Consider the following 243,793-nt stretch of genomic DNA (forward strand, 5'->3'; position numbering starts at 1 on the left):
AAATACAGCCACAATCTGAGGTCCTGAGAGCTAGAGATTCAACACATGGATTTGCAGGGACATGATTCAGCAGATAACAGTCTCTGTCCTGAATTCTCCTACATCAACTGATTTTAAAAGCCTGCAATTCTTTAAGACAAAAGGGCAGAGTAGGACTCTAGTTCACCTCCTCTCATGAAGACACCAAATTACACCTAACTGCTGAACAACTATCAACAAAATAGACTTAAAGCTTCCCCCCAAAAAAAGAAGCCATGAGATGGCAAGTGGGGCACTATCATGATACAAATAATTCCATACCTGCCAGGTAGGTGACCAACTGGAAAATAACTATATCTCAGAGGCTCTTCTGCAAGAGTGAGAGTGCTGAACCCCACATCAGGTTCCCCAGCCTGGGGGTCTGAAATTGGGAGGAATGTCCCCCAGAGCACTGGCATTGGGGTTGAGTGCAGAAGCTCCACAGGACTGAGGGAAACAGACTCCACTCTTGGAGGGCACACACAGGGTTTTATGTACACCAAGTCCAGGACAAAGCAGGGACTCCATAGAATCTGGGTCAGTCCTACTTTTGGGTCTTGGAGGGTTCATTCCCTGGGTGGCTGTGGCTTGCTGTGGGAGCAGCACATTGAAGGTGGAGGTTCCAGGGAATAATCGTCAGTATAAACTACCCTGGAGGCCACCATTTTGGAAAAAATTGGCCCCACCCATCAAGGCTAAGAAGCCTCAGGCCAAAAAGAACAAACAGGGTGGGAACACTGCCCTATGCCTTAGCATACAAGCTGCATAAAGTCCTCCCAGGAACAGAGCAACCTCTACTTACACCCAGAAATAGACTCCACTCAGCAAAGGGACAAGACTCAGCTCTACCCACCAGTGGGCAGGCACCAGCCACTCCCCATCAAGAAGCCTGCCATAAGCCCCTATATCATCTGCACCCACAAGGGGGGAAGACACCAGAAGCAAGAGAGGCTACAAACCTGTAGCCCATAAAAAGGAGACTGCACAGAAAGCTAGACAAAATGAAAAGGTGAGAAATACGAGATAAATGAGGGAACTAGACAATACCCCAGAACAGCTAAGTGAAGTGGAGATAAGCAACCTACATGAAAAAGACTTTAAAATAATGACAGTAAATATGTTCCAAGATCTCAGGGAGGAAAATGAAGGCAAAGATTGATAAATTACAAGGAACATCGAACAAAGAAATATAAGATTTAAAGATTAAACAAGGAGAGGTGAAAAACACAAAACCAAAATGAAAAATCCACCAGAAGGAACAAATATCAGAATACAGAAGGCAAAAGGATGAATAAGTGAGGAGGAAAACAAACTGGTGGAAATCACTGATGTGGAACAAAATAATGAAAAAGGAATGCAAATAAATGAGGACAGTCTAAGTGAGCTCTGGGGCAACATTAAATGCACCAATGTTCTCTTTACAGGAGTGCCAGAAGGAGAAGAGCAAGAAAGAGCTTGAGAAAATATCTGAAGTGATAATAGCTGGAACCTTCCCTAACATGGGAAAAGAATCCTCACTGAAGTCAAGGAAATGCAATACCATATAAAATAAATCCAAGGAGTAACACCCTGAGACAAATATCAATCAAAGTGACCAAAATTAAAAACAAAAAGAAAATGTTGAAAGCAGCTAGGAAAAAGCAACAAATAACATACAAGTGAATCCTGATAAGGTTATTGACTGATTTTTTTCAGCATAAAAACTACAGGCCAGAAGGGAGTGGCACAATATACTTAAAATGATGAGAGGGAAAAACCTACGATCAAGAATATTCTACCCAGCAAGGTTCTCAATCAGATTTGAAGGAGAAATCAAAAGTTTTACAAGCAAGCAAAAGCTAAGAGAATTCAGCACCACCAAATTAGTTTTATAACAAATACTAAAGGAACTTCTCTAGGCAGAAATGAAAAGGCCAAAGTAGAAACAAGAAAACTAAAAATGAGAAGACCCACCAGTAAGGGCAAACATATGATAAAGGTAGGAAATCACCAACACACAAATATGATAATAAAATAAGAACTGTGAGAATAAGAAGGTACAAATGCAGGATACTGGAAATGTATTTGCAATTAAGAGACCAGAAACTTAAAACAATCATATGTATATATAGGCTCCTATATCAAAACCTCATGGCAACCATAAACTAATAACCTGCAATAGATACACAAACAGATAAGAAAAAACAATCCAAACACAACACTAAATATAGTCATCAAACCCAAGAGAACAGAACAAAAGAAGAAGCAAAGAAAAAAGCCCAGCAAAAACAAATGCAAAGCAATTAACAAAATGGCAATAAGAACATACATATCAATAATCACCTTAAGTGAAAATGGACCAAAGGCTCCAACCAAAAGACATAGACAGGATGAATGGATACATAAACTAGATGAATGGAGATATAGATATAGGTATTGATATAGATATATAGATATAGATATACATACTATCTACAAGAGACCTACTTCAGTTCTAGGGACACACACAAACTGAAAGTGAGAGGGCAGAAGAAGACATTCCATGAAAATGGAAATAAAAAAAAATCTAGAGTACCAATACTCATATCAAACAAAATAGACTTTAAAATAAAGAATGCTATAAGAGAAAAGAAGGACATTACATAATGATCAAAGGATCAACCCAAGAAGAAAATATAACAATTGTAAATATATGCACCCACCATAAGAACACCTCAGTGTTTAAGACAACTTCTAACCACCATAAAAGGAGAAATTTAAAATAATACAATAATAGTGGGGGACTTTAACACCCCACTTACAGCAATGGACAGATCATCCAGACAGAAAATCAACAAGAAAACATAACCTTTAAATGATGCATTAGACTAGATGGACTTAATAGATAGTTAAAGATTACTCCATCCAAAAGCAGAAGAATACACATTCTTCTCAAGGGTAATCTCCAGGATAGATCATATTTTGAGCCACAAAACAAGCCTTAGTAAATTTAAGAAAATTGAAATTATATCAAACGTCGTTTCGAACCACAACACTATAAGACTAGAAATCAATGATGAGAAAAAACTGCAAAAAACAAAACATGTGGAGACTAAACATTATGCTAGTAAAGAACCAATTAATTACTGAAAGAATCAAAGACAAAATCAGACAGTATCTAGAGACAAATGAAAATGAAAACACAATGATCCAAAACCTGTGGGATGCAGCAAAATCTGCATTAAGAGGGAAGTTTGTGGCAATACAAACCCAACTCAGGAAACAAGAAAAATCTCAAATAAACAACTTAAACTTACACCTAAAACACCTAGAGAAAGAAGAACAAATAAAACCCAAAGTGAGGCATCCCCATCATGGCTCAGTAGTTAACGAATCCGACTAGGAACCATGAGGTTGCGGGTTCGATCCCTGGCCTTGCTCAGTGGGTTAAGGATCCAGCATTGCCGTGAGCTGTGGTGTAGGTTGCAGACATGGCTTGGATCCCGTGTTGCTGTGGCTCTGGCGTAGGCTGGTGGCCACAGCTCCGACTCAACCTCTAGCCTGGAAATCTACATATGCCATGGGAGTGGCCTAAGAAATGGCAAAAAGGCAAAAAAAAAAAACAAACAAAAAAAAAAAAAACAAAAAAAAACAAAACTCAAAGCGAGTAGAAGGAAAGAAGTCATAAAGATCAGAGCAGAAATAAATGAAATAGAAATGAAGAAAAAAATAGAAAAGATTAATGAAACCTAAAGCTGGTTCTTTTAAAAGATCAATCAAATTGATAAACCCTGAGCCAGACTCAACAGGACAAAAAGAATGATGACTCAAATCAATAATATTAGAAATGAAAAAGGAGGAATTACAACAGACATCACATAAATACAAAGGATTGTAAGAGACACTCTATGACAATAAAAGGGATGACCTAGAAGAAATAAACAAATTCTTAGAAAGATACAATCTTCCAAAGCTGAATGAGGAAGAAATGGAAAAGACGAAATGACCAGCCACAAGTAATGAAATTGAAAATGTGATGAAAAAACTTCCAACAAGCAAAAGTCCAGGACCAGATGGTTTCACAGGCAGCTTCTATCAACCAGTTAGATAAGAGTTAACACCTCTCCTTCAAAATATTCCAAAAAATTGCAGAGGAATTAACACTCCAAAATTCATTTTATGAGGCTACCATTACCTGAATACTGAAACTATATGAAGACACCACAAAAAAAAAATAATAATAGCAGGCCAATATCACTGATGAACATAGATGCAAAAATCCTCAACAAATTACTAGCAAACTGAATCCAACAATACATTAAAAGGATCATACACCATGCTCAAGTGGGATCGATCCCAAGAATGCAAGGATTTTTCAATATCCACAAATCACTGTGATATACCACATTAGCAATTTGAAGAATAAAAACCATATGATCATCTCAATAAATGCAGAAAAATCTTTTGACAAAATCCAACACCCATTTATGATTTTTTTAAAAATTCCAGAAAATGGGCATAGAGGGAACCTAACTCAACATAATAAAGGCCATATATAACAAACCCAAAGCTAGCATCACTCTCAGTTATTAAAAGCTAAAAGAATTCCCACTAAGGTAAGGAACAAGACAAGGATGTCCATTCTTGCAACTTTTATTCAGTACAATTTTGGAAGTTCTAGCCATGGCAATCAGAGAAGAAAAATAAATAAAAGGGGATTTCCATTGTGGCCCAGTGGGTTAAGAACCTGACATAATCTCCATGAGGATGTGGGTTCAATCCCTGGCCTGGCTTAGTTGGTTAAGGATCCAGCATTGCCACAAGTTATGGTATAGGTTGTAGATGCAGCTGGGATCCTGTGTTGCTATGGCTGTGGCATAGGCCTGCAGCTGTAGTTCCCATTTGATCCCCTAGCCTGGTAACTTCCATATGTTACAGGTGCAGCCATAAAAAGAAAAAAGGAAATAAAAAGAGAAAGAAAACCAATCCAAATTGGAAAGGAAGAAAGTAAAACTATTACTGTTTTCAGATGACATAATATTATCAATAGAAAATCATAAAGATTTTATGTTAAACTATTGGAGCTCAACAATGAATTTGGCAAAGTTTCAGAATACAAAATTAACACACAGAAATTTATTACATTCCTGTATACCAACAATGAAATATCAGAAAGATAAATTAGGGAAACAATCACATTTACCATCACATCAAAAAGAATTAAACACCTAGGAATAAACCTATCTAAAGAGACAAAAGCCCTGTACTCTGAAAACTATAAGGTACTGATGAAAGAAATCAAAGATGACACAAAAAAATGGAAATGTATACCATGCTCTTGAATTGAATCAATATTATCAAAATGACTATACTGCCCAAGGCAATCCCCAGATTCAATGCAATCCCTACCAAATTACCAGTGACATTTCTCCCTGAGCTAGAACAAAAAGTTTTAAAATATGTTTGGAAACACAAAAGACCCTTAAGAGCCAAAGCAATCCTGAAAAAGAAAAATAGAGCTGGAGGAATCAGGCTCCCTGACTTCAGACTATACTGTAGAGCTTCAGTCATCAAAACAGTATGATGCTGGCACAAAAACAGAAATATAGATCAATGGAAACAGGAAAGCCCAGAAATAAACCTGTGCACCTATGGTTAACTCATCTAAGACAAAGGAGGCAAGAATATACAATGGGGAAAAGGAAGTATCTTCAATAAGTGGTGCTGGGAAAACTGGACAACTACATGGAAAAGAATGAAATTAGAATACTTCCTAACACCATATACAAAAATAAACTCAAAATGGACTAAAGACCTATATACAAGACTGGATATTATAAAACTCTTAGAAGAAAACATAGCGGGAACACTCTATGACATAAATAGCAGCAATATCTTCTCAGATCCACTTCCTAGAATAACAAAAATAAAAACAAAAATAAACAAATGTGACCTAATTAAACTTAAAAGTTTTTACACAGAAAAGCAAACCATAAACAAAATGAAAAGACAACCAACAGAATAAGAGAAAATATTTTCAAATGAAATGACTGACAAGGGATTAATCTCCAAAATGTACAAATACCTCCTGTAGTTCAATATCAAAAAACAAAAAAACCCAATAAAAAAATGGGCTTAAAACCTAAATACATATTCCTCCAAAGAAGACATACAGATGGCCAAGAAACAAATGAAAAGATGCCTAACATAGCTAATTATTAGAGAAATGCAAGTCAAAACTACTATGAGGTACCATTTGCACCACCCAGACTGGCTATCATCAAAATGTCTGCAAACGATAAGTGCTGGAGAGAGCGTGAAGAAAAGGGAACATTCTTATACTGTTGGTAGGAATGTAAATTGCTGCAACCACTACGGAGAACAGCATGCAGGAATCTCAAAAAAAAAAAAAAAAAAAAAAACAAGAAACAGAACTACCAAGAGTTCCCATCATGGCTCAGTGGTTAATGAACCCAACTAGCATCCATGAGGATGCAGGTTCCAAACCTGGCCTCACTCAGTGGGTTAAGGATCCAGCATTGCCATTGCCATGAGCTGTGGTGTAGGTCACAAACATGGCTCAGATCCTGCATTGCCTTGGCTCTGGCATAGGCCAGCAGCTACAGCTCCAATTAGACCCCTAGCTTGGGAACCTCCATATGCCATGGGTGCAGCCCTAAAAAGACAAAAAAAAAAAAAAAAAGAAAAAGAACTGCTATATGCTCCAGCTGGGTATCTATCTGGAGTAAACCATAATTCAAAAAAAGATACGTGTACCCAATTGTTCACTGCAGCACTATATACAAGTCACAGAAGCAACCTAAATGTCCATCAACAGAGGAATGGATAAAAAAGATGTGGTACATATATACAATGGAATATTACTCAGCCATCAAAAGAAGGAAATAATGCCATTTTCAGCAACAGGGATGGACCGAGATATTATCATATTAAGTGAAGTTAGACAGTGAAAGACAATCATATAACTTATATGTGGCATCTAAAAAATGGATACAAATGAACTTATTTGCAGAACAGAAACAGACTCGCAGACTTTGAAAAACTTATGGTGACCAAAGGGGACAGGCAGGGTGGGAGGGATAGACTGAGGGCTTGGGATTGGCATGTTCCCAATGAGATATATGGAATGTTTGGCCAAATGGGAACCTGCTTATAACACAGAGAACTCTACCTAATATTCTGTGATAATCTATGGACAAAGAATCTGAAAGAGAATAGACGTGTGTACATGTATAACTGAATCACTTTGTTGCACAGCAGAAATCATCACCACAGTGTAAATCAACTATATTTCATTAAAATTTAAAAAGTCATTTCAATACAAAAAATAAAAAAGTAAAACCCTGCACCCTCAGAACCCCTCCCTCCTCTAACTTGGCATGATCTACAGTACCAGCTTCATAGAGTTGAGACTAACAAATGCACTTCGGAAAGACTTTGGAAACTTAACGATAACTGGATCTCCTAAGAGAAGACCTGATTTAATTGGTTTGGACAGCAGCCTGGGCTTGGAGATCATTAAAAGCTCCCCCCAAAGATGAAAACAGGTAACCAATTATGAGAACAAGGGGAGGAACTCTTCAAGTTAAGGGGGGTAGGGATTTCAGATATAAATGAGGAGACTCTATGAGTTCAGAGGAAGAGTCATTTTTTATTACTCAATGAATTTATTACATTTATAGGTGTACAATGATCATCACAATCCAATTTTATAGGATTTCCATCCCACACCCCAGCACATCCTCCCACCCCTCAAACTATCTCCTTTGGAAACTATAAGTTTTTCAAAGTCTGTGAGACAGTATCTGGTCTGCAAAGGAGTTCATTGTTTCCTTTTTTCAGATTCCATATGTCAGTGATAGCATTTGATGTTGGTGTCTCATTGTCTGACTGACTTCATTAAGCGTGATAATTTCTAGGTCCATCCATGTTGCTAAAAATGCTGGTATTTCATTCTTTTTGATGGCTGAGTAATATTCCATTGTGTATATGTACCATATCTTGATCCACTTCTCTGTCGATGGACATTTAGGTCATTTCCATGTCTTGGCTATTGAAAAGAGTGCTGCAATGAACACTGGAGTGTATGTGTCTTTGCGAGTCATGGTTTTCTCTGGATAGATGCCCAGGAGTGGGATGGCTGGATCAAATGGTAGTTCTATGTTTAGTTTTCTGAGGAATCTCCATACTGTTTTCCACAGTGGTTGCACCAATTTACAATCCCACCAACAGTATACTAGGGTTCCTTTTTCTCCACACCCTCTCTAGCACTTATTGTTTGTAGACTTTTTGATGATGGCCATTCTAGCTGGTGTAAGGTGGCACCTCAGAGTGGTTTTGATTTGCATTTCTCTAATGATGAGTGATGTTGAACATCTTTTCATGTGTTTTTTGGCCATCTGTATGTCTTCTTTGGAGAATTGTCTGTTTAGATCTTCTGCCCATTTTTGATGGGGTTGTTTGTTTGTGTGGGTTTTTTTTTTTTTTTTTTTGGTATTGAGCAGTAGGAGGTGTTTATAAATTTTGGAGATCAATCCCTTGTCAGTTGATTCATTCGCAAAGATTTTCTCCCATTCTGCGGGTTGTCTTTTTGTGTTGTTTAGGGTTTCCTTTGCTGTGCAGAAACTTTTAAGTTTATTTAGGTCCCATTAGTTTATTTTTTGTTTTTACTGTCATGACTCTAAGAGGTGGATCTGAGAAGATGTTGTTGTTTATGCTGGAGAGTGTTTGGCCTATGGTTTCCTCTAAGAGTTTTATAGTGTCTGGTCTGATATCCAGGTCTTTGAGAGTCATTTAATTTTTGTATTATTATACAACAGATTTCAGGAGATTTGAGACCTGACTGAACGTACTAGCATCTACAGATGTTTCCCACCACCAGTGTTGACCTGATCATTCACTAGCAGTGAATTAATCAGTAAGAAAGATGGTCAGAGAGGAATATGGTCACAGCTGACATTCCATGAGGATGTTCTGCTATGACGATCCTGAAGTAAGAGTGGAGGAAGGGATGGGGAGACCAAACCCACTTGCACGGCCCCCCTACTTTAGGGAACTATGAATGCCAGCCCCAACATAAAGTACTGGCAGCAAGTCCTTTTTCTTCCATTTTCCCATTCCTGAAAGTGTTATTCTTAATGGATGTCATAAAGTCAATTTAATAAAGAATCGTTGAAACACTGATGCCATTTATTAAAAACCCAACTAGGTTTTTTAACCGATTTGTTTACACTGAGTTCTCAATGCACCCTCCCTGTAGCTGGTACCTAAGAAGGGCTGGTTTCTGCCAAAATATCAACAGATCCTTGTGAGTCAAGGTCTGACACTACATAGGAATTCAGAAAAAAATGAAACATATAATTTACAGGAAAAAAATCAAATGTGTGAAGTTGTTAATGTCTGCCAACAACAACAAAAAAAAAATTCCTGGAAATAGTTGCAGTGCTTTAGCATGCCTCATTCATTTCCCAGATGATCGAAAGTCAAAATAGAGGTGAGAGATGTGACAGAAAAAGACATGGAAGAAGTTCCTGTCCTGGAGCAGTGGAAGTGACTCCAACTAGGAACCGTGAGGTTGCGGGTTCAATCCCTGGCCTCACTCAGTGGGTTAAGGATCCGGCGTTGCCGTAAGCTGTGGTATAGGCTGGAGGTTGCAGCTCTGATTTGACTCTTAGCCTGGGAATCTCCATATGCCGCAGGTGCGGCCCTAAAAAGACAAAAGAAAAAAAGAAAAGGCATAGAAAAGAAACTTTCTTTTATTTAAGCTCAGTGTCATAAAAATGTATCTTCATAAATACAAAGGGATATATGAAATTTTGAAAAGTACGTTTTAAACAGTATTCCTAAAAGAGCTTTAATCACTGCCTAATTACAAAGCCATCAACATCATGTTAATTTGCATGTAATTCATGTTATATCTTCAAAAACTTAGGGAAATATACCTGGCCCTGAAATCCTTATGCTTCTTCTTTTTATTACATAGGAATTATGAACCCCATACATGGCCTTCTTTACTGGGAATTTTTCTTCTCTGTTTAATTTTTGCTCCTATATTTCTACACACACACACACACACACACACACACAGAGTTTACCAAAATGAGAATTACTTTTGTATCCTAGGCAGAAATATGATTGCAATCTGACCAGCCAATGCAGGCAATCCTCAATTTACAAACAAGCTTTGCTCCAAGATCCATGTATGAGGCAATTATAACTTGAAAAAGATTTTCCCCTAGAAATAACTTATAAATAGTGGTTATAATTTATTTCAGTCCTGTCAGCAACAGCAACAAAACAATTGAGGCATGTCCTTCATTTATTACGCATTAGGATGCTAGTGTGGATTTGGTGTTCAGTGAGGTCAAGGGCTAAAAGAGAAAAAGGAAGAAGGGGTTTGTTTCCTCCTTCCAAGTTCCATAATCACCCATCCGTCCTTTCTCTCAGCCAAAAGGCACATCCTCTCCGTGTAGTTCACTTTACCTGGAAAGCATAGGTTATTATTTCCTTTCATCCTCTCGGCAGCATTGGGAGGATTGAGTTGCATTTTATATTTGAGTAACTTGAGGGTCAGAAAACTTGAGAAGCTTGCCTGACATAAAACATGAGAACTGGGAGAGCAAGGACTCAAATGCACAGCAGTCTCACCTCCCAGCCAAATCAGAGGATCTTAGTTGGACTTCCATACATTAATGTGTGAGTGATGGGCTTTCCTCACCTGGCCGCTGGGTTTCCCAACTTCCATGTCCAAAAGGCTCCTTTTGGGTTCTTATCAGAAGCATTTGTTACTATTTATAACCCTTCCTTTTTTTTTTTTTTTTTTACGGCCATATCTGAAGCATATGCTAGTTCCCAGGTTAGGGTTTGAATAGGAGCTGCAGCTGAGGCCTACACCACAGCCACAGAAACACCAGATCCAAGCCGCATCTGTGACCTACACAGCATCACATGGCAATACTGCATCTTTAACCTACAGAGCAAGGCCAGAGATTGGACTCACATTCTTGCAGAAGAAACATCAGGTCCTTAACCCACTGAGCCACAATGGGAACTCCCAGACTGTCCTTCTTGGCCACTATAATTGCAAGGTTGGAGTTCCCATTGTGGCTCAGTGGTAAAGAACCCAGCTAATATCCAGGAGGATGCAGGTTCAATCCCTGGTTTTGCTCAGTGAGTTAAGAATATGGCCTTGGAGTTCATGTTGTGGCACAGTGGAAACAAATCCAACCAGGAACCATGAGGTTGAGGGTTCGATCCATGGCCTTGCTCAGTGGGTCAAGGATGCAGGTTGCTATGAGCTGTGGTGTAGGTCATAGACACGGCTAGGATCTGGCATTGCCATGTCTCTGGCATAGGCCAGCAGCTACAGCTCCAATTAGACCCCTAACCTGGGAAACTCCATATGCCGCAGGTGCAGCCCTAAAAAAAAAAAAAAAAAGGCTGAGTGGAGTGTTATCCTCCCACTTTCTCCCATCTTTCTCCTTAATCTGTTGACCTCCCTGATCTCTCTGGCCAGAAGCTGATAAGTTTTAATTTTCCCTAAAGTTAAATTAACCACATTCTTCTCTTCTCACTTGATATACTCCCCATCAAGAATCTTAACCACTCTCCTATTTTGATTATCATCTGTGGACTGATTAGGACAAACCTTACCTCTAGCCTAGACTTTTTTTTCCCACCACACACACAGCATGCAAAAGTTCCCAGGCCATGGATCAAACCCAAGCCACAGCAGGGACAATGCCAGATCCTTTATCACTAGGCCACCAGGGAACTCCATAAGGTTTTTTTTGCTTATTTTTGGGTTTTTTTTTCTAGCCTAGATTCATGTGTTTTTTAAACTTTCTTCCTAACAACCTACTGAAAATTTTCCATCTGGCAACTGAAACTCAATATATTCAAAATTGAACTTACCTTCTTCCACTAAATGCATCTGTATTTCTTGAGTCCCAATTTAATTTAATGGCATTATGATCATCTATCCAGTTTTCTAAGAAACTAATCTGATACATTCTTGACATCCCATCTTCTAGCCGTCCAACCTATCAAATCCTATTTCCTAAATAAATATCTCCTGACTATATCTTCTTCTGTTTATTCCCACTGACTACATCATCTCTCATTGAGCATATTTAAATATTCTTTAAAGTGGTACTTCTGCTTTCAATCTCACTTCACTCCAATCAAGTTATTTCAATGCTGTGACAATTGTTAAAATATTAAAGATTTTATCCAACAAACATTTGTTAAGCCCCTATTACATGCCAGCAGTGTGCTAGGTTCTAAGGATATAACACAAAAGAAGGCACAACTCAATCTCTTTAAAAAAAAAAAAAAAGCAGCTCATGGGTTCTACTGGAAAAAACTAATAAAATAAGAGACTATCTTTTAAGAAGTATTAAATAGAGGTAAGCATGGGTTTCAAGAGGGTCAGAGAGAGAAGGCATTTGACCTACACAGGAAGCAGGCTTTCTTTCTTTTGCTCCCAATACTCTGCACATCTCTATTTTGATTCACTCAGCAAGGCCTGAATTGTTAGAAGAGCTTGGAGCTGCACCCCAATCACCAGAAGGAAAGAGAATCAGACAATAAATAGACTACGAGACTCCAATCAAGCAGTGACAGAAACTGAGTGTGGGCAGCAGAACCTCACCCATGCGAGTGATTACCATTGTAATAGGTTAGGAAATGTTGAGTCAGAAGATAAAGCCCAGGCAGGTGGTTTGTAAAGGAATCTCGTCCTGAAATTTATGTAGACCTGGAATTCCCTTTGTCATAGTGACTACAAAATTGTTCTTTAGTCTATTTGCACTCAGGATCAATCGGTAGCCAGCACTTCCTTCTCAAACTCAAATTCCAGAGCCAGAAACACTCAGTCTGTCCAAAGTGATAACACGTGGTTGTCATGAAATGTTGACCTAGCAACCCCAGCTCACCTATGATGATACTTGTCTCCTTCAGTAGGTAAGTATCTGAAAAACTTGGAAATTGATACAACAATTGACATAAATGAATCCCTTATTACTAATTAGCTGTGTTAAATTGAATATAATCTGTGTGCTTAAGCATTTGCCATATTCAAAAGATAAATCTATTAGAGAATCTGACAGGTTAATCTTGTGATTCCAATTTAAATCTATACTTGAGTTTTTAAAGTAATGATTTTTAAGCTAAAATTATGTGGAAACTCGGTTAAGCTTGCTAACAGTGCCAAACCATCCTTTAAATTTGATTTTCTTTCCAAGTTTAATTGATTAGATTTTCAAGAGTTATTTAGAGTATGTTTAGAATTTTTATTACTAGAATTCTATAGTTTCCCAATTACATATTTTACATGCTTAAAAAATATATATATTGGAGTTCCTATTGTGGCTCCATGGCTTAAGGACCTGACACTGTCTCGATGTGGATTCAGGTTAGATCCCTGGCCTCACTCAGTGGGTTAAGGATCCAGTGTTGCTGCAAGCTGTAGCATAAGTCACAAATGTGGCTCAAATCTGGTCTTGCCATGGCTGTGGTATAGGCTGGCAGCTGCAGCTTTGATTTGACCCCTGGCCCAGGAACTTCCATATGCTACCAGTATAGCTGTACAATGGGAAAAAAATAAGCAGAAGCAGAAGAAGAGGGAAAGGAAGAAGGAGGAGGAGATGGAGATATGTTAACTTTAAAAATTATTTTAAAATATTTAAGGGAATTCTGTTAACTAAATTCATAAAAAAGAGATCAAATTTCTAAGAGGATTTAATCTGTTTAACTAAGATGATCAAACAGACACAAAGAAAAAGCAGAGAATGTAAAATAGATTATTAAGATTTATACATTAAACATTAACTTTCAAGGAAAGCCAACTTTAATATGAATTTAAATGAATTTAGATAACTGCATATAGTTCTTTCTGCACACAAAACCTAGCCTCTGACAGATTAAAATTTATTTCTACAAATAGATTATGAAGATTTATTATATGTCTGTTCTCTCAGGAGACTATAAGCTCCTTGGAGATGAAAGCCGAAAGAAAACTCCTCTTTGCCAGGTACAATTGATACTTGGTAAATGTTCACAAAAGGACTGCTCCCTGGTCCTACTTCATGCTTTGTCACATGGTTCTTCTTCTTGAATCTTACATTCTCAGGGGTCTTACCATTCTTTCTGTTCCTACTGCTCTGTCTTCCTGGACCATCATTCCTACTTACCCCCAACTCTTGACTTCACCTCTGCCACATTCATGCTCTAATCTAAACTCATTGCACCATATAGCCATACAACCAACCAAAGCAAAATATATATATATATACATATACATATATGTCTAGATACATATGTATATGTGCAATGTGTATTAATATTCATGACCTACATGACCAAAGAAAAATATTCCTTGATTGTTTCAATCTTATTTCTAGTTAAACACTTTTGTTTACTTTTGTGAAAGAAAATATGAGATAATAGTAATTAGCCACATGTTTTCAGAAAGAAAATGCATTTATGACCCTATAATCCTACTGAAACAAGTACATGATCAGGAAATATCAAATCAGAATTCTGTTTACAAGGTTCACATCATATTAAGTCATTCTGCCTTTATTTTCTTATCTCTAGAATGTGAATGTTTAAAAGGTTTCTAATATACTAAATCTAAAAATCTTACAATTATAAAATGCAAGAAATGTGTGAAAAGGAAGTCCTAAGTTCAAAATGCTTCCTCATGAAATATCTTTGCATCACTTGCTTTAATAAGAGTTTTAAGTTCCACATTTGTAACTTCCTGGAGTTATACACTTATATGCCAAGTGTTTAGGTGTTTGGAAATGTGAAAACCTTTGTATTCCTAGTGTTTACTTACTTCTGCTACCAAATAAAACTAGCCATACAAAGGCTGTATTAGGTAGTATCCAAATGGAGGTATACTGCTACTAAAGTTTGTAATGACACAGAAAATTCTTAATTAAAAATAATGGCAGTGAATTTCTGCTTCTATCCATGAAGGAGTAGCTGGAAATACACCAGCCTTCCTGCCACTAACAACTAGGGCCTTGAGAAAAATATATGAAGCCACACTTTTCAAATGTTAGACAACAAGCAGCACAGGACTATTATCTTTGAAAGAAGGAAAGTACACACACACACACACACACACACACATAAGGTAAAGCTCACCTTTTTCTCCTGACTAAAGACACTGTCCAGACTATGGCACAGAGAGGTGGAGACCAACCAGAACATGGTGGGTTTGCTAAACTGAGAAAGCAGGAACCAGGGCCAGGGCTGGGGAAACAGGTGGCATTTGCAGAGCACATACTCAAGAGGAAGGCTCTGTATGAAGAAGGAATTCCAGAAATCTGCAAGATCAGGAAGAAAAAAATTGCTGTGGGAGCTGTGATCTGAATAGTATTTCTGAATGTTAAACAGCATTGTGAGACATATGATTTCTGACCAGCCAAATTGCCATGATCTCACCTCAGTCATTGAAATGAAATGCTAAAAACTCCCAGATATTAGGAGTAGCTCTGCTTGGACTTTAGAGTAAAGAATATTTTGGATTCACCCTAACAAAGTTGAAAAACAACTCTCAAAGTATTGTGCTGGCCAATGAGAAATTAAAGTGACAGGGGACAGTAGTAAGATGGCAGAGGAGAAAGACTTAAGCTCACCTTCTCTCACGAAAACACCAAAATTACAAGTAACTGCTGAACAATCAAAACCCAAATACATTAGTATCTACAAAAAAAGATATCCTTTACCCAAAGACAAAGAAGAAGGCATAGTGAGACAGTAATAGTGATGACTTAACAATATAAGCAATCCTATACCCACTGGGTGGGTGACCCACAGACTGGAAAATTACTATTACAGAAGCTCTGCCACAGAAGTGAGAGTTCTGAGTGCCACGGTAAGGTACCCACAACTGAAGGCCTGGCATTGGCAGGAGGAGCCTCCAGAGCATTTGGTATTGAGGGCCAGTGCAGGGGGTGGTGTGTGCAGGAGTTCCACAGGACTGGGGGACAAAGAGACTCCACTCTTGGAGGGCATATGCAAAATTCCATGTGCACTGGGTCCGGGGGCAAAACAGGGATTCCATAAGAATCTGGATCAGACCTACCTATGGGTCTTGGAGGATCTCCTGGGGAAATAGGAGGTGACTGTGGCTCACTGTGGGGGAAGGACATTGGAGGCAGAAGTCTCAGGAATAATCACCAGTGTGAGCTCCCCTGGAGGCTGCCATTTTGGAAACATATGGCCCCACCATCAGAGCCAAAAAGCCCCAGACAAAACAACAAACAGGATGGGAACACAGCCCTACCCATCAGCAAACAGGCTGTCTAAAGTCCCCCTAGGCACATAGCCACCTAATCACACCCCAGAGACAAAGCCCCACCCATCAGAGGAAAAAGACTCAGATCCAACTAACAGTGGGCAGGCACCAATCCCTCCCATCAGGAAGTCTGTAACAAGACCCTGTACCAACTTCACCCACAGGAGGGCAGAGACCAGAAACAAGAGAGGCTACAACAATATTGCCTGAAAAAGGAAGATCACACCAAAAATTTATACAAATGAAAAGACAGAAAATTATGAGCCAGATGAAGGAACAAACAAAACAAACAGATGAAACAGCTAAGTGATCTTGAGATTAGCAACCTCCATGAAAAAGATTTTAGAGTAATGATAGTAAATATGACTCAAGCTCTTGGGAAAAAACTGGAGGCAAACACTGATAAATTACAGGAAACACTGAACAAAGAAAGAGAAGATTTAAAGATTAAACAAGCAGAGATGCAAAATAAAATAACTGAAATAAAAAATTCACTAGAAGGAACAAACATCAGAATATAGGAGGCAAAAGAATGAATAAGTGAGATGGAAAACATGCTTGTGTAAATCACTGAGGCAGAACAGAATAAATAAAAAAGAATGAAAAATAAAGACAGTCTAAAAGAACTCTAGGACAACTTTAAATGCATAAACATCTGCAATATGGGGGTGCTAGAAGGAGAGAGAAAGGGCCAGAGAAAATGCTTGAAAAGATCATACATGAAAACTTCCCTAACACGGGAAAGGAATCATTCATCCAGGAAGCACAACAAAAACCACATAAAATAATCCCAAGAAGTAACACTCTAAGATACGTATTAATCAAACTGACCAAAGTTAAAAATAAAGAGAAAATACTGAAAGCAGCTAAAGAAAATCAATGAATAACATACAAGGGAATCCTGATAAAGTTTACGAGCTGGTTTTTCAGCAGAAACTCTGCAGGCCAGAAGGGAGTGGCATGATATACTTAAAGTGATGAAAGGAAAAACCTACAACAAAGAATACTCTACCCAGCAAGGCTGTCGTTCAGATTTGAAAGAGAAATCAAAAGGTTTACAGGCAAGCAAAAGATAAGAGAATTCAGCACCACCAAACCAGATTTACAACAAATACAAATACAGGAACTTCTCTAGATGGAAAAGAAAAGGCCACAAGTAGAAGCAAGAAAATTATAAATGGTAAAGGCAAATATATAGTAAAGGTAGGAAATCATCCACATAAAAATATGCTAACAAAACCAGAAATTGTGAGAAAAGGAAGGTACAAATGCAGGATACTGGAAATGCATTTGCAATTAAGAGATCAGAAACTTAAAACAATCTTGTATATATAGACACTGATATATCAATACTTGATTGTAAATGCAAACCAAAAACCTGCAATAGATATACACACAAATAAGAAACAACTTAAACACAAAACTAAAAATTGTCATCAAACCACAAAAGAAGAGAACAAGAGAAAGGATGAAAAAAGCCAAATAAAAACACATCCAAAACAATTAACAAAATGGTAATAAGAATATAAATATCAATAATTACCTTACACGTAAATGTACTAAAAACTCCAATCAAAAGACATAGACTGGCTGAATGGATACAAAAAGAAGACCCACATATATGTTGTCTTCAAGAGACCCACTTCAGTTCTAGGGACACATACAAACTGAAAGTGAGAGGATGGAAGAAGATATTCCACACAAACAGAAATCAAAAGCTGGAGTAGCAACATTCATATCAGACAAAATTGACCTCACAATAAAGAATGTTACAAGAGACAAAGAAGGATATTACATAATGATGAAAGGATCAATCCAAGAAGATACAACAGTTGTAAACATATATGCATCCAACATAGGAGCATCTCAGTGTAGAAGGAAACCACCAACAACCTTAAAAGGAGAAAATGACAATAACACAAAAAAGTGGGGGACTTTAACGCCCCACTTACAGCAATGGACAGATCATCCAGACAGAAAATCAACAAGGAAACACAGGCCTTAAATGATGCATTAGACCAGATGGATTTAATAGACATTTATAGGATATTCCATCCAAAAGCAACAGAATATACATTCTTCTCAAGTGCACATGGAACATTCTCTAGGATAGATCACATTCAGGGCCGCAAATAAAGCCCGAATAAATTTAAGAAAATTGAAATCATACTAGACAACTTTTCTGACCACAGCACTATGAGACTAGAAATCAACAAGGAAAAAAAAAAACTGCCAAAAAAAAAAAAAAAAAAAAACAGGGAAACGAAACAATATGCTAATAAGCAACTAATGGATCATTGAAAGAAACCACAGAAGAAATTTAAAAATATCTAGAAGCAAATGACAACAAAGATAGAATAGTCCAAACAGCAAAGGCAGCTCTAAGAGGAAAGTTAATGGCACTACAAGCCTACCTGAGGAAACAAGAAAAAGCCCAAATAAACAACCTAACTTTGCAACCTACAGCGACTAGAGAAAGAAGAACAAACAAAACCCAAAGTTAGAAGGAAAGAAATCATAAAGATCAGAGCAGAAATAAATGAAATAGAAACAAAATGATGAAAAGATCAATGAAACAAAAAGAAGACTCTTTGGAAAAGATCAACAAAACTGATAAACCCTTAGCCAGATTAATCAAGAAAAAAAAGAGAGAGCGATTCAAACTTGTAAAATTAGAAATGAAAAAGAAGTTATAATGGACATCACAGAAATACAAAGGATCATGAGACTATCCCAAGGAACTCTAAGCTGATAAAATGGACAACCTAGAAGAAATGTACAAATTCTTAGAAAGGTACAATTTTCTAAGACTAAAACCAGGAAGAAATAGAAAAGATGAATGGACTAATCACAAGTATTGAAATTGAAACTGATTTAAAAACTTCCAACAAACAAATGTCTAGGACCAGATGGCTTCACAGGAAAATTCTATAAAACATTTAGAGAAGAGTTAACACCTATTTTTTCTGAAACTACTACAAAAAATTGCAGAAGAAGGAACTCTCCCAAACTCATTCTATGAGGCCACCATCACCCTAATACCAAAATCAGACAAGATACCACACACACACAAAAAAAAGAAAATTATAGGCCGAACATAGATGCAAAAATCCTCAACAAAATACTAGCAAACCAAATCCAGCAGTACATTAAAAGGATCACACACCATGATGAAGTGGGATTTATCCCAGGGATGCAAGGATTCTGCAGTATCTGCAAATCAATCAATGTGATCCACCACACTGATAAACTGAAGAATAAAAACCATATGATCCTCTCAACAGATGTAGAAAAACCTTTGACAAAAATTCAACATCTATTTATGATAAAAAAAAAAAACCTTTCAGAAAATGGGCATAGACGGAACTTACCTCTGCATAATAAGAGTCCATATATGACAACCCAACAGCTAGCATCATTCTCAATGGTGGAAAGCTGAAGAGAACAAGGTAAATAAGACAAGGATATCTGCTCTCAGCACTTCTATTCAAGTTTTGGAAGTCTGAGCCAAAACAATAAGAGAAGAAAAAGAAATAAAAGGAATCCAGATTGGAAAAAAAGAAGTAAAACTATCACTGCAGATGACATGACACATACCTAGACAATCCTAAGACACACCAGAAATCTGTTAGGGTTCATCAATGAATTTGGTAAAGCTTCAGGATACAAAATTAACACACAGAAATTTACTGCATCCCTATGTACTAACAGAAAAAGATCAGAAAGAGAAATTAGGGAAACAATCACATTTATCATCACATCATAAAGAATTAAATACCTAGGAATAAACCTACCTAAAGAGACAAAAGTTCTATATTTGAAAACTGTAAGATGCTGATGAAAGAAATCAAAGATGTCACAAAAAGATGGAAAGGTATACCACCCTCTTGGATTAGAAGACTCAATGTTGTCAAAATGACTATACTACCCAAGGCAATTCCCAGATTCAACGCAATCCCTACCAAATTACCAATGACATTTTTCACAAAACTAGAACAAAATGTTTTAAAATGTGTTTGGAAACACAAAAGGCCATGAAGAGCCAAAGCAATCCTGAAAAAGAAAAACAGAGCTGGGGAATCTAGCTCCCTGACTTCAGACTACACTGTAGAGCTTCAGTCATCAAAAATGTATGTACTGGAACAAAAGCAAATATATAGATCAATGGAACAGGAAAGAAAGCTAGACATAAACCCACATATCTATGGTCGATTAATCTATGGCAAAGGAGGTAAAACTATCCAATGGAGAAAAGACAGACTCTTCAATAATTGGTGCTGGGAAAACTGAACAGCTACATGGAAAAGAATAAAATTAGAACACTGCCTAAGACCATACACAAAAATAAAGTCAAATTTGATTAGAGACCTAAGTATAAGACTAACTACTATAAAACTCTTAGAGGAAAACATAGGCTGAACACTGACACAAATTGTAACAATACCTTCTCAGATCCATCTCTTAGAGTAATGACAATAAAAACAAAAATAAACAAATGGAACCTAATTAAACTTAAAAGTTTTGCACAGCAAAGGAAACCATTAACAAAATGAAAAGACAACCCACAGAATGGGAGAAAAATCTCTGCGAATGAAGTGACTAACAAGGGATTAATCTCTGAAATATACATGAAACACAATATCCAAAAAAAACCAATCCAATTAAAAAATAGTCTGAAGACTTAAATAGACATTTCTCCAAAGACACACAATGGCCAAAAAGGGCATAAAAAGATGCTCAACATTACTAATTATTAGAGAAATGCAATTCAAAATTACAGGGAGGTATTATCTCACACAAGTCAGAATGGCTATCATTAAAAAGCATACAAGTAATTAAATGCTTGAGAGGGTGTAGAGAAAAGGGAACCCTCCTCCACTGTTGATGGGACTGTAAATTGGTTACAACCACTATGGAGGACAGTATGGATGTTCCTTAAAAAACTAAAAACTACCATATGATTCATCAATCCCACTCCTGGGCATATATCTAGAGAAAACCATAGTTTGAAAAGATATACACACCCCAATATTCACTGCAATACTATTTAAAATAACCAAGACATGGAAGCAACCTAAATACCCATCAGCAGATGACCAGATAAAGATTATATATATGCAGTGTGATGTTATTCAGCCATAAAAAAAGAAGGAAATAATGCCATTTGCAGCAACGTGGATGGACCTAGAGATTATCATACTAAGCGAAGTCAAATAGAGAAAGACAAACATTGAGTTATCACTTAGACATGGAATCTAAAAAAGATGCAAATGAGGGAGTTAGCGTCCTGGCTCAGGGGAAATTAATCCATGAGGATGCAGGTTCAATCCCTGGCTTCCTTCAGTTGGTCGGGGGTCTGGCATTGCCGTGAGCTGTGATGTAGGTCACAGACATGTCTCAGATCTGGTGTTGCTGTGGCTGTGGCATAGACCAGTGGCTACAGCTCTGATTCGACCCCTAGCCTGGGAACTTCCACATACCAAGAGTGCAGCCTTAAAAAGGAAAAAAAAAAAAAGATAAAAATAAATGTATTTACACAACAGAAACAGACTCGCAGTCTTAGAAAACAAACTAATGATTACCAAAAGGTAAGGCTTGGGGGGAGGGATAAATTAGGAGTTTTGGGTTAATATATCCATACTACTACAATAAAAAATAGATAATCAGGAGTTCCCGTGGTGGCGCAGTGGTTAACGAATCCGACTAGGAACCATGAGGTTGCGGGTTCGATCCCTGCCCTTGCTCAGCGGGTTAAAGATCCGGCGTTGCCGTGAGCTGTGGTGTAGGTTGCAGACGCGGCTCGGATCCTGCGTTGCTGCGGCTCTGGCGTAGGCCGACGGCTACAGCTCTGATTGGACCCCTAGCCTGGGAACCTCCATATGCCGCGGGAGCGGCACAAGAAATGGCAAAAAAAAGACCAAAAAAAAATAGATAATCAACAAGGACCTACTGTATAGCACAGAGAACGCTACTCAATATTCTGTAATAAGCTATATTGGAAAAGAATCTGAAAAATAATGGATTTATGTAAAACTGAATCACTTTGCCATATACCTGAAACTAACACAACATTGTAAATCGTGTCCTCTAATATAAAATAAAAATTAAATTAATCTGAAAAAAGCCATTGTGCATATATTTAAGCACCTCAGGGAAAATACAAACACAATGAGTGAAGTCAAGTTATTTCTCAGTAGAGAAATGGAAATCATTTTTTAAGATAGAAATTAAAATTCTACATCTGAAAAAGCAACTGATAGGAAAAATGGCAAAACATGAACACAGGAAAGATAAACCAGAAAACAACGAAGGTGTTACAAACTGTAGTGGGTGGCGGGGAAACAAGGAAGAATATGAGAGAGAAAGTGGGTCTAGTCACTTATGACGGACAATGATGTGAGTAAAAGAATGTATATCTGTCTGTGCGACTGGGTCACTTTGCTGTACAGTCGAAAATTGACAGAACACTGTAAACCAGCTATAATGGAAAAAAGTAAAAATAATTTAAATAAAAGAGTGGGCTTACAAATATATCTGAATGTTTAATAAGCTTCTACATGTTCTGAACAAGTATTAAAAGGGGAAAAAACTAACTTGAAACAAACTCAACTGAACAGTATTTTAATTGAATAACATAATCACACTTAATAATTCCTATCAGACCTTAGAAATCTATACATAGAACTTCCATATGACCCCATAATCCCACTCTTGGGCATCTATCCGGACAAAACTCTACTTAAAAGAGACATATGCACCCGCATGTTCATTGCAGCACTATTCACAATAGCCAAGACATGGAAACAACCTAAATGTCCATCAACAGATGATTGGATTCGGAAGATGTGATATATATATATATATATACAATGGAATACTACTCAGCCATAAAAAAGAACGACATAATACCATTTATAGCAACATGGGTGGAACTAGAGACTCTCATACTGAGTGAAATAAGTCAGAAAGACAAATACCATATGATCTGGAATCTAATATCCAGCACAAATGAACATTTCCACAGAAAAGAAAATCATGGACTTGGAGAATAGACTTGTGGCCACCCACAGGGAGAGGAAGGGAGTGGGAGGGATTGGGAGCTTGGGGTTATCAGATACAACTTGGAATGGATTTACAATGAGATCCTGCTGAGTAGCATTGAGAACTATGTCTAGATACTTATATTGTAACAGAATGAAGGGTGGAAAAAAAATGTATACATCTTGGCCCCCATGCTGTACAGTGGAAAAATAAATTTAAAAATAAATAAATTAAAAAATAAATAAAAACAATAATAATAATTTAAAAATAAATAAAAATAATAATAATTCCTATCGGTGCACTAATAGTAAATTCTAGAAAAGGTAATACATAATGAAAGAAAGAAGAATGGAGTTCCCATTGTGGCTCAGCAGAAATGAATCTGACTAGCATCCATGAGGACCCAGGTTTGATCCCCGGCCTTGCTCAGTTGGTTAAAGATCCAGCATTGCCAAGAGCTGTGGTGTAGGTCGCAGACACAGCTCAGATTCTGCATTGCTGTGACTGTGGTGTAGACCAGCACCAAGAGTTCTGATTCGACCCCTAGCCTGGGAACCTCCATATGCCATAGATGCGGCCCTAAAAGGACAAAAAAAGAAGTGACAGAGTTCCTATTGTGGCTTAGTGGGTTAAGGACCTGATGTTTTCTCTGCGAGGATGCAGGATCCCTGGCCTGTCTCAGTGGGTTAGGGATCTGGCATTGCCCCAACCCGTGGCATAAGTTGGAGATACAGAATGGATCTGGTGTTGCCGTAGCTGCAGCGTGGGCCTGCAGATGCAGCTCCTAGTCAACCCCTAGCCTGGGAACTTACATATGCCACAGGTGTGGCCATAAAAAGAAAAAAAAAATGCCTAAAGAGGCAGGGATGGGAGGGGAAAATGAGGGATGCAGAGGTTGACTGGGAAAAGGTTTGGGGAAAACTTCCTGAGGAAATGAAAATATTTTGAATCTTGATGTAGGATGTGGATTACACAGGTTGCTACATTTGTTAAAGCTCATTCAACTGCAACACTGCATTTTAACTGTGTGTAAATCATACCTCAATTTTTTGGTAAGAAGATGGAGAAGGGCCCAGATTTATTATCGCAATGTGATAATAATCCGCTCAGTCACATCATCGCCAAGGAAGCTTTTCTCAGAATCAATGCAGGAATGTACATAAAAGACACAGTTAGCAAATGTGCAGTCCTTTCCTCCCCTATCTGTGTGAAATTGCTTATAAAAATTCTTCTTAGAAAAAAGAATGTATACATGTATGTGTAACTGTACTTCTACCTGCTCTACAGTAGACAACTGACAGAACACTGTCAACCAGCTAGAAGGGAAAAAATAAAAATCATTATAAAATTTAAAAAATAAAAATTCTTCTGACTTTTGCCACTTCTTTACACCTGCTAAGAATTCCCACCCTGGCCAGCCCTACCCTTAGCCATTCTAGAGTAAACAGTGATCTAAAGGAAGAGAATAAGGTCTGTCTGACCTGCTGATAGTTATTAAGAGAAACATGAGCCACCTGCCCTAAGTCTTTAAGAGCATTTATTTTTCCTATTATGAATACTCTTGTATGGTGTTTGCAAGTCCCAGACAACACAATTCACCCAGTTGGGCTGTTCTGACATAATGCCCTTTAAAACAAAGCTCTATGTCTGCTGGAAATTTCACATATCCGAAGAGAGGGAAGGGAATGAGAAGGAAAGACATTTCTTCTGAAAAAAAGAAGGAAAAAAAAAAAAACGCTTCTGCAAGGAAACCCTCATTTTAAACATCTGTAACATCACATGTTAAAATATCTTTTACTACTGGCCGTTAAACACTACTTTGCCCAGGAATGCCATTCTGCAAAACAAACTATTACCTTATCATGTTGTCTACTCTGTTGTTTCTCTATGTACAATAACTCCTTTTTTTTTTTTTTTTTTTTTGCTTTTTAGGGCCACCCTTGTACATATGGAAGTTCCCAGGCTAGGGGTTAAATTGGAGCTGCAACTGCCAGCCTACACCACAGCCACAGCAACATGGGATCCAAGCCGTGGCTGTGACCTACACCACAGCTCACAGCAACGTGGGATCCTTAACCCACTGAGCAAGGCCAGGGATCAATCAAACCTGCATCCTCATGGATGCCAGTTGGGTTCATTACCACTGAGCCACAGCAGAAATTCCCTCCAATAACACCTTAAATAAAAATGTCCAAGACTTGTCCCTAAAGATTAGACTTCAACTTTATAATCTGCACTCTATTTCTACAATCATCTGGATTCCAATACCTCAATTGTAACATAAAAGCACTTTTTTACAAACGATTGTATGCTTACAATTTCCTATTGGCGTGGTCAATTCTTTTGCATTTTTTTTAATAGTAACAGATGAACATTTTCTGGCAGTCAAACTAAAATAATTTAAAATTCACTCTACTTGTCAATGATCAACACGGGAGTCTTAGAACAACAGCACAGTTTCCCTACTTTTTCACAATCACAAGTGATATTTCAGATCAGAAAAAAAAGTAGACCGGAACTTTCCCCATGTATGTCTCAAGCAGGTAAGTGAACATCCAAAAAGAAACTAGACTAACAGGTGAGGACACAAGAACAAGCTTATTTACATATTTCACAAGTTTTTACTATCATGTCAATGTGTTTCGGTCCTTCCCAACACACCAAATAAAACTAAATTTTGATACGTGGTCTTTTTTTAACTTCAAGTTCCTGCACCTTCTTCTGAATTTCTGTAGAGTGAGGATTCTTCATTTACATGTGTCCTCTTCCGATCGTTTTACACCTATCTAGTGTTCTTACTCTGTGCTGCAGACAATAACCTCTTTTCTTTTGCATATAAACAATATTCTGCACGAGGGAAAAGGCAACTCGGTTGTCAACAGCATCACTGGCTTATATCCACTAGATGTCAGTCGTGCAGTTAGCATCAATTTACATTCTTAATCCTGACTCAGGGAAAAAGAAATGCTATTAAATCTACCTGGGATTTGGTGCAAATACACCACAGAGGCACCTAGAATTTCACAGGATAAGAACCAAGCCATGTGCCTAGAACTAGCGTTCTGCCATCAGTGAAAGGCGGGTTTTTGCCAAGTACCTTTGTTAGTTGGGGACAGTTTGTTTGAAGGCATTTGTGATGGTAATCAGCTTACAAGAAAGACGGATGTGCTGATAATTTCGGAGAGAAACGTTTTGAAAATTTTAGCTTGTAGAGGCAGGGAAGCAAAAAGCAGATAACTTCTTATACATGTAACATTCAGAATATTTCAAAGAACACCCTTCCTTCCTGCTCAAAAATGCTGATCACATTGAAAATAAAAATTCCTGGAGAAATTGACTTAAGATGATGAAACATCCTGGGTTGTTCCCACCAAAATGGCAAATTAGTTCTGTTCTTTCAGATACCTGACCTCCTCTTAAAAGTGTGAGGGAGGTTTGGAAGAAAAATTCTTAATGATCCTCATAAAATACATGTGAGACACTGTTTCTGGGGAGGCAGTAAAATGACTTTCCCCAATTCTCAAATTGTCCCAGGTCAGTTGAACATGTTAACTGCCCCATGGACTATGCAATCTCACCCCAATATCAAACATGCCACTCAATTCCTAATAAATGTGGAGGTAAAAAAAAAATGTTTTTAAAAGTCCATAAAGATCTTTGGGAAAGTGTTGATTTCATCGACAGTAAAATTAAGAGACTGAATTAGGTAGTCTCAATTTTTCCTCTAGCTCTACTACTTTGTGATTTTATGATGCAAACATGTTCTTTTCAAAAATAGTGGAGGTGTTCACGTTGTGGCACAGTGGGAGAAGAGTCCGACTGCCGCAGCTCAGGTTGCTGCAGAGGTGTGGGTTTAATCCCCAGCCCAGCACAATGGGTTAAAGGATCCAGAGTTACCATAGCTGCAGCATAGGTTGCAGCAGTGGCTAGGATTCAATCCCTGCCCTGGGAACTTCCATATGCCACAGATGCAGGCATTAATAATAATAATAACGAAATTCTTTCTGATGACTAGCTGTAAACTGCTAGTTTTTCTTGAAGATAGAAAAATGTAAATATATGTTGTCAGTTACGCTACTCACTGATAACCCTAATCTCTGTCTTTTGTGATCTAAAAGTTTATCATTTTCCCCCACTTCACATGCAAGGCAAGCCAAGGATTTCTTCCCCAGAATTATCTTTGTGGTTCCTCTCCTCCAATTTTTCACCCTCTCACCCCCTTCCTGGACTCTCACAGCACACAGGATCCTCTCTGACAAAATATTAGTTTGGAGATTTACTGAGATCTGATCCTGTGTAAATTGCACTGAGGACAAATTCACAGTCAGAACCTTTGGTCGTGTATTTTCTACATGTTGGAAGCGGCATCCAATGCCTTGGGGCAGGTAGCACTGCTTTGACCATAAAATCTGCAACACCTAACTTCAAAACTAAGCATGAAATAAGCAGGCCATCTGAGGACCACACATGCTGGGAGGAACAGGAGACAGAGCCAACACACACCTAAATATGAGTATCATCCCTTTTCTGGACACACTGGATCCCTTTTCTGGATCGTGTATTCACTCCACTTTGCAACAAATATATATCTGCTGCTACGTGCCTGGCACTGTGCTGCACACTAACGGGGAAGCTGTAAGACAGGTGTATGTAGAATATTCTCAAAGAATCTGGAGTCTGCTGGAGGATCGTGATGAATTAAATCACATGAGGGTCCCAAGGGAAATAAAGTCAGTGGAAGGGTCATTTCAATGACAACATTGCAATAGTATGGTCATCAGAATAAATATAGCAATACTGCACAGAACAGGAAGGCGGACTCTGCCAAGGAGCATGTCCCAAATCGCAGGATGGTTGCCATGTTGATCCAGAACTGTAGTTCCGGGGACGGTCAGGTGCATGGACCGGGCACTTCTAGAGCATTCCGTCACTCTTAGAATTCTGGGAGCCTGGTTGAACCTGAGGAGTAAATTGCTCAGGGCACAGATTCTAGCCCACTGTTTTCATCATGTGTTTAATTTTTATTTCCTCAGAAACCTTACCAAAGGATGTTACCACCTGCCCCAAAGAGGGAGAACTGAGGTGAAAAGCCATCCCTCTTTCCTTTACACTTTCGATGTTAGACTCCCTAGGAAAGACTTTAAGGAGAAAACCCTGGAAGAGCTCGAAGTCAATCCTGCTGTCACTTTGCACAACGTATAGAGGAGAAAGTAGCTAATAGACTGTCAGGAGGGAGAAGTTTATTAAACCAAGCAATTAGCCCTTTACTTTAAAGGGCTGCGGTGAGACTCAGTGAAGCCCGGCACACAAGGTGATTTAGGCTTCTTGAAAGGAAGGACAAAGCATTTGGGGCAGTAGAAATAAAGGCACAAAGATTTAATGAACATCTGTCTAGCACTTTCCCCTTGGTAAGTGGCTGTCGCTTATTTTATTAGCTCCCGCAGTCACCCTGTTAAACAGCGGGGCAGATACACGTCTTTCTGTGATCCCCGAAGGTGGGTCACCTGAGTCACAATGAAACCCACCCTCCACTGCGAGTTTACAACAATGCACAGGGATGGGGGCGGGGCACTGGTGCGGCAGACAACCCATCAGCCCCCACCCCAACCCCACCATGCTCCGCAAACGAAGGATGCTAGCCAGAACCCGAGGGGAAGAACTTTGAGAGGGAGACTCTCAGCAGGCAGATTGAGGAGGCATGAGACAAACATGAGCCTCAGCAGGTTAAAATGACTGGATGAAGACAGACAGCATTTTCTCATAAACAATTTTTAAAGCAAGGAAAGGGTTGAGGGCCATGGCCTTTGTTGAAGTCCCACTATTTGCAAGGAGCCTTCTAGGTGCTGAGCAAGCCTGACCTCATTTCATTCCCACCGCAGCCCTATAAGGCTCTATCCTGGCTTCGGTTTTATACAAGAAGACACTGAGTCTCAGAATTTAAGTCACCTACTGAGGTTACCTGGCTTCGGGAAGATACAAAGCCTGAATTTGAATTCAGATTTCTCTTTTCAAAAGTTTGTGTTTTTGGTAAGAATGTAAATTGGTGCAGCCATGGTGAAAAACAGTATGGAGGTTTCTCAAAAACAAAAAATAGAACTGCCATATGGACCCAGCAATTCTGCTCCTGGGTATATATTAGAGAAAGAAAAAAACAAACAAACAAACATTAATTTCAAAAGGCATATATGCACCCCAGTGTTCCTAGCAGCATTGTTTACAATTGCCAAGGTGTGAAAGCAACCTAAGCACCCCCCAACTGATGAATGGATAAATAAAATGTAAATATATACAGTGAAATAATTCTCAGTGATAAGAAGGAATGAAATGTTACCATTTGCAGCGACATAGATGGACTTGGAGGGTTTGCGCTAAGTGAAATTAAGTCAGGGAGAGAAAGACACACACTGTATGATCTCACTTATATATGGAATCTAAAAAATACAAAAAACTAGTGAATATAAAAAAGAGAAGCAGACTCACAGAGAACAAACTAGTGGTTACCATGGAGCAGGGGCAATTCAAAGGTTGGGGGAAGGAAGGTACAAACTTTTGGTTATAAGATAAACTCAAGGATGTACTGTACAACACAGGGAATATAGCCAATATTTTGTAATAACTGTTAATGGAGTGGAACCTTTAAAAATTGTATTAAAAAAAACTAAATAAAATTTGTAATTTTTTAAAACTATTTATGTTGTTGCCCATCCTACTATGTTTATTGTTGGGGTTTATCCCATAGTACACCTCCAGTTTTTTAAAGAAATTTAGTATACATTTTTAGAACTAAAACCATGTTTGCTAGATCCTGAGATACTTCAAGTTGCTTCCTGTCAAGTTAACCAAGGAGACATTGATGAAATTGTTCAAATACTTTATTCAAAAAGCAATGAGATTCATGGACACAAGCTCTTACATAATAGAATATAATAGGATATCTAAATAAGAAACTGAGCAACTTGGATAATCTTAACTTTTTAATTACCTGAACGAACTCATGCTTTTAAAAGATGAGGCAAATATTGGGATATCAGCTTGTTCATATCACTTAACTAATTTGATTAACCTTCCAAGGAAAGATGCAAGGTAAGTATTAGAAAAATGTGCATGTATCATAAATCTATCCACAAAGAAAATATTTGTAGCAATATGCATCATTCTATGACAGGTATCTAGATTTTCGTTTCTCTTAAACCTTAAATTACATTCTTGGAGTCCCATAGGGGGAAACATCCTATTGTCAATTATCTTAGAAAGTGAGAAAGTGTGTGGTAAAACATATTTTACCCCTCATCGCAATTTACCTTCTATTTTCTTAAAGCGAACTCCTCAGATGCCAGTCCTACCCTAGTATGAAAACCAATCTTCTAGATTGCCCTTAGAAGATGGTACACTGAGCCTACCCAGAAACACCCAGAAACACATCCTGAGAGCCAGCAACCTGAAGCTCGTTCCCCATCAGGAAAATTGTTCATCCGCATCCCCTCCCATTTCCTCAATACTGTGACCTTACCCCAGCTGGCAAGCCAGCCCCACCATCCATTTAGACTCCAAGGCAGAACTCAAACACACACGTACTGTAGCCGTCATTCAATTAATCTTCTCCTTGGGTTTCCTCTGCTGTGTGCCAGGGTCATTTGTAAGTCCGTCCCTCACTCCAAACTGTTGCACCTGTCCTTCTACTGCAACACCCCTTCCTCCCGCCTCCTCGCTCGCGGTCACGATTCTCCCAGGCACGGGTCCTAATCACCTTTTTCCCAGGCACAAAGGCTTTCCTCTGCAAGCCAGGAAGGCTAGAATTCCCCCCAAGCACCAGCAAGGAAATATTTAAATGTAATCAGAAGATCTTCCTTTGTTGTGGGGTTCCCCCCCCCCCGGGGGGGAATTAATCTCTCTAAGGTATTTCATGTATTCTTTGTCTCTTCCGCGAGGCCACATCACCGCACAGCGCCTGCCCACGTGGTCACAGCTCGCCAAGGCTAAATATTTTCTCCTCTTTCGCTGCGGACACAGATGATACGTGCCCGGTTCCCTCAAGCATCTCTAATTGAATATTTTGCTTCGTTTACATTGTTTTCAACTTGGCTGTGAGAAACGTATGCATGGATATCCTATTCCTCCCCCACCCAGAGCGTGGATGCAGAATCACAGGCAGCTGCTGCTCCCCTGACAGCTACCCCTCCCAACCTGTGGTCCCCGGGCCTCTAGCAAGCTTGAGAAACTTCTCAGCTCAGTTCTCCCCAAACACTGCGAGTCTGGGGTCCTTCCAACTTCACAGTGCTCCTAGTAGAAAAGCTAGGCTCTCTTATCTATCTTTATAAGATTGGGGGATCAAACCGGCCTTAGATCTCTGCCCTAGCAGCCTGGAGCTGTGTGAGCTTAGACAAATTACTTGCCTTCTCTGAATTCCAGTTGAATTATTTCTAAAGTCGGGGGATAATGTCAACGGCATAAGGTTGCTGTGAGCATTAGATGGGATAGTGGATAAAAGGCATCTAACCCATACCCGGATCATACTCTGCACTCAACCGATGTGATGCTCTCCTTCTCACATTAGTTAACAACTCCTGTGTCCTCAAATTGTAATTACATAGAGCAGGCAAAGACGCAGCAAGCAGATCAGAGACTCCATCACTGTCAAACCAACAAGAAGCAGACAGACCTGAGCGCTGGTGGGGTCGTAGCTCTGGGGCCGTGGTCCTCCGACTTCAGCCAGCACCGCAATGACCAGGAGAGAGGCGAAAACACAGCCCACCCGCGGGGCCCCACCTCCGGAGTTTCCAATTCAGGAGGCCTGAGTGGGCCTTTGAGCATCTGCATTTATAAGAAGTTCCTGGTGCTGTTGCTACCGGCTGAGGGATCTTGTTTTGAGAACCACCGCTTTACAGGGTGCGGCAATAAGCAGTTTGGGGAAAATAACTGACATGATAGGATGAATGAATATCTCAGGTTGAAAAGAATCAACGTTTGGGGCTTTTGAGGGAGCATCCTTGCTTCACAAAATTGCCTGGATTACCCAGGCACAGAATACGCTCTCCAGTCTCAGTGGAGAGACACTCGCGGAGTTTTTTTTTCTTTCCTTTGGGGGGGGGGGGGGCGTGGGGTGGGAGGGTTGTTCGACTGTTGTTTTTTCAGATGAATATTCTTTCCTCTTCCCCGCATATTTTGGCCAATAGTGCCGAGGTTAAAGCTGAATTTATCCCGCAGAGGTAAAGTACATCATACCCTACTCTGAGGATAAACAGAGGCGACAAGTGTCATCTCCAGCAACCCAGTGCTGCGGCGATGCTGTGGGAGCCCAGGCAGCCTCGCCTCTGGGAAAGAGCAGGAAGGCAGCGGGAGGGCGGGACACCAAGGGCAGCAGCTCTGGGGCTTCTACAGACTCACTGAACCCTGCTATATAGTCAAGACGACCATCTCCACTTTAAAAATGGAGTAGGGAGAGTTCCCTGTGCTATACAGCGTCCCGGTTATATATATCCCTCAGTGCGCATGCACCACCCCCAAACCCCTAGTCCCTCCCCCTCCACCTGTCCCCTTTAGTAACCAGAAGTTTTTTTTCAAAGTCTGCAAGTCTCTTTCTGTTCTACAAATAAGTTCATTTGTAACCTTTTTCTAAGGTTCCACCTATAAGTTATAGGTGGAAAAGAATCTGAAAGAGAACAGAGGTGTGTCCATGTGTAACTGAATCATTTTGTTGTACAGCAAAAATGAAGCAGCCAGACGTCCATAAAGCTTGTGAAGCAACTAGACTTCAATAAAGCTTTAAATAAATTAATTAATTAAATTCAATAAACAAAAACGGAATGGACATGAAAGCTTAGACAACTAAAGTCACCCCCTCATTATTAAGTGATGTAACCTAGTTTTTTCAAGTCTGATGCCAAGGCTTTATTTCCACTCTGCCACTTCAGTACCTGTTCTGTACAAGGAGGCAGGCTGAACTCTGACTCAGCTTCTTTCTGGCTGGTTCCTTCTGTGACTTATCAGATTTCATCCTCCAGAGGTACAGTAAAAAAAAAAAAAAAAAAAAAAAAATTAAGTTCATACATCCCCAATACAGCAGCATAAAGAGTATTACCCTTTTAAACTATCAACCATCAACTGAGAGCACTTAATAACAACAAAATTCTCCCACCTGTACTTGGATTTGAGCCTATATGCTTCCCTCTGGTTGCTGAGAACGAACGAAAGCGCATCTAGGGGAGTTGTTGACCTCTTATGAAATTATGTGGGTTGTGAGTGGAGTTTTCAGATTTAGCAAATAAGAACACAAGACACCCAGTTAAATCTGGATTTCAGACCAATAACGACTAATTTTCTAAGCATGCATTTACCCCATGCCCTCTGCAGAACATACTTGCTTATCTGGAAAATTCTTCTTCATCTCTCTGAGATTCAAGTTTAACTGAACAATCTATCCTGTCTGCAACCTGCCATAAAGGCTTCCTCACAGGTTATTCTTAGACTGTCTTGTCAGGAAAAAAGGACCTGGGGGAGCTTGGCAAGTGAACAACAAGTGAGATGGGAACAGAGGATGAGGGAAGCCCCTCCTCCGGCCCCACCCCCCCACCCCTCTCCGGAGCTGCTCCTTCTTTCTGCACGTCCTGTCCCATGTGGTCAGGAGATGTGTTAACTTCGGCTCTGACATTGGTTTATAAATCACCACCCGCTTCCTGTCCATTAACATTGTCAAACAGCGGGAAGACTTTGTGAGCTGTCATCCTCCAGCCAAGCCCTTGCTTAGAGGCACAACAGGAGGTAAATATGTGCATTTAAATACAGACTTGCTCTTTTCCTAAGTCAAATCCCAACTGCCCCCAATGTAACTACATTTTTTTTCCCATAAATGCCCTGACATTTTTTTACCCATAGAAGTCCTCTCTCACTACATCATTATCAAGTGACTAAAGTTTCCCATATTTGCCATTCTCCCCATTACCATCAATAAAACAAAAAATATTAAAAAAACCTAAAACCGGAGTTCCCAGAGTGATGCAGTGGAAATGAATCCGACTAGGAACCCTGAGGTTGCAGGTTCGATCCCTAGCCTTGCTCAGTGGGTTAAGGATCTGGCGTTGCGTGAGCTGTGGTGGAGGTCACAGACGCGGCTCAGATCTGGCATTGCTGTGGCTCTGGCGTAGGCTGGCAGCTGTAGCTTCCATTAGACCTCTAGCCTGGGAATCTCCATATGCTGCAGGTGTGGCCCTAAAAAGCAAAAAAACAAAAAACGAACAAAACAAAACAAACAAAAAAAAACATCTAAAACCATCAGGTAATGTGTAAAGTCATTTCCAATTGGGAGATGTGGTCTTGGGACCATATTAGGTGCCGAGGATGCACAGGTGGATTAAACACCTGCCAGGGACTGAACTGCCCCACTCCCACCCCATTCATGTGTTGAAGCACTAACCCCTCAATGTGACTGGATTTGGTGTTTGGGGGATAATTAAGTTTAGGTAATTTTTAAGGCATCAAACCTCATGATGGGATTTGTGCCCTTTTAAGAAAAGACACCAAAGAGCTTGCTCTGACTCTCCATATCTTTGTGCCACATGGGCAGAGCAAGAAGGCAGCTGCCTGCAAGCCAGAAAGACAGCCCTCAGCAGAATCTGGCCTTGCTAGTACCAGGAAGGAAGGAAGGAAAGGATGGGGAGGAAGGAAGAGAGGAAAGAGAGAAGATGGAAGAAAGAAATAAGGGATTTAGACAGGAAAGAAATAAGGAAGAAAAGAAAGAGAGAGAGAGAGAAAGAAAGGAATGAAGGAAGGAAGGGAGAAATAAAGAGAGAAAGAAAAGGAAGGAAGAAAGAAATGGAAAAGGGATTGAGGGAGGAAAGAAGGGGTGGAGGAAGGAAGAGAGGAAAGAAAGAGAAGAAAGAGGAAAGACGGGATTGAGAGAGGAAAGAAGCAAGGAAGGAAAGAAGAAAGGAAGGGAAAGAAAGAAGAGAAAAGATGGAAGAAAGGAGGGATTGAGGGATGAAGGAAGGAAAGAAGAGATGGAAGGAGGGAGGGAGTGAGGAAGGAAGGGGGAAGGAAGGGGAGAAGGAAAGAAGGATAAAGTCAGATAAGTGCTAAAAAGAAAGAAAACTGGAACAGAAATAAACAGCTCTAGAAAGGTGAAGGATGGTTTCAAATAGAGTGTCAGGAAGATCTTGCTGAGAACAAGATGGTTCAGAAAGGACCTAAGAGTGAAGCAGTGACTGCTTTAAGGGGAGACAACTGGGCACTTTGGAAGTGTTCCAAACTCACACAGCTGAGACAGCTGACTTCACAGTTTAAAGTCAAAAGTACTACCTTCCATCATGTCCTAACCCAAGAGATTGGACATGATTTCCTGCGCTCTGCAGTAGAACACCTTTGTTTATCCATTCCAAATGTATAGATAGAAGACAGAAGAAAGAATGTATACACACACACACACACACACATACACACACACACGTGTATATATATGACTGAGTTATTTGCTGTACAGCAGAAATTGAAGGAATATTGTAAATCAACTATACTTTAATAAAAACTTTAAAAACAAAAAAAAAAATTCTAAAGTACGTTTGCAAACACCTTCTAATGGAACAGCCATCTCCTCTGCCTTTGGCAAGTATTCAGCAAACACTCCTTGTATGTCTACTGGGTGAAGTCAAAACAGACAGCTGGATGGCATTGCTGTGAGCAGTGACCTGGAGGTGTTGATATCAGGCACAAGAAGAGATGGAGCGTCAGCAGAAGGAAGGGCTTCTGGGTACACAGTACTGGACACTGGGTCACAGCCTCCTGCTGATCGTGAAGGATGCTCACAGCCTCTTCCGTGTCCCAGTCCAAAACTATGCACGACTGAGAAAAGGGGCTGCCACCACTCAAGCCTGCCCCTCCGAGAAGAGGGATCCTGGGGAAAATGCCAATGTCCAGTTGAAAGATGGAAGTGGTCCAGAAATGAATTCAGAAGAAGGCACCATACTGAAAGACCTTGTCTGAATGAGGAGCTGAGAATGATGCTGACTGATGATCTAGAGATAAAATATATTTGGTGATCATGCTTTATTTAAATAGATATATTAAGAGAAAGAGTGCCTCTATTTGTAGGAGTGCAGACTATATTTCAACCTAAAATATCCTTTTACGATTCCACGTGGTCAAAATAACTTTGTATAAGCAGCAAATGCCATTTCCTTTGAAGGAAAAAATAAGGCATGGCAAACCTGAGTCTTCATAGGTTAATAAGCAAATTACTGAAACCAGAGATGAGGGGGAGCTAAAACATTAAAGGAGAGAAAATAATGAGAAAGAGCAACATATTTAGATGGGGTTGGGAGGTGAACCTTGAATTGAGGGGCTAGAGCAGCTCCAGGCAACCCAGCAGCCAGCTCATGACTGGAGATGCTGAAGCTGGGACAGTTCCCTTTTCTCTGGGTGTCTGCCAGCCTTCAGGCACCACCACAACCAAGCAATTCATCTGAATTATTATGCAGCATGCAGTATTTTCAATCATTTCAGGCTTCATTAGGTTACAGTATCACATAAGTCATATTACACTGAGCTAGGGAGAAGTGGCACATATTTATTCCTTTTCTATGAGTTAAAATATGGGGTTTTCCCCTGCTTCTTTGAAATATGTAAATATCAAACCTGAGACGACTTCAGTTTATCCAATGTATCAAAATAAACCTTGGGCACAACAACCACTGTACCACAGCAAGTTCAGTATGAACCAAGGATAGAATCCCTCAGATCATGATTTGGCTCCAAATCCCCTTTGGTTTAAGATTGAGTAGGGGGAAGTTTGCCATACAGAGTGAAAGAAGAGGACATTATTTGAATGAAGGAAAATTCGGGACTGGATTGACTGCAGAATTGGTGGGAAGGCAGAGTAGAGACCACCATCAGCCGAGAGCATGACTCCATTGTGGCCCCACCACTGCAGTCTGCTCCACTCACCTGTAGTCAGAATGACCATCTGCAGGTGTCACCACACCTGAGTGTTAAAATGTCTTTCATATCCTTATAATGAGTCTTCCTGCTCTTTCTTCCCTAAATGCCCCGCCGTGTTGTGCCCCCACAAACACTGTCTCTTAAGATGCAACTCAACATCCCCTTAGAATTTTCAGATCATTTACCTCCCTCTCCAGAAATGTGGAATTGACCACTTCCTCCTTCATCTCCCCTTTCTCTGCTGGGCCAGGACAGTCTTAACAAAACACCAGTATTAGTTTATTAAACTCAGACGTCAATTCTCTTCTTACCAGATGGAAAGCGTCCTGAGGGCAGGAAAGATGTCATTTTTACTAATATACACTTACCAAAATCTATCAAAAAAAGACAAGCCATTCAGTTCTATTTAACCTTAATTCTCATGACATTAACTAGTATCTTTTAGATAATGCTCTGATCAATAAAGAATTCCTGTGGGAGTTCTCTTGTGGTGCAGCAGTAAAGGATCTGGCATTGTCAATGCAGCAGCTAGGGTCACAGCTGTGGCTGGGGTTCAGTCCCTGGTTCAGTCCTGGGAACATCCAAATGCCTTGGGCATGGCCAAAAAATAAATAAATTTTTTAAAAATAAAGAATTCAGGAGTTCCCGTCGTGGCTCAGCAGAAATGAATCTGACTAGCATCCGTGAGGATGCAGGTTTGATCCCTGCCTTACTCAGTGGATTGGGGATCCACTGTTGCCATGAGCTGTGGTGTAGGTCACCGATGTAGCTCAGATCCCACCTTGCTGCGGCTGTGGCGTAGGCCAGCATCTACAGCTCTGATTTGACCCCTAGTCTAGGAATTTCCCATATGCTATGGGTGAGTCCCTAAAAAGACAAAAGACAGATAAATAAATAAATAAATAAAATAAAGAATTCAAGCCAAAACACATGATGTCTGTCTTCCTTCCAAGCCAACTAACCGAGTTTTAACCTCCACACATGATCCCAAGCACAATACGTTTGGAAAGATGCTGCGAGTAAGCTAGATTCCAGCTACTGGAGGTCACCACTGAAGGTCACCATTGACCTCTTCGGCCCTTTCTGAAAGAATAGAGGTAAAGCAACGAATGTTCAACCTGTCTGTTATTTACTTGAAAGACTGGAGGAGGAACTTTATGTGGTCAGAGACCAACCCCAAGCTTTTCCAAGAAGAAATTCATTTCAAATCTTTATCTCCTTAATTCTAATTCAGTTGTATCCACTAACTTTTGGGTATTTTGATGTTGAAGCTCTAGTTAGTTCAAACACAACAATTCCAAATTTAAATCCAGCACTGTCTCATTTAATCACCTGCTTCTACCAATAACCTTCATTTCTTAGACCACCTGGCTCAAAGATAGGGATCATTGTTAATTCTCTCTTCTCCTTCACAGTAGTCTCACACACCAGCATGTTTATCTTGTCATCACATAAGGCATTGGTGTTTTTAAAGCTGTCCTATAAATTGCCTCCTTTAATCCTTACAGTAAACCTGTTAGAAATAAGAAAAATGAAAATTGGAAAAATTGATCAAGACCACTAAGTTGTGATCCACTAATCCCACTCCTGGTCATATATCTGGACAAAACTATAATTTGAAAAGATACGGGCACCCCTATGTTCATTGCAGCACTATTCACAATAGCCCAGACATGGAAACAACCTAAATGTCCATTGACAGAATAATGGATCAAGAAGATGTGGTACACATATACAATGGAATACTACTCAGCCATAAAAAAGAACAAAATAACACCATTTGTAGCAACATGGATGGAACTAGAGACTCTCATACTAAGTGAAGTAAGTCAGAAAGAGAAAGACAAGTGTTATGATATCTCTTCTATGTGGAATCTAAAATATGGCACAGATGAACCTATCTACAGAACAGAAACAGACTCACAGTCATAGAGAACAGTCTTGTCGCAAAGGGGGAAGGGAGTAGGATGGATTCGGGCTTAGGGGTTGGTAGATGCAAACTATTACATTTAGAATGGATAACAAACAATGAGGTCTTACAGTATAGCACTACATCCAATCTCTTTGGATAGAACATTATGGAATATAGTATAAGAAAAAGAATGTATATATATGTATGACTCAGTCACTTTGCTATACAGCAGAAATTGACACAACGCTGTAAATCAACTATACTTTGATAAAAATATATTTTTTAAGAAAATCACTAAGTAAATAGCAATGGGATATCTGAGACTCAAATCCTGGTCTTCTTTTTTCATATTTTTTAGTACAGTTGACTTACAATATACTGCCAATTTCTGCTGTACAGAAGTGACCCAGTTATACATATATATATATATTCTTTTTCTCCCATTATCCTACATCCCGTTTCATCACAAGTGATTGGATATAGTTCCCTGTGCTATATAGCAGGATCCCATTACCCATCCACTCAAAATGCAACAGTTTGCATCTTCTAAAACCAGACTCCCAATCTATTCCACCTCCTCCCTAAATCCTGGTCTCCAACTCCAAATTCAAGCCTCACATGAAAACACAAATAAGACCTATTTTATTTTCTTTGAAACTCCACTCTCTCCCCTAGACTCCAACTGCTATACAACTACATTAGTGCTGGCTTTCAAATCCTCAAGCCAGGACCATGACATTTGTCTCCATGCATTGCAATTCACTCATCTCCATCCATTCTCTTAATGCTAATACCAAACTAATGTGCCTCATACACTGTATCTATTATATCCATACCTGTACAGAACTTTTCAGTAGCATCCTACTGCCCAGGGGAGGGCAGTGTTCGAGAAACAGTATGTGGCAGAAACAGGCACTCCCATATACTTCTGGTGGTGGTGGAGAGTGATGTGACCTTTCTGGAGAGATATTGGGAAATGGCCATCAACATTCAAAATATGCATATCTTGGAGTTCCTGCCATGGCTCAGCAGTTAATGAACCCGACTAGTATCCATAAAGATGCAGCCTCACTCAGTGAATTAGGAATCTGGCATTGCCATGAGCTGTGGTGTAGATCACAGATACGGCTTGGATCTTGCATTGCTATGGCTGTGGTATAGGCCAATGGCTATAGCTTCGATTAGAGCCCTAGCCTGGAAACCTCCATATGCTGCTGGTGTGGCCCTAAAAAGACAAAAAATATATATATGCATACCTTATTCCTTAGCAAGTTTACCTTAAAGAATTATCTTGTGGAAAGCATAAGAATACAAATATATACACATAAAATTCATGACTGCTGCAGCATTGCTTTCAATAGTTAAAAACTGAACAACAGGAGTTACTTTCATGGCTCAGTCATAACTAGTATGCATGAGGATGCAGATTCAAACCCTGGCCTCGCTCAGTGGGTTAAAGATCCAGTGTTGCCATGAGTTGTGGTGTAGATTGCAGACATGGCTCAGATCCCACATTGCTGTGGCTGTGGTGTAGGCTGGCAGCTACAGCTCCAATTCAACCCCTCACCTGGGAACCTCCATATGCCACAGGTGCAGCCCTAAGAAGACCAAAAAAAAAAAAAAAATGAACAATGTAAATGGCTATCAACAGCAAAGCCATTATTTAAATAAGATTTCATCTTTGCCATGTAATGCAATGTAGTTACTTAAAAGACTGATATAGGTCTATATGCATGTACATGACAACATGGTCTATATAAAGTGAGTTAGGCAATAATGTAAGTTTATTATGACCCATCCCATTATGTTAAAAATACATGTATGTGCATCTGAATGAGATATATGTATTATGTTTATAGTAAAAATATTGATTAAGCTAGAAATCAATGACAGAAAGATATCTGGAAAATCAACAAATTTTTGAAAAATAAAGAACACACTTCTAAATAACAGTGTGGCAAAAAGAATATCTCAAGAGAAATAAAGCATGTTTTACACTGAATGAAAGTGAAAATGCAATGCATGAAAATGTGTAGTTTTGCAAGGAAAGCAGAGATTAGAGAGAATTTTATAGTATCAAATAACATGTTTTTTAAAAAGGTCTTAAATCAGTAACTAATCTTCTCCCTTAAGAAGCTAGAGAAAGGAAAGCAAATTAATTACATGGAAAGCTGAAAAAATGAAATAATATACAGATAGAAATAAATAAAATTGAAAACAGGAAAATTATAAAGTCAAGGAAACCAAAAGTTGATTATTTGAAAAGATTTATTAAATTGATAAACAGAGAATGAAAAACCAGAGAAGCTCCAAATTACCAAAGCAAGAGTGAAAGAGGGGACATTTCTATAGAATTTGAGAGATTAATAAGGGCATACTGCCAAAACCTTTATGCCGATAGTTCAACAACTAAAATGAAAAGGATTGGCATTTCCCATTGGGAACATTTCTACACTGTTGGTGGAAATACAAATTGGTGCAACCACTCTGAAGAACAATATGGAGGTCCCTTAAAAAACTAAAAAGTAGATAGTATATGAATCAGCCATCCCACATCTGGGCCATTTGTATATCCAAAGAAAACCATAATTTTAAAAGATACATGTAAGAGCATAGAAATTATTTCAAGTATCTTCTCTGACCACAGTGGCATGAAACTAGAAATCAACCACAGGAAAAGAAATGAGAAAAAAACCTATTACATGGAGACTAAACCACATGCTACTAAAAAAACCAATAGGTCAATGAGGAAATCAAGAAAGAAATTTAAAAATACCTCTAGACAAATGATAATGAGGATACAACCTCTCAAAATCTATGGGATTCTGCAAAAGCAGTGCTCAGAGGGAAATTTATAGCAATACAGACCTTCCTCAAAAAAGAAGAAAGATCTCAAATTTACAACTTAACCCACCACCTAAATGCATTAGAAAAAGAAGAACAAAACAACCTAAAGTCAGCTCTTGGTTTTAAGTCTCCTAAAACCAAGAGCTGGTACTTCGAAAAGGTAAACAAAATTGACAAATCTTTGGCTAGACTCACTAAGAAGAGAAGAGAAAGAACCCAAATAAACAAAATTAGAAATGAAAAAGGAGAAATCACAATAAATACTGCAGAAATACAAAAAAACCATACGGGAATACTATGAACAATTATATGCCAACAAATTTGACAATGTAAAGAAATGGACAACTTTCTAGAGTCTTACAGCCTGCCAAAACTGAATCAAGAAGAAATAGATCAACTGAACAGAGTGATCACTAGAAATGAAATTGAATTCATCATGAAAACACTACCTACAAATAAAAGTCCAGGACCAGTTGGCTTCACAGGCAAATTCTACCAAACATATAAAGAGGAACTGGTGCCCATCCTCCTTAAACTTTTTCAAAAGTTTGAAGAAGGAACAGTCCCAAAGACATTCTATGACCCCACCATCACCCTAATTCTAAAACCAGACAAAGATACTACCAAAAAAGAAAACTATCGGCCAATATCTTTGATGAATATAGATGCAAAAATTCTCAACAAAATTTTAGCCAACCGAATCCAGCAACATATCAAAAAGATTGTACACCATGACCAGGTGGGGTTCATCCCAGTTCACAAGGATAGTTCAACATATGCAAATCAATCAATGTCATTGATTGATTTTTTTGATCATCTCAATAGATGCAGAAAAAGCATTTGACAAAGTCCAACATCCATTCATGATAAAAACTCTCACCAAAGTGGGTATAGAGGGAACATTCCAGAACATAATCAAAGCCATGTATGACAAACCCACAGCAAATATAATAATCAATGGGTAAAAATTAAAAGCCTTCCCAATAAAATCTTGAACAAGACAGGGATGCCCACTCACACCACTGCTCTTCAACATAGTATTGGAAGTCCTAGCCAGAGCAATCAGACAAACAAAAGAAAGAAAAGGCCTCAAATAGGAAGAGAAGAGATAAAACTGTCACTGTATGCAGATGGCATGATACTATACATAGAAAATCCTAAGGACTCGACCCAAAAACTACTTGAACTGATCAACAAATTCAGCAAAGAGAAGGATATAAGATTAACATTCAGAAATTGGCTGCACTTCTGTATACTAAAAATGAAATATTAGAAAAGGAATACAGAAATGCAATACCCTTTAAAATTGCACCCCAAAAAAATCAAATATCTGGGAATACACCTGACCAAGGAGGTAAAGGATTTACATGCCAATAACTATAAAACATTAATCAAGGAAATTAAAGAAGATTCAGAAATGGAAAGATATTCCATGCTCCTGGGTTGGAAAAATTAATATTGTAAAAATGGCCGTTCTACCCAAAGCAATCTACAGACTCAATGCAATCCCTATCAAATTACCCATGACATTTTTCACAGAACTAGATCAAACAATCCAAACATTTATATGGAACCACAAAAAAACAAGAGTCACCAGAGCAATCCTGAGAAACAAAAACCAAGCAGGAGGCATAACTCTTCCAGACTTCAAGCAATATTACAAAGCCACAGTCATCAAGACAGTGTGGTACTGGTACCAAGACATACAGACCAATGGAACAGAATAGAGAACACAAAAATAAACCCTGAAACCTACAGCCAATTAATCTTTGACAAAGGAGGCAACAGCATAAAATGGGAAAAAGACAGTTTATTCAGCAAGAATCGCTAGGAAACCTGGACAGCTGCATACAAATCAATGAAACTAGAACATACCCTCACACCATCCACAAAAATAAATTCAAAATGGCTGAAAGACTTAAATATATGACAAGATACCATCAAACTCCTGGAAGAGAAAATAGGCAAAACATTCTCTGACATCAATCTTACAAATGTTTTCTCAGGTCATTCTCCAAAGCAACAGAAATAAAAGCAAAAATAAACCAATGGGACCCAATCAAACTGACAAGCTTTTGCACAGCAAAGGAGACCAAAAAGAAAACAAAAAGACAACTTACAGAATGGGAGAAAATAGTTTCAAATGATGAAAACTGACGAGGGCTTAATCTCTAGAATAAGCAAGCTACTTATACAACACGACGATTCTCCAAAGACATACAGATAGCCAAAAAACACATGACAAGATGTTCAACATCACTCATCATTAGAGAAATACAAATCAAAACCACTCTGAGGTACCACCTTACACCAGCCAGAATGGCCATCATCAAAAAATCTACAAACAATAAGTGCTAGAGAGGGTGTGGAGAAAAAGGAACCCTAGTACACTGTTGGTGGGATTGTACATTGGTGCAACCGCTGTGTAAAACAGTATGGAGATGCCTCAGAAAACTAAACATAGAACTTCCATTTGATCCAGCAATCCCACTCCTGGGCATCTATCCAGAGAAAACCACGACTCTCAGACACATGTACTCCGATGTTCATTGCAGCACTATTTGCAATAGCCAAGACATGGAAACAACCTAAATGTCCATCGACAGAGGAGTGGATCAAGAAGATGTGGTACATATACACAATGAAATATTACTCAGCCATTAAAAAGAATGAAATACCATCATTTTTAGCAATGTGGATGAACCTAGAAATTATCATGCTAAGTAAAGTCAGTCATACAATGAGACACCAACATCAAATGCTTTCACTGACATGTAGAATCTGAAAAGAAGGACAGACTAAACTTCTTTGCAGACCAGATACTGACTCACAGACTTTGAAAAACTTATGGTTTCCAAAGGAGACAGTTTGGGGGATATGGGGATGCGCTGGGGGTGTGGGATGGAAATCCTGTGAAATTGGATTGTGATGATAATTGTACACCTATAAATGTAATAAATTCATTGAGTAATAAAAAAAGATGTGATACATATACACAATGGAATATTACTCAGCCATAAAAAAGAACAAAATAATGCTATTTGCAACTACATGGATAAGCCTAGAAGTTATCAAACTAAGTGAAGTAAGCCGACAGAGAAAGACAAATTCTCACTATGCGAAATTTAATTTTTAAAAAGTACAAAAAAACTTACAAAACAGAAAGACTCAAAAGATTTTTAAATAAAACTTATGATTATTTAAGGAGAAAGTTGAAGGGGGGATAAATTAGGAGTTTGGGATTAACATATACACATTATTATACATAAAATAGATAACCAACAAGGACCTACTGTATAGCACAGAGAAATCTACTCAATACTGTGTAGTAACCTACATGGGAAAAGAATCTGGAGAGGAATGGGTATATGTACAAGTATAACTGATTTATATGGCTGTAAACCTGAAATTAACACAACTTTGTAAGTCAGCTATACTCTAATAAACTTTTAATTAATAATTCAAGGGAGTTCCCCTCGTGGCGCAGTGATTAACCAATTCGACTAGGAACCATGAGGTTGGGGGTTCGATCCCTGGCCTTTCTCAGTGGGTTAAGGATCTGGCATTGCCATGAGCTGTGGTATAGGTTGCAGACGCGGTTTGGATCCCGCGTTGCTGTGGCTCTGGTGTAGGCCGGTGGCTACAACTCCAATTAGACCCCTAGCCTGGGAACCTCCATATGCTGCAGGAGCAGCCCTAGAAAAGGCAAAAAGACAAAAAAAATAATAAAAATAAAAATAAAAAAAATTCAATAAATAATTAGTTATTACATCCAAATTGATGATAAAATGTTTGTATGTCTAAAACAAAAACAAAACAAACAAACCCCAAAATCACTCAAGGAGAAATACATAATCTGAATATCTTTACTTCTATTTAAGAAGTTGAATTTGTATTTTGAAATTTTCAAAGAAAAAAAGAAACTTCCAAGCCCAGATAATTTCATTAGTATATTGTACCAAATAGCTAAGGAAAAAATAGTAATAATTTTGTATAACATCTTCCAGAAAAGGGAAGACATTCCAACTCAGTTTATAAAGCCATCATTACACTAATACCAAAACCAGACCAAAGCATTATTTTTAAAAAGTATAATGTCCGTAGTAAACACACATTCAAATTAGGCAACAAAATATTATCAATCAAAATAAGGAATATATAAAAAGAAAAGCATATATCAACTAAGCAAGTTTTCCTCAATAATACAAGGCTTCTTAACATTCAAATATGAATCCATATACTTCATATTAGTAAAGAAGAAAGTCATACGATCATCTCAATAAATGCAGAAAAAGCATTTGAAAAAATTCAATATCCATCACTATAAAAACTCTCAGCAAACTGGGAATAGAGGAAAATTTTCCAAACTTGATAAAGAGAATATAAAAAAATCAACATTGTACTTAGTCACAAAACACTGAATGCCTCCTCACCAAGACAGGGAATAAGACAAAGATGTCTTTTCCTACAACTCCTATTGATCTAGTACTAGAAGTACTAGCCAGTGTAACAAGGGAGGAAAAAAGAATAAAAGCATTCAGATGACACAGGATGAAATAAAACTATTTCTATCAGCAGACATGAGAGCTTGTTTTTAAAAAATCCAAATAACATACAAAACTTATAACTAATAGGATAGTTTATCTAAATCATAAAACAAAAAGGTCAATATCCAAAAAGAAATCGTTTTTCTCTATAACGGCAATGAAAAATCAGAATTCAAAATTATTTTTTAGAGTATCATATACAGCATTACCAAAAAGCAAAAAAAGAAAAATACTAAAGTATAAATCTAACAAAATAAGTACATAATCTGTATGTTGAAAACTACAAAATACTGATAAAATTAATTGAAGGAGTCTAAAAAATGGAGAGACATATCTATTCATGGATTGAAAACTCAGTTTTATAATATTATATTGAAATATTATTTAATACTGTAATGTACAAAATTGTGATCTTATTGCAAATGTGTTGTAATTTTATAATTATAAAATATAACATTGTATAATACTGTATCACAATGTTGGACAGCATTCTAAAGACAATATTTTGGGGACAAATTTTATCTATCAATTCATTACAGTCTCAATAAAAATTCAAGCAAGATGGGTTTGTATTTTGGTTTTTCTTTTTTTTTGCAGGGTGGGGTGTACAGAGATTGGCAAGCTGGTTCTAAAATGTGTATGAAAAGACAAAGGAACCAGAAGAGTCAAAACAATTTTGAGGGAAAAGAAATTTGAGGATTCACACTACTCAATTCCAAGACTTGCCATAAAGTGTTAAAAAAAAAATAGGCCCCAAATGGAGTGCCTTGTGCTTGGCCTCACATTAGCAAACCAACCCTTAAGACATAACCTAACTGCAGTTTCAGCCCCTCCCAAAAATGAGGGCTTTAATTTTTAGTCTGGAATTACCTGTTCAGCACTAGTGAGGTAAAAGGCTGGATAGACTCCCCATCTTTTCCCAAAGAGGAAGGTGACCTTACCTGAAACATTCTGCTAAAATAACTTCCTTGCCCTGCTTCTTTCTGCCTACAAAAGTTTTCCATTTGAGGCAGCTTCTTGGAGCTCCTTATTTGCTGGAGGGGGTGGTGCCTGATTGAGGAATCATTGAATAAAGCCCATTAGATCTTCAAATTTACTCATATGAATTTTTTTAAACAAAAGTGACAATAATAAAGACAACATTGCAACAGTGAAAAAATAGACTCAATGATCAATAGAACAGAAGCCCAGAAATAGACCCACATAGATATTGATTATATCTGAGTCTTTAGAAAAGTGCAAATGCAACCTCATGGTACTGGAAGATTTGGACATCCTTATGAAAAGGAATTAAGCTTTGACCTCATGTGTATGCAAATGTTCATAGTAGCTTTATTCATGATCATCAAAATCAAATATTCTTCAACTGGTGGATGTACAACCAAACTGTGTTACATTTATACAATGGAATACTATTCAGCCATAAAGTGAGACAATTCAGACCCATGCAGGAAGAAAAAAAAAAAAAAAAGAATGAATCTTAAATGTATTTTACTAAGTGAAAATTCCAGGAACTAAAAACAAATCAATGGTTGATAAAGTGAGATGAAGAGAGAGATTCACTGCAAAGGAGGAAAATGAGAGGTAGTGAAACTAAAAACATTCTGTATCACAACCATGGATATGGAGACATGAGTACATTTGTCAATAACCATAGAATGATGTACCAGAAATATCAGGGGTTTTCTTTTATTTTTTAATGTCGGTAAATTAGAAAATAATCGACCAGGAAGTGAGAGGAATCCAAAATGAAATATGGACTCCACACAAAAAACTAGTCAAACGGATCAAAGAAGTCAGCAAAGTAACAGGATACAAGATTAACATTCAGAAATCGGTTGCATTTCTGTATACTAACAATGAAATATTAGAAAAGGAATAAAAAAACACAATGCCTTTTAAAAATCACAACCCCAAAATTTTAAAACCTAGAAATAAACCTGACCAAGGAGGTGAAACACTTATATGCTGAGAATGATAAAACATTAATCAAGGAAATTAAAGAGGATTCAGAAATGGAAAGATATTCCATGCTCCTGGGTTGGAAAAATTACTATAGAAAAAATGGCCATACTATCCAAAACAATCTGCAGATTCAGTGCAATACCTATCAAATTACCAATGACATTTATCACAGAACTACAGCAAACAATTCAAAAATTTATATGGAACCATAAAAGAGCCAGAATTGCCAAAGCAATCCTGAAGAACAAAAACCAAGCAGGAGGCATAACTCTCCCAGACTTCAGGGAATACTACAAGGCCACAGTAATCAAGAGAGTGTGGTTCTGGTACCAAAACAGACATACAGACCAATGGAACAGAATAGAGAACTCAGAAATAAACCCAGACACCTACAGTCAATTAATCTTCAATAAAGGAGGCAAGAATATACAATGGGAAAAAGTCTTTTCAGCAAGAATTGCTGGGAAACCTGGACAGCTACATGTAAATCAATGAAACAGGAACATACGCTCACACTATGCACAAAAATCAACTCAAAATAGCTTAAAGACTTGAACATAAGACCATCAAACTCCTGGAAGAGAAAATAGGCAAAACATTCTCTGACATCAACCGTACAAGCGTTTCCTTAGGTCAGTCTCCTAAGACAACAGAAGTAAAAGCAAAAATAAACCAATAGAACCTAAAAAAACTGACAGGATTTGTACAACAAAGGAAACCAGAAAAAAACAAAAAGACAACCTACAAAATGGGAGAAAATGATGCAACTGACAAGGGCTTAATCTCTAGAATATACAAACAACGTATACAATGCAACAGCAAAAAAACCAACAACTCAATTGAAAAACTGGCAAAAGACCTGAATAGACATTTCCCAAAAAAAATATACAGATGGCCAACAAGCCATGAAAAATGCTCAACATCACTGATTGTTAGAGAAATGCAAATCAAAACTACTATGAGGTACCACCTCACACCAGTCAGAATGGCCATCTTTAACAAGCCCACAAATAACAAATGCTGGAGAGGGCATGGAGAAAAGGGAACTCTCCCACGCCGTTTGTGGGAATGTAAATTGGTACAACCACTATGGAAAACAGTATGGAAGCACTTCAGAAAACTAAATATAGAACTCCCATATGACCCAGCAATACCACTTTTGGGTATATATCCAGACAAAACTTTCCTTAAAAAGGACACATGCACCCGTATGCTCATTGTAGCACTAGTCACAATAGCCAAGACATGGAAACAACCCAAATGTCCATCAACAGATGAATGGATTAAGAAGATATGGTATATGTGCACAATAGAATACTATTCAGCCATAAAAAAGAACAAAATAATGCCATCTGTAGCAACATGAATGGAACTAGAGGCTCTCATATTGAGTGAAGTAAGTCAGAAAGAGAAAGACAAATACCATATGATATCACTTATATCTGGAATCTAATATATGGCACAAATGAACCTTTCCACAGAAAAGAAACTCATGGACTTGGAGAATAGACTTGTGGTGGCCAAGGGGGTGGGGCAGGAAATGGGATGAACTGGGAATCTTGGGTTAAAAGAAGCAAACTATGGTATTTGGAGTGGATAAGCAATGCGATCCTGCTGTATAGCACAGGGAACTATATCCAGTCACTTGTGATGGAACATGATGGAGGATAATGTGAGAAAAAGAATGTATATATATGTACATACAACTGTGTCACTTTGCTGTACAGTAGAAATTGACCTAACACTGTAAACCAACTATAATGGAAACAATAAAATAATTTAAAATGTTAAAAATAAAAAATAAATTTAATAATTAAAAAGAGCAAAGTGAAATATGAACTACAGCAAACAAATATCACCAGTAATAAGACAGATCAACATCATGCACATGCTGATGGACTCAGTGAGGCAGGACAGCACATCTGTGGGGCTCTTTCCAAAACAGCATAATCTCAACCTAATAATGGGAAACATCAGGTAAACCCAAACTGAGATATATCTTACCTAATAACTGACCAGCACTTTTCAAAATCGTGCAAGTCATGAAGCCCAAGGAAAGTCTGAGAAGATGTTATAACTAAGTGCAATGTAAAATCCCAGATGGGATCCTGGAAGAGACAAAAGTGGAAAAAAAAAAACTGGTAAAACCCAAATAAAATCTATAGTTTAGTTAATAGCATTGTACTAACATTTATTTCTTAGTTTTGATAACTTTTACTAAGCTTACATAAGATCCTTATATTAGCAGAATCTGGATGAAAGATATACAGGAATTATGGACTCCTTTTGCAACCTTTCTGAAAGACTAAAATTATTTTGAAATCTAAAAGTTAAAAAAAAAAAATACTCTCCAAATCTGCCCTTAGTTTTACCTGAATATTCACTAGGTAATATTCATCCTAGGACAATTGACAGAATGATGCATACAGTTATTCTGAGGAAAGCTTGTTTGATTTGGTAACCAAGTTTTTCTATATTTTTCCCCTGAAACATAAGGGAAATATTTCCATTTCCAAAAATGGTACAAATGGCTAAATTCAGAGAAAATGACACAGATTCTCACCTGGAAACATCCAGCACCTCAGAAGAGTAGATAAAACCTTGGGAAATCTTTCAAAAGTTTCCTAAAATCATGCTTTTCATAATGGCGTGATGCTTTGCAAATTTATTCTTTGTGTTTCTTCTCAAAGGATTTTTTGTTTATTACTCTTGGAAATCAAGGGCAAGCTTCTTTTTTGGAGAAGTCTCACTATACCTTTACCATATACCTTTCAACATCATTGGCATGATTTTATAATCTTGATTAAACACATGGAAGTTTCCATCTGCTCAATAAAAGTCCTTATGAGACAGCATAATGGAATTATTGACACATTACCATGTCTACCTTGTACCTACAGGCATGTATGAGTGCCATTGCAAATATTTTGCTATCCTGGGCATCTTTAGAAAAATCCTAAGAATATTCTATAATTCCCAGGCTTCACTTTCCTGTGCATGTTCAAGATCATCTAGCAGTAACAATGTGAATGAATTGCTGACAGACAGTTAATAAAAATTATGCTCATGACTTTGCAGGGCACAGTCTCGCTAGGTGGTTCTTGGGTCCTTATTCTTGTAGAATCTTTAGCTCACCTTCTTAAATGTTTAAATCAGTTGCTATTGTAATTCTCCCATTCTTAATGACAGAATACCTACTGAGAGAGAGAAAAAAAAAAGTAGATTTTGAGGAGGAAATGTAAGATAACTGTACTTGTCTAGATGAAAAACACATCATGGCTAATCACATCTTAAACACTTCAAGTCTACAATGTAGCAACTCAGACGACCAAGTCACCAAGGGCATCACTGTTCCTAATATTTGTAATAATAATTCTAGAGGCAATAAGAAATTTAAAGGAAGCAGTCATCACTAACTTTGTCACAGCAGATTGTGCTTGACGCCAGCAAGTCTTCTGGCATATTTCGAACGCAGAACTTGCCCCGCAAGAAGGAACAAGAAAGAGGAAGAGAAGGACTGGCGTTTACTTATTGTTCAGAAAATAAACTCCTACCATGCATGACTCACGGAGCAGAACGTCCCCATAACTTCAACTCTAATCATATTCAACACAAGAGTCAGCTTTGTTTCATCTGCTGCGTGTTTGTTTCCCATCCAAGTTCGAGCATCCAGTCCCTAGGGTGTCGTAACCTCAGTGATCTTACATCTCAAAACGGCTTCCTCTGACCGTCTTAGCTTCAGCGAGCACCTTGAACGCTTCCTCAAATGATCTGTGTTCGACAAATACATAATGCACGCTTAGAAGACTGAGATCTTTTCCTTCTAATTTTTTAAATTCAAATTTACTTGGAGAAGTTTATACATGCCTAATGGTTTACCCTTAAATCACCAAAAGAAAAAGTGATGGGGATGACTGATTAGATCACCACTGACACATTTTCGGAAAACTTGTAAATCCATTTTCTAACACAGGAAATTGAATGCCTTCTGACTGTAGCTACTGTGGAACTTCAAATCGCAGCTCATCTGCATCTACCGGTGATTGAAACAACCTCTAAACTTGGAGACAAACATTTGTTTCACCCACAAGACAGTTACTTTCTTCCATATTTTCTAATCAAATTTTAAAATGCTCTGTAGAGATACAGTGGAAATACTTACTTTGAGAGCAGCCCAATTCAGAAACATGCAGACCTGCAATACCCCTTCAGTGTTTTTTTGTTTGTTTTTTACTGTTTTATTAAAGTGTAGTTGATTTACAATATTGTATTATTTTCTGGTGTACAGCAAAGTGATTCATATATACATAGTTATATATGAATACATTCATATATACATAGTTATATATTCTAAATTATTCACATATATGTATGTTCTTTTTCATAGTCTTTTCTGGTATGTATTTTAAATGTAGAAAAAGCTATACATTTAGAAAGGATAACTAATAAGTTCCTACTGTATAACACAGGGAATTACATCCAATCTTCTGGAATAGACCATGAATGGAAAAGAATACTTAAAAAAGAATGTAGGTATATGTATAACGGAGGTGTGTTGCTATACAGCAAACATTGTAAATCAACAGTACTTTAATAAAAAAAAGAAAAGAAAAAAAATTTGACCCATGAACTACCAGTTCCAGGAGGAGTTTTGAGATAAACAATACCAATCCCTGATCTTTAAAATAGAATTTTAGGTGAGCTTAGGAAATATGAAATTTGAAAATATGAGTGAATTAGTAGAATTAACCCCAATGTATAAAGATGGTAGAAGTCACCTAAATTAAAAGGCGTGTATATGTGTCTAGACTCTCCATTGCTGAGCCTCCTTAAGGGAATCTCCTGTTCTACCAGAACTGGGATGTTCTACTTTTCATATAGTCGCAAAATAACACCTCGGTGTGTGCCGGGAGTGGGCACCAGGATAGTGCTGATCCTATTTCCAGCCCCATCTTCCCCGTGATGTCCTTTTACCTCTTCTCCTCTGCTCCGGTCCTTCATCAGTCAGTCGGCCAAGGTCAGACGCACCTCCGTGGCTCAGCACACCGGTCTTGTTCCCATTCCACGTGGAGACAGAAAATCTGACTCTTTCCTATGCTGACCGTATTGTTTTACAAGCTATTGATTATGGCCGTCAAGTCCCAAGAGTTCACTGGGGTCAGTCTCTGGAAAAAGCGAGGCAGAAAGAGAAGCTGCCTTCCTCTCCCTGCTCCCACCTCCCCGACTCCCCCAGGAGTGCGATTTGGGTGTCATTAGAATGAATCACCGCCAGGACGCGGCCCCTGTCTATTCCACACCGCCGCCCGGCTTCACCCAGGTTTTTGGCCATACATCAGCGTGCACATCTGGTATGTAATGAGCAATGCACAAAGCCGGTAGGGAGGTCAGCGAGAAGTGAATGGGTCCTCCATGGGAATGATTATAGAGTTACTGACACCCAAATAAATGGGGTGCATCACACACCACAACACTTAGCCTGTGTAAATCTCGCATCTGACATACCCTTTGGCAAGAGATAGACTCTATGAATCTTTTTCACATCGCTGGAGCACTTTGATACAAGGATACCCTGTCCTGGCATAACTCTCAACCTCCAAATGCTCTCCTTATCTATCAGGAATATGGTTCTTTTTTTTTCCCTCTCTGTAATTTTTTCAATGTATTAAACCTTTCATAGAATCATCATTAAGCCCCAGCCCATCTGCTTCATGTGTGATCTTCTTCCTGGGCTGCTTGATTTCTAATGTTGTGATTCCGTAATCATACTGTTAGGTACTGAATGCTTGTAATAGTCTAGGCATGAGATGAAATGATTTACATAATTATGTCATTTAAACCTCAACCATTCCACAAGGAAGTTCTCCTATTATCTCCACTTCAGAGCTGAGAAGGCCAAGGCACAGGGGGTTACGTGTTTGCTCAAAGCCGCACAAACAAGAGTTCCCATCGTGGTGCAATAGTTAACGAATCCTAGGAGGAACCATGAGGCTGCAGGTTCGATCCCTGGCCTTTCTCAGTGGGTTAAGGATCCAGCATTGCCATGAGCTGTGGTGTAGGTCACAGATGTGGCCTGGATCTGGCCTTACTGTAGCTCTGGTGTAGGCCAGCAGCTATAGCTCCGATTCAACCCCTAGCCTGGGAACCTCCATATGCCGTGGATGCGGCCCTAGAAAAGGCAGAAAGACTAAATAAATAAATAAATAAAGCCACCCAAACATGAAGTGCCGGAAACCAGACTTTCAGCCCAGGAACCATGTCAGCCTTTGTTTAACCAGATTCCCTCCTTTTCATTAAATGAACAAGGGAAAGAGCCAAGCAGCTACCAACTCAGTGCCTGATCTGGTTGCTCACTGCTGGGAATACAAAGTGAACTTGCCATTGTCCCTAAAGTATGTCACAGAATAATAACAGACATGCCCACGTAGTTTTGTCACAAGGGTACAACTGTAATGAACTAGCTGACATGGATCGCTTGTTACGTGCCAGACACCTGATTGAAATTCTTTACCTACCTTACTGAATACAAACCTCACAACTCGGGAGAGCAGGCGCTAGTGTCATCCTCATTTTGTAAGACAGAAAACAAAACAGGAGCACAGAGCCACCTGGTCAAGGACAGCTGACTCTGGAGGGCAGATGTGAGACACAAGGTCACACAGAAAGAGCCACAGGACATGTAGGTGGGAGGTAGATTTAATAGGCAAACGTGTTTCCCTTCACTTGAGAAAAATCAGGGAACACTTCCTGGCAGAGATGGCATTTGATATGGACTTTGAGTTCTAAGAAGTAAGAAGATGACTTAGGAGTCCCCATCGTGGCTCAGTGGTTAATGAACCCGACGAGTATCCATGAGGACTCGGGTTCAATCCCTGGCCTTGCTCAGTGGGTTCAGAATCCAGCATTGCTGTGAGCTGTGGTGTAGGGCGCAAATGTAGCTCAGATATGGCATTGCTATGGCTGTGGTGTAGGCTGGCAGCTGCAGCTTCAATTCAATCTCTAGCCTGGGAACCTCCGTATGGCATGGTGCAGCCTTAAAAAGACAAAAGACAAAAAAAAAAAAAAAAAAAAAAAAAAAAAAAAAAAAAAGAAAGAAAGAAAAAAGAAAAAGAAGAAGAGCTAAGTCATAAATGTAGAAAAATACAGGGAAAACTCTAACAGTAAATACTCCAGAGGGAACCATACTGAGAGCCTTAATAAATAAAGAGCATGTCATGTAAATTTTTATACTCACGGTATCCTTGAATGGGTGCTTTTCAATAACACAGTGGCAAACAGACTACAGAATGTAACTTGTAATTCACCTGCAAGACAGAGGCAAACCTGCTTTTGAGAAACAATTACACCCACTTTCCACATCTGACCTGGACTGTGCTAGTAGTGGGGTGGCAGCCCAATGCCTGCCAGCCACTCATCTCAGGACAGATTTTCTCACCTCCATTAGCAGGCACCCTAGCAGTCAAGGTCCCAACAGAGAACCAGAGATACAGTCAAAACGGGATGATTTTGTTGGAGGGTTTGTTTTCATGATGATTAACTATAAAGCTTATGAATGGAGTATAGAGGTAGCCCTAGGGATGCAGAAATAGAATATTTCCTCTGCTCAGCTTACAGGCATGAGAGGGAGCAATGAGGACCCAAACTATGAGAGAGCTGTGAAGAAGGTGACCTTGAAGTCATAGTGACCTTCAGTAGAGAGCCAAGGGAATAATGCCTTACTTCCCTCCCACCCTTCAGATCTGGGGGTGCAGTGGGGGGATGGGCTGCCACTGGCCTAAGCCAACCAGGAGCCTGAGGGTGTAGGTACCACAGGTGCTGTCCAAATGGTCCAAATGAGTCAGTGGTGGGTGGCGGGGAGTCAGGGTGACGGGACATGAAAATGTAATGACTGTCGATTTGGGGGGAATATGCTGTTTGAATAATCATTACAGTACGAGAAGATGGCCCTGATTTATAGCAATTCTTTTAGATGATTACATAGGGTCACTTGAACTTTTTTTTTTTTTTTTTTTTTTAGAGTCACTTGAATTTAATGACTACCTTAGCAATGACTTCGTCCACTTCCAAAGTAAATCTCCACTCCAGGTGTGCAGAGAGTCCAGCCATCATGTTGTTAACTCGTGATTCAGACAAAAGCACCTGCACGAAGAATCACTCAACATTTGATATGTATATCAATGGTTGACGGGTTTTTGAACTTGGTACGGAGTTTTGCATGCAAATCCGTTTAGGTCGGTGGTTTGGAAATTTGGTTACACATTGAAATCCCCTCGGGAGTTCAGAAAAGCACCAGTGCCCGGGGACCTCCCTGCATGCCCACCCCCAGCAGATTCAGTTCTACTGGCCTGGATTCCAGCCCAGGCAACAGAATTTCTAGATATTCCCCAGCAAGAGTCTAATTTATAATCAAGGATGAGCACTGCTGATTTAGCCTATAATAATGACGTTCATAATATAATTGTATCATTTATCAGACTTTCATAATATAATTGTATTATTCCTGTTAACTCATGACATTTAGTCCTCTTCAAAATCAATAAGACAATGAACTGTATATTCAAGGAAACATTAAAGAATGTTTTTTCTTTTCACAGCCGTACCTATGGCATATGGAAGTTCCCGAGCCAGGGAACACAGCCACAGCAACACCGGATTCAAGCCGCATCTAGGACCTATGCCACAGCTCTCCACAATGCCAGATCCTTAATCCACTGAGCAAGGCCAGGGATTGAACCTGCATCCTCACAGAGACATTGGGTCCTTAACCAGCTAAGCCAAAATGGGAACTCCTAAACATTAAATGAATTGAAATTAGCACATGGACCCTGCCACCATTCCTTTAGTTTCACTCCATGTCAACCTCACCTGAATCAAACTGTTTGATTTTATATGGAGAGTCTACATTTTATCCTGAGGTGGCTAAGGAAACCAGCGATTGAAGCATTACAATGCTTGAACTACTTTGACAATAATTTGGGTATAAGGAGAAGGGACAAAAGGGAAAATGCTGAGGTGGATTGGCAGACATAAAGACAAAAGCATGGACTTTGATTTCTGAAAGCCCTAGAAACTAATTCTGATGCTAGCTCTCTCTCTAACTTGCTCTTCTGCGTGTGGCCCATGGACCAGGGAGTAGCTTCCAAATCACCTGGAAGCTTATAAGAAACGCAAACTCTTGGGAGTTCCCATCCTAGCGGAAATGAACCCGACTAGTATCCACGAGGTTTCAGGTTGGATCACTGGTCTCACTCAGTGGGTTAGGGATCCGGTGTTGCTGTGAGCTGTGGTATAGGTCATAGACACAGCTTGGATCCCTCATTGCTACGGCTGCAGTGTAGGCCAGCAGTTACAACTCCCATTCGACCCCTAGCCTGGGATCTTCCATATGCCAAAAGTCCGTTTCTAAAAAGCAAAAAAAGAAAAAGAAAGAAATGCAAACTCTCAGATCTGCTGAATCAGAATCCACACTTGAATAAGACCTCCAGGTGATCTGAATGCACCTGACAGTTTGAGAAGCATGGATGTACTGGATACAGAGGATATTGATTGGGGCTAGGTGCAACTGCTGGTGAAAATATGCAAAAATAGTGACTTAAACACTATAGTTTCTCTTTCATTCAAAAGAACTCCAGAGGTAGGTGGTCCAGAGCTGGTATCGTATTCTGTACTGTAGAATCTACACTGTCAGGGCTTTTCAGTTCTTAGTAATGGTTGTCTCTTTACAACACAAGAAGGCTGTTGGAGCACCAGCTGTCATATCTATGTTCCTGCCAGCAGAAAGAAGAAAGTCTGGGGCGGGTGAGGATGTCAGAGATACACTCTCACTTTTAAGGACACTTTTCTAAGTCACTCACATTTGCTAACCTCTCAGTGACCAGCATTTAATTCCATGGTAACAACCACAAGAAAGGCTTTAAAAGTAACCATTATTCCAGGTATTCTTGTAGCCATTTAGTCATCAGGAGGATTTATTATTGATAAAATTGGAAAGGGTAAATATTGGGAAACAACTAGCCCTTCATGTAAACTTGGGCATGGTAATTAAGTTCCCTGAATCTCATATCCCTCTAAGCAAAATGGGACTAACAATACCCACATTAAAAAGTTATTATGAAAGTGAAAAGAAATGAATATAAAAATATCTCACACAGAGTGGGGACTTGATAAGTAATAGCTCTTACTATCTTAGAAGGACTGCTTCAAGAACCTAGGCTTGATAAAATGCCTAATGCTGCTCAAAAAATAAGAAGTAAATGCTAAATGTTATTGCAAATATTAAAATTTGATTATAATTTTGCCTTTTACAAGATTCAGCTACAAGCAGATTCCCCAGGAGGTTTTATTGATGAGTGGTATTTTCCTCGCACTACATGAAAGCAGTCCTATCTGGCGTCCCTACCACTTCTAGATGAGGGTCCATAGATGAGAAAAAAGCAGCACAGCATGAAGTTAGGGGTTGGGCTCTGACACCCATCTGAGGTTGAATTTGGCTCCATTACTTTAGAGCTATGCTATTTTGGTTATCACTTTCCTGCTTCTGTAATGCCGAAATAATAATTCCCACCTCACAGGGTTATTGCGAGGATTACCTGAGTTAATATGAGTAAAAGCACTTAGGAAAGTGCCTAGCCCGTGGTAAGAGTTAAGTGTTAGCCATTACTATCAACTATGTGACTCAGGGTGAACTGTACACTAGGAAAAAGTCTTTTCCTCCAGCAGGACTTTTCTCGTAATAACACATCAGTTTACCAACTAGGATTTAGTAAACACGCAAAGGTCATTCGCACAGCTAATTCTTGGCTTTAGAAAGCATATGAAAAAAATCAATAAAGACACAATTAAAAAGAAAAGGAATTAAAGTTTTCATATTTACATGGCTCTCCCTCTTAGGAGCCTTCCTGATAAATACTCGCTGATGCCTCGATCAATAAAGGGCAGGATGTGAGGAGCACATGTACCAAGAAGTAGGCAGCAAATGGAGAAAAGTTTCATTCAAGTCCTCTAGGCTATAAAAGAAAAGAGTGAGTTTCTGATACAATATTTAGCTGAGTAAGAAAGAGCAAAGCAAAAATCGCCTTGGTTAGAACACGTTGAAGGTTTTCCCTTGGAGAGGGGACAAGTTCCTGCCCCCTCTGCATTCTTGTGGTTTGTATTGTTCTTACCTAATGAGATAGAGAAGCCTCCCAAACATTGACACATTGTAAGCATGCTTCACTCAGCATGAAGGTTGGAGACATCAAGGATACTTTGAGCATCCTCAAATCCAACAACTTGTCAGACAAATTAGCACCTTCTCAACCAAGGGTAAAATTGAGTTTCACGTTTCTCCCTGGTGGGGGGAAAAGAATGAAGGGGAAAATCGCTCTGGTTTAATACTTCCTTTGTTAAGACAAATACAGAGAGCCTTATCATCTCTCTATGGCTCTCCCTGACCTCCTGATTTTTAATTCACTGGTTTTAAATGATCCTTGACAGTCAAGATCCTTTTGTCAACTCTTAGGTGCTTACCACAGAAGACAGACTCTCTGGCTTTTATTAGTCAAGCCTATTTCTCTTTGTATGCATTTAACAAGCTTGTCTCAAAGAGATATTTAAATTGTGCTAACGCGATGGGAAAAATAGATCATAAATCATAAATAAGATCTGATCTTAAAATGTTATAGATGGTCACTTTAAAAAAAATACGGACATTTAAAAATATTCAGTGGAGTCCGGTTTGTGGGCCAAGTTAACCACTTTAGGGAATAAGAGTATTGCACTAATAGCTTTAAAATTCCTCCGTGGAAACATAAGAACACTAGCTCGTAATAGTGTACAAAATTTACCATGTTCATCCTTCCTTTCTTTTTGCTATAAGTAACTTTTCTTTCGAAAGTGGGATAAAATACATTTTTAAATGCCTTGGAAGGTATTTTGAGTGTTATTGTCATTGTAGTAAAAAGCATCTCTTCCTAGAGGTTAATCCTATAAAACCCCTAAGCTCCAGAAAAATTTCAGAACCCACCCCCCCAACATCCCCAAGAATCTCTTTTGTGGTTAATCAAACCCTACATACCTGGCAATAAATGGGTATTAAAAAAAAAGCAAAATCGGTGCCTGCAGGGAGGACCTGAGCAGGTTCCTTCTCTGACACGCTGGCTGGCCTGTGCTCTCTTAGGGAAGAAAGATGAGCTTCACCAACAGCCAGGATCTATTCTTATAAAGACACTTTTTCAGTGGAACCCAAGGCTGGTGGGACAATGGACGAAATGCAGAACAGTCCAGGAGAGTGAGAGAAGAATCGTAGCGTTAGAAAACCACAAGAAATCAGGAGAATCACCTCTGCTAATCCCACTATTTTTCAAAAAATAGGAATCTGGAGCCACCAAGTGACGGTCCCATGGTCACATCCCTGCCCTGGCTCCCAGAACCAGATGTTTTTCACTCATCAGCGATGCTTCTGGGATTGGCATAGCAGGGACCATGGCAGTAGCTGCAGGAATGGCACAATACGGATGTCAGTGGTGGGTGTCCCCTCATGACGGAGGCGGAAAAGATAACCAGCATCAAAGCCTCAGAAACAGGGAGCGCTCCAGCGCCCCCTGTTGCCCCCACCCCAGGGAGGGTGGCTCCTGGGTAGGGAGGCAGATGGAGCCAACAGATGGCCCTCCCCATTGTGGTGGGCATATGCCACACCCTCATCCTGAATGGACAAAAGGCTAGGAAAGAGGAAAATACTCCTGCCAGACCATTGAGCTGGATGTTAGTTTTTTGGGTTTTTTTTTTTTTTGGCTTTTAGACTAAAACATCCCATGTCTTACATCTCCAACCTGCTGACTGCAGGTCTTGGGACTTTGCAGCCTGCATAGTCATGTGAGCCAATCCCTCACAATCAATCTCTTTTCAAATACACATGCATATAGATAGATAGATAGATGATAGATGATAGGTAGATAGATAGATAGATAGATAGATAGATAGATAGATAGATAGAATGTAAATCATATATATACATATTGGAGTTCCCATTGTGGTTCTGTGGAAACAAACCCAACTAGTATCCATGAAGATGCAGGTTCAATCCCTGTGCTCCCTCAGAGGGTAAGGATCCGGTGTTGCTCTGAGCTTCAGTGTAGGTCACAGACTCAGCTCAGATCTGGTGTTGCTGTGGCTGTGGCGTAGACCAGCAGCTGCAGCTCTGATTCGCCCCCTAGGGTGGGAACCTCCCCATGCCACAGGTGCCATCCTGAAAAATATATATATACATAGTTATAGAGAGAGTATATCTGTGTATATGTGTGTGTGTATAGAGAGAGCGAGCCTAGGCGCATATATATATATATATATATATTGGTTCTGTTCTACCTACTATACATACATATTCTATGGAGTTCTATGATACACAAATTTAATTAATTTTCAACCAAATACATACTCCCTTCCCTATAAGGGTTCAGCTTTGGGGGCGTGGGCTGGATCCATTCTACTTCTTAGAATATTCATAAGCCCAGAGTTAGCCACACCCTTGACAGCCAGAAATTCCAACTATATTGACAAAGGATGAGAATTTCAACAGTTGATAAGCAAAAGGGGTTAAAAACCTTTTTAAGGGATAAACCAAAGGCTACTTTTGGACGACTGTAGGAGTCAGGTAATGACCTTGGAACTGGTTGAAATGGTTTAAAAATAGGAGACAATTCTAATTTGGCTTCTGACCCCATTGGCCATGGGAAGTGCTGGCCTGGCAAAATGCTCCTAAGACTATAATAACACTTCCCATTTAAAATGGGTGAGAAGTACTCGTGTGTGGGGAAATGTCGACTCTTTGCTTTCCATTCTACATGGACAAGGCACATCTGGGCAATTATCTGAATTCACAATCAACAGACTTGGGCATTTTTACTGAGCTAGTCTTATAATTATGACATCATCTCAAGGTTCCTCACTGCTTAAAAAATAAAGTTAAAATTAAATATGTAGCTTGGTACAGCAATCTTTCAAAGTTATTATCCAACCACTAAATGTAAGGTACAATCCTGGACTGGATCTTGGGCCTGAAAAAGGACACAGTCAGCAAATTTAATTAGGACCTGAAGTTGACTGAGCAGAATTAAATCCTAGGGAATTCCCCAGTTTTGATCACTGTTAATAGGCTCAGGTAGAATGTTAATATTGGGAGAAGCTGGGGAACGGAATATTGTTGTTTTTATTTTTATTTTTGTTTTTATTTTTATTTTTACTTATTTATATATTCATTTTTTATTAAAGGATAGTCGATTTACAATGTTTGCTGATTTCTGCTGTACAGAAAAGTGACCCAGTCATATATATATATATATATATATATATATACATATACACACACATATATATTCCCTTTCTCATATTATCTCCCAACATGGTCTATTTCAGGACATTGGATAAAGTTCCCTGTGCTATACAGCAGGACCTCATTGCTTATCATTCTAAAGTAATAGTTTGCATCTACAAACCCCAAACTCCTCATCCCTCCACCCTCCCAGCTCCCCCTTGGCAACCACAAGTCTGTTCTCTAGGTCTGTGAGTCCCTACCTGTTCTGTAGATAGGTTCATTTGTGTCACATTTTAGATTCCACATCTAAGTGATATCATATGGTATTTGTCTTTGTCTTTTTGACTTACTTCACTTGGCATGAAAACCATTAGTTGCATCCATGTTGTTGCAAATGGCATTAATTTGTTCTTTTTTATGGCTGAATAGTATTCCATTGTATATATGTATCACATCTTCTTAATCCATTCATCTGTCTCCATGTCTTGGCTATTGTGCATAGTGCTGGTAGGAACAAATGGGTGTATATATCTTTTTTGAGTTGTAGTTACATCCAGATATATGCCCAGGAGCAGGATTGCTGGATCAGGGGTAGTTCTAAATTTAGTTTTCTGAGGAGCCTCCATACTGTTCTCCATGGTGGTTGTACCAGTTTACATTCCCACCATCAATGTAGGAGGGGGAAAGTGATCCATTTTTGCAAGGTTCTCGTAAGTCTAAAATTATTTCAAAATAGAAAGTTAAAATTTTAAATTAAATCGGAGTCCCGAGCATTTTAAGTTAGGGCAGTTAGGCACTCCATGCATTAGACGGCTCTCTAGAGCCATTGCCCTCAGCAGAAGCTCATTTTCATCATGACGTCTTCCTTAACTGACCACGCCCCCTTGCTGTGGCGGAAGTCACCCAGTGGAGTTCATTTCCAGTTCCGCGAAAGGGAAGAGGAAGCTGTTTAAAGCCAGGCGTGACTGTGACCCCCAGCAGCCTGGGTGCCCTAACCTGCTGCCAGGAATGCTCCCTTCGGGAAACAGGAGCCCACCCCTTCTAATGTGGCTCATCCTAAGCAATTACACACGTGAAACAAAAACAAGAAAAGCACAGTGGTGTGAATTTCCTGCGGAATGTCAAAATGTTATTCAGCAGAAACTGAGCAAGGAACGCTGTAACAGAAATACGTAAGCAGTTTCTTTGCCGGCTGCCTCCCTTAGGTACCACGCTGCCATTTCTAGCTAGAAAATTCATACCACAACCAGGATGGGCATCCTCTCTTGGTTTCATGCAATGCGTTCAGACCTTCTGAATCTCATGCCCTTCCGTGGATTCTATTCTGTAAACCAGCAATCAAACAGCGAGAACATCTGTACATCATCTGCAGCATAAAAAGGTTTTTGCGTGGGTTTTTTGGCATGTTTCTCAGGGGCAAAAAATAAATGGTGGTAGAATTTCCCGTTGTGGCTCAGCGGAAACGAATCCAACTAGGAACCTTGAAGTCGTGGGTTCGATCCCTGGCCCTGCTCGGTGGGTTGGGGATCCGGCAGTGCTGTGGCTGCAGCATAGGCTCGCAGCTGCAGCTCCGATTGGACCCCTAGCCTGGGAACCTCCATATGTCGCAGTTGCAGCACTAAAAAGACAAAAATAAATAAATAAATGGTGGTATGAGAAAAATATGTGAGCCCCCCTCCCACCAGACCATTTTGGAAGAAATCAGGGTTATTGCACACCTCCGCACAAAGGACGTGACCACTCATTAGGTCCAAATATTATAACCCACTGTCTGACCCTAACACTGCCCAGAAACTCTTGAGGAATGCTACATCTTATAAAGAACTACAGGAAGTTGGTTGTTAACTAAATGAAGACATACAACCTCCTAAACTGTGGGTCTGCAATGCTGCTATTTTGACCCATCTGATGCTGCAAGTTTCATTAGGCAGTGAGCTGTCTAATGGTCAATCTTAGAAAAATAAAGAATCAAGGGGCATCTTCCAAGTGAAACCTTAGCAAAGGCCAGTCGCCTTTTCCATCATCTGTCCAATTATGATTTAATGTGTTGGGTAGAGCCAGGGAAGTTTATGTTTTGAGAAAGGAAAGTGAAAAATGTAAAGGTGCATTTTGAATGCTGGGGGTGTTACAAAGTGGTCCTCCATCCTCGTGTAGGGGTGAGTATATGGTAAGAACAAAAACTGGAAACTTTTGCACATAGCTTTGTTTGTATAAGGATGAAGATAATTGGGGCAGCCACAGGTAAATCATAAAAGAAGGGAAGTTGAGGAGTTCCTGTCATGGCTCAGTGGAAATAAATCTGACTTGCACCCATGAGGACACAGGTTCGATCCCTGGACTTTGCTCAATGGGTTAAGGATCTGGCATTTGTTGTGAGCTATAGTATAGGTCACAGATGCGCCTTAGATCCCGAGTTGCTGTGGCTGTGGTGTCAGCCAGCAACTACAGCTCCGATTTGATCCCTTACCTGGGAACCTCCATATGCCACAGGTGCGCCCCCCCCCCCAAAAAAAAAGAAAGAAAGAAAAGAAGGGAAGTTGCCTTTAATGACTCGGTCCTATCTCTTCTACCCCAGTTCCTTCATCTCAGGAAGCCTGGACTTTTCTGTTCCCAGGGAGCCTCTCCTCCTCAAACCAGAAAGACTCTGACACCTGAATTTACCTTTCCTCCCCTATATCCTTATACCAGGATCCAACTCTTGCAAGTGTGTTCAGACTTTTCATTCTATGGACCGAGAAGCTTTATTTTCCTTCAGAAGGATGGGGGTGGTGGGTAGGCAGGGGCTAGTTTTGCTGAGAAGCAAAGCTTTCCTTCCGGACTCCAAAAAGCGAAGGTTACACACTTTACATCTTTTAAGGAACCAGAGATGCTGAATCAGCTAGTGAGTCTCCCTAAATCCTTTCCTGGAAAAGCCTCAGCTCCTCTCCCAACCCTGTGGCTCAGCATCCTTTTCCTGTTAGCCCACCCCTCCCCTCCGTCCATTGCTGCCCGGGTCCTTCTCCTTTCCCAGCCTCAGAGTCTTTATGTCAGAACCTCCCACCCTCATCTTCCCACCTTATCACACTGCATTTCCTCTGTTCCACATGTTCTGATACCTAGAAAATCTACAGATTCAGGTAAGAGAGAAGAAAAGGTGCTCATGGGATCTGCTCAAAAGCAGAGGTGATCTGTAAGATGACAGACAGAATCTATACTTTTTTTGTTCTTCTTATGGCTGCACCTGCAGAATATGGAAGTTCTTGGGCAGGGGGTCAAGTCAGAAATGCAACTGTGACCGGATCTGAGCCGCACCTGTGATATGCAGCCTGCGGCAATGGTGGATCCTTAACACACTGAGTGAGGCCAGAGACCAAACCTGTATCCTCACAGAGATAACATCCGGTCCTTAACCCAGTGAGCCACATTGGGAACTCTAAGAATTCATACATTTTAATGCTGGGTTTTGAAAAAAGAAATCATATCTTAAATTATAAAAAAAGTGGTTAAGGAGTTTCCACTGTGGCACAGTGGGTTAAGGACCTGGTGTTATTGCATCTGTCATGTAGGTTGGTCGCTGCTCCAGCTCAGATTTGATCCCTGGCCCAGGAACTTCCACATGCTGTTGAGAGCAACTGAAAAAAAAAAAAAAACTGGTTGAGGTCAAAGTAATCCCTGTTGTGAAAGAGTAATGTAAAATTTTTACCAAAAAAAATAATAATAATACATTTGAGTATAGCTGAGTGGTGGTAATAGTAGAGGTGAGAGTGAAACAGAAGAGGTTATTTGGAGAACTTTGTTGATTATCAAGAGACAATGACACAATGAAATCTGACTCTGTAAATTTTCATGATCTTATCATCAGATTTGAAAGAATTATAGCCATTATCTCATTTAATTTCTTATCCAAAGGAGAAACATCTTATACTCTAATTAAAAATATTTATTTCTGGAGTACCTGTCGTGACACAGCAGAAACAAATCCAACTAGGAACCATGAGGTTGTAGGTTTGATTCCTGGCCTTGCTCAGTGGGTTAAGGATCCAGCATTACTGTGAGCTGTGGTGTAGGTCACAGACACGGCTCGGATCTGGCATTGCTGTGGCCATGGTGCAGGCTGGCAGCTACAGCTCCCGTTTGACCCCTAGCCTGGGAACCTCCATATGCCGAGGGTGTGGCCCTAAAAAGCCAAAAAATATGTATATATATTTCAAAACTCAGGAGGTAAAGAGGCCTGAATCTTTACTAGCTGTGTGTTCTCAGGCAAAATTTACCTTCTCTGAGCCTGAGAGAAAACTAGGGTCATATGAATTAGCCTCTTGGATTCTGTGGTTGGCAGCACAAGGCTTTCAATCTACACTGATTGATAAGGTGTTACAGCGGTGTCTATAAATTTTGCTAAATATATGGTAGATTTCATGTAAATTTAGTTCATTACAAAAACAAAATCGTCCCAGTTTAAGGCTCATTACTTTGAGTACCTTTAACTGCTCTTGGAGCGAAACACACAATCAAAACAAAAAGAATCGTATGATGTCAGCAGTGCTGTCTTTTTGGCGCATATTGGAGATGCTATGTTCCTGATGGAAAGTACGTTCCTATTTCTGGCTGCAACCTAGAGGCTCTAGGAGGCCCTTTCGTGAATTTCCATGAACTTCTGAGCTTTTACCTTGAGATCACGAATGTCACTCCTTCTGCCAAAGCTGTCAAATAAGGATGGGCCACCAAGCAACCAAAAAATTAAAATTGAAAAAAAAACACACACACATTTAGGAGTTCCCATCATGGCTTAGTGGTTAATGAACCCGACAAGTATCCATGAGATTGCGGGATACTCAGTGAGTTAAGGATCCAGTGTTGCTGTGAGCTGTGGTATAGATTGCAGATGCAGCTTGCATCTGGGAGTTGCTGTGGCTGTGGTGTAGGCCAATGGCTACAGCTCCTGGGTACCTCCATATGCCTAAAAAAAGACAAAAAGAAAAAAAAAGAAAAAAAAAAAAAAAAAAGCACGTTTAGCTATAGGAATACATGTCCTTTCCTGAAGATTTATGGCAGCAAATGACCAGGAGATGGAGGGGGAAAAAAATACAAGTCTGCATACACGATATAGTCCTCTGCTTTTACTGGGTGGGCTGATCATGATGGACCCACCAAAAGCCTTTCCAACTCCAACAAGCAAGGCCACTTAAACATGATAATTGTAATGCTTTTTAAGGAGGTAGTTAGTTCATTTGTTGGTTCAGTACCAATAAGGTTCATTTTTATTTTCTTAGCCTCAGGCCTAGACTCTCTGAAGGCTGCAAAGCCTGCATAATGACTTCATCTGAATTCTTTTTTTTCAGGCTCCTTTGGCGCAATTACATGACCAAATTATATCAGTCACCTCAGAGACATCTCAGAGCAGGTGCATCCCTGATTCCTTCTGTGTCATCACTGATAGGAAGCAGTTGAAAATGCCAGCATTGAGGGCCAATGTTATGGGGTTTGGGGGTCTTTGGGTGAAGCTGCTCCTGGTAAGTAATATACATTATTGTGAAGCCAAAGTTCGAGAAATTTGAGTCTAAAAACTGAAATTAAACTGACTTTGACTCTCCTTTGGAAATAACTTAATAGCTCAGCTACTGCCTTCGGATCTAGCCTGAGTGGACTCCCACTAGGGAGTAACAGTTCGTGGCCTTTCACGCTAGAAATTGCTAATGAACAACACACTCCAGATGTATTGGGAAACTCAAAGAAGGCAGGTTATTTTGATCTGTAAGTTATCTTTGTTGGTGAATAATTCTGTGAGCCTCCCACACAACAGAACAAAGTGGTTTAGATATTAGCCTAGCATCTGCCTGACTCAGCACAATCAGGGTCGTTTTTGCAAAGGGGAAATTGCTTTTATAAGTTCTCTCGCATTGAGAAAATGAGCCTTCATTCTACCCTAACCTGAACAAATGCTCTTATTTTCCTTTTTCCTCGCTGCCCTTCTTTCCACCCACCTACAATCCAGCCTTGTCCAGCAAAGGATGACACTGGTAGAGAAAAACGCACACACTTTGTAGGTCAGCAAACTGGACAGTAATTTCATTCATTAGATAAAAGCACTGCATTTCCCCCTTCAATGAAATTGTGCCAGGGAGTTCCCGTCGTGGTGCGCAGAAATGAATCCGACTTGGAATCATGAGGTTGCAGGTTCGATCCTTGGCCTCGCTCAATGGGTTAAGGATCCCGAGTTGCCATGAGCTGTGGTGTAGGTCACAGATGTGGCTTGGATCTGTCATTGCTGTGGCTCTGGCGTAGGCCAGCATCTGCAGCTCTGATTAGACCCTTAGCCTGGAAACCTCCTTATGCCATGGGTACGGCCCTAAAAGGACAAAAGACAAAAAAATAAATAAATAAATTTAAAAAAAAATAAAAATGAGGAGTTCCTGTCATGGCGCAGTGGTTAACGAATACGACTAGGAACCATGAGGTTGGGGATTCGATCCCTGGCCTTGCTCAATGGGTTAAGGATCTGGCATTGCGGTGAGCTGTGGTGTAGGTTGAAGATGCGGCTTGGATCCTGCATTGCTGTTGCTGTGGCATAGGCCAGCAGCTACCGCTCCGATTGGACCCCTAGCCTGGGAACTTCCCTGTGCCATGGGAAGCGGTCCTAGAAAAAGCAAAAAGACAAAAAAATAAATTAAATAAATAAATAAATAAATAAAAATGTGTCCCAGTCTTGCGAGTTCCACAAATGGAATATTTATTTACTTTCTTAAATTAGGAGTAAAGCGCCTATGAATGCAGTTATGAATCACTTGGAGTGTTCAGTGTTTTACTGATGCACAGGAAGAGGATTTGTAGACTATGTTTACAACAGGGTGATAGGTTATGGTTTCATCCTGTGCTTCTGGACGGGCCCTCTGAAATCAGAATCTGCACCCCCAAAATGATAAACACTGAACATCCATGCGTCTTAGAGATGGAGGATGGGAACATCACACCCCAGGAGTATTGTTGTAGGGAAGAACCTTTGTCTTCTATGACAAGTTAATCACTAAAGCAATGTCACCTATAAGCTTAAATTATACATAATGGCCCATCTCTGCAAGCCCTGCCTCCCAGGTAATAAGCATTAAGCTAAAATACCTTCGTTTAGTTCACAGAAAACCTCCCAACCTGTGCATGGTTGCAGGAAGGAAGAAATCAACACACCCCCTCCAGAGTCTGGCAGGAACCAGGACTATCCTCTTCCTTTTTAGTAATAAAAGGAGCCTGAATTCTCATCTGGAGGTGGTTCTTTGGGACGTGAGTCCATCGTCTTCTTGGACTGCCAGCTTTCCAAATAAAGTCATTATTCCTGGCCCTAGGAATCACTCGATTTATTGGCTTGTCATGCAGTGAGGAGTGTAAGCTTGGCCTCATAACAGTATCCTGAGATCCTGGAGGAGATGCAGATGTGTTCCCAGCTGTGGCTCCAGTTCTAAAATATGGTGAGCCTCCTGGGGCCGAGACAAAACCCCTTTTACTTATCAAGACATGACCACACTTGGCTTGGAGTCAAGAGGGCTTCCTGGGGAAAGTCGTTGCCATCTGAAGGCTGGGTAGAAGTGAAAATAAAACAATGCCCGAGGGCAGTGAGGATTCCAGACATGGGGAACAAGACGTGCAAAAGGCCTGCGGTGAGTGGAGCAGGGACACAGCACATCCTCCAGGTCGGAGAGAAGGCCAGACCACAAAGGACAGAGGGGAATTGCCAGAAGCCCCTGGTGAAGTAAGTGGAGGCCAGAGCAGGGAGGCTTTGTGGCCTAGGAGGGAGAACAGAGGCCACCTCATATCTCATCTCCCCATTGCTGTGCCCGGTTAGACGTAGGGCCCAGCCAGGAACATTGTTCTGCAGAACTGATTATCAATTCCAAACGGTACTGTGTTAGCATTTCCCTGAAGTGTTCAAAGTGACGGTTTTGAAAGGGCTGAAAGATGGATGGGTGTCATCCAGTGGCTGGGAGTCTCCAAGGAATCTTTGTTGGAGCCTTTAGCTCCAACTAAGGAGGGAAGATGGGTTCCAGCTAATGAAGGATAAGATTTCCAAGATATAACACCACCATGACCCCATTTTTTTTAAATTTTTTTAATTGTTATTTCCCCAATACAGTTTTTTTTTTCTACTGTACAGCATGGTGACCCAGTTCCACATACATGTAAATATTCTTTCCATTTTTTTTTTTTCCTGGCATTTCCCATTTGACCTCCAAGCAAGTCCCCAACTGAGTTCTTTGCCTCAGGACAGGTAGGTGCCAGGCAGAAGGCAAAAATACAGCCTGTGAAGACCTATGCCTTCTTTTGTTTTTTGGGGATTTTTTTTTTTTTAGGGCTACACCTGCTGCATTTGGAGGTTCCCAGGCTAGGGTTGAATTGGAGCTGCAACTGCCAACCTGCACCACAGCCACAGCCATGCAGGCTCCGAGCCAAGTCTGCGACCTACACCACAGCTCACAGCAAAGCTGGATCCTCAACCCACTGAGCGAATCCAGGGATCGAACCCACAACCTCATGGTTCCTAGTTGCATTTGTTTCCGCCGTGCCAAGATGGGAACTCCAACCTCTGCCTTTTGAAAGCACATTCCTTTAGGGAAAACTAAGAGCATGAGTTTGGCTGATTACATGTCATTTAAATAGATTAACTTAAATGAAATGAAGACTTCAATTCCTCAGCCACACCAGCCACATTTCAAGTATGATGGCCATCCGTGGCTGTGGTGTTGACAGCATGGACGTAGGACACTGCCATCCTCTCACCAGCTTCCCTGGAGCAGAGAACACACCTGGGAGGGGCAGCAGGGCCAGATCAGCAGTTTATCCTCCCGTAAACTACCAACTTCTGTCTTTCCGACTGTAGGAAAAAGACATGTGTGCTCCCTTCTTCCTGCAGTCATCACCCTAAAACAACAGCAAAAACAAGCAAGTGAAATGTAAGTTCCACTGGAAGGAAGGACAGCAAGGATCCTACAGGTCCCAGGAAGATGCCAGGACAGGACGTGTGGCTGCCAAGGTTGGAGAAAGCTGACAGAGTGTGGTTCTCCAGCTGGGCGCGCAGGGCTGAGGGGTGGCTCCAACAAGCCCACCCCTTGAGTGAGAATTTGGGGGAATGGGTTGGGAACCTTCCTAGGAGCACATGTAGCCAAGTGGAGAAGCAGAGAATGTGGGCTGGCCAGGAAACACACAGAAGCATGATCTTTGCTGAAGGTCATTTGCCAGTGCTCCGAGGAGACAGCAGTCATGGAGCTGCAGGTCCCTTTCCATGGGGAGGGGGGAATAAATTTAAAAGACTCAGCGGCACACACTGGTGCCATGAGGGAATTTCTTAAGAACCAGGGAGAGTAATAGCTGCCCAGGAAACGACCGTGGGCCCTTCCCCACAAACGACAAAGAGCTGGTCCAGGAAGAACCATCTCAGTTCAAGATTAGTAGTAATAATAGCAATAATAACAAAATAAAAATAAGCACAGAATCTGTATACCGATAACATAAGGGAGGGAAGGAAGGAAAGGAAGAGGAAAAACAAATGATAGAAAAAGGAAGTTCAGCAGAAAAATGTTGCCAAATCACTGATAAAAATGGGGACCCAAAGTATTTCTATCAACTAAAAAACACGTCATTATTATTTAAAGACGGGATAAATTAGGATATTGGGATTAACATAAACACACTACTATGTGTAAAATTGATACGTTCCAAGGACCTACTGTATAGCACAGGGATATCTACTCACTGCTCTGCAGTGTCCTGTGTGGGAAAAGAATCTGAAAAGGAATGGATATATGTATATGCATAACTGAATTACTTTGCTGTACACCTGACATTACCACAACATTGTAAGTCAACTCTACTTCAATAAAATGTTTTAAAATTATTATTATTATTTAAAACAAGAGCTAAAACAGAGTTCAGAGACAGTGCAGCAGAAAATAAAGTTTAGGAGAAAGAGTTTAGGAAAACACTAGAAGGAAAAAAAAATCACGAAAATAAATTGTGATGGAAACAAAAACAGAAAAATACACACTGCATACAGCATGACAGGGGACATGTTTTTATAATAAGGGGGCATAATGAATGGCAATGAATACATCGTTTTAAAGAAATGGAGAGAAGGAGTTCCCGTTGTGGCACAGCAGGAACGAATCCGACTCGTAACCATGAGGTTGTGGGTTCAGTCACTGGTCCCTGGTCCCTGGTCCCCCCAGCAGCTACAACTCTGATTAGACCCATAGCCTGGGAACCTCCACATGCCACAGGTGTGGCCCTAAAAAAGCAGGGGAGGAAAAAAAAGAAATGGAGAGAAAACTGTAAATACAAGAGACAGACAAAAGATAAATTATACATAATTGGTGCCACCAATAGAGAATAAGACAAATAGAAAAAAATACAAAAATAAAGCATAATTCAAGGAAATATCCCTATATTTGGGAAAAATTATTATTGGAGGAGCAGCATTATTTTACTAATAAAAAGAAGGGCATGAAGTGACTTCTAAAGCATGCACAGACTTGCAGATACTGTCCTACCCCTTGGTCCTCGCCGGGTGTGCTCGCTGACCTCTATCCACGGGTCCCAATGCCTCTGTGCCTGAGGGCATCCCTCCAATGCAGAAGGCTTCTCTGCCCACACACAAGGCTGGCTAAAGTGCCAGAGGATTCATATTAACTATTAATGCAATATTTTAGTATCCTACTGATTAATATTTATACCATGATTAACGTGAAAAGTTGGCAGGAATGTAAATTGGTGCCATCATTGGAGAAAACAATATGAAGTTTCCTCAAAAAATTAAACATAGAACTATCACCTGTTTCAGCAATTCCACTTCTGGGTATTTATTTATCTGGAGAAAAAAGGAAACCCTATCCCCAAAGATATCTGCACCCCATATGCCCTGCAGTATCACTGACCAGAGCCAAGGCACAGAAACAACCTATGTGTCCAATGATGGATATAGAAAATGTATGCATACACAATGAAATAAGATCACGCCATAATAAAGAAGGAAATCTTGCCTTTTGCAGCAACATGAATGGACTCGGTATGATGCTAAGTGAAGTAAGTCAGGCAGAGAAAGACAAATACAGTATGATCACACTTATATGTGAAATCTTGGGGAGGGGGGATGAGCTTGTTGATGCCAACAACAGATGGGTGACTCCCAGAGGTATGTGTGGGGTGGGGTGGAGGGATGACAAAACGGGTGAAGGTGCTTGAAAGGTACAAACTTCCAGCTATAAAATACATTAGTCCTGGAGAAGTAATGTACTACACAGTGACTATAGTTAAAAAGACTGAACTGCATATTTGAAAGCTGCTAAGAGAGTAAGTCCTAAAAGTTCTCATCATGAAGTTCCTGCCTCAGCACTGTGGCCCACTGTAAGGTTAAGGATCCAGCATTGCTGTGACGTAGGTCACAGCTGCAGCTTGCATCAGATCCCTGGCTCAGGAACTTCCACGTGCCATGGGCGCCAAAAAAAAGAAAAGTTCTTGGAGTTCCCGTCATGGCTCAGTGGTTAACGCATCTGACTAGGAACCATGAGGTTGAGGGTTCGACCCCTGCCCTTGCTTAGCGGGTTGGGGATCCGGCATTGCCGTGAGCTGTGGTGTAGGTTGCAACGTGGCTCAGATCCTGCATTGCTGTGTCTCTGATGTAGGCCAGCGGCTACAGCTCCGATTTGATCCCTAACCTGGGAACCTCCATATGCTGTGGGAGTGGCCCAAGAAATGGCAAAAAAAAAGACCAAAAAAAAAAAAAAAAAAAGACAAAAATATATTTCAGCATACATACCGAGAAAAAAAAAGTTTTTATCACAAGAAGGAAAACGTGTTGTAACTATGTAAGGTGGCCAACAGCAACTAGACTTATGGCAGCGATCATTTTGCAACATAACACAAATATTGAGTCATTATGTGGTACCCTTGAAGCTTCCATAATATTCTATGGCATTTTTGTCTCAATAAAAATTTTAAAAATTAAGTGAAAGATGTTGAAAATCAAGTAGCCAGCACAAGCCCAGCCACACCAGGAAAGGGCACTATGACGCTATTAAAGGTCCCCAAGAGAAAACAAGTGGAAAACTCTAGGTCATGGCTGGTCTGTATTTCCTCCTGGAGTTTGTAAGAACCTTTCTGGGAAGATTTGTGGGCAGGGCTGTGAGTAAGTCCTGGGGGAAAGGGGCTCACTCAGGGGATCAAGCAAGGATGGCATGGGACGGCATGGGATGGCATGGGACATCCAGCAGGAATATGGATGGGACACAGATCCTGTCCCTTCTCAGCAGACTGTGGCCAGCTTTTGGTTCTCAGAAGAGCGGATCGTAATAGGATGAGCAGGAATTCCCATGATGGCTCGGGATGGGACCAGATCCATGAGGACACCAGTTCAATCCCTGGCCTCGCTCAGTGGGTTAAGGATCTGGAGTTGCTGTGAGCTGTGGTGTAGGTTGCAGATGCGGCTCTGATCCCGAGTGGCTGTGGCTGTGGTGTAGGCCCGAAGCTGCAGCTCCAATTTGACCCCTAGCCTGGGAATTTCCGTATGCTGCATGTGCAGCCCTAAAAAGGAAAAAAAAAAAAAAAATGGGACAAGCAGAGAAATGAGTCCTCTCAGTTTATCCAGGTTGTAGAAATGAAACGTGGGTGGAGTTATTGTTCTACCAGATAGCAAGACTTACAAACTAGTAGCATGAAAGGCAGTATGGTATTGGGGCAAGACGTATCAAGAAGACCCATGGAACAGATAAGAGGTACCAGGTGCAGACTGGAGAGTTGATTTATTATAAACTTAGCACTGCTGAAAAATGTCCTTATTTAAGGACAGTGATGTCTTCAAGTGATGGTGCTGGGTCAATTAGATATTCATATGGAAAACAATTAAAGCTTGACAGCTGACTTAGTAGCTTTTATTTGGAGGGGGGGAACACACAGAGAAGTAGTGTATTTATTTCAGAAAGAAGCAAAGCAGTAAGACACACACCCAAAAAAGGAGTGAATGTGTGGGTGTTCTCCTGAATGAGAATGCCAGGGAGGTGATTTAAATCACTTCTATAGAATAGTTCTTTCCGGTCTTTGTTTTCCTTTGGTCAATTATCTTGTTTTATTTCTCCATACCTGAATGGACTCAGGGCCTTCCCTGATATATATATGTTTAGATGAAATTTGAAGGGCAAATCAAGTGTTTAAAACAAAATATAGAATATTTTTAAGATTTTGGGGTAGGAAAAGTTTTGTGTTTTTTTTTTAATTGAACACAAAAATGCCAATGTTACTGTTAATGGGAATGTAAATTGGTACAGCCACTATGGAAAAGAGTATGGTAGTTCCTCAAAAAACTAAAAATAGAGCTACCATATGATCTAGTAATCCCATGCCTGGGCATATATCCAAAAAAGACAAAAACTCTAATTTGAAAAGATATATGCACCCCAATGTAGTGCTCTTCACAATAGTCAAGACATGGAAGCAACCTAAATGTCCATCAATAGAGGAAAGGATAAAGGAGATGTGGTACATATATACAATGGAATATTACTCAGCCATGAAAAAGAATGAAAAATTGCCATTTGCAGCAACACAAATGTACCTAAAGATTGTCATACTAAGTGAAGTAAGTCAAATAAAGACAAATAGAATACAATATCACATATATGTGGAATCTTAAAAAATGATACAAATGAACATATTTACAAAACAGAAATAAATCCACAGACATAGAAAACAAATGCATGGCTACCAAAGGGGAAGGAGGGAGGGATAAATTAGTTGTAGGGGATTAACAGATACACTGCATATAAAATAAACAACAGGAATTTACTGTATAGCATAGGGCATTACATTCAATATTTTGTAATAAATTATAATGGAAAATAGCCTGAAAGATGATATATAAATCTGAAAAGTTTTATATATATATTTATATACATATATAACAGACTCATTTTGATGTATACCTGAAACAAACACAATATTGTAAATCAAGTATAATTCAATTTAAAAAGACTTATTTACAAAAACAGGCTGTAGCCTGGGTTTGACCTGACGGTCTTGTTTGCTGACCCTTACTCTAGGTTATACACTGGGAATGGAAGCACTGGTTATAAGGTAAGCCTTTCTTTAATTTAAATGAGATCATTCTGGCTTCCAAAGTAGTTGCACCCATTTACATGCCCACAAGCAAAGTATGACAGTAATCATGGCTCAGCATCTTCTATGACAACACTTGGTCTTATCAGACGTGCTAATTTTAACCATGCTGGTGAACTGGTACAGGTGTCTTATTGTGGCTCTGTCTCAATTCCATGATCTGTTATGAAGATTTCATGTTGATTGAATGGTTGGGGTGTTTTTTTGTTTTGTTTTGGTTTTGACTGGTGCTATGGCCTGAATGCTCCTATCCCCCCCAAATTCATATGTTGAAATGCTACCCCCCAAAGAAGATGGTAGGAGGTAGAGCCTTTGGAAGGTGATTGTGGGGAGGGTGGAGCTCTCGTGAATGGAATTAGTGCCCTTATAAGAGATCCCACAGAGCATTTCTGAGCCTTTTGAAGATTCTACATCTGCTTGGATCTGCCTTTCCTCGTTTTGAGTGGGAGTTGTCTCTCTGGGGTCCTTCAAGTCCATTGTTACCCACTAATCTGCTTTCCAGCCTTCACATGTTCTACCTTCTTCCTGTTTCTCCATCTTGGTGGTTTTATTTTTTTTTTTAAATATCTTTATTGTATGTGCACCAAGGTTTCAAAAAATAAATTTAGATGTGGATATTCAATCCTCCGTCTTTCCTCAGAAGGAATTTTGATGTTTTAATCTCTAAGATGAAATAAAAATAACCATCTCATGAGGTTGGCTTGACTATTACGTATTTAAAGCAAGCAGCATCTCATCCATGGCTGTTAAAGGACAAGCACCTAATGTAGGTGAAACTACCTCCCCCAACCCCTGCACACATGCACACACACACCCAGGCCTCTCCATCCCCTGCCCAGGAAGACCCCGTAAATTGAATCAGTTCAGATGTAGATTATTCAGATAGGGAATTTTTTCAAAATATTGCAGCATTCTTTTTTTTTTTTTTTCATTTTCAAAGTTTTACTGAAGTATAGTTTTTTTTGGATTGTTTTGTTTTGTTTTGTTTTGTTTTGTTTTGCCATTTCTTGGGCCACTCCTGTGGCATATGGAAGTTCCCAGGCTAGGGGTCGAATCGGAGCTGAAGCCACTGGCCTACACCAGGGCCACAGCAACGCTGGATCCAAGCCGCGTCTGCAACCTACACCACAGCTCACTGCAACGTCAGATCCTTAACCCACTGAGCAAGGGCAGGGATTGAACCCTCAACCTCATGGTTCCTAGTCGGATTCGTTAACCACTGCGCCACAACAGGAACTCCCTACTGAAGTCTAGTTGATTACAAGGTTGTGAGCATTTCTGCTGTACAACAAAGTGATTCAGTTATACATGTACACACATCCATTCTCTTTCAAATTCTTTCCCACATAGATTATCATATAATATGGAGCAGAGTTCCCTCTGCTATACAGCAGGTGCCTGTTGGCCAATATCTTTCCATATACCTCAGTGTACCTGTGCCAGTCCCAAACCCCAAGTCCATCCCTCCCTCCATCCGCCCCCGTTGGTAACCATAAGTCTCTCAAAGTCTGTGAGTCTGTTTCTGCTCTGCAAATAAGTTTGTACCTTTTTAGATTCTTAATCCATAATGAGAAAAGATAACTGCCTACGGGAACCCTGAAGATATTTAGACAAAAAGCTTCAAACTTTCTCTCAAGAGACAAGATTAAGACAGGACACACAATCATAATCAGTTGTGTATTTGAAGAGATAGTGGCACTTGACTAGGGCAGTATTAGCAAGTGTTAGAATGTGGTCTATTGCCTGACTTGTGAAATCTAGTGGTAAAAGATCACAGTTTCCCATTAATTAGGACCAACTACAGTTGGAAACCTTTGTGGATGATCAAAGAGGAGGCATACTTAACCCAGGAGATGTTGACAAGCTCTACAGCTTGTTAGCATAATACAACTTTTGACTGAGTGCTTGATGTACAAGCTCTTTTATGCTCTGCCACGGTTTTGGTTTAATCGTTTTTGAAGTGCAATTCCTTACATAAACAATGAAAGTTAAATGGGAATTCGATGTGTGCCAGTGCCCAACCATGTATCGTTTCCTAGTGAGTGTATTTTTGTAAGATTTCTTTTGACTTCGAGAATCGTGAATCACTTTGAGATACGAAGAATATTATTTTCACGTTGGAAGCTACAACGGAATCCGTAAACATCTAAAAGGGACGAGCTCGGATTACACAGATGATGGCCTGTCTCTCCCTCACCTTCTTCGCACCAACTGAAATACTGGACTCTAAGGTTAAACATCAGGGAATTGAGAAAAATGCATTCTTGGTAAAGAGTCCAGATCAATGATTTCCTGAGCTCGAGAGAAATTCTTTTAAGCCTCTGGCCTGCATAACAGGAAGCCCTGCTCAGGGGGGTTTCCTGGGGATCAACTAAACAAGCCTCAACTGCTTTGGGGTGTATTCTTCATCCTCCAGGGTGAAAAATGAGTCCGTCATACCAACTTCCAGAGGAGTGGGGAGATGAGGAAGAAAATAATAAACCCCCTGGCACATTTGGGAGCTCGATAAGTTACTAATAAACAGGTGCTTACTAATAAACAGGTGTTCCATCACTGTTCTTTTTCATGCTTAAACCAAAAATAAATGTCTTTATCTTGGAAGGGGTTGATGTATAAGAAGAAATATCATGCAGTATTTAAAATAAATTTATGTATAATATCATTAAAAATGATTCCACTGGAGTTCCCGTAGTGGCACAGTGGTTAGCAAATCCGACTAGGAACCATGAGGTTGTGGGTTCGATTCCTGGCCTTGCTCAGTGGGTTAAGGATCCGGCGTTGCCTTGGGCTGTGGTGTAGGTTGCGGACACGGCTCGGATCTTGCGTTGCTATGGCTGTGGTGTAGGCCGGCAGCTGCAGCTCCAATTCGACCCCTAGCCTGGGAACCTCCATATGCCATGGGAGCGGCCCAAGAAAATAGCAAAGAGACAAAAAAAAAAAAATGATTCCACTTCCTTCAACCTACTCACCACTAAAAGGCATCCATCAGTGAAGTACGTTTTCTTAACAAATACCTACGGAGCGCTTAGGTGCCAGGCAGTGTGAGGAGCTAGGGATGTGCTTGGCACCCGCAGTCCTGACCCAGTGGGTCAAGTGCACTCCCTGGCCATGTGTCCTTCCTCTGTGAGCCTTGGAATTGGTACCAGTCCCATGCCACCTCCACGACTTAAAGTATAACACGGGAAGGGGACAAAACTACATTTTCTCTTTCCATTTTGCACGATGTCGTGAGAAATGTCGGCTGATGCTTTGTCACAGCTCCGTTGGAGAGTAGAGAGTGGACAAAATGAAAAAGAAACGTAAAAAAGAAAAGAAAAGAAAAAAAAAAAAAGGAGTTCCCTTGGTGGCAGAGTGGTTAACGAATCCGACTAGGAACCATGAGGTTGAGGGTTCGATCCCTGGCCTTGCTCAGTGGGTTAAGGATCCGGTGTTGCCATGCGCTGTGGTGTAGGTCACAGACGCAGCTCGGATCCCGTGTTGCTGTGGCTGTGGTGTAGGCCAGTGGCTACAGCTCTGATTGGATCCCTAGCCTGGGAACCTCCATATGCCACGGAGAGCAGCCCTAGAAAAGGCAAAAAAAAAAAAAAAAAAAAAAAAGAAATGTAAAAAAGAACACAGTGCCTATCCTCTTGGATATGACGGAGGCTGTAAGCCGCCTCAAGGCGAGAAGAACTGCCCCGGAGGTGCCCGCGAAGCTTCTCCCCTCCCCTCGGCTGCCCCTGTGGTTCAGGGACCAGGGGTTAAGGTGCATGGCAGGGAGGGGCAGTGAGCAGGGAAATGGACCTGGAGGAGCAGGCTGGGGCCAGGCTGGGCAGGTTAGCCCTGATGCTGGAGGCACCATGGAGCTAACCGGAGATCTTTACGCAGAAAAACCACGTGATCGGATGAGCTTTTTCAGGACAACTCTCTTCTGTGGAAAACGGGTTGGGGCATGGGGCAGGGGGGAGATGCGTTAAGGGAACCAATTAGGAATCTGTTGCCTTATTGCACTTCCTTATACAATAACTGTATGTTATTCTATAAAGTATCTCTGAGGACCTCAGAGTCCTGTAACTTTTCATGTTTATTTAATATTCGACACAATTCTATTCCCCAAGCATCTTCCTTCACTCCTCATTAGTATGTGTTTAATACGATCCTAATAGAAAATAAAAATTCAGTCCCACATAAACTTTAAGATATTCATGGTAATCTCCACTCTTTCAAAAGAACTCAATGAATAAAATATGCATGTTCTTTCTGTATATGGATATGAAAGTCTCAACTTTGAATGGAGCAGATCCTATTTCATTCGCAAATATGTTGGCTTCGCGTTCAGTGGTGCGACGTGTCTATTTTCCAACATAAACTAATATCATAGGTTTTGATATTAACTAGATGTTAAGTTTTACAGCATCAAACTATTGCCAGACTAGCCACCTTCATCTAGAGTGCTCTGTGACAAGTTTGAACACTCACGTGTGTATATCACAGGCATGTCTTTGAGGACTGCGCTGAGCCTAAACAGTCTAAGATAAAATTACTAGCGGAATTTGCTCAAGTTGCACTTTGGAAATTCATTCTTTTCAGAAGTTGTAAAGTATTCATAAAAGCTGAAAAACTGTGCAAAAAATTTGCATTGATGGATGCTTTCTTATCCTCCATCAGGAAATGATGTACTTGAAACTCATTATAGATCTTCATAGAAACTCAGCTGAATGTGCCTTGGGCTTTGTGCTCATCAGCACATACCGAGTTGACTGCATAATTCATATCTCTTGTGTCACATTTAATATATAACATGTATTTCCTGTTAATTATGAAAATAAAAACACATCAGATATGCTAAGAGCATAATTCCAAAAAATGCTGCAAAAAGTTATACATTTGGAGTCTAGGAGCCAATTTATCTTTTAAACATATAAAGGGCAGGAGTTATTTTCTTCTGCATTCTTAAAATCAGTTTAACAGTGCTTCCTTTTTCCCTTCCACCTGACTCTGCAGAATGATATAGAGGCTCCATAACATAGGAAACAGGAAATAATAGAGACAGAGGAGTTACCAACTCTATCATCTCGAAACATTTAGACAAATAAATAAAATGAACTCAGGACTTTCCAGGACAGAACTGAGATTGTTCTCTGGATATGAAGACCAAAGCAATTCACCGATTAGTGATGAATTATTTTTTTTTCTCTTTTAGAGACATCATTTTTTAATATGTTCGTAGTTCGTGGAAAAATAAAATTCCACCAAGGCCCTGATCCTCTAAGCAGTCAAAACTCTCTTAGATAACATCTTCCTCTATGAAGAGGATATAGATCATGTAATTAAAATTCTAACTGCTTAATGATTATAATTTGGCTTGAGAGGACTTTTTAAGTATCACGTAGGGTTCATAAATCTTGAAGGGCATGTGAAGTTACAGCCCCAAGTGCAATCCACACTTTCACACCTACAGAAAACACCAGCTCTGCTGTGCGAGGCAGCCGCCACTCTTGGGTTACTAATTAAACAGGCAAGATATTAAAAATGAATTAGCTACACAATTAATATTGCATACTTGTCACAGGTAGTTATTGTGCATCTTTTCCCCTGACTCACGGAAGACAAACTTTTCAGCATGGAAGTTTTTTGGTGGGTTAATTTGATTCACTGCTTAAGAAGCAGGCTGGGTCATCCAGACTGGCTGTCATCAGGCATAAACTGCCATAGAAGCTGAAGAGACAGACTTTGCGTTGCCTGCAGTGACTCTGTTTTGCCACGAAAAACCTTATCTCAGAAAATAATGTGACTTGTTTATGAATGTATATAACTTGTACATAAACATATTCACTCATTGATTTGTTCATTTATTTACAAGTGCCATCAGACACTACTATGTTTACAAAAATGAATAGAAAAACTTTTATTTGAAGAAGAGTTCCTGCTGTGGCACAGCGGATTAAGGATCTGACATTGTCTCTGCAGTGGCTTGGGTCACTGCTGAGGCACGGGTTCAATCCCCAGCACAGCACAGTGGGTTAAAGATCCAGTGTTGCCAGTGCTATGGCTCGGATTCCACCCCTGGCCTGGAAACTTCCATGTGCTGCAGGTGTGACCCCAAAAAAACTTTTATTTATGAACAGGTTTTATCTAGCCTATCACTTCCAATATCTTGGCATTAACTGCCTAGCAATAATAATAGCTATGATTACAATAATGAGATCCCATAAATGAAGAAGGGAGATGATGATCTGTGTGTCAAATATTTTCAGAACTAGAATAAAGACTTCCAGAAAAATTCCAGAAAAATGTGTACAGTAGAGGTACCCCCCCAAAAAAAGAATAATGCAGTCTCCTTATGGGGTCATAGAAAAAGCATCTCTTGGTGAGTTGAGATGCCCTGGAAGAATTCAAGCAGAGATGACCAGTGAGCAATGTTATACCTGGAACAAGAGCTGAAGACAGGAGTTCCCATCGTGGCGCAGTGGTTAACGAATCCGACTAGGAACCATGAGGTTGCGGGTTCGGTCCCTGACTTTGCTCAGTGGGTTAAGGATCTGGCGTTGCCGTGAGCTGTGGTGTAGGTTGCAGACTCGGCTCAGATCCGCGCTGCTGTGGCTCTGGCGTAGGCCAGCAGCTGCAGCTCCGATTTGACCCCTAGCCTGGGAATCTCCATATGCCGCGGAAGCGGCCCAAAGAAATAGCAAAAAGACAAAAAAAAAAAAAAAGAGCTGAAGACAGGTTTGGGTTCAAGATACAGACACAAAAGTTACCAGCAGATTCTTGAATGATGTGCAAGTGTTTTCGAGGTGGACCAGGCTGGAAAGTCATTCCAGGAAAAGACACCAACTTGAACAAAAGAACACCTTCTCAACTTATTCTGTAGTTACACAAGAGAAGCATGTTTCCTGGATGATGAGAAACAAATGATAAACTATTAGAGATTGGCTTGTCCAGAAGAAAACATAAACTAGAATTTTATTGTTCCTCTGTGTTTCTCAGAGATGAAATATGTTACCAAATTTACATCTTTGTGTATTTATGCTATATATTTACATACTTGAGCACTCCTGATTGTTAACTTAAATAAGTATGAAAAGCTATTGCTCAGTAAATTATTCTCTCTATCCAGTTATAACTGCTTCTGTGTAAACCTTGTAAATTCAATATATATTTGAGGTAATAACTCGAGAGTGTCACTCTCATGTGAAAATGAAAAAAAAAAAACTTGAATGATACTTTAGTAAAGATTTTTAAATGTAGTTATATACTGGGGTTTTCTAGTTGACGGAATTCTTGACTATATGTAAGACAGATAAACAAACTCTCTAAGGGTTTGCTTAAATGTGCCAAGGCACAGTTTAAAAAAAAAAAAAAAAAAACAAGTTTAGGGTTTTTCTTAGACAAAATTGATTTCTTAGTTGCTTAAAGTTCCCTAACATCTGCTTCTTCTCAATTGAAAAATTAGGAGGTAGAGAAGATAAAACAAGATATAACGTGTACAGCATTAAAATCCTAATAAATGATGACTTACTATTACTGGAGCATATTATGCTGGAATAGTGCATGTGTTCTTTACAAGAAGCCAAGAAGGCGCTGAAATCATCAAATTCCATTCTCAAATTTAAACACAGGATATAGGAGTTCCCATTGTACCTCAGCAGAAACTAATCTGATTAGCATCCCTGAGGATGCAGGTTCGATCCCTGGCCTTGCTCAGTGGGTTAAGGATCTGGCGTTGCTGTGGTCAAGTTCGAAGACACAGCTCAGATTCTGTGTGGCTGTGGCTGTGGTGTCGGCCGATGGCTACAGCTCCGATTGGACCCCTAGCCTGGGAACCTCCAGATGCCTAAGGTGCAGCCCTAAAAAGACCGGAAAAAAAAAAAAAAAGAAAAAAACAAAACAAAACAAAAAAAAAAACCACACAGCATATACATTAGAACCTATGTCATATACTTCCTTTTAAGGAATATACAATTGAGTGATGTAATAAATAAAGATATCAAAGCCAGTTTGCATTAGGAAAACAAGTAGTATATACAATACTGTCCAACTGAAATCTGGTCCATCAGCAGTTTATACACGATTACAGCTTTTGGTTGTTGCTGTTGTCTTTTGTCTTTTCTAGGGCATCACCCGTGACATATGGAGGTTCCCAGGCTAGGGGACGAATCAGAGCTGTAGCCTACACCATAGCCACAGCAACACAGCATCCGAGTCGTGTCTGCGACCTACACCACAGCTCATGGCAACGCCGGATCCTTAACCCACTGAGCGAAGCCAGAGATTGAACCTGAAACTTCATGGTTCCTAGTTGGATTCGTTTCCACAGAGCCATGACAGGAACTCCCGATTACGGCTTTTATAACGTGGGAAAAATGTTAACAGAATCTAAATGTTTAAAAATTTCTTTTTAAAGCGTAACTTTAAAAAATGATTTCAGAATGATGAAATCATTTGATTGAATGCAATGCTGAATTTTCTGGTATTGTGCAATAGGGCTTGCACTATTGGCTTAAAAACCTTATCTCTTTGACTCAAAGAGGTTTATATGTGAAAGTTATTTTGAAGTCCCCAGTGCAGACACGCTCTCATTAGTCAAAAGAGAGATCGATTATAATTAGGAACTTTCTAGTTTGTCCTCTTAATGGAACCCTCTCTCCCCCCCTTTTTTTTCCCCTTCCCTCCTCCTTCCTGCAAAGATTTATTTGGATTTGTTTCCTGTTTTCCCATGATTGATCATGCTGGGCTTGTTGTTTTCCCATTCATTACAACCAGGCTGGGCGCAGAGCCGGCAGATGATATGGGGAATTTAGCTGAGGACTTCCTGGTGGGATTGGGGCTGGATTTGCTCTTGTTCGGCCGCAGTCGGTTTGAGGGACTCGCTTTCCGTTAAGATTTTGCTTCACTTTCACCAGTGCTCTCAGTATCTTCTGCACCAAAAATTGGGCAAATAGTAAGAAATCATCATTTTAAAGCAATGGGATAAGGATGAAGGGGAAGAAAAGATGGGGTTAATCCACCTGCGAAGAGGTTGAGGGGAGACTTTTTTGGAGAACATGAGACTTAGTCAGGCTCCTACAAATGGAACCATCCGGGGTTAGGGGGAGTATGGGCTGGGAATAGAGAGAGCATTTCAACCAAGAAATGCATGAGTTAAGATGCACCTAAAACTGGCCGCTTGAGTAGCGGCAAGTCAGATTATGGAAAGAAAGCCTTGTATGAAATGTGGAAGGATATATAGCATGAGCCATGGATATATAGAGAGTGAGAAGTGGCAGGAATCTCAGCTCCTAAACACCCACCCCCCACCTCCAGAGGTTCATTGACAATTAGATCCAAAAGTTCAGGAAAAGAAACACCCCATATTTATTTTTTCCCTATTTATATTTATTCCCTAGGAGATCTCATCTAATCTCATGGCTTTAAACACCAACTGAATTTAAATGACTGGTGACACCCAAACATTTATCTCCAGCCTCAACCTCCCCGCTGAATGCCAAGCTCACATCCAGCACCTACTGGAGGTCTAACGGAGACCTCCAACTTGAGCCCAATGCAGAAATTCCAGCACCACCTCCCAAGCTGCCCGCCCCCTCCCCCAATTCGCCTATCTGATTCGATTGAAACTTCGACCTTCTAGCTGCTCAAGATGAAACACTGCCTCGGCGTCACTGTATCCGGTGTCCGAGGACATCCCGCTGGCTCCTCCTGGAACGTCTGATCAGAAGCCAGCTGCGTCCCACCTCCAAGGCGCCAACCTGGTCCCAGCCACTGTTGTCTCTCACCCAGATCATTCCAGCCATCTCCCACCTGAGCTGCTTGCTTCCAGGTTGGAAGCAGACACTCCACACAGCAGAGCAAAGCCTGAATTACAGGAGTCAGAGCACGTGGCTCCTTCCAGTGGCACCCACCTCACTTAGCAACCAAAGGACTTAGATGACCTGCAAGGGCGCCTGGGTTAACGCCTGCCACCCCTCTGCCCTATCTCCCTCCTCTCTGCTCCCTGCTTCCTCTCCTGCAGCCCCGCCAGCCTCCTGATTGTTCCTCAGACACTGCAAGGTCAGCCCGGCCCCAGGACGTGTGCACGGCTCCCCTCTCTGCTGCAATGCTCTTCCCAAAGCCCTTTCCTCCGCACTTTTTTCAGGCCTCTTTTAGAATGTCATCTTATCAGCGAGGTCCTTCTTGACCAACTATATAAAGCAGCAACAGCTACACACACACACAGAGGGAGAGGGAGGGAGAGCTGACTGCTTTCCTGTAACTGACATTATTCTGCTCCCTGGCACCGCTCATCATCTGTCCATGTGCGCATGTGCAGGGGTACCTCTACCTCCAGCTCTGCATCTATAGTTTGCATTACGGTCTCTGCCCCCTGGAATAAAAGTACCGTGTGAACTGGGACCGAGGGCTGTCTTGTCTGCTGCTGAAGCCCCAGCTCCTACAGCAGTGTAGTGCTCAATACGTTTTTGTTAAGCGGATGAACTGGGGGCTTCATCCCGGATGCATGCTCTCCACCTCAGAGGCTCCTTCTGCCCTTCCTCCCCACCCCCACCCCGGTCCTCAGCTGGGAGCTTCCCGAGAGCAGAAACCAAGGCTGTGCCTCATTCACTCTTCAGCTCTGCGCCTAAGTTCCCCGCAGTCTCTCATCGGAAGATATAGGAGTGGTTTCACCCCTCCCTTTACACTTCTGAACCACTGTAATAAGACAATAAACAACCAGAGGTGAAACCGGGGCTGGAGAGGGGGTAGAATTAGGAGGGTGGGAATAACACATACCCGCTACTATATAAAATACGTGATTAACAAGAACCTGCTGTAGAGCACAGGGAAATCTACTCAATGGATTGTAATAACCTATACAAACTAAAAGAATGAATATATGTATATGTATGACTCATTCGCTTTGCTGTACACCTAAAACTAATACATTACTCCACTCCAATAAAATTCAACTTAAAAAATAAATGTTAAAAAAAAAAAAGCAGGAGTTCCCATTGTGGCACAGTGGTTAGTGAATCCGACTAGGAACTATGGAGGTTGCAGGTTCGATCCCTGGCCTTGCTCAGTGGGTTAAGGATCTGGCGTTGCCATGAGCTGTGGTGTAGGTTGCAGATGCAACTCGGATCCTGCGTTGCTGTTGCTCTGGCGTAGGCCAACGGCTATGGCTCCGATTTGACCCCTAGCCTGGGACCCTCCATATGCCGAGGGAGCAGCCCAAGAAATGGCAAAAAGACAAAAAAAAAAAAAAAAAAAAAGCAGTCATCACGCTTCACCCAGAAATAACTCCTTTATCCTCCAAGCCCCCTCCAGACTCACACCTCTCTCTAGCTCACCCTTCTGATGATGAGGGTATAGTGGCCCAAGTCACTCCATGCACAAAGGTGAACCATAAGCCCCCCTATCCCCACACTGCAGCCCAAAGCCCACCTTCTCTCCCTGGGCACATGAATATGGGATCTGAAAGGGGACCAGAGGTGGATTTTCTGGGAGGCTACTGAAGCATGTCACGGGGCTCCTCAATGTCACGGTCCCTTTCTAAGGCCCCCAGGCCTCCCTGTCTGTTGATACTTCTGCATTTTCTCTCTTAAAGAAAGCGGCACTAAATCTTTTGAACTTCACACCCCACATGACCTGGATGAGGTAGGGATGCTCCTAAAACAAATAGGAAGGAGAAAACATCACCTCTCAAGCTTGGCATCTGCGGGCACCTGTCACCTTCTCACCTCCTGCCTCCCAGCCACTGCATGGTCATCTTTTCACCTCAACTCCACCCATTTGGAGAAGGCTGATCTTGACATTTTTTTAATCTTTAGGCTGATTTTATCTCTTTCCTTATCATGAAGCACAATACATTTCATTCTCGATATTTTTTTTTTCAAAATTCTTTAGTAAAAAAAAAAAAAATTCTTTAGTAAACTGACTTCTTACAGATTTCGCTTCACAAAATCAGACAATAATTTTTATTGCATCGTGTGCTCCGTGTTTCTCATTCATTGAGTGGTGGCAGGTTTCTCACTATTGTTTTCTTTTCCTCCTGTTACCTTTCTCTTTCTAACTGTGGAGTCAATTAACGTCTCTCCGTGGAACCCGTGATTTATGGAAGAGGCGGCCATTTGTCAGGTTAACGGCCCCTTCTCTGGCCTGTTCTGAAGTTTCCTTTCAAGGCCTGATGCAGCACTTGGTGTTAGAGGCCCAGGAGGAACACATGAAATGTAAATCTGAGGGAAATTACCTTTGAATGGCCCACGGTGCCTGCTCCCATAAGGAGTTCAAAGCTGCCTGTTCATTCATAAATTCAGAATCCCCAAACTGAATTATTCATAGACTTACCCACGACATAAAGTTTTTAGAAACTGAACATTTATAGAGTGGAGGCTAGAACCTGGAAAGCCCCCTGGTCTTTATCAAAACTCAGAGAATTTGCCATTTCTTAAAAAGAACAACTGCAGGCTTTTAAAATAAAGAGCACTGAAACTGTATGTTACACATGCAATCTGCCAGGACTTTATTGATGCCAAAGGCTTAACAGGAGTGGATCAAATGCTCTGCCAGACTAAAATGTGGGATTTCTGGGTGTCCCAGCATTTTTCATCCCTATAAACTTCCTTCTAGCATATGATCTGTATTTTACCCAACTGATTTCGGTGGGATTTCAGGAGGGATAAGCCATATTGCCTCCATAGCTGACAGATCAACGCACTAAACTTCACACAGAACCAACCTCACAGTTTCTTGGAAAGAACTCATGTTTAATAGGTGTGTTCTCTAAATGTCCATCCCCAGAGGAGTGGATCAAGAAGATGTGGTACATATACGCCATGGAATATTACTCAGCCATTAAAAGGAATGAAATAACGGCATCTGCAGCAACATGGACGGACCTAGAAATTACCATGCTAAGTGAAGTCAGTCAGACAATGAGACACTCACATCAAATGTTATCACTTACCTGTGGAATCTCAAAAAAGAATGCAAAGAACTTCTTTGCAGAACAGATACTGATTCACAGACTTTGGAAAACGTATGGTTTCCAAATGAGACAGGTTGGGGGGGGGATGGACTGAGGGTTTGGGATGGCCATGCTTTCAAACTGGGTTGTGAGGATTGTTGTACATCTATGAGTGTAATCAAATTCATTAAGTAATTTTTTTTAAAATATGTGTGTTCTGCTGTGTTCACTGGGGTCTACTTCCCTGCCAAGAGCCCCACCTGAACAGCTGAAATAAGAGACGAGAAAGAATGATACTCACTTCTCTCCATCGAAGCTGGTGCCGATGTGAAGGTTCTCATCAGGATCTCGGAGATCTCCTTCTCCTTCCTTTTCTAACTGGAGATCCATTTCCTGTAGACTCTTGTGTGAGGGTGGATTGCTGTGTGGCAGGTGCCTCCAGTGACAAATGGACATAAAGTTGAATACTAGAGACATTATACTGCAAGGATCAGCCTCCTTAATATCCTAATGAGTCTTTTCTCCTCCTTATGGGTCAATCAAGGGGGAATTCTCACTTTGGTGCTAATAGGACATTGGAGCCCTCCTAACTCTCACCAACACCCCTTTTTAGTGAAAAGAGTCACCCTCAGGCTCAAAGTCCTCAGCAAGTCACAGTTAAGTTTAAATTCAACGGCATGAGTCACTTCGATGGATGGGTAACAGCTTCTGTTTAAGAAAATCTACACTGGTTTCCCATTTGTAGGAGAGACTCAAAGGTTCCTTTAAAATAAAATCTATGCAGGAGTTCCTGCCATAATGCAGTGGGTTAAGGTGGCTTGGATGGCTGAAGAGGCGCAGGTTCGATCCCCAACTTGGGAATTTCCATGTAGCTCAGGTGAGATCATAAATTAAAAAAAAAAACTATGCAAGCATAGAAAGTTAATTTAAAATAATATTACAGAAGTAGTAGGTGATAAATAGACTTGGCAGAAACCCTGAAGATTGTATGGGAATAAGTAAAATTTAAGAAACAGAAGACTGATTAAATGGCATTATTCATAAAGGCTTTTATGAAAATATTCTTTACCTGCAGTGGGAAAATGGCTTGTCAGCTTCCAAATTGTCTTGATCCCCTGATTTACTTTCCCATGTTGGTGACCCATCTTTTTGGAAGGAAAGTGAAAACATCACCATTGGAGTTCCCGTCGTGGCTCAGTGGTTAACGAACCTGACTAGGAACCATGAGGTTGCAGGTTCGATCCCTGGCCTCGCTCAGTGGGTTAAGGATCCAGCATTGTGGTGTAGGTCGCAGATGTGGCTCGGATCCCGAGTTGCTGTGGCTGTGGTGTAGACCGGCAGCTGTAGCTTCGATTCAACCCGTAGCCTGGGAACCTCCATATGCTGCGAGTGCGGCCCTAAAAAAAAAAAAAAAAAAAAAAAGACAAAAAGACCAAAAAAAAAAAAAAATCACCCATTATGGGAAGGAAGGTGCTTTGATTGAGGTTGAAGAGAAGGCTGCTCTGTCCCAGTGAGCAGGAGCAGGGGAAGGACCAAAGTGGGGAAGAGCCTGGCATCCTGCTCTGGAGGTCCTGGGGCTGGGCCACCTGGAGTGGGAGTAGAGCCACCAAGGCACCCACCTGGAGGTCAGTCTGCCCCAGCTGGCAGGAGACTGGAAAATACAAGGATTCTTGCCCTCAGGGTGGAGGACATTTTCTGAGTCACTCCCCACTCTCAACCCATCAGCTCTTCCCTCTCTTGGTCATCTCTGCACCCCCCAGACTCTAAATAACACCCCTCCACTGCACCCGGGGACCAGGAAACCCCAGCTCTCAGCAGCACCTTACACACACCACCCAAACTACAGAACCGCACCCCCTATCTTGCAAAATGACCCTACCTTTCATGGGGGTGGTGGGCGGGGGGGGGGGTGGTTGCTATCAAATCTAGCCAGGCTCCTAGGCTGACAATAAAACACAAACAGATGCTCTCTTACAGAGAGTTGGAGCCTGGGGCTTTGCCCAAAGTCTAAAGTTTACCGATGAAATCAGGACATAAACACAGGGACCAGAACTGGGGGGAAGCCACGGGAACAGAATTTTAACTGAATTGGAAGGTTCACTGAGACCTCGAGACATCAGTTCGTCTTTTTCTTACTGGGGACGGTTTCTAGAATAAAATTCCACCATCTGGGGCTTGTTTCAATGAGCTTTGCACATCAACACCTTAAAAAAATTAAGCAATTAATGGTTACTAATTGGAAGTGTTATTTGAGCCCTCTTTAAAATTCTTTCCAAAATTAATGAGGGCGCAGAGTACAAGAAGATGCTCGGAGGAAGACATCTGAGCCTGGTACCTATACGCAGCTGGTAAACACGTTCAGGACGTGCATAAAAATGGCAAGAGGTTCTCCCTGTGAGAAGATCTCAGAGGGATTCGCACCCCAGCAAAATGTAATAGTTTTACCGCAGTTTCAGGTCTATTGTGCTCTTCAACCGACTCGGTGCCTGCATTAAACGGTTCGTTTCATTTTTCTTTTTAATTACACATGGTGACAGCGGAATCGTCGTCTCACCGCTTTGTCAAAGGAGCATGTCTGTGTTTGTCATTCAGAGCTTTTATAAATTCTTCAGATGTGAAGCTGAAACTCCCCCCCAAATCCTGCCCCCACCCCCACTACCTCGAGGTTGCCAACGGTCCACTGGGCAAGGAGCAGGATGACAGCAGCGGACCCAACTCACTAAGTGTTTTATGAGTGCTCCCATTTCCAGAAAAAAAGTATAAATATGTTTTCCAGATCCACGCTCGCTCTACATGGGTCCATGATGAAAGAGCCAGCCGTTCTTTTATCTTACAGCAGAGCTTGGTTTGATACACGATAGAGAAAACAGAAGACGATTTGTAACAATGAATTCAATGCTTCCAATATTAAATTACGTTATAAAGAAAACCCCTAGAGGAATCTAAAATCATCTCAAAGAATGTAGCTATAAGGAGAGCAAGGACGTCTTCATATATTAATTTATCGTCAACTCTGGGGTCACCAAACCTGTAATGAAGCAGGTTTGTTTTGTTTTGTTTTCCTGTCTCCTTACTAGCTTCCAATAATCAGCCTTTTCACTGAGAATGTAAGAACCCTTTCATTCTGGTGAGTTCTGCTATTCTGCAGTCAGTAAGTTTACGGCTCCTCTTTTTGTCCATCGCTGCATATAGAAGTTTTCCTTGTCTTCAGAACCCAGCAGAGATATAAGAAAGGGTGTGTGCAAGGGAGTTGCCTAACAGGGCATCAGAAAAGAGGCAGGATTTTAGAGTATAGCAGAGTCAGACAGTTAGAAGTGAGGGAAAGAATGGCTTAAAGACATAGCTTTGGCTTTGAACAAGAAAGAAAAAGAGAGGGCAAGAAAAGGAAGGAAGGAAGGAAGGAAAGAAGGAAGGAAAGAAAGAAAGAAAGAAAGAAAGAAAGAAAGAAAGAAAGAAAGAAAGAAAGAAAGAAAGAAAGAAAGAAAGAAAGAGAAAGAAAAAGAAAGAAAGAGAGAAAGAAGGAAGGAAGAAAAGAGAGAAAGAAAGAAAGAAAGAAAGAAAGAAAGAAAGAAAGAAAGAAAGAAAGAAAGAAAGAAAGAAAGAAAGAAAGAAAGAAAGGAAGAAAGAAAGAAAGAAAGGAAGAAAGAAAGAAAGAAAGAAAGAAAGAAAGAGAATCTTATCTACAACTTGGAAGATGTAGACCGCTTTTCAGATGCTTAGTTAAATTCCTTGCAGCCTTTAAGGACTTGCAGGCATAGAATTTTCATCACTAATCAATGGTTCGTAGACTTAAAATTTTCTGAAATACTTTGAAGTTGAACATACATAGAATCACTCTCTGCACGGTCCTGAAGCAGAGCCATCATGTAGAAGAAGTTGCATGGCAGCACATGGACCATTTATTTTATGATGTATCTCATTCATCCTAATATTTCCCTTTCCTGCTTACTCCCCAACCACATTGATCCACTCTTTCCCAAAGCAGGTGAGCCAGATCCAGATCGAACCTGTCTCTGACAGTAATGGTCTCTCCGGAAGACACTTCTGTTTAGAATGTTTCGTGGGCTGGCTGGTTATTTTGCTCTTTGTTAGGGATGGTGGGAGCGGCTGTAACAGACGAGCAGCCTCAGCTGGCTGCTGGAAGGAAGACTTGGCCGGTATTATTAAAAGGATGGATGGTATATTCTATGCCCTATGGAAAATAGTTTGATAATACATCTTGACCCAGAACTTATTAAAAAATCCATTACCTTTTTAATTCAATTTCATAATGCCCTTTGGAATTTCAATTTAGGCGTTTCTGACCAAAATAATAGGCAGCTTTAGTCCCAAACAGAGGAAATAGGGTTTCTCCCACTGACAATTCTAACATGACAGTTATTAATTTATTATTGACCAATTCATGTTCTTCAAAAAAAATGATGGAGACGGTGCATATCTTTTTCTTCGGAGTTGACCTCAGATCAACTTGGCCGTTTCCTTGTGCTCATCTCACAGGGGAGCTCAAATTCTGCTTACCAGGCTGTGAGTCTTTGCCTGACAGGCCTGAGATCCGTCCCTCAGGTTGCTCATAAAATCCACACCCTGAGGACAGTGGGTTTTGACAACAACTATTCACAGATACAGAGAAAGGACAGCAATGAAGACAGAACTGGAAGATGTTCATTTCACTTGCAGTATCGAAGATGGCACGTGGCCACCTTGTGGGAGAGTCCCTGGCTGCCTCTGTGGCGGGGAACCATACCTCTCCTCCCCACCTTCCAACACACACATACAACACAAACATGTGCTCCATTAAAAATAACACCACTGGCAGAGTTCCCATCGTGGCGCAGTGGTTAACGAATCCGACTAGGAACCATGAGGTTGTGGGTTCGATCCCTGGCCTTGCTCAGTGGGTTAAGGATCTGGCATTGCCGTGAGCTGTGGTGTAGGTCGCAGATACGGCTTGGATCCTGTGTTGCTGTGGAAGCGGCCCTAGAAAAGACAAAAAATAAATAAAAATTTAAAAAATAACACCACTGGCTCTGACACGCTGCCCTCCCATGTGCCTGGCTTTAGACTATACTTGCATTGGGGGCGCTGGCCCTGCCAGGATGTCTTGGTACCAATGTGCTGTGGGCCTCCTGGAAGGCTGCCTGGTGGACCAGCCACAGCACAGGGTCAGCCCCATCAGAGCATCTTCTGACCTCCAGTACCAGGTCGATCCCAGGCCTTTTCCCCACTGTATTCCTGAGTCTTCTAGGTTCCGTTTGGCTACGCCAACATAATCAAGCTTTCTCATAGCTGTGGCTGAAGACAGTGGAAGTCAGTACAGTGCCTTTCCTCTGTCCTGTATGACCCAGCACGTGAAGGGCCTCTCAAACGGATGCTGCAGCTGTCTTTGAAAATAATCTATGAGCAGAAAATTGTTTATCTATCAGGTGTTTTAATGATTGTTCTAAACAAATCAAGGAACTAACGAATCCAGTCTAGAGAGGTTGCCTAATTACAAAAACTTTGCTTATTCTTCACTGAATTGGGGCCATAGATTCTACGCATGTATCTCAGGGGTCAAGTGTGATTGCAATTTTTGCACAGCCCGCAACTCTTTAAAGTGATTTGAGGGAGTTCCCATTGTGGCTCAGCGGTTAACCCGATTAATATCCATGAGGACGCAGGTTCAATCCCTGGCCTTGCTCAGTGGGTTAAGGATCCAGCATTGCCATGAGCTTCGGTGTAGGTCGCAGACACGTCTTGGATCCCGCGTTGCTGTGGCGGAGGTGTAGGCTGGCAACTACAGCTCCGATTCAGTCCCTAGCCTGGGAACCTCCATATACCATGAGTGCAGCCCTAAAAAGACAAAATAAATAAATAAATAAAGTGATGTGACCCTAGGAGTTCCTGCTGTGCAGTGTGTTAAGATTCTGACTGCAGCAGTTCAGGTCGCTGCAGAGGCAAGTGTTCAATCCCAGGCAGGTGCGGTGGGATAAAGAGTCTGGCATTGCTGCAACTGCATCTCAGATTCAATCCCTAACCCAGAAGCTTCCATATGAAGCAAGTGCAGCCATTAACTTTTAAAATTAAAGGTGGGGGGGATTCAACCCATCATAAGTATATCACCATTAAAAATAAAGTATCAGATCGTTCCTGTCAGGGCTCAGCAGTAACAAACCCAACTAGGATCCTTAAGGACACAGGTTCGATCCCTGGCCTTGCTCAGTGGGTTAAGGATCTGGTGTTGCTGTGGCTGTGGTGTAGGCTGCCAGCTGCAGCTCCAATTCGACTCCTACCCTGGGAACTTATATATGCCAAGGGTGCGGCCCTGAAAAGAAAAATAAATAAGTAAGTAAATAAATAAATAAAGCATCAAAATAGCAGGTGCATCTCTGCAGGGATTCTAGAAAATGCGTAAATTTTCATTTAAATGACTCTACCAGTCTGTTGGGGAGAAAAACAGCTGAAGTCATTTAATCAGGTCTTTGTTTGAGGAATGCAGCATTCAGTGCCCCTTCATTCAGGGTTTTCTATGAATGGCCAGTGCCCTTTCTTCATGAATTACCCTATCCCGGGAGGGAACAGTGAAGAGAACATGTCCATTTGGCATGAGCACCCCAGAGGTGGGTCAGTACCTTTTGGGACGGGACTCAGAGGCGGGTCGGGGACACACTGGCTTATCTTAAAAGTTCATCATTAAGATGATGGGAAAAGAGTTCCCATTGTGGGTCAGTGGGTTAAGAACTCAGCTAGTATCCACGAGGATGAGGGTTTGATCCCTGGCCCTGCTCAGTGGGTTCAGCATCTGGCATCGCCGCAACCTGCAGCATAGGTCACAGTTGAAGCTCGGATCTTGTGCTGCTGTGGCTGTGCTGTAGGCCGGCAGCTGCAGCTCCAATTCGACCCCTAGCCTGGGAACTTCCATATGTCACAGGTGCAGTCCTGAAAAGAAAAAAAAATTGGGGAAAAAAGAGAAAGTGCCCTTTTGCCTTGTTTTTTTCCCTAATACATGTTCTCATAATATTTCACCTTCACACATGTTATTTTTTTTTTGTCTTTTTTCTTTTTAGGGCTGCACCTGCGGCATATGGAGGTTCCCAGGCCAGGGGGCAAATTGGAGCTATAGCTGCCAGCCTACACCACAGCCACAGCAATGCAGGATCTGAGCCACATCTGCAACTTACACCATAGCCCATGGCCACGCCGGATCCTTAACCCACTGAGCAAGGCCAGGGATCAAACCCAAAACCTCACAGTTCCTAGTCGGGTTCATTAACTTCTGAGCCACAACGGGAACTCCACACCTGCTATTTCTTGACAAATGTGGTTTTCAGCAAGTTTTCAGCCTTTTCTATTATTTTTCCTTATCGTGTCTTCTTATCGTTATTGAAGTACAATCATCTATGTCTCTTCTAAGAAAATTGACTCCTAAAAACCTTAATGAAGCCATGTTTTCTCCCCTTGTTTGCTTAGAGAATAAGATAGTGACAAATTCCCCAGTAATCTACAGGTAAAGTCAGAAATAGGTGCGTGGAGGAGTTCCCATCATGGCTCAGTGGCTAACGAATCCGACTAGGAACCATGAGGTTGTGGGTTCGATCCCTGGCCTTGTTCAGTGGGTTAAGGATCCGGCATTGCCATGAGCTGGGGTGTAGGCCACAGACACGGCTCGTTTCTGGCGTTGCTGTGGCTGTGGTGTAGGTCAGTGGCTACAGCTCCGATTGGACCCTTAGCCTGGGAACCTCCATATGCTGCGGGTGCGGCCCTAGAAAAGGCAAAAAGACAAAAAAAAAAAAAAAAAGAAAGAAAGAAATAGGTGTGTGGAGAGTCAACCTAGTCACATTTAAAGGAGGCTTAAGAAAATGTTTGTAGGATGGAAAATAATACAAGGGCAGGTCCCCCAGTGGTGGGCTGATATGACACATGTGAGAGACCTGGAGGGGTTCTAGAATCAGATGGAAGGCCATTCTTTTTCAATAAACAAATATGCAAGACTAACCACCCATATAGGGAGAAGAGCAGTCAGCCTCCAATTTCTGTGGTCCTGGAAAGTAAGAGGTATGCTGTAAGATTCAGAAAACAAATAAAAAGACAAATAACCAGCATTAGGGAAAGGCAACAAATGACTTTAACAATAAACTCTTATGGAGATGGAGTTCTCTTGTGGCTCAGAGGGTTAATATCCGGTATTATCACTGCAGTGGCTCAAGTCACTTCTCTGGCACGGGTTCAATCCCTGGCCCTGGAACTTCTGCAAGCCAAAATAAATAAATAAATATGTAAAGAAAGAAATTCTTATTTTGGCTAAAATAGTAAGTCTAGCAGATCAGCAAGAACAGCTTAATTGGTGAATTGATAAATGCACTGCAAGTCAGAGATACCTGAATATACCGACGAAGAAGATTTGGAAAGGAAAACACAATCTGAAGATATTTCTTTTTTTTTTTTTTTTTTTTTTTTTTTTTGCCTTTTCTAGGGCCACACCCGAGGCATATGGAGGTTCCCAGGCTAGGGGTCTAATCGGAACTGTAGCCACCGGCCTACGCCACAGCCACAGCAACACCAGATCCGAGCTGAGTCTGCAACCTACACCCCAGCTCATGGCAACGCTGGATCCTTAACCCACTGAACAAGGCCAGGGATCGAACCTGCAACCTCATGGTTCCTAGTCAGATTCGTTAACCACTGCGCCACGACGGGAACTCCTGAAGATATTTCTTTAGCAGCTTTTTCACAAAGCGTGCGGTAATACCGGATCTTCTCACAAACCCAAGCAAAATGTTTCAGTATGAACAATGATTCCTTTTGAGTCATGCTATTCCAACAGTATTCTGCAGCCCTGCCTCAGAAACACTGGCCCAAATCCTATGCACCTGATTAACAGAGGACTATAGCGTAGGAGGGGGAACCACAGGCCAGGTGGCTAAGAGGACAATAAAAACCACAGTCCACTCTCCTGCAATGTTACTGTAGACCAGGAACTATTTATTTACGTATTTATTTTTAGGGCTGCATCTGCAGCATATGGAAGTTTTCGGGCTAGGAGCTGAATCAGAGCTACAGCTGCCAGCCTATACCACAGCTGCAGCAATGCCAGATCTGAGCGTACACCCCAGCTCATGACAATGCCGGATCCTTAACCCACTGAGGGAGGCCAGGGATCCAACCCACATCTTCATGGATACTTGTCAGATTCGTTACTGCTGAGCCACAACGGGAACTCCCTTAAAGCACTTGTTACAGACTAGCTCATCCAACCCTCCTAGCAACTTCAGGAGGTATATATTTTTATTATTCTCCATTTCCCAGTAAGAAGGTGAACCTCCCACAGCTTAGGTGACTTCCCCACATTTAAACAACTAGTATGTTTCAGAACTGGGACTCAACCCCAGGCGTTCTGGCTCTAGAGTCTATGTTCTTTCCCGCTAGACTGTGTTGCTTTTGAAATTTGTCATAACCTTATTATGAAACACACAGCTCTAGAAGTTGAAGAATAACAAAGATTGTGTTTCTTCCGTCCTACTGACTTGTCCTTGATGCTCTTGCTTACTGAAATTAATGATTAAATATATAAATTAAATAATGTAATTAATTAATTAATAATGAAATGGTTTAACTTCATTGGCAAAGATTCACTAGGATGCATTCATGAGAAGTCATATTACTAACATTTTTTTTTCCCTAAAAGAAACATTACTCTGAAATGGATGTAGCCCCGAGTTCATCCATACAGCAAATGTGTATAATGAGCTAAAGTCAAGTAAGTGACATTTCATCCATTTGGGGGGGTCAATATGCAGTTCTGTATAATGAGCCCAAATTATGGGGGAAACAGAAAACTGAACCGAAAAGAAAATCCACTTTTATACTAAGATGGGACATCGTGTTTTCCTCTTTCCTCTAATCAAATCCGAGATTACGTACCAAGCATTCATCCTACTTTATTATCCGTGTGCTTACTGTTCCCGAAAACCATTCTGATGTACAAGTGGACAAGAAATTCACAAGGGTAAACAATCGTCTAGAATAAGTAACATTACCTCTGTGTTATTGTCATTATAATACCGATAAAAACTAATGCCGAGAACATCAATAAACAAAAGTTTTTATTACCATCTGCCAAGCATTGTACAAGTATATTTAATTCAATTACATTCATAGTTGTACAATTTTATAGCATGTCCATCCCAAACCCCCAGCCCACCCCACCACCCCCAACCTGTCTCCTTTGGAAACCATAAGTCTTTCAAAATCTGTGAGTCAGTATCTGCTCTGCCAAGAAGTTCATCGGGTCCTTTTTTTAGATTCCACATGTAACTGACAGCATATGACGTTGGTGTCTCACTGTCTGACTCACTTCAATTAGCATGATAATTTCTAGGTCCATCCATGTTGCTGCAAATGCCATATTTGGTTCCTTTTAATGGCTGAGTAATGTTCCATTGTGTATATGTACCACATCTTCTTTAGATGCTCCTCTGTCGAGGGGCATTTAGGTTTTTTCATTGAACCTCATAACCACCACACCTGGTACTCTTATTATTCTCGTTTTCCAGATAAAGGATTTTGTTCCAAATCACACAGATGGTAATTAGCAGGGGTGGATCTGAGCTGGGAAGATTGGCTGGAGTGTGCAGGCACTTTTGCATAAGCTCTCCGGGGTTGTGCGTGGTGGGGCTCTGACACTGACTGACATTTACGGGGACTGTGGGTCCCCACCTATGAGCTGCCAACCTCAGATCAGCCTCTGCACCTCTGCTTCCTAATCTATAAAATGGAGATGGAGGATTTTCCATTGTGGCGCAGTGGCAACAAAATCCAGCTAGTAACCATGAGGATGAGGGTTCAATCCCTGGCCTCTCTCAGTGTGTTGGGGATCCGGCATTGCTGTGAGCTATGGTGTAGGATGGCAGCTGTAGCTTCGATTTCATCCCTAGCCTGGGATCTTCCACACAGCACAGGCGCAGCCTTGAAAAGCAAATAAGTAAATACATAAATATAGAGTTTCCATAGTGGCTCAGCAGAAACGAATCCAATATCCCTGAGGACGCAGGTTCCAACCCTGGCCTCACTCAGTGGGTTAAGGATCTGGCGTTGCCCTGAGCTGTGGTGTAGGTGGCAGATGCTGCTCAGATCTGGCATTGCTGTGGCTGTGGTGTAAGCCAGCGGCTACAGCTCCTATTCGACCCCTAGCCTGGAAACCTCCATATGCCATGGATGAGGCCCTCAAAAGACCAAATAAGAATAATAATAATAATAATTTAAAATAAAAAATAAAATTAGCAGTGCTAAAATAAATAAGTAAATAAATATAAAAATAAAATGGAGATACTAACACCTATGTTGCAATCCTGTTATGAAGATTAAGTTAAAGAAGGTAAGCAAAGCCTATAACACCTAGGATGTACTCAGTAAATAAAAGTATCTGCCACTTAACTTATTGAAGGATTTTTTGCATCCAGATGTTATGCTAAGTAATTTACAAACATTATTCATTTAATCTTCCAATAACTCCACAAGGTAGGTTTTACTCTTTCTGTTTTATGGGAAGCGGGATACAGCAGCTATGCGGTCAGCCCAAGTGACACTGCCAGTGAGAGGCAGTGAAAATGTGGATCCTTACTCACGTGGTTACAGAGCCCTGGGCACCCCCACCCCAGGGAATGTTGATTTCATGCTCTGATGAGGCTGGAGCCAGTACTGGGACCCCCTCGGCTGTTGGAAATGGCAAATCAGAATTGAGGTTCCAGTTGATCCTCCCCATTTGCATAAAGATCTCAGTAAAAATGGAATAGCTCCTTCCTACTTCCAGCTGGAGACCCTCCGGAGTCTCCCGTGATCGGCATGTCTTGCAAATCACAACACCCCACCTTTGTTCTGGGTGATTCTCAGGATCACTTGCTTAGCCAATAACTTCTGAAATCAGAGAGTGTCTGCCTTCAGAGCCAAGGGCGTTCTGCTCACAGAGAAAGCTGACATCTTTCTGAGGCAGCAGGGAGAGCAGGCAGGTCCATGCCCCCCAGGAAAGACTAGGGTACCCAGAGCTTAAGGTCCTTCTCCTGGAAGAGAACCCACTGCCTCTGCAGCTGTGCCCTGGCTGGGGGAGTCAGGACACCGGGTACAAATAAGCAGCAACTATTTGGCGACTGCTGATGCTGTGGAGTATAGACTGGTCTATAGCAAAGAGCCCCAGACAGGGCACCTTAAAGGACAGATGCTTATTTTCTCATAGTTCTAGAGGCTGGAAGTCCAAGATCAAGGTTTCAGCAGTTTGCTCCTGAGACTTCTCTCCCTGGCTTGTAGGCAGCTGCTTTCTCACTGTGGGCTCACACAGTTGCCTCTCTGTGTATTGTCTGAGCACCGATCTGTTCTTATAAGCACATCAATCATATAAGATTAGGGCCCACCCATACGACCTCATTTTTCCTTATTTACCTCTTTAAAGGCCCTGTCTCCAAATACAGTCCTATTCTGAGGCCCTAGGGGTGAGGATTTCAACATGCGACTTTGGAGGGACACAGCTCAGCCCACCCCACCCTTGTCAGAGGGAGCAAAGGGCTGCAGGGCTGGGTTTCGGGTTGGCCTAAGCACCTGTCAGAGTCTTCCCTGGAAATCCACTCTGCAGGTGAACTTTCTCCTTCCTCTTGACCTCTTCTGCAAGCCAAAGAAAAGAAAAAATTAAGTCAGAAATCATTTTTTTTCTCTCTCTCTCTCTTTTTTTTTTTTTTTTTTTGTCTTTTTGCTTTTTCTGAGGCCACTCCCACGGCATATGGAGGTTCACAGGCCAGGGGTCTAATCGGAGCTGTAGCTGCCAGCACAGCCTACGCCAGAGCCACAGCAACACTAGGTCTGAGCCACGTCTGCGACCTACACCACAGCCCACAGCAACGCCAGATCCTTAACCCACTGAGCAAGGCCAGGGATCAACCTAGGGTCGGATTCGTTAACCACTGAGCAACAACGGGAACTCCCACTTTTTTTTTTCTCTTATGGACACACCTGCAGCATATGGAAATTCCCTGGCTAAGGGTTGAATTAGAGCGGCAGCTCTAGGTCTACACCACAGCCGTGCAACACCAGATCCAAGCCACATCTGCAACCTACGCCACAACTTATGACAACACCAGATCCTTAACCCACTGAGTGAGGCCAGGGATTGAACCTGCCTTCTCACGGAGACATCAGGTCCTTAACCCACTGAGCCACAATAGGAGCTCCAATCAGAAATAATTTAGTAGCTAGATGTAGGTGAATTTACTTTGCTGGTTTGACTATTTTCTATTTTCCCTATTATGAACTGTAATATATAGACCTGGGTTCTTCCCTAGAACTTTTCTCCTTTGACAATTTCTGCTCCAGACCTGGCATGAGCAGATTATCTATTTTGTACTAAATAAAACTAATGCGACCATTCTCATTATCTACAAATGACGCTAGTTTTTCAGTCATTCCTAGAGATAAGCAGATATAAGCCCAAACTGCTGTATATTTTGTTTAGGTCTCTCTTCTGAAATGACTTAGATATTGATTGGCTCATGAGACAATTTGGATACCAAGTGACTCATGGATGAAATATTGTACAATATTGAAAATATTGTAAAATAAAATTTCTTATTTCTTTTTTTTTTTTTTTTTTTTTTTTTTTTTTGCTTTTTAGGGCCACACCCACAGCACATAGAGGTTCCCAGGCTAAGGGTCAAATTGGAGTGACAGCTGCCGGCCTATGCCATAGCCGCAGCAATGCAGAACCCCAGCCACGTCTGCAACCTACACCACAGCCCACTGCAATGTCAGATTCGTAATGCACTGAGTGAGGCCAGGGATCGAACCTGCAACTTCAAGGTTCCTAGTCGGATTTGTTTCCACTGCACCATCATGGGAACTTCGTAAAATAAAATTTCTGCCTCAATTAACAAAACATTCTGGTAAGATAATTTACATTTCAATTTATTAACCATTAAAGCAACTTATTGAAACATCTCATGAAATTGAAGATACATAGACCCAGCTGTAGAGATAATGTCATTTGCTCCTAGTATTAGAATAGAGTTTAGGAAAGAGATCCTTTGTTAAAAAGTAGTTTATATGGATGCAACTAGAGATTCACATACTAAGTGAAGTTAAGTCAGAAAGAGAAAGACAGGAAGGAGTTCCTGTCATGGCTCAGCATAACGATTCTGACTAGTATCCATGAAGATGTGGGTTCAATTCCCTGGCCTTGCTCAGTGGGTTAAGGATTCGGCATTGCCGCGAGCTGTGGTGTAGGTCGCAGATGCATCTTGGGTCCCACGTTGATGTGGCTGTGGCACAGGCCGGCAGCTTCAGCTCCAATTTGACCCCTAGCTGGGAACTTCCATATGTCGTGAGTGGGGCCCTAAAATGGAAAAAAAAAAAAAAGAGAGAGAGAGAGAGAAAGCAAAGCAAAGAAAAGAAATATCACATGATATCATTTATCTACGGAATCTAAAATGTGGCGCAAATGAACCTATCTGCAGAACGGAAACACTCACAGACCTAGAGAAAAGCCTTGTGGTTGCCAAGGGGGAGGAGGGGAGTGGGATGGATGAGGAGTGTGGGGTTAGTAGATGCAAACGATTTCATTTAGAATAGATAAGCAATGAGGTACTACTGTACAGCATAGGGAACTATACCCAATCTCCTGGGATAGAACATGATGGAAGATAATATAAGAAAGGGAATGAATATATACGTACGACTGGATCACCTTGCTATGCAGCAGAAATTGGCACGACATTTTAAATCAACTCTACTCTAATTTTTAAAAAAGTAGTTTGTTACAGGTGTGATAAATTCATTGAGTAATTTTAAAAAAGGAAAAAAAAAACTACAGATTAAAAAAAAGTGAAAAACTTAAAAGAATGAAAAGATACGCATGTGGAGAAAATAATTGGAAACTGCTTATCTAAAAAGTAACCAGGGTATGAAAACCAAAAAATAAAAATAAATTTGAAAAATTAAAAAATAAAAAAGTACTTGCAGTTACATGTATCATTTAATGCAGGTATGTGACCAGGCAATGAATTTATCTGTTCACGCGTGTATTTTTACTAGATTTCCTTTATCTGAGAAGTCACAGATAAAGGAAATTATTGATTTTTTTCTCTTCAAGTGATATAATATGTAGCCCAGTTATTTGAAAGGGTGAGTATACGATGCTCCATATTTTCTATGATGTAAATTAACTGCGTAAAGCAGTACTGAAAATTTAACAGCACTGCATCTTGGAATACTAAGCAGTTAAAGGAAGGCAAGAAAGAGGGAAAAGAAGTGTGAAATATCCACATAACATCTCTGTCCCATTTGAGTGAGTCTGCAAAACAGAGGAAAATAATGCCATTAATTGTGTTATTGTAATCATCTTTCTCAAAATTAGTTTTCTCCTTCAATAGCTAAAATATTTCTGCAGCGGGGCGGGAGTTGCTTTGGTGGCTCAGCCAAAAGGAATCTGCCTAGTATCCATAAGGACACAGGTTCCATCCCTGGCCTCACTCAATGGGTTAAGGATCTGGTGTTGCTGTGAGCTGTGATGTAGGTCGCAGACGGGGCTCAGATCCCGAATTGGGTGGCGACAGCTCCAATTCTACCCCTAGCCTGGGAACCTCCATATGCCGCAGGTGTGGCCCTAAAAAGCAAAAAAAAGAAAGAAAGAAAGAAAAAATTCTGCTGCAAATCTACCTTGCAATTTTATTGTTTGTGGGGGGAGGAGGTAGGGGGATGTTTGTAAAAGTTTCAAGAGGCAGGAAGCTTCTGCCCTCAGGGAAGCCCACCTCCCCAGGGTCTCCTGAATCGCATTATCTCCCCTCCATCTCCCTTTGTAACTATCCTATTTTGTGTTAAGTGCCCCCCTCCCCCACCCTTCCTGAGGGTACCATTAAAAAAGTGAGAGATTTTTGGGCCTGACTCCCCCCCTGAATCCCTGCTCCACCACTAGGTAGCTCTGTGACCTTAGTTGGGCTGCCTAGTGCTCAAATTTTGTTTCTTCATAGGCAAAATGTGATTAACTAAAAAAAAAATCAAAATGAGAAGATTGCTCAAAAACAGAGTCCTTACCTTTCTCTTGTTGAAACATTTTTCATTTAAATGTCCCATTCCAAACTCCCAAGGCTTTCATTCACTATATCACCTTTTACAGACTTTTTTTTTCTTTTTTTCTTTTTTTTTTTTGTCTTTTTAGAACTGCACCCACTGCATATATATGCAGGTTCCCAGGCTAGAGGCCCAATACAAGCTGTAGCCACCGGCCTACACCACAGCCACAGCCATGGCAATGTCAGATCCAAGCCGCGTCTGCAACGTCCACTACAGCTCACGGCAACGCCAGATCCTTAACCCACTGAGCAAGGCCAGGGATCGAACCCACAACCTCGTGGTTCCTAGTGGGATTCGTTTCCACTGCGCCACAATGGGAACTTCCTACAGACTCTTTTAAATATGCAATTTCTTCCAGCTGCTGGTATGGACCCCTGGCATGAGGCACCATCGGGGCAGAGTTAGAGCAAGGAAATTAATCAACAACTGCTTTCAAAGCAGGGAAATCCTGAGAATAGGAGCCAGACTATCACACGTGTTTCCTAGACATTCGCCTCCCTGGAATTGAATGATGGCTGTTCTTCACAAATCTTCAACATTTTTCGTCTTCATTAACTCAAACATCATTTTTTCACTTGCAAAATCTACCCACTGGTTCCTGTCTCAAAGTGGATTCCACTTTTAGCAAATCGCTTGTGTATCTGAAAGATCTGCTTGTGACACCATATGTCACCATGAACACCATCACCGACTAAGCATCTCAAATGTGGGAATGACATCAACACGTAATGAACCGGAGAAACACACCAAAAGGACGGATCTGAGCCACCCATCAAAGTGCTTCTTTTCTCTCCGGACCATATAGACATTTTTCTCTTCACTTTGTATCTACATAGCTGTCAAGTGCACTGTCAAGAGCACCAAGAGCAGCTCCCCAGGTTGGACCTGGAGGATCTAGGAAGCTGTCCAGCTGGGCTCACGCTGCAGGTGGAGAAGCCAGATCTACATAAGCCGCCACAGAGTGAGCTGACTCAGGACCTTGGTCAGAAGCATCACTGGAAGACCACACACAGTGAGAGGTAAGGTAAAAGCATGTGTTAAAGAGACCGTGATCTTCACCCAAAGCTAAGACTAGATCTCTCTGAAATGGAAGAGATAGGGAGGGAGTCGGCCCAGGCAAATGCAGAAGTCTCAATAAGGGAGCATAGATAGAGAGGGAAACCTAGGGGACTTTGGGAAATCACCGTAAGTTAAAAGCTGCTGAAGAAAGCCATCAGAATGAGGCAGGTGTGCTTGGCTGGTGGAGGTAAGAGATATGCCTCAGGTTGTTGGTTGGGGGTTGGGGGGTTGGGGGGTTGGGGCAGGTCTGCATTCAGGTTCAGACCAAGGGCAGAAGTTTGAGGACTGCCCTTCTGCTGATTTGAATAAGCACCAAGACCCCGGATACCAAGGAGGAGCTGCTACTCAAAGAAAGAGGAAGAGGTGGTCTTTTCCGACCCCTACTCCCCCTGGATGATAAAACTGTAGCCCACTGGATCCTTGGGGCAAAGCCTCCTTGCCTCCCCTCTTGCATCTCTCACAAGTGTCCTATCTTAATAAATCTTATTTCTTGCCTATCACTTTGTCTCTCACTGAATTCCTTCAGGCGTAAAGCACCTGAACTTCAGTGAGTCCAGACCCTGGATGAGTGATCTAGTTTAAAACTGTGGGTTTAAGTCCCAATCTGGGTTTGGGCTGGGTTCAAGTCCTCGCTCGTAGGTTCAAGTCCCAGTCTGGGTTTAGGCTGGGTTCTGGCTAGGTTCAGGCCATTAATTCTGTCGATTTCAGAAGGTTGCAGCACGTGGTGTAGGTTGTGGGCAGAAGAGAGTCCCCAGCATCCTAGAATGTGCCTTCTTACCCCTCTTGCATTGGTTCACCTTAAAGAAAAAGGATTTTTCCCTCCAGTTTACAAAATCAGGTGTATTCACCTTACAAGGTGCTCCTACGTTTCAACACAGGTGTCTTTAAGAAGCTAAAGCACAGTCCTGGGCCTTTGAGGGTTTGCTGGAGCGCTTATTAGAGCCATTACATCACACACATTTGATCCAATATGGCACGGGGAGAGTCCACCATCCAAACGGTGTGTGGGATATACTGTGACTCCGATAGTACAGTGCAGCCTGGCCCAGTGCCCGCCGCCGGCTGCCTTTCAGCAGAGGTGCTTAGCTGCTGAAACCAGCTTTGAGAGATAGACAGGGCTCAAGATGGGGTAGCACCTGGGCACAGGTTCAGAAATGCCTCCCCAATTCTAGTATCATTTGCCATAAACATTCCCCTTTTAAAATCCCAATATTCCTTGAGAAGGAATTCCTTGGACCACCTCAATTTCTGGCTTGGTTTAGATGGGTCTCAAACTCAGGGAAGTTTTGCTAGGGGACCAGTGAGAGGGAATGGATCATTGGGCCCTGAGTCATTCTGAGCCCATGACACCTGAGGGCTATAATGCAATCGGGATGGTAGTAGCCAAGGTCTGGAGGAGAGGGGGACCAGGCTGGGGAAGGGGGCTCAAGCCCTGGGAGATGGACTTTAACAACCTGGCAGTACTTTCTAGCACAGCTGGCCAAGAGCCAGTGAGCACCCAGCCTTCAATGCTTGGGTCCCCAGGTGCGAGGATGCTGACTCCTGTAGAATGAGTCCTCTTTGTTCTGTCTGCCTCTTCTGAAGCCTCCAGGGAGGTAGGAGGATTTAAATATGCTTCCACCTCTCTGACTGGGGTGTTTTGAGAACTAATGATTGAATTGTTTTGTGAACCAAATTTGGTGCCTGGAGGAAGCCGGGAGGGTGGGATGGATGGGGAGTTTGGGGCTGGTAGATGCAAACTATTCCATTTAGAATGGATAAGCAATGAGGTCCTGCCATACAGCACAGGGACTATATACCCAATCTCCTGGGAAAGACCTTGATGGAAGACAATATCTTTTTTAAAAAATGTATATATACAAGAGTTCCCGTCGTGGCGCAGTGGTTACCGAATCCGACTAGGAACCATGAGGTTGCGGGTTCGATCCCTGGCCTCGCTCAGTGGGTTAAAGATCTGGCGTTGCAGTGAGCTGTGGTGTGGGTCACAGACACAGCTCAGATCCCGCGTTGCTGTGGCTCTGGCGTAGGCCGGTGGCTACAGCTCCGATTCGACCCCTAGCCTGGGAACCTCCGTATGCCGCGGGAGCAGCCCAAGAAATGGCAAAAAGACAAAAAAAAAAAAAAAAAAAAAAAAAAAGTAGATATACATATGACTGAGTCACTTTGCTGTGCAGCAGAAATTGGCACAACATTGTAAATCAACTATAATTTTCAAAAAAGGAAAAAACAAGGATGCCCAAATCTGAACAATGTTAGAAATTTAAAAGTGAAAACCCCACAGGTGAGTGAGGCTTTCGTTAACCTCTTCGGTCTAGTAAGAGTGAGCTACGGATGCGTTCTGTTGTAAGAAATGAGTCCAGTGACTAGAAATGTAATATTCTTGGACAAATGTAGTTGTCCTCTGCAGAATAAAAATGCAAATTGAGTTCAGTAGAGAGCTAGACCCTTTCTTGAAGGGAGAAGGGAGAAGTACAGGAGCACTGATGACCCGCAGCCAGGCAGACCCCTAGGATAACACGCATCATCTCATGTTATCTCCACAGCAGCCTGTGAGTTTGCTCTCAGTACATCTATTTTGTAGATTTGGAAGCTGAAGCATGAACAATAAATGCAGGAGGTACACAGCCAGTACCTGCCGAAGTCAGAATTCAAATCCAAGCAGTGGGAATTGAAAGCCCACCCTTTGAAGCAGAGGTTGGCAGACTTTTTCAATAAAGGGCTGGAGAGTAAATATTTTCCACACTGCACGGAGTGCAGGCTGACTCATAACTATTCAACTCTTCAATGGCAGTGGGAAGGCAGCCCCAGAAGATATAGGAACAAATAAGCAGGTCAGTAGCCATGTCAATAAAGCTTTATTGACAAAAACAGGCAGGCAGACGACTAGATTTGGTCCATGGGCTCTGGAAGGGCACCCCCTGCTCATTGCCATTATCATATCATACTACTTCTCAGTATATTTAATTTCATTCTGAAAAACGGAAATTATTTGTTGTTTCTGTACCTTGTTTGCTATTTGGCACTCACTGAAGAAGTTGTTATTCTGTTAAGTAGCGCAGGATACACTGAAAATGTATAGATCCCTTTTATAAAAACTGAGGTTGTGGAGTTCCTGTTGCAGCTTGGCAGGTTAAGAACCTGACTAGTATCCATGAGGATGCGGGTTCAATCCCTGGCCTCACTCAATGGGTTAAGGATCCAGCATTGCTGGAAGCTCTGGCGTAGGCCGGCAACTGCAGCTCCAAGTCAACCCCTAGCCCGGAAAATTCCATATGCCTCAGGTGTGGCCCTAAAAAGAAATGTTTAAAAAGAAAAAATTCAGGTTCTATGGAGTTCCCGCTGTGGCACAGTGGGTTAAGGATCAGGTAGCTGCTGAGGCACAAGTTCGATCCCTGGCCCAAGAACTTCCATATGCTGCAAGTGCAGCCAAAACCAACATTCAGATCTTAACAGTTACTTCCATTTGAAGTATGTGTTGGGATAGCCCATAACTTACCTTCCTGAAAGAGGCACACAGGGGCTCTAGTTTGAAGCTGTGCAGGCCTCCAGGATGCCTGATCAGCAAGAAAACACACTGTTGATTCGCAAGCCCACCCTGGGTAGAGCATCCAGCTTGGTCGTCAAGAGTGTTTGTTTCCAAAGATGAAGTGACAGGTTAATGCAGCCTGATGATCCAGGACAGATGTGGGGATAAAGTTGAAGCTGAACGTATTCCTGGGGAACTTAACTAAAATCAGAGGCATTTCCACCAGGCATGTGGCAAAGAGGCGTCTGGAACACATGCTCTGCTTTGGACCATTTCCACGTTCCGCTTTGACGCTCACAGCTGCCCGGGGAGGAGGTCAGATTTATAAGTGGTGCTGACCCTGTTGTCAAGGGAAGCCGAGTCGACTTGGTCACACTCTTTATCCCTTAACCAGACAGAAGGGCAAGGGCTTCTGCCAGAAACTGTGGAGCCGACCCCACTGTACCTCCTGCAATTCAGTGTTGTGTATTTATACCTCTCTGTTCTCTGCTACCTCTGCGGTGAAGATAGCTGCATTCACTTTGTTCCGGTCCTGGAGAAACCAGGTATTGACAATAAACTGTTCATACTGACAAACTAGCTAAGATGTTGGCCAATCTACCTCCCGCTTCATTAGTTCTTAAATCACAATGTTCGTATTGAAGCGCTGCATCTAGGGTTGAGGTTTTCTTCCCCTATTCATATTCTATTTCTCTCTCCCATCCTCTCTCCCGGTTTCTCTCTTATTCACCTGGTTACCTTGTTTCTATAGCTACTAATAGCAGAGCTACTCTTGGAACTATAATGGAGTTTGCCTCTCTCATTCCTATTTTAAAGAAAATAGAAAATTGAGTCCTTTAAAACTTAGTGAATTCCTGCTTTTTAATTGCTCTGCCTCTGATGGAAAATCCACTTTACCATACCTGATTTTATATCATTGGAAATGGGGTGGCCATCAGATGCACATTTAGATGATGGGACAGATAAAGTTATCGTTTCTTGAACTGAATTCTGGAGAATAAACAATTATCCTCATTTCCAGTAGGAAGTGGTAGATAATAAATCCCACCTGTATGGGCACAATCTTTTAGATATCGCTCTGAATTAAGAGAAAAACCTGTTATCTTCACTTGGGCAATTTCAAATTTCCATTAAATGTTCTTTTTTTTTTTTTTTAAAGAAAAGTGCTACTCTCTGTATTAACAAATAAAAATGGCCCTGGTTTTGCCTGGAAGGCAGAAAATAGTTCGGCAAATTTATGGGAAAGCAAATTTTTTTCTATCGATCAATCCCTAGAGGGGCACTAACCTCTCTCAAGGGAGCTTGTTGCAGAAGATGGCATAACTGATGTTCACAAAGGCAGAGGAAGAATGCTGAGAAGTGGAGGAGGAAATGGAACACTTGAACATTACACCCTGGTCGTGCCAAGGTCCATTGACCCTGTATTCATTCCAGGTAATTAATTTATAACACATTAAACCTCGATGTGAAGAAGGCTGTTATGCGTCAAAGGTGGAGGAATAAAAAGTGTTATTGATTTAGGATTTCTACAGCATCATGTGCTGACAGAAACAACCACCACCCCTGCATGACATCTCAGAGATGGAACAAACCTTTGCTGAAGGACAAACTGCCAAGTACGTGCGCTCCTGAAGACACAAAGCAGGAGCGACATGGCCTGAAAGGGATTCTGCAGGGTGCATCGGGAGGCATAATTAGGACCACCCAAGGCATCTAATAAATATTGATAAATAAGCACTCTGGAAATCAGATTTGGGGATGTGATAATGATTCTCTTTACAGGAAAGGGCTAAAATAGCCCCCTGCCCTCTGCCAAAGCCAACCATTAATATTTATTAAATAAAATATGAGTGTACCATTAATTTTAAACAACTTGACATAAATCGAAGGGCCCTTTCTTTTGAAGCATAGAAATGATAAGGGTGAGGCCATGCAAGCTTGAAGCCATGATGATCTGAAGAGACAGAAAGGACCAGTTCCAACTTTAAAAATTAAGTGGCTTCATTAACTAGGAGAATTAGCATATGAGGAAAAAATAGACGATGATTATTCAGGGCCTTTTGTTTTCCATATCAATTTACATTTTTGTTTTTGTTCTGTGAAAAATGCCATTGTAAATTGAAAGGGATTGATTGCATTGAGTCTGTCAATTGCCTTAGGTAGTATGGTCATTTTAACCATATTGATTCTTCCAATCCAAGAACACGGTATATCTCTCCATCTGTTTGTGTTGTCTTCAATTTCTTTTATCAGTGTCTTATAGTTTTTGGAGTAAGGCCTTTTGCCTTCTTGGGTAGGTTTACTCCTAGGTATTTTATTTTTTTGATGCAACAGTAAATGGTACTATTTACTTAATTTCTCTTTCTAATAATTTGTTGTTAGTCTATAAAAATGTAACAGATTTCTGTGTATTAATTTTGTATCCTGCAACTTTACTAAAGTCATTAGTGAACTCTAGTAGTTTTCTATGTGTAGTAAATCAAATATACTTGAATTCAAAAATGGACAATGAGTAAAACTGTTTGGCTTCAACCCTTCAGTGACCAAAGGCAAGTCACTGAGCATCTCTGAGGCCACAATATTTGCATCTTAATACAGCAAAAATAATACCTACTCCACTTGACTCATGGTGCTAATGACAGGAATAAACAAGATAATATGTATGAATGCCATTGAAAAATTTTTTTTTTGTCTTTTTGCTTTTTCTAGGGCTGTTCCTATGGCATTTGGAGGTTCCCAAGCTATGGATCGAATCAGAGCTGTAGTTGCCAGCCTACGCCAGAGCCACAACAACACGTCTGCAACCTACACCACAGCTCATGGCAATGCCAGATCCTTAACTCATTGAGCAAGGCCAGGGATCAAACCTGCAACCTCATGGTTCCTAGTCGGATTCGTTAACCACTGCGCCACGACAGGAACTCCCTGTGATTGAGAATATTATTCAATCCTATTTAAATATGTTATTGAAATTATTTTACTATTTTTTAAAGAAAATCCAATAAGGATTTTTTTTTAAGGTGAAACATTCTAAACAGGGCTGTCTAGTACGTCACAAATTCTCTCCATTTCTTTCCTAAGCACTTTATGGTAACTTTATTTAGTTTGAAAGGAACTTATTTTAGGTATAAAAAGGAGGCCAGGATGGAGGTATACATAACAGAAGCAAAGTAATAAAGCTGCAGAAAATGTGACTTAAAATTTTGGATGCCCATTACTCCCTGGGTCAAAGTTATATGACGTGAGTCATTTCATTAATTCAGGTATTATAGAAATTATTATATCTATAGGTATTAAAGAAATTCAGCACATGTAATTTCCAAAATATCTTTTCTTGTTTCACACACTGCTTTGCCAAATGCCCTTTCTGCATGCAGGGCCATCAGTAGGTAATTATATCAGCAGGTAATTACAAGTCTTCCTAGATTAAAGATAGGATTGCTATAGAAACGCATTCCAATATGATGGCCACTAACCACATGTGGATATTTACATTTATAGTCATTAAATTTATATGATGAAAAATTCAGTTCCTCAGTCACCCATATTTCAAGCGCTCAGCAGCCATATGTGGCTGGTTGGTGGCCACAGTAGTAATGGAGCAGATATGACATATCTGTCCTCACAGAACATTCTGGTGGACAGACAGCACTGCTGTAGAGGGTCTTTCATGTCATCGCCCCAGCTCAGCATCTCTGGGTACACAGCCTCACCCATTTCCATGGCAGTAAGCTCTTTTCTCTCTTCTCTAAGGAATCCTGTGATGCCCTCTCTTTCAGCTTCCAGGGTATGAAACAATTAAATTGTTGTGTATTGTGTTGTTTTGTTTTGTTTTCTTTTGGTTTGCTCCTAGTTATAGCACCTGGTTGGAGGTCCATGGTTATGAGGATAGGAGCATTTGTGCAATGAGAACAAAATTAGAAATAAAAAAAGGAAAATTGAGTAGATAAGAGGATTCACCTAGGTTTTCTGGGTTCCACCTTTTAAATGGAGTCCTAAAACTTAGAGGACTTTTTTCAGCACTAGAGAGACTTCTCTGAGTGGGTAAATAGCCATGTCCACAGAGAAACAGACTCAGGGGCATCACAGAAAAAGGGTAAAATTTACATAGAGTTAAGAGTCAGTATAAGATAAAAGTAGCTGAAAGGAGGTACTCATTAAAGTATATACCAGCCCAGAGTTCCCCTCGTGGCTCAGCAGAAACAAATTTGACTAGTATCCATGAGGATGCAGGTTCAATCCCTGGCCTCACTCAGTGGGTTAAGGATCTGGCATTGCTGTGAGCTGTGGTATAGGTTGCAGATGCAGCTTGGATCCTGAGTTGCTGTTGCTGTGGCTGTGTTGTAGGCCAGCAGCTACAGCTCTGATTCTGCCACTAGCCTGGGAAATCACAGGTGCAGCCCTAAAAAGCCAGAAAAAAAAAGTACATACCAGCCGATGAAACCAATGAAAGCATGGCTACTGGCATAACCAGAGTCAGCAATTTCAGCAGGAGCAGAAGAGAACTAACATCTACTAAACATAGAGTATGTATTCACAGAAACTCCATGAACTGAGTGCAATAAATCCCATTAGCAGAATAGAGAAATGATATTTTCAGTAAAATTTTCTCAAAGTCAAATTTTCTCAAATGTATATATCATTTAAATCTATACTTATCCAGCTTCAGAGCTCTTTTTTTTTTCCACAGTGCTTTGAAGACTTCCAAAGAGAATAATGTTGTCAGTCAAATCTGGGATTCCTGCCTTCTCAGCATGGGTAAAATCAAGACCTAAGACTTTCTTCAGAGAGCAGTTGGTCAAGAACAAAATGTACCATAAGGTAAAAATTTAAGGGCAATCAAATCTAGTATGCAGATATGGTTTACAAAAATGTAGGGCTTTAAAAAGCAGGATACTTCAGGAGCAAAGAGCTTTCATAATAAAAGTTGCAAGTTTTGAGCAGTTATCCTCAGATCCCCAACAAAGGCAGAGGGGAAATTTTATTGAAGTAAAAAGTGAGGATCAATGAAGAATTCAAAAAAAAAAATCTAATAAGGAAAAAGGGGTAGGAGATAAGGAGTTGGGATGAGCTTCTGCTTCCAGATGCTTATGGACAGACCATGCAGTCCCTAGTAAATGGATACAGAAATAAATAAGAAAAAAGCAATCATTTATATGCCTAAAGTGTCTCTTTAAAATGCAGATTAACCAAAGCAGTTTGAGGATCTTCTCAAGGAATTTATATTTTCCAAATTGAAAACTCATTTCTGCTTCAAGTCGTAATGGAGTGATTGGAACAAGATTTGCCCTCCCACTGTAAAAGCTAGTAAGTTGGGCAAAATACAGGAAACAACCACTTTCAGGCATTGGACATGGGAAGAACAGGACTGTGTCTCTGAGAGAAGGGAAACAAACAAGGGAACCCTATGGCTATCCTAGCTGTTTCTCTAGAGGTTCTTTTTAGATTTCAGTGCAGGGAGGGGGAACTCAGTTATAGTGGTTGCTGAATTGAAAAGCTAGAAAAGGGAGCTAGAAAAGGGAGGGGGAGGTGCCCAGAGTCTGAGGGGCACAGAATGAGAAAGCAAAATGATCAAACTGAACTGCAACAACCTGTAGGACCAAATTCAACATTCTCCGAAGGAAGACACAAAATCAAATACTCAATAAACTAACATTTACAATAAATTGGATATACTTTGGGTAATGACAGTGATCCAATAAAAATTATTATATAGGCAATGATGCAGGAAAATGAAATCCATAACCAGAAGAAAAGTCAACCAATTAAAACAGAACTTAAGATGACAGAAATGATGGAATCAGTGGATAGAGGACATTATAAGAACTATTATATGGGAGTTCCCATTGTGGCTCAGTGGGTTACAAACCCAACCAGTATCCATGAGGATATGGATTCAATCCCTGGCTTTTCTCAGTGAGTTAAGGATCCAGCATTGCTATGAGCTGTGGTGTAGGTTGCAGATGCAGCTCAGATTCCCTGTTGCTGTGGCTGTGGTGTAAGGTGGCAGCTGCAGTTCCAATTTGACCCCAGCCTGAGAATTTCCATATGCCACAGGTGTGGCCATAAAAAGCAAAAAGAAAAAAAAATATGCTTAAAGATTTAAAAGAAAATATGAACATAATTAGGAGAGAAATAGAAAGTATAAAAGAAAACCAAATGGACCTCAAAGAGCTGAAAACTACAATATCTGAATTGAAATATTCAGTAGGTAAACCAAACAGCAAATTAGATATTGCAGAAGAAAAAATTAGTGAATTTGAAGACATAACTATAGATTCTATCCACCCAAACTGAACCACAGAAAGAAAAAAAAATCTGCAGGAAAAAAAAGCTTAACAAAACCTCAATAACTTGTAGAATAATATTAAGTGGTCCAACAAATATATAATTGGAGTTATAGAGAAAGGAAGAAGGATAAAAAAAAAATTTGATGTGTGGAAAATTTGTTTTCAAATTTGGTTAACACTGCAAATCCACAAACCAAAGAATTTCAAAGAATATGATAAACAGAAAGAAAGCATACCAAGTTAGAAGATAATCAATTTGCTAAAAACCAGTGATTAGAGAATATCTTAAAAGCAGACATAGAAAAAAAAGACATACACAGGAGACCAAAGAAAATAATAATCTCACTTTTCTCATCAGAAATAATGCAAGCTAGGGTACCACGAACAACACATTTAAAATACTGAATTTTTTAAAAGCAACCTTAGTACTCTATCTCAAGAAGAAAAATCACCTTCAAAAATGAAGGATATGGGAAAATTTTATGACATTAAGTTTGGCAATGATTTCATGAATATGACACCAAAAGCACAGGCAACAAAACAGAAAATAGATCAACTGAACTTCATCAAAATTAAAAACATTTACATTGATTTGATAGGAAATCCTATCAAGAAACAATCTGCTGAATGGGGGGAAAAAGACAATCTATCGAATGGGAGAAAATATTTGTAAGTCTGATAAGAGGTTAATATTTATATATAAAGAAATCCCAAAACTCAACAACAAAATGCAAAACAACTCAATTGAAAAACAGGGAAAGAACTTAACTATGTCCAGTCACTTGTGATGGGACATGATGGAGGATAATGTGAGAAAAAGCATGTATATAAATATGTGTGTTTGTGTGTGTGTGTGTGTGTGTGTGTGTGTGTGTGTGTGTGTGTGTGTGTGTGTGACTGGGTCACTTTGCTGTGCAGCAGAAATTAACAGAGTTAATCTTACAGCACAGTGGGAAATACGAACAGGCAATGGGTAAAACACCAGGAGGAAAATGCAGTACCTTAAATATGAAGTAACATAGCAACAATCCTTAACTCAACCTGGAGCGAGAGAGGAGGAGCCTAGGCAGAAGAATCCACGTAGGAGCTGGGTTTGAAACATCAGTAGGAGTTTGCTCATTGGATGAATGGGAAGAACAACCAGGAAGAGGAAATCAAATGTGCAGAGGCTGAGCGGTATCAGCTGCCCCTGGAAGTCATTCTGGGATGAAGGAATTTGCCTGGTCCCCTCGGTACCTGGCCTCAAAGCAGACCCACAGTCCAGAAAAGACTAGCATCCATGCAGCATCAGTAAGCACCCTTTTCATCTAGAATCGACTTCAACAGAGGCAAAATTCCCTGGCCTTAGAATTTGCTCATACTCTAAAACCAAGCAGGTGCTGACTCACAGACATTGAAAAACTTATGGTCTCCAGAGGAGACAGTTTGAGGGGTGGGAGGATATGCTTGGGCTGTGGGATGGAAATCCTGTGAAATCCGATTGTTATGATCATTATAAAACTACAGATGTGATAAAGTCATTTGAGTAATAAAAATAAAAATTAAAAAAATAATAATCATTAAAAAGTAAAACCAAGCAGGGGTTAAGGCACAAGAAGGACCAATTTCATTTCAAAACAGAGTCAGAGCAGAAAATAGAATGTATCATTTACGTTAAAACACAAAGCCTTTCCTTTCCTTCCACTTCACCCTCAGTCTGTACTGGAATTATCCAGGCAAACGTTTCAGCTCTTCCCCGCTCTCCTGTTGTGGGAAGACAGCTTCAGCCAGTTGTGCATCTTAGCAAAGCCTCGATGGAGGTGACAGACCACGCTTGGGGATGCATCCATTCAACACTCCTGAGAAATGTTTGCTTAGGGAGGAGCCAGAGTGCAGGCAACACAATGGCTTAGCCACCCAATTCTTCGTATGGACACTGGTCCTCTCGGGGTGTGGTCTGAGGTCATTTGGGGGCCATCAGAGAGGATGGATGCATGGCTGATTTTATGAGGGCTGCCGAGAGATAAGGAGCAGCTGCAGCTTAACTGTGACAAGGTCAAATTCTTGACCAAAAGTGAAAACAAAAAATGAAGTTAGCCAAACGTTGCAAACCACAGAAAAAGAAAGAGAGGAACTCTTGAAAGAATATAATGAAAAAAGATGTCCTGGAAAAAAAAAATCGTCTTAAGGTCACTTTATGAATCTTAGTGTGGTTCCTATTCCTCCTTTTTTATGATCATTTCAAGTAACTAAGTACATATGGCATGTTTGTAAGTAACGCAGTCGACGAAGTTGGTTACACCTCTGCATTTATGACCATGCCCCTGAGTATTATTAACTTTTACACTCCCCATAAAATATAATTTATCACTTAAATAATTTGCTTTGTGTCAGGGTTCAGTGTGCTCCAGTGCTTTCCCGCTCATTAAATGAGATATTTTTACTTAATGAGCCAAGGATGTCCTTTGTATGTAACATTTGAATTGATTTCTAACACTTCATTTTTATAATCGTTTGGGGTGTCAGTCCCAAAAAACGCGGGGTTCATTTCACCATGGCAAAGGACAGCCATTCCGAAAACTGTGAACGTGAACGTGTGGCGGTTCAAGTGATAAAACGGTGTTATCCTTAACGAACCATCAAGATTGAGCATACAAAAATCATGAGAGTATGCAATCATAAAATAATTATTTCTTTACATAAGCAAATGATGGGACTTGAGAACTGAAGTATGTATTGATTGTTCCAAGCTCTAAGGCCCTCTGGAAAAAAAAAAAAAAAATCTGATGGGAAATAGAAAGTCTTTTAAGTCAGACCTGCTCTGGTTTACTGAGTACCTGGCATTGTTTTCTTTCTTTCTTTCTTTCTTTCTTTCTTTCTTTCTTTCTTTCTTTCTTTCTTTCTTTCTTTCTTTCTTTCTTTCTTTCCTTCCTTCCTTCCTTCCTTCTTTCTTTCTTTCTTTCTTTCTTTTTAAGGGCCATACACGTGGCTAGGGGTCCAATTGGAGCTATAGCCACTGGCCTACACCCCAGGCACAACAACAGGGGATCCAAGCCGCATCTGCGACTTACACCACAGCTCACGGCAACACTGGATCCTTAACCCACTGAGCGAGACCAGGGATCGAACCTGCAACCTCATGGTTCCTAGTTGGATTCGTTTCCGCTGCGCCACAACGGGAACTCCTGGGAGTGTTTTCAATGTGAACACAACTGCGTTCTGATTCAGGACTGCCCGCGTCACGAAGCAAAACGACTGGCTGCCGGGACCTGGCCATTTAACACACCAAAGATGGAGGGTTGACATCCCATGTTCCCTCAATCATTTTCCAAGCCCTTAGTGTTCTCAACCACTGAGGACACTCTTATGTCACCCTGTCAGGGGAGAGGGAAAAAGTTCTTGACTCTGAGCCCTGCAATCTCCAGCGCTCCATTCATCCAAATTACTTACAATTCACACTACCCATCTGTATATATCTCTCAAGGTAAAACTTCACTTTTGGATAATAGCACACAGGAGTTACTGTGTCTTTTTTTTAATTTTAATTTTTATTTATTTATTTATTTATTGTCTTTTTAGGACCACATCTGTGGCTTACGGAGGTTCCCAGGCTAGGAGTCGAACTGGAGCTGTAGCCGCTGGCCTACACCACAGCCACAGTAACACAGGATCTGAGCCTCATCTGTGATGTGCACCACGGCTCACGGCAACGCCAGATCCTTAACCCACTGAGTGAGACCAGGGATCGAACCGGCGTCCTCATGGATGCTAGTCAGATTCGTTTCCGCTGAGCCACGATGGGAACTCCTGGATTGATCCTTTATTAAGCATCTATTATTATCCTTTAAATTGATACAGGTGAGAATACCATTACTGCAGAGTGCAGAATCAATCAGGAAAGCAGGACTTAAAAGATGTGAGACTAAAACAGCCCCATGCCCGTTGTCATGTTATAGTTTAGAGGACTTGAGTGCTTCCCTGGTTCCTTGCTCGGAATTCTCCCCCTTTTGCATGCTGGCATATGTTTAAGAAGTAATACCTGTCTTCATCCTCATTTATAGACTCACAATGCAATTTAGCGTTCTCAAAATCTGTCAGAGATTCTACAAAGGAAATATGTGTTTCTCCCAGAGTTTCTCTGACTTACTAGATTACAGAAACTTTTGGTCCAAAAACACCTCTGAACCTCACTTTGAAGTAGCATCTCCTATAAAGACTTTGGGAAAGGTTAAAAGTTAAATTAGGAGTTGCTGCTGTGGCTCAGTGGGTTAAGAATCTGACTACAGAGGCTTGGGTTGCAGCAGAGGCTCAGGTTCAATCCCTGGCTCTGGTGCAGTACGTTAAAGAATCCGGTGTTGGAGTTCCCCTTGTGGCTCAGTAGAAATGATCCCGACTAGTATCCATGAGGATGTGGGTTTGATCTCTGGCCCCCCTCGGTGGGCTAAGGATCCAGCGTTGCCGTGAGCTGTGGTGTAGGTAGCAAACACGGCTTGAATCTGGCATGGCTGTGGCTGTGGCTGTGGCTTAGGCCAGGCAGCTGCTCTGATGCAACCCTTCACCTGGGACATACGATGCGCCTGCAGCCCTTAAAAAGAAAAGGAGGGGTTCCTGTTGTGGCGCAGCAGAAACGAATCCGGCTAGGAACCATGAGGTTGTGGGTTCGATCCCTGGCCTTGCTCAGTGGGTTAAGGATCTGGCGTTGCCATGAGCTGTGGTGTAGGTCGCAGACACAGCTTGGATCCCGTGTTGCTGTGGCTCTGGTGTAGGCCGGTGGCTACAGCTCCGATTAGACCCCTAGCCTGGGAACCTCCATATGCCACGGGAGCAGCCCTAGAAAAGGCAAAAAGACAAAAAAAAAAAAAATTGAAGCCCATCTAATACCCTTTACTGACTCTTGATTTTCTTGATGAGCACCCGGAAGCCTCCAATAACACCATCTATGGCTGCTTACATGAAAGCCAACATACTCATATTCTCGGAACTGAAATTATCCATGAACTTGTTTGGGGGAGTATAACCAAGTTAGCCTCTTGCAGAAGAAGGCCTATAAAGCAGAATACATCTCCCAGTCTTTCTCCATTATCGAGTTTCTTCCTTTCTAAAGATGCCCCGTTCCCAAAGCCTCAGCAGAAGCAGTACTGGGTGCAGAAGCCAGGTTTGCAAACTCGGCCATGGTATCTTTCCATAAGCCCTTATTTTAGTGAATGCAAAAGGGGGGATATTCTTAGCTATCATCAATCATCAAAGGCCTCCTATTAAAATTAGTGCTTTGATATTGCCAGATATTTCCTCTGGTGTTTCATAAAAAAGGAAATACTGAGTCCCTATGGGACCTCTCATTTATATATAGAAGATGTAATTTGCAGTTTGCCCAGCCCCACAGCTGGGACAGGATTAGGGCATTTTATTATATCAGAGCAAATGTTCAATGTAAAAAGCAGGTGGAATAAACTTCTACTTTCAACCACCAGCAAGTTCTCACCTTCTAGCTGCACCTGGCTTTCAGGTGAAAGTGCACTGATGGACGTGGATGAGGCTGGTCCTTCTAGCTTTCAGGCGAAGATGCACTGATGCAGGTGGATGAGGCTGGTCCTTCTAGCTTTCAGGCGAAGATGGACTGATGGACGTGGATGAGCCTAGTCCTTCTAGCTTTCAGGCGAAGATGCACTGATGGACGTGGATGAGGCTGGTCCTTCTAGCTTTCAGGTGAAGATGCACTGATGCAGGTGGGTGAGGCTGGTCCTTGTATTGCACTCTCCACACATCATAACTTGCATGCTGTTGCCTTTGGTGAAAAAGCTTGACGTAAAACCATAGTTCTTCCAGTATATGTGGCCATACCTTGGCAGAACTATTTACAAGAGAAGCGGTGACATATCACCAAGGAAAAGCTAGATAATATTGCACCAGCAAACTGCTCATTTATTCCCCAAAATGCAGGAGTTCTGTACTCTGCAGGAATAGTGGTTGTTAAATATGTGTTGGAGGGCAGTTAGAAAAGTATATACTCCAGATCTCACAGAACCTTCCAGTCCTTCACTCGAAACGTATTCAAAAGTCAAGTGTATGATGCCCCCAAATGAAATCTAGAAATCAAACAGAATTTTGCCAAACAAATCTGCATTTTTGCTCACAATAGTCCATCTTGTGATGTCATTAACAAAAGCGATATGCTAGTTCAAATCAGCTATTTTGTATCATTAAAACCTCCACAAGGAAATTTGTTTGACATAATAGTTGAGTAATCCTGCAGAGAGTGCCAGCCCAAGGGAACAGGACGTGAAAATATAGTCTTAGCAGCATGATTTAAATTAATTAAACAAGCATTAATACCTCCAAGCAGTTGCACACTATTGCTTCAGTCTTTGGTGGGGACAAAAACGCTATCATTTACATGTTCCATCATTTTAATATTTTCTCTGAATTGGATATCTACAGTAGCTGCGTTAGCTGATGTTTAAACAAAGGACACAGTTGAAAACACATGCTATAATAATTAAAATGTTATTATGCTGACACCATCTTTCTTCTAGGATCCTGTAACATCTGTATTGACCGTGATAAGCATTGATTATCTGGAGTGATGTAAATATTTGGGAAGTTAATAACAATGAGGAATTCAGTGCATGCTGAGACACCCAAGATAAATCACAGGAAATTCAGATCAAAGCAGGTTTGTGAATAAGCTTGTTTTTATAGTTAATGACTAACCATAAAGTGCACATACACATGTCTTTTCTCCGATGAAACGCACAAGGAAATGTCATAAAGAAACATCCCCGCTCTGCATGGCAGTTCTGTACATCTGTCGAATTTCCATATGTAGAGAGGAGGATGTTAACACAGAGGTACTTCAACTACAAAGACGGAATTGATCCAATCCATCAAGTACTTAACATGCACTTTTCAAATCATTAAAAAGTTCTTTGAATTATTAAGACCTTTTTTCAAAAGAAAAAAAAAAAGCCCACAACTTATAAATCTTGCATTTCCTGAGAGGTTAATTTAAGGATGCTGGGGTCAGCAGTTATCCAGTTCCAGCAACGGTTCTGAAATTTCCCCTCCAAGTATGGTCCCAATAATGAAGTTGTTGGTTTTCTTTCTTTTTTTTTTTTTTTAAAGAGAATCTCATGCAGCCTCACCAATTGGACATTATACTCATAGAAGCCCCATTTGGAAGAGTGAACGCATGCTTAAGGCACCAAACTGGGACCCTTCACAGTTGGTAAAAATTAGCACAGAAATAACTGGTGGTTTATGACCCACTCCTCCTATGTACACGGGTTAAGTACATAGAAGCTTTGCAGCATATCAGTAACTAAAATTCATCTAAAAACCCACCATGGGTGTTCCCGTCGTGGTGCAGTAGTTAACGAATCCGACTAGGAACCATGGGGTTGCAGGTTCGATCCCTGGCCTTGCTCAGTGGGTTAAGGATCCAGCGTTGCCTTGAGCTGTGGTGTAGGTTGCAGACTCGGCTCGGATCCTGCGTTTTTGTGACTCTGGCATATCCCAGTGGCTATAGCTTCGATTCGACCCCTAGCGTGGGACCCTCCATATGCCGAGGGAGTGGCCCTAGAAAAGGCAAAAGGAATAAAAATAAATAAATAAATAAAAACCCACCACGATCTATCTCCTGCCTTCTCTCTAGCCTCACCTATGACCACTGAGCTTCTTTCAAAGCCAGTTACAATCTCCCACCAACACCTCACCAGGAGCCCCTCTGCCTGCAACACAACCCTCTAAAATGTTGCCCTTTACCAGCTCCTGGATTCGTCATGACGTAACTTCACCTTCACATCCTCAGGCTGGGCCAAGTGCATTTTCAAGGTACAAGGGCACAGCACCCTGACTGTATTTACCCCATGGCATTGAAACAGCCACTTGTCCTGTTCATCTGTCCATAAGCCTATGCGCTCTTTGAAGAAGGGACCAAGCTTTATTCATCTTCGTGTTTGCAGAGCAGAGCAGAGAGCATCCACTCAGTGATGCTCTGGGGGAAAATAGCCAATGACACATCCATCCTCAAGATGTAACTTGACCCTGAGAAAGACACTACCTGAGGTGTCCTGCATCCTGAATTGAATGCAGATTTCTTCCAAGCAAATTTCAGGGATCCGGCGTGTCCTGGCTGGCCCTGGCCCCGGCCCTTTAGAGAAGGTCTAGATCCTTGTGAATTCTCCATGCAAAGTGAGAAGGAGCCATGAGAAAAATTAATATCGGTCCAGATTTGCTCCCTAGAACAAAACTTGGTAGGTAATCCATATCAATACGATAACCAAAATGTTCCAAAATAACATGAGCCAGTAAAATGCTTCCCAAATCTGGTTGATGCCACTCTCGAGTGTTGACTCCGGAGCGGGGGTTGGAAGGGGTGGGGAGAGGCAGGAAATATATGCACAAGAAGACACATACGCGAATGTTTACAGCAACTTTATTAATAATAGCCAGGAACTGGAAACCTCCCAAGTGTACCTCAAGAGACCGCCTAAACCTTCTGCAGTATCTTCATAGCATGAAATGCCACTCAGCAATAAAAAGGAACAAAATACTGGCACATCCAAAAGCAGAAATATAGCGCAAAATACCATGCTGAGTGAAAGAAGCCTTACCCCAAAAAATGCATATGGTATGATTCTATTTTTTTTTTTTGATGTTCTAGAAGAGACAAAACTAATTTATGTTTGACAAAGAAAACCAAAAGAGTAGTGACCTCTTTGGGATTCGTCATGAGGAGATTTTCTAAAGAGGTGATAATGTTTTCTGTCTTAGACGTCAGCGGTGTTACCTGCAGGTGACAAAGGTGTATACATTTGTCAAAATATACCAAGGGGTACACTTAAGAGTTGTGCATTTCATTCTATGTGATTTTAACCTAAAAAGTCATAAACAAATAAGTTCTACTTGATGCTGTACCTGCCGAAATGTTTAGGAGCGAAGGGCACTAATAGTTATTGACTTTGAAATGCATCAAAGATGGGTTGATGAGTGGATAGAGGGACAAAAGGATGAATTATACAGCAAAATGTTCATGGCAGACTCTTAGCCATAAGTGTGTGGGTAGGTACTCTAGGATTCTTTCAACTTGGCTGTATGCGAAATTTTTTATAATTCAGCATTAGGAGGTAAAGTACATATTCTGGGTCTTCCATCCCAGAGTTACTGGGGTGGAGATGGGGGACCGAGGTGTAAACCTTCCATTTATCTATCTCTTGCTTTGTTTGCCAGGTGACTTTCCTGCATTTCATAGCCATCAGCTACAAGTTCATAGGATTAATATTTAGGACCTACTTGCAATTTGGCCCCATAATATTTTTTCTTGTTTTATTTTCCCACTGTACAGCAAGGGGATCAAGTTATATACATTACATTTTTTTCCTCACCCTTTGTTCTGTTGCAACATGAGTATCTAGACATAGTTTCAATGCCACTCAGCAGGATCTCCTTGTAAATCTATTCTAAGTTGTGTCTGACATTTTTTTCCATAATATTATTAATATTTTGAGAACCCACATCCCCAGCCTCACATTTTTTTTCTCCCATCTCTCACAAACTGGTGCCTAAAACTTTACCAATATAGATTTACTCCATGCGGGAAAAGTAAATAAGCCAGTAAATCAATAATCTACCCACAGTGGCAAAATAATGTCATAAAGTCATGGTTATCAGAATATATATTTTTTCTTTTTCTTTCTTCCTTTCTTTCTCTCTTTCTTTCTTCTTTCTTTCTTTCTTTCTTTCTTTCTTTCTTTCTTTCTTTCTTTTCTTTTCTTTTCTTTTCTTTCGTTGCTTTTTAGGCCTGCACCTGTGGCATATGAAGGGTCTCAGGCTATGGGTCCAGTTGGAGCTGCAACTGCCAGCCTACACCACAGCCACAGCAACACAGGATCTGAGCCGCATTTGCAAACTACACCACAGCTCACAGCAACTCCGGATCCTTAACCCACTGAGCGAGGCCAGGGATGGAACCCACATCTTTATGGATACTAGTCGGGTTCATTATCACTGAGCCACAATGGGAACTCCCTTACTATACATATTTTCATGGCAAATATGGCAGACCTAAAATGGAAAAATCAGAGAAAATGCCCATGACAACTTTGTCTCCTCTGTTCTCACTCCTACAAGAGGACATCGGTAAAATAGCCAAGCCCAGCAATCACTGGAATATCAAAGAAAAGCTATTTTACCCCTCCGGGACCCCATTACTCTGGCTGTGAAAGAGACGATCTTTTGTAACTGTTATCCATCATGATTCCAAGATGGGGTCCCTGGATAAAATACAGGATGTTTGGTTAAATTTGAATTTGCACAAAGTGAATATTTTTAGTGTAATTATATCCCGACTATTTTTTTTTTTTTTTTTTTTGCCTTTTCTAGGGCATATGGAGGTTCCCAGGCTAGGGGTCGAATCAGAGCTGTAGCTGCCAGCCTTCGCCAGAGCCACAGCAACGCAGGATCCAAGCCGCATCTGCAACCTACATCACAGCTCATGGCAATGCTGGATCCTTAACCCACTGAGCAAGGCCAGGGATCGAACCCACAACCTCATGGTTCCTAGTTGGATTCCTTAGCCACTGAGCCATGACAGGAACTCCATATCCCAACTATTAATGGCATATACTTAACACACACACACACGCAAATATATATATCATGATTTACCAGGTTTTTGAATTTAACTGGGCATCCTGTTTTGAATTTAACTGCACATCCAGTTTTGTAACTACTATTTGTCCTTTAGGACATCTGGCAACTGAGTTTGGAGGGAGGCAAACGTTAGAGCCATAGCCCAGAATCACTGGCATCTTGGTGAAAAATGCCTTTTGACTAAGGAGCCAAAGACTCACTTTGAAAAACGGGATGATGATGTGTGCAGAGAAGTTCAGTGCGTGTTGCAGGTAGTATTTCAAGCCACCTGAGTAGGTCCCTCAGATGGTGCCTCCAGGTTCTCTGAAGACCAAGGCTGGGTCCTCAGAGGCTGTACTGTGCTCAACCAAAAAGCAACCAGGATGCTTCTCTGCAGCTGGGTGAGCAAAGATGTGCCCCAGGTGATGGGGTGAAACTTGGCATGTGACTGCTGGGCATGAGGGGCAGTTCTTAACTTGAACCAGTACATCTATTTCATGCACCTCAGGGAAGGATTTCCATAACTGAGCCCAGCTCCAACCGAGCGCCTTTACTCCAAGTGAACGTAGGAGCAAGAAGATACGTCTTGACTGTCGGAAGTCACCGTGAGTGCAAATGACAGCTGACTGTAAATACTCACCTGGCAGCTGGAAGAGGTCACTTGAGGTTGATGGGATCCTTCCACTGCTGGATTTGCAAATCCTATGTGAAATGGTAACCGCATGGAGTTGGTCCACACAGAATGAAAAGGTGAGGTTTTTCTAACACACTGACGGAGTCTATTTGGGGTGGATGGGGTGGGAAGCAGAGACAGCTGAAATCTCTCCGCCTGGTCATTCAGCAGCAGAGTGGGGAAGCTGACCATTTCATATTTAAAAGTTGAGACGGGAGTTCCCATCGTGGCTCAGGGGTTAATGAGCTCAACTTGGATCCATGAGGATGCGGGTTTGATCCCCAGTCTCGCTCAGTGTGTCAAGGATGCGGCGTTGCTGTGAGCTGTGGTGTAGGTCGCAGATGCAGCTCCGATCTGGTGTTGCTGTGGTTGTGGCTAGGCAGACGGCTGTAGCTCTGAATCGACCACTAGCCTGGGAGTCTCCATATGCCGCAGATGCAGCCCTAGAAAGCAAAAAATAATAATAAAAATAAAAAATAAATAAAAGTTGAGACCAAATTTCCCAAATCAGGTCCCCAATTTAGAGGCTTCTGGGGTAGGAGTAGACCACAAGCACCTTTTTATGATTTATTTTCATAAACATAAGTCATTGCGAAAGAAGTTGTAAAAGAGTTGACAGTGATAGAAGCTGCTACGAGGTAAAAGCTGATCATCAGAGGTTACGCCAGCAGTTTCCTCCTGGGTCCTGGCCACTTCACTAGGTGGGCAGGAATTTGGAGTCAGGAGTGGGTGATGTGCTGCTGGGGCTTTTGAAATCCTGCCTACACACCAACTGAGGTCTCTCCTAAAGAAACAAAAGTGATGGAGTTCCCTGGTGACTCAGTGGATTAAGGACACAGCATTGCCACTGCTGTGGCTCAGGTTCGATCCTTGGCCCGGGAACTTCTGCATGCCGCAGGTGCAGACAAAAAAAAAAAAAAAAAAAAAAAAGAAATAGAAAGAGATAAAGTTTTCTTTTAGGCAGGTAAAACTTCCTAAATGTCATCTCCTCTTCACATATACATCAACACACATTTTATTTCATACATCCTACACACGTTTTAAATTCCTTTTCCCATCTTGATAATACGTGTTGTCTTGCGCTATTTAAATTTCTCAGGTATTCTTCATTCCACTGACACGCTCGACATCTAAGCTGTCTTTTTTTCTAAGACTATGCATTACCTTCTCTTTCTATAACCTCTGTGCAGCTTTTTCTTTGCGTGTGCTGTAACAGTTTGTACTATGCCGAGGCACCAGGATTAATTGTGTCTCCAGCCATTATCTTGTCCTTGTGTTTTTTCAGACTTGAGGCCTCTGAAATTTTTCAAAACAGCTCACGGCCTAAAAAGACATCATCTTCACAGTAGCATAAACGAATGCGCTGTAGACCCAACAATGGATGTTTATTGCACCTTGCAAAACTACTTTAATTACCTTCAGATTACCGGTTGTATTCAGACAGATTCATTCTCATCTGAGGACGCCTGTGGACGTTTACAACAAAGTCTTTCCAAAGCAGCGCTCTATGAAGAATGACTTTCATAGTCTCCCATGCTCCTGGTTTTACACAATGAAAGCTGGAAATGGATTGGTAATAAATTAAAAAAAAAAAAAAAAAAAGCTTTAGGTAATAATGCAACAGAGGCTTTATCACTGTATAGAATGTGAGTTGAAAGCCTGCTACCTTAAGACGTCATTTTGTCTCCGTGGGTCCTGGCCTTGTTCCCAACAGCGACGACAGCATTATAATCAGGTTGGCACGTATCAGTGCATGGAGCTTAACCAAGATGCCCGTTTATGCTGACCCATGGATTTAGACATAATATAATGTATATGCATGTCTTTACCCTTGGTAATTAAGATAAGAGTTTGTGTCTCTCCACCCTCCCCCCATGACTTGTGCATGCACCCCGCAGCAAAAAAAAAGAAGCAATTTGTTTCAAGTTCTTATTTTATAAAGAAAAACAGTGTAGCTAATGTGCACTCAGCCGAGTATGTCAGACACTTAACACTCAGTTTGTGCTACACGCTTCCTTTGCTATATGTCATTTAACCTTGACAGCGTCTCCAGGTAAGGAACCTGAGACCAAAGTCTAAAGTCCAAAGCAAGGGGCATAACTGGTATTCATACCCAGGACTCCAAAGTCTGTTGTGCCCTCAATCATCTTTTAATTTAATTTTGAACGCATATATTCAGTTGTATTAATGATCAAATAGTCAATTTGTAGGTTGGCAACTATCTGATGTTAATTTGACAACTGCATATTTCTTTCTACTGTATGTAAAGAAGAAATTTGTTTTGAAGATGTTAAATTTTATTTGTGATCATGTAAAATCCCTTTCCACAAACATGTCCAAAAGAGAAAGGTCATTAATATCGGTAAGGATAAAAACCAGCAGGAATAGCACAATGAGAAGTAATAGGATATTAATGTTTGATCTGATAATCCAATAACATAGATAAATATTTGATGATACATGATGACAGGCGTGTCTGAAATGGCATGAAGGAATCCAAAGCCACTCGCAGAAAATGTGAAAATACAAGCAGATATCACCTAAAATTCTAACTCTGCCTTGGCCTTGCCCACATTCCCAAAGGCAGACATAAAGAAATACTGATGATGCTAAAAGAGATCTAACTTTTCTTACAGCTCTAAATTCCTGTGATTTTAATCCTCTAGGTTAAAAGTGAATTTGTGTGTGACCCAGATCACGTAAAAGAATCTCTAGAGGGAGTTCCCGTCGTGGCGCAGTGGTTAACGAATCCGACTAGGTTGCGAATTTGATCCCTTGTCTCGCTCAGTGGGTTAAGGTCACAGATGCAGCTCGGATCCTGAGTTGCTGTGACTGTGGTGTAGGCCATCGGCGACAGCTCCAATTAGACCCCTAGCCTGGGACCCTCCATATGCCTCGGGTATGGCCCTAGAAGAGACAAAAAGACAAAAAAAAAAGACTAAATATCAACATAGGCTTAGCATTTGAGTACGAGCTTGTCTTCAAAGCAATACCTGTGTGTGCATATGCCATGTGACATGGCTTTTTCATAGAACCAATAAAAATAATTGGGACACATGACAATATGCCCCTCAGAGGAAAACCACTGCCAACCGTTGTCAACTTGCATGGATATTGCTACCTTTGAAAAGGTGGCAGGTCAGTGGAGATAGAAAACTCTTCAATTCAGTTTAAATGGTCAAACTGGTTTTGTCTCTAAACACAATCCACACAGTCCCCTTTCAGAGGTTCTGTTATAGGACGTGAGAAATTCAAGATGTCCTAAATCTATGAAAATATAGGAGTTCCCGTCATGGCGCAGTGGTTAACGTATCCAACTAGGAACCATGAGGTTGCAGGTTCGATCCCTGGCCTCGCTCAGTGCGTTAACGATCCGGCGTTGCCATGAGCTGTGGTGTAGGTTGCAGACGTGGCTCGGATCCCGCGTTGCTGTGGCTGTGGTGTAGGCTGGTGGCTACAGCTCCAATTCAACCCCTAGCCTGGGAACCTCCATATGCTGGGGGAGCGGCCCTAGAAAAGGCAAAAAGACAAAATAAATAAATAAATAAATAAATAAATAAATCTGTGAAAATATAAAACTGTTCAAGTGTGTTGACCTAAGAGCTTCACTGAAATTAGTTTTCAGATATCTAGAGTCATGTCCAAAATTTCCTGCCTGCACTGCCCACCTTGATAGAAATTTGACTCTAACACTTAGGCTCTCTAATTTATAATGAAGAGTTTCACAGTTTGAGGCAAAATCCTGAAGTCAGATTGCTTTGTGTTTGGCCTCTGCAATGTTGTGAAGTTATAAGAAATACATATTTGGTCATCCTCTTTTGTCTTTGGTCTTTGCTCAAATTCAAGCTTGGAATTTTGTAATGAGGAAAGCTATAAAGGTGTGGTGTCTTTATTATGTAAATAAGCTGGCTTTGGGGCCCAGGGTAGGGATGGGAGCTGGTTGTCATGGGAACCAAATTTTAGACCCTCCCCTCTTCCTGGAGGTCAGAGGGGAGGGACTAGAAGTTGAATCGGTGGCCAGTGGCCAATGGTTTAATCAGTTGTGCCTATGTAATGAAACCTCCGTAAAACCCCGAAGGACAGGGCTCAAAGAAGCTTCCAGGTTGGTGAAACACAGGGAAATTTGGGGAGCATGGTGCCTTCAGAAAGGGCAGGGGAGCCCTATGACATTTCTTTATATCTGACCCCTACATCTCTTCCTTCTGGCTGTTCCTAAATGATATCCTTTCATAATAAACCAGTAAATCTGGGAAGTAAAATGTTTTTCTGGGTTCTGTGAGCCACTCTAGCCAATGGTCCAACTCAAAGAGGAGGTCATGGAAACCCAGATTTATAGTCAATCAAAGCACAGGTATTCCAGTGGCATCTGAGTTGGGGAGGGAGTGCTGGGGGCAGTCTAGTAGGACTGAACCCTGAGCTTGTGGAATGTGTTTTCTTTGGGTAGATAGTGTCAGAATTGAGTTTGGATGCTTGGACACACTGCTGGTGTCTGAAAGTTGCTTGGTACTGTGTAGGGAACACCCCTGGTAGGGAGCAACCACTCTATAGGGAGCTCCCCCTGGTAGGGAGCACACCCTGGTAGGGAGCACACCCTGTGGGGAGCACCCTCATAGAGAGCACCCCCAGTAGGGAGCAACCCCCCATAGGGAGCACCCCCTGTAGGAAGCACCCCTCTGGGGAGCACCCCCATAGGGAGCATCCCCGGTAGGGAGCACTCCCCCACACACAAACACATACCACATTGGAAACAGCCTCAGAAACCAGAAGAGTATCCCTCCATTCTTAAAGAGTTTTGGCTACATCTTCTTTAAACATCTATCTTCCCTCAGTTCTCCCTTCACAACCAGCTCTCTGGAGCTCTTCTACCCTATCACTCCATTGGTTGAGAAAAGCAACAGCAAGATTACTAATCTAAGGCAATGTAGCCTTTGGAGGAGACTTTTAGGCAGGAAGGCTCTGAATAGGGAGGCAATTGGGATTAAGAGAGTCTCAGATCAAGACGGTGGCTACCAACCTCTTGTGTTATGCCTGCCAGCACTGGTCTACTGATAAATGGCTTGAGTCAGTTTCTGCCTCCCTCCCTTAGAGTCGTGAAAGAGGAAAAAAAATCCTTTAATATTTCAAATAGAAATCAAAGTCAAGGGAATTTGCAAAAAGTAGAAGTAGTCCTTGGTTGGCCTTCGTGCTCATGTAAGAAATCCACCAAAACTAAAAGGAAAATTAACGAGTCCCATTGCAATGTTTGGCAGCTTTAAAGCAGCTGTCCAGAGAACCAAATGTCTCACTAGGTATAACTCTCCGTACTACCGTTGAACTTCGAAGCCATAGATCTTCAAACAGGAGGCCAGGTAATCCCCAATAGTAGGCACTTTAATTGCACAGTGATTAGTAAAAAGCTTTTAAGTGTAAAGGATAACATATGAATTCAAATGAGAAAATAAGTGATACATTTCAATGGTAAAAGAAGAGCTTTGCCATGTAGTTTTTAAAATGGATGATAATAAGTAGCAAATTGCTCTGCTATTTTTGTTTGTTTGTTTGCTTGTTTGTATGGTCGCACCTGTGTCATGGAACTTCCCAGGCTAGAGGTGGAATCAGAGCCACAGCTGGGGCCTGCACCACAACCACAGCAACACCGGATCTGAGCTGCATCTGCAATCTCCGCCATAGCTTGGGGCAATGCTGGATCTCTCAATCCATTGAACGAGGTCAGGGATGGAATAGAGACAACATCAGGTCCTTAACCTGCTGAGCCACAAAGGCAACTTCTGCTCTGATATTTGGATTCCATGGGGTATATTTAGAAGAATGAGGTGCCAACTGTATTCTCCTAAATGACATTCTCGAGAGCAAGTCAAGGTCAGGGATCAGACCCACTCTCCTTTTTTGCCTTCCTTGAACAATTGCCCTTCTGAACTTTATTTTGGTGCATCGCCCCACAAGCCATGAATTCTCCTCCGAGGCAGCAAAGGGACAATAGGAAATGTGTGTGTCCTAAGCGTCTGTGGATCAAGACATGGGTCAGCTTCAAGCTGAATATTTTGCACTTTATTATTTTCAAATCATTTGATCTCTCAATTTTTCTCTGAGTATTACTGTGCAGCCCCTTAGTGATAACAAGCATTCTTATTTTTTATGTTTTTAAGTGCTCATTGTGATTTTAACTTTCTCCTTTGCCAAATAGCATTTAGAATATATGTAAAATATCCCATTGGGATACTTTATAATATATATATACTTTATAATATAATACCATGATTATATTTTTCATTTTTTTCCTTTTTCTCTTATTTTACTTTACTTATTTTTGCTTTTTAAGGCCGCACCCGAGGCATATGGAGGTTCCCAGGCTAGGGGTCTAATTGGAGCTACAGCTGCCGGCCTACACCACAGCCACAGCAACACGGGATGTGAGCCATGTCTATGGTCTACACCACAGCTTACGGCAATGCCAGATCCTTAACCCACTGAGGCCAGCGATGGAACCCAAAACCTCGTGGTTACTAGTTGGATTCATTTCTGCTGAGCTACAATAGGAACACTTTCTTATTTCACTTTATGTCTGCTTGATTTGTCCAAAGCTAAGAAAAAAAAATCTCCAAAGATTATTTGTTTTTTATGTTCAATTTTTCTTATAGTTTGAGCCTAAAAATATTTCATAATTTTATTTTACTACTAAATACTAATCTTTGTCCAATTCCATTCTATTTGTCTTGTATTTTAGGAAATCCAGAGTTGTCATTGCCACCTTCTTCTTTCTTTCTTTCTTTCAACCCCCTTTTGTTAATGAATGTTTCTCATCATTTCATTAAAACCTTTTGTAAGAATTATAAGTAATAGTACATATGCACGCATATTGGATTTTGGTTTGGAACTTTGAGAAATGCTGCCATTTAATTTCAAATTTTGACTCGTCTCTTTTTGATGACTGAAATGTTTGCCTTTACATTCATACTTACTCTTCCCGGACTTAAAATTTTTTTTAAATTTTTATTTTTTTACCAAAGTATAATGATTTACAATATTGTACATGGACCATATTGATTCAGTTTTATATAAGTAAAAGATAATCAGATATAATACATAATTATTTTATAGATAAGCATATATATCATTTCTACAAAAATAATATATACATTCTTTTATATATCATTTTTATATATAATTTATTCTTGCATTTTATTCTTTTTATATATAATTAATTTTTTTTTTTTTGGTCTTCTGTCTTTTCAGGGACACACCTGCAGCATATGGAGGTTCCCAGGCTAGGGGTCAAATCAGAGCTGCAGTTGCTGGCCTATGCTACAGCCACAGCAATGCAGGATCCAAGGCACATCTGCAACCTCCACCACAGCTCATGGCCATGTCAGAGCCCTAATCCACTGAGTGAGGCCAGGGATTGAACCCGAGTCCTCATAGATCCTAGTCGGGTTCGATAACCACTGAGCCACAACGGGAACTCCTATAATTAAATATAATATATCTATATTCTGTTTCAGGTTCTTTTCCATTACAGGCTCGTGCAACCTGATTTCTTCTTGCTCTTGCAGCATGACTTGTGCTTTGCTGGCCTCTTTCTATTGCATTCCTCCCACAAAAGTCTCCTATGTGCTTTTTTTACTCTCAGGCTCTTTTCCTCCCTGCTCATCTCGCCTTCTCCCCCAGTTCCCAGGTTATTATGTAAAATAACTGTTCTATTTTATAGCTTTCCTTTTAAAAGGTGTCTTTGTATTGGCTGTGAACTTTTTCTCAAACATCTACCAATATTTATTCTCAATTCTGTATCTAAATGTTTCTGCAACTCACTGCCACTGCTTCTATAGCATAAAATCTCCATCCTTGAACTCAGTTCTGCCTCTTCTACCTGGTGACAGATGTAAGCAATTTTTTTTCCCAAGATAGAAAAACGAATCATACCATTTGGAGCACTCATATATGAATTATGTGTCTGGGTATAAAATTTTGGAGTCAGTCTTTTTGCCTCAAAACTAGATGCTGTCTCACTGTCTTCTGATCTTTGATACGATAGGAAATACGAATGAAAGCAATTTAGTTTTTTTTCTTTTTCTCCTTGTATTCATATAAAGTATTTTTTATTTAACTTTTTCTTTTCTTTTCTTTTTAAGGCTGCTCCCTTGGCATGTGGAGGTTCCCAGGCTAGCGGTCGAATCCGAGCTATAGCTGCCAGCCTACACCACAACGCCAGCCACAGCCACACCAGATCCGAGCCATGTCTGCAACCTATACCACAGCTCACAACAATACCAGAACCTTAACCCACTAAGCGAGGCCAGGGATCTAACCCACCTCCTCCTGGATACTAGATAGGCTTGTTAACCACTGAGCCATGATTGGAATTTCCAAAAAGGCAACTTTTAAATGACTTGACAGAATAACTACACATAAAAGAAGAAGGTGAGTCATTCTTTACATGTCTAAACCCAGAAGGACAGGAACTGTCAGTAGTGGCAGAACACCTACCATTTAACAAGCCGCTTGCTCTACACCCAACACCCCGCTAAGAATCTCTAGAAACGCTCCTATTGCCCAGCAAGGTATGTGTCATCTCCAATCTACGGACAAAGAAATGATGTCTCAGAAAGTGTTGGACTCAGGATCACCCAGGCAGTAAGGTGTAGACGGGGCTTCCAATCCAGCTGTGCTCATCTCCAGAACCAACGTCCTTCCTAAGGTCTGATCGCCTCTCCTTGCCAATGAGGGACTTGGGACCACAAATGCAAGTGGGACTTTTTTTCCTAATCCCATTGTGGTATATGTTTTTTAAACATGCATGGCTGTCCGACGTTGAGCATAACAACAGATGTGAAATGACAGGCATCATTATGTCGCTATGGACCAGTGTGACGGATGGAGGGCTCCAGGTCCTCCTCGTGCTTTATACTCCACAAAGACAACTGCAGACCAAACAAGGTCTCGGCACATCCAGCCAAAGGAATTCTTAAGGTCCTGGCTTGTGCTGATGCTTTCCGTCATTTGAAAATGGCTCGTCTAATTGCCCAAATGTCTGCATACATTTGTTTCTAAATCACCGAAAGATTGTGAAGGAAGTTAAATAGAAAATGAAGACAAGAGGCCAAACACAAGAGCCTCTATACTGTCGACCTTGATTCAGAACAAATTATGTAGCAGTGAGCAAGCATCAGTTCTAGTGCGGTTTTTCTTTGTTTGGCGCCCTCTGCTCTGCTCTAACAAAGGGAAATTGGCAAGAAGATAATTAGATCTTTTTAAAAATGACCGAGCCATAGCCTCTTTAAAAACCACCTGCATCTTTTCAGCAAATGAAATTATACATAAATATAAATGTTTCATGCTGCTATCAAACATTGATAATAAAGCTTTTAATATTTATTGTTACCTTTGGCCAAAGCCTGACTTCCGTCTTTGGCGGGAGAGACAGAGAGGTGAGGTTTGCCTTTGGGTACCACTGATTGGGATGGTGCTGGTATTAGACTGTCCCAGTGGAAAAGGGGGCTTGGGCACGACCCTCTTAATCCTCTTAACATCCCCTTCTGTGCAGCCCTCTGTAATCAGCTTTCTCTCAAATTGTAATAGATTCTTCTTCTTCTTTTTTAATAGAAGGCTCTGTGCTGCTTCTCTATCGGAGATATTTAAATGATCCTAGACCCTTCTGTAGTCCACAGAAGGGGTTTTCCTGGCTGCACCCTGGAGATTTCATTGTCATGCCAAAGGACTCCAGGCAAAATGTTTTTCTAGGAACATCAAAGTATTTTGAGCAGTTACCCAGATACCTTATGAATGTGCGGCTGAGGTTTTGCCCTCTGCATCTCTCCTCCACCGTAGCTAATTGGAGCGAGGTCCGGGCGGAGAGTCCCAGCCAAAATTAGATGGAGCATAGATCTTGCAGTTCGATACAGAGGCGTATACCTTGGACTGGGCCGAGTGGCACCCTGGAAGATTTGCTTGGCAAGCCCAACAAGCTTCTGAGGTGGGAAGCCCTCATTATGCCCAATTTAGAGATGGCACAACTGAGGCATGGCGCCATTAGGAAACCTGCTCAAAGGTCACAAAACTCCTAAGCAAGGACTGGAACCCAAGCGGTCAGGTGGCAGGACCAGAGCCCTCAGGCCGGAGAGAGAGGAAGCCAGAACTTTAGGGTAAAATCCACTCACATCTACTGACTGCAATATTTTTTTTAATTGTATGGTTTGTTTGTTTATTTATTTATTTATTGTTTTTTTTGCCTTTTCTAGGGCTGCTCCCATGGCATGTGGAGGTTCCCAGGCTAGGGGTTGAATCCGAGCTATAGCTGCCGGCCTACACCAGAGCCACAGCAACGCGGGATCCGAGCCGCGTCTGCAACCTACACCACAGCTCATGGCAACGCCGGATCCTTAACCCACTGAGTGAGGCCAGGGATCGAACCTGCAACTTCATGGTTCCTAGTTGGATTCGTTAACCACTGCGCCACGACGGGAAGTCCAAATTTTTGAATGTATCGTTGATTTAGCTTCAGGTGTACAGCAGAGTGAATCAGTGGTACATCCACAGGTCTCCAGTCTTCTTTCCCATGTCAGTTATTACAGAACAGTGAGCAGACAGTTGCTGTACAGCACACCTGAGCTGCACCTGCTGCTGCAGACCCTCCGCCCCAAATCCAAGTCACCAAAGTGAACCCTTCTCTACCCCCCGCCCCCGCCCCAGCAAGTCTTACTCACATCCTGTATTCTCTCTCCTCTCCCATTTCAGACCATCCCAGTTGTTCAGGCTCCTTTGTCAAGTCATTTATATTAACCTCTGTTTATAACCCACCACCCCCACCCACCCACCCATCCACCAGGCGCCCTCCTCATTGGGGAAGCCCTCCCATCCCCTGCCAGCCCCAGGCTCCCCCCTCCCCCTCTGTGGTCCCCGCCAACTGCATCTTCAGTCTCCACCCTCCACTTCTTGTCTTCTATGAGAACGACTGTGGTCCACACCCTACTAGCTGGTAAGCAGGGAAGGAACGTGCTTTTCCTCCCTTGTCCTTCCCAGAGCACCTTCCTTTTGCCTCTCCCTTCGCTGCCAAGCTCAATAACCCCCGAAGAAAAAAAGGAAAGGACGTTCCTTCCAGCCAGAGACCGGGAACTACCTTTCCAGCCATATTTTGCGCTACAGAATTCACCTTTTTGAAATACTGCCTCAATTTATTTCCAAAAAACCATTTTCCTCCAAAGTCATGCTTATTGTTCTTTGACACGGGTGGAATGATGTGGTGTCGTCAGAGCTTCTGGTCTACCCTGATGGGCTTTGATTTACAGACACTATCACGGTAGGAAAAAGATCTGTCACCGTGACATCGATCCGCGCTTTGACTGGGGAGGTTAAGCTGCGGAGAGGTGCGGAGAGGAGGGAGGAGGAAAGGCAGCTCCTGGAGGCTCCAACCAGAGGATGTACTTGATAGCGTCTAGCCTGGAGAGCCCTTCCAGGCAGATGCCTATAAATAAAAACAAAAGCGTTCCGCGTTCATTGAAATCGCGCTCTTCGGCGCCCCATCAGACATCCTCCAGCGTCATATGACTCGGTTCCCTCCCAGCGGCGGTATTTCCCATCCTCTTTCCCCCACTGAACTAGCACGTTCTGGACTCATTGACAGATCAAGTTTTTCCAAAACAACTGAAGCCACTGTGTGCGTGACAATCACAGTTATTCAGGAGCCTCCAGTTTGGTGCGATGTTTTGTCTTCAAATGTCTTGTTTCACTAGCAACGAGATACTAAAGTCTCTTTCTTTGCGCACTGATGGGGCCCACAGGGAAAAGGAAGAGAATTCAATTTAGTCAAAAGTCATCACCTCCAGAGACTGTCAAGATGTTGAAGAGATCTTAGAAACCATTTAGCACAGCACCTAATTTGGACAATGGAGAAAATGAACTTCAGAGTAAGGAGCCGTTCCCAAAACACGTATCTCTTTTGGGATAAAACAGATTAATAATTCTGGAAACCAGTTTCCACAAACAGTATTTTCTTGTAGACACAAAACGATACTTATGAGAAGTTCTTCTTAATAATTACAGTAGAAGATTTTTAAAAATCCAAAGTGAGGATGGAAGGTCTTCCTTTTCTATGTGACTCTGAACTCACCATTTTTTTTTTAATTTTTTTTTACTTTTGTCCTTTTAGGGCTGCACCCGTGGCATATGGAGATTCCCAGGCTAGGGGTCAATTTGGACCTGTTGCTGCAAGCCTACACCACAGCCACAGCAAGTCGGGATCCAAACCGTGTCTTCGACCTACACCACAGCTCACGGCAATGCCGGATCCTTAACCCACTGAGCAAGGACAGGGATCAAACCCACAACCTCATGGTTCCTAGTCGGATTCGTTGACCACTGCGCCATGATGGGAACTCCTAAACTCACCATGTGACACAATCATGGCAAATATCAGTCAGATAGCTTTTCTGGAGTGGTGTCAACCAGTGTTTTCCTTTGTTCTCCTTTCTCTTTTTCTCTTCGGAGCCTAGAAATTACGTGTGTGAAATGAAATAGGCTGTAAATAGTATCTTTTTGATTTCTGAAATCTCCCCCTCAGCCCTGACCTATCAGGGAGAGGAATTTTAAAGGAATAAAATGAAGGTAAGGGGCTCAGAGCCCCTACACCTTGTAAATGCAGAATGTACAACTCCAAACCTTGTTATCGTCTCCTCTCCGGCCAGGAAATTCACCCTGGATACTCGGTCCATTCCCTGCCTTTGCACCATCAGGACCACCCATCGTAACTCAGCATCCTTCTTCCCTTGGGCTTCTCCAGCCTGTGGACCACCTGCGGACAGACAGCACTTTGAGGTCTGCAGGCACAGACAAAACAATCAGCTGCAGGACTGATTTGGTCACTTTTAAAACTACGGGTGGCATTTTCTAGGTGCACAGCAAGAACTGTCATGCCTGATCCTCATCTCCCTGTCGGCAGCAAGGAGAGCGTCATAGGCTGTGGAAAGGAAAAGTGCGGAAGAACGAAGGCGATGTGTCATAATAAATGACGGCTTCGGGTATCTCCGTGAACACACAGATAACTCTGTTAGTCACATCTAAAATTACTCAGAGATTTTCCCACAAATATATTGGGTTACGCACCTCCCTGGTGGGCCAGTCAACACCACAGAGGCTGCGTGAGAGACCCTCCCTCCCCCTCTGCCCTTGGGATTTCATCAAAGCGGCCCCCATCTGCGATGTGAGACTCCTCCGTCACTGACCACCATCAGCTTCTCTTACCCAGCCTCGCAAGATCCCCGCCCTCCCCTGCTGCTGCCCTCTTACAGATGCTGGCGTTTCTTGATGCACAAAAAACACAAATAGCATAAAATACATTAGTTAATCCTGCACTCTTGCTGCCTTTGATCCACAGTTTAAAAGAATATACGAACAAAACCATGGCAGTGTCCTACAGAGAGGGGTTTTTTGTTTGTCTGTGTTGGACAGGATATAAGAGCTATTTACTTTTATCTTTTTTTTTTTTTTCCATTTCTTGAAGGGAACCATTCTGTTTTACTGTAAACCTGCTAAAGATTCAAGTGTGTTTAAAGTTCTTGCGTTTTCCAAAGTAATATTAAGGGAGCAAACTTAAAACTGTCATTGAATTTCCACCGTTCTGATTATCTTAGACGCTCCTTCTTTGTAAAAATGCATTTTAAATATATATTAAGAAATTGTATTTTTTAAGATGACTAAAAGTGTTTCGATATATAAAGACATCCTCTAACTCAAAGCTGGATTTATTTTTTCCTTGAGTTTCTGAGAAATAATCTCCTTATGGATTTGTATTGTCTGTTTTTTATTCATTTAGAAATGTATATATTAGTGAAAGAAGAAAACGCCACTAAAACATTCTAGGTAAATTTTCAGAATGTGACATTTTGAGATTTTTTCTCAATATTTTTATATTTTTAACTTGCAACATAAAAACTTTTCTCCCAGAGTCAGATATAGATATGGCTTCAGAACATAGTTTCTTTAGAATTAATTCCCAGAGGGTTAAGAAATTTCTCTCCCACCCCACTCAAGAATAGTGCTATTCAAAACTTTTACAAATATGTCCTGTGTATCAATATAACTTTAAGGTAATATGAGCAATAAAAAGATAAAAGTTATGTGAAGTCTCCAGTTTGTTCAATCAATATATTGAAGCAATAGGATGTTTACAGACTGCTATTCACTTCAGGGAGACCCAGAAGAGAATTCATATCTATTGTCCAGGGAAACAGACAAAACAACAGGAGTTTCAGCTACTGGGCACCAATTAGAGAATAATGGGAAATTTTTTTGCAGCTAAAAACCTTCTGGGACTACTTGCTTTTAATGGACAGTAACAGTTTTGAAACACAATCTTTACAGGTTCTGTATGAAGGTCATTTATCTTTTGAGAGTGTGCTTGAGGAGTTCCCATCGTGGCTCAGCAGAAATGAATCTGACTAGCATCCATGAGGACGCAGGTTCAATCCCTGGCCTCACTCAGTGGGTTAAGGATCCAGCATTGCCATGAACTGTGGTGTAGGTTGTAAATGTGGCCCGGATCCCGGGTTGCTGTGGCTGTGGCGTAGGCCAGTGACTACAGCTCTGATTCGACCCCTAGCCTGGGAACCTTCATATGCCTCAGCTGCGGCCCTAAAAAGACAAAAAAAAAAAAAAATGTTTTTGACTTTTTATCCCATGTCCAGTAATCCTCACTGGGTTCATTCATTCAATCAGCAAATATTATTAGCATCTACTATGTGCCAGGTGCAGGATGTATAGAAAGAAAGATTATAGCCCCTGGCCTCACTGAGCTTATAATTAAGAGATGACACAGGAGTTTCCTTGTGGCTCAGGGGGGTAAAGGATCCAGTGTTGTCCCTGCTGTGGCTCAGGTTTGCTCCCTAGCCTGGGACCTTCACACATCACAGGGAAGACCAAAAAAAAAAAAAAAAAGAGAGAGAGAGAGAGAAGACACAGACATGGAAACCAATGATTTATGCATGCCAGACAAGGGTCATAACATGGGCACGTTCAATGTGCAATAGATTCATGGGAAGGGATGTCCACAGTTGCTCTAATAGCCACTCAGTGCCTAAGAAAGGAAGCCCTGGGTGTCAGATGCTCTGCTTAGCATCAGGATTACCAGGATGATGAAGAAAACAAAAGCCTATCGCAACGTGACAATTGCCGTAGCAGAGAAGTGCAGAAGACACCACAGAAACCCAGAGAGGGTCGCCTGGCTCAAAGGAGGGGACATATGAAGATATTGCCGAGACAGTCAAATATGCTTTAGGTCCTTGAATTTACAGATTTAACATTAGGGAAACAAAAGACACAAGTTAAATTTCCACTGCTTTCGCTCTCTGATCATCTGCCTTGTTTGTGAGCAGAGGCTTTCTTTAGAGCAGGATGCCTAGAAAACAGACAGTCTAATGGCTTGGGAGTGTGGGAGCCACGTCTGGGAAATGGTGGTTCTGCGGGGCTGGAATACCTTGAGTCCCCCAGGGGAAAGACCAGACCTGGGGAGGAGGTTGAGGCCAAGTCATGGCGGGCCATGGACGCGGATCCACCCCATAGACCGTGGGGCCAGGGAAGGCTTTAATAAGGAGAGATGGGATCAGGTGGGCATCTTTGGAAAGACCACCGGAGTGGTGGTGAGGGGCTTGTCCTGATTGGTTCAAAGCCACACCTTAGTCTGGCATCCCGCCCCAGTGTTAGGACACATGGTCACCACGAGCGGGAGTGACAGTGAGGTGACAGCATGCAGTCTCACCTGGAAACCCCCACTCCCTTCTGCCTTTGCTCACCACCATGTGGGGACGTGGTCCCTGTCCCAATCCTGCAGCATTTCTGCCTTCAGGGTTTGGCCTCTTAGGGTCAGTTCCCACTTTCTTTCTCTGAAAGACCCTATCTCTCAGATCTCTGGGTCAGGCCCCACACACTGTCCCACATCTGTGACCTAAGAGCATCCACTGCAGCTCTGGGTGGTTTTATTCTCCTCTCTGGACCCTTGTCCATGGGCCTGAGCTCACAACTCCTGTCTCTTTGGCTCTGCCTGCCACCTGTCACTGCAGCCCCATCCATGTGCTAGAGGAAAGACCCTCCCCACAGCAGCCACAGACTGAAATGACCCACTAGCCCCAGCCCTCATGTCCTGATGTGGCCCTCCCTTGCAAGTCCACACCTGTCTGACTTTGGAACACTCTTCTTTAAACGTGATCACGTTATATCCCCTGGGCTGGCTTCCCAGACCCAAACCCCACAAGGCTCTACTTGAACTTGAACTGGAACTAGAAAGGACCCAGCTCCTCAGACTCTCTTCTCTCATGGGGTCTCTGACATTGAGAACCTTCTCAGCATCACTGAGCCCTCAGCCTCCAGAGCAGCTAGCTCAGTCATGCCCAGTGGTAACAAGAATTCTGGGAACCGGGAGATGCCCTTGACAGCCCCTGTGCCTTTTATCCTCATGGCAAGTCTGTGTCAGAGGCATCACCAGTGACATTTTACAGAGGAGCTACCAAGGCTCAGAGAGAGTACATTTGCCACCGTCCCTTGAATCCACAGCCTTTACCAACAAGTTAGGTAGCAAAGCCTATGTCTCTGAGGCTCCAGGACCCCAGCCAGCACTTGCCATGGTGGCCTTGGGGTTCTGACCAGCCTGCACCCTCCTGAGGGTGCCCAGAGCGGCTGTGGCAAGGATGGGATTGGGGCTCACTGGGTGAGTGTTTCCACGGAGACCCAGCCTCGTCAATCCATAAAGGGGCCAGAACCCAGAAGACACAGCTTTTTCCAGAGGTTTTATTTTCACCAGTAGCAGCTAAAAGCCTCTGATGTGAATGATATGGTCCCAGCACTCCCCTCTGCAGCCCCCCGCCCCCCCATATCACATCGTTACCTTACAACCAGGCCTTTCACTTTCAGGAATGAAACACTCCTGGATTGAAGACAGACTCTTTTCACACAAAGCCCACCGAAGAAAAACCACCTGGAGCAACATCCAAATGGGGTCGGCACTTCATTTTTTTAGCAAATTTAAGGTGAGAAAGGTTCCGTTTGCAACCTGCTAAGTGCTCCTCGCTGACTCCACTCTCCGCCCGTGTCAGCCTGTTCCACTTTCTCTTGCTGCAAAGGGCCCAGAGGATTTAGGATGCGTCACACCACGCTGGACAGAGGCCCTGGTTTGATCGGTGAAATATCTTTCTGACTGGATGATATACCCATGCACTTGTATTTATAAAATGCAAGTGACCTTTCGAATGTGAAAGGCGCTGAAGCCTTTTAATAGATTATCCCTCCACTTCCAGCAGTTGTAAAACAAAGGCACATTTATTCAAGCTCAGGGGATAAATGACAATAAAGGCACGAACATCAATTTGCTGTCAGACAGCAGACTGCTTTGGGAAAGTTTCCCCTAAGCTGTTACAAAGACTATGAAGTTGTAGCCACACCTAAAATCACGTCCAGACTGATGTTCCATGCCTGACCCTCTTTAAGGTCAGGCAGAGCCTCTTTATACATAAGGACATTTTCACCCATGTCTACTGGACTATAAAGCAAAAGCAAATTTTTGGAGTTCCCATCATGGCTCAGTGGTGACAAACCCAACTAGTATCCATGAGGACTCGGGTTATGATCCCTGGCCTTGCTCAGTGGGTTAAGGATCCAGCATTGCCATGAGCTCTGGTGAAGGTCAAAGAAGCAGCTCAGATCCCACATTGCTCTGACTGTGGTATAGGCTGGCAGGTGTAGCTGATTCAACCCCTAGCCTGGGAACTTCCATATGCCTTGGGTGTGACCCTAAAAAGGCAAAAATCAATCAATAATAAAATAAATAAAAACAAAAGCAAATTTTCTAAAGCTGTTACTTTTTTTTTTTTTTTTTTTTTTTTTTTTGGCCATTCCCACAGCATGTGGAAGATGCCAGGCCAGGAATCAAACTCGAGCCACAGCAGTGACCCGAACAGCTAAAGTGACAACAATGGATCCTTAACTGCTGAGCCTCAAGGGAACTCCACCAATTTTTTTAAAGGAAAAAATACGTTACAGAAAAAGATCTATTCGAACATATAAATTTCTTAGTAAATTAAGCTGCATTTGTATCTCTCTACTAGATATTTGGCATGACACTAGGCGCTTTACATATATTATATTAATACTACCAATAATTCTGTAGTAGGTAGTCTTCTCTTTATAGATCAGAAAACTGAGACATTCTATGACTTCCTCAAGGTCACAGAGCTAGTAAGAAATAGGTCAAGGATTCGAATTCAAGTCCATTTGCTTCTAAAAACTGTGCCCACTCTAGGGAGTTCTGGCATGAACCCAGGAACTTCATTGGCTAGTCATCCTAGCTTTGATAATTATGTGACGTTGGGGCAGTTACTCAACCTCTCTGTTCTCCAGTTTCCTCATCTGTTAAAACAGGAGTCACAAGGAGTGCCCGCTGTGGCACAGTGGATAAAGGATTGGACCATGCCGCAGCTGTGGCTAGGTCACAGCTGGGGCTTAGAATCCATGCCTGGACTGGGAACTTCCATAGGCCTTTGGTGCATCCAAAAAACAAAACAAAACAAAAAAATAGGAATAACAAGAGTGCCTACCAACTAAGAGTACTGTAGAGATTTAATCAGTTGAGATAGGACAAGTGCCAGGAATCATGGCTGGTACATAACAAGTGATAACAACAAAGGCTCAGAAGTGGATGGCGGTCAGTACTGCCATCCTCCATCATTACTGCTGTAACAGCCACACAGTGCTTCCTCCATTCCTCACCAGCGTCCATCCTCACGTGCCCCCTCAAGGTCACACTTATTGAAAGAGAAGCCCACGTCTGCCATCTCCATCCGCACAGCCACAGTCCATACGCAGCCTTTTGCAAAGACTGTTCTTTGTGCGAGTGGGCGTGGCGGGGAGGTGGGCGTGGCGGGAGGTGGGCGTGGCGGGGAGGTGGGCGTGGCGGGGAGGTGGGCGTGGCGGGGAGGTGGGCTTAGGGAGACTATCTAGGGTTCACCAAATCCATCAGCTTTACCTTCTAGGGATGATTCAGACTACAAGTCACAGCCTCCCTTGCTGTTGGGCGTCGCAATGGGATTAAGCTCTAGCCAGTTGAATGTTGGTGAAGGACACTGGTCCATGAAGAAGCTGTCACCGGTGATCCTTCCTCTTCCACCATCTGCAGGCCTGATGCTGGCGATTCAGCTTCGAGTTCAAAGCGCAGAGGTATTACAGAGCCACAGCGTAAAAGGGCTATGTCTCCACGGACTATATGGAGCAGGACACACCACCCCTGCTCCTCAAGCCAACTGCAAATTGCACAAATGAGAAATAAGCTATTACAGCATTAACTAAGCCGGTGAAATGTGGGAGTTGTTGGTTATGGGAGCTGAGCGGCTCACCTTAAGCAGTATGCCCATCCTGGCCACATCATCCTTTCTCCTCACCTTACTCCCAGAGAACTTTCTTGTACACTTTCCTCCTGTAGTTTCCAGGACATCATGCCCCTGTGATTCCCCTCTGACATTTCTGCATGTTCCTTCCCAGTTTCCTCTGCTGGCTTCAGAGCTTCTGCTTCAAACTTTCTCTCTAAAAGGTCAGATCATAAATATTTTAGACTTTGTAGGCTGCATACAATCTTGCATATTCTTCTTTGATTTCTTTACAAGCCTTTAAAAATGTAAAAAAAAAAGTCTTTGCTGGTAGCCATGCGGACACAGGTCCACAGGCTGTGGTTTGCTGGCCTCTGCTCTATCAACCTGACAACACAGAAATGCCCTCTTTCCAGCTCAGCCCCAGCCTCTCCTGTCTTGGCCCTGTCCACCATTTTTGGAGAATCTTATCAAACCCCATGGAATGACAGTTGCTTAGATAAATATCTCTGGAGCTGCCCTTTCCTGGGTGGCACAGACCTAAGTGGACAATTGCACACTTGACTTTTCCCCCTGAACACCAACTGGGTCTCTCAAACATAAAAAGCGGAAAGAGGACAGCTGGTCCCCCTTCAAACACATTCCCAGCTCCATAAAGACAGCATCAGCCTCATGCCAACACTACAAGACCTGGTCCTGATTTCTCCTTTCCCTCAGCCCCAAGCCCAACCCACCTCTGGGACCCAATAGTTCTGCTCACCATCAATCTGGACCCTATAACCTCCTCGCCCTCCTCACAACCATCACCCCACATTCAAGTCCCCGCTCTCCCTCATCTGAACACCTGCAGTAGCTTCCCAGCTGTCTCCCGGCCTCCACCTCACCTTCTCATCATAGGTCTCCAAAGAGCAGCTAGAGAGAATTTTTGAGGGTTGAAATCAGCTCATGATGTTATTCCCACCTGAGTGGCTTTTGCTGGCTTTTAAAATAAAACCAAGAGGAGTTTCTGCTGAGGCACAGGGGGTTAAGGATCTGACTGCAGTGGCTCAGGTCCCACCAGGCTTGGAGGCTCAGGTTCAATTACTAGACTGGTGCAGTGTGTTAAAGATCTGCCATATAGATTGTAATCATGGCTCAGATCTAATCCCTGGCCTAGGAACTTCCACATGCCCCAGGTATGGCCAAAAAAATAATAATAATAAAAATAATAAAACCGGGAGTTCCTGTCATGGTGCAGCGGAAATGTGTCCAGCTAGGTACCATGAGGCTTCGGGTTCGATCCCTGGCCTTGCTCAGTGGGTTAAGGATCCAGCATTGCTGTGAGCTGTGGTGTAGGTCTCAGATGTGGCTCAGATCTGGCTTTGCTGTGGCTGTGGTGTAGGTTGGCAATTGTAGCTCTGATTAGATCCCTGGCCTGGGAACTTACATATGCTATGGGTGTGGTCCTAAAAAAAGAAATAATAATCATAATAAAACCAAGAATGTGAAAAAGAATATATATACACACACACACATATATATAAAACTGAAATCATTTTGCTGTACAAACTAACTGGACAGTGTAAATCAACTATACTTCAATTTTTATAAACTCAGAAAAAAGAAAGTAAAAATAAAGAAGTCATTGCTAATTTTTTTTTCATCTTTTGTCTTTTTAGGGCCACACCCGCTGCCTATAGAGGGGGTCGAATCAGAACTGTAGCTACCAGCCTACACCACAGCCACAGCAATGCCGGATCCGAGCCGTGTCTGCGACCTACTCCACAGCTTACGGCAACGCTGGATCCTTAACCCACTGAGCGAGGCCAGGGATCGAACCCTCGTCCTCATGGATCCTAGTCGGGTTCGTTAACCACTGAACCACAACAGGAACGCCATTGCTAAAATGTTTAATTCAATTTAATTTAATAAAACAAACTCAAACCCTTCACCCTCTAGGAGAGTCTCTATCATTTTCCTCTCCCTACCTCACTCCCCTTCAGTCACACTGACCTGAAATATCTCTACTAATCCCTCCCTTAGCTTCTCAGTGATGTTCACCATGTGTAAGTCGCTTGTATTTTCATTTGTTTACCAATTTTTTTTGTCTCTCCACCAACAAGCACATCCCCTCTCACACAGTAGTAGCACGAACCCTCCAGGAGAGCAGAAACTCACCTGTCGTGTTTATCCCCTAACACCTGGAGGACGACTCAGCCCATGTAACAGTCAAAGAATGTTTTCAGGACAAGGACGGAACACACAGATGAAGGAAGAAAACAGACTAATGAATTTTAGCGACAATTCACTTTGACTTTGATCGGGTGATACCAGCCTTAACTTCAGATCGACAGTTACAGTGGTATGTTTTAGCTCAAACGATTGCACAGTTGTGGTCGCCTGTGCCTTACTTTCCATAAATCCCCATGTGAGGTCAAGCTCAGTCAAATATTGTGAACCTAATTTCAGAGAGAAGGACGCTGCCGGGCAAACAGGCACCAAACCACAATGAAGAGGAATTGACCACAAGTCTCCGCGGCTCTAGGTTTGCTCAGTAGACGCTGGACTCTGTGAGTCTTAGAGAAAATCATTACTTACTCTTACTCCTCGGCTTCTCAAGGACCCTGCTTCTGGCCTTGGAAAAGCTGGCCTTGAAAGGCAGTTTGCTGTTTAAAACACCCCGTGACAAAACTTGGTTCTGTGCTCCGAACCAAGAAATTAGGAGAAAGTACAGTCCCAAAGATAGTGTTAGGGCAGGGATTCCAATGCTTAATCTCTGGTCTCTATAAACAAGAACTGATGAGAAGTCCCAATCCCTGAAGACAGAGTTAACCTGAGGCGCCTTCATTAGTGCATCCTGCCGGTTTTGAGTCCTGGAAGTTGTGGAATTCTCCAAGAGGAGTCTCAGGAGAACAGAGCGGTAATTAAAAGTCTGGCTGGCAGATTAAAGGCTAAAGGAATTGTTATTAAATTCCTCTGAAGAAGAGACGTTGGGAGGGGAGCCACTCGAGCCAGCTGCCTTCGGCTGCTGTTAACAAGAATAATGGAATTAAATTATAAACTAGAGTGAGTTCAGCCAGATGGGAGAGGAATGGCAGAATTAGGGAATCTTTGCCTTGGCTGTTCATTCCCTGAGGCTATTTCGTCACCAGAGAATGCACCCAAGCTTGGGCCACAGTGTGACAATGGGGACATTTTCCTGAGCACCCCTGGCCTCCAAATCTCTCATCAATAACCGGGCTCTTTCTCCTCCATGTTGTAAAATAAATACTTAGATAGTTCATTCATCATGGACTGGAGAGCAGCCTAGTACCTTTAAGCACTACCTTTCTCAAATATATTTGCATCTGAATTTATGATAAAGAAATGAGGTTCCTGGAGTTCCCGTCGTGGCTCAATAGTTAATGAATCTGACTAGGAACCATGAGGTCACGGGTTCGATCCCTGGCCCAGCTCAGTGGGTTAAGGATCCGGCATTGCTGTGAGCTGTGGTGTAGGTTGCAGACGAGGCTCGGATGTGGTGTTGCTGTGGCTGTGGCGTAGGCTGGCGGCTATAGCTCCGATTCGACTCCTAGCCTGGGAACCTCCATATGCCTCAAGTGTGGCCCTAGAAAAGACAAAAAAAAAAAAAAAAGAGCGAGAGAGCGAGAGAAATGAGGTTCCAAGGGGGAGGGAGAGGGAGTGGGATGGACTGGAAGTTTGGGGTTAGTAGAACCAAACTATTAACATTTAGAATGGATAGGCAATAAGGTCTTGCTGTACAGCACAGGGAACTATATCCAATCTCTTGTGATGGAACATGATGGAAGATAATATGAGAGAAAGAATGTGTGTGTGTATACATATATGTGTGTGTGTGTGTGTGTGTGTGTGTGTGTGTGTGTGTGTGTGTGTCTGTGGCTGTGGCTGGGTCACTTTGCTTTATAGCAGAAATCGACAGAACATTGTAAATCAACCATAGCTTAATAAAAAATTTTTTTAAAGAGATGAGGTTCTGGTGGTAGAATCTCAGAAATCAGCTGGGTGGCTGTGAGCATGCTTGAATGGATCTTTGGAAGTTTTGCTTTAAGTGGACCATGCAGGCAGGGACGTAGAGTCAGGAGCCCAGACGATGGAGGGGGCTGGGCCAGGGGGGAATTTTGCAATCCTGTGGTAGACTGGATGATTAGTGTCCTTGCAAAAGCAAATTCAGCTCTTGAGCAGGAGTGTGAACCAATATTTGCTAAACAAACTGTGTGCCAAGGATTGTGCCAAGGCATCCAAGAAATAAAACGATAAAAAAAAGGGCTGGCGTCTGTTTCCCAAAAGCAAACAACTGAACCAGAAGAAAAGTCACATGTTCAGATAGCTCTGATCCACAGCAGAGTTTGAAGAGCGTCGTTAAAATGAGGGTAAAACTGCAGAGATGGGGAGATGAATTCCCACTGGAGATGTTCTAGTTCATCAAAAAATCTGCTAAATATAGCGTTGTGTGTACAGGCAACGATCCTAAGTATTCAAAGAATGAAAGCACGATAAAATATACACTAAAATAAATAAATAACACTAATCCTTTTTCCCTGATGGTTCAGAAATAACTTGAGTTGTATAGAGATTTGGGACACCCCCTCCCTTATAGCTGTCAAACGTCATTGAACTTTAGATGTGAGACGGGTTGTTTCATAAAATATTCTGGTTAATTGACTTCTCATCATTCATCTGTTATTTCTGGGACACAAGTAGGATGCAGGTGGCTCACTTTTTCTCATGGTTTACAGATTTATGGACTTCCTCAGATGCAGACACTAGAACTTGACATGAAACTCAGAATTTCCTGACTTTGGAACAGATGGAAATGGTATAAGAAAAAGCAAGGATTGGGTATGCTTTGAAAAAAGGAAAGTTGGGAGAATAGACCATTGTACAAAAAGCAAGGATTGGGGAGTTCCCATCATGGCGCAGCAGAAACAAATCCAACTAGGTACCATGAGGTTGCGGGTTCGATCCCTGGCCTTGCTCAGTGGGTTAAGGGTCCAGCATTGCTGTGAGCTATGGTGTAGGTCACAGACATGGCTCTGATCCCACGTTGCTGTGGCTGTGGTGTAGACCAGCAGTTGCGGCTCCGATTGGACCCCTAGCCTGGGAACTTCCATATGCCACTGGTACAGCCCTAAAAAGCAAAAAATAAATAAATAAAAAATATTCAGCACAAAAATCCTTACTAAAATCCTAACTAAAAATAGTTACTTAGGGAGTTCCCGTCGTGGTGCAGTGGTTAACGAATCCGACTAGGAACCATGAGGTTGCGGGTTCGGTCCCTGCCCTTGCTCAGTGGGTTAACGATCCGGCGTTGCCGTGAGCTGTGGTGTAGGTTGCAGACGCGGCTCGGATCCCACGTTGCTGTGGCTCTGGCGTAGGCCGGTGGCTACAGCTCCGATTCAACCCCTAGCCTGGGAACCTCCATATGCCGTGGGAGCGGCCCAAGAAATAGCAACAACAACAACAACAACAAAAAGACAAAAAAAGACAAAAAAAAAAATAGTTACTTAGGGGTTCTCTTTATCACTGCCACACACTCCACGAGCATCCACGGTGAGTGTCTGACTTGGCGCAGCAGGAGGGACACCAGCTCTGAGCTAAGTGGAAAGTGTTGATTTGGACCTGTCATCGACCTGCTTAGAATCCTTAAGCGTTCCCCTGGTTCAGAAGGTAAAATCAAAGCCACCCTCTGGAGATGCTGTACCGAGGTGTTTAATCCTCCTCTCCATTTTCCTTCCTTATCTTAAATACTCAGAGTCCCAGCCAGTCTGAAAACTGGCTCCCCACCCATTCTTACCTTTCTTTTTATAGCGGCTTAGAACGATAACTCTCAGAAAACTACAGGGCAAGGAGGCAAATGGGAGGGAGTGGCAACCTCAGATCCTGGGAAGTAGCTCACCCTAGATAAGAGCGCCTTCTGGAAGGCTGGGAGTAGCGCGCTGCTGAGCAATGCACGCCACAGACTGGGAAGTTTCTCGAAGCCGAGAGGTTCAGAACGTGGGAGAACTAAGCCAACAGAACAAAATCCGCATCAGAAAAGACAGAAAAGCTGAGGAAATCATTGCAACACGGGATGTAGAAGGGTAAAAGACCAACCATTTCAGTAACCTGAAATGTACAATTCTTGCGTTAGGAATGTCATTTTCGGGTTAGGTTTAAAAAGGTAATACTTGGACTACATTTGGCTTAATTAAAATAAGGGGCCCCATATAAGGTCCCAAAGGTACAGCACAGGGAACTATCTCCAATAGACTGAGATAACCCGTAATGGAAAAGAATACACAAAAAAAGAATATATGGTATAGTTTTGAATCACTTTGCTGTACAGTAGAAGCTAACGTGATGTGGAAATCAACTATACTTCCATAAAATAAAAAATAAACAAATAAAGAGCCAGAGGGACCCATGTAAGGTGAAGACTCAATCCGGTTTGAGGCTCAAAGCCTGGGTCTGGGGTGAACTTCTCATCTCACCTCATATTAGGAACTGGCACAGGGACTGGATCCAGACCATCGCCACAATCACCAGCTGGTGCTGGCAGGATGGAGGGATGGAGGCAGCCACAACATCCCTTGAACGAGGCAGGTGAGCAGAGGGAAGGGATGTATAAGATCCCGATCGCCAGCAGGCATCTGGGGCCGGAAACCCGACGCAGGCACCACTGGGCAAGTTAAAGAAGGTTTTCTAATCAGGAAGATTTAGAAAGATGCCCCTGCGGCTGGGAGACTGAACAGGTTGGACAGAAGCATCATTTTCTAAATGGCCCCGAACACCCCATCAGGTTACAAATGGTAAGTCTAAGGGATTGGGGGGAGGGTCCCATGCGACATCAGTCCCCCTCGCCCGCTCAGCCTTATATGTGCAGTCACAGTACATAAGAAGCTAACGTGGCATGGAAATCAACTATACTTCCATAAAATAAAACAATCTGTAAATAGCAAAAACCACAAAGAGGAAAATATAATTCATTTGTTATGCTACAGCAACTGAGCATCTCACATGTGACATTTTTAATTACACTATCTTGCAACTTAACATATACGGTGAGAGCAGACTGTCACACAGGCAAATCTGGATGGAAGGAGAGACCACAGCACCTGAGTCAGAGGGCCCATCCAATCAGAACTCTCCAATGTAGAGCATCCCTAGAGAGAGAGATACTACAGTACCACGAGGCATGGATGTGAACCGCCTTCATTACACTGTCCTTTTCAGCCAGGAGAGTCTGACCCAGCTGTTTTCCTGCACGATTAGGACAGATGCACGGTGGTCTCTGAATGCATTCAATAACATCAAATGTTACGTTATTATGTATCTATTATTCCAACTTAGTATAAGAAATATAGAGAATGTGCATAGAAAAAAAGAACTAAAAGAAATGCACTCAGTTGTAGTAGCATAACAAATGAATTATATTTTCCTCTTTGTGGTTTTTGCTATTTACAGATTGTTAAAAATGATTGCATATTGATTCTATAATCAGAAAGAAGCAACATTGGAGTTTCTGTCATGGCACAGCAGAAATGAATCTGACTAGGAACCATGAGGTTGCAGGTTTGATCCCTGGCCTCAATCAGTGGGTTAAGGATTTGGCGTTGCAGTGAACTGTGATGTAGGTCGCAGACGCGGCTTGGGTCCCGTGTTGCTGTGGCTCTGGTGTAGGCCAGCAGCAACAGCTCCGATTTGACTGCTAGCCTAGGAACCTCCATACGCTGCAGGTTCAGCCCTAAAAAGACAAAAGACAAAAAAAGAAAGAAAGAAGCAATACCTTAAAAAATGATTGTCCTAGTAACGTGGAAAGGGATTTGGAGGGTCAAGACGACCACTTAGGAGAACTTTCATTTGTCAAGATAAGAAAGTGATAAGGGCTTAAAAAGAATAGAAGGATGTAGGAGTTACTAAAAGGGTGCATTTTGGAGTTCCCTAGTGGCTCAGCAGGCTAAGGATCCAGCGTTGTTCCTGTGGTGGCAAGGGTTCCATCCCTGGCCTGGAAACTTTGGCATGCCTCTGGCATGACCAAAAAAAAAAAAAAAAAAAAAAGGCTTGCTTCATGTAGAAGGTGAATATAAGGGGGGTTGTTGTTTTTTTAAGGCCATGCCTGAGCATATGGAAGTTCCCAGGTCAGGGACTGAATTGGAGCCGTAGCTTTGACCTACAGCTGCGGCAATGCCAGATCCTTTAACCCATTGTGCCGGGTGAGGGATGGAACCCGCACCTCTGCAGTGACCCAAGCTCAGATTCTTGACCCATTGTGCCACAGTAGGAACTCCCAAATATAAATTTTTTTTCATTGGGGTAGCTGGGTAGATGGCATTGCATTAACTGGGGGAATATATGTAGTTAAGAAGCAAGTTCCCAAGAAAATGATAAATTTTATTTTTGACATGTGTTTTGAGATGAGCAGATGAAGATGCTGAGTAAACACGGTAAGAAAGAGAAGGGAGGAAAGGAGAGAGGGAGAAAGCAGAAAGACAGGTCGGGAGCTAAGATGTGGATCTGGACTGGAGACACTGCTTGGCAGTAAGTCAGTCTAATAAACAGTCCTTGACGCTGCTTAGCGTGATGTGGTCCCATGGAGAGAATGAATGCACAGCCTCCATCTTTTCTTCTAAAACAGACGTGAGGTTTGGGGCAAGGATGATTCTTTGTGGGAGGCTGTCCTGTACATGATAAGGTGTTTAGCAACATCCCCAGCCTCTGCCCACTGGACACCAGTAGCATCTCCCTCCTCCGCAGGGGTGACCACTGAAAACATCTGGAGCCGCAGCATCCCCCGGGGACAGAACACTTGGCAGTGAGAACCACTGATCAGTGTCTCCCGGCAATGAGGCGCCGTGTCATTCAATTTACCAGGCAACTGCATCCAGCGAAAGATGTGCTCAGGTAAAGGTTTGTACTAGATAAATCAGGGTCTGGTACTGTGCTGAGGACTCTCGGGGGAGAGGCACATACACCAGGCAGGGGCTCCTTGAAGAGTCAGAGGGATGGAGATGCAGAAAGAAGCAGGGAGGATGCCCGGGAAATGTGGTCAGCCGCAGCAAACACGAGATGCTCTGGTACCAAAACAGAAAGCTCTCCGCCCCGAGACAAAGGAGTCAGAAGGCAGTGTTTGAGTTGGAGCTTGAAAGACAGGTAAGGGTAAGGATGGGGAAGGGCCATCCAAAGGTTCCACGGAGAAGTGTGTTGGGGGCGGAGGTGGGGATGAGGGCGGCCACGCGGCTCCATCTCAAGCACTGGAGCCCTGATCTCGTTTCATTTTCCCCTTGGTCGCGGGTTGGCACCGTCTCTGAAGAACGGGCCGACAGTCCAGATCTATTATGTTGGGACATTTTTTGTGTTGCTTGTTGAGGTTTCCTCTCTCTCTCTGGGCAACAACATCCCGCTTACTGGAAACCAGGGCCCATGTCAAGAGCAAACATCACCCAGTGTAAATAAGGTGGTACCAACTGGACCCGGCCAGGGAACGGAGGCTGTCTTTACAGCTAGTTCCCACGAGTTGCCTAAGCAGTAAATTGACCTCGCAGGGGCCGTTAGGAAGGGCTTTCCTCCCAGTCAATACCTGACGAGCAGTGGGGCTCTTACGCTGCCTTACCAGGTAACCCCTCAGTGAGACTAATTAGCTTTTTTTTTTTTTCCAAAAAAATCCAGGCTATTGATTTGAGAATTGAAACTAGTATTGATGTGTAGTAGTCAGTTACACTGGAAGAATTAACTACAGAATGTTTTAAATGAAGCAAGATATGAAATGTCTACCCTTTTTACTGCGATAAGCTTTCAGTTTTAAAAAACTGAAGAGGGAACAATTTAAGAAGGAACCGTCTTGCGGTGCTGCAGGTTAAGGATCTGGTGTTGTCACTGCTGTGGCTCAGGTCACTGCTGTGGCATGGTTCCATCTCATGCCCAAAGGCATAGCCAAAAAAAAAAAATATATATATATATATATATATATATAACTTGTAAACCCTCTTCTGAAATCAAAAAAAAAAAATTGCATAGTAATTTTAAGGTCGACAGCCTTAAAATTTAACCTGAATGTCTTGTTATATTGCAGTATTTTTTGTTTATGCCTGAGACTGCAGTGTTCTTTACATAATATTATTTGATGATCTATCATTAAAATCTCTGAATGGCATTGAGATTTGCTCTGCTTTTACTATGTATATACGTATTTGTTCAACAAATATGTGCTAAATGATGCCCAAGGCCATTTACAAATGTATAAATGCTTCTCAAGGATATTGAAATAAAAACTAGGCTGACTGAGCCCTGCCCACGTGACAGATGCTAATGCTTTACCTGCCTCATCTTATTGAAGTCCCACAACCCCAGGGGAAAGTTCTTATAATTATCCATCTTACCAGCAACTAGAGCGGGTAAGCGACTCGCCCAAGAACCCACAGCGAAAATGGGTGACTCAGAAATAGCCCTGCCTGATCTCTTTCCGTCTTTCTAGACCTTAAAGAGTACAGGCACCCACTCAGCACTTTGCTCCATTTTCTTTCTACATCTGCAGCCCCAAACAGGTCTCTCTGGTCCTCAGGGCTACAGCCCTACAGCCACATTCTCAACCTTCCTCTCTTTCTTCTTCCCACCCAAGGAACCGGCTGCCCTGTAGCATTTTGGGGGCTCAGAGGGCGAGGTTCACACTCCCTCCCACCTGACGGTGATGTCTGTGTTTGCCTCTTAAGGATTTATCCTTTTATAATACGTGGCCATAAATGTCAGTGACCACGCATTTCTAAACCGTGTCTACCTGAGAATCGCTCCCTGGCTCAGACCTTTCAACACTGTCGTATGTGTTTTCCAAAGTGAGGTCTCCACTGCAGACCCCTCCCTGAGCACCAGCCTCTCTGGTCCCTATCTGCTCAAAGTGTAAGTGGACTTAGTGCCTTCTTGCTCTTCAAAGCCCATTTTCTCCTTTTCATGCCGTGAGTGTAAACACCAGACCGTGTTTCCTGGGCGGGTGTGGCTGCGTGGCTGTGTTTTATGCAGGGAGGCAAGCAGAAGCGAGGTACATGCCATTTCCAGCCTCCCAGGCCCTCTGATACATGCTTTTCTCTCTTCTTCCTGGTGGAACGGAGACATCCCAGGGTGACAGTTAGAGCCACATGTTGAAGGTGACAGAGGATCTCAGAACAACTCATAGAGGAGGGGGCTGTCTTGCTAATAATCCATGTACCTGTCTGTGACAGAAGCTTAAAAATCTGTCTGTAATCATGGAGTTCCCGTCATGGCTCAGCTGTTAATGAATCCAACTAGGAACCATGAGGTTGCCGGTTCGATCCCTGGCCTCGCTCAGTGGGTTGGGGATCCAGTGCTGCCATGAGCTGTGGTGTAGGTCACAGGGGTGGCTTGGATCTCGTGTTGCTGTGCCTGTGGTGCAGGCTGAGAGCTGCAGCTCCAATTCCGTCCTGAGCCTGAGAACTTCCATAGGCTGCACCTGCAGCCCAAATAAATAAATAGACAGAGAATGGCACAGCCTTCCATTCTGTCTCAAGGATCAGAAATATAGGAGTCACTTTTGATTTCTCTTTTTTCTTCATTCTATTTTTTTCCTTTTTTCTTTTCTTATTGAATGAAAGATTCTTTAAATTCTGTAGTGCTTCACGATTTTCAAGTTTCATACATGTAATTTCATATAATTCCATGATAACCATTTTTCCCCACCCCTAACTTACCCCCCCCTTCCGCTCTCCTCCCTAGCAACCAGTACGTTGATCTCTGCATCTGTGAATCTGCTTCCTTTTTGTTTTGCTAGTTTGTTGTATTTTTTAGATGCCACATATGTGCGGCCATGCAATATTTGTCTTTCTCTGTCTGATTTATTTCACTTAGCATAATACACTCCAGGCCCATACATGTGGCTGCAAATGGCAACATTTCATTCTTTTTTCTGGATGAGTAGTATTCCATTATATATATATATATATCACATCTTCTTTATTCATTCATCTATTGATGGATAGCTGGGTTGCTTCCCTATCTTGGCAATTGTAAATAATGCTGCTATGAATACTAAGGTGCATGTTCCTTTTCAAATTATGTTTTTTTGGGGGGTTGTGTATATATTGGGAGTGATATTGCTGAGTCAAATGAGAGCTTTTAGTTTTTTTAAGAAACCTCTTTTTCTTCATTCTTCATGGGCAATCCCTGGGCAACCCATGCAAATTCCGTCTCTAAGACCCATCACTCTATACTGTACAATGTGGGGAAGAAAGCCGATATTTTGCAATACCTATAAGTGGAAAATAAGCTTTAGAAATTGTGAGTCATGGGAGTTCCCTGGTGGTCTCATGGTTAGGATTTAGCACCTTCACCACTGCAGCCTGGGTTCAATTCCTGGCCTGGGAACTGAGATCCCACATCAAGCTGCTGTATGCAGTGGCCAACAGAAAAAAGAGAAAAAAAATTGTGAATCACCATATTGTATACTTGTAACCTGTAATAGAGTATAGCAACTGTAATTCAATTTAAAAAATGAATAAAATATTAAATAAATTAAATGCATCACACATCTACCCATCTTTCTATCTCTATTGCTGACACCCTGATCCAAGCTATCATATGTTTTACTGGATCATGATAGGAGCTCTCTGATTTCTTTCCTCTCTTCTTCCATTCAGGACTGTAAGAAAACCATTTTAGGAATTGAAAAGAGAGTGCACATGTTACAGCCAGTTGCAAGGGTCCAAGAAGACCTCCTGAAGGAGATCTGAGTGATGGATAGGACAGGAATACCACCGGCATGAAGGGAAAGAGGAGCGGGGTATGGCAACCGATATGCCAAGAACAGCCGGGAACAGAATGAACAGGCACCTGTTGGGTGGCCCTGAGGACCAGCCAATGTCCCTCCTCCCTGTGGAAAGAGTTTGACTGGTGGACTTGGCTCTTATTAAAAACGATGCCCTGAGTTAACATGTTCCTATTCAAGTTATTCTATCTTTTTCTTTGTGGCCACACCCACAGCATATGGAAGTTCCCTGGCCAAATTCGAGCCACAGCTGCGACCTACACCACAGCTGCAGCGACACTGGACCCTTTTAACCCACTGCCCTGGGGCTGGGGGATGGAACCAGCACCTCTGCAGCAACCCAAGCCACGGAAGTCAGATTCTTGACCCACTGTGCCACCGTGGGAACTCTGAGTTAGTCAATCTTAAAATGATCACTGTTCACCTCTCAACCAAGCAATCTGTGAGTAATTTCATGTGTCTCTTTTACTGCGTAGACAAGATCTTGTTCACAGCTCTTGGTAACTGCTCTCCTGCTTTCAGTGATATGCTTGCTGATGAGGAAGAAGTAATTGTAGCAGTTTCAGGCTTGATTTGAAACAACCGTGGATTTATCCGTGAAGTCTCTTTTAGCCAAAACAGAGTGGCTTTCTTCGTAACATGGTTTCTCCAGTAAGTCATTTTGCATATGACAAATTTACCAGTGGCTATTCCAAGGGGGGGGGGGGTTTAACTGAAAAATAAATGATGCAAAATCAAGTAGATTTGCTTATGGTTCAAAAATTTAAAATGAATCCTTATAAATCAGGTAGAAATACTGTTCTTTGTTCCTCCTCATCACCAAAGACAGTTGCCCATTATATTGGTTTTCTGAAAGGAAAACCATACTGTCCAAGGGAAAAAAAAACCATGTTAATCATTTGAAGCGCTACGTTCCTATGAAACCTATGGATGAAAACCCAGAGAGAGACAATTCCTTTATCCTCAGACTCAAGCAAAATCTTGATGTTTCTCTTCTGAGTGCTCAATGCCTTGTTCTCGGAGCTTCCTGGTGGGGCTGGGGTCGGGGGGAGCTTGCAAAGAGACACACAACCCTCTGCCAGCATGGAAGGGTGATAGTGGGGGAATTTGCAGAGCTACAGAGTGAGTAGGCATGTTATGCATGCACACCCCTCCACACACACATCCTTTACAAATATGGAGGAGTTCCTGTCATGGCGCATCGGAAACGAATCCGACCAGGAACCATGAGGTTGCGGGTTCGATCCCTGGCCTCGCTCAGTGGGTTAAGGATCCGGCGTTGCGTTGCCGTGAGCTGTGGTGTAGGTCGCAGACACGGCTCAGATCCCTCGTTGCTGTGGGTGTGGTGTAGGCTGGTGGCTACAGCTTCAATTAGACCCCTAGTCTGGGGAGTGCAGCCGTCCAAAAAAGCAAAAAAACAAAACAAACAAACAAACAAACAAAAAAAAAAAACACAGAGGTATCTAGAAAACCAAGTAGGTCTTAGGATACATATAACCACAGAAAGCGAGCTAGCAAGTACACAGAGATAAATAGCAAGTGAGCAGCAGAGAAGATGGTTTCTATGCAAAAAGCAGCTAAGGAATGACTCCCCTGAGTTTTTCTTGTAAAGAAATCCATAAGCCAGGTAATAGTGCACGAGCCCTGGACTCTAAATAGTGTTGTAGAGATTAGAAATATAGAGAAATGGATGCATTTTAAGCTCCTGGAAAAAAAAAAAAAAAGCTGTGTAGATATATTGTCATAGAACTGATTATATTGACCAAGCAAAGTGTTTTCAAGTATTTTCAGCCAACATATATTTGCCCTGAGTTATATGGGTGTTACTTCAATTCTCCACTTCAATGGCTTTTGAGGGTTCTATCGGACTGATAACAGTAAGTGTCCCACGTCCTCGTTCACTAAATGGAAACCCGAGCAATGCATGGTGAGTCTGTGAAAGCGGCTTTCTTGTGGGTGGATGTGGACGGAGCCGCATTCCGTTACCCTGGAGACAGCACAGCTGGTGGGAAGGTCGATGCACCTGGCTTTGGAAGCTAACACCTTCTGAGGCTGGGAAAGGTGAACCTCACCTCAGCCCCACCGCCAGTGCTATTATTACTGAACATAAATGTATCACGAAAATCTACCTTCAGGGTTCAGCACACGAACAGCCGCTAAACATTCAGTCACAAATAAATGTGCCAAGGTACCTAGACTAGGAAAATGACTTGGTAATTTTCACAGATTTCCAGACCCGTAAACACACACTTTATTTCAGAAACTAAGTTTAGTGCTGTCTTGAGGCATTGCATGCAAAACCAAGAGAAATAGAGTTTACTGTCTGCACATTTCGACCCCTTCTTTTATGTCCGAGTATTCTGCCTTCCATTTCCCGATTATACTGGGTAACGATGGGCACTTTTTCTGAGGACTTAGAATAGTCCGCCTTGAAAAGAGACTGAAACAAAAATAACCAATTTTTTAATCATTAACTAGTTTCATCACTTCCATCTAGGGTTCCTAGTTACTTTGATTTTCTATCATGCTTCCCAAAAGGTTTTCCCATTAATATTAACAGCTTTATGCATCTCATTACTCTGATTTATGCTTTTTCAATTTATTTAAGGTTGTGTCAATATTAAATTATCTGTCCCTTGTGAGTGACTTCAATAATGTTTAGCTGCAAAATAGTCTTAAACATTACCTAGCAGACAAAAATCCATGTTATAACTCATAATGCCATCCTCCCCGACAGAATTAACTCATAATTAATAAGCACTATATTGAACAATTAGAGCCAATGTAAACACGACACTAAAAAGACCACAAGCTGTACTGCAACTTCTGCCTTCAGTGAACCTCGAATATACATGTTCTTTAAAAAAAAAAAAAAGCATGTGGGAGGAAGTGGTGGGGGTCAAAAGATGAATTGCCATGTTTGAAACCACTGCCTAGACATCTAGAGGAAGCACTAAACAAAATTAAGTGAATATTTGTCCTAAAACTTCTATTTTAGGAGACTTCCACTTCCAGGAAGATGGAGTAGACATATTTTTTTTCCTATTCCTCCCACCAAGTTCAACTACAAGTCCTGGCCATTATCTATAAAACAAACATCAAACTGAAAGCTGGAGAGAAGAGTCAGGCAAACTCTATCGGGAACTCAGGGCTGAAGGAATGACATGGTGGGGGGAGTTCCCTGGATTGTCCTTTTCCCGACTTGTCAAAGAAGCCAGCAACCTGCAAAACACCAATGCAGGCTGCAGCACCCCCCACAAAAAAGAAACAAGAAAGAAAATTCTGTTCCCTCTAAGTAGAAGATCGGGACAGAGTAAGACAAACCAGGTCAAAACCAACAACCAACCAACAAACAAAAACTTAGACAACAACCACTCTGTTCCAGACAAATACCATTAGAAAAAAAGGTGGTCCCACCCCTACCTGTGCCAGCAAAGGCCAAGTGGGGAGCCCAGAGTCCGGCTTCACAAGACTCAACCGAGGCACCCCAACGTGTCCTTAAGAGTGGTGTCAGAAGAGACCAAGTAGGGAACTTGGACAATTAATCCCCTCTGCCAAAAATGAGCCCCCCTCCCATGGAGTCAGTGGAGACCACATGGGAGCCTGGACTTCTGCTCCATGTGGCCGTAATGAAGCATCCTTCTCGACTCCTCCAAGGTGGTATTAGAGGAGGCTAGTGGAGAGTCACGACCATTGTCATCTCCTGGAGGTAAGGAGGTTAACCCCTCCCACGCTGGCAGTGGATGCAGAGAGGGGAGTGGAGCAGTAAGGAGATGCCCCTACTCCTCCCAGGCAGAGGCATCAGTGAGCTGGAACTCCCATCCCACTAGTAATAATGAGGACACCTCCACCTCTGTCATCAACACAGGCCAAGGGGAAGCTGAACAGTGCCCCCTTTCCCCCAGCCTCAGCATTACCAGAGAAATCCAATTAAAACAGAAGGTTTAAATAAGATCTATAATCCCAGAGTTCCCACTGTGGCTCAGTGGGTTAAGAACCTGACATAGTGTCTGTGAGGATGCAGGTTCAATCCCATGGCCTCGCTCAATGGGTTAAGAACCCGGCATTGCCTCAAGCTGCCATGTAGTTTGCAAATGTGGCTTAGATCCAACATTGCTGTGGCAGTGGGATAGGCCTGCAGCTGCAGCTCCAATTCAACCCCTAACCTGAGAACCTCCATTATTGCAGGTACAGCCATAAAAAGAAAAAAAAAAAAAAAAGATCTGGAATCTCAACTTAATATCCAAAATGCCCAGGTTCTAATAATAATTTTAAAAAGAACCAGGAAGCCTAAAAGTGAATGGAAAAAGGCAGTACAAAAATACATTATAAAGGAGAAAAAGGCTCAAATCAATAATCTAAGCTTCCATCTCATGATCTTAGAAAAAGAAGCACAAAATAAACCCAAAGCAAATAAAAGGGGGAGGGGAGGACAAAGAAGAGCAGAAACTAATGAAGTTGAAAAATAATTGATAGAAGAAATGAAAAAAAAGCTTGTTCTTCAAAAAGATTATAAAATGGACAAAACTCTAGCAAAACTGACCAAAAAAATGAGAGAACAGTATTAAGAATGGAATCAAGGCAGAGATGTCACTAAAGACCCTGCAAACATTGAAAGGATGTGAGAACACTATAAACTCTAAGCATATGAATTGAACAACTAAAACAAAATAGATCCATTCTTCAAAAAAAACTATCAAAATTTGTCCAACATGAAATAAATCATTTTAATGGTTCCATAGCTATTAGGAAAATTGAGTTTGTAATTTTAAAACTCCCAAAAAGGACATTTCTAGTCCCAGAGGGTTTCACTGGAAATCCTAGAAAATGTTTAAAGAAGAATCAACACAAATCTTACACAATCTCTTTGGGTGACAGAAAAGGCAAGATCACTTCTCAAATCATTTTATAAAGCCAGTATTACACTGATACTGAAACTCAACAAAGACATGCAGTATTAATGTAAATTTCCTTAAGAGAAACTAACTCACAGAATTCAATGATAAATAGGAAAAAAATTTGTATCACAACCAAGTGGGATTTATTCCAGGGATTCAAGGCTGGGTTCAATGTCCAAAATTCAATTAATACAATCCACCATATAAACAAGCTAAAGAATAAAATTCACATGGTCATATCAATCAATGAACAGAAAGCACCTGACAATTCCACATTCACTTACGGAAAAAAAAAATTCTCAGAAAAATAAGGCAGTGGAACTTTCTCAACTTAATAGAGAGTATGTACAAAAAATAAAAATAAAAACACTATAGTCAATGTTATAATTAATGATAAAGACTAAATGCTTTTTCCTTAAGATTAGGGACAAGACAAGAATGTTCACACTTGCTATTCTTATTCAATTTAGTGCTAGGATCAATATGGCAACTTAGTGCCACTGCAATATGACAAGAAAGAGAAATAAAAGGCATACAGATCAGAAAGGAAGAAATGAAACCATCCTCAGTTGAAGGTTAAATGATTATCTATGTATCTATTCTCAGGGAATCTCAATAAAACTGCTAAAACTAATGAATGAGTTCAGCAAGATTTCAGGATACAAGGAAAGCATACAAAATCAACGACATTTCTATACTCTAGCTATGAGCACAAGGACCTCAACATTAAAAATACAGTACCATTTCTATGACTCAAAAAAATGAAAAACTTGGATATGAACCTGACAAAACATGTGTAGGACTTTATTCTTTTTTAACTTGATTGAAGAATAACTGACAAATATAATTATATATATTCAAAGTGTACACAGTGATAATTTGATATATATATACATTGTAGAGTGGTTACCAAGATCAAGGACTGTATCCTGGAAGCTACAAAACACTGATGAAAGGAATCAAAAAAGATCTAAATAAATGGAGAGACTCACCATGTTAATGGACTGAGACGCTAAATATAGTAAAGATGTCAATTCTGTCAAAACTGATATACAGATCTAACCCAATTCCTATCAAAGCCCTTGAAAATTTTCTGTTGATATAGGTAATTTATTCTAAAATTAATATAAAAATTAAAAGAACTAGAATAGTCAAAACAATTTTGAAAAAGAAGAATAAAGGGGAAAAGTCAATCTACCTGATTTCAAGACTTATTATATAGCACAATAATCAAGGCTGTTATGGCATTGGTGGAGGAATCAAAACAGATTAATAGAACAGAAGAGGATGTACAGATAATACATAAGCACATCACATAATTAGACTAAGGGGAAATGCAAATCAAAACCAAAATAAGATATCACCATACTTCTACAAGATTGCCTACAATTAAGATGAAAAAAAAAAAGCAACATCACCAAATGCTGATGCTGGTGGGACCATAATATGGCAGGCCACTCTAGAAAGCACTTTGGCTGTTTCTTTAAAAACTAAACATAAAACTACAGTATGACACAGGAATTTCACTCTTGGGCATTTACCACAGAGAAATAAGAACTTATGTTCACATAGAAACGCTACTGTTTATAGCCCTTTTTTTTTTCATGATAGCAAAAAACATAGAAAAAAAAATCCAGATGTCCTCCACTGGGTGAATGGTTTAACAACTATGGTACAGTCAATGAACACTACTCAGGAATGAAAAGGGATGAACTGTTGACACACTCAATAGCCTGGGTGGATTGCTAGAAAATTAAGCTGAGTAGAAAAAGCCTATCCCAAAGGATACCTGTGGTAAACATTCCATCCATATAACATTCTTGGAATTACAAAATGGTAGGCGTAGAGAACAGCTCAGGGGTTGAAAGGAGGAGAAAGGGAAGGGAGACGGGTGTGGCGGTAGGACCCTTGTGGTGATGAAAACAAGAATCTGGTCTCTATCCTGGTTATCCCAGAGTCCTGCACAATGTTGCTACTTGGGAAACCAGGTAAAGCATATGCAGGCTCCCTCTGTATTCTTTCCTACAACAGCATGTGAATCTACAGTTATCTCAAAATAAAAATTAATAGTTTAGGGAGTTCCTGTCCTGGCTCAGTGGTTAACAAATATGACTAGGAACCATGAGGTCGAGGGTTCGATCCCTGGCCTTGCTCAGTGGGTTAAGGATCCGGCGTTGCCATGAGCTGTGGTGTAGGTCGCAGATGTGGCTCGGATCCCACGTTGCTGTGGCTCTGGTGTAGGCCAGCAGCTATAGCTCCTGTTCGACCCCTAGCCTGGGAACCTCCATATGCCATGGCAGCGGCCCAAGAAAAAAAAAAAAAAAAAAAAAATTAATAGTTTAATTTCAAAAAGTCCATTTTAGATACACACGATGAGTCAATGCCTGGATCACACTAATTGCTCAGGAGATCTTTAAACAGAACGGAACAGTAGTTCATGATGGAACTCTATTTTCTTGGGAGAATTATACCCAATTTCTAGACTGCTAATTTCTAGAAGGTTAATAGAGAGAATGTCTATTTTTTTATTAAGAAATTGAAAACTATGAAACAAAACCCAACTTGAAATATCAGAAGTGTCAGGAAGGAAAAACTCTCCTGGAAAGTCTTCTTCTCCCTCTTCTCCGGCTGTCCCTTCCTTTCACTAACCAGTCCATAAAGAGAGTCATTTGCTTTTCATTTGAACTAAGACAAATCCATGGTCGCACGTTCAAATTGAGAAAGATGATATCCAAGGATAATGGATATGAGATTTACAAGTTGGGAAGAGTGAAGAAAGGAAATAAGAAAAAAAGTGAAGAGAGAAGAGAGGAAGGAAGAAAAAAAAATCTTTACTTAGAAACTGCTCTATATTTCAGGCTCTGTCACACAATTATCTCCTTCTACGTTCATCGTGACCTTGGGAGGGAGATATTATGGTATCTGCCACAGAGATTAGCAAATCGATGGCCACAGAGAATGAGTCGACTCCCTTGTAGGAGAAATTCAAGACAGCAAATATGAAATACAAGAAAGCACAGGGAAATTCCACATATGGATATTTTGGAATATTATAAACATTTTTAAATTAAATATTAAATACGACCCTTTAGCAAACTCAGAAAAGAAGAACAGATGTCAAGAAATATTATTATTTGGGGTTTCTAACATGCAAACAGGGACTAAATGCCTCAATGAGCTGGCATGTCCTGTGGAACTAGCTGTATTGATCATCATCTTTAAATTCTTTACAATATTAGCATCATTATTAGTAATAATTATTGACTGATCACAACTTTTGTTTTTAAACATTCTTCCTTTCTCAGACTTTTTTCCACTTTGTAGTTTCTTGCACTCTGGATGTTTGGGGCAAAAAGAATGTTCCAGGAATAGTCTTCTGTTCTTTTCCTTCTCAGCAACCAAGTACGTCCAGGAATTGTGCCATACATAAGAGGAGGAAATCAATCTTAACTAGCTCTGACCCGCCGTCTAACCCCTCTGTGTATGCTGTCTCAGCAAACATATGTTCTGCTCTTTTATTTTACGTAGTAATAAACACCAGAAGTGCACATCAGTCAACAAAGCACTTGAGGTGAGAAGAAAGTGTGTCTGAAATCCTTTTATCCACATGGAAATTGTAAAATAATCTGCATTAATCACCTGGTGTGCTCCAAATGAAGCATGTGTCCAAAGAGACTATTCGAAGCGTTTATTGTCATTGAACATATGGCTTGTTTTCAATAGCTCCCTGATTATTTTCCACACAAACATAAACGGGAGAGCAAGGGGAAGTTTATTCTACCAGATGTTAAAACAGATGTCAATTATATTGAAGTGTTCCGTAAGGGGCCCTAAGTTTGTTATTGACTTTGTAATGGAGACAGCCAACTACTGTAATGAGCCATCGATCTCTGTGGTTTGTGGTTCTGTAGTCAAATGAAGAGAACTTGAATTCTTGTCATAAGATACCTCACGTCAGTGTTGATCTGCACCTGCTCAAAATGTCGTGGGTGGTAAAAACTTAAATGTGAACCTTAATCATAAATGATAATCCTGATGAATTGCCAAAGCTCCCACTGAAAACGGGGAGAGGGCTATGTTGGATGGTCAAGTGAAAGATGATTTATAGAAGGTTTGCTATAAAAGAAATTCTTACTTTTAAGAAAAACTGATATCCTGCATCAAGCCACTGCAAGATAGATAGATACATAGATACATAGATATAGATAGATAGACAGACAGACAGACAGATAAGCCATCAGGAATCCTTGGTAGAGAGGAGGATGAAGAGGAAACCCTTTCCCAGCATCCAGCTGTTGGGGAGCAGCAAGTACCCGTGGCTTCTCCTTCATTCTGCCTAAAGCTGCTCCAACCAACCAGGAGTGAAGTGAGAGTTCATTGCAGAGAAAGGAGACTGCTCAGAAGAACTGCAATTGGGGAACGGGCCTTCTAGATATTAATTAATTAGTACTATTAGTGTTATTAATTAAGTCACACACACAGTCAGTTAAAGTCTCTAGAATAAACAAACTCCACTACAGCCCATAAAGCAGCTGTACCATCTAGTTAGGCTCAGAAAGGAAACCCCCTGTGATCATTTGAAACCTTTGCAGAATGATTGGACGGAATATGGAGAAAATCAGTGGCTGAGCCCTGGATGGAACATGAGAGCCTTGGTGGGAATAAACCCAAAATCTTCACCTCACTAGCCCCAGAAATTCATCCCCTGAGCCAAGTAGTAGAGTCTACTTCTTTGGGTTAAAAATGTCAGCTTCCAGAGCTCCCTGGTGGCTCATCGAGTTAAGGATCCAGCTTTGTCACTGCAGTGGCTTGCATCGCTGCTGTGGCAAAGGTTCAATCCCTTGTTTGGGAACTTTTGCATGCCACACGTACAGCCAAAAAACCACAAATGAACAAAGAAACAAACAAAAAACAAACAAACAAAAATCCTGTCAGTTTGGAGTTCCTTCTGTGTGACAGTGGGTTAAGAATCCAACTGCAGTGGCTTGGGTCATTGCAGAGTTACAGGTTCAATCCCTGGCCAGGCATAGTGAGTTAAAGAAGCCAGTATTGTAGCAGCTCTGGCATGGGTAGGTTGCAGCTGAAGCTCAGACTCAATCCCTGGCCAGGGAAATTCTGCATGCCACGGATGCAGCTTTTTTAAAATGTCACCTTTGGTGGCATCTCAAATTGTCCTTTCTCATAACCTCCCAGAACTGTTGGCTCTGCTGATGTTTCCATGGCGGTTCCATCTTCCCCCCTTTGCTGTGAGAAATATGCTCACTGCACAGGCTGCCAAGTGTCAACAGGACAGCCAGCGGGGAGCCTGACTCTTGGGTCCTGGGTTCCAGAAACACAAGAAAGCAATTTTCCTTACAAAAAGAAAGCAACGAACTGCCTCACTCCATCCCAATTTGCTTTCTTTGGGTTGGTCCCGTTCACAGAGCTTTTGAACTAAGTTGTCCCCTGCCACCGCTAACTCTTTCTAGTATGCAGGAAGCTCTGAGCACACCTGCTACTTCTTCCTATGACTCTTCTTACTCAACTAGAACAGAGATCCTCTATCTTTCAGCATCACAGGGCCTTTTTGCATCCTGACGCAGCAGCATTATAAATTTTCCCCAAGGACTTATATGCCAAGAACTATAAAACTTTAATCAAAGAAATTAAAGAAGATGTAAAGAAATGGAAAGATATTCCATGTTCCTGGATTGGAAAAATCAATATTGTGAAAATGGCCATACTACCCAAAGCAATCTACAGATTCAATGCAATCCCTATCAAATTACCCATGACATTTTTCACAGAACTAGAACAAACAATCCAAGCATTTATATGAAACAACAAAAGACCCAGAATTGCCCAAGCAACCCTGAGAAACAAAAACCAAGCAGGGGGCATAACTCTCCCAGACTTCAGGCAATATTACAAAGCCACAGTCATCAAAACAGTGTGGTACTGGTATCAAAACAGACAGACAGACCAATGGAACAGAATAGAGAACCCAGAAATAAACCCTGACACCTATGGTCAATTAATCTTTGACAAGGGAGGCAAGAACATAAAATGGGAAAAAGAAAGTCTATTCAGCAAGCATTGCTGGGAAACCTGGACAGCTGCATGCAAAGCAATGAAATTAGAACACACCCTCACACCATGCACAAAAATAAACTCAAAATGGCTGAAAGACTTAAATATAAGACAAGACACCATCAAACTCCTAGAAGAGAACAGGCAAAACACTCTCTGACATCAACCTCATGAATATTTTCTCAGGTCAGTCTCCCAAAGCAACAGAAATAAGAGCAAAAATAAACCAATGGGACCTAATAAAACTGAAATGCTTTTGCACAGCAAAGGAAACGGAAAAGAAAACAAAAAGACAACTTACAGAATGGGAGAAAATAGTTTCAAATGATGCAATGGACAAGGGCTTAATCTCTAGGATATACAAGCAACTTATACAACACAACAGCAAAAAAGCCAATCACCCAATGGAAAAATGGGCAAAAGACCTGAATAGACTGTTCTCCAAGGAAGATATACAGATAGCCAACAAACACATGAAAAAATGCTCAACATCACTGGTTATAAAAGATATGCAAATCAAAACTACCATGAGGTATCACCTCACACCAATCAGAATGGCCATCATTAATAAGTCCACAAATAACAAGTGCTGGAGGGGTTGTGGAGAAAAGGGAGCTCTCCTGCACTGCTGGTGGGAATGTAAGCAGGTACAGCCACTATGGAGAACAGTTTGGAGATACCTTAGAAATCTATACATAGAACTTCCATATGACCCCACAATCCCACTCTTGGGCATATATCCAGACAAAACTTTCCTTGAAAAAGACACATGCACCTGCATGTTCATTGCAGCACTATTCACAACAGCCAAGACATGGAAACAACCCAAATGTCCATCAACAGATGACTGGATTCGGAAGATGTGGTATATATACACATTGGAATACTACTCAGCCATAAAAAAGAACAAAATAATGCCATTTGCAGCAACATAGATGGAACTAGAGACTCTCATACTGAGTGAAATAAGTCAGAAAGAGAAAGACAAATACCATATGATATCACTTATAACTGGAATCTAATATCCAGCACACATGAACATCTCCACAGAAAAGAAAATCACGGACCTGGAGAATAGACTTGTGGCCGCTGGGGGGGGGGTGGTGGGGAGGGAGGGAGTGGGAGGGATCGGGAGCTTGGGGTTATCAGATACAACTTGGAATGGATTTACAATGAGATCCTGCTGAGTAGCATTGAGAACTATGTCTAGATACTTATATCGTAAAAGAACAAAGGGTGGGAAAAAAATGTATACATGTAAGTGTATCTTGGCCCCCATGCTGTACAGTGGAAAAATAAATTTATAAAAATGAATAAACAAATAAAATAAAAATAAATTTTCCCCAAGCGTGTCCTGAGTGCCCTATGGGGCATTTCGTACAGAATTTTTTTTTTTAATGACCCTCAAAAAAAAACCAACACCAACCAAAGTCCTCTGTAGGAGGATTACAAATCCCTCAGGGAACGTCCTTCCTTTAACAAACTTTCCAGAAGGAATGCACTGCGGGCTTTTGATTTGATTTCCTGCCCCAGTTAAAAGCACCGTGATGGAAGGAAGGTTTTATCCCCGCGTTTCATCTTTAAATGCTGTTTCCCTAAAATGAATGGCTGTACTGGCTCAAAAACAAAACAAGCAGTGCTATTGGCCAGACTGTCTCATTCACACCTGTGTCCACACAAAGAAAGACGTTTTCCTCTGGTGCAAACTGAGTGTGAATCACAGAAGCGCTGTGTCTTGACTCTGTTGCTCACAGGCCCTGTTGATGCAGGGGTAACTGGGGAGAATCCTAACAATATAGATGCTGTCCTTTCTTCCCAGAGAGGGGGTGTTGACTGCAGCTTCTCTTTCTGCTCCCCCAAACAAGTGGGAAGTCACTGGTACTTTCCATGTGGACAGACACACAGGTTTTCGAGGATAAAAACTGGCCACAATGGGGAGTTCCTGTTGTGGCTCAGTGGCAATGAATCTGACTAGCATCCATGAGGACACAGGTTCGATCCCTGTATTCGCTCATTGGGTTAAGGATCCTGCGTTGCTGTAAGCTGTGGTGTAGGTTGCAGATGTGGCCGGATCTGGCGTTGCTGCGGCTGTGGTGTAGACCAGCAGCTACAGCTCTGATTAGACCCTTAGCCTGGGAATCTCCATATGCCATGGGTGCGGCCCTGAAAACAATGACAGCCACTGGGGGTTGAATGGTGTCCCTCAGACAGATATAGTCAAGTCCTAAACCCCAGCGCCTCCAAATGTGACCTTATTTAGAAATAGGGTCTTTGCAGATACAGTCCAGTTAAGGTGAGGTCAGGCTAGATTGGGGTGGGCCCTAATCCAGCAACTGGTGTCTTCGTAAGAGGAAAAACAGAGAGAGAGAGATGAAAAGGTCACCAGGGCCAACCAGAGGGAGACTTACCAGCTCCCTCTTTCAAACTTCCTTTTTTTTTTTTTTTGCTTTTTAGGGCCACATCCACGGCGTATGGAGGCTCCTAGACTAGGGGTGGAAGCAGAGCTACAGCTGGCAGCTTACACCACAGCCACAGACAGCAACGTGGGATCCAAGCCGAGTCTGCCACCTACACCACAGCCCACAGCAACGCCAGATCCTTAACCCACTGGGCGAGGCCAGGGAGAGAACCCACATCCTCATGGATCCTAGTCAGGTTTGTTAACCGCTGAGCCACGAAGGGAACTCCCAGAAATTGTGGTGTTTTAAACCACCTGATTGGTGGTAATTGGCTGCCGCAGCGCTGACAAACTCGTATGCACATTAGCAGAAAACCTTCTCTTTTGTATCCAGATGGGTACCACTTTGCAAAGATGTGCATCTCTTGCTGGCTCTCTGTAACACCCCAAGAAACGGATGGACAAACCGACTCCCCTGCATTCAGCTCATCAGCTCTAAATTTGAGCAATGCTCCTCCAATTTCCCTGGTTTTATACACACTCGTTTATGTGGGAGTGTAGTTCCGTGCAGTTTTATCCCACGAGCAAGTTCGTGTAATCAGACCATAATCAAAACCCAGAATAGCAAAGCCTCCCTTATCCCACCCCTTTTTTCCTTAACAATCACCTCCTCCCTCAACCTCTGGCAACCACTTGTTCCCCATCTTTCCAATTTTGTTGTCTAAATACTGTTCCCTAAATCAGACAGAATGTCATCTTTATTCGGAAAAATTCCCTTGCAGTCCACCCAAATATCAGTAGTTTGGGGGGGTTTTTTGGTTTTGTTTTGTTATTTCTTTTTTAGGGCCACTTCTTCAGCCTATGGAAGTTCCCAGGCCAGGGGTCCAATCAGAGCCACAGCTGCCAGCCTACACCACAGCCACAGCAACATCAGATCTGAGCCGTGTCTGTGACGTACAGCACAGCGCATGGCAATGCCAGATCCTTAACCCACTAGGCAAGGCCAGGGATCAAACCTGCATCCTCATGGATCCTGGTGGAGTTCATTAACTGCTGAGCTACGAAGGGAACTCCCCAAATATCAGCAGGTCACTCCTTTTTTGGGGCCCAGGACTATTCCATGATCTGCATGTGCTATCATGGTTGATCTAACCATTCAGCTGTGGAAGAACCTTTGAGCTGTTTTCAAAAACGTGGTTTGTGGAACATCATTCATTCACTTGCTAACATTTGTTGTGCACCTACTATGGGCAGTGATTGTGATAAGTCTCTGGAATGCAAAGCAAAATAGAACAGGGTCACCACACTTGAGGCGCTCACGGGCTAGTGGGAGTCGGGGGGAGGGTGCTTCAATGACAGCCTGATACCTGCCTGTGATCGTTAAATACTCAGGAACATGGAACAAGAACCTTGTGAAAGCACTGACGGAAAAGCCTTAGGGTGCACAGGGTTGGGCTGGGGCATCAGTGAGTTGGATCTTGAAGGATGGGTAAGAGTTTGTCGGGAGAAGACCAAGAATCCTTCAGCAGGGGAGCAGGACTGGCCAAGACGTGTGCCGTGAGGGTTTGTTCTTATCTCCCTCCCTCAACAGAGAGGATTACTCACCTTCCTACGGGCGGAAATGTGCCTCCGACAACCAGGATTATCTGTTTTACTGGATATGATTCAACAGAAAAGAATGCCGTGCTCATTAAAAATTCTGACGACATTATGACTCTGGGGCCCATTATCTCAAAATTTACTCCATGTACCCAAAAGGTTTTAACCCTCGATATAAGCCTAACAGTTCTGCTTTCTATCACCCCCATCTCCCTTTCATCAGGCAAATTGGCCTTATATTTGCCTCCACTAGCCTCCCCCCATGTGACTTCCGCCCTGGGTGTAATAAGCAATTTCCCCTCATGGCTGAGACTGGACACAGCCCAGGATCTCAAGTTTGAGTGTCCTGTCGAGCACTCCCATGAAGTGAGCTTTTATCATCATTATCATCATCATTTGCAACACGTCACCAATTGTATTAAGGGAGTTCCCTTCGTGGCTCAGTGGTTCATGAAGCCGACTAGGATCCATGAGGATGCAGGTTCGATCCCTGTCCTTGCTCAGTGGGTTTAAGGAATGGGCATTGCCGTGAACTGTGCTGTAGGTCACAGATGTGGCTCAGATCTCACATTGCTGTGGCTGTGGTGTAAGCCAGCAGCTGAAGCTCCGATTAGACCCCTAGCCTGGGAACTTCCATATGCCGCGGGTGCGGCAATAAAAAGAAGAAAAAAAAGAATTGTATTAAGCATCGAGCAACAACAAGAAATTTCCCTTTGACCTCTATTAAAGGAATCAACAGTAATACTGGGAAGACAGGCGCCAAAATGATGAAATATTTGGGAAACAATGATGGCCCCCAAGCAGAACTGGCCACAAATGTTGACAGAACATACATCTCTTCCCAAGGATGCCACACATGTGCAGAAGACGCACTGAAATTCTACAAGAGATTTGCTTCTCTACATTTTCCTTTTGTTTTTTTTTTTTGTTTTTTTTTTGTTTTTTTTTTTGCCTTGTTTTAGAGCCGCACCCTCGGCATATGGAGGTTCCCATGCTAGGGGTCAAATCGGAGCTGTAGCTGCCGGCATACACCACAGCCACAGCAATGCAGGATCCAAGCCGTGTCTGCGACCTACATCATAGCTCATGGCAACACCAGATCCTTAACCCACTGAGCAAGGCCAGGGATTGAACCTGCGTCCTCATGGATGCTAGTCAGACTTATTTCCGCTAAGCCATGACAGGAACTCCTGCTTCTCTACGTTTTCGGTATCCTCTTGGAAATGCAAATATCTAGGAAAGAGTAGAATCTCTGGGGAATGTCCTAAAATAGAAGTGTCAGCTGAGTTCAGGAGAAAGGTTTGATTTTCAAACACCAGATTGTTCTAGAAGAGGTGAGCCTGAACAGACTACCTCTGTGAGGGTATCCTACATGTCGTGGAACAAGAGGAGGTATCAGAGGAAGCGGTGGGTAAGAACCACATGTCAAATGTACCTTTGTCCCAATTTTTAATTGTTTCATAATAAAATCTGTAGCTATTTTAAAAAGTAGACTGAATGTACCCTTTGGACAAGGAACCAAAGTTATTCGTATATGAGAGACAAATGCAGCCATTATCAAATAGAATTTTAAATATTTAAGTACATGGAAAACTATTCATCAGTAGGAAAAACAGCTAGAAAACCATATGCAGAACAATCATAATCCGAAGGAAGGAAGATGCGAGGGAAAAGAAAACCCATCACAGTGTCACTGGTCCATCCACAAGGTGTGTGTCTCGCCCTGTCGTTTTTCAAAATCTCTACCACAAATGTGCTCCAGTATTAAGAGAACTAGCAAAATACATTTACATGGGGCCGGGCGGGGTGGGAGGGAGACTTTCTCTGATGTTAATCCTTATGCCATCTGCATGAACCTCGGAGATAAGCCATCACAGCCCCTGCTATGGTGACCCCTTCACATAGTTCAGGTGGGTTTTGCCCCTCATTGCTGAGTTCCTGCTCCTGGCTCCACCCCTCACGTGCCCTAGGTCTCAGCTGCGAGATGGGGTCGCACAGCAAATCCACAGTCTTTGCAGGTATACGCATGGCAGTCAAGACGAGAAGGGATTTTAAGACCCGCGGTGTCAAATGACTTGATGAAATACTCCAAGGGGGATGAGGTAGGTGAACCGAATGTTCCCAGAGCCCTCAGAACACAAGTTCCAAATATGAGTTTCTTTTTACTTGAATCTGTTATTTTTCTCAGCAGGAGATGAATCAGAGAAAAGGGGACTCTCTCAATCAGATGAAAAAAAAAATTTGGAGATCTGATGAAATACATAGTATTGCAACTTTTTTAACAATTTTTTAAAATCTAATGGAAAGTGTTAGGGTACTTACTATTTTTTTTAATTGAAGTACAGTTAACTTGCTATGTTGTGTTAGTTTCAAGGGTACAACAAACTGATTCAGCTGTACATATACATGTATCTTTCTAGATTCTTTTCCATCATAGGTTATTGCAAGATACTGACTTCCCCGTACTCTACAGTAAATCCTTGTTGCTCCGTTTTAGGTAGAGTAGTGTGTACCTATTAATCTCATGTTCCTAATTCAGTCCTCCCCTCCCTTCCCTGTTGGTAACCATGAGTTTGTTTTTTATGTCTTGAGAATCTATTTCTGTTTTGTAAATAAGTTCATTTGTATCTTTTTTTATTTTTTAGATTCTACATGTAAGTGATACTCTATATTTGTCCACAGATAAAAATGACATGTAAGGTAGTAGCTGATGCACACATTGAGGGAAGGAGCTAAAATTGTTTTCAGCGGTTTTAATTATTTTTAATTACTTCTCTCTATATATGGATATATATACACACAGGACACCTATATACACACATATATAGGGGCACATATACACACTACTCACAAATATATAGAGAGACACACATATATACACATCTATATATGCATATACATAGTACAGATATACATAAATACATATATTTACATATATGTGCCTACATATGTATACATATATACATGCATATGAACTTGCCATATCCACATTACCAATCTTCCGTCTACTTTTTCTTTCTTTATGACCAGACCAAGAACACCAGCGTCTGTCTGTCTAGCAGGCGCCTTCAGACCCGGAAACACAGCCTTCCCTGCTCCATCTACGCTGAAGGCACAGAGCTCCCGCCCACTGCTCTCCAGAGGGGCCAACCCAGCACCGCCATCACCTACATTCCCCCTTCACTTTGTCCTCTCTCACGCGTAACGGAGCCAGGCTGATCCAGGGACGTGTGGTATGGTGGCAACACCGATAAAGTCCCGTGAGCAACCAGAGACCCCAGTAACCTCAAAGCAGAAGTGCTGCATCATCACCATGACGCAGCTTCTCTGAGGTCAGGATCCCGACAAGAATTCACAGTGTTCCAAGTATCAAGATAACGAGTGTGGTGGGGGCCCTAGACACAGTGATTATCTGTTCTGATATGTGTGGCTAGAACCCTCTTCAGGCAAGAGGCCAACACAAAGGCTGCAGAGTCAGCCATGGAAATCAATGCGCATGGAAGCAAAGCGCATCCATCTCCGCCCGTGGGGGAGGAAATCCATGACTCCACGGAGGGCACCTACCTAAGACACCAGAAGGGTCCCAGCGGAGAGCACCGAGCCCACCTTTAAGGAGAACGTTGTGCACAATTTCGCCCACATTTAAGATGACTGACACTTTCGCTTCAATTTACAGCAATTGTCCTGCATCAAAATTCTGTGTGATTTACGCCTCGTTTCAAAGCAGGAGATGTGGTAGCATCTTCATTTTTCAAATTAAGAAAAATAACCCTAATGGGAATCACATGCGTTCCTTGAATTTTCAAATACGTGCAGTGACACTAGCCTCTCCTTCAGAAATTGGAAATTGCAATCACCAAAGAGCCGGGAAACGAAGACCATGTCTTTCCCAACCTCGAGGTCGCCCCGTCCCCCACCCCACATCCACTGATTTCTTAGTTGAGGCAACTTTAGTCTAATTACTTGAGATTTGTGACTGCTAGGGACAAGAAAAATGGTGGGAGCTAAGGGGCCATGAAATGAGTTTTGAGAGAATCCATAAGTGAGTCTAATTACCTCAAGCTTCAACAAGAGCTGAAGGAAACTCCAATGTGACTGATGGTCTTTAAAAAGATTTCTTATTTCTGGGTTGTTTTGGGTTTTTTTTTTGGGGGGGGGTTGTTTTTTTGTGTTTTTTTGAGGGAATTTTCTCTTTAAATTCCCAGCTCCTCATCTTCAAAACACAGAAGACATCGTGTCCTCGGCTTGCCTCTTCTTTTGTAAGAATTGTCCAGTTTATTCTCCACTTTCTTAAGCCCAGAAGCGAGAAAAGAGCTGCTTTGATGTTTGGTGGATTTTCATGTTTTATTTTTGCACTTTCTAGTATCTGTTGGGAAACAACGCCACGATAAAAAAAAAAAAAAAAGGCAAACAGGAACCCCGCACCTGACCGCAATAAAAAAAAAAAAAAAAAATCTTGGTTTCCAACATCACACAATTGGCCGACCCATTTTTTCCCCCCCTATGGGCCAGCAGCTGCATGACTTACTGCCTTGTGTTTTGCCTGCCTTAGCAATGAGTGGGTTGATGTGAATAGGAAGTGATGAGGAAAATCAATTTGGGGCAAACACATTTTTTCAAGGCTGTAACAGGAAGAGATAGGAAGCCCAGGAAGATACTTGATGGATATTCAACTCTGTAGAAAGGAGGAAGTAGCATGTTGAAGCACTCGCCTAGTTATTTTGAGTTGTTGAACGGAAACGGGATACAACAGAGAGAGAACACAGATAGGATGCGTTTTGTAGCATAGCAACGCCGAGGAGGCAAAGCCCCTACACAGAGTGGAGACCATCTGTCTGCCTGGAAGATGCCGGAAAATGCTTGTTTAGAACAAAAAAAAAAAAAAAAAAAAGAATGAGGTGAATAAAATGAGTTACGAAGACTATGTGAGCTTCCGTATTTCCTTTCGTGGTAATATAAAAATAATTCTATGACCCTTTCAATATGACTTCAAAGAGTTGATTTTAATACCCGAAGTGAGATGCTGCCGGCTGCCACCCTGACTTCGTGCTCCTCTTCTTGCTTTGGACCAAGCCCTTGCCTCAGAATTTTCAACTTGAGGGTGGTGACGTGCATGGTAGTGATGATTCTTGGGAGACACAATTTGGCTCTAAAAGTTAGCATCCAAGAAAAATGAGTGGTCCATGAAACCTCTCTCCCAGGTTACAACCCCATGGAGCAAGGCTTACTTAGAAATGATGAGGAGCGGGGCTTTGCTGCATGGCAGATGGGGAAGGGGGTGTCTGATCAGAAGGGACAAGAGCACAGCATCCAGGAGGCAGAAAAAGGAAGAGCTGGTCCCCAAAGAACACGCATGCGCAGTACCTGCCCGGATGTTCCCCCAGCCCCAGTGATGTAGGGTCTCAGGCTCTGACAATCCCTCTGCCCATATAATATTCTTCAAGGCTTTCTCTGGTGGAGGGGTAACCTGGGGCTGGATGGACTGGCTGGGACTGGCCAGAGCCTACTGGTACAGGACCCCAGCCCACACTGGGACCTTCTAAATGCTATGTGTCTAAAACTTAGAGAATTTCAGCAAGTAACGCCCCCTCCCAAAGGCAATCAATTAGCTTATAATAGATGGGGTGGGTAACACTTGGGGGGAGGATTGAGAACCTGCAGCCACCTCTCTCCCGCACGTGAGTTCCACAGAGGGCTTCCTGGGCAGCCGCCGCCATCACAGCCCCCAGCTAAGGAGGACCTGGAGCCACACAGGACACTATTTCCTCCTTAGGAAGCCCCTCGTGCACGTGGGGAAATGTGCAAAGAGGATAAGCCCTTCCTTTCGGGACAGGAAGTGCTCTCCAGAAATAATGTCCAATTTCCTGCTGCCAAAGACTATCAGCCCGTGGCGGATTCTGCTTCTACAGAAATGGAAGAGCCTGCTTCCTCCCCTCTACTTTGGCTCTGCCCCAAACATGCCTGCCCCTCTCTGCACCCCACATTCTTGTCCAGGAACCGAGCCTCTGTGCCTCCTCTTACACCAATTATCAGCGGCATCCTTGCTTCTCTTCCACAAAGAGCACTACCAAAGGGACAAAAGATCCATGTTCACCTGCCAGTGGCCCCACAGGCATTATTTCAGGGGAAGCTGTGGTCCCTTCCAAAGAAGAGAGGACCCACGTCATAGAAACCTCCACTTTGGCAGTGCCCAAAGCAGAGCTGCATCCTCAGCACTATTCTATTTGGGAGGAGGTGACAGTCCCAGGGCGGGGACGGAGGGGACGGGGGAGTTAAGAAATCCTCAAGAACACCAAAGAATTAAAAGGGGGATGCGCCAGCACCCATCTAGGAGAGGCTGAGAAGCACACGTGAATGTTAGTCAATTCCCCACTTGCATCTTTATCTTTTCTTTTACTTTTTTGTTGTGTGAATGTTTTTTAGCATTAACTTTTTCACAGTGATGTTATAAATGAGCAGTATGGTTGAGTGCCAAGACTTGAGAGTTTCAGAGTACTGGGTTCCATCCCCTCTTGACCAGGCTGATGAGTTGTTGCATCTGTAAAATGGGGATATTCACACCAAGTACCTCATGGGGTGAGGAGGACTCAGAAAAGCGACTTACACAACCCATGTACACACTATGCATATACACACTTAGGAAGCACTCATGAAATACTACCAATAAAGATTTTGCAAACCAATTTTGGCAGGGAAAGTGAAGAACCTAAAAATATTTTAATCCATATAATCTAAGGCAATGCATAATATATGTAGAAAAATAGGGAAAATAATTTTCCACAACAAAACATCAGAAAATCAAGACTACACGACTTGTGATTTTTGTTTGATTGAAGTATAGTTGATTGACAATACTGCCTTAGCATCAGATGTACAGCACAATGATTCGGTTATATGCTTGTGATTTTTAATTGTATACATTTATTTTGATTAGTAGCGTGTATTCACATTGAAAATTAAACTTCAAATTTTGCATACTTATTCTTAATCAAAGGTTGATTTATTATGACACAAGCATTTCTCTTGATGTGGATGCTTAGCTGGAAGAACTTGAATCAAGCATCCTAAGTGTATTAAATTTTTAAGCAATGGAATAATTTTCAAGTCTTAGTCCTGTTTCCTAAATTAAAAATATGTCAGCAATTTCTCAAACTCATGTATATAGCCTCTTATTTTTGCCCTATTTTGTTCACATTTGTATACTATAAAGCTCTCATGAAGTGGGAAGTGCAGCTGAGACATAGTCACACATAGAGTTAGATACAGCAATCACTGAAGAGTGCCCAGACCCCAGTGCCTAAACTGCGCTATGAACTGGGCAGTCATATGTTTAAACATCACAAGCACTTTCATATCCTCCAGGGTAGGATGGTATAAAGAGCCTGGCTCTGAAAGCACAAAGATCAGGTTCAAGCACCAGCTCCACCACCTACAATTGGGAAACACTCAACTGACCTTTTTCTCAATGTCGTAGAGCCTTGGTTCCCCAATTTTTTAAATGCTAAAAAAAATACAAATTCATGAATTCGTTTATTCTTGTTTTGTGACCTAACATGTGATCTGTCATGGAGAATGTTCCGTGTGTGCTTGAGAAGAATGTGCATTCTGGTGCTAGTGGATGGCATGTTCTATAAATGTCTGTTGAGTCCATCTAGTCTAACGTGTAGTCTAAGTTCAGTGTTTCCTTATTGATTTCCTGTATACATGATCTAACCATTGTTTAAAGTGGGATATTGAAGTCCCCTTCTATTATTGTATTGCTGTCTATTTCTCCCTTCAGATTTGTTAATATTTACTTTATGTATTTAGGTACTTCCAAGTTGGATGCACAAATATTTATAAATGGAATATCCTCTTGTTAGATTGATTGTTTTATCATCAATCTCTTCTTTGTCTCTTGCTACAGGCTTTGGCTTTTTAAATTATTCTTAATATTTGTATGTATGTATGTATTTTTGTTTTTAGGGCTGCACCCATGGCATATGGAGATTGCCAGGCTAGTGGGGTCCAATCGGAGCTACAGCTACTGGTCACGCCACAGCCACAGCAATGCAGGATCCAAACCACATCTGTGAGCTACACCACAGCTCATGGCAATGCCCGATCCTTAACTCACTGAGTGAGGCCAGGGATCAAACCCGCAACCTCCTGGTTCCTAGTCGATTCATTTCCACTGTGCCATGATGGGAACTCCTACAAGCTTTGGCTTAAAGTCTATTTTGTTTGATATAAGTACTGCTATTTTCTTTTTGATTTCCATTTGCATGGAATGTCATTTTCCATCATATCAGGTATCTTTTCCAACCACAATTATACAAAAATAGAAATTATTCTTTAAAAGACAACTGAAAAATTCACAAATATGTAAAGATTAAACATGATCCTGAAGAAGCAATGGGTCGAAAAAGAAATCTAAAACACTTGACAAATAAAAAATGAAAATGAACATATCAAAACTTATGGGATGCAGAAAAAGCAGTTCTAAGTGAATTTATGTCAATAAATAGCTACGTTAAAAAAAAAAGTCTCAAACAAACAAACCTAACTTTGTACCTCTAGGAACTAGAAAAGGAAGAACAAACTAAACCCCAAGTTGCAGAAGGGAGACAATAACAAAGATCAGAGTGGAAATAAATAGAGTAGAGATTTATAAGACAATAGAAAATATCAGTGAAACTAAGCTGGTTTTTTGAAAACATTAAAAAATACACAAACCTTTAGCTAGGGTAATCAAGGAAAAAGGACTCAAATAAATAAAATTATAAACTGAAGAGACATTATAATGGTTACTACACAAATACAAATTATCATACGAGACTCGTATGAACAACAAATTGAACAACCTAAAATAATTACTTCCTAGACACGTACAACCTACCAACATGGAATCATGAGAAACTGAAATTCTGAATAGATTCATTAGTAGTAGGAAATCAAATCAGCAAATCTAAAACCTCCCAACAAAGAAAAGTCCAGAACCAAAGTGTTTCAGTGGCAATGTCTACCAACTGTTTTAAAAAATTAATACCAATTCTTCTCAAACTCTTCCAAAAAAAATAGAAAAGGGAACACTTCCAAATGCACTATATGAAACTAGCAGTATCTTGATACCAAAACTAAGAAAAAAAAAATGACAGGCTAATATCCCTATGACTACAGATGCAAAAATGCTCAACCAAATATTAGCAAACTGAACTCAACAGTACCTTTAAAAGATGATACACTGTGATCAAGTGGAATTTATTCCAGGGAAGCAAAGACAATCAAACATCTACAAATCAATCAATGTGATACACAACATTAACAAAATGAAAAATAAAAATTATACCATCATCTCAAGAAATGCAGAAAAAGCATTTGACAGAGTTCAACGTGCTTTCATGATGCAAATTTTGAATAACCTGGGTATAGAGGGAACATACTCCAACATAATTAAGGCCAAATACAACAAGCTCACAGCTAACATTATACTCAACGGTAAGATGCTGAAAGCTTTCCCTCTAAGATCAGGAGCACATCAAGGCTGCCCACTCTTGCCTCTTTTATTCCTCACTGTATGGGAAGTCCTAGCCAGAGCAATTTGGCAAGAAAAAAAAGCATCCAAATCAGAAAGGAAAAAGAAAACTATCTCTCTTTGCAGATGACATGATATGTAGAAAACTCTAAAGACTCCCCTCCCCCAAAATTACTAGAACAGATAAATTCAGTAAAATTGCAGCATACAAAATCAGTATGCAGAAATCTGTTGCATTTTTACACACTAATCATGAACTGCCTGAAAGCCATCAATTTGCAATTGTGTCAAAAAGATTAAAGTATCTAGGAGCAAATTTAACCAAGGAGGTGAAAGACCTGTACCCTGAAAACTCTGAAGAGACGGAGGCACGGGCACCTTTAAAAAGACAGTGCTCCTCACCCACAAATATTTCTTAAATGCTTACATCATAGAAGCCCACGCTCACGTGGAACTTGATGAAACACTTTCCTGGACATTATGTGACTTGAGCCCCCACCCTGGGAGACTGAGTCCCCACTGCCCCCTGCAGAGGAAGCAGAATGCGGGTGACTGTCCCCCTTTTAATACCTAGAAAATGAGACCAAGAAGACCCCGAGATTGGCCTCAGCTCTCATGGTGGCCAGTGGTCTGTCTTTAGCCCCTGAAGCCTTGCTCCTCCCTGCTTAGCCCCGCTTCTTCCGGGAGGCTGCCTGGGACCCAATTCAATCTCCCGTATTTCCAAGGAGAGTGAGCACATGGGTACCAATTATTGCCGTGTAATGGAGCATTGAAACAAGAAGATACCTCTTACTCTAATGATCACCTTTCTGCCTGTGGTCAGATTAAAATCCCCGGGGAAGAAAGAGAAGAGTATTTCAGAAGATAAAGCACAAATACTGTCCCCCTGTTCTAAGCGTTTGATTTCATTTTATTTCCTTTCCCTAACGCTGTTTGAAATGAGCACTTGGCGAAGCAGTCATTTGCAGGCACCCGGGATGTAATTGTTGGGGAAATAGCTGTTGACGCTGTCTCAGCTAATTTAATGTCATGTACTGTGCGGGGCTGAATTGCCACCAAGAGTGACATTGCTGGGGTCCTGCAGCACTGGGCTGCCCACTTCCGGTCCCCACGACACCCCCATGTCTGGGGCATACGTTGGGTTTTTACGGGGGGTTGTTTCAGTGGGAGATTCCGTGGTTTTAGACAAGCTGGGGAACAAGGACCTACTGTATAGCACAGGGAACTATATGCAGTATCTTGTAATAACTTGGAAAAGAATCTGAAAAAGAATAGGTAGATATAGATACACATGTATAACTGAATAGCTGTACACCTGTAAGTAACACAACATTGTAAATTAACTATACTTCAATAAAAACAAATGGTTACGGCGTTCCCATGTGGCTCTGCAGGTTAAGGACCCCATGTTGTCACCCCAGAGGCTTGGGTCACTGCCGTGACATGGGTTCGATCCCTGGTCCAGGAACTTCCGCACACTGAAGGCTCGGCCAAAAAAAAATGGTTAAAAAAGGTAGGAAGGTGAAAACGTTCGTTCTAGGTGCTAAAGGGTTTGACAAAATGAGGAACTTAAAGGCAAGAGACACAGGGTCAGGGTAAAAGAGAAGGGCGCCCTGGATGATAAAAATGAAACTCTGCATTTCTAAATTCCCTCCTGTCTAGAGCAGCTCATTGAAACTTCCAGACGCCAGTGTATTCTTACAGCTTCTTTTAGACAACACGGAGGTTTTATTTCTGTATTAGAGCTGTGGGAGCTGTGGGCAGTGAATGGCCATCAGCCTGCAGGAGTGCTGGGGACAGCTCTGTGGCTCCTGCCTGCCAGACAAAGCCTGGAAGGAGCAGTGAGGGACAGCAGAGCCAGCCGGCTGTGGGTGGTGGCCTGGGGCCAGAGAGAGCAGGCAGAGACAAGGCCCCATCACTCCCAGGGCAGAGGCATAGACAAAGCCTGAGGCAGTGGGAGCCTGGGTAAATATCACCAGCCCCCTCCCCCAACACCTGTCTCTCCAGGTGAGGGTTAGGGTGGAGGGAAGCCAAAGCTGGTTTCCTCCCCTCCACCTCACTAAACGGAGGAGTCTCCACATTCACCTCCTGCGTCTTCCTGAGGTGCCCCGCTTTTTCCTTTCCTGCCAATTATTTTCCATTTTATTTTAAGGCTGCCATAGAAGACAAGTGCATTGAATACTGGGAGTTCCCATTGCGGCTCAGCAGGTTAAGAACCTGACTAGCATCCATGAGGATACAGGTTCCATCCCTGGCCTCGCTCAGCGGGTTAAAATTGCAACCTTGCTGCAAGCTGCCACGAAGGTCTACAGATGCGCCTCGGATGCCACGTGGCTGTGGTGTAGGCAAGCAGCTGCAGCTCTGATTCCACTCCTGGCCTAGGAACTTCCCTATTCCGCAGGTGTGGCCATAAGAAGAAAAAAAGTGAATAAAATATAAATTAAAATTATATGCATGTTAAATTTATCTGCTCACTCAGCAAATACCCCAGGCCTCCCTGGCGTGTGCATGGGACACAGCGACGAGCAAAGTGGAGGTAGCCCTGAGCCACAGAGGAACCATGAAGTAACAGGCAGCAAGTACTTAACCTTGCTTTGATTTGAAAGGAATACCTATTTTTTAAGCAAATCGATGCATATCCATTTGACACCGAGTCAGTGGGAGAAATGTAAGGGTTTGAAAGATACGGCCCAAGAGTTTAAATTTTCCCTCTGCCCTCTAAGCCATTCAAAGGAGACAGATTCCCTGAGCTTCCTGCTTCTTCCTAGAAGAAACCATCAGAAGCTGGGTACCACTTTGGGGTCCTAACCATCTTCATCACCTGACTTTAAGCAGGTCGATGCTACAGGTCAGGAGTATTCATAGTCCCAGACCTGCTTCATCAGCATTACTTGGGAACCCGTTATATCAAATCTAGACTCCAGCCTAGACCTAGCCCATCAGAAACTCCAGGCGTGGGGGCCAGCAGTCCATGTTTCAATACTCCTTCTGGGTGACTCTGGTGCACAGGAGCAGGAAAACCACTTCCTTAAGATAATGTCCATCAAAGCCACCCCCGTGGCACGCTCTTTGCCTCCATATGCTCCCGCTTCCTTATTTCTCACACCTGAAACCCCTTAGACATCATCTGTGGGCTGATCCTTAGGCGAGAAAAACACAGGGATCAAAGTTTGATGGCTCAGCATAAAATGAGGTTTACCAGGTTCCCCTCTGGGCTTTGAATGCTGCTTCAAATGGCTGTGCTTTTGCTGGGCTTTCTGGCTGCTTCTGTGCTCTCTCGTCCAAGCATTGCCCTGGGACGCATCTCCAGGAAGCCCTCGCCATCTTGCTCTTTCTTGAGACTCTGCCATGGGTCCCTTCCTACTCTCTTGACACTTTCATGCCCTAAACACGCCAGGGGACAGGACTCCCCACTCTGAAAAATTCTACCCCTGCCTGCCAGACTCTCATCTGATTGGCCCTTGCTGCCAGAGGCTTTGCCTCCAACCCGCTGTCTCTGATTGGTGGGCATCACCTGTTACATCCTCCACCTGCCGGCCACTGGTCCTGCTGCGAGACTCTCCTGACTGTGGATGCTTATTGTGGGGCCGGGGGCGGAGGAATCCACGTGACCCTGACAAGAGACCTACAGTACCTTCTGTTTCCAGGTCTCAGGGACCCATGGACAAACACCTTCCTGTTTCAGCAGACAAATGAGGCTATATGCTAGGTGGTGAAGAGAGAGAGAGTTGTGTTGTGCAGGAAATCCTGTATCACATACCTAACAGCCTGCAATAGGTGGAAATCTTATGGGTAAAAGGTGTGTTGACAATTCAATAACCTATATGGAACAAGAATTACCTCCCGGGGCCACTTTGATTCACTCACCGGGACTCTGCTTCCCAGTCACTGGTGAGTTTCACATCCTCGTCCTCTGCTGTGTCCTCGGGCCTAGCGAAGTACAGACTCGGGTAGCACTCAGTAGACAGGTGTAGAATAAACAAAGGCACCTGTCTGTTGCCCTTTCTTCTTTTGCTTTCCAGCTAATGGATAAGGCAGCTTAATCATCGCAATCCCATGCTCATTGGCTGTCATCGGGCGAAGCATCCGGACTCAGAACCACTGCTGAGGCCCAAAGAGAACAGAGAGGATGCAGGTTCTGCACAACACGGCACACGGTCCTGGGAACCAGACAACAGGCCCGATCCCGCTGCTCAGCCTCTGTTTAACGGAATGACGCGTAACGTACACCCAGATGTCTCAGTTTCCTCACCTGCAAGAGGGTGAAGCTGGATTGAAGAGTTTCAAGATGCCTCCCTGTCTCTACCATGCTTGGATCTCATAGTGGATCAGAGGCCCTGGAATGCATAGATAAAGGTAATTAGTATACACCAGACTGCCCTGTGCCACATCCAGGTGAGAAAACCATCCACGAAGTGTTGTTTTTTTTTTTTTTTTTTAATGTGGAACATCCAGATGCATATAAGCCAAGTGGACAATGCTTTTTATCCTAGCTGCATTCCATTTGCTCTAAAATGACAAACTGACCTGATGGGCTTAAACCAAGCAAAGCTGCAGGGCAGAGCTCCCTGGCGGTGCAGCAAGTTAAGGATCCAGCATGGTCCCTGCTGAGGCTTGAGTGGTGGCCATGGCACAGGTTCTATCCATGGTCCAGGAACTTCTGCCTGCAGTTGGCATGGCCAAAAAAAAAAAAAAAGGTAAAGCTGCAGGGACAATAAGTAAACCAGGGCAGGGGGAAGATGTTGAGGATAAGAGCGAATATTACTATTTGGCTTGGAGTGGTGATTTCAAAATCAGATCAGGCCCACCGACTTCCTTAATACAGGATTCAGTCCCTACTTCTGTAGCCTTATGGTCTACCCAGTCCCCCAGGCACGTGCACCTTCCATTATTCCCCTGGGCATTTGCAGGAGTTTGTCCCTCTGCCTCAAATGTCCTTTCCCCAGCTCTCCGCTGGACTGGCTCCTTCACGGCATCCTGGTCTTGGTGAAACATCACCTCCTGTGGACACCATTCAGTACCACCTGCTGATGCCCTGTTCAGTCACTGTCCCCTTTCCCCAATTTATTTTCCTCATAGCACTTACCTGAAATTATACTCATTATTTTTAGCTTGTTTAATGATCTGTCTCTCAAACCCCCATGTGGCTTCTTTAGTAAGAAGGAATCTATCCACAGTGCCCAGAACAGCATCTGGCACAGAGAATGTGCTTAATAACTATTTGTAAAATGAATGAATAAATATGCAGGAGTTTTTTGTTGTTGTTTTTGGCTGTACTTGCAGTGTGCAGAAGTTCCTGGGCCAAGGACTGACCTGCACCGCAGTTGTGACCTGTGCCACAGCGGCAGCAAAGCTAGATCCTTAAGCCACTGTGCCACACAGGAACTTCCTATGCGGTTTTTCATATATAATTTAGGGGGGAGTGGATCAAAGGGGTTTAAACAAAAGGAACCAAAGCAACTTAAATGATGTTAAATAGTCTATCAAGATAGAGGAGAATCCTGGAAATTATTTATGCTGAGAAAAGGTGAAGACAGAATCTTAAAAGCACACGTTTCAAGCTACCACCATGGTTTGAACTTCCTAGATTCAAAACCTCAGTTCTATTAATTCATTAGACCATTATTGAGCATTTACTATGCCTCAGACACTGTTTTAGACTCTGTTGACACAGGGGTGCATAAACAGGTTCATTCTCTGCCATCAAAGAGTTTACATTCTAGTAAAGGACATAGGTCATGAACAATTTTAAAATACAGTAAACAAATAAATAATCAGATAAGTACTGTGGAGAAAAATGGCACAGAGCATATATGCCAATTCAATATAGAGTTCTCCGATGGTTGGATGGATGACTGGATGTGCGGGTGGTTGGATGGGTAGATGGATGGTTGGATGGATGGGTGGGTGGGTGGATGGATGGTTGGTTGGATGGATGGGTGGATGGATAGATCTACACCGATGAGCTTGGAAAACATCTGTAAATCGTCACCATGAAGTAAGAATCACCTTCAAACTCTGGCCAAACTTGTTGCTATCATAATGCCCACGATAGACCAGGAAGCTCATCTCTGTCCAGTATCTTTCCTTCAATCTCTCCTCTGACTCTAGTGCAGCCAAGCAAGGGGGGTGAGGGACTGATGGATGAGAAGCCACTGAGCAAACCCCCCTTCTTCATGCTTATAGAAGCCTGAAGTCTGCTCAAGCTGAGCAAAGAGGAATTTCAGCATTTCACTGAAGTTTAGGATTCTCTATTTATACAATAGATTCAACATATTGCTGACATGCAACATCATCTACTTATTATATTTTTTTATTACCTGCCTTCCTCTACCAGAATATAGGTTCTCTGAGGGCCAAGAATGGGTCTACTTTTTTTCACTAATTTAGAGCAGGTAAAGCTAGAAGAGCTCCTATTTCATATTAAAGCACTTAATAAACATTTGTCAAAATAGACAAAAAAGGCATGTCCATTAATAAGATGCAAGAAAGTTAAAAGCAAAACCACACATGGGAAAAATATATTTACAACACATATCACAAACGATTAGCATACAAAATATGTGGCAATACCTGCAAATTAATTCGACAACAAATCCAATAAAAATGCAGCAAAAATACTTCAATACTTGACAAGAGAGGCAAGACAAACATATTAATTAGATGCTTCTGTTCATTAGTAATGAGAGAAATGCAAAAATAAACCACAACGAGATTCTGTAACACACCCACCAGAGTGGCATACATTTAAATTCCTAACATCATCCAGGGTTGGCTGGAAAGGGCGGCAGTGGAGGCTTCTACACACTGCCATGGAGGTGGATTTAGTGTAACCACTCTGGAAAACATGTGATGTTGCTTGGAAAAGTTAAAAATGTGTATGCACCTGGACCTTGCCATTTCAGTTGTAGGCCATCCTTAAGCTCTGCTCCATCTGTACGTACAAGAATACTTATGGGAGCATCGGAGTCATAGCCCAAAATGAAAAAAATCCAACATTCATAAACTATACTAAATAAATCATAGATTATTTATACAATGAAAGGCAACAACAAACACAAAGAAACTGCAGGGCACATACCCACAGAGACCAACCTCAGAAACACAATGTTAAAAGTGTAAGGTAGGAGTTCCCGTGGTGGCACAGTGGTTAATGAATCTGACTAGGAACCATGAGGTTGCAGGTTCGATCCCTGGCCTTGCTCAGTAGGTTAAGGATCTGGCGTTGCCGTGAGCTGTGGTGTAGGTCGCAGACGCGGCTCAGATTCCACATTGCTGTGGCTCTGGTGTAGACCGCAGCTACAGCTCTGATTTGACCCCTAGCCTGGGAACCTCCATATGCCGAGCGAGCGGCACTAGAAAAGGCAAAAAGACAAAAAAAAAAAAAAAGTGTAAGCTAATTAGAATACATGGAGTATGACTGAACTTACATGATGACAAAATGTTGGAGTTCCCGTTGTGGCTCAGAGGTAATGAGCCCGACTAGTATTCCCTGAAGATGAGGGTTCCATCCCTGGCCTCACTCAGCAGGTTAAGGATGTGACATTGCCATGAATGGTATGTAGGTCGCAGATGAAGCTTAGATCCCTTGTTGCTGTGGCTGTGGTGTGAGCTGGCAGCGGCACCTCCAATTCGACCCCTAGCCTGGGAACTTCCGTGGGCCATAGGAGCAGCCCTGAAAAGCAAAAAAAAAAAGAAAGAAAAAAAAAAAGACACAATGTTAACTACTGTATATTGTCTGTTTACCCCACAAAAAAAGAATAAAGTACTACATAAAAAACAAAGACTTTTTATGGAGGTACGGCTAATTTACAATGTTGTGTTAGTTTCAAGTGTACAGCCAGGTAATTCAGTTACACACACACACACACACCCCACATACTCTTTTTCAGACTCTTTTCCATTATAGGTTGCTGTAAGATACTGCATAGAGTTCCTTGGGCTATAAAGAAGGTCTTTGTTGTTTATCTATTTTATATACAATAGTGTGTATCCGTTAATCCCAAACTCCTAATTTATCTCCCCCTGGCCCTGCTACCCCCTTTGGTAACCTTGAGTTTGTTTTTTATGACTGCTGGGCTGTTCAGCGATTGTTTAGAGATCACTGAAGGGGGATGTGATGGAAGGACGTGCAAAAGACATCTAAGATGTTGGCACTGCTCTTCCTCTGGGTAGAGGTTAAGAGATGTTCCTTAATTGCTTTTTAGCAAGTGTGCATGTTTTACACACATCTTCATCGGGCCCTGCTGCACCAGTGCTGTGTATACTCCCAGGTTTTGGTGCCGCATAAGAACAAGGGGTGGGGAGTTCCCATCGTGGCTCAGTGGTTCACGAATCTGAATAGGAACCATGAGGTGGCAGGTTCGATCTCTGGCCTCGCTCAGTGGGTTAAGGATCCACCGTTGCTGTGAGCTGTGGTGTAGGTCGCAGACGCGGCTCAGATCCTGTGTTGCGTGGCTGTGGTGTAGGCCGGCAGGTACAGCTCCAATTTGACCCCTAGCCTGGGAACCTCCATATGCCGCGGGTGTGGCCCTAAAAAAAAAAAAAAAAAAAAAAAAAAGAACGAGGGGTAGGAGGGCCATTGGCTGCTTTCAGTAGCAGACTTTGGATGGGGCTTAGGTCTGCTCATCTGTCTCCTCCTTCTCCCTGGCTCCGCAGCTCCCCGGGGCATGTTCTCCTGAGAGTCAGTGGAAGCAATGAGAAGCCAAGTCCAATCCCCAGGAAGACCTAAAACCTCTGCTCCCAGCACAGACATTCAGATTGAACGGGCTAGCACACGGAATGATGTTCGACCTGATTAACAAACGGGGGAAGGAAATCAAAACCACGCTAAGGTGCCACGTCACACCCACTGGGATGGCTATAATCAAAATGACAGACAGTAGGAAGTGCTGACAAGGATATGGAGGAATTGAAACCTTCATATGTTGCTGCTGGAGATATCAGATGAGGCATCTATCCCGGAAAACAGATTGGCAGCTTCTCCAATGTATAGAGAGGCACCGTGTGGTTCATTTCTATCCTTAGGTATATACTCAAAAGAAAAAAAAAACCATATTTACCGAAAAATCTGTCTATGCACATGCATAGCAGCATTATTCACAATAGCCAAATAGGGGAGACACATCAAATGTCCATGAAGTAATGAATGGATTGAGAATATGGCCTATTATTTGGCCATAAAAAGCAATGAAATGCTGGTAGATGGTACAACATGGACAAGATCTGAATACATTGCACTGAGTGAAAGGTGCCAGATCGAAAGACACATGGTGTTAGATCCCATGTGGAGGAAAGGTCCCTAAAGAAAGAAAGTAGATTAGAGGTTGCGTGAAGTTCAGGAAAATGGGGAGGGACTTCTGGTGGGTAGGGGGTTCCTTTCTGGGGTGATGAAAATGCTCTGGAATTAGATGATGGCACTGGTTGCCCAACTCTGCGCATACCCCCAAAACCACGGAGTTGTACACTTTAAAATGGTGAATTTTATGGTAGGCGAATTATGTCTCGGTAAAAATAAGATGCGATTGGCCAGAGGAAATCAATGAAATAAGAAAATACAGGGAAATGACTCACCACTAACCAGTGTGGACACCTCATGACATGGCTTTTGTATCCTAATAACCCTTCCAACTCCAAGCTATACATTTGCCATCATCTTCCTTCTCCATACTTTTGTTCATTGATAATCCGTTGGTCATAAAGTATTATAATATATTCAAATATAAAATTAAAATATAAAAAAGAGAGAAAGAAGAAAATACATATGTTCTGGAGTTCCTGCCATGGCTCAGTGGAAACAGATCTGACTAGGATCCATGAGGATGCAGGTTCGATCCCTGCCCTTGGTCAGTGGGTTAAGGGGCCTGCGTTGCCGAGAGCTGTGGTGTAGGTTGCAGACGTGGTTCAGATCTGGCCTTGCTGTGGCAGTGGTATAGGCCAGTAGCTACAGCTCCAACTGGACCCCTAGCCTGGGAACCTCCATATGATGCAGGTGCGGCCCTGAAAAGCAAAAAAGAAAAAGAAAGAAATAAAATGCATATGTTCTGCTTGTTCTGGAAGGAGGGACAGCAAGGCTGCACAGCAAAAGCATTCATGCACATTCCACAGCTGGAGGAAGCACAAAAGTGGAAAAACAATCCAACCTCCTAAAAAGAATTTCCAATATTTTTATAAATTTTAAACATGTTTTCAAAGATTAAAAAGCAGGGAGGGATTCTTATCAGAGAGTAACATGGAAAATTTAAACACACACACACACACACACACACACACACACACACACCACCTCCTATAGAAATCCTTTTAGGATTTCTTGAACCAAGATGGAAATAAACCACAAAACACCCCTAATTAAGGATGAGAAACAACTGGAACTTCTGAAGCATCTGAATTATAAACATTCTTGAAGTACAGATTCATTCCTCTCAAGTACAAACAACATAATGAATGCAGAGGGAGAAAAAAAAAAATCACCTGCTAGAGATCTTTGGAAGATTTCAAATTGCAATTAGCACATCAATGATCCACATACATCTTCTGTTTGTGAAGTACTTCGTGGAATTTTTCCGCAGCGCCTCCAAACAGGTATTCTGTCAAACAACTTAAAAATCTCCTCCCACCCTCTGGTCTTGTTTCCAGATTTGCCATGTGGTTCTGTAAGTTGTTTGCTTAGCAAAAGAAACCTCAGGACTGCTCCTGCCCCAGCCGTCCCCCGCTGGGAATCACCCACGTTCCAGGTCCATTTGGTTTTACTCAGAGCAGATCATGATACATCAATGAATGGGCAGAAAAGAGGTCTCTAAATTCAGGTCTCAGAATTAAGGCGCGTGGGTGTTCTGCTTCTGCACACCTGCCCCGTGCCCTGTTCTACACACCAGGCTTATACCAGCCCATGTCAATGCAACACGCCCGAAACCAACACGCCCTCCCATGTGGCAACTCCTCTTGAAAGCTTGGCTTTATCCAAAACGGATCTGACCGTGTTCGGCTCAGATTCGCAACGCTCTGTCTCGCCATCACCAGAATACCCCAGCTAATCAGAAGCAAAAGTTGGCAAGCCAGCAGCACGTTTCAAAGGAATCTTCTCTGCATCAAGATCCAAAGGAGAAGTTCCTGTCGTGGCGTAGGGGAAACGAATCTGACTAGGAACCTTGAGGTTTCGGATTCGATCCCTGGCCTTGCTCAGTGGGTTAAGGATCTAGCATTGCCGTGAGCTGTGGTAAAGGTCACAGATGCGGCTTGGATTCTGTGTTGCTGTGGCTGTGGTATAGGCCGGGAGCTGTAGCTCCAACTGGACCCCTAGCCTGGGAACCTCCATGTGCCACGGGTGTGGCCTTAAAAAGACAAAAGACAAATCAATCAATCAATCAATCAATGGTTAGATGTCTATGGTAATTGTCTTTTTTTTTTCTTCCATTTTTTTTTATTACTCAAATGAATTTATCACATCTGTAGTTGTATAGTGATCATAACAGCCTGATTTCACAGGATTTCCATCCCACAGCCCAAGCACATCCCCCCACCCCCCAAACTGTCTCCTCTGGAGACCAAAAGTTTTTCAATGTCTGTGAGTCAGCATCTGTTCTGCAAAGAAGTTCAGCCTGTCCTTTTTTCAGATTCCACATGTCAGTGAAAGCATTTGATGTTGGTGTCTCATTGTATGGCTGACTTCACTGAGCATGATAGTTTCTAGGTCCATCCATGTTGCTAAAAATGCTGGTATTTCGTTCTTTTTAATGGCTGAGTAATATTCCATTGTGTATATGTACCACAGCTTCTGGATCCACTCCTCTGTCGATGGACATTTAGGTTGTTTCCATGTCTTGGCTATTGAAAAGAGTGCTGCAATGAACACTGGAGTACATGTGTCTTTGCGAGTCATGGTTTTCTCTAGATAGATGCCCAGGAGTGGGATAGCTGGATCAAATGGGAGTTCTATGTTTAGTTTTCTGAGGAATCTCCATACTGCTTTCCACAGTGGTTGCACCAATGTACAATCCCACCAACAGTGTACTAGGGTTCCTTTTTCTCCACACCCTCTCCTGCACTTATTGTTTGTAGACTTTGGGATGATGGCCATTCTGGCTGGTGTAAGGTGGTACCTCAGAGTGGTTTTGATTTGCATTTCTCTAATAATGAGTGATGCTGAACATCCTTTCATGTGTTTCTCAGCCATTTGTATGTCTTCTTTGGAGAACTGTCTGTTTAGATCTTCTGCCCATTTTTTGATAGGCTTGTTTGGTTTTTTTTTTTTTGTGGTATGGAGCTGCAGAAGTTGTTTATAAATTTTGAAGATTAATCCCTTGTCAGTCGATTCACTTGCAAAGATTTTCTCCCATTCTGTGGGTTGTCTTTTTGTGTTGTTTAGGGTTTCCTTTGCTGTGCAGAAACTTTGAAGTTTGATTAGGTCCCATTTGTTTATTTTTGTTTTTGTTGTCAATACTCTGAGAGGTGGATCTGAGAAGATGTATGAGGATTTTAAATAAGCTGAATTTTGCTTGTTCATCAGGACGTTCACATTGGCAATCTGTGAACCCAGCCTGAGCATTCGCATAGACAGCAACCCAACAAGGTAAAGAGGGGACAGATGAGTCCAAATTGAGACAAATGAGTCCAAAGTGACATGCTGAGCCTGAAACTGAGGTTGATGAGAACATCCCTCAACCTAAATTTGCCCCATGTAACCAATACCAGCTAGAAAATTTCTCCATGGGGGGAAAAATAGTTTTATTTTAAAATATTCAATTCCAAAATATATGGGAAAATGCCTATACCAACACATGTAAAAAATAAAAGCCAAATAAACTTTTAAAAGTGTAAGAGAAAATAGAGAAGGAATATGTGTTCAGTCTTAGAGTAGAAAGTACTTTTTGAAGCAATATAGGACACACCAAACTTGTAAAGGAAATGCAGAGACTGCCAAAATTTTGTTGCACAGAATACACGGATATTTTTAAAAGTAAAATAAAATTGGCATGTGCATACTATTGTATACGGAATGGATGGTCATTGGGGACCTGCTATATAGCGCAGGGAACTCTACCCAATATTCTTTGATCATCTATATGGGAAAAGAATCTGAAAGAGAATAGATGTGTGTACATGTATAAATGAATCGCTTTGCTGTACAGCAGAAATTATTACAACCTTGTAAATCCACTATACTTCAATAAAACTTTAAAAAATAAAAAAATAAAATAAAATGAACTGAAATAGACAAATGGCAATAGTCACAGAATGGAATATTATAGACCCATCACAAAGAATGAGGTAGCCATTAAAAGGAAGGTTAGGCTATCTCAGTACTCAAAAATGAACAGTACTCCAAAATATATTAGCATTTTTTAAAGTTTCAGAAAAAATATGTACAGTATAATTCTAAGAAAAAATGGACAGAGGTATGCATGTATGAATGGGTCTATGTATAATAAGAATACTATGTTGAAAATAGTAAAGATGAATTTTATTTCCTCTATAAATCATATTCCCCTCTAGCCCTATCAGCCTATGGCCCCAGGGAAAGGAGCTCAGATGCTACCTCCATATGGAGGAATATAAAACCTGATCACCCAGAAAGAAGAAAAAGAACAAGCTCTTCATCTTCCAGAGGCAGAGCAGAGAGGTCAGAGCTCAGAGGATGCGTAGGAAACCCAGATAAACACGACTACAGCTGAGAACACTGGGGCTAATGGTAAAGATGTAGACATGGCATTGGCAGAGAAGCATACCTGCAGGTAGACGTAGTCAACACAGCATGGAGTGTGGAAGACCCAGAAGCTCCCACCTACTGGGGAGGCAAGGGCAGGCTGAGAGCCTGAGGGAGGGGCAGGGACATGGGGTCAGCGTGTGGAGCCACAAACAGCTGGTCCCTCCGAACGAGGGGACCCGGGGAGGGGGCAGGGTTGGCAGTGGTGGATGATGACACTACCAAAGACCAGGGGAGACCAAGACATCACCCCTGATGGCTTAGGGAAGCTGGGGGCTACTCCCCAGGGAGTAGCAAAAGGATGTCTCAGCTGGAGACCAGGTGACAGCATGTGGATCTCGCCAGCTTGAGTCTCCCCATCCCCCACCCACACACTCCTTCCCTTGTGCAAGGTCACCAGCTTCCCTCCACACAGATGCCCTCTTGAGAAGAAGCCAGGGGAGGAGAGAAACTCGAAAGATGGAGTTAACCCCAAACAGGCTTAACTAGAAGAAACTGAGCCATCACAGACGGTCTGACAGGCATCCCAACGCCATCGTCTGTTGCTCCCATAAGCTTGCATGTTTGTGTACAGAAGCATACAGAAGCCATAACCTTGGGGTACGGATGGGAGGTGTAAAATGCCACATTTTCAAAGGACCACAAAAGGAATTTGAAACTTAGTTGGAAGACAGTGAACACCTGTTATTGACAGGTTGGGTATGAAGGTGGGAGGGAAGCGACAGGTCAGATTCAATCCCCCCCGCCCTGCGCTATCTGCCCTGCCTACTGGGTGGAAGATGGTACCTTTTACCAAGACCTTTAACCCAAGAAGGTGAGCACTTGGGGTGGGCTTAGAGAAGAAAGAGTGAATCTCATCCTGAATCTGCAGCATTTGAATGGCCTCAAGGACATCTTCGCAAAGATGTCCAGGAGGCCATTGGAAGTGCTGATTCCGAAAAAAAAAAAGTTCTGGAAGTCTTCAAAGGACTCAGCAAAGTTGGTACCGAAGGGAATGGCTGAGATGATCCAAGGAAAAGAAGAGGGACTTCCTGTGTTCTTACAGCCAAGTCTGTGTGATCAATCCCCATCCTGACTGGGAACTTCGAAGGGCCAAGACCATGTCTTAGAGACGTCCAACTGCCCTTGAACTGCGCTGAGCAGAGGACAAGGCTCAGTAGATACCCCAAGAGTGACCTGCTAAGTCCTTCCTTTCTTGGTGGCTGGAAAACAGCACGTACCCATGGTCCCTCTTTCCAGAGGAAAAAAAGGATCTCGGTTTGGCAGAGATGTTGCTGCCTTTGTGAGCCTTCCCCTAAGAGGATGAGGGGCCTGGGACCTGGAAAACAATTGTCTGGAGGCCTTGGATGCTGGGTGGCTATGCACCAAGGTGGGCCCTGGATGTCAGGGTCCTGAGTTCTGTTCTGACCCCTCTGGAATGAGTCACTCACTGCTCTTTCTGCTTCAGCCTCCTCCCCGCTCCCACTGCAAACAAAGAGAAGCAGGATGCTTCCTGCTTTGTCTCAGTCGATATACCACCGTGAGTGCTTTAACGGTATGATTTATAAACATCCTACAGATCCAACAGAACCCAACCCAATGGCGTGGGAGGCTACTAGGCTCGGTGTCTGTCTTGGATCACTGCTGATTGGGCTCTTCAGAAAGCAACAGACAGGAGACACCACAGTGTAGCCTCAGGAAAAAATAATTATAAGTGGGAGTCAAGCTGAAACAGTCACACACACTCCTTTAAATTAGTTATTCCTACCAATTTGCCTTTCTTCCAAACTTTTTTTTTTTTTTTTTTTTTTTTTTGTCTTTTAGCCATTTCTTGGGCCACTCCCACAGCATATGGAGGTTCCCAGGCTAGGGGTCAAATCAGAGCTGTAGCCGCCGGCCTACACCACAGCCACTGCAACTCGGGATCCGAGCCGCATCTGCAACCTACACCACAGCTCATGGCAACACCGGATCCTTAACCCACCGAGCGAGGCCAGGGATCGAACCCACAACCTCATGGTTCCTAATCGGATTCGTTAACCACTGATCCACGACGGGAACTCCCTTCCAAACTTCTTACTCCCCAAAGTGCTGTTACCCCTGGATGAAAGATGCTTAGGTTTCTCATACAGGCAAACTCCAGCTCACTCTTGAAAGCCCAGCTCAAAGTTTCTCCCTCTGGGAAGCCTCCTCCCCGGGGAAGAGGTGGTGAGCTGTCACAGTGTTTGAATGTGTTTTTTTGACATCATATTATCACCTATTCATACTGACGTCCCCCACCTGCCCTTTGAACTCTTCAAGACTGAGACCATATTATTCATTTGTTTAAAGCCAGAACCTGAACCTAAAAATCAACACGCATTTTTCCCAAAGTTCACAAGTGTTGGAATTCTACCACCGGTCCTTTGCACCTGTGCTGCAGTCTGATGCCTTGGACTCTTCTCCCACGGAGAGAAAGCGTGACCCCAGGCATGAGCCTTACCTCTCACGGGCTGCAACCTCTCTCTCCTTTCGTGGGAGGAATTAAGAGATACGACACTAAAAGGCCATAGTGTACATTTTTGGCAGGTCCAAGCCCAACACTGCATTTCCAGAGAAGCAGCTCTGATGTGTTTTCACGCATTGACGCTTCTGAGTATTTGAAGACAATAGAAGGATGTTTCTGGCTTTATCTGATAATAAAGTTGTCATAATGCATTCTGACATTTTTTACATGTAGTCAAAGCTGATGAAATGGAGATTTTAGATTTTGGCACTGAAAAAGGGCCTTGAATTTCAGCCAGAGGACTCCCAAGAGAAATAAGAGTGCTTTATATTGAAAACCAGGTAGGAAAATGTATTGGACATTCAAGAATGATTTCAAGGTCCAAATTCATCGACCCCACTGTCAGAGAGCTAAAACATCTTCCTAGTGGCCCGACGGGTTGCAGTTCATTATGATGTCACCTTAGAGTGACCTTTTCCACCACGGACTACATCAGAACCCATGGAACCGGGAAGAACTTATTACAAACAACAAAGTGCCAACATTTGTGAAGGTTTTTACATCTTACATTACTACTTGGATTCAAGATATTTCCTATCGATATGTTACCATTCTTATTCCCGGGCACTTTTCTCAGTTACAGATAAAAAGTTACAGTTTCAGGGATTCCTAGGGAATAAATGCACACCCTCATCAATTTTGTCTGTATCACTTTCCATAGTTAATAAGCTCTCAAGGGAGTTCCTGTCGTGGCGCAGTGGTTAATAAATCCAACTAGGAACCATGAGGTTGTGGGTTCGATCCCTGGCATTGCTCAGTGGTTAAGGATCTGGTATTGCCATGAGCTGTGGTGTAGGTCGCAGACGTGGCTCGGATCTCGCGTTGCTGTGGCTGTCGTGTAGGCCAGTGGCTACAGCTCCGATTCGACCCCTAGCCTGGGAACCTCCATATGCTGCAGGATCGTCCCTAGAAAAGGCAAAAAAAATAAAATAAAATAATAAGCTCTCAAGAATTCTGAATTATTTCAGGGCTTCATTTCGCCACAAACTGGGGGTAAGGAGGAGATTTTTCAAAATGTACATGTGCTCATGGTATACCTATGAAAATTAATTCATGGGTGTTAGGTCAGAAAAAAAATAAGGATTTCAGTAATTTCTCCAAATTAATGAGAATAAGGGCATGAAGAACTCAAGTCTACACCTCCTCTAACCAACAGTCTAATCCCGATTCCAAGTTTTTACTGTTTGGGGATGAGAAGGAGAATCACCTTGACAGAGGGTATCGAAACACAGTTCAAGTGAAGGTAAGACCTGCCAGCTCTAAAAGTGCCCCCTTTTCTCCCCAAAGACAAGGAATTTGTAGTCATGCTTCAGGAATTATGAAAGCGTGAGTAGAAGCTTTGGCATTATTTACAGGGAGATGTACAGGAGTTCCTGCTGGGGGGCTATGGGTTAAGAATCTGACTGCAGTGGCTCCAATTGCTGTGGAGGTGCAGGTTTGATCCCCAGCCTGGTGCAGTGGGTTAAGGATCTGGCATTGCTGCAGGTGCAGCATAGAGTGCAGATGCGTCTTGGATTCAGTCCCTGGCTGGAGAACCTCCATATGCCGTAGGTGCAGTCATTAGAAGAAGAAGAAGAGGAAAAAGAAGGAGAAGGAGGAGGAGAAGAAGGAGGGGGGAGGAGGAAAGGGAGGAGGGAGGAGGAGGAGATGAGGAAGAAGAAAACATTTTACAGAAATCACATTATCACAAGAAACCTCAATGTTAATTACATTTATACGTGAGAGAGAAGGAAAATTTGTTGTTTCAAATATAATTCAAGTGTCATAAATATTTTTAATAACTGAAAAAGTGGCCTCAAAATTTTATGATATATTTGTGGAGAGTCTATTGTCAGGGTTGGCCATAAATATACCAAAGAGACTACAATTAAAAAGACTTAATGAGAAATTGCATATAAGCACTTAACCTATACATATTAACCTGATGTGAAAAATGTATGATCATGAAAGTAAGCTTACTATTAACATTTTGCAAAGTATTTTAGTTGGTGGTTTTATATGTCATAGTTCCCTAATGTTCTGTAACATCTTTTCTTCTCATGATCATTTAACACAAAAAGTGGTGCATCCATTCTCTGACATCAACCTTACAAATGTTTTCTTAGGTCAGTCTCCCAAAATAAAAGCAAAAATAAACCAATGGGACCTAATCAAACAAACAAGCTTTTACACAGCAAAGGAAACCATTAAAATAAACCCCAAAAAGACAACCTACAGAATGGGAGAAAATAGTTTCAAATGATGCAATGGACAAGGGCTTAATCTCTGGGATATACAAGCAACTTACACAACTCAACAGCAAAAAAGCCAATCACCCAATGGAAAAATGGGCAAAAGACCTGAATAGACTGTTCTCCAAGGAAGATATATAGATGGCCAGCAAACACATGAAAAAATGCTCAACATCGCTGATTATAACAGATATGCAAATCAAAACTACCATGAGATACCACCTCACACCAATCAGAATGGCCATCATTAATAAGTCCACAAATAACAAGTGCTGGAGGGGCTGTGGAGAAAAGGGAGCCCTCTTGCACTGCCGGTGGGAATGTAAACTGGTACAGCCACTATGGAGAACAGTTTGGAGATACCTTAGAAATCTATACATAGAACTTCCACATGACCCCACAATCCCACTCTTGGGCATATACCAGGACAAGAGTTTCCTTGAAAAAGATACATGTACCCATATGCTCATTGCAGCAATATTCACAATAGTCCAGAGATGGAAACAACCTGAATGTCCAATGACAGATGAATGGATTAAGAAGATGTGGTGTGTGTGTGTGTGTGTGTGTGTGTGTGTGTGTGTGTGTGTGTGTGTGTATGGAATACTACTCAGCCATGAATAAGAATGAAATAATGCCATTTGCAGCAACATGGATGGAACTAGAGACTCTCATGCTAAGTGAAGTAAGTCAGAAAGAGAAAGACAAATACCATATGATATCACTTATATCTGGAGTCTAATATACAGCACAAATAAACCTTTCAACAGAAACTCATAGACTTGGAGAACAGAGATGTGGCTGCCAAGGCGGGGGGCAAGTGGGATGGACTGGGAATCTAGGGTTAATAGATACAAATTATTGCCTTTGGAATGGATAAGCAATGAGATCCTGCCGTGTAGCACTGGGAATTATATCTAGTCACTTATAATGAGAATGATGGAGGCTAATGTGAGAAAAAGAATGTGTGTATGTGTGTGTGTGTGTGTGTGTGTGTGTGTGTGACTGGGTTACTTTGCTGTACAGTAGAAAATTGACAGAACACTCACTAAACCAACTATAATGGAAAAAATAAAAATCATTATATTAAAAAAAAGCAGTGCATCCCCACAGCCCCGTCCATTCCAGTGTGCAGCATGACCATGGCTTTTCTGTGTGAGCCGTGTAACAATAATGGCTGAGAAGCACCTGGTTTACACTGACACCAAGTGAATGTAAGATGTGCAGAAAACAGACAATCAAGGAGCACTTGATAGAATGTGGTGTCTCCATCAGAATGTTCCAGAAAAAGACATGCGGACACACACTCCTCTCGGAGCTACTGGGAAATGAAAGAGAATTCCTGAGAGTTATAGAACCGTGATTCTTCCATTCTTTCTCCTCCTAATTCCTCAATAGTGCCTTCTCACCAAATTCTCTATACTATACTATACTGCCTCTATACTGCCAGGAAACCAAGTTAAGGTCGTATCTGCTCATCTGACATGTCAACAAACAAGAATGAGACAGAAACTGCACTACAGACACGAGGGTGACGATGTCCCAGAGGGGAGTGGGAACCGTCCAAAATGGGAAAGGTGCAGAGAAAGAGGCTGGACCACGCTGGAAGCAGCCTTACCGGAAGGAAGAGGACAAGCCAGGCCAGAGCACACAAAGAAGCCTCGGATCTTGCTCTAAGTAATCGTCTGTGACTCCAAGATCAAATACATAAATAACAGGCGATAACCGCTCCATTTGGGGCCATTTAAGCCAATCGCCTGGGGGCGCTGCCCGGTAGATGCACATACGCAGCTAGAACCTGATCGCAGGTGCCTGAGAGCCAGGCTGTGCGGAGCAGTTGCCTGAAATCCCCACTATTTCTCCACCGACGCCTCTTTGAAAACGCCTGTGAACTGCTATTAGTCTGTGAGCTATTCTGGGCTGGCAGAGTTACCTAGTGAGGCTGTGCGGTCAGGCAGCGTGAATTTGGGTAACCTCGGCTGCGCATGCGCCTTGAAGCTGAGGATGCTGTCACAGGTCCAAATCGACAGCAGTGTGGTCACTCTGTCCCAGCCACAGTGGTGACAGGCGGAGGGCTCCTCTTCCACCAGTTCCTCAAAAATAAGAGAGGGTTCGTTTATTGTCGTTGGCTGTACAGCTCCGAAAGCTGATGTGATGTGCTATAATGAACTACAACCTCAGGCTACAAGCTGATGCCTTGAGGGGCTGGGGGAACAGTGTCTCCACTGAGTCCCCGGGATTTCATGCATCCTGCAGTGCGTTAGGAAGTTGAGAAATGTTTGGTAACTTAGAGCAAGTTGCTAACTTCAAACAAGCTATGCTGGATCCTCTATTCAGAACTCCCAGGAACTTTCAGCATTTGGAGGGTGAAATACGACTCAATTATGATTGGATCCCAGCTGATTTATAAGGTTCTACCAAATATATGCATCTAGGGCACCTCCATTCAAGCTGATTTTTCCTATTTTCAGAAAAAAAGATGGTGATGGGTAATAACTAGACTTATGGTAGTGATCATTTGACATCTATACAATTATTGAATTATGTTTTACACCTGAAACTTACATGTTATATACCAATTGTACATCAATATTCTTTAAAAAAAAAAAAAAAGGAAAAAAAAGAAAAAAGCACCTCTGCTCTCTATGTAAAGACACTGATATCCTAGATATTTTTTAATAAAGTATAGTTGATTTACATTGTGCCAGTTTCTGCTGCACAGCAAAGTGACTCAATCATATACATGTAGGTGAAGGAAAGGAAGCAAGAAATAGAGAAATCAAAGATGAAATTTAGGAGTTCCCATGGTGGCTCCGCAGTTAGCGAACCCCACTAGCATCCATGAGGATGCAGGTTCGATCCCTGGCCTCGCTCAGTGGGTTAAGGATCCGGCATTGCCCTGAATTGTGGTGTAGGTCGCAGACGCAGCTCTATCCAGCATTCCTGTGACTGTGACATAGAACGGCAACTACAGTTCCTATTGGATCCCTAGCCTGGGAATCTCCATATGCCGTGCAGATGTAGCAACTAAAGATTAAAAAAAAAAAAAAAAGATGAAATCTATCAGTCTTATTAACAACAACAACAAAAAAAAAACCTCTTAAGGAATCAAATAAACTTCAAACAACCATCCCTACCTCCCAACAATAACAAAAACCTCAGTGTGTTCAAATTCTTTGCCAGTCGTCTTGCTGTGACCCATGCAACAAAGGTGCAATTGGTTAAACAATTACTAGAATTTGCCTGATGAAGGGAAATACTCCAAACCACTAAGCAAAGTCTAACCAAACCCCTCATTTCAGATGAGAAGTAAAAAAATTAATACTTTCAAATCTCTAGACAAGTAACATTGCCTTTGCCAATTTTCTAAATAATTGATGGGGGGGGTTCCACTTTTTAATTTTCCACCCTGATATAGGGTACTGTCTCTTAGGCTATTTGTTTCATATGACATGTAACTGAAATTAAAGAAAGCAATACAAAGCAAGCTCCATTCCTATAAACTAATAAATGAGCCCTGTGCTACACAGTAAGTCTTTGTTGTTTATCTCTTTTACATGTAGTAGTGTGTATCTGTTCATTTCAAACTCCTAATTTATCCCTCTCCACCCTTTCCCCTTTGGTAACCACAAGTTTGTTTCTATGTCCATGGGTCTATTTTTGTCTTGTATATAAGTTCATTTGTATCATTTTTTTTTAGATTCCACATGTAAGTGATATTATATGATATTTGTCTTTGCCTGGCTTACTTCACTTAGTATGAGAATCTCTAGTTCCATCCATGTTGCTGCAAATGGCATTATTTCATTATTTCATTCTTATTCATGGCTGAGTAGTATTCCATTGTGTGTATGGACCACATCTTCTTTATCCATTCCTCTGTCAATGGGCTGTTGTGAATAGTGCTGCTATGAAAATTGGAGGTACAGGTATCATTTCATACTACAATTTTCTCTGAATACATGCCCAGGAGTTTTGTCGGATCATACAGTAGCTCTGTTTTTAGCTTTTTAAGGAACCTCTGTTCTGTTCCCCATAGTGGCTGCACCAATGCACATTCTCACCAACAGTGTAGGAGGTGAATTCAGTCACTTTTACTGCAGTACGTAGCTCCTCTCCAGCTCTCCCTTTTTTCTATGTATTGCCCTCAAATCAGATCCAACACAACTCACTTCATGTATACGTTCCTCTAAAAGAGTTTGCACAAGAGTCACTTGAAGTTGGGAAAATTGAAACAATAGCGAAGAAAGAGAAAAATTCTGCCTCCTTCACACCTTATTATCATGCAGTGTTAGACACCTGAGGTTAGATTTTTGAATCGTTCTGTGTTGCTGATGCCTGTAAACAAAAATTTTGTGCCCATATTTTCAGTTCACAAAGAACATTTGCATATGTCCTCTAACGGGGGTCACTTTTGATGCCGAAAAAGAGAAATGTTGCTTACAAGTTGAAATTTTATAATAAGACATTTCATAAATACCTTTAGATTTTCTTCTACTCTAGTAAGTCACCAGATTTAGCAAATAAAAAACCAAGATATCCACTTAAATTTGAATTTCAGACAAATAATCAAAACTTAATATGTTCATGGACTATTTGGGACACACCGTACAAAAAATTATCTGCAGTTTACCTGAAATTCAGACATAACCAGGCATTCTGGATTTTACCTGGCAACCCTCTTGGTAAAGAGAAACTTAAAAACTCTCTTCTAGGAAGTTCCCGTTGTGGCTCAGCAGGTTAAGAATCCAACTAATATCCATGAGGATGCGGGTTCGATCCCTGGCCTTGCTCAGTGGATTAAGGATCCAGCGTTGCCATGAGCTGTGGTATAGGTCACAGATGTAGCTTGGATCTGGTGTTGCTGTCGCTGTGGCATAGGCCAGCCGCTGTAGCTCTGATTCCACCCCTACCCTGGGTACTTCCAAATGCCATGAGTGCCGCACTAAAAAAATAAATAAACAGTTCTCTTCTAGCAGGCGTTCTGACAAGTCATTGTCTGAGTAGAGAACAGTAGGAGGCCTCCCTTTTAAAGCAAGTCTGGGGAGTTCCCTGGTGGCTCAGTGGGTTAGGGATGTGGTGTTGTCACTGCTGTGGCTCGGGTCACTGTGGTGGCACAGGAACTTCCATGTGCCATGGACACGGCCAAAATAATAATAATAAAATGAATAATTGATTAAATGAATGAAGTCTGGGAAAGTAATTTAGTGAAGCAAAGACTCCTTCTGTATAAAAATCAGGGCCCCAAATGTCATTTTTGCACATTTGCATTTACGTTTCTCAAAGGATCCCTCGCCTTGAAAGCATAATTTTAATATAGGAAGAAAGATCTCAGGTATAGAGTATAACCCTAAAAAATATTTAGGTCACTATATTGTACACCTGCAACTTATGTAACACTGTATATCAACTACATTTCCATTTCATTCATTTCTTTTTCTTTTCCGGCTGCGCCCACAGCATATGGAAGTCCCTGAGCCAGGGACTGAAGCTGACTAACCTCACAGCTGTCGCCATGCTGGATCCTTAACCCACGGCACTGGGCTGGGGATCGAACCAGTGCCTCCCCAGAGACAAGCCACATCATTAACCCACTGCGCCATAGCGGGAACTCCAATTTTTAAAACTTTTTTAAAAAACTTCGACTCAGTGGTACCCTATTGCATAAAAACCTCTATCACCTGACCAGGCCCCTCACATTGCTCTCTTGTTACTATGGACCTTGCACTCTTTCTAAAATAGTAGATAACCCTGCTATTGTATTGTAATAATTTGTTGATCACTCTTGGGTTTGTTTTTTTGTTTTGTTTTGTTTTTTTTGTCTTTTTGCCTTTTCTAGGGCCACTCCCAAGGCATATGGAGGTTCCCAGGCTAGGGGTCTAATCAGAGCTGTAGCCACCAGCCTACACCACAGCCACAGCAATGCAGGATCTGAGCCACGTCTGCAACCGACACCACAGCTCATGGCAACGCCAGATCCTTAACCCACTGAACAAGGCCAGGGATCAAACCCACAACCTCATGATTCCTAGTCGGATTCGTTAACCACTGAGCCACGACGGGAACTCCTGTTGATCACTCTTATTTCTGCCTAGAATATAAGGAGTCTCTTAACTGACATAGTGTTAAATTTCTAGGGCTACTGTCTATAGTATCTGACATGTAGTATGCACTCAAATATATTTTGAATAAATGAGTGAATATTCTGTGTCCAAAAAAAAAAAAAATGAAATGAACTAGGAAGAAAGACTTTTCCTGTCTAAGTCTGCTTCAGACCCAAACAACACAGAAATGCATATTCATAAAAGGATTTCGGCAGCAAAGAAAATGACGAACTTCGGGTTTCGTGAAGACAAAGACATTAAAACAAATGAGGAAGAAAAACTGCCTTTGCCAGACATCGTTTTAATCAACCAGAATACGACGGACTCCATGGTATGCTGCTCTTTAAATATGAGGTAGTAATGTTTTACTCTGTTCTTGGCAGAAAGTATAATGTGTATATGAGATAAGCTTAAAGATCGCAGAAGCCAGGTGATTCTGAAATTACAACAGCCTATTTCAGGGCAGATGAATGAGACAGAGTAGGTCGTATGATGAAATCCAGAGCAATGCGGAGGTTGAAATACTCAGTGAAGAGTTAAGGGACCACAGGCAGAAACCAGATTATTCATCCTGCAAATATTCCCAACATCTGTCTCCATCAATTCCTTCCTTCCCTCTCTTGTCAGAAACACAGCTTTCTGGGAGTTCCCATTGTGGCTCAGTGGTAACAGGCCCGACTAGTATCCATGAGAACCCAGGTTCAATCCCTGGCCTCGCTCAGGAGGTTAAAGATCCAGCATTGCCGTGAGCTGGAGGTCTCAGATGCAGGCTGGGATCCTGCATTGCTGTGGCTGTGGATCCAGCAGTTGCAGCTCCGACAGGACCCCTAGCCCAGGGAAACTCCAATGCTGCAGGTGCCGCCCTTAAAAAAAAAAGAGAAAAGGACAGGAAAAAGAAAAAGAAACACAGTTTTCTGTGTGACGTTGTACTGACTATGCCCCATTGGCGACGGCAGTGTTTATCAGGGTCTTGCATCCAGATTAAAAGTTCCTTTCGCTGGAATTTTTATCCTAGAATTCTATACGCAGAGCTGACATGGAAAAGGAAGAACTGAGGTCACATTCACCTCGGACCTACACAGTGTTTAGAAAAGATAAGGGCAGTGGGGTTCGCCAGCGCATCCTTGGGAAAGCGCAGCCACCTCCAGGGTATAAACAGGGCCGTGCCCCTCCCCACAGGACTTAGGGAGTTCATGTCCTCATCAATCACACAGGCAAGAGGAGCGATTGCTTTGTTTTGAAGCTGGAGGTCATCAGTATGCTTTTACCCAACTATCACAGTTGTGATTTTATTTTCCTAGAACTTGGTTGTTGAGAGAGGGTATTCCATAACTGTTGGCATCTGTTTAGGACATGAAGCTCAGGTCGGACCAACACAAACAACCAGAGGGCAGGTCATTTACACGAGATAAAAGCAGAGCAGGGGAAAAACTCACAATATTTAGAGTTGAGATATCTTCTCTGTGCAACAGTAGAGACAGAAGGCGCTCCTGGTCTACCAGAGGCGCTCTTGGGGAATCCAAAATCGGTGGCTCCTTCTGAGTGACTGAATTCTTTCAACAACTGTAAAAAGTAAAATCTCATCTTCCTCCTCTCACTGCCTCTCTTTTTTTTGATGCTTTGAAGTTCCAAAATGCCTGTGTATGGCTCCCTAGGCATAGACACGGATCTTCAGACCAACCAAAAAGCACTTAGCACTTACCAGGAACTTGGCCACAGGTTGGAGCCGACGAGGGATAAAACATCAACAAGGGACAATCCTTGGCCTTGCAGAGCTTAAGCTTACATTCTCGTAAAGAGCTGGCCTACAAAACAGACAACATTACGGAATGCATTAGAATGTGGTCAATTGGAGTTCCCATTGTGGCGCAGTGGTTAAGGAATCCGACTAAGAACCACGAGGTTGCGGGTTCGATCCCTGGCCTCGCTCAGTGGGTTAAGGATCAGGCAATGCTGTGAGCTGTGGTGTAGATCACAGACGAGGCTCGGATCCTGCGTTGCTGTGGCTGTGGCGTAGGCCGGCGGCTGTGGCTCCAATTAAACCCCTAGCCTGGGAGCCTCCATAGGCCACGGGAGTGAGAAAAGGCAAAAAGACAAAAAGGCAAAAAAAAAAAAGAATGTGGTCAATGCCCAAGGAGAGACGGAAAGTGTTCTGAGAACACACAGAAGGAAAAGTTTAATTTAGGTTGTCCTGAGAGATAGCTTCAGAGTCTTAGGAAGTGGGTAAGATTTCATTTGGCAGGTTTAGAGGGGAAAACAAAATTCCTGAACGTGCATTGGTTCCAAGGCAGGGTGGTGATAAATGATGGAGTTTGGACACACAAGCACTGGATGTAGGACGGCTGAGAAAGAACGGGAAGGGTTAAGTTTTAGGGTAGATTGTAAAGAACAGATAGAGGACCCACTGGGATAGATTTTAGTTTGTATTTTGTTTTGTTGTTTATTTATTTCACTCACCCAGTATCTGTTTCCAGTATTCATCCTCCTTATCCTAGCAACAGCATCTGACTTTTCTTTTCTTTTTTTTTTTATTTGTCTTTTTGTCTTTTCTAGGGCCGCTCTGGCGGCATATGGAGGTTCCCAGGCTAGGGGTCGAATCGGAGCTGTAGCTGCCAGCCTACACCACAGCCACAGCAACGCGGGATCTGAGCTTCGTCTGCAACCTACACCACAGCTCACGGCATCACCGGATCCTTAACCCGCTGAGCGAGACCAGGGATCGAACTCACAACCTCATGGTTCCTAGTCGGATTAGTTAACCACTGAGCCATGACGGGAAGTCCAGCATCTGACTTTTCCTTTAAGGAACATCTCCTCCACAGTGATCAGCCACTGGCCTACTTGGGCTAAGAGAGTGTAGAGGAAGAGGAGGGATCCAGGAGGGAGCCTTCGTGTCCTCCATCATCTGATAACTACATGGACGAAGCAACCCATAAATAAGACGAAGAGAAAAAAAAAAAAAAAAAAGGAGTTCCTGTCATGGCGCAGTGGAAACGAATCTGACTAGGAACCATGAAGTTGCGGGTTCGATCCCTGGCCTCACTCAGTGGGTTAAGGATCTGGTGTTGCCGTGAGCTGTGGTGTAGGTTGCAGACATGGCTTGGATCTGGCGTTGCTGTGGCTGTGGTGTAGGTGGGCAGCTACAGCTCTCATTAGATCCCTAGCCTGGGAACCTCCATGTGCCACGGGTGCGGCCCTAGAAAAGACAAATAAATAAATAAATAAATAAGATGGGGGGGGGGATGTGGCAGAAGGTGGGAGCAAGATCAGGAGTCTTAGTACCTTGGAGGCCAAAGGAGGAAGTGTCTCTAGGAGTGTCCAGTCAACAGTTACCGTGGGTGAGAGGCCAAGGATGCGGCGACTAAAAATATTCATTGGGTTTGCCGACCGGACAGTCATTGACAATGTAAGAGAAGAGAGAGAGAAAGGTGTTCCTACCAGGTGCTAAGACTGGAAGCAGGGGTGAGGTGGGTTGGCAAGTACACAGAAGGTGAGGTAATGTAGACACCCAGAGAGTTGATTCTTTCCAATTCTTAAGGTAATTTAGCTGTGAAAGAACAATGCCTGATCAGGCAGGGACCCAAAGGGAAGTGGGGGTTGGTTTGTTTTTAATTAGATGTCCTTAGGTGTGATTCAAAACAGATAGGAGAGGGAGTTCCCTTTGTGGCTCAGCGGTAATGAATCCAACTAGTATCCACGAGGATGTGGATTCAATCCCTGGCCTCGCTCAGTGGGTTAAGGATGCAGTGTTGCTATGAGCTGTGGTGTCGGATGCAGACACGGCTCTGAGCGGGTGTGGCTGTGGCTGTGGTGGAGGCCGGCAGCTGTAGCTCTGATTCAACCCCTAGCCTGGGAACTTCCATGTGCCAAGGATATGGCCCTAAAAAGTGAAAAAGAAAAAAAAAAAAAAAAAGAACAAAAACAAATCACAAAAAACAGATGGAAGAATCTGATTGAGAGGAAGGGTGAGGATGCCTGAGAAAGAAGAAATTTTTGAAATAATAAATGGTGTGAGTATCCTGAAGGTGGGAGGGGGTGTGAGTCTGAACAGAGGTTAGCAAGTCCTTCCATGGAATGGGGACAAGAAACAGGCGCAGACAAAGAGAGAGTAATGGGTTTGGTACCAAGAGGAAGAGGGCATCCTCTAGCAAGGGCAGCTAGTTGCTCTCCACTGCAGGAGGTGCGAGAGTCATGTGGGATCAGGGGCCACGGGGGACAAGAGAGCAAACGGGGAAATAGAGCTGGAGGAGAGAAATAAGCTTCAACAAGTGCCTCCATGGGTTGATTTTTTTAAATACAGGTTTTTCAAACTTATGGTGACCAAAGGGGACAGGCGGCGGGAGAGATGGACTGGGGTTGGGGATTGGCATACGCACACTGTGGTATATGGAATGACTGGCCAATGGGGACCTGCTGAACAGCGCAGGGAACTCTATCCAACATTCTATAATAACCTAGAACAGATGCGAAAAACAATGGATGTGTGTGTAGGTACAACTGAATCACTTTGTTGTAGAGCAGAAATAATCACAACCTTGTAAACGAGCTATGCTTCGATAAAACTTCAAAAACTGGAAAAAAAATTTAAAAAGTACACATTTGTATTTGCACAGTGACGTGGCATACCCATCGAAGCAGCGATACGCAAGAAACAGATCTGGGGACACTTAAAAATTCCTCTCGCTCTTGAAAATACCATCGGTTCCGCCCAAGCCAGCACAACCCGCTCCTGAACAAGGGTGAAGAAAATGGCATGTAAAAGAATGCTCTTAACCCTCCAGCTTTAGACAATGTGCGGAGATCTGGGTACATGCAAGTTTGCCATGACAAACCGAACATGAGTTTGGAAGCCAACAACCAGGGTCAGGACGGCGGATCGCTTACCCATCACGCGAGAGAGGCATTATGCAAACTGCAGCTTCCGACCACCACACCAAACATTCAAATTTAATCAGCAGAAGGATACACGGATTGTGTACATAAATAAATAAATTAATTAAATAATTGCCTTTGGTGCTTGGCTCTCAAAGCCTTATTCCATCACAGGTATTTTAAAGGTATCATAAACAACCGCACACTAACATAAAGCTGAGCCTATACCTTGCAAAGCAATATCACCGATGTCTATTATCTGGCTTTGATTGATTATCTGCGTACCCCAAACCCAGCTAAGTGCCAATCCAGGCTGCACACGGAAAGCAGGGTTGGTTCTAAAAATGGGGCGGGGAGGGGGGGACTTTTTTTTAAAGCCAACGCATTAGTGGTTTAGATTTTTTGATTACGCTACATACTTGCCCTCTGGAAAAAAGGTGATTTTTAGGTTAAGGCTCACAGTAGCCGGAGTCGCCTGGACATGGCTGAGGTGTTTGTATGATTCTCCGGAAGTTCCTGGGATACAACCATAAAGGCACTTTTGTTAAACTGACACTCAGCAAAGGCTAAGAAACGGCTCTGCTGAGAGTGCTGAATTCAGGCGTATCTTGCTGCGTATCAATTTTTCACCACATCATTTTACGTCTATTTTTCATACCTATCAGTGATTCTGTGCTATTTTCAAACATTCTGACGTTTACCCTTCGCTCTTGTTTTGTTTATTTGTCTGTTTTTTAGGGCCACACCTGCAGCATGTGGAAGTTCCCAGGCTAGGAGTCCAATTGGAGCTACAGCTGCCAGCCACACCACAGCCACAGCACTGAAGAATCTGAGCTACATCTATGACTCACACCACAGCTCACGACCACACCGGATCCTTAACCCACTGAGCGAGGCCAGGGATCGAACCCAAAACCTCATGGTTACTTGTCAGACTCCTTTCTGCTGCGCCACAACAGGAACTCCGATATCTCATTTCAGCTTGCATTTCTCTGATTTTCAAGGAGAGAGTTTATATATGTGTGTATAATAGACATTTATATCCTTGCTATTTTGATAGCTCTTGAAGGCCTTCTAACAGATTTTTCATAGTTCGTCAAGTGTTTCTAATGTGCTCAGCAGATTTTCTTTTTCTACAAGAATGTCTACTATTACCACAAGCACAAATTAGGTGTCATGTACCTTTTACTGTTCATAGCACTAATGTTCATATTTGAGTTAATAAAGAATAAATTAATCAGCAGTTCTATTCTCTTTCTGAACAAGGCAAAGACCTAAAAACACGTTAATTTCTTCTATTTTTACCAGTAGGGTTTGTCTAGAATTTTAGTACTAATTTTTGTATTTCCCATATTAGTCATTGTGTATGTGTGTGTGTATATATATAAACACATGTACATGTATAAATAATATATGTATCCATACTATATATACACATGATTATATATAATTGTACATATATCATTTCTCTAATTTAAGAAACTATATATGTAATTTTATAATTATATATAATATATAAATATTTTATAAATTTTATAAAATATATAAATATTTTATATATTTTATAATTATGTGTCTATATTTTGTACATTATAATTTTATTATATATTACATGTTATACATTTATTATACATTATATATATAATATGTAATATTTCTCTGAACTATTTTCTGGGTTATTGTTGCAAAAGTATCTTCCAGTTCACCCATCTTCTCTTCAGCTGAAATCTGTCATTTAATCCATTCCCTGAGTTTTCTATTCTGCTGATTCTATTTTTTATTCCCAGAAGTTACTTTTTCTTTATCAATTTATCTGCTCTTTTCTCAGAGTGTCTTATTCTTTTTTGCGTTTTCATAATTTATCTGGTGGATTTAGTCATTTCAACAATTCTTATTTATGGCTTCTATCAGATCATTTCATTATATAAAGTTCTAGAGAGTATAATCCTTGCTTTTTATGTCCATTGATTTTTCCTTTAGGTTGTTCCTTTTTTGGAATTCCTATGACATTTTTGAGGTGATGTAAAAGTTCTGTACCTTGGGTTTTTTTTTTTTGGTTTTGCTTTTAGGGCCACATCCATGGCATACGAAGGTTCCCAGGGTAGGGGTCCAGTTGGAGCTACAGCTGCCAGCCTACACCACAGTCCCAACAACTCGGGTTCCAAGCCACATCTGCAACCCACACCACAGCACATGGCAATGCCGGATCCTTAACCCCCTGAGCGAGGCCAGGGATCAAACCCACAACCTCATGGTTCCTTGTCAGATTTGTTTCTGCTGCTCCATGACGGAACTCCTGTACCTTGATTATTGCAGTAATTAGAAGGCTATATACATTTGTCAAAACTCATCAAAATATTCACTTTAAAAGACTGAAATTGCACTATTCACCATAGCCAAGACATGGAAACAACCTAAAAGTCCATCGACAAATAAATGGACTAAGAAGATGTGGAACATAGACACAATGGAATACTACTCAGCCATTAAAAATAAACAAAACAATACCATTTGCAGCAACAGGGACAGAACTAGAGACTCTCATACTGAGTGAAGTAAGTCAGAAAGAGAAAGACAAATACCATATGATATCGCTTATAGGTGGAATGATATAAGTGATATGATATCACTTACAGCATGGAATATATGGCAAAAATGAACCTTTCCACAGAAAAGAAACTCATGGACTTGGAGAACAGACTTGTGGTTGCCGAGGGGGAGAGGGAGAGACTGGGGTGGACTGGGAATCTGGGCTAATAGATGAAAACTATTGCCTTTGGAATGGATAAGCAATGAGATCCTGCTGTATAGCCCTGGGAACTCTATCTCGTCCCTTGTGATGGAGCATGATGGAGGATAATGTGAGAAAAAGAATGTATATATGTATGTGTGACTGGGTCACTTGGCTGTACAGTAGAAAATTGACAGAACACTAAACCAACTATAATGGAAAAAATAAAAATCATTAAAAAATAAAATAAAATAACACAAAAAAGACTGAAATTTATAGTCTGAAAAAATTACCTCAAAAGTGACTTTAAAATGTTTTAAGGAGTGTCCTTGTGGTGTAGCAGGTTACAGATCCAGCATTGTCACTGCAGTGGCTTAGGTCACTGCTGTGGCACAGGCCTGATCCCTGGCTCAGGAATTTTCATATGCTGCAGTCACAGCCAAAAAAAAAAAAAAAAAAGACATTTTAACCCCAAATCCATATTGATACAAAATTTTATTTTAAAATTCCCACATGAGATTTTTTTTTTAATCTCAAAGCCAAAATAAAACCAATAAAACTGTCTTCTTTCTATGCCAGAGGGCGTTTTTTCCTACTCCACCATTTCAAGTACAAAAAAATACACTGGCGTATAGAATGATTGGCCAAAGGGGACCTGCTGTATAGCACAGAGAACTGTACCCAGTATTCTGTGATCATCTATAGGGGAAAAGAATCTGAAAGAGAATGGATATGTTATAGGTATAACCGAATCACTTTGCTGTACAGCAGAAATTATCTCAACCTTGTAAATCAATTATACTTCAATAAAACTTAAAAAAAAAATAGAGAACCTAAAGACAGAGAAAAAAATAAAAAATAAAGTGCATAAATCTATTTAGGGCTCCCCAGTGGGTTTGAATTTTTTTTTTTTTTGTCTTTTTTTTGTCTTTTTAGGGCCACACCCACAGCATGTGGAGTTTCCCAGGCTAGGCTTCTAATCCGAGCTACAACTGCCAGCCTACACTGCAGCCACAGCAACTCAGGATCTGAGCCGAGTCTGTGACCTACACCACAGCTCATGTTCACACCGGATCCTTAACCCACCCAGTGAGGCCAGGGATCGAACCCGCAACCTCATGGTTCCTAGTCGGATTAGTTTTCTCTGCACCAGGACAGGAGCTCCATGCATTTTAATGCTCTACTTCCAAGGGGACAAACGCTCCATCCCCTGTCCCCATGTGCATGTTACGGTCCCACCTCTAGGCTACTGAAAACTACAAAAACCTCGCTTTACCCCTGCAGGCAGGCACCAGCGCCGCTCACTCACTGACCACTCTGATCATCTTGAAGGAGGTGATTTAAAGGGAGTGGGGATAGTTTTCCACTCCCTCTTCCTATTTGGTGCCCGGAAAGACCCATCACTTTCTGAACAGGAGTTGTACTTTTTTTTTTTTTTTTTTGGTCTTTTTGCCATTTCTTGGGCCGCTCCTGCGGCATATGGAGGTTCCCCGGCTAGGGGTCGAATTGGAGCTGTACCATCCAGCCTATGCCAGAGCCACAGCAACACAGAATCCAAGCCGCATCTGCGACCTACACCACAGCTCACGGCAATGCCGGAGCCGAGTGAGGCCGGGGATCGAACTGGCAACCTCATGGTTCCTAGTCGGATTGTTAACCACTGAGCCACGAAGGGAACTCCCAGTTCTGCTTTAATACACGTCTCTGCATTGTATCTTACTTGTTTCAGAGTTTGCAGGGAGGAGTTCTCAAACTTTCTGGTCTGTTCTGCCATCTTTCAGAACCAGAAGTGCCTCCGTCTTCCAGTGCTCAGTGGGTGGCATTTATTCCACGGCCTCAGCTGCCAGTCTACAGGCTGATTAACTCTCCCAAATCTCTGTCTCATTTCAGCCCCAGAAATAAACTTCTAATTGACCAGGAGACATTCCTACCTGAATATTCCAGAAAAAATCTCAAACTCCTTCAAAACTGGGTTTATTTTTTTAACTAAGGGCATCACCATTCCAGCAATTTTCCACGCCAGACACCTCTCAGTTTTCCTGAATTTTCCACTCCTTTATCCTCTGTCAATACCGCAGTTCTATCCCTTAATGTTCTCTAGAAAAGCCCCTTCTCTCCATTCCCAGGGCTTTAATTGACACCTCCTTTCATAGTCCCCCAATGCTATTCTTTAGGATAACAATCCACCTTCCTCACTTTTATCTGAAAAAGACAAGTCTGAATGTCACACTTCTTAAAATCCCAAATAGGACTTCCCCTGCGGCTCAGGGCACAATTCCTCAGTGTTGTCTCTGCAGTGGCTCTAGTTCAATCCCTGGCCCAGGAATTTCCATATGCGGCAGGTGCGGCCACGTGTGAAAAAAATCTATATGAAATTCAGAGTTCCCGTTGTGGCTCAGCAAGAATCCAACTAATATCCATGAAGTTGCTGGTTCAATCCCTGGCCTTGCTCAGTGGGTTAAGGATCTGGCATTGCCCTGAGCTGTGGTGTAGGTCGCAGATTCGGCTCAGTTCTGGTGTTGCTGTGGCTGTGGTGTAGGCCTGCAGCTGCAGCTCCAATTTGACCCCCACCCCAGGAAATTCCATATGCCACAGGTGCAGCTGTAAAAAGAAAAAAAAAAAAAAGGAAATATGTTTGAACAATAATAATAATCCTCCCCCAGGCAGCACAAAGTTCCTCAGAAACTCCCAGGATGCACAATGCCAAATGCCACTTATCACGTTGTTTTGAAAACCTATTTAAATTTCTGTCTCCTCGGAGTTCCCGTCGTGGCTCAGTGGTTAACAACTCCAACTAGGAACCATGAGGTTGCGGGTTCGATCCCTGGCCTTGCTCAGTGGGTTAAGGATCCAGTGTGGCCGTGAGCTTTGGTGTAGGTCGCAGACACGGCTTGGATCTGGCCTTGCTGTGGCTGTGGTGTAGGCCGGCGGCTACAGCTCCGATTCAACCCCTAGCCTGAGAACCTCCTTATGCCACGGGTGCAGCCCTAGAAAAGGCAAAAAGTCCAAAAAATAAATAAATAAATAAAAATAAACAAATAATAATAAATTTCTGTCTCCTCTGTTATATACCATGAACTTCTCAAAGGAAGGGGTACTCTGTAGTATTTATCTTATCACTCCACATGCCTAGCACGGTCCCTGGCCCATCATAAACATTCTGCTGACTCATGGATAAAAATGGTCAGCCTTGCAATTTAAGAGGGACTCCGTGATCTATGATCTCACGCCATCCATCAAGGGTCAAAATAATTTCCCCTAGAACGACCCAGGCAAAATACGCATGTCCTTTTCCTCTTTGCAAGCCCTGGCTGGTGGGCATCCTGGAACATAAGACGCCCAGGGCTCCTAGGCGGCCGTCTGCAGCCTCGGTCTGTTTTTTAAAATTCCTAGGGATCCGTGCCCATTAACCTCTCTCAGCGCAAAGAGCACTTCAGCTTGACCAAGTTTAATGTCCATATAAAAATCAGAAATGCTACAAATTGCGGCATGCAGGAACATTTTCCCATCTCTCCTTCAGGCTCTGTCTGCCACCTGCATCGCGCATTCCCACCGCTAACCTGTGTCTGACCACTCTCTGCCCTGAAACCTCATTCCCCCGGGAATACTTGAATCAGAACTAATTACGGCAATAACTAAAATGGCCCTGCGAATGCACACGCCACACAACAAGGATACTTTTACCGGGTCACTTAGCCGTGGCATCCGAGTCTGTTAATGTGCCCTGCCTGACTTCCCGGGAGATGGACTTCAGAAAAGGCTGCCGTGGAGGTAAAAGCGGCCCAAAGAAACCTGGAGAAACAAGGAGGCAGCTCCACCTTCTCGGGAAGATGTTTTAAAACGACTCACTAATGGGAAGCAGAGATTTAAGAGGTTCGTTTTTTTTCAGAGCAGATGTCAAACCAAGGACTAGCTCGGTTTGGAGGTTCGTGTTCACCAGTTGGTTCTCTGTGGCTTCAAAACTGCTTCTGTTTAGAAAAGCAGCCAGAGGTGGTGCTCAGAGTGGAAAGCTGAGCTGGGCCTCCAGATAAGCAAGCTCCCCTGCTGGGTAGCACCCCCCTGAGAAGGAGGGGATTGGCCAGGGTCTTCCACTGCTCCCTCTCACTCAGTTATAAACCTGCTGAAAGAGACAATGGAATAAAATTCCTAATGCAGGATGAGTGTTTGGTTGGTTGGTTTTTGGCTGTGCCTGTGACATGCGGAACTTCCTGGGTCAGGATTGAACCTGGGCCACAGCAGGGATAACACTGAATCTTTAACCCCTGGCGCTACCAGGGAACTCCCTCAGGATGGTGCCACCAAAGCATAAAAGGAACCCTCTTGGTCTTCAACTAATATCATCAAGACGGAAGGCAATAGGAGAAAAAACAGGTAAAAAGTGGGGTTTCCTGGTGGCTCAGCGGGTTAAGGATCTGGCATTGTCACTGCTGTGACTCAGGCTACTTCTGTGCCAAGGGTTCAATCCCTGACTCTGGAACTTCCACATGCCTTGAGTAAGGATAAAAAAAAAATTTTAATAAATAAATGAATAAATAAATAGGCAGGAGTTCCCTTCATGGCTCAGTGGTTAACAAATCCGACTAGGAATGATGAGGTGGCGGGTTCGATCCCTGGCCTTGCTCAGTGGGTTAATGATCTGGTGTTGCCGTGAGCTGTGGTGTAGGTCACAGATGCGGCTCCGAGCCCACATTGCTGTGGCTCTGGCTTAGGCCTGAGGCTGTTGCTCCAATTCAACCCCTAGCCTGGGAACCTCCATTTGCTGTGGGTGCTGCCCTAAAATAATAATAATAATAAAATAAACAGGCAGAAGGCCTACAGCATGGTATTTCATATGCTGGACCATGATCCCAAACAGCCCTGGGCTTAATCACAGCCCTGCCGTTTAGAGCTCTGAGACTCTCGCCGACAAGAGAAGAATAGAGCTTTTCACTAAGCTCCAAAGAAACATAATCATTAATGAATTTAAACTGTCTTAGCATCTGCTCCTCTGTAGTACAAGGCAGCAAGTAGTATCTGAACCAAGATGGATCTATTATTTCCTTCTTTGGTGAATCCTGCAGAAAAAACTTTTTATAGCTGTTGGCCACTTGGTTCAATGACCAATACAAATGCAGTAAGCACCTTAAGAGGTTGGCCAGGCACCATTCACCTCTTCCTCTGACTCATGATTCCACCTTCAGTGAACCCTCAGTGAATCGAGTCTATGATGAGATTTTTCAGGTTCTATGATAGAGATAATGTAGTTGACTGTTTTTTGATTGGGTTGTTTGTTTTGCAGTAGCTTGTGAGACATAACAGATGGCCAAAAATACATGAAAAGATGCTCAGCATCAGTAATTATTAGAGAAATGCCAATCAAAACAAATCAAAATGCAAATAAGCTACCACCTTACACAAGTCAGAATGGCTATCATCAAAAAGGTCTACAAACAATAAATCCTGGAGAGAGTGTGGAGAAAAGGGAACCCTCCTACGTGGCTGTTGGAAATATTACCTTGGTGCAACCATTAGTAGAACAATATGGAATTTCCTTTAAAAAATAAATATAGAAGTATCATATGATCCAGCAATCCCACACCTAGGCATATATCCAGGAAAAAAAAAAAAAACACAATTCAAAAAGACACATGCACCCCAATGTTCATTGCAACACAATTTACAAAAGCCAAGACATGGAAGCAACCCAAATGTCCATCCATAAAAGGAAGGATAAAGAAGAAGTGGTACATATACACAATGGAATATTACTCAGTCAGAAAAAAGAATGAAATAATGCCATTTGCAGCAACATGGGTGGACCTAGAGATGATCACATGAAGTGAAGTCAGAAGAAGACAAATGTCATAAGATATCACTTGTATGTGGAATCTAATAAAAATGATACAAAAGAACTTATTCAGGAGTTCCCGTCGTGGCGAAGTGGTTAAGGAATCCGACTAGGAACCATGAGGTTGCGGGTTCGGTCCCTGCCCTTGCTCAGTGGGTTAAGGATCCGGCGTTGCCATGAGCTGTGGTGTAGGTTGCAGACGCGGCTCGGATCCCGCGTTGCTGTGGCTCTGGCGTAGGCCAACGGCTATGGCTCCGATTCGACCCCCACCTAGCCTGGGAATCTCCATATGCCGCGGAAGCGGCCCAAGAAATAGCAAAAAGACAAAGAAAAAAAAAAGAACTTATTCACAAAACAGGACAGATGTAAAGATTTCAAAACCAAATTTATAGTTGCCAAAGGGAAAGCATTAGAGAGGAGGAATAATTGGGAGGTTAGGATTGGGATATACACATTGCTATACACAAAACCATAAGTAATAAGGACCTACCATATAGCACAGGAAAATCTACTCAATACTCTGTCATAGCCTACATGGGAAAAGAATCTGAAAAAGAATGGAGATATATATATATATATATATGGAGATATATATATATATGATTCACTTTGGTGTACACCTGAAGCTAATAAAACATTATAAGTCAACCACACTCCAATAAATTTTTTTAAAGTCCTCACAAAAGTCATAGAAAATTTTTTTTAAAAAAAGATAATTTCCTTTTTTTTTTTTCCTCTGGCCACACCTGCAGCATGTGGAAGTTCCTGGACCTGTGCTACAACAGCGACCCAAGCCATTGCAGTGACAATGCTGGACACTTAACCCACTGTGCCACAACAGAACTACATGAAATGCTATTTCTTTCTCTTTTTTTTTTTTTTTTTCCGTCTTTTTGCCTTTTCCAGGGCCACTCCCGCGGCATATGGAGGTTCCCAGGCTAGGGGTCGAATCCGAGCTGTAGCCGCTGGCCTACACCACAGCCACAGCAACTTGGGATCCCAGCCGCATCTGCCACCTACACTACAGCTCACAGCAACGCCAGATCCCCAACCCACTGAGCAAGGCCAGGGATCGAACCCACAACCTTGTGGTTCCTAGTCAGATTCGTTAACCATTGCGCCACGACGGGAACTCCGAAATGCTATTTCTAAACTTTGGTAACATTCCCATGATCTTCAAATACTAGATTCTACCAAATTATCATCAATGCTAAGCATGTAGAATGTTAAAAAAAAAAAAAAAAAAAAGCATTTCAACTATCAAAGTTCAAATCAGGAGCTCAAATCAAATTTCATTTCGGTCCAGTCTGAAAACATTTTGGTGTTACGGTGCTGTGGTTTTAGAAAAAAGTGCTCATGACCAGTTCTGGTTTACACAGGTCGAGTAGGTTAAAACTGAAATATTTCTCCATTCGTTTGTGGTTAACTGATTCATTCATTGTTTCAGAAATTGAAGGTGGTCAGCCAGCCTCTGGTTTGGGTTCCTGGTTCAATTCAGTTCAAGATCCTGGCAAGTGCATACTCAGAAAAAAAAAAAAAAATGTACAATTCCTAAATTACCATGTGCTACATATCCTGGCTTCCTCAAAAACTACAAACCAGAGTTCCGTCGTGGCGCAGTGGTTACCGAATTCGACTAGGAACCATGAGGTTGCAGGTTCAATCCCTGGCCTTGCTCAGTGGGCTAGGGATCCGGCGTTGCCGTGAGCTGTGGTGTAGGTTGCAGACGCGGCTCAGATCCTGCATTGCTGTGGCTCTGGCGTAGGCTGGTGGCTACGGCTCTGATTAGACCCCTAGCCTGGGAACCTCCATATGCTGTGGGAGCGGCCCAAGAAATAGCAAAAAAAGACCAAAAAAAAAAAAAAAACACAAACCTCTCTTACTCTAGTAGGATAACAGAGAAACGTCCCAGCCAGAGGTGGACCTGTATGACGCAAAGCAGAGCAGAGGGCAGGCAACACCTAGATAGCAGAACAGAGAGAACCCTGTGGCTCTGCTTCCAGCAGAGGACAACCGAACGAACACGTGTCCTTTCTTGGGCATCAGAAACCTCTGTATTGGCAGCTCTCAACCGTGATGTCTAGATACAAAGGTGAACCTCTCTGAGGCCACATGTATCAAGCAGTCATCCACAAAGAACTGATTTTGTTCATGTGAGTATGTCAAGAAATACACACGCTCATTATAGACACACATATAAGGATTGTATACATATGGCCGCATCGATGAGTTATACTGTCACCTGCATTCTGATGGGGGTTCTTGTCTAGGCGCAACATGCATGGGGCTACAGGGCCATACATGTGGGCACGTGACAGCAGAGAGTTTGTTTGACCTTCCCTTATGCATGGTCATACCATAACACGAACTTGGAAATGAAGACGTGAAATTTGGACAAGGCGAAGGGCTGAGGCGGGTCCCCTGGCCCCCTAGGTTTGTATACCTGAGGCGTGGGCACGGCCCTGACAACAGCTGAGTCCCTAACCAATTTTTTCTTTTTTTTCTTTTCTAACTCATTAGAGTCGAGTTACTTACTTGTATTAGTTTCAGGTGAATCAGCAAAGTGAATCGGTCGTGCATATAAATAGATCCATTCTTTTGTCCCATAGAGGTTATTACAAACTATTGAGTAGCGTTCCCTGTGTTCTGCAGTAGGGTCTTGTATTTTATACAATTGTGTGTCTATTTTATCCCCACCGACCCAATTCCTCCCTTCCTCCAACGTTTTCTGCTATGGTCACCATAAGATTGGTCTTGAAATCTATGTGTCTGTTTTTTTTAATTTTTATTTTATTTTTTTGTCTTTTTGCCTTTTCTAGGGCTGCACCCCCGGCATATGGAGGTTCCCAGGCCGGGGGTCGAATCGGAGCTATAGCTCCTGGTCTACACCACAGCTCACGGCAACGCCGGATCCCTAACCCACTGAGCAAGGCCAGGGATCGAACCTGCAACCTCATGGTTCCTAGTCGAATTCGGTAACCACAGAGCCATGGCAGGAACTCCCTGTTTCTGTTTTATAAGTAAGTTCTTTGGTATCATTTTTTATTAGATTGCACACAGAAGTAATATTTGCATGGAGAACAACCACTTCTAACAAGATGGTGTCCCCTTGACGGGACCCCTCGAAATTCAGTAGATTCTTATTTTCATTCTAACTTAAGAGAAAAGGCGGATTTTGCTCAGTTCCCTCGGTCAGCACTTTATTCGTGTTTGCAATCAGACTTCAAGTTCTCCCACCTCGAGAGGAGGCACAGTACCAGGGGACCTTGCTGAATGCAAGTCTGCCGGAGCTTGAGCAATAAACACTGAGGAAGAAACCTCCATATTCCAAATGTGAACTCTGGATGGTGCAGCTGAAAGGGAATTTAGAAATCTCCTACTCCAGTGGTTTCTAAACTTATCTGGCCTCCAGAATCAGCTGCAGAGCTTTACAGAAATAAAAGGTCTATTGATTAAGCATCACCAGTGCCAGAACCTAGAAATCTAGGATTTTAGGAAGCTCCTTGGCAATTCTGATCATCTGTCGGATGCGGACACCACTGATCCAGCCCGCTCCCCCTTCTTCCATCCAGAATAATGCAATTACAGGCATCCCAGCTACTATGGGGTTATTGCTGCTGTGGACAGGAAACTGTCCTCCAGCTAGTGGCACGGCAGCACATAGCAATCGAGGAGATTAATGAACTCAAAGACAATCAATGTGCTCATGATTCACAAGCCAGTATGAATAACCTCGTGCAAACCCTTGTGCTCGACCACCAAGCAGGGGCAGAGGCCAGGGCTCCTGGAAATCAACCTCCCCTTCCCTCCCTCAGCCTTTTCCACACGGAGCCAACTTAGGATCTAAATGGATGAGCTCACCAAAAGCATTAAGATGCTTGGTTCTATCACTGGTTTTCATACACAAAATGGTTTCGCTCTTACTAAAAACCACGATGGAAAACCATATGGAGTTCCTTAGAAAACTGAATATAGAACTATACCATATGATCCAGCAATCCCACTCCTGGGCATATATCCAGACATAACGACAACCCAAAAAGACACTGCACCCTCCTGTTCACTGCAGCACTATTCACAATAGCCAAGACATGGAAACAACCCAAATGTCCATTGACAGATGATTGGATTAGGAAGATGTGGCGCATATACATAATGGAATACTACAAGCCACAAAAAGAGCAAATTAATGGAGTTCCCCTCGTGGCTCAGTGGTTAACGAATCCGACTAGGAACCATGAGGTTTCGGGTTCGATCCCTGGCCTTGCTCAGTGGGTTAAGGATCCGGTGTTGCCGTGGGTTAAGGATCCAGCGTTGCCATGTAGGTTGCAGATGTGGCTCAGATCCTGCGTTGCTGTGGTGCTGTGGCTCTGGCGTAGGCCAGTGGTTATGGCTCCGATTTGACCCCTAGCCTGGGAACTTCCATATGCCAAGCGGGAGTGGCCCTAGAAAAGGCAAAAAGACAAAAAAAAAAAAAAAAAAAAAAAAAAAAAGAACAAATTAATGCCATTTGCAGCAAATGGATGGAACTAGAGATTCTCATACTAAGTGAAGTCAGAAAGACAAAGACAGATACCATAGGATATCACTTAGACGTAGAATATAAAATGTGGCACAAATGAACCTACCTACAGAACAGAAACAGACTCACAGACCTAGAGAACAGACTTGTCATTACCAAGGGGGAGGCGGGGAGTGGGATGGACGGAGAGTTTGGGCTTGGTAGATGCAAACGATTCCATTTAGAATGGATCAGCAGTGGGGTCCCACTGTACAGCACAGGGAACTATGTCCGATCTGTTGGGATAGAACATGATGGAAGATAATATGAGAAAAAGAATGTATGTATATATGACTGGCTCACCATGCTGTATAGCAGAAATTGTCAGAACATTGTAAATCAACTGTACTTCGATTTTTAAAAATGCACAAAAATCACGTTTAGCCTCAAGCAATTTTGTTGCTGCTCGTTCTACGGCTGCTTGCTTCCAGAATTTCCAGCAACAAATGCTTTCACTTTAATCAACGTCCACACACACATCACACTTTTCAAATGACTGTGCGGCACCCTCCAGAGAATTTACTTATTGATACGTATTGCACCTAGTTCCCCAAAATGATAAAATGAAGTAAGTCAGCATCTGAAACCATCCCTGGCACCACGGCCACCAGAGCAGGCTGCTTGTCCTCAGCTCCTTTACCTCATTTCTGAACCCCAATCAAAGCCTCCACAGGGAAAAGTTTGGCAGCTTGAAGACAGAGCTAATCCCCTTATAAATAGCTGTTCTTCTAAATTGCCAGAAAATTGAATGGATTATAACACAATAGAGCTATAAAAGTTAGTGCCACCCTAATAAATGTCAACCACACGTCTCTTGTGATTATTTAATCTCCTTCAGTCAATTATATAAATCGTGTAACCTAACTAATGAATACAACAGGAAGGAGATGTAAAAAGATTCTTCTACAAATTACAAAGTTTATGAGCGCCACAGGCTTTCCTTGGAGATACTGTGGGTTCGATTCCAGATCCCCACAATAAAGCAAGTCACGTGAATCTCTTGGTTTCCCAGTGCATATAAAAGTTATGTTTATACTGTACTGTAGTCTATTATGAGTGCAATAACACTGAGTCTAAAAAAGCAAGGTACGTACTTTAATTAAAAAATACTATACTGCTGGAGTTCCTTTCGTGGCACAGTGGAAACAAATCCGCCTAGTATCCACGAGGATGCAGGTTAGATCCCTGGCCTTGCTCAGTGGGCTAAGGATCCGGCCTTGCTGTGAGCTGCTCTGTGGGTCGCAGACGCAGCTCAGATCCCGAATTGTTCTGGCTGTGGTGTAGGTCACAGACGAGGCTTGCATCTTGTGTTGCTGCGGCTCTGGTGTAGGCCGGTGGCTACAGCTCCGATTGGACCCCTAGCCTGGGAACCTCCATGTGCCTCAGGTATGGCCCTAAAAATACAAAAAAAAAAAAAAAAATTAACAAAATAAAGTAAAAAATACTATATTGTTTGGAGCTCCCATTGTGGCGCAGTGTTACCGAATCCAACTAGGAACCATGAGGTTGCAGGTTCGATCCCTGGCCTTGCTCAGTGGGTTAAGGATCTGGCATTGCCGTGAGCTGTGGTATAGGTTGCAGATGCGGCTCAAATCCCTCACTGCTATGGCTCTGGCGTAGGCTGGTGGCTACAGCTCGGATTTGACCCCTAGCCTGGGAACCTCCATATGCCATGGAAGTGGCCCTAGAAAAGGCAAAAAGACCAAAAATAATAATGATAATAATAGTACTAATTGTTAAAAAATGCTAACCATCACCTGAGACTTCAGTGAAGCATAATCTTTTTGCAGTAGTAACATCAAAGAGCCCAGATCACCACTGCAAATACAATAATGATGAAATTTTTTCCATTTCTGTGAGAATTACCACAATGCAACACAAAGACAAAATGAGCAAAGGCTGTTGGAAAAATGGTGCCCACGGTCTTGCTCAACGTACAGTTGTCAGAAACCTTCAATTTGCAAAAGGTACAATAAAGCAAAACAAGCTAGGCCTGTATTTACAGAAACATGGATATTTAGGGGACTTAAAAATCCTTGGGTCTGGAGTTCCCTCTGTGGCTCAACAGGATCAGCAGCGTCTCTGCAGAGATGGGATGCAGGTCTGATCCCCAGCCCAGCACAATGGGTTAAAGGATTCAGCCAGTGTATGGAGTTCCCCTCCTGGCACAGTGTTTAACGAATCTGACTAGGAACCATGAGGTTGCGGGTTCGATCCCTGGCTTTGCTCAGTGGGTTAAGGATCCGCGTTGCCGTGAGCTGTGGTGTAGGTCGCAGATGCGGCTCAGATCCTGAGTTGCTGCGCCTGTGAGGTAGGCCGGCGGCTACAGCTCGGATTCGACCTAGCCTGGGAACCTCCATATGCCGTGGGAAGTGGCCCTAGAAAAGGAAAAAAAAGACAAAAAAAAAAAAGATCCAGCCAGTGTAGCCACACTGTGGCTCTGGCTTGGATTTGATCCCTGGCCCAGGAACCCCATATGCTGCAGGGTGGCCAAAAATATGTATGTCTGTCTGTGAGTGCCTGTGCGTGCGCATGCGCGCACGTATTGTTGAATCTTGGCTCGTTTTAATTCTCCAGGCCCATTTATGGACATTATCATGCTTGAGCCTCACAGCAATTATCAAAAGCAGCAGCCCTGGACCTATGGAAGACCTAGCCTCTGAAGCAGGAAGCTTAAGTTTGAGCCCAAGGTCTCACCTTACTTGCTGCCTGAAAAATAGTTCCAGTCAGAACCCAATATCCACGGGGTTCCACACCCACATATTCAACTGATCTCGAATAGAAAATATTCAGAAAAATAAATGCCAGAAAGCTGGAGTTCCCATCCCGGCTCAGCTGTAGCTAACACAACTTAGTATCCATGAGTACGCGGCTTCCATCCCCAGCCTCGCTCAGTGGGTTAAGGATCCAGCGTGGAGATGAGCTGTAGTGTAGGTCACAGACGTGGCTCAGATCTGGCGTTGCTATGGCTGTGATGTTGGCCGCTCGGATTCAACCCTTAGCCCGGGAACCTCCATATGCCCGGTGCAGCCCTAAAAAGCAAAATAAATAAATACATAAATAAATAGGAATATGTTTGCAGAAAGAGCCAGTAAAACGTTTCAAAGAAGAGTAATAATAAGAAACTCTAGAGGTGATACATTACTCACCTTAATGGTCCCAATTTATCCATCCCTCCCGGTCTGCACGTTTTTTGCAAAGTGCCTCCGCCGTTCCTTCCATCAAGAGATAAGCTATACTTCCGGCAATGCGGGGCTGAGTTCAGTCATGTGACTTACTTTGACCAATGAGATGCTAGCAAACGTGCACAGACAGGTTTCACCAAGTGCTCTGCTGTGTGCTTCTTGTCTTGCCCTTAGCACTTAGCCTGTGAAGATATGAACCCCTGGGCTAGCGCACGGAGGAGAAAAGGGGTGCAGCCTGGGTACGGCACCTCCGCAGCCCACAGCCAGCCAGCCCCCGGACTAAGAATGATCCCCCCTGGGAGTTCCCTTTGTGGCACAGTGGAAAGGAATCCGACTAGGATCCCTGAAGATATAAAGTCTAGTAATGGAGCCAGAATATAAGGAAGGAAGTGCAGGGGAGCCGTCCTGTAAGAAGAAACCACAGTGCAAAGGTCCTGGGGTAGGAGGGACTTTGGTGTGTATGAGAGACTGAAATAAGGCCACAGTGGCAGGAGCATAGGAAACAGATGAGAGGCTGGCTCAAAATGAACTAAAGAGGGAGCTCCCTGGTGGCCTGAGGGTTAAGGATCCGGTGTTGTGTTGTGGCTTAGGTTCCATCCGTAGCCCAGAAACTTCCGCATGCCTTGGGCATCCCCCGACCCCCAAAAAAAATATTTTAAAAAATATACTTTAATGATTAAAAGAAAAAAAAAAAAAAAAACAGCAACACTCACACCTGAGCTTGATGCTGGGCGGGATTAGGAAGTGAAAGAGAGTTATCCTTGTGCCAGAATGAGGGGTGGCAACTCCTGTTTAGGGAAACCCGGGGAAGGGAGAGATGGATTGTGAGTTTTGTCTTAAACACATTAAGGCTGAATTCTCTCGGAAGCATTTACTTGTAGAAGTGCAGTAAGCAGTTCCATACGGAGTAGAGAGATGAGCTAGAGAAACAAACCAGGGTCTGTTACCAAAGGCCGTGCACCCGACAAACAAACCAAAAAGTCGAGTTTGGAGCAGAGAAAGGTTTGTTGCAGGGCCAAGCAAAAAGAACAGGACACCGGGTGGCTCATGCTAGGGAAAAACAAAAAGTTTTTAGGCACAGTTTGGAATAAGGGCTGGGGGGGGGGGAAGGGGGGCGAATTAGTTCTGCAGAGGAGCTCAAAGATATTGTTATGTATATTCCTTGAGGAGGAACCAGGACTGTGCCCCAAGGCAGCGCTATTGTTTCTAGCCTATTCCTCCCTTGTCACTGTATCCCCTCCCTCCCCTGATTAGCACCTGTTTGAACCTGTCTTATTTCATACAACTAAGAAACGGGGGACACAGAAGGGATTTGTACCCAGGAACCCCGACAGGATCCTACTTGGTTTCAGATGTCACCTGTATAAGACAGGTGGCTGCCATATGGGAAGCCAGGGGAAGGGCCCTCAGAACGGAGCTGTGGGGAAGATGAGTGGTCCCCAGATGGAGCCTTTAGGAAACCCAGAGCCTGATGGCTGGGGAGAGGCTAGACTTAGGATTGTGCCTGGGTAGGAGGAGAAAAGCCAGGTGAGACCAAAGTCACCGAAGCCAACAGCAGATAGAATTTCTGGAAGCGGAGGTCAGTGGTGCCCTGCTCTGTGGAGAAGCCAGTGAAAGGACGACCTCAAGTTGGCAACCAGGTGGGGATCCTGGGGCAAGAGCCACCAAGAGCTGAGGGGTGGAGGCTGACTAAGCAGCAGGGGACAGGCAGTCCTTGCCAAAAATGGGGCTGTGAGGACCAGGAGAGATTATAGTGGCATGTGATAGTCTGTCCCCGCTGCTCTGATGGATCGCTTGCCCTGAGTCTACCATACATTTGGTTTATACACAAAAATTTAAAGGTTATGAATATCATCAAATTCAGTCCCCCAAATGCTGTCAATAAGTAAAAATGCCTATTAATTTAAAGTCTATAGACCTAGAGAAGCTCATACTACGTAAGTCAGACAAAGACAAATATCATATGATATCACTTGTACGTGGACACTAATAAAAAATAATACAAAAGAACTTATTTATAAAATAGAAAAAAACTCACAGGTTTCAAAATCAAACTTATGGTTACCATGGGGAAATGGGGGAGGGATTAGGAGGATGGAAATAATACATACAGACTACTGTATGTAAAATAAATAACCCATAAGGACTTACTGTAGAGCACAGAGAAACCCACTCAATATTCTATAATGAGAAAAAAGAATGGCTAGATGTATATGTCTAACTGATTCGTGTTGCCATACCCCTGAAACTAATACAACGTTGTAAGTCAACTATGCTCTAATAAGATTTTAAAGAATAAAATAAAACCAAATCTATGGAAGATTTCTGTAACACCCGTAAATAGTCGTCCTCCTTGCTAGAGTTTGTAAGCGATAAAATAAAAAGTCAATTTTTTTATTGAGGGCAGTCTTGTTAATTTCCAGTGTTGTTTTAGTTTCAAGTGTGTGGTGCAGTGATCCAGTTATGTATATGTTTTTTTTCACATTCTTTTTCGTTATAGGTTATAACAGGATATAGAGTACAGTTCTCTGTGCTTTTCAGTACGTTCTTGTCATTTATCCATTTTATATATAGTAATGTGTATATGTTTATCCCAAGCTCCTAATTTATCTTGAACCCCACATCCCCTTTGGTAACCCAAAGTCTATTTTCTATGTCTATGAGTCTAGTTCTGTTTTGTAAATAAGTTCATTTGTACCATTTTTTGGGGGGGGGTTCCCCATATAAGCAATATCATATGATATTTGTCTTTCTCTATCTGACTTACTTTGCTTGGTATGATAATCTCTAGGTCCATCCAAGTTGCTGCAAATGGTATTATTTCATTCTTTTTTATGGCTGAGTAATATGCCATTGCATATAAGTACCACATCTTCTTCATCCATTCCTCGGTCAATGGACATTTAGGTTGCTTCCATGTATTGGCTGCTGAAGTAAATATAACTTAAATAGCCAAACGAGTTAAGGGACAAAATTTTCTTAGTTCAAGGCCTGACACAAATATCTATCTTCTACTCCTTTCGCTTTTATAGGAATAATACTCAAGTCAGAGACAGGATTTCCTGTTGTGGCACAGCAGAAACAAATCCAACTAAGAACCATGAGGTTGAGGATTCAATCCCTGGCCTCGCTCAATGGGTTAAGGATCCGGCATTGCCATGAGCTGTGGTGTAGGCTGGCAGCTGTAGCTCCGATTCAGCTCCTAGCCTGCGAACCTCCACATGCCATGGGTGTGGCCCTGGAAAGCAAAAAACAAAAAGAGAGATAAAGTCAGAGACAGTTGAAAATATTTGTGTGATTGATGTTGAATGCTCTATTTTATCAATATTCTCAATTGGATAAATTCCATTTCTACCTATTTCACCTCTTTCACATCCCTTTAATACTATACTCTTCCATAATTAATTATAATTAAGTTAATAGAGATTTACTAACCAAACATTTTACAAGATACTATTCAATAATTTGGGGCGTGGTAGTTTTTTTAAAAAAGACATTCAGGGCACAATTTATGCATATACACATATGATGCATGGGGAAAAGGATGCACAAAAATATTTGACTTTTTTAAGGCCACTAATAAATCAAAAGAAGGGATAAGTAAGTTCTTCCTGAAAATCTGCCTTAGCCCAAAAAGCAACAGCCATCATGGTGCCACCTGGCATTATGAATGCGTTTTATTAGGTGCATCGGGCACGTGAACACTAGATATTCCTGGAGTTCCCTTGTGGTGCAGAGGGGTAAGGATCCAGCGTGGTCACTGCAGTGGCTCGAGTTGCTGCGGCACAGATTCGATCCCTGGCCCAGGAACTTCCATATGCCAAGGGCACAGCAAAAAAAAAAAAAAACAGAAAGAAAAGTAGGTATTCCTGCTTTGCTCATTTACTGGACATGAACCAACTCCACACTGCAGCAAGTCCCTACAGATGGAGTCTGTCTAATTCCTCCTAAAATGTCCGAAATAAGAAAACACAGTAAGGAGAATGAAAGCTGTGCTGCACTAGGGCGCATTTGCATTTCTGACAAGTAAAGATTATTCAGTAATCCCTGTCAGGGCACCAGTAAGCCACAAGCATGGCCAGCTAATAAAAGGAACGAAGTCTTCCCTGTTCGTTGAACTCACGACCCTTAAGTCTCTTCTGGGAAACGGGATGAGCCTGCCGAGCATGTAGAGGCGCATGGACCACCAAAGTGAAAACATGGAGAGCCTTGTGGTCACCGTGGCTGAGATCACGGGTACCAAGTTCAGGCACTGAGCGCTTTATCTAGCCTTCAACTTTATGGAGAGGCGATGATGACATAAAGCTGGTTTTATCGCAGTTGTACATTTCAGCAAAACGCAGAGATAAAGACCCTCGTCTGATAACATCCAAAGCTGGAGTGCAGCGTGTGGCTTTCAACACTGAAACCGCATGGTGTACACTTTGCATTTTTCCTCCAGTGACTGATAGCACTCTCCAACCCCGTTTAAGGCCTGAGGCGGTTCACTCAGGGCCCCGAAAAGCCACAATGGTGTTGAGGTCCGAGGGGTGCATGGGTCAGGGACCAGGGGGGAAGCGGCACACTCCCATCAAGATCAGCTTAATCCACAGAAGTGTGGGCGCAGGGCAGGACCTGGGGGTGGTGACAGTGGCCATGTCCAGCACCCTAGCGACAAAAATATCTGGGGGAGGGAGGAGTCACTGGAAACTAGGGAGAGAGAAAGCTCTGCAGAAAAGAGCCCCCTCCAGAAGCTGTGGCTTCATGAGGGGGCACAGCCAGCTGCAGCCACCTGCACAGAGGAGGCTGGAGGGGTTCCCAGCCTCTCTTCCCTCTGCTCCCCAGCAGGTGGCATTGACTGAATCTCACCAGCATCCCAGGGCCCAAGCAGCACAGAGTAGCAGGGAGCTTGGATCTGAAGGGGCAAATGAAAGATGCCCAACATAAGTGGAAAGACAGAATTATTGTTTTCAATAACCTCTAGTACTGCCTAAGTCTTTATATCAGCAATTCCCTAGATGACAGTATCTGCTCAGTGTCCTCTCCAGCAGGGCCAGTTCTAACATAAGAGTGCGTGAAGGATATTAATCTCCACCAGTCAGTTTCCTGAAGCATTTCTAGGTAACAGTATCTCCTGCTTCCCCATAAAAATCAAGAATTCTCACTTCAGGAGGAGTTCCCTGGTGGTCTAGGGGTGATGATTTGGCACTTTCACTATGGCAGCCTGGGTTCCATCCCTGGTCTGGGAACTGAAATCCCACATCCAGCCACTTCATGCTGAGGCCAAAAAATAAAAATCTCACTTCAATCTCCAGAAGAATATTTATTTTCGTCCCACCAAGAAGGCCTATTGTTGAGTGGTGACATTTTTTTTAAAGAGAATAATTAGAGCTCTCGATTTTTCCTTTTACAAATCAGGTGAGCAGTGTACTTACTCCAAACGATGGCAGTTTTTTGGCTGCTTGTGAACCCTGGAAATATTGATCAGTTCAGAATATTCGGACGCTTGCATCTCCTGAATTTGCTTACTGCAGCCCTTCTTCCTGGTCGGTCAGGAGAGCTCCAGCAATTTTGTTATCATGATAAATTACCTTCCCCGTAGGTCACTCTTTTTTACCTAAAGTCACAATTTGCTCCTTCCTCTAGGTCACAACCTGATTTTTCAGGGTGATAGATTTATTGCTTGCTTCGTGCTCCAAAAACCAAATCGCCAGCATTGCTCAAAATACAGTCTGTCACAGTAACTTCAGCTGTTTCCCAGTGGGAGTGAGATCCAGCATTCCTGTTCCTGTTTGCCTGTGGTAGAGAGAAGGGCCATTTCCACATTTCTGTGGATCTGGGCTGAAAGGATGGCGGTTCAGTATAAGCCAAGCTGCCCGTTGAAGCAATTGATGAGCAAGTATTGCCGGCATGGTCTTGGGGGAGCTTTCCTTCTTTTTTTTTTTTTTTTTTTTTTGGTCTTTTGTCCTTTTAGGACTGCACCTGCAGCATATGGAGGTTCCCAGGACAGGGATCTAATCAGAGTTGTAGCCGCTAGCTTACACCACAGCCACTGCAACTCGGGATCCGAACCGCATCTGCGACCTACACCACAGCTCACGGCAATGCCGGATCCTTAACCCACTGAGCAAGGGCAGGGATCGAACCCGCAACCTCATGGTTCCTAGTCGGATTCGTTTCTGCTGCACCTCAACGGGAACTCTGAGCTTTCCTTCTTTTGAGGAAGCTCAAAAAATAGAACAAACAGCTGCTTCTGAACTCCCAAGAAGGCCTTTCCACCCATAGCACCTTCTCCTCGGTCCTCGTAAAAGCCCACGTCCCCCATCAAAATCCCTCAAACCGGAGACTGAAACTGTGATGCTACCGAGGTCAGGTTAGGTCACAGTGCAGAGCTCACGCAATGGAAAGCAGACCAAAGAGATGAGCAATACTTCCAGGACTGTTCGTCAAACATCCACCCTCCGTCTCCCAGGCTTCCTCCCCAGGCTGCCTGGTGGGTTTGCTGCAGACAGAGCCCTGCACCCTGGTCTGCTCTGCCCTGGGGGCTCGAAATTCACTGCTTCCACTGGAAGCTTCAGCCCTGTGCTCACGGGGGTCTCCTCTGGCTGGTCTCTGATGCAGCCCAGCACCCTGTGTACTATATTCCTCTACCCTTTAACCCAAATTCCCCAAAGTCTGCATCCTTTTCTTTGTTTGTTTGTTTGTTTAGGGCCACACCTCAGCATGTGGAGGGTCCCAGGCTAGGGGTTTAATTGGAGCTAGAGCTGCCGGCCGACCCCAGAGCCACAGCAACACCAGATCCGAGCCACGTCTGCCACCTACACCACAGCTCAGGGCCACGCCAGATCCTTAACCCACTAAGTGAGGCCAGAGATTGGATCTGCATCCTCATGGATGCTAGTTGGATTCATTTCCACTGAACCACAATGGGAACTCCCTGCATCCTTTTCTTATAGCCCAGATCCCAATTCAGTGGCATCACAATCAACCAGAAAAAAACTTCTAGAGCCTTCTCTCTTGGCTCATCCATCTGAAAATATCAGAAATCCTAAAATATGCCTCAGATCTGTAAGAGTGTGGCATCTGTGTACAATGGACTATTATAGCACCACAGTAAAAAATCATAAGTAAATGAAAAATTAAATAAATATATAAACACTAAAAGGGGGGGAAGACATCTGCAGGTTTCATGGTGGATGGACCTCAACAACATAATATTGAAAGGGGAAAAGGCACAATTGTTGCATATTGTAGGATTCTGCTTATATGGCGTATGAAACAGGCAAGGAGCTCCCATTGTGGGTCCGTGGAAACAATTCCAACTAGGAACCATGAGGTTGCAGGTTTGATCCCTGGCCTGGCTCAGTGGATTAAGGATCCGGCGCTGCCATGAGCTGTGGTGTAGGTCACAGACGTGGCTCGGATCTGGCATTGCTGTGGCTGTGGGGTAGGCTGGCAGCTGTAGCTTCGATTAGATCCCTAGCCTGGGAACCTCCATATGTGGCAAGTGTGGCCCTAAAAAATAGCAAAACAATCAAACAAACCAAAAAAAGTGCCCTACACATCACCTCAAACGCTTAAGTCAACCTCTTAAGTCAAACTCTATTTACAGTTGATAATCACCCATAATAAAACACTCAGAGATACACAGAAAACTGAAGCCTTGGATAGGTTTCACATCCAGCTGTGATGAAAGAGTAAAACCCATGAAAAGATATCGAAAAGTATCAGGTACCATCATTTGTAGGTGGTACACACTGAGGCGTGCCTCTGTCATCATTCCATTCCCACGTTCACACCAACGAGGAAGGCAAAGGGGTAAAAAACTCATTTCCTGCCCTGTTTGTGGGAACTCTGGAAATGTCACAGTTTACAATGTCCAAACCATGGAGTTCCCGTCATGGCGCAGTGGTTAACGAATTTGACTAAGAACCATGAGGTTGCAGGTTCGATCCCTGGCCTTGCTTACTGGGTTGAGGATCCAGCGTTGCCATGAGCTGTGGTGCAGGTTGAAGTCTTGGCTCAGATCCCGTGTTGCTGTGGCTCTGACATGGGCCGGCAGCAACAGCTCCAATTAGACCGCTAGCCTGGGAACCTCCATATGCTGCAGGTGCAGCTCTAGAAAAGGCAAACACACACACACACAAAAAGTAAAATAAAATAATGTCCATACCACAGTTGAATTAGTGGTCCACAGCTGGGGACTTTGCCACAGGTTCAGTGTCCAAGAGGACAATCGGGCAGCTTAACCCCTGCTGGCTCATCCTTACCGTTCCTCTATGGTTCAAACCTATGGTGCGATTGAGCAACTCCTGGCCTTTAAAAACCTCATTATCTCATTTCTTGTGAACATTATGGTTTCTTCACGACAGTACTTGAGTTGTTCAAGGATCTTTCCATATAAGTCTGAATGATAAAGGCAAGTTGGTTTTGATTGTTTCATTCTTAATCACTGTGTGATCCACACACATGGCCTCTGTGGACCAGAAATATTTAACATCTACGATGTTGGTTTCAATCAGTGCAACGCTGATCCTTCGTTCAATATCAGCTCTCAGAGCACAAGAAGTATTTCCATACACAGGTTTTCTCTGGACATTAAAAATGTCATACTTAGTTATCAAAACTTATTCCGGAGTTCTTACAATACTTGTTAGAAGCTGAAAGACCGGTTGGTAGAACAAGTATTTCAATTCTGGATATTGGCGTTCCTGTCGTGGCTCAGCGGATGAAGACCCCAACAAATATCCAGGAGGACGCGAGTTCAATCCCTGGCCTTACGCAGTGGCTTAAAGATCCAGCATCGCCCTGAGCTGCGGTGTCAGTTGCAGAAGAGGCTCAGACCCCAAGGTGCTATGGCTGTAGTACAGGTCAGAGTCTGTAGCTCGGATTCAATGCCTAGCCTGGGAACTTCCATATGCTGCAGGTGCAGTCCTAAAAAGACAAAAAAAAAAAAAAATCCTGATTCATTGTTCAATTTAATAAATGTTCACACTCATAATGATAATGGCTAGTATTAAATGAGTGTCTTCATGCACAGCTCTGAGCAAAGCACTTTTACCAATTATTATACTATATTTTAACAGGAACCCGAGATGGTGGGTATTGATAGCATTCCCATTTTACAGAATCTCTCTAGATTAGGACTTATCTATGCAAGTCAATAAACATTTCTTGTGCACCTGCTCTGTGTGAAGCAGTCCTAGGCGTTTCAGTGGCTATAAAGATTGCAACACAAATGATTATGCTGCAAGATAATAGCGAGACACAAGGAATCATAGGAGACACGCCATCGCTTTGCTGCTGCTCAAAGGCAGGAGGGACCATATCGCTAAAGGAATCCGGAAAGATTTCATGGTGCAGATGTTAGCACATTATGGCTTTAAAACCAAGGAAACCCCTCCCCTTCCTTCCCTCCCTGCACAAACCCAGCTCTGCCCAGGGCCTTTAGCAGAGGCATCAAGCAGCAGAACGCAGCCCCCAGCCCTCCATCTGGACCCCTGGCGTGGGCTTTTTCATTTCTCTCACCCTCCCACCTGCTCTTATTTATTTGCTTTTTGTTTTTTTTCTGCTTTTTAGGGCCACACCCGTGGCATATGGAAGTTCCCAGGCTGGAGGGGGGCGCGAATCAGAGCCACAGCTGCTGGCCTACATCACAGCCGCAGCATTGCAGGATCTGAGCCACGTCTGCGACCTACACCACAGCTCACGGCAATGCCGGATCCTTAACCCACTGAGCGAGGCCAGGGATCGAACCCGCATCCTCATGAATATTAGTCAGATTCATTTCCACTGAGCTGCAACGTGAATTCCCCCACTTGCTCTTGTTGACTGTGTGTCTCCATCCTGTTCACTGGTGGTGTCACCTGCTCGTGAATTTGTTCCTGGTCATGGCCCATCTGATCTCAGCCTGCCCCACACCCCCAGAAAGATCTCTTAGGACCCCAGAGATCATGTCCACATAGCACCGTATACAAGGAAATCCACGATTTAAAGGTATATCATTATATCTCTGAAACTGGAGAGTGAAAATACAGATAGCAAAATGCCCTGAGTTGTAGGCATAATGTGTGAGGCATTTGGGGGAAATTCTTGGGCACATAATGACACCCCTACCTCCAACCCACTCCTATTTTTTTCCATTTCCATTTTGTTGATGATCTGTAATAACATGCCATCAAAAAAAAAAAGAAAGAAAGACTTTCACAGGAATCAGCAGAATTTTCCAAGGTCCCATCCAAACCACTGTGCACATTCATAATCTGAATAACAGAATTCCTTCTCTTCTGTCACTCACGGTGTTTGTTTTCTTTTTGTGGCCATCAGAAGCTACCAGTGAGATAACGCAGAAAACAGCAAGCACGGAAGGATGATTGGAATGGACTTTCCTACTCCTTGGTTTGTTTGAGGAAGCCTGCCTCGGGCAAGGAGCTTCAGAGGATGGGGAATAATGACTCAACCAGCCCGATGTCGTAATTCCTTCCAAAGTCCTTTACAACTCACCTCCTCTGGGTGAGATCAACCCACAGGGAAGTACAACCACCACGGATCCTTACCGGTGGGCACTAGGGGTCTGTAATCGTCATCCCTTAAGGAGACGTATGATCCAATGGAGAGATGGGTGAACCTGAAGGAGAAAGGTCTGATTTCTAGGCTGCCTTTAATATTTGTTTCTTTTTGGCCGCACCAGTGGCCTATGGAAGTTCCCTGGCCATGGATTGAATCCCAGCCACAGCAGCAACCTGTACCCTGGCTGCAGCAGTGCTGAATCCACAGCGGGAACTCCCTAGTCTGCCTTTAAATCATTAATCCTCACCTAACACAATCCTTGGTTTCTTCTGCTGGAAAGGGGTGAGGAGTTAATGAAACCATCTTTGAGGAGTTCCCTGGTGGCCTAGCAGGGTAAGGATTAGGTATTGTTAGGCATTGTCATTGCTGTGGCACGGGTTCAATCCCCAGCCCAGGAACTTCCATATGCCATGGTCATGACCATAAATAAATAAATAATCTTTGAGAAATCTCATAGTCTTAACATTTATTTTTTTTCCTTTTTTTTTTTTTTTTTTTTTCCTTTTTAGGACCGCACCTGCAACATATGGAAGTTCCCAAGCTAGGGGTCTAATCAGAGCTGCAGCTGCCAGCCTACACCATAGCCACAGCAACGGTGGATCCTTCACCCACTGAGCGAGGCCAGGGATTGAACCTGCATCCTCATGGACACTAGTTCTTAACACACTGAGCCACGACAGGAACTTCCTATAGTCTTAACATTTCTGATTAGGTTACTTTCCATTCTGGACATTCTCCCTCACTACCCATCAGCCTGGCTTCCCCATATACAGGGGAAGATGCTCTTAGAAGCAGCAGAAGTTAGATTTCAGATCAAGATCGTTATTAAAAGTTCATGCCAGGAGCGGTTTCTCAGGGCTATCTGAAATGCTGTCTCCCAGGCTTAAGTCCTAATTTTGCCCCAAATAAAACTTAACTTTCAGAGTTCCCATTGTGGCTCAGTGGTTAATGAATCCAACTAGGAACCACGAGGTTGCCAGTTCCATCCCTGGCATCTCTCAGTGGGTTAAGGATCCGGCATTGCCATGAGCTGTGGTGTAGGTTGCAGACTTGGCTCGGATCTGGCGCTGCTGTGGCTGTGGTGTAGGCTGGCAGCAACAGCTACGATTAGACCCCCTTAGATTACAGGAAAGGCTCTCTAACCCCCTTGGGAGAAAAACTAAAGAAATGGACACAGTTCACAGCCATCCTGACATAGTCTGAAGTCTTTGACACAAATCAGGGGATGTGGCCTCAAGAGGATAAGAGAATCAGATAAACACATTATTCTGGACTGTTTTCAGCCTGGGCTCAGATGACACACAGAGTAAACACAGGTTCCTTGAAGGCTGGAGCATCGTCTGTCTGCTTGAAGGCTCTGCTTTCCTTCTTAAGCCCAAATGGTAATAAATCACTCAATAGCAAAAGAGGATTCTGGTTCGAACCTATGTTCCAGAGTAGAAGAAATTCAGAATCTCTTCTAAATGATCCCCAAATTCCTGCCTTCGACAATCTGCAGGCGGGCAAGCAGTGAGACGCCCAGGCCAGAGCGGGGTGGCCCTTCTGACAGCCTGTATCAGCTCCCAGCTCTCAGCTTTCAGCACATCCACACTCAGCTGCCAAGACTCCAGCTCGAGGGCACCGTGGTCCAGCCTTCGCAGATGGATCAAAATTTCTATCCTGCGGCCACACGGCTGGACCTAGAAATGATCATACTAAGTGACATGAGCGGAGAAAGACAAACACCCTATCGCTTATGTGTGGAATCTAAAAAAATACAAATGAATTTATTTACAAAACACAAATAGACCCTCAGACATAGAAGACAGACCTATGGGGTCTTCCCATCGTGACTCAGCAGAAATGAACCTGACTAGTATCCACGAGGATGCAGGTTTGATCCCTGGCCTCGCTCAGTGGGTTAAGGATCCAGCATTGCCATGAGCTGTGGTGTAGGTCGCAGACGCGGCTCAGATCCAGCATTGCTCTGGCTGTGGTGTAGGCTGGCAGGTGTAGCTGATTCAACCCCTAGCCCGGGAACTTCCATATGTAGGAGAAGAGGGGGGGCGTCGGGACCCCTGGCCTCGGAACCTCCATCTCCCAAGGGTGAGGCCCTAAAAAAAAAAAGAAAGAAAACAGATTAATGGTTACCAAAAGGGAAAAGGGGGGAGAGATAAATGAGAAGGGTTGGGATTATACTCACACCATATATAAAATGATAACCAACCAGGACCTACTGCACAGCACAGGGAACTATACTCAATATTTTGTAATCACCTATATGGGAAAAGAATCCGAAAAAGAATGTATGTAACTGAATCACTCTGCTGTACCCCTGAAAGTAACATGACCTTGTAAAATCAACTCTACTTCAATTTTTTTAAAAAGTCACTGTCCTATTTTTCCTCCCAAAGATCAGAACTCTCTTTTCAACCACTGGTACATAGGGGGCTTTTTGTCTCCCTTCCTCTTGCTCAGAAAAGGTTGGTTGATCACTCAGACCCGGAAACTCAGAGACACCACTGCCAATCCCACAGCCCCACTCCATTCTCATCCCTTCCCCCCCTCAAGCTCCACTTCCCACACTCATTCATTTAACAAGTCCCCTTCATCTGTCTCTGTCTCCAGTCTATGTCCTTTGTGCTACCTGGACAAGAGCACTAAGTTGACTCTCAAGCGGCCTGACTTTCTGTTTACTCTCCAGGAGTCATGCTTTCTTGTGCCATTGTCAATTTACCACTTCCAGGTTCATCCCTTTGGTTGGCAGAATTTGGATCCTTGCAGGGGTAGGACTGGGGAGCCTGTTTCTAGGCTGGTTGCTAGCCAGACCACTCTCAGCTGCTAGAGGCT

At 42.4% G+C, this 243,793-nt stretch overlaps 1 long non-coding RNA gene across 3 annotated transcripts; it reads right to left on the reverse strand.

Annotated features, from left to right (window-relative positions):
• Positions 1–127,468: 127,468 nt before the first annotated feature.
• LOC110255655 (uncharacterized) lies at positions 127,469–230,474 on the reverse strand. Of its 3 annotated transcripts, XR_014818262.1 has the most exons (10): positions 230,381–230,474; positions 210,943–211,045; positions 189,204–189,340; positions 188,929–189,013; positions 188,544–188,836; positions 147,526–147,667; positions 147,114–147,387; positions 140,765–140,897; positions 136,598–136,689; positions 127,469–129,675 (listed from the first exon to the last, which is right to left on the reverse strand). It is a non-coding gene; the product is annotated as an uncharacterized LOC110255655 (long non-coding RNA). The 3 variants fall into 3 exon arrangements; XR_014818263.1 differs by lacking the exons at positions 127,469–129,675; positions 136,598–136,689; positions 140,765–140,897 and having other exon boundaries at positions 188,544–188,780; XR_014818264.1 differs by lacking the exons at positions 127,469–129,675; positions 136,598–136,689; positions 140,765–140,897; positions 147,114–147,387; positions 147,526–147,667 and adding an exon at positions 205,070–205,229 and having other exon boundaries at positions 181,846–188,836.
• Positions 230,475–243,793: the final 13,319 nt, after the last annotated feature.

The sequence above is a fragment of the Sus scrofa genome, chromosome 10 (genome assembly GCF_054392235.1).
Source record: "Sus scrofa isolate SSC_HxYL_T2T_F1_AM1 chromosome 10, Sscrofa_HxYL_maternal_Yorkshire_Landrace_v2.0, whole genome shotgun sequence".
NCBI classification, from domain to species: domain Eukaryota; kingdom Metazoa; phylum Chordata; class Mammalia; order Artiodactyla; family Suidae; genus Sus; species Sus scrofa.